This window comes from Enhydra lutris, unplaced genomic scaffold, assembly GCF_002288905.1.
Source record: "Enhydra lutris kenyoni isolate GAN:26980312 unplaced genomic scaffold, ASM228890v2 scaffoldscaffold14, whole genome shotgun sequence".
In the NCBI taxonomy this organism is placed as follows: Eukaryota; Metazoa; Chordata; class Mammalia; order Carnivora; family Mustelidae; genus Enhydra; species Enhydra lutris.
The window spans coordinates 35,594,988-35,883,345 of NW_019154098.1; the positions used below are offsets into that span (position 1 = coordinate 35,594,988).

Below are 288,358 nucleotides of genomic sequence, written 5' to 3' on the forward strand. Positions count from 1 at the left end.
ATTGATTGATTTGTGCATGATTGGATTTTTAAAATCTTGTTACTCTGTCAAGTAAGCACAAAACCTGATAGATGAATTTGTATGCTGCAAAGGGACAAAGTAAGGAAACATTTGTCAATTTTTAAGACAGGGGTTTCTAAGAAGCTAGTTTCACATTGAATATAGAGAGAAAAGCAGGACAAGAATGCAAGATATGACATATGCTGAGGATGATATCACTGAGACTAAACAGAGCTGGCATCTGTAAGACATGCAAGATTTTTTTATTCCAGGGCCAAGGGATTCTGGAATCCAGCCCTTCCTGCATGTCATTCATTCTAGAGAAATAAGTTAATTAGACAGTGAAAGAGGAGGACCAACATGCCTCATTGCAGTCTTAAAATTGAATTTATAAATAAAAATAAGAAAACGGAACTCATCCTGGGCTGTTCTGAAGAATTATTGATAAATGTGGGACTCACTGACATCAAATATGAAATGCAATTTTTCTGTCTATTGTTTTCTAAAATCATGTTTAAATTCATATTTTAATATATTTGTTTTCACAATGTTTTATTTCCCTCAAGAACAAAAGAATTCTTGGAAAAGAATTATATGTGAAAATGAGCTGAGTGGTTTGCAACCATTTACAATGGAAATTTCTGTGCAGTGGTGGTAGACTAGAATGTAACATTTACCTTATCATACAATTCCCATTACTTCAAAGATAGCTCAGAGACTAAATCTCAAGAAGGTTCTGATTTTCTAATTTGAAACTGAAAATCATAATGAGATTTGTTATGAGATTAGAATCATGAAATCATGGACAGAGGAAGGAACAAATTTGAGACTTTAATCTTTGTGTTCTGCGTTCCATCCACATAATAATAGTATCTTGAAAGAAATTTCTTGTAATTTCTGTGAGGTGGTATTTGGAGCTATTTTCCTGTGTGAGTTAATTTCTTGGAAATAAGTCCCAAGGATGAATGATCATGTCTAAAGGAGAGAAAATGCTAATAGGCTGTGTCTCAATCATATACATCCTCCTTGGGAAAATTTTAACCCAGAATTGAGTATGTAAGCATTGAAAGAGTATTTAAAGAAACTATTGATTTGAAAAAAACTGTTTTGGAAGAGCAACACCAGGTATTAACAACAGGGCACAGTGAAAATCGAAGCTTCCCAACACAAATGTTGGAAAAGTTCCACTCATCCTGTTATTTGCGATTTCCAATTTCTCCTTAGAAAACCATTCTTTAAAATTTTTTTTTTTTTATTTGACAGGCAGAGATCACAAGTAGGCAGAGAGGCAGGCGGGGGGGGTGGGGGGGGGCAAAGCAGGCTCCCTGCTGAGCACAGAGCCCGATGCCGGGCTCGATCCCAGGACCCTGGGATCATGACCTGAGCCGAAGGCAGAGGCTTTAACCCACTGAGCCACCCAGGCGCCCCAGAAAACCATTCTTTTAGGTTAATTTTAATAGTATATAAATAAACTTTTCTAAATTAATAAGAGCTCAACAATTCAACAGAGGATACGAACATGCAGTTCAAAGAGAAGGAAACAAATGGTTTTTAAATAGGAAATACGCTTTAGGTAGGCAATTTTTAACTCAAAGAAAAAATAGAACATTGTTGTAGAAATGCAATCTTCACAAGTTGGCTCAGCAATGGATAATATTTGTATAGAAATAATAACGCAAATGCTGAACTTAAACACCTCTTAAGTAGCTTATTGAACAAGGTGGACTTGGAAGGCTCCTCTGCCATCTCCTTTTTTCAGCCCCATGGATGGAATATTAGACGATTTCTATCACTTTTCTAAGTACTTTTAGGTTATAAATGAATAGTCTCCATTTTTTTTCAGGTTAGCCAAAGTCTGGTGTAATATGATATCAGAACACCAAGCTCTTAGCCAGTTTATACTTCTCCTCTCCACAGCTTGGGCCTGCGCAGCCTTGAAATTTGCAGTGGGCAAGAAGTATGGGTAGGGTTGCCAAATAGAACACAAAACGCCCAGCTCAATGTGAATTCCAGAAAACAACAAATACTTTTAGGAAAATTGGGTCCCAAATATTGCATAGGATGTACTTATACTAAAAAAAGCATTCATTGTTTATCTAAAAGTCAGATTTAACTGGGCATCCTGTACTTGTATTTGCTAAATCAGGCTACGCTAGGTAGAGGGTTGACATGACTTTATTCTGTCTTGCTCACTCTGCTGTCTCTGGCTCCTCTAGGATTGATATAAATATGGAAGGAGTGGAAAGGGGGTGGGGGAAGAAAAGCTCTTGGGGCCTGCAGGATTGTCATCCATGATGGGTATCCTCCTCATAATGGCTTAAGTCCAAGGCTGACCCATGGGAGCACCTCCATCCCTGTTTTAGCTAGGAGGTGCCTCCTTTGGCTGACCACTGACAACCCTCCATTTGGCACCTGGCTTCTGGTTGTCTGCTCTTTGTTCGAGTCCTTTTTTTATCCTTCCCTGTAGTACTATTGGGTGGAAAACTTTGGAAGGCCACCTATTGGCAGCTGTCCTCCACAGAATCCAGTCTGGCCTGCAGAAAACCACATCCTTGTTCCACTAATCCTCAGATATGCTGGCCAACCTTGACCCTTTGTCATGCTAGGAAGGCTGCTGCAGTCAGCTTCTGGCCTGCAACTTTTTTTCAAGTGTCAGTCACCAAGTATGTGCCTACCCCATCAAACTTCAGGGAACACCTGTCATTCTCAGGATCCTCTCGAAATCCCCTTTACTAAGTTTAGGATGAGTGGGAGGAGTCCTCCCATCCAGCGTTGGGGAAGTGGTGGAAGACAATGCTGCTAACTTTATCCAGAGCAACCTTCAACACGGACCACTTCAACCCCCTACGTAATTCTTTTTTTTTTTTTTTAAGTTATCTCTACATCTAACATGGGGCTTGAACTTATGACCCCAAGTTCAAGAGTTGCATTCTCTACCAAATGAACCAGCCAGGTGCCCCACCCCTTAGTTAATTCTTGAGACTGCAGGGAGTTAGTGGCTAAGACTGGGGCTACCCAACCTGCAAGACTTGCGTGGATTGTGTAGAATCTTTATTTAGTATGTGGGGCCTCTTTGTACCTGTTGTTCTCATCTTTGGAATCTCAGCTCGGTCTCAGAGACTTAGAAAATCTATTTTAACAATCTATTACATAACTAAAAATGGGTATATCATCAAATTGTGAATTTAACAGGAGGGTGTGTATATGTATGTAGGAATAGGTGTTGTCATAAATTAAGATCCTCATTTATCATAACAGGAAGTCCAAAGAGAGAGTCTCACACTGATAAATCAAGAATTAACAGTACAAGCACATTACATAGAAATATGGAGTTAAATACCAGAAGGAAGATCCGAGTGATTAAAAATCTTTCCCTTTGGGGAGTGAGACTGGGGATTTGAAGAAGAGTAAAGAAAGGTACTGTTATTTTTCATTGTAAGCCTTTATGTACTAATTTTTTTAAATAATACTAGGGGCTTGATAATAAATATTTAAATGATAAATTTTGCCAAAAACACATGAAAAAATATGCTGTCATTAAAAAGCATGAGGCAGATCTATACAATAATGACAGCTAACACTTATGTGGTATTTGATGAGTATCAGGCATAGTCGAAATTCTGGGCATCTGTTAATTCATTTAATCCATGTGCCGTTGTTTGCTGTAACAGTACAACTGGGTGGCTGGACCAACAGCAATTTATTTTCTCACAATTCTGCAGGATCAAAGTCAGAAATCAAAGTGTCAGCAAGGCCTGCTCCCTCTGAAACCTATAGGGCAGGGACCTTCCTGTTCTCTTCCAGCTGGGTGAATTTAATCCCAGGAAGTCTGGCTCCCAAATCCTGTACTCTTAGCCACTAGGCCACACTTTCCATATTAAAGGCACAAAGCAAGGCAAGAGCAGTGTGTAGAGTGTGCTGTCATTTGTGTGAACAAAACAGGATGACTAGGGGTGCCTGGGTGGCTCAGTTGGTTAAGTGCCGGCCTTCAGAGTCATGATCCCAGGGTTCTGGGATCGAGCCCCACATTGGGCTCCCTGCTTAGTAGGGAGTCTGCTTGTCCCTCTCCATTTGTCCCTCTCCCCTCCCCCTCTCCCCACTCGTGCCCTGTCCTTTCTCTCAAATAAAATTTTTAAAAATTGGGCTTGTCTATTACATACATGCTTGCATATGCATAGTACACCTTTGGAAGAGTACCCAAGATACTGATAGAAATTTCACATCTGGGAGGAGAATTTGGGACAGGGAACTGAAACTTTTCTTTTATATATATATGTGTATATATATATATATATATATATATATTTAACACTGAAGATTGTTGGAGGTTGTTTGTTTACCATATATAGGAATTAATTTGAAATATTTATTTATTTTTAAAGTTTTAATTAATTTAGAAGAGTGCAGGTGTGGGGAGGGACAGAAGGTGAGGGAGAGTGAGAGAGAAAGAGAGAGAGAGAGAGAGAGAGAGAGAGAGAGAAAAGCAGATTTCCTGTTGAGTGTGGAGCCTGATGCAGGGTTTTATCTGAGAGCTGAGATCACCACCAGAAATCACAGCTTGAGCCAAAATCAAGAGTTGGGTGCTCAACCGACTGAGCCACCCAGGTGCCCCTAATTGAAAATATTTAAATTAAAAATGAAACCAAGGATGCCCTTCCATTAATGCCATCCTCTCAGACTACAGAGCTACTTGCATAATATTTTATGCATGTGTGTAAGGAATCTGGGAAGAAATGATCTTAGTAAGCACTGGTTCCCAGACAACCTCTTTAAGAAAGACCATTGCTTTAAAGGACTGTTTTGGTGGCTGTAGAACTTTGGATAATGGAATACTGTGTAGCCATTATACTTTATATTTATGTATCATTTTTTGAAATGATAATGAGAAATACACTCATAAAATATTAAGTGAACTTGTAGGGTAGTTATTTGTGTCTCTTTAGAAACAAGGCTAAGTAGAAAAAAACAAACCAAAAGCTAACAAACCAATGCTGAGTAGAAAAAGCTGGAAGGAATAGACCTAAATATTAACCATGGTTGTTTTGGGGGAGGGTGAAAGAACCATGGACGATGTTTATTTTCTTTTTTGCATCTTTTCTGGTTTCCTTTAAGTCTGAAGATAGAATTTAGAGCATTTCATAAAATGTGCTAGGATGGCTTCTGGTGAGCTGGCGTCGTTCCCATATTGACTGACACCGACCGCCCTGAAGAGATCATAATGACAAGATGAGTGTGTCTGCCTCCCAGGTTTCTCTCCCTCAAAAGTCAGCCTAGAAATCTATTTCCCAGTGTGGGCACGTCCACTCAAATTACCTCTTTTCTAGCTTGACTCCTCAACAAGATTTTTTTAAAAGGGGAGCCAGAGGTGTGAGAGTCTTCTGCGGGGCATCAGCCATTACACTTGGAGATCCATTAGGATTAGTCTCTCTCAAGGGGCCACAGGATGTAACTCTGTCCCATGGGCCCCGCCCCAGCTGACCAGCTGTGGAGCTATCCCTTAAGGCAATAGCGCCATACCACTCAAGCTTTGGTCCACCTAAACTGATGAGAATAGTGTGTCCTTACATGGTACATGGGAACAGCCCCCATCATAAAATTTACATGGTTTTCTGGAGAGATTCGGACTTCTTCCCTCACTAGCCCATCCCATGTCACTGCACTGCTGAAATAACAGAAATAACAGAAGCCATGACAGCTCTGAGCTTAGCTTCACCACCAACGTGTCTGCCTGGTGGGCTCCATGGTGCCCACTGGTACATGACTCAGATGGCATTACACCATCCTCAGCCGAGAGCCCACCTAATTCTCCTGAGAGAGCTGGGGGGCAGGCTCTCAGGTCCGAGTGGCTGGCCGGCAGGACTGCTGGGCTCGCATTCTAGAAAGGATTTTTGTGGCGTGCTCAAGGATGGCTATGTTAAACGTCAGACTATAATAAAATCTACTATGGAGTAAGGCAGAAGTCCTTCAGGGACTGGAAACATTCTGATCTGGAGTCCTTCCATCCGCATTCATCATCCTAATTCCCAGAGGGATGTATAGAACATTGTGAAATCTGTAAGGGGGCTGCTGACATCTGGGTCATGTGATAGAGCTGAAAGAGTAAAATACAGAAAAAAATATTCTGTGCTTGATCCTATTTATGCTATGATTACCATAAATCAATATGATCCTAAATATATAAATATATGAAGAGATGTTTGGAGAAAGTTCACTTAAATATTATCAGTGGTTGTCTCTGAGTGGTAGAATTTGGTGCTATTTTATTTTATTCTTACTTTTAAAAAGTGTAATCTCAGTCTTCCAAGAACTTTTTTAAGAAAAACCCATAAGCAGGGGTGGGTGGGTGGTAAAGTTGGTTAAGCTCCTGACTCTTGATTTCTGCTCAGGTTGTGATCTCAGGGTTGTAAAATCAAGCCCTGGGCTGGGCTCCTCGCTCAGCATGGAGTCTGCTTCAGATTCTCTCTCCCTCTCCCACTGCCCCTCCCTACTGGTGCTCTCTGTCTCTCTCTCTCTCAAATAAATAAATAAATCTTTTTTTTTTTTAAACCCACAAGAATGCATCTTTTTTATTTTTTATTTTTTAAGATTTTATTTATTTATTTGACAGAGATCACAAGTAGGCAGAGAGACAAGCAGAGAGAGAGGGAGAAGCAGGCTCCCTGCTGAGCAGAGAGCCCCATGTGGGGCTCGATCCCAGGACCCTGGGATCATGACCTGAGCCTAAGGCAGAGGCTTTAACCCACTGAACCACCCAGGTGCCCCGCATGCATCTTTTTTACAGGCTAAAAACAGACACATTATTTTTCTAAAGAACAATGACACGCATCTCTTTTGACATGTGTATAACCTTAGGTAGGTTAGCTAACCTCCCTCTGCTTCAGTTTCCTCCACTATAAAATGGAAATGATAAGTTTCTACTTCGTGAGACTGTGAGGATGAAATGTGTTAATATATATAAAGTACCTAGAAAAGTGCTAAGAATACAGGCACTCAGTGCTCTTATTATTTTGGTGGTGATGGTGGTTGGCGTTAGTTTTATTATTATGACCCCACATTACACAACGATATCCGCAGGACAGGAATTACCTAGAACAGAAAAGCCATGTTTTTCTTGCAAGGCCGTGAGACTGATCAGTGATGGTAGAAAAGAAAAACGTAAGTACATGGATAGGTTTCCATGGAGAGCCAAGTGGCCTGATATATTCATATAACTGATTAGTTTGCTAATAAAACTACATGTCAGGGGGTTAAAAAAAAAAAAGCTTCAGTCAGGCAAGTTTCTAAGCATAACTTTCCAGGAAAAATAGAGTGATTTTCAGATTGATGAATTTCAAAGAAATGGATGAAGGTCATAAGGAGACAAAAACTTGTATGTGAATGCCTTTGCAACACACTGACTGTTTCATCAACACAGACCCATAAGAATCGGGGAGGGATGGCGGGCCACGGCTGCGTATATTAACTCCTTGGGTCCTTATTTGCAGTGGGGGGGTCTCTGCCAGGTGTGTATATGTTGTGAAAGGCCCAACGAGCTGATGGTATGTTAATGTGCACAGTTCAGGGCACGAGTTGAGCCCCTGGTACCTAACCCTGAAATACTTTGAAGCTCTCCCTCATTCAGATGCCTCTGGCTCCAGGTTTCTGGGGTGAGGGCACCTAGACTTGCATCCCTGGTCCAGGTTCTTTTATCTTATGACAGCTGCTGGAGAACGTCGCAGCCAAGGTATGCCATCATTCAAGCTGATGTGAACCAGAGACCCAGGTGAAGAAACCAGCGTGTGTCTGTCTCCCTGCCGATGATAAACTCCTGAACAAAGCCACCCGCCCATTAAGGGTGGACAACAAAGATCCATTATCATTCCGCTTAGAGGAATTCTGTGCTGAAAATTCCAAAGTAAATGTAAACACTTTTCACGAGCTCTGTCGTGGCTGAAAAGAGGAATTACTGTCAGCAGCGTAAATAGATAATGTTTACGAACCCAGCCACCAGGTGGGCTTCTGGCGGATGAATTGCTTTGTCACCCCGGGTCACCCCATGACAAAAGTAAGATATCCGAACAGCTAGTGAAAAACAGACAAAGGCAGACTCTTTATGGAGAGGAATAAAAAAAATTTTTCATGTATGTAGGTCAGTTCTTATAAAATAAAGATTATGAATATTTTAAAGTAATATTTATCTTACTGACCTACATGCCATAGGTTCAAAGTTAACTTATTTTGTTTCCTTACACTCTACTGAGGGTGGAAGGGATAACTTAGAAAATTATTTAGAGCCTGGTCTAATGTAGACCAGGGGGGAAAGCCTCAAGCCTCCACTCCCATAGAGATACAGAAATTGTTTTGACCTTGAAGGGTTTTTGGGAAGTTATACCAATGACCATCTGGGTCAATAAAAGAAAAATCTTTATTGATCTAAGCCACACAACTTCTTGGGGTTGTTTCCAAGACAAACAAGTTGCAAAATATTTGTTTGTCAGTATTTGTCAGCTACACAGCTGAATCCCAAGAGTCTGGATGAAGATGGTCCTCTGAGAGCTGAACTATAAAATCAAATCACAGCAGATTGAAGTGGAAATCCTCTCGGAAAGAGAATGCTACCCAGGTGGGGATTGGCGCAGAGGGAAATACAAGCATTGCCCAACCATGGGGCGCTGTGTAGGGAACTAAGAAATCTTAGTCAACAGCTTTTGAATCTTGGCTCTTTTTGTTTTGGGGGGGTTTTTTTTTTTTTTTTTTTTTTTTTTTGCCTGGAAAGGCCATTCCCCATGTAGGGGTAGAAGCCAGAGATTGTCACCAGGTGGCCACAAATGTTTGGATTCCTAGATAAGAGCCTTCCTAAGGCGAGGGGGGTGTATCTTGCTGGGTGTGCCCGATACCATTAACATTCAATTAATCCCACTTCTGCTGTTCTCTTTCCTGGTTTATGAGCGGCGTCTTGATTATTCTGGCTTCCCATGTCAGTGGCCCTACAGAGGAATTTTGTATGGAGAGCATGGGCACTACATATTCCTATCATAATGATTATTTTCGATATGGTCAATGAATTTAATTGTAACTCAGTTTAAGATTTGGCTTCCCGTACAACTTGACTATAGATAGAAAATGGGCTGCTCATGCCCACTTAGGTTTTCTAGTCTATAGCCTCCATTATGTTTTGATTTTGTAGGCCTGAGTCTCAGTGGGCACACCTTTTTTCCTGGTTCTTAGAGAATACCCTCTTTGTAGCCTCAAAACATTGATGAAAGCAGGTATGGAACACACCTTTCCGTACATCAGTGCATTGGTGTTTGGGTTTTATATCTAATCTCATATGTCTGGTGAAGGTGAGCATAACAAAACTAGGTTTCTAAGCCCATAAGACCAAGGACCACCCAGCAGACCATAGAAAATTACAAAAGGTAACAGGTGTCACCTGAGGCCTCCTGAGAATCAGTCTGACCACCTTCACTGGAAAAGCACACTGTCTTAATTCTAAGTGGGCAGGTCATGTCCCCCTTCCTTTTCTACATAAATCTCGGATCATAGATGAGCTTACTGGTCTTATGGGATTATTTGAGACAAACTAGTAAAAAGTTGAGGAATAGCTATTCAAAACAAAACGGTGAATTTGGCTTTTGAATCAACTGACCCGAAGCTCTTCTTTTTGTCAATAATTAGCCATTAGGACCAGACACCTGTTAAGACCACCCTTAGATCATGATAAATCCATATGAATAGTCTGCATAAAAGAGAATGTTTCTGTTTCTATTCTCCGAGGCAGGAAGTTAGGCATCCAGCTGACCCAAAAGTAGTAAAAATATTATTGTGATCTAGATTAAGTCTAAGGCCAAAGGAGGGGAGGCCAAAACAAATCCAGTTTTATCCCATTAGTGATTATTAACTGATCTATCAAGAGACCCTTCCTATTCTGACTCTCAAGGTGGTTTATAATGTAGGTTCTTTTTTTTTTTTTAAAGATTGTATTTATTTATTTGACAGATCACAAGTAGACAGAGAGGCAGGCAGAGGGAGAGGGAGAAGCAGGCTCCTTGCTGAGCGGAGAGCCCGATGCGGGGCTCGATCTCAGGACCCTGGGATCATGACCTGAGCTGAAGGCAGAGGCTTTAACCCACTGAGCCACCCAGGCGCCCCTATAATGTAGGTTCTTATGAGCACCACTTGTCAGGGGTCATGCAGCTTAGCCTGGATCCATTTGAAGTCCATAAAGTCCCAGCCCAAGGAAAAGCCTGCTAGGAGCCACCATTGTTATGGACAGATTTCTTTTCAAGGTAGCAAAGAATGTACTAGTGGCTTATAGTGGAACAATTATACCTAGAACCTCTGGCTCGTGTTAAGGATTGGCCTGCAAACCCAAACTCATGTTTCATAACATAAAAACTGGCTATCTTTTGCCTGGAACATCTATTAAGTTGATAGACATATAATCAGGCAAAGAAAAGAGTTTTCCACTTTTTTTCAATGAAACTTTTTGTTTTGAGACAGCTATAGATTCATATGCAAAGGTAAGAAAATAATAAATAACTAGAGAGATTCTGTGTCCCTTTCCCCAGTTTCCCCCGGGTGATAACATGCTGTAAAACTGTAGAACAGGATCACAGCCTGGAGTTTGACATTGATACAGTCAAGATATAAAACATTTCCATCGCCCCAAGGATTATCATGAAGACTTTCCATAGCCACACCCACTTCCTTAGCCACACCCACATCCATAACCACACCCACTTCACCTCCCACTCCCATCACTCCTTGACCCCGGCACCCACTAATTTATTCCCCATTTCTGTAGTTATGTCATTTCAAGAGTGTTATATAAATGGAATCATGGCTTTTTTTCATTCAAATGGTCTTCTAGATATTCATGTAGGTTGTTGCACCTATCAATAGTTGGTTTCTTTTTATGGCTGAGAAGTTTTTCATGGTACAGATGTACCACAATTTGTTTGACTGTTCATCCATTGAAGCACAAATGGGGTGTTTTCAATGTTTGGCTCTTCAGAATAAAGCTGTTACAAATATTTATGTACAGGATTTTGTATGAACTTAAGTTTTCATTTATCTGGGGTAAATATCCAGGAGTGCAATTGCTGGATCATAAGGTAGTTGCATATTTCGTTTTTGTTTTGTTTTGTTTTGTTTTAATAAACTGCAGAAGTGTTTTCTAGAGTGACTGTAGCATTTTGCATTCCCACCAGCAATATGTGAATGACCCAATTTCCCCACATCCTTGCAAACATATGGTATGGTCACTATTTTTTGTTAGGCATTTTGATAGATATTAGTGATAACCATTGTGGTTTTATTTTTTTTAAAGATTTTATTTATTAGAGAGAAAGCATGAGCAAGTGGGAGGGGCAGGAGAGGGAGGGAATCTAAAGGAGCCTGGGTGCCAAGCACAGCGCCTGACAGGGATCGGATCTGTTGACCTGAGATCGTGATCTGATCTGAAGTCAAGAGCGGATTGCTTAACAGCCTGAACCACCGAGGCTCTCCTTGATGTCTAATTCATTAATTTTTCTTTGTATGGATCTTGGTTTTGGAGCCAGGACGAAGTATTCTTGTCTAGTTTTAGATTCTGAAGATTTTCTCCTTTTTTTATTCTAAGAGTTTTATAGTTTTACATTTTACATTTAAGTCTGTGATTCATTTTGAGTAATTCTATGTATAAGGTGTGATACATTTTTTTTTTTTAATTTGACAGAGAGCTCACAAGTAGGCAGAGAGGCAGGCAGAGAGAGACGGGGAAGCAGGCTCCCTGCTGAGCAGAGAGCCCGATCCGATCCAGGGCTCAATCCCAGAACCCTGAGATCATGACCTGAGCCGAAGGCAGAGGCATAATCCTCTGAGCCACCCAGGCGCCCCAAGGTATGATACTTAAATTGAGGGTTTTGTTTTGTTTTGTTTTTTTGGTTATGATATCCAGTCGTTTTGTTAAAAACATGTCTTTCTTCCATTGAATTTTTTTCCTCCTTTGTCACAATAAGTTGGACATATTTATCTGGCTCTATTTTTTTTTTTCAAAGATTTTATTTATTTATTTGTGGGAGAGAAAAAGAGCACAAACAGAAGGAGTGGCACGAAGAAGGAGAAGAGAAGCTGACTCCCGGCTGAGCAAGGAGCCCCATGTGGGACTGGATCCCAGGATCCTAGGATCATGACCTGAGTGGAAGGCAGATACTTAACTGACTGAGCTACCTAGGCATCCCTGGCTCTATTTTTCAGTTCTCTAGTCTGTTCTTTTGACCTAAGTCTATTCCTCTGTAGTGCCTCACAGTTCTGATTGCTGTTGTTACATATAGTTAAGTCTTGAAATTAAGTAGACTCTTTTCCCACTTTATTCTTCTTTATCAAAATGGTTTTAACTATTTTCATTCCTCTATCTTTCTGTAAAAGTTTAATCATAATCTAGAATGTCTACAGAATCTGTTTGGGATTTTTATAGGAATTGCATTAAGTCTATGTATTAATTTGCTGAGAATTGATAATATTAATAGGTTGAGTCTTCCAGTCCATTAATGCAGTATGTCTCCACTTACTAGATCCTCTTTGATTTTTTTATTAGCATTTTCTAGTTTTCAGCTTTTAAGTTCTATATGTGTTTTTTTAAGATTTTATTTATTTATTTATTTGAGATAGAGAGCACGCACAAGAGAAAGAAAGATTGTGAGCACGTGAGCTGGGTGAGGAGGGCAGAGGGAGAGGGAGAAGTAAACTCCTCACCGAGCAGGGAGCCCCATGGTGGGGGGCTCCGTTCCAGGAGCCTGGGCTCTTGACTGAGCCCAAGGCACACGCTTAACCAACTGAGCCACCCAGGCCCCCCTATATGTGTTTTGTTAGATTGATAACCTAAGAATTTCATTTTTTGAGTGACTTTAAGTGGCATCATATTTTTAAATTTTGGTGTTCACAAGTTCATTACTCATATATAGAAATACAATTGATTTTTATATATTTATCTTCTATCTGGCAACTTCAGTGAACTCATTATTTCTAGGGGTTTCTTGGGGGTGGCAAGGTTAATTTCTTAGGATTGTCTATATATTCAATCATGTTATCTACAAATAAGGACAGTTTTATTTCTTCTTTTTCAATCTGATGTCTTTTTCCTTTTCTTGTTTTATTTATTATCCTGGCTAAAACTTCCAGCATTATAGAAGTGGTGAAAGCAGAAGTCCTTGCCTTGTTTTCTATCTTAGGGGAAAAGCACTCCTTCTCTCACTCTTAAGTATAATGTTAACTCTAAGTATTTTGTTGATGTTCTTCATCAGTTTGAAAAAGATCCCCTCTATTCCTGTTTTTCTGTTTTTTCCTGAATACTTTTATCATGGATGGATGTTGAACTTGGTCAAATGCTTTTTTTAATTTTTTTTTCAGGAACAGATATGATCATGTGGTTTTTCTTCTTCAACCTATTAATATAATAAATTAGGTTGATTGATTTTTGAATATTGAACCAAACCTGCATTCCTAGTGTAACCCCATTTGACCATGCTATATAATTCTTTTTGTATACAGCTGCATTCTCTTTGTTAATATTTTGTTAAGGACTTTTGTGACTCTGTTTATGAGGAATATCAAACTGTGGCGTTTTTTTCCCTTCTTTTGTACTGTCTTTGTCTAGTTTTGTATGTACAGCCCCAACTTAACAGTGGTTCAACTTCTGATTTTTTTGGGTTTCGATGGTACAAAATGATAAACATCCAATATAAACTGTACTTTGAATTTTACTCTTTTCCTGGGCTAGCAATATATGCTACGATACTCTCTTGGAGTGCTGGGCTGTGGCAGCAAGCCACAGCTCCCAGTCAGCATGTGGTCATGAGGGTCAACCGCCAATACACTTAAAACCATTCAGTACCCACACAGCCATTCCGTTTTTCACTTTCTGCAGAGTGTTCAATAAATTACGTGAGATCTAACTCTTTATCTTTGTATTAAATAATTTTGCCCAACTATAGGCTAATGTTAGTATTCAGAACACATTTAAGTTAGGTTAGGCTAAGCTCTGATGTTTGGTAGGTTAGGTATATTAAATACATTTTCCACTTAGGATATTTTCAACTTATAATGGTTTTTTTAAGGTTTTATGTATTTTTTTATTTTTTTAAAAGATTTTACTTATTTATTTGACAGAGAGAGAGAGAGAGAGAGCACAAGCAGGGGGAGCAGCAGACAGAGGGACAAGGAGAAACAGACTCCCCGCTGAGCAGGGAGCCCAAGGTGGGGCTCAGTCCCAGGACCCTGGGATCATGACCTGAGCTGAAGGCAGATGCTTCACTGACTGAGCCACCCGAGCACCCCTACAATGGGTTTATTGAGACTACAACCCCATGGGAGATGTATCCTATTACATAAATGCATCAAAGACGGCCTCATGTTTGGCCCCTGGGTGGTTTATTTCATCATTGCAGACTGAGACCATAGCTCACTGGCACTCAAATTTTTATGTATCCAACATCCAATTATTTAACAATAGTATCAACAAGCAAATGTTTAGTCCTTTAGGGATGGCTTGCTCTGCATATCCCATAAAACCTAATCCAGCATCTCCTGGTCTTTGATAAGATAGAGTCTTAGGGGTTATAAGATACCAAGCCGCTGCCTTTCAGAGTTCTCTGACTCAGACTACCTCCCATGCTGCTGAGAGCCATCACCTAGACTTCCATTTCTGGGAACATGAAACTCCTCTGGGAGTTACCCCACCTTCCTCCCCTTCTGGATGGTAGCCCTTTTGCCAGAAGCTTCTGGATAGTCTCATCCTGTGAGGGACTTCCCTTCACATACAACACTGTCTAAACACAGGCCAATAAAGTTTGCATGTTATTTCCTTTATGGTTGTATCTTTTTTTTTTCCTTGATCATCCTTGAAATCCTTCAAATCCCCTGTAGATTAATATTAGCTTCATAAAATGAATTGGGAAGTGCTCTATTTTCTGAGAAAGATTATGTAGAATTGATGTTAATTTTGCCTTAAGTGATTGGTGGAATTCTCCTGTGACAGTCCATTTGGGCCTGGAGGTCTCTTTTTGGGACCTTTTAATTAAAAATTCATTTTCCTTAATAGTTACAAGGCTATTCAAGTGAGCTGTTTCATTCTAGGTATAGTTAGGTTGGTTTTGTTTTTCAAGAAATCCGGTTTGTTTTCATTACTATTGTCTTCCTCTTCTCCTTCCAGGAATCTAATGATCATTTGTTGTAGTCTCACAGGTCTCCAAGGCTCTGTTCTTCTTCTTCTCCCCCTTCTTCTCCTCCTCCCTCTTCTTCCCCTCTCCCTCCTCCTTCTCCCTCTTGTTTTGTTCATCCTCCTTCTTTCCTAGTCTGTTTTCCCTCTGTTGTTCGGATTGGGCAATTTTTATCGCTCGATCTTCGTCTTCACTGGTTTCTTCCTTAATCTCCTCTGTTCTGCTGCTAAGTCCCTCCACTGAAATTTTCATTCCTGGTACTGTATTTTTCAGTTCTGAAGTTTCTACTTGGTTCTTTCTATCTTCCGTTTCTGTGCTGAGACTTTTCTGTTTCTTTGCTAAGTCTATTTTGTTTTGTTTCAAGCCTGATCTTAATTGTTCATGGAAGCCTTTTTATGATGGCTGCTTTAAAATCTACTTGGATGATTCTGGCATCTCGGTCATCTTGATGTTGGCATCTCCTGATTGTCTTTTCCCATTCAGTGTGTGTACCCAAATCTTTGTGGATTTGGGTAGGATGAATAAGTTTTAATTTAAACCTGAAATTTGGGGTATTATGAGAATTTGGATCTTATTAAAACCTTCTGTTTTAGCTGGCTTTCTCTAACATTGGTCTTTACAGGGAAAGAGGGTGCTGCCTCACTACTGCCAAGTAGGGGTTGAAATCCAGATTTCTTACTCAGCTCTGCAGACACCTAATTTGTGGGGGCGGGGCGGTGGAGAGGGCGTGGCCTGCAGCTTCCCGCTAGGCCTGCATTGGCACTTCCTCTGGCTGGGAGATGAGGGATGCCTTGTTACTACTCTGCATGTGGCCTCGGCCAACATCACCGCGTGGGGTGTGGCCTTGTTCCAGCTAAGCTGTGGTAGAAATCCTGACTCCTCATATCACTCCAGTGGGAAGGAGAGGGGGTGCCACATCGCTGTGGGCAGAGGTGGAAGTCCAGGCTCCCCGCTGGGGTCTGGTGACTGCCCATTGCTGACGAAATTCCTGGCCCTCTATTCTATTCTCTCTCACACCACCCTGGCTGTGAGTTTTACATTTTACGTTCATAATTGACATAACGGCCTCATGAGGGTGGACATCTAGGCTCCTTTGCTAGCATTGGTGGGGGCGAGCACAGTTTTTTCTATTGTGTTTGGCCCCTGTAAAGCAGTTTCCAGTCCAAACTTTTCTGTTCTTGCTAGGCTACCCTTTTTCTGCTCCTTTGGCTGGGGAGAGCAGGCCTTTGTTGGGGCTTTTCTTTTTTTCTTTTTTCTGAGTTTGTTGGCATTTCTAGGTTGCTGGCTTCCTTAGCTCCAAATCTGAGCTACACAAGGCAAAAAAAGAACTCAGAGAACTCACAACTGTGCTGTTCCTCGGGCCTCAGTGTTTCTATCTGGTCTGCCTTCTTCCCTCCACCTCTCAGTCTTCTTATGTTTATTTTATAATGTTCAGAGTTTTGTGTTGTGCTTAGTGGGAAGAAATATATCTACAACTATCCCATCTTCCCAGCAGCAGAAGCTCCTAGATGGCTATTTTGAAAAACAGACAAAACCTACACTCTGGGTCATACCAGACAGCAGCAGACCCATGGGATTCAAGAAGATGGCCCGGTTAATAATCACCTGAGCCAGCTGTTCCAAGCTGTCCTCCCAGTAACTCTGGGGCCTGGGCATTTCCTCCAAGCATTCATTCAGCGTGACGTTTTTGATCAGCTATTTAAATGAGGTACAATGACCAGGTTCCAGTCAGGGAAAAATCTGAGCAGTGACCTTGTTTTGTAAATCAGTGGGTGTCCGCCACGTCTCAAGCAGGACCTTTGGCAACACGACCTCAGTCATCAAGTTTATATTTCTGCTAACTCTCCTCAGAATCTGTACTCATCCCTTTGTCTGACAACCAGACTCACATCCTCCCACTGGGATTTGTAATTTCTGTTTTCTTTTTAAGTGATGAGAAACTTATAATAAGCTTCAAATCTGGTGATATTTTAATCACATGTGTATCATTGATCTTTGTCAACACAGGTATTGGGAGAGTGTTTACTGCATTTACACGCTCTGTGTGTAGAACTGATGTTTGGTTATCAACGATTCGTTAGTAAGTGGCCTCAAGGACAGAATTTTAAGTAGATCTCAGCCAGTAATAGGTCCCCAGTTGCACCGAAAGGTCTTGGGTCTGATCTCGTGGCGCCGGTAGACTCTGCATTCGAAAGAAAGAGGAAAAAGCACTTTCTACTGCATCCACAATAGTCATTCTAAAGATGGGAACTTTATCAGGATTCGACTCAGCTGCGAATGAGACAAAAATCACAGTGGCAGTGGTTTTAACAGGATAGTAATTTATTTCTCTTTTACATAGAAGTTGGAAAGGGCAGTTCAGAGCACCAGGCTGAAGGGACTGCCTCAAATTTCATCTTCTTGCTCAACATACAGCTTGCAGGTCGTGGTTCAGAGAGAAGTAGGACACACCTTTTCCTGTAATCAGACTTCCTCAGAGTCAAGACTGCCCCTTCCCACCGGCCTGATCTGGGTTACAGGCTTCCCATTAGTGGCAGGGGATGCTTTGTAAGGTTGGGCCTATTCTGAGGAGCTAAGTGCCTACATAACCCTCCATTCTATTACTGAGAAGGAAAGGGAGAATGAATATTGGGGGGCCAATAACAATTTCTGTCACTGGGACTGACAATGATCGAGGTCTATAATGCTAACTGGGGGTGACCACTTGACCCTGGATTTACCTTCACATGCTATGGCTCCTACGTATTTGAGGACTTTTCCATTTGCAACTACATCTGCCTTTAAGTGTAGGGTCCATAAGGGAGCAGCCCTCCTCTTCTCCTGCAGCTCCAAATGAGTATGATAGGACTCACCAGCAGGTTTAATGTTCACGTTCCAAGAATGATTAATTCTGCTGTGGAGTCTGTGGAATAATACAGAATAAATATTATGACGCAGAGATCAGAAGTCCAAGCAAATAGCATGCCCTTGGCAGGGGAAATACAAATGTTAAAAACAAATCACATCCAGTTGGCCAGAGAGCCAGTTCATAATTGTAGGAAGCTCCAGTCTCTCTGAAACCAGCAGAGATTTTAGTGACCAACTTTCTCTTTAGTGACTCAGCTTTCTCTTAATTCCACCCCACCCCCGCTCCCTGCTCCCCCTAAATGTGTGGAGAGACAAATCCACAAATAGGAGGAGATTCATTCTAAGTCTGGCTCAATTTTAGGCATATGATGTGAAAACCCACCTGTAAAACCAGTGTGAAAAGATTTATAATTATAGGGAACCAGCTTGTTGTGGTACCCAGGGGCTCCAAACTAAACAACGGTATCTGAAATTTACCAAAATCAAAAATTACCTGCTAATATGTCTCTACTTTAAGATGAAATTTTTACCTATTTACAAACTCTCACTTCTCTAGAGCTCAGCAGTCTGCAACCTCTCAGGGACATAGCTGAGAAACACATGTCGATGAGAAAATAAAATCGATCTTAGAAGAACTCGTGTATTTTTTTCCTTAAGGAAGTCAAGACTGTCCACTGGGTTCTGACTCATACTCCATGTAGTCTTGTACTATCTATAATTGTAATAAGGGTGTTACCTGACTTCCAACTCCAAGCATATTGAAACTATAGAAGCAAGAAGAGGGCTGTGCAAAATGGCATACAAACAATGGGAAGTGATGCTTATCAACCTGCCAGCAGGAAAGGAGACAGAAGTCTACAAGAGACAGAAGGGAACTCCAATAAATCTGGTCTCCATAGACATGTAATGGTTAGGACAAAGAAACATGCACCTTAGCAAGCACTGGTTAAAGTACCATGTCTTCACTCAGAAACATTCATGGAATACTTACCCTGTTACCCTTGCTTTGGGACACAGGAGTGAATTCTGGCCAATGGATATAGACAAAAGTACTTGGTGCTGTATGCAGGTATGGTTTTTAAAAATATCTTTGAAGATATTTCAAACTCTCTCTCTTATGTGTTCCCAAATGCAAAGGATACAGGTATGGAGTCCAAAGCCCTAAATAATAGGAGAGCCCCAGATAAGAGGAACCTGGTTCCTGACGACTGCATGACCTCTACAGACCCACACCAGACTGTGAAGCCAGCTAGAAATATTTTGTTGGGTCAGGCCACTGGGTTTTGGGGCTGTTTGTTTGTTTCAGTAACCAGAATTTCTCATCCCAGCTAATACAGAAATTAGTACTGAGAAATGCTGTTAAATACAACAATCCCCTAGGGCGCCTGGGTGGCTCAATTGGTTGAGCGACTGCCTTCGGCTCAGGTCATGATCCTGGACTTCCAGGATTGAGTCCCGCATCGGGCTCCCAGTTCCTTGGGGAGTCTGCTTCTCCCTCTGACCTTCTTCTCTCTCATGCTCTCTCCCACTCATTCTCTCTCAAATAAATAAATACAAATCTTTAAAATAACAAAAAAACAACAATCCCCAAACTCACCGTAGGCAACAAGAAAACAGATATTCAGGCTGATGGCTAGAAATCCATGTAATATGGTGGCAAAGTTTTGATAAAATTGTCACCTGTGATATTTTGGATGCAGGCCATATGCCTATTGAACTTGTAGCTCTGTGGGAAGAAATTAGGAAACAACACATTAGTGGTGTATGTTGGTTGTTACTGCTGCTTTTGACAGGCTATTCAAAGAAAGAGATAAGCAGAGAGAAAAAAGGGCCAATTTCCAAGCAAAAGTGAAAGGAAATAGTGAAAATCCAGAAAATCAGAGTCTCACAGAGTTGGAAAAATCCAACTTTTGCTCGGCTTTGGATTGGAAAATATAAGAACAAACAGGGCTTTGGGCAACAAAGTCCGAAGAAAAAATTCTCAGTTGAACAGATTGGCTGAGCCTGGCCTCAAAGATAATATTGAGGGTGTGGCTTCCATCCCAGGTCTGATCATTTGAAGGCAGCCACGATTAAGTTGAAGAGGCCTGGGTGAGGGGGTTGTGTTGGGAATAAAGAATAAGGCAGGCTTAAAAACTATAGGAAACATTCTGGGGGAGGCTACTGGGATGTGAAACTCTTGGAAGTAAAGGGATGAGAAGCCTGTGAAGATTTTGAAGCCAAGAACCCAGACTAAAAATCTTTTGGCTAATCAGTCTTTGAGCCTACACTCTTACTTCCAAGGAAGGCATCCTCCCAAATACATAGGTCAGCTGTAGCCAAAGAAAATCATGCACAACAACGACCATGCCAGAGGCTGGATCTAGGAGCCATGGAAAACAATGGAAATTTCCTCCCAGAGAATAGAATTAAAGCCTAATCAAGGGTAAGAATGCCTAGAGGATTTCAGATTTTTATTGACCGATGACTGTTGTGTGTTTTTCGTTTTGTCTTCCAAATGTAAGTGATTTATGTGGCAGTTCTGTGTTCCACCATTTTATATTAATATGTGTGGAAGGTAGGACCAGGACCAGGATGAGGCAAGTGAGTTGCCTGCAGTGCAAATTTAAGATAAGTGCTCATTCTCGGGGGATGCAGGTGCTGACTTTGCACACATAGAACCATATTCAGACCGGATAGAACTGCACATGAACAGGCTATCTGCAGATCCTGTTTCTTGTAGTGAATGTAGTAATTGACTGAGACTTTGATTATTCCTCTTTGAGGATGAATAGGCAGTGTTCTGTGTGTGGAAGAAGGAATGAAACAGACATTTGAAACAGAAGCATGGACATTGACAGAGATTGGCAAGGCATTCCCCAGTACCTACACTCTCTTTTCCTTTGCACTCTGGTAGGCCATCTAGTATGCAACTTTAGGCTGGACCCTGAAACCTCTGGTGCAATTATTACCTGCCACCCGATGCATACAACGCAGTGAAGGGCTCCCAGGATCTAGAAGGCAGCAGAACCTCAAGGTAGAAGAAGTCCTAAAATCTCAAGCTCACATGGAACATTCACCAAGAAAGACCATGTTGTGGGCCACAAAACACATCTTAACAAATGTAAAACAATAGAAATCATACAATGTCTGCTTTCAGACCACAATGGAATTAAAGTAAAAATCAATGACAGGAAGATAACTGAAAAACCTTTAAACATGTGAAAATTAAACAGCACACTGCTAAGTAACCCATGAATCAAACAAAACAAAAAACCTTAAAGGAAATTAAAATATATTTTGAAAAAAAAAATGGAAAACACAGCTTATAAAAATGTATGGGATGCTACAAAAGCAGTGCTTAGAGGGAAATTCGTAGCACCGGATGCATAGATGGAGAAAAGAACTAAGATTCCTTCATAGGAAACTAGAAAAAAAAGAGCAGGTTAAATCCAAGGTAAATAGAAGAAAATAAATAATGAGAATTAGAGCAGAATTTTGTATCATATTATAGTGATAGATATATGTCATCATTCCTTTGTCCAAATCCATAGACTGTATGGCACCCAAAGTGAACCCTAAGGTAAGCTAAGGACTTTAGGTGATTATGATACATCCCTATAGGTTCATTCTTGGTAACAAAAGTACCTTCTGGTGAGTCATGCTGATAATAGGGAGGCTGTGCCTTGTGTGGGAAGAGAGTATATGGGAAATTTCTGTACCTTCCCCTCAATTTTGTTTGGACCATAAATTGCTCTGGAAAAAAAAATGAAATCTTTAAAAAAAAAATTTCATTATTCAAAGTGATACATTTGTGAAAGGCAATATTGGAAAAAGTGATTTCTTGGATGGGCTGCTGGAGACAGAACTAAGAAAAATAAAATCTTACCATTGTCACATATAGTAGTTTCCTTTCCTTTCCTTCTCTCCCCTCCCCTCCCCCTTCCCCTCCCCTCCCCCTTCCCCTCCCCTCTTCTCCCCTCCACTTCTCTTCTCTTTTCCGGCACACAAATAGTAGTTTCTAATTTGTTCTCTCAGTTGAGCTGGACTATAGTGCTGTGGTCACGGAAGAAATCTTCATGTGATCTATTTGGTTTTCTGGTCCCAAGCCATGGAGAAATCCTGCCTGTGCCAATCATGGACGGATAGCCATTGGGACATCAGCACTAAAGGGTCTCTCCTACTATTAAAATAATACCTCAAAGCACATAAACTATTGATGGTATGTGGGTAGCAGTGCCTTCCCTTAGGAAGGACTATTTTGCATAATTAAGTTTTTTTTCAATGAATGGGGATGAATTGAAGTAATTTCTTATTGAGCCAACTTCAACAATATCTAAGTCAGAAGTGTTTGGTCATTGTCCAAATAAAAAAATAAACCTTAGGGTACTTTTTTTTTTTTTTTTTTTAAGATTTTATTTATTTATTTGACAGACAGTTCACAAGCAGGCAGAGAGGCAGGCAGAGAGAGAGAGGAGGAAGCAGGCTCCCTGTGGAGCAGAGAGCCTGATGCGGGGCTTAATCCCAGGACCCTGAGATCATGACCTGAACGGAAGCCACAGGCTTTAACCCACTGAGCCACCCAGGCACCCCTTAAGGTACTTTTCATAAGTACAAAGTTGTAGTCTCTCTGTCCATTGCTCCTCAACTAAAATGCATCAGAAAATGAACAGAGCTGAGCATCGTATATGTATTTTGCTTTCATCTAGAAGTTGTCCTTAATGCTACTAACCCTTTTAAATAAAAAAAAGATGAAAGAAACCTGAGATCATCTAAACAAAATGAACCTAAGTTCCCCAACTACTGATAAATCCCAAAAAGTATATTAAAATCCAGTTGCTAGGAGGGAAAATGAATGAGGTTTGAAGTTGGGGAAAGCAAAGATCAATGGGTGTATATGTGTTTCCGCTTAAAGAGTTCAAAAAAGGGGTGCCTGGGTGACTCGGTCATTAAGCCTCTGCCTTCGGCTCAGGTCATGATCCCGGGGTCCTGAGATCAAGCCCAGCATCAGGTTCCCTGCTCAGCGGGAAGTGTGCTTCTCCCTCTTCCACTCCCCCTGATTGTGTTCCCTCTCTCCCTGTGTCTCTCTCTGTCAAATAAATAAATAAAATTTTTTAAAAAAGTTAAAAAAATTAATCTTGATTTTTACTTAGATTTCAAGAACTGGGATTTCTAGTTATGTATATGGTTTCAAACACTTTTTGAATCATGGACCACTCTGGGAATCTAATGAGATCTATGGACTTCACTCTGAGAAAAATGCAGATATACACATACATAAAACTTTGCATGTAATTAATTATATTACCTTGGAATTTTTTTTTCCTTTTCTTAGAGGGCTACCAAAATGTTATGGTTTTTTCAAACAAAAACTAATGACCACTTCTTGAAAAAAAAATTCAATAAGTAAAACTGCACATAAAACAAAAATAAGTTAATTCTGCTTGAAAGTTAATTTAATGAAAAAGATGCTGTTCCTTTGGTTTATTTTATCTATTTTGTTCTTTTTTGGGGTGGGGGCACAAAGCATCTCATTATTTCAGGGCTTCAGTTGGTCGGAAGTTAGAGCACAGCAAAGCTGAGAACGCTGCAGTTGTCATCTGAAACTTTGGGTACCCTTCAAGGCCCATTTAGATTTTTAGCAGAATTCTAATTATAGGGTTGAGATCCCTGTATTCTTGCTAGTTCTTAACTGGGGAGCACTCTCAGCTTCTGCGTGCTGCCCTAAATTCCTTACCATGTGGCCTCCTTAGGCAGTTCCTGGCATGGTGGTTTGCTTGTTTCCAGGCCAGCAGGAGCATGTCTCTGCCTACCAAAAGTCCCTTTTAAAGACTCACCTGATTAGGTCTGGCCCACCAGATCATCTCCCTTTGTATGAACTCAAAGACAGTTGATTAGAAACCTAATCATAGGAGTGATAGCCTGTCATATTCACAGGTTCTGCCTGCACTCAAGGGAAGGGGATAATACAAACTGTGTTTACCAGGGTGGGAGGGAGTTGGGGGTTGGGGGTAGGTGGCGGCTGGAATCAATGGGGACCATCTGAGAATTTTGCCTGCCATAGCTACTTCCCCACAGCTGCCTAGAGGGAGGCTCCTTTGGTTTAATATGAAGTCGTGTACTTTTTAAAAAGGCAAGACAAACATTATTATTACACAATTGGCTTTAACTTTTGCTTTGATGGAAATGGTGTTGCTGCCTTGACTCCCTAAGGTCTGAGTAGCAAATGGAATCAGTGACCAGTTAAGGATGGACTTGGACCTAGAACACCAGACTCTGTAATTCTTCAAGTTGAATTCATGTTACTTCATTTCTTTTGTTCCCAAGTCAATGAAGTCATATTTGGCAAGGTTGGCCTCAAGGCTGCTATCTGTGTCAACAAGGAAAGGATTACAGATTCACTTTCCACTTGAAGATTGAGCAGAAGGAACATTCAGAAGTATCCTGAGGGCTCTCAGGTTGCTATAGTTTGCTGACTGCGGAGAGATCAAGAACACTTCATCGTCACTCTCAGTTCTAGCCTGTGGAAGCGTTTACTTCTGTGGTAGAAAGTGTGAAGCTTTATCCCTCCAAAGTTATTCTTCCAAGTATATAGGCTTGGCTAAAAGAGCTTGTAGTTTTGTTTTATTTTTCTCAACATAACTGCACTGCTGACCCCAGGATCTTGAACTGAAGGATGTACCTTATTCAGCATGACCAAAACGATCTGCCTAATCATCTAGGCTGGGAGCAAACTCCTCCCAGTAGCATTGCTTGGAGAACTGGCTTTCCCTTTCTTTTTGTCTTAAGCACGTGCACGAACTTCTGCTTCAAGTTAAATAAGCACTTCATGACCTGCCTTTTTCTGTGTGGTTGATGATATTCTGCTACTATATTTGATGAAATCTCTTTGAAAGGTACTGATTCAAGGTCCTGGCTTGGAGGAAGATAAGGATATCCAGTGCTCAGACAAGGCTGTCCATAGGATCTTTGGCATCAGTGCCTGCTGAGAAACATGCAGAGAGCTGCTTTCTTCTAGAAGACAGTGTGACCAGGTGGACAGCTGAGTTTCCAAGGGTGCCTTCTAGAACCTGAGCTGGGAATTTTCTTGCCATCAAAGTTTGTTTGGCCAAGACTTCACAGTTGCCTTTTTTTTTTTTTAAAGATTATTTATTTTAGTGAGAGAGAGAGAAAGTGCAGCAGGGAGGGGCAGAGGGAGAGAGAAACTCAAGCAGACTCTGCATTGCATGGAGCTCAATGCAGGGCTCAATCTCATGACTCAGATCCTACCTGAGCCGAAACCAAGAGCTTAACGAACTGTGCCACCCAGGAGCCCCCTTTTCACAGTTTTAGAAGTTAGTGGTGTGTATATTTTCAAAAATGGGCTCAGAAAGCTTGGGGTTTTTTTCTCCAATGGCATTGGTCAGTATGCTAATAGCGAACAAAACCCTGAAGGCCACAGAGGAATGTTTATAGTTTCCTTCTTTTCCATGACAAAAAGAAACACTATCACTTTCGATTATTCAAGGATCTGTTTCAAAATATGAGAAAGGAATATCACATATTTTGGACTGGATGGCATCAATGTAATATTCTGCTTCAGCTTCAAACCCCCAGAGTGTCCAAGTTCTGGGTATGCGACTTTGCCGAGGTCTCTCCAATCACTTGGGGATTCTTTGGCTTGGCAGTAGGATGAACAATCTTGTGGGATGCTTCAAAATTTGAGATGAATCCGTATGATAAGATTCTGGTATTTCCAAAACAGGATTCTTCTTATGAATCCACACTATCTGACATCAATTTTAGGGTATAGAAGTGTTGGGTCTTCCTTCAGCTTTGTTGGTCTCGGGTTTCCACTGGCAGAATCCTACCGCATCCAAGGCACCAAGACTTGTTATCTGATCACGTTCAGCAATGAATGTAGACCAAAAAGCACAAAAGTTTGGTCATGCTTTGTTTTCTTTCCTTCAACATTTCCAATTTAAGCTAGACCTAAAAAAACAAAGGCAGATATTTGCCTTCAAAATGAAAGAGTATATTTTATGTAATTCTCATCAATGGTAAACTATTTTAGAAATTCTAAAATGGCAGCAGGGACAACAGTGTGTTACCCAACCACACACTTAACTAAGCATGTGATAAACACAATTTCAGCAAGCAGAAAGTCAAATTTGGAAATTTATACCAGCTAACTGTTCCACTCACTAACTACCTGTGTAAATCAAGAGCCAATTGCAAAAGCTTTTCGAATCTTCCAAAAATCTCTGGAAGTTCCTTACACCTGAGAAGGAACTATGCTGTCCAGTTCTGTAGGCTTTAAAAGAATCACATATCTTCCGGTATGTTATTCTTCCAACTGCATTTATAAATGTTTTTATATGGCCAGTGTGTTCACAGACACCTGAGCAGTAGAAAACAAAGACTTGACAGTCTGGAGAGAACTGTGATGTTCTTTCCCTTCTCTGTGGACCTCATATGACCAGTGTAGAGGACGAGCATGATGTAGGCACCTCGGGAAATAGTCTTGGCTTTTCTTATGCTTCACGGAAACTCTCTACTAACTTGCCATTCATGTTAGCAGCACAAAGGTAGACATAATCTTATTTTATTCATATTGACTCTGATTTACTGCAAATAACCTTATAACCATAGAGAACTAGTGTTCGCCCTGCCTTTATCATCTGTGAAATTTCCTTTAAGTGTAGAATTTGATGTTTTCTGTGATCATCTTGCATAAATCAATAGTTGTGGTTTTTCTTTGCCCTATCAGTCTTTTGTAAAATAGTATTGAACAGGCTGAGGAATGGGATCCATTTATCACATCCTACAACTATCCTGTCTATCATGCCAATGACTGTGAATTTCTCCATTAATAGAAATCAACTTGTGAATGCTAAAAAATTGCTTTTATATATAGATGAAATCAACTGTTAAAAGTAAGTGGTATTTTCCAAGAAAAACAAAATATTTCCACCTAGAATGTCAGGTATATTTTACTGTTTCATCTTGTCTTGAATGAGTGAAGGTGTCATCTGTTATCAGTGGTTTTACCACCAAAATCAATGTTCACTCTCAAGTTGAGGTATGTTCAAACGTAGAACTTTTCCATGGTCTCTGAAAATTTTCAATGCTTCCTAAAAAGTCACAAAGCTACTTTCCATCAGAGATTCTTAATGACTTACTTTTTAAGTGGGGGAGACCAATAGGTGTAAGTAATAGAATAATGCATTCTTTGTCATACCATATTTCAACCGCTGAAACAGTTTTCTTAAAGCTTTGCAATTTACCCACGATGTTTTGTAATCTTTGGGTAAATTTGTATTACTGCTTCCTAACATGTAATTTCATGAACTTCAAACTGCGTGCAGAATCCCAAGGGGAAGCTGAATCACAGTGTCCCTTATAGATGAGCTGTGATCAGTCGTGGGTGATGATAAAGCCCTCCATTGCCAGTTACCATCACTGGCATCATTGTTCAATTTACAGTGAAATATTAGCACATTTTGTAAAAGATAACAATCGACTTTCATTCTGACAATGTTTTAAAATAACTTCAGTTCCAGCAGCAGCCGGGTGGCACAGTTGGTTAAGCGCCTGACTCTTGGTTTAGGCTCAAGTCATGATGTCAGAGTCATGAGATTGAGCCCCACGTTGGCTCCGTGCTCTGTGTGGAGCCTGCTGGAGAGTCTCTTTCCCTCTGCCTCTGCCCCCCGCCCCTCACAATAAATAGATAAATCTTTTTTAAAAAATCAAATAACTACAGTTCTAAAACAAATAAAATTCACACAGGTATATGCAACTGACCACAATTGAAGCGTCACACTTCTAAAGAAGAGCAACAAGGGGGACACTTGGGTGGCTCAGTCGGTTAAGCATCTGCCTTCAGCCCTTCAGCTTAGGTCATGATCCCAGGGCCCTGGGATGGAGTCCTGTATCTGGCTCCTTGCTCAGTGGGGAGCTGCTTCTCCCTCTGCCTTCCGCTCCCCCTGCTTGTGCTCTCTCTCTGACAAATAAATAAATAAAATCTTTAAAAAAAAAAAAAACAATGGCAAGACAAAACCTACATACCATTACTTTTCCTTGCAAAACTGTGCAGCTGTTAACAGGAAAAAACATGTCCACATGAGGAGAGAGGCAAAACATCCATTGCCCAGCAATGCCAGGTCTCGCCATCATTTCAGATGGGATGCTCCTTAGTGTCCTCAGTGAGTTGAGGCTGCTGGAACAAAAACACAGACTAGATGGCTTCTAAACAACAGAAATTCTGAAGGCTGCAAAGGCCAAGATCAAGGGGCTGTTAGATTCAGTGTCTGGTGAGAACACACTTCCAGCTAACATCTTGTTGTCTCGACCTGGCAGAGAGCTAAGGGAAGCGAGCTGTCTCATGACCCTTTTTAGGGCACTAACCACATTCATGAGGTCTCCACCCTCATGACCCCATCTAATCTTAACTACCTCCCAAAGCCCCCCACCTTCTAACACCATTACACTGGGAAGTAGAGTTTCAACATGTGAATTTGGGGTGCACAAAAATCTTCAGTCTATAACATATCCCTAGTTTGTGTTTTTATTTTTTGTCTCCATGAAAAATTTGGATAATTTTACATTTTCACAAGGCAAATAAAACCATGACTTCCATTTATCATTTCATGTTCCTTCTGGAATATCGGGTAAGCCCATGCCCACCTATCCCCATTACCACCCTTCCCTCATCCTTACCCTAACTTGCCGTTCTTTTTATCCAGTTCTTCCAAAAACCAAATAATACCTTAGGCATAAGCCTGTTTTTTAGTATATGATACTTGTTAAATAAAAGCTTAAGTACTTTATTATTTCATAGTTGAGAAAGGGAGGCTGTGGTATTGTCCTTTGAGGTCATTAATCAGTAAGATTGTATAGTACGCTTTCAAGTGCCTTTGACAATGATTTCAGAGAAGAAATGACAGGGTTACAAAAGGAGCTAGAAAGAAAGGAAGCAAAGCTTAGTCGCAAAGTATCAAGTGTCCTTATTTGCCACAGATCTGCAAATAAGTGGCAAGGATATCACAGGGGTCCAGAGAATGGTTTCACAAGCAATTAAAGTACTCCTTGCAGAGTTAAGAACTTTCAAGGAGGACTTTAAGACAGCATGAACCATTTCACAGGCAAATCAAGGGCTCAAAGCCAAGGAAACTGATAGAGCTTTACCCCTCATAGAAAAACTGAGAAATGACGTGACCAGCTTAGTGGGCCACTGCTGTCCACTAATGACACCTGTCGTAAGTGAGGCCTGGGAACACAGCAGCACCCACTAGGGCTTCACATCCCAGGTTCAGAGGAAGAGCTCCATGCCAAGTGATAGTCCTCACTTCGTAAAGTCTCAGTGACCCTTTGGGCCTGGGCATCCATTTCTTGAACAAAGGTTGTGTTAAGTTTCACCAATACCTAATGTACATAGTAACCAAAACGAAGAACAGAGATCTCAAATACAGACTGGGAATTCATGTTGGAAAATGTGGGTAAATATTTTAAAAGTTGCAAAATAGGGGAACCTTGCTGGCCATTTGGTGGGGTGTGCGATCCTTGGTCTCAGGCTTGTGAGTTCGAGTCCCATGTTGGGTGTAGAGATTACTTAAAAATAAAATATTTTTTAAAAAATGCAAAATAGAAAAAGAAGCAAGGTAGTCTGTGAAATATAATGAAAAGCAATAAAAACATAATTAAAATACAATTTTAAATAAATTTTAAATGTTGATAGTGAAGGTTGGTTTTTTTTTTATTGCTGTGGCATTCAGAAAAATCACAAACATTCAAAACAAAAAAATTACAAACATTCAAATCATGTTTAGAATTTCCACACATAAAATTCTTTGCCTTGAAAATACACCTGTAAAGTCAGAATAGTGATTTCACAGGGTGAAATCCTTATCCTTAAGGATGGCAGTACCGGGATAGGGGAGGAGAGGTCGTCTGGACTACTGGTAAACAGACTGGTAAAAATTTGTTATACCTGGAACTAGCTGCACAGGTGCATTCCATGGTATGCCGGAGTCCCTGCAGACAGGCTATGAGAACTGATTGTTTTAGTGTTCAGGAATTGGTAAGCCAGTGGCTAAACACAGGCATCATTAAAAATTAAATAATGTAGAAGCCTCTGGGTGGCTTAGTCACATGAGCAACCAACTCTTGATTTCCACTCAGGTCAGGAGCTCAAGGTCCTGAGCTGGAGCCCCACATCAGGTTCTGCACTCAGCAGGGAGTCAGCTTGAGATTCTCTCTCTCCCTCTGCCCCTCCCCACTCGCTCTCTGTCTCTCTCTCAAATAAATAAACCTTTTTAAAAAAATTAAATAATGTAAACTTACAAAGTATACTAGGGACGCCTGGGTGGCTCAGTCGTTAGGTATCTGCCTTCGGCTCAGGTCATGATCCCAGTGTCTTGGGATCGAGCCCCTTCTCAGCTAGAAGCCTGCTTCTCCCTCTTCCTCTCCCCCTGCTTGTATTCCCTCTCTCGCTGTCCTTCCCTCAGATAAATAAATAAAATCTTAAAAAAAGAATATAGGGGCGCCTGGGTGGCTCAGTGGGTTAAAGCCTCTGCCTTCAGCTCAGGTCATGATCCCAGGGTCCTGGGATGGAGCCCCGCATCGGGATCCCTGCTCAGCGGTAAGCCTGCTTCTCCGCAACCCCCCCACCCCCATCCCGCCTGCCTCTCTGCCTACTTGTGATCTCTGTCAAATAAATAAATAAAATCTTAAAAAAAAAAAAAGAATATAAATAAATAAATAAAGTATACTAAAAAGGGTTCCCAAAACTTCCCAAGTATTTTACTACATTTTATTATGATGCATTCTCTTGAGGTTGTTTATGTGCTTTGTATCTGAATGAGTGAAATCTATAAGATATATAGATACTGGTGTTACTGCACATCTCTTCCCAGCTCTGCATTCTATGATGTCACGTTGCTAGTTTGAAATGGGCCATGGTGGCCAATTTCATTTGCGTGGTAGAAACTGACAAATGCTACAAATCAGGGCTTGAGTTTTGTTGATTTTCTAACTTTAGGGAAGTAAGGACAAAAGCTTTAATGATGCAGATTAAACTTAAATGTACATCACATCTGTAGCAATTACATTGTAAAAAGCACAGAAAAATTAAGAAATATTCTTCCAATATTTGAAAACTATAACCCAGTTCAGTCAAGTTGTTCACATCGTTGACAAGTGAAGTTCAGACATACCTTTTCATTCTTTCACTTTTGTCTTACTCTTAAATGTAAAGAAAAATATTAGCCAAGATTCATGTTGGAATTACATTCATTGTCAGTTGCAAACTTAGATTGTCTCCAGGTACAAGAACTCAGCAAAACTCCATTTTTTCCCCATGATTTCTTTATTTCCACCCCTTTTTTTCTATTCTCTTTTTCTGTGATTCTAATTAATGAGATGTAGACCTAATTACTCATGTATTTTCCACCTTTCTGTTATTCTTTCTGAGAGTTTTCTTTAACTTTATCGTCCAAATCTTCTATCAAATTTTTAAAATTTGGTGATCATTTTAAATTTCCTTCTCATTCTTGAATTCTACTATTTTTATAGCACCCTTTCCTTGTTTTAAAAGTACAATTCGTATTTCTCAGTTATTTTTGAAAATACCCAAAAGCTTTTTGTTTGTTTGTTTGTTTGTTATCCACTATGATCAGAATCTCTTATCGCTTCTTGGATCAGTTTCTGTGTTTAACTTGGTCCTTCTTTTTCTCCTTGCAGCCTTTTCTCCCCAGTCTTGTGATCCTTGGTTTCTCATTCATATTTAAAAATGAAGCAGTAGAAAAGCTCATTGCTCAGGAGCTTGGCTTTGTGGATGCGCTCCTTGAATGGCAGGCTTTGTTTTCAGGTGATACGACTCCAAAATACCAAAATGCAGAGGTCCTGCACTCTTATCTAGTTGTCTCCAGGCAGATGATCCATTTCCTTAGATAAATACCTTTCTGCTTATCTTGAGCTTGGGGGCACCCTGGTATTGCTCGACTGTTTCATAGACAGGCTCCTGTGTTCTGCCACACTTGACTTCTGCCTTCTGTTGTACCAGTCATTTTTTTTTTTTTTAAAGATTTTATTTATTTATTTGACAGAGATCACAAGTAGGCACAGAGGCAGGCAGAGAAAGAAGAGGCAGCAGGCTCCCTGCCAAACAGAGAGCCCGATGCGGGGCTCAATCCCAGGACCCTGAGATCAAGACCTGAGCTGAAGACAGAGGCTTAACCCACTGAGCCACCCAGGCACCCTGTACCAGTCATTTTTGAGTCTTTGTGTTTTGAACCTGAGTTTCTATAAGCAAATCAGCTCCCCTCTTGGTGGCATTAGGTAATCCAAGAGAGTGTCCTGCACCCTGCTTTATCAGTTAACATTCCATTTTCTGCTTTCTGTCTCCAGAACTGTGTGGAAATTCTTGATAGTTGATGGCTTCCCCCATTAGTTCACCATCTTGAAACAGGAGGGTCAACTCATATCTGACCCTGTTTGTGACTTACGCTTCATAAACTAGTGTCTTTGCTTGTGAGGAAGAGAGGAGAGGAAGAGTTATGGGTATGGGGATGTTATTGTCACTATTTTTTAAGACCTGAGCTAATATTTCTATAATTACTAGTTCATGCAATACCTCCCTCTTGTTTATTTAAAATGTATTCATCCTCTTTCCTCGCTTCTCTCTCCCCTTCTGCTAGGCAACCATTTTACTGTGTATAATAAATATCCTTCTACTTGTAGGTACATCAGTAAAATGTGTATCAGTATTCCTCATGAACTTAATTTCAATCCACGCAGTGGACATTGTGCTAAAGATCTCGTTCTCCTTTTTACTTTTACAGTGAGCTCAAACCTCTTACATTTTCCAGAAATCCGCTCATTTCTATTGTTTTTTATCTGCTTGATCTGTCGTTTAGAAATCTCCACCTATAACTTTTGATTTATCTAAAGTTGTTGTTTATTATATATTTGAGACTGTTTAAGTGGTTATATGGGCATGATGGTTATATCATCTTGTATTTATTACCAAGCGTACTAACTTTTATGCTGTTTTTTACTTGGATTTTATTTTGTCGGATATAGAGATTGCTACCTCAGCTTTCTTTTAATCTCTTATTTTTGCCTGGTATATTTATTTCTGTTCTTGTATTTCTAATTTTTCTTTCTGTTTTAAATGTGTATTTTACATATAACATCTTTCCTTTATTCCAATATGGACATCTGTTCTTCAGTCAGTAACTGTGATGGTTAATTTTATGTGTCAACTTGACTAGGCCACAAAGTGCCCAGATATTTAGTCAGACTTGATTCTGGGTGTGTCTCTGAGGGCATGTTTAGATGAGAATATATTTGACTCTGTTGACCGAATTATAGATTGTGCTCCCCAATGTGAGTGGGCCTCAACCAGCTGAAGGCCTACACAGAATAAAAAGACTGATCGTCCAGCAAGTGGGAGGGAATTTCTTCCTGTGTGACTGTCTTGTGCTGGGATATTGGTCTTTGCCTGCCGTTGGGCTTGAACTGAAACATTGCTCTTCCTGGGTCTCAAGCCTACCAGTATTTGTACTAAAAATACATCACTGGCATTCCTGGGTCTCCAACCTGCTGACTGCTGATCTTGGTACTTGTCAGCCTCCATAATCACATGGGCTAATTTTATATATTTATATGTAATTATATATGTAATTATTTTTAAAAATATTTTTTCACCTATTTCACCCATCCCTCCCACCCACCTCCCCTCTTGTACCAACCAGTTTATTCTCTATATTTGAGTCTCTTCTGTTGTTTGTTTCTTTTTTCCATTCATTTGTTTAGTTTCTTAAATTCCACATAAGAGGGAAATCAAATTATTTGTCTTTGTCTGACTGAGTTATTTCACTTAGCATTCCAAGGATCCCTTAGATCTATCCCTGTTGTTGCAAATGGCAAGATCTCATTATTCTTATGGCTGAGTAATATTCCATTGTGTGTGTGTGTGTGTGTGTGTGTCTGTGTGTGTGTGTGTGTGTGTGTGTGTGTGTATGTACCACATCTTCTTTATCCATTCATCTATGGATGGACCCTTGGGCTGCTTTGGTTATGTAAATAATGCTTCAGTAAACATAGGAGGGCATATTTCTTTTTGAATTAGTGTTTTTGTATTCTCGGGATAAATTCCCAGTGGTGGAATTCCTGGATCATATGGTAATTCTACTTTTACTTTTTGAAGAACCTCCATATTTTTCAGAGTGGCTGCACCAGTCTGCATTCCCACCAACAGTGCATGAGGGTTCCTTTTTCTCTACATCCTCACCAACACTTGTTTCTTGTGTTTTTGGTTTTAGCTATTCTGACAGGTGTGAAGATATAACTCATCATGGTTTTGATTTGCAGTTTCCTGTTGATGAGTGAAGTTGAGCATCTTTTTATGTGTCCGTTGACCAGCTGCATGTCCTCTTTGGAAAAATGTCTACCCCATTTTAAAAAATTAAAACCATTATGTTTTATTAATGAAAATATATTACATTTATGCATAGATTAAGTTATGCATTTCAAATCTACTGTCATTCGTGTTCCAAATACAGAATATAGGCATTCAACCAGCATACTTATGCTGATACAATGATCTGGGAGTGGTGATTTCCATAATTTTCAGGCCTGAGGTAATTACTAAGAAATGTGGATATACAATTATGTGCTCTATTTAGGAAAAGTTAGTTACCCTCTGATATCTGTGAAGATTTCTTCCTTTCATCCACATCAGCTATTATTTTCTACTTCTAATTATTGCTATTATGAAGCTATGTCAGTTTTTTACTGGCCTGCCACCTCTTTTTCTTAAAGACCAACGGGTAAACCATTTTATTTATCCAATTAACGTTCCTCAGTCTTACTAACACAGAATAATGATGCCCCAACACCTATTTCATGGTAACTTACATCAATGTTGTAAGTCAACCACAAACATCATTTCCATTTAGATTTTCTTCATATCTTGTATATTATATTTTGTATTTAATTAATTTAATTAAAACTATGTTTTAAGTATATACTTTAGAAAATACCAGAGAGTGTGTAAAGGAAAGTAACGTGAAGATAAAAAAAACATAGGAAAATAGTTAAATGAAAATCAAATGTGAATAAATATCACAGAATTCACAGTAGAAAGCGGTAAGTCAGTAACTTTTTCAGGCATCATTTTAATTCAGAGTGTTTGTTATAGGGAGTAATCCAACATTAAACCCTTAGATAAAGTATTTGCTAATATGCTACAAAAGATTAAGGGAATGGATTTTTAAACAGGTGTAATTAATTTCAGCATAGGTTTTTTTATATTGACCCTATTGAGATTTGTGACCAGCATATATTAATGTATTCTACTCTCAAATCCCTCCATGAAATACCTTTAGTCCTAGTGGGTGTGTGAAATCATGTGGTTAATTATTGCTGCATCAAAGAGATGAGATGTCCTTTTTCATTAGGTAAGATTCATGCATATCTAATTTTTCATTAGATTAAGGACATTAGATAAGATTAAGGACAATATAATATACAATATATGAAGAAGAAAAAAATACATATATTATTGGTTCTGTTTCTCTGGAGAGCCCTAATGTCATAGCTTTACCATATATTTTAATCAATATTTTATTGGGATTTATTTTTTATTTGGTATTTCTACTTATCTTTTTTATTTTTTCTTCTTTCCTGCTTTCCTTTTCTTTCCATGAAGAAAGTATGTATTACAGAATGCCTTTTCAGTCAATGTTTTATCAATAAAATGCTTCTTAATTTTTCATATCCAAATATATATCACAATATAAGATTTTGGGGGCCTGATGTTAAAAATTTTTTTTTAAGATTTTATTTATTTGTCAGAGAGAGAGAGAACAAGAGAGCAAGCACAAGCAGGGAGAACAGCAGGCAGAGGCAGAAGCAGGCTCCCTGCTAAACAGGGAGCCTGATGTGGGACTCCATCCCAGGACTCTGGGATCATGACCTGAGCCGATGGCAGACGCTTAACTGACTGAGCCATCCAGGCATCCTGGTGCTGATGTTTATATAGCAAAAACATTTGTTTACATTCCCCAAGATCAGTACAATATTTTTAACAATGTGATGTGAAGGAAGTCTCAAGTTACAGTCACATTCCCAATAAAAGTAGTAAAATGTCCAAATCACTTGTGGACATTTTGAAAAGTGCACTGTGTGCCAAGCAAAGGGACCCGTGTTTCAGATGTTGCAGAAACAGAAACAGAGGAAACAAAAATGTTAAAGCTGTAAAGCGTATGGCTGAGTGGTAGGACTGAGCGGGGAGGACAGCCAAAGCCTAGATAATTCAAGCAAGAAACTCAACATGAACTGGTAAAAATCAAGCATTTGGCAGGTCATTCTGAACACAGGGAAGAAGTACAGTCTGAAAACAGTGGCAGAATAAATTTTTAAAGTCTACATTCTGAACCACTGGCCCTATTCCCAAGCTCGGCTCTCATAACACTACAGGTTGGGCTTATTCCTATCACTAGCCCCACCACAGACTGAGTTCTAGAGGATTACCCTCCAAAGAAAGTGATCAGCCAACAAAGAAGAAATCTCAGACACTTTTCATCCGGGAGGGGTGCCAAAAAAGGCTGGGACCCCATCCAGTACCCTTTAGAAAATGCCATCAGAACAATCCCCAACCACTCAAAGCTTCCAATCCTCAGCTATCAAGGTGATCACATGACTTCTCTCCTTCATCGGTTTCACTAGAATTCTGTCAACCAACTTGCGTTTAACCGATCAATTCTCACCATCTCTTGGGTGAGTTTATGAGTTTAGGAGTTTATATGAGTTTATGCCATGTTGCACTCTCACAGCTTGTAGGCTACTCTCTAGTATTTTAAATTACACACTTCTGTTCCTCCAAATCAAGTTGTTCAGTTGTCATTTGTGCCCAGATTGCTTTTGCCACTTGTAATTATTATTTTAAATATTTAATTAAATATTTCATAATTTGTGAACTATGAGTATAAAGCAAAAGAGACGTTGATTCTATTTAGCATAGGCAGAATTCTCATTTTCCCAAAGATTCCTGTCCCCTGATTTTTCAAGCTCTAGGCGCTGATCTAAAAGGATGGAATTAAGATTATTAATCAACCGACCTTAAAATAAGGAGATTATCCTGGATTTTCTGGGCAAGGTTGAAGGTAATCCTGTAAAAGCAGAAGGGGAGGCAGGAGAGATAGGCAGAAGGGAAGATCAGAGAGATTAGAAGTGTGAGGACTGCCCCCACTGCTGATGGCTTTGAAGATTGAGAAAGGACACCGAGAGCCAGGGAATGTGGGTAGCCTCCAGAACGTGAGAATGACCCCTGGCCAACAGCTCACCAGGCAACAGGGACCTCAGTCCTACAACCTCATAGAACTAAATTCTGCCAACATCCCAAATGATTATGGAAGCTATTCTCCCCTAAGAGCTTCTAGTAAGGAATGAGACTCTATCAACACCTCTGTTTCAGCCCTGTGGGACCCTAAGCAGAGGGCTTTGAACTTCTGACCTACAGACCTAGGAGATAGGAAATGGGTCTTGTTTTGAGCAGCTAAAGGTGTGGCAGTTTGTTACAGCAGCAATAGGAAAGTAATACCCTCTTGAAAACTAAATTTATTACCTCAGAAAGATTTGATGAGTTGCTAAAAAAGCTGCTTTTGAACTCAATGTGAACACCACAATTGTACAAGATTGGAAAGAAGATTGGAAAGATATTGCAGAAAAATGCATTCCATTTGCTTCCCAAACGCCCTTAAGATTTTGCTCTGCTTCAGTAGGACCCAAACTGGATATTGAGGGCAATACCTAAGAGTGTGTAGGAAAGACTTATTCAAGAAAGACAACTCGGAGTTCATTGATCCACTGTACAAGAAAGGAACTCCACTGTACTTTTAAAGACTGGTGTTCACATGTCTTAAGTTAAAATGAAATATATGAGGTATCTGTTGTCTTTTTTTTTTTTTTTCCTTAAAGACTGTGCTCTGGGCACCTGGGTGGCTCAGTCGTTGGGTGTCTGCCTTTTTGGCTCAGGTTATGATCCCAGGGTCCTGGGATCCAGCCCCACATCGGTCTCCCTGCTCGTCAGGGAGTCTGCTTCTCCCTCTACCCTTGCCCCCACCCCTGCTCGTGCTCTCTCTCACTCTCTCTCTCAAATAAATAAAATCTTTTTAAAAAAAGAAAAAGACTCTATGCTCCAAGCCAGTTGTTTGATGAACAAACTGTCTATCCTCATTGGCTCCGAAAAGAGAACACCTCAACTGCTTTCCTGAAGTTCTTCGCCCCTGCTGTGACTGTCTCTGCACTATGTCTGTCACTGTAAGCTTTCTTCAAAATGGTGGCTGCTGCCCTGGGGAGGCCTCTCCCTTCTGGGCTGAACTGTGGCTTGCCTTGTCCCCCTCACCCCAACCCTGGCCCCACAGCTGCCTGTGTTGTAAATGTGAGAATAGTTTCCTTGGTCATCACGAAAATTTCACAGGAATTTTGGTTCCAAGTTGGGTAGGACCTGAGGTGGCCTCCCCACTGCACCGAAGTTCTTGGACCGCTGAGGTGACACATTCCTGGCTTCAGCATTTCAGGTTTTTAACTGTCTCAGGGGCTGCAAATTGAAATGCTTTCAGGGTGAGGCAGGTAACCTGGATGAGAAAAGCAGGAGAAAGGGAGTGACGAGAGCTGACCTAAGCAACAGGGAGTGCTTAAGTCCAGAAAAAAGAACACGGTGCCTGATGATGACCACTGATATTAATTTCATGCCCACTGCCAGCTGCATGTTAGCCCTTTTTTTAACTTTCGCTTTTTATTTTTTTTAAGATTTCATTTATTTATTTGAGAGAGAATAGAAAAAGAGAACAGAGAGAGAGAGCACAGAGGGGGAGGAAGAAGCGGACTCCCCATTGAGCAGAGAGCCCGATGTGGGGCTCAAACCTGGGACCCTGGGATCATGACCTGAGCTAAAGGCAGATACTTAACCGACTGAGCCACCCAGGTGCCCCTTAACTTTCACTTTTAATGGCCACTTGACTGACCAAAAAAATATGCATGATTTTATGAATAACTGGAAGGTATATTAATTACAAGTAGCTGCCCAAAGTTGTGTTTTGTAAGATAGCACATCTCCCCCCATATTTCAACGAATAACTGATACACTATTTTGTTATTGCATTTTATTGTCATGTGATGAAAAGAACCAGAAGTTATGGAAGGAACAGTATTCTCTTTGTGGAGAGAAAGTTGAGAAAAGATAAGAGGAAGTTGAAGAAAGAGATGAAAAAAATGAGCAAAATAAGAATTTTGAGAGGCACTAGGTAAAGGCCTTTGAAATTTTTAATCATTTACTTGGAAAATACAGTTTTCTAGATTGTGGGCATATAGGGTACTCAAAAGTAAGTTCGATTATATACCATGACTTTTTAAATACTGCTTTATACCCTGCAGAAGGTCATAAAATATTTCTGTGTGCTTTTGAGGAAATCTTAAGAGGATCTTCTCTATCTTTGGTGAAAAATTAATTTTAAATGACTTCTGAATCCCTTTGAGAAAAAGTTGTGTCTATTCTTTCCCACAGCTTAATTGCATTAGCACATTAGCACAGAGATTTTTGACAGAGCAAAAATCTAAGGTATTTTGACTATTTAGTGTTAAAAGTTTTAGGGTGAGGTTTCGTTTTATTCTACAAAGTCTGCCAAACTCTGGCTAAAACAAAGCAAAGAGGCCAACAGTATCAGTTTCAGTACTAGTTACATGTCTTTTTTTCATGAAATCCATTGCAAGTAGATAACTGCATAAGAAAATTTTGGGGGCGCCTGGATGGTTGGGTCCATTAAGCATCTGCCTTCAGCTAAGGTCTTGATTCCAGGGTCCTGGGATCGAGCCCCACATCTGGCTCCCTGATCAGTGGGGAGTCTGCTCCTCCTTCTCTCTCTGCCCCTTCCCTGGCTTGTGCTCTGCTCTTGCTCATTCTTTCTCTCAAATAAATAAATAAATAAAATTTTTTAAAAAAATTATGGAGTTGTAGTAGTGAAACGAAATTAAAAACTTTCTGAAATGCTTCAGACCCAAAGGCTCAGAGAGAGCTCTGCTTCTTGGTTCAAGCAAATGATAACCAAAGGGTATAGAAGTTAATTCCCTTATTACATTATATTTTTGAGGAGCTATTGAAGTTGCCAAAGATTAAGGATATTGAAACAATTAGAATTTCAGAGGCTGTCTTGTGATGTTATGTGGTTTGAAGCAGAATGTGATTAGGAGGTAATTTTTCAGTAAAAGGAAATAGGCAGGAATGTCTAGAAAGAAAATTTAGGATAATTGAGAATTGACAACTTGTGTAATTCATGGATTAATTATTAATATTGAAGGTAAAAGTATTTGATAGTGAAACCTGAATAACTAGATGAAAATGACATTTACCCATAGTAGGGGGCTTTTGTTTTTGACATTTTATCTCTTACGTGCACATTAAGTAAGAGTTTTACTGGAAGTATTGAGTTTTTGAGGAGTTATTTTAGGGAGTAAGCCAGGATAGGAATAAAAGGTTAAAGCAGTGTCAAAATCAAATGCCTACATGAGCTGAGCAGGAGACATAGAAATGACGGTGGCCCAGAGTGAGAACAAGGGGAATCGTGCAAATGGGGACCGACTGGGAGGATACATTCCATCTGAAGGGGGCAACTGTTAACATGTGGGAATCTTGGTGAGGGGGCTTTTCAAACAATTTTTTTCTTTTTAAAGATTATTTATTTATTTATTTGACAGAGAGATAGGACGAGAGAGGGAACACAAGCAGGGGAAGTGGGAGAGGGAGAAGCAGGCTTCTCGCTGAGCAGGGAGCCAGATGCGGGGCTCGATCACAGGACCCTGGAACATGACCTGAGCCAAAGGCAGATGCTTAATTTAAGACTGAGACACCCAGGCGCCCCACCTCTTCAAAAATTTTTAAGTGATTTTGGATATCTGGATTTTATGTGACATTTCTTGGTATTTAATTCAGTAAACATTTCAATTTTAAAAAATCCTCTTGGGGCACCTGGGTGGCTCACTGGGTTAAGCCTCTGCCTTCGGCTCAGGTCATGATCCCGGGGTCCGATCGAGCCCCGCGTCGGGCTCTCTGCTCGGCGGGGAGCCTGCTTCCCTTCCTCTCTCTCTGCCTGCCTCTCTGCCTACTTGTGATCTCTCTCTGTCAAATAAATAAAATAAAATAAAACCTTTAGATTTTTTTTTTTTTATTTGACAGAGAGAGACCACAGGCAGGCAGAGAGGCAGGCAGAAAGAGAGAGGAGGAAGCAGGCTCCCCGCCGAGCAGAGAGCCCGACGTGGGGCTCGATCCCAGGACCCCGGGACCACGACCGGAGCCGAATTCTGAGTCAAATAAAAATCATGTACTGTTTGTGGAGCATAAGGAATAACACAGAGGACATTGGGAGAAGGAGAGGAGAAGTGAGTTGGGGGAAATCGGAGGGGGAGACAAACCAAGAGAGACTGTGGACTCTGAGAAACAAACGGAGGGTTTTGGGGGGGAGGGGGGGAGGGCGTTGGGTAAGACTGGTGGTGGGTATTATGGAGGGCATGTATTGCATGGAGCACTGGGTGTGGTGCATAAACAATGAATTTTGGAACACTGAAAAAAAATAAAATTTAAAATAAAAACAAAAAGAAATCATGTACTGTTTGGGTTCAGCTTGCAGACCATCCCTAGATTTCTAGAATATGGTCGACATTGACATTAACTGAGCACCTGTTTTTTAAAAAAAGGGGGCACCTGGGTGTCTCAGTGGGTTAAAGCCTCTGCCTTCAGCTCAGTCATGATCCCAGGGTCCTGGGATGGAGCCCCACATCGGGCTCTCTGCTTGGCAGGAAGCCTGCTTCCCTTCCTCTCTCTGCCTGCCTTTCTGCCTATTTGTGATCTCTGTCTGTCAAATAAATGAAATAATAAAAATCTTTAAAAAAAATTGAGCACCTATTTCATGCTAGTTAATAGATATGTTTATTTATAGCTCAAGTAACTCAGTGCATTAGATACAATCATCTCCATGACACACGAAGAAATTGAAGCTTATAGAGATTAGCGTATCTTTTTTTTTAAAGATTTTATGTATTTATTTGAGAGAGAGAGCATGCATGGGTGTGTGATCAAAATAGAGAGAGAGAACGCATGAGCAGACAGTAGGGGTAGAGGAAAAGGAAGAAGCAGATTCCTGGTGAGCAGGGAACCCAACTCGGAGCTCGATTCCAGGACTTTGGGACCATGACCTGAGTGGAAGACGGTCGCTTAACAAACTGAGCCACCCAGGTGCCCAAGATTAGCATATTACTGATAATCACTTACCTGGGTAGCAAAATGTTTAATAAGAAACAAATCAAGTGATAAACAGACCACAGAGGACCTAGTGTGGAACGGGTGTTTAACAATAATGGGGAAAACAAAGGACGAAACTGGTATATTTCGCGAAACACACCTATGACTGTATGAAGAAGCTAATGTTTTTGTTTAGCCTTCCATGGGCAATTTAAACTTGGAAAGGGCTAAATAAATAAATAAATGGATGGATGGATGGATAGATAGATAGATAAATAGAGGTACCAGGGCGGCTCAGTCGTTAAGCGTCTGCCTTCGGCTCAGGTCCTGATCCCGGGGTCCTGGAATCGAGCCCTGCATTGGGCTCCCTGCTTGGCGGGAAGCCTGCCTCTCCCTCTTCCACTCCCCCTGCTTGTGTTCCCTCTCTCTCTGTCAAATAAATAAATAAAACCATTTTTAAAAATTAAATAAATAAATAAATGAACTTGGAAAGGGCTCTCTACATTCATGGGCTTGATTTCCGTGTCAGAATACTCAGTTTTACTGAGATGGCTCCATGCTCTTTTTCTGATTATGATCCCGTTTTCTGCATTTCCACTTATAGTAGAAGAGAGAGGAGTGGAACCCCCGAAATAATGTGTAGCTACGAGAGGAATCTCTTGCCTCAGGACATTTGAATCCAAAGTTCCAGAGGAAGAGGTTTTTGGGACCTATGGCTGACTTGGTATAACAGGAGGAATACAGTAGACATGTTCTAACCGTATCATTGCATTAAGGACTCAAGTTCCTCCTTGTACTGTCCGAATTAATTTAAAAATTTTTTTCTTTTTCTTGTACGCTCTGAATTTTAAACACGTATTATTTTAAAATCAGAAATAAATGTTATTTTTTGAAGTTTAATTGATACCGAAAACAGCATACAGCACATAGAATTCAAGCATCAAATATGTAAACATCTGAAACAACTTTCCTGCTCAACTGGGTCCCTAAATATTCATTTAGCCCTGCTTTAACCCCTGAGCTCCAATGTCTGCATCTGTATTCAGGCCTTTCAGCCTCCTTGGAATTTTCCATGACCTTCGTCTCTTTGAAGGCCCACTCTGGATGCATTGTTTCTTCTCATCTTGGGCCTAGACTTGTTCGTGATCACTGGCCAGTGTGGGTAGAGGATTCTTTCCACATCTGTCCAGGTGCAATGGCCTTTCTCCTCTCTGAGAATACTCTGCATTTTCTTCTCTTCTGGTTTAGGAGTCATTCATTCAGTTTTCTTTCGTTTTCTTTCTTTCTTTCTTTCTTTCAAGATTTTATTTATTTTAGAGAGAGAGGTGGGGAGAGCATAAGCTGGGGGAGGGGCAGAGGGAGAGGGAGAAACAGAGAATCCCAAGCAGGCTTTGCATTGAGGGCAGAGACCAACATGCAGCTTGATCTCACATCCCTGAGATCACAACCCTGGCTGCGACCAAGAGCCCCATGCTTAATCAGCTGAGCCATCCAGGCACCCCCCATTCAATTTCTCTTACTGTCCTGGTTACCCTTACATCTTTAGTTAAGCATGTGTAATTTGACAAAGTTTAAGTTAATCTACATTGCCACATCTCTACCCTCTCTCAAACCAGACGAGGACTGTAGAGTGACCTTGTCCTTCTAAATATACTTTTTTGTCGTCCCTTCCATAAGGTCCTCTTGGCGGGGAGCTCTCTCTTATGCCTGAAAATGCCTCTATTTCACTGTTTCTCTACGTAGGTAAGGTAGGTTGGCAGTTTTTTCTCTCAGCGCTTTGGAAATATTATTCCATTAGTTTCCAGTTTCTCCTGTAGCTTTTGCTATCAGCCCCAGTGTTGCTCTTATGTGGGGAACCTGTTCTCTCGCTCTCACTCTCTTTGGTGTTGTGATGTTGTGAAGTTTACTGCAAGGAGTCAAGGTGTGAATTTAATTGTTATTTATTCTGCTTGGGACTTGGTGGGAGTATTGAGTTTTCTATTGTAATCTCACCTTCAGGCTTTTACCAGGAGAGCCCCTGTGCAACCTGGGCTGAAGGTGTGCTTTTCAGAGGTGTATGGAGGGGGGGGGTGGGAGTGAGTGTGCGTGTGTGTGTGTGTGTGTGTGTGTGTGTGTGTGTGTGTGTCTGCTGGAGGGCTAGGAGAATCATTGGCCTAGAACCACATTCTCTGTTAATATCTTAGCTTGAAGATTTGCAGATCACAGAAACGGAATACACTGGAGCCCTGAACTCACATGAGGGTTAAACCATGACAACAAATAACCAGATCTGTCTCTTTTTTTTTTTATCTCCACTGGGAGCCTGGACTGAAACAGACAAACTTCCTTGTGGTCTCACTAGGACAATGGGTGGAGAGTTTCTTGTCCTTCCCCTGCCTCAAGGACAGAACCCTTCGCTGGGCATAGCTACAGGCCCGGCTCTCAGTTCCAGGTCTCTGCCCACTCTCCTGTCCCCTTGTGGCCAGAAAACTCTGAGTGCCCTGATGACCTGGGTGGGGGCACACACTGAGGTCCAAACTGCTTGCTGCCTTAGCAACCTACCTGCTGCCCTCTTCTCGCCAGTTTTCATTCCCATCTTTCACTTGGACCTTTGGATTTTGCTTGCTTTCTTAGGAGCTCAGCGACATATTTACAGGGATGTTTGTTGTATTTTATCTTAGCACTTAAAGGAGTTTGAGGGGGTGCCTGGGTGGCTCAGTTGGTTAAGCGTTTGCTTTCGGCTTGGGTCATGATCCCCGGGTCCTGGGATCGAGTCCCAGGTCAGGGAAGGGTCTGTTTCTCCCTCTTCCCTGACCCCTGCTTGTGGCCTCTTTCTGTCAGTTAAAAAGGAAGGAAGAAAGGAAGGGAAATAGGAAGGGAAGAAGGGAGGAAGGAAGGAGTTTGTGGAGGGAAGGGTTTTATGCTCTGACCCCCTGAAAGTTCTGGAAATGAAAGTACACGCGGTTCCTCTACATTTCCTTCTTTCTTCTCTCTGTCCATCAGAGCTCTCAGAGCAGATAAAGACTCGTGCATCCAGAATGTGGATAGGAGTTCCATGTTTGGTTTAATCATTCTTCTTACACAGTAAATCCCACCCCAGTCTCTAGGAGTAAATATTTTATTGCGGGGACAGTTCATTAGGAAGCACAAGAAGCCCCGAGTAGAGTAGCTTCCAGGGAAAGACCCCAGGTCTTTTCCTTTTATTCTAATTTTTGCAGATTCATTGGGAATGGAAAAAAAAAATCTTTTTTAAAATTCAAATGATGCCCATTAAGGTGCCATCTCATGCCACATCTTTGAGATTCCCAGCAGTTGGGGAGGCAACCCCTTGAATGGGGGCAGGCATGCTAAAATGAGTGGGAAGGCCTGGTTCACAGTTCACTGAGCCACTCTTTGACAAGCAGCTCTGATTCACTTTCCATTTATTTGGGAATAAAATTCATTGTAACAGGCTGATAGAATTGTTTGTGAGAGAGGGTTTTTTTTTTTTTGCTTCAGGTTAAGAAACAGTGCCTTAGGGTGTGTTCCTTTCGTGTAGTTTGATTGAATGATGGAGATGAACAGTAAAGGAATCGGTGGCGAGGGGTGGGTGAGGGGGAGATTAGGAGCTTTGAGCTTTGAATTTGTAAAGTGAGGATCCGAGTTGAGGAGGGAAATGCTGGAGAATTTCTGTGAAGGGGGTGGAAAGGAGACAGGTTAGGAGCAAGCTTTCCGATGGTATCCTAGTTATCCTAGTTAGGGGTTTGCCTGAAGTCAGGTGACCCTCTCAAAAGAGGCGATTTCATAAAATGTAATGAAGGGACTATGTAGAAAAACCAAGTGTTGGTGAAGCACCTGGGGGAGTGTGGCCCCCAGATTCTGAGCTCCAGTCGGAAGAGGAAAGGAAAGGGAACAGTGACTGGAACCTGGAGAGAGCCTGGCTGTAGGAGACAGCTAAGCCTGTCTGTGGGGAATGTGCATTCCTCGGAAACCTTGACCTTATAGGGAGGGAGCTGGTGGGGGGGCATAAATACCGATCATTCTCTATCCTCTGAGGCTTTGATCTCCCCTGGTGCCACCACTGACCTAAGAAATATAGAGGCCAGAGGGCAGGGAGCTCCATTGATGCAGTCAGCAGAAGTCAGCCTCTGAGGACCAGGGCACTGTGGAGTATGTGGAGGATCCGGAGAGGCATGTAGACCAGACAGACGGTCCTGCACAGGCGGCCTCCCACAGCAGAGGAGGGCATGGAGGTCATTGTGGCCACAAGGCAAGCATAGAAAGCAGTATACCGCTCTTTGACTACTTTCCTTTCATTTTTTTTTTTCTCTAATCTTTTCACTGCTCCTAATGGCTTTTCATTTTCATTCAGTACCTAAATAATTGTGAAAAGGCACCACTTTGGGAGACCTGTCTTCAAGGGGGTGGAAATGCTGTTCTGTTCCCCACTTGCCCTTCCAAGCTACACTTTTCGGGGAAAGGGGACAAAAATCAAGCCCATCGATTAAGGAGGGCATGTGATGTGATGAGCTGTGGCTGTTATACGTAACTAATGAATCATGGAACACAACGTCAGAAACTAATGATATGTTGGCTAATTGAATTTAAATAATAAAAAAAAAAAATCAAGCCCATCCCTTGGCAGGTTTTCAGCATCTTGTAGTGGTCAGAATAGCACTGAACAACAGCAGTGGTGGTGAGTTACCCTCCTATGGAGGAAAATATCAGGGCAAATCTAGAACTCCACCAACCTTGTCATTTCCCCAGTGGAAATGACAGTCTTCCCTGTCTCCCTGAGCCACCAGGTCTGGTCTACCCTCTCCAAGTTAGCCCCTAGTGTCTTCACTGGGTAGCTACAGAAAAAGAGTAAAAAGAGGAGAAGGAAGAAGTGAAGAAAAGATAGCACCTGGCCTTCTTCTCTTCCTTAGTCATTGAAATCATACACTGCTGATTTTCTTTCTTTCTTTTTTTTTTTTTTTTAGATTTTTATTTATTTATTTGACAGAGATCACAAGTAGGCAGAGAGGCAGGCAGAGAGAGAGAAGGAAGCAGGCTCCCCGCAGAGCAGAGAGCCCGACACGGCGCTTGATCCCAGGACCCAGGGATCATGGCCCGAGCCGAAAGCAGAGGCTTTAACCCACTGAGCCACCCAGGCGCCCCCACTGCCAATTTTCTTAATGCATGGGACTGTGAGCCTTTGAACCCGTCAAGGCAGGGCTCTAGAGCCAACCTTGAATCATTTGTTGATTCAATAACCATGGCCTCTAATATTATTCTCAGCATCTGATGACGACATTACTCATAATGATTGCTATCTTTGTGTGCGCACAGGGCTTGTAGACCAAGGCTGGGCTCATGTTTCTTTTTAGGCTGCTCATACAAAATCTATTTTCTAGTCTGTGGAAACAGCCACTAATTGAAGCATCTGGTACCATTTGCGAGCCTTCTTTTTTTTTTTGCCCTATGGCAGGTGACTTCCCTTCTGTAAAACTAGTCACCTCATCTCTGTTGACAAAATACGAGGTTGGTCTTTCTGCCCCTGTCACTTCTCGGCTAATCATAAATCTGATGTCCCAATTCTGGTAACCGTGCAGACCATGTAGGCTCTGCCCATAGTAACTAGTTCAGTGTCTTACACATAGGTGCTCAAAAACATCTGTTGAATGAATAAATGAATGTTCTCGAAAGTTGCGTTTATGACTCCAAGGTGAAAGGGTGTAATAATAGTACAGCTGGGAATTTCAAAGCAATATTGGGATAATTAATAACAGTGTCTACCGGGGCACCTGGGTGGCTCAGAGGGTTAAGCCTCTGCTTTCGGCTCAGGTCATGGTCCCAGGGTCCTGGGATCGAGTCCCACATCGGGCTCTCTGCTCCACAGGAGCCTGCTTCTTTCTCTCCCTCTGCCTGTCATTTCCTCTGTTTGTGCTCTCTCTCTGGCAAATAAATAAAAAAACAAAACAAAACAAAAAAAAAAAACAGCGTCTACCTACAGGGGTTGTTGAAGATTAAATGAACTAACATATATGAAAGTAAAACTTTAAAGCCCTATACACATGCTAATTATTACCATTATATATGGTCAATAACTAGTCTCTCTGGAAAGAACACAAGATTTAGACTCAGAATATACATCCCCCTTCATAGTCCTCAATTGCGTGACCTTGGAAAGTCACTCACACTTGCTCTCTGAGACTTGTTCTCTCATCTGTAAAGTGGGGATGTTAATATTGTTATTTTCCTTCCATATGAAACTGAGAATTGTTGAGAAATGCTTTGGAAGTTGTAAAGCCTAATGTAAACATTGATTTTTGTTTGTCTGGGTGATTAGTACACTGTGATTTAATGGACAGAATGTTGATGGGATACACATATTACTTCAGAATGACAATAAATATGAAAATATACACTTTTCTTCAAAAAGTGTATCCACCTGGGGCCAAGACTATATGGTTGTTGAAGTTGTGGCCGGCGGCACGCCTGGGTAGCTCAGTCGGTTAAGCATCTGCCTTTGGCTCAGGTCATGGTCCCAGGGTCTTAAGATCAAGCACCACGTTGGGTGTCCTGCTCAGCAGGGAGCCTGCTTCTCCCTCTGCCTGCTGTTTCTGCTGCTTGTGCCCCTCCCCCTCTCTGACAAGTAAATAAATAAAATCTTAGAAAAAAAAAGAAAGAAAAGAAACTATGGGCCACTCAAGGGGGGACGTTACGGCCTCACTGCCAACTTGGGATGTTCCAGCCAGCTGGACTGACAGAATTAAATCTATGGGAAATTTCTCCTCATCAGGAAGCCACTCTCCCATCCAGTGCTTTCCGTGACTTCTAATGGATAACAAAGTGGGAAATTTGCATTCCCTGATGTGTTTAACAGTAACGACACCAGACAGAGAATCAGAAGCTGGGTTCAAGACCCAATTGTTGTACTTTCTGGCTGTGTGATCACAGACAAGTCATTTATCATTGCTTAGCTAGAAAAGGAGAATAATGAAATCTATTGCATAGGACAGCTAGGAGGCTAAAATAAGTTTGTATATGTAATGTCATTCTGTGGACTGCAGAGCACTGAACAAATGGAAGTATTAATATTCTTCCCAGACACCGAGGGAGATGTTACTGAGCAGTAAAATTTCCTCACACGTAAATAGCGGAAGTGGAGAGGAAGGAAAGCAGAAGGGCTGGATAATTCACAAACTGGAATAACCAGCTCCCGAATCCTAGGCTGGGTCCAACATGGAGCCCTGGTAGCAACTTTAGTGGTGGGAACATAGGGCTTATGAGGAAAATCCAAAGGGGTTATTTCCTCAAAAGACAAGCTGGGTAGGAGCGAACCTGATGATTTCCAAGTACAGGCGAAGCAGGCAACTGGTGCAGCTGGGATGAGGACCTGTTGGGTCAGTAGATGGGAGTTTTTCTGTATGTGCCATGGAACGATGCGGCAGGCCAAAGCCAGCGCCATAGCTGTCGTGACCAGAATGTGTTCTTGGCCAGACTGCCCCTTCCAGACCTGGTTGAGGGGAAGAGACTGTCATGGAGTTTAGTCATGTTCTTTTTTCAAAGATTTTATTTATTTATTTGAGAGGGAGAGAGAGCAGGAGTAGGGTTAGGGGCAAAGGGAGAAGGAGAAGCAGACTCCCCACCGAGCAGGGGGCCCAGTGTGGGGCTGGATCCCAGAACCCTGGGATCACGACCTGAGTCAAAAGCAGCTGCTTACCCGACTGAGCCACCCAGGCACCCCGAGTTGAATCCTGTTGAGAAAAGATGGGACGATCCCTAAGACTGAAAGGTCAGTCCTTGTGAGGTGGAACCTAAAGGGGCCCAAGGGACAGGAACCTTATTTTGAGCAGGCAGCTCAGCCCCAGATCTAAGCTGTGCTTTAATCCCCACATTGGTTATGTGGGACGATTGACTGCAGACTTTCATTACCTTTTTTTTTTTTAAAGATTTATTTATTTGACAGAAATCACAAGGAGGCAGAGAGTCAGGCAGAGAGAGAGAGGAGGAAGCAGGCTCCCCGCTGAGCAGAGAACCCGATGTGGGGCTCAATCCCAGGACTCTGAGATCATGACCTGAGCTGAAGGCAGCGGCCTAACCCACTGAACCACCCAGGCGCCCCCAGACTTTCATTACCTTAAATGCAAAACAGAATTGGAGATAATCGCCATTCATTCATGCATGCATGCATTCTTTTTTTTTTTTTAACCTATTGAGCCAATACTGGTGACAGTTACTCATGGGCAGAAGACCCAGGTGAACACGATAGAGTCAATTCCATGAGGGAGCGTGCTTGCTGCATATAGAAGGGGGTTAAGGGATAGTAGATGGTGGTGGATGGTAGCTGGTGGGAGGGGAAGTGTGAAGAATGAACCTTGGAGGTCCAGGGGAGGGAGCAGTCTCACCTCACAGTGGAGATGACAGATGACAGATGACGTCCCAGAGAAAGTAGCATCTGGGCCAGGGACTGAGGCAATGTGTTTGTGGCAGTGGCTATCACGTGAATTTTCAGAAGTGAGTTTGGAAGTATTTGATTTTTTTATTCATGGTTTTTATTGACTGTGTCTTTAATCAAAGGGTAAATAACTTTGTTAAGAATAATGAGGGTGCATCACACTCTTCTTTTTAAATGACTGTGCTGCTCTATCCAGTGTTCCGTACGTATCCAGAACGAACGTCCCTTCTTTCCACAGTTTCTCCTGAGACTCCTCTAACAAAACCCTTCCCCTAGGCTTTTATCTGTCATTCTTGTGTTCAAATCATATCCATTTTGCGAGACCACCTTCCCTTTTTTTTCCTGGGGAGAAAGGACTCAGCTGCTTTCTAACGCCTGTTTATAAAGCCAAACCACACACAATTGTTGTTTCTGTAGATCAAAAACAGTCCAATACTTACGATTTTATATGGTTCAACCTAATGTATTCTCTTCCACTGAATTGGCCCTCACTTGGTCCCACTTTATAGTACTTCCCATTACTAGAGATTAAGTGACCTTGTTTCTTTCTTTCTCGGCTTTCCCTGTGTGTCCCATCCCTACTCCCACCAAAGGTAAGTACCATGAGAGTAAGCAAGGTGCGGTCTTCTCTTCACTGTAGCCATACCTCCCAGCAACTCTAGGTGCCTGATAGTTGTTCAATGACAAGTAAATGCCCCAGGGTTTAGGCATTAAACAGCTTTTTTTTTTTTTTTTTTAAGATTTTATTTATTTGTCAGAGGAAAGAGGGAGGGCTAGCGGCAGGCAGAGGGAGATGCAGGCTCCCCGCTGAGGAGCTGGACACAGGACTTGATCCCAGGACTCTGGAATCATGACCTAAGCCGAAGGGAGACACCCACTGAGCCACCCAGGTGTTCTGGGCATTAAACACATTTTATCTAGCTGTGGGATTGGGTGAGTCCTTCCAGGTTCTCACTGAGCTCTAAAAGCTAAGTTGTGGGGTATATAGGCCAGTGGTTCCCAGAGTGGACTTCGGAGAGTGCTGAAAATACCGATTCCAAGGCTCACTCCAGACCAGTGGAACCACAGTAGTGGGGAGGGGCCCAGAAACTTTAGGTATCTGCTTCCCAAGATGACTCTTACATAGCCACCAAAACAGCTGTCTGCCTGCACTTGGGAACTGCCAGACCCCATGGAGTCACCTATATCTGTCTTGCTCACTGCCAGGTTCCCAGTGCTGCACAATGTCTACCACGTGGCAGAGAGCAACGAACGATTGTTGAAGGCATGTTGGAGGGCTTTTCTGACGGGCATCTTAAGCTGCCAAGGCCCATTAGGTTATCTGAAAAAGGTCTTATTACATGGATTGACCTTGATATTTTTTGAAGGTCTCCTTGGGCTCCCAAATTCAAGATGCTTGCGTATTTGTGAGAGTGTGTAACATGCCACATGTCATTGGGTGGTTTCACCTCTCTGAGCCTTTGATTTCTCTGTGAAATAAGGGTATTGGGTTAAAAAAGGACCACTAAGGTCCTGTTGGACTTTACCTTGCTTTCCTTAATGACTTTCCTACTTACTAACTACATGACTTTGGGCAAGTGACTTCCCTCTTGCTGAAGTACCCGTAACCCCATTCTCTCAGCCCTTGCAGCAGGATTGTAAGCCCCCCGTCCATGCAGAGCAGAGACCTTGTCCACCCACTGCAGCTATCCACAATCCTAAGTGCTTGGCATGTACTCGTCACTCAGGAAATCATTCTTTGGATGAATGATAGAGACTTTTAAAAAACTGCAACGAATAAGTAGAAGCTAGCTTCCTTAGTTGGAAATTGTATATATCCCCCTGAACTCACGGCCCTGCTGGTGGAGGCATATGGTCATATAACAACTTTTCTTTCCTTTTTTTGAATGATAAATTTATTAAGATGTCATTAACATATCTTAAAATTAACCCCTTTAAAGTACAAAGTCAGTAGTTTTTAATATTTCACAAAATTGCACAACCGTCACTGCTCTCTAATTCGAGAACTTCCCCCCCCCCAATAACCCCACATCTGTTAGCTGTCACTTTCCCTTTACTCCCCCAGCCCCCCAGGGCAACCACTAATCCACTTCCTGTCTATGGATTTGCCACTTCTGGATGCATCATATGAACAGAACATACTATATTTTTGGCCTTTTGTGTCTGGCTTCTTTCACTTACCATAATGTTTTCAAGGTTCATTGATGCTGTGGCAAGCATCAGAGTTCCAACCCTTTTTATGGTAAATAATATTCCATTGTATTGATATACCACATTGAATGTATCCATTTATCAGTTGATAGGCATTAGGGTTGTTTCCACGTTTTCTTGATTAGGAATAATGGTACTACGACCATTTGTGTACAAGTTTTTATGAGGACATAAGTTTTCAGTTCTCTTGGGTGTATATCTAGGAGTCGTCTTATGACTACTACTCTGACTTTTTGAGTAACTGTCAAAACTGTCACAACTGTCAAACTGTTTTCCAAAGTGGCTGTTCCGTTTTGTAGTCCCATCAGCAGTGTATGAAGGTTTCAATTTCACCCCATCCTCTCCAGTGTTCCCTGTTGTCTGTCTTTTTTATTTTCACCGTCCCTGTAGATGAGAAGTGTTATCTCTTTGAGGGTTTGATTTGCATATCTCTAATGACATAAGATGTTGAGCATCTTTTCTTGTGCTTATTGGCCATTTGGATATATTCTTTGGAGAAATGTTACTCAAATCCTTGGCCTATTTTTTTCCTCAAGATTTTAAAACTTTTATTTGGCAGTGTGGTATATGGTTTATTGGGCTCTGGAGGCTTGACTTTAAGACAACTCAGTGCTCTCGGGTAGTCTTTTTCTCCCAATCTGAGCTTTAATTGTTCACCTTCAAAATCTTTATTTTCCTATATAGTCCAGACTGAATTTTTTTTTAAAGATTTTATTTATTTAATTGACAGAGAGAGATCACAAGCAGGCAGAGAGGCAGGCAGAGAGAGAGGAGGAAGCAGGCTCCCTGCCGAGCAGAGAGCCCAATGTGGGGCTCAATCCCAGGATCCTGAGATCATGACCTGAGCTGAAAGCAGCGGCCTAACCCACTGAGCCACCCAGGCGCCCCACAGACTGAATTTTTTGATGGAGGAATCCAGAGTAGAACACTCTGCCTTTTATCTGCTGCTTGTTAACATCTCTACATCTTTACAAACCAGTGCTTTCTCCTTTCTTATTCATCATCAGCCTTTTCTGACCCTCTTCACCCATTTCTAAATTGGATTTTTGTCTTTTGATTGTTGAATTATAAGAGTTTTTCATATAATCTAGATGCTGGTCTTATATCAGATACATGATTTGCAAACACTGTCTCCCATTCCATGGATTGCCTTCCTACTTTCTTGGCTTGGTGTCCCTTGAAGGGTAAAAGTATTAAATTTTGATGAAGTCCAATTTATCTATTTTTGCTAATTGTTTTGACTCTAAGAGACAATCACCTTATCTGAAGTTAGGAAGATTCACTCCTATCTTTTCTTCTAAGACTCCTAAGTCTTTATCTCTTACATTTAGGTCTATGATCCATTTTGAATTAGTATATCTATATGGGGGGGGGGGGAGCCTGGATGGCTCAGTCAGTAGAACATGCCACTCTTGTTCTCAGGGTCATGAGTTCACTCTTGATCTTAGGGTCCTGAGTTCAAGTCCCACATAGGGCATAGAGCTTACTTAAAAATAAATAAATAAATACATAAGATTTAAAAAATTTTTTAAATTCTATATGGTCTAAAGCAGAGTCATCTTTTTTTTTCTAATTTTTTAATTTATTTTTATTTTTTTGAGAGAGAGAAAGAAAAAAAAAGAGAGAGGTGGGAAGAGGCAGAGGCAGAGGGAGAGAGAATCTTAGGCAGGTTCTATGCCCATCGAGGAGCCTGATGTGGGGCTTGATCTCAGGAACCTGAAATCATGACCAGAGCCCAAATCAAGAGTCAGACGCTTATCTGACTGAGCCACCCAGGTGCCCTGAGCCATTTTTCCTTTTATTTATTTATTTATTTATTATTTTAATTTTTTTTTTTTAAGATTTTATTTATTTATTTGACAGAATGAAAGAGAGGGAGAGCATGAGAGGAGAGAGGGTCAGGGGGAGAAACAGACTCCCTGCTCAGCAGGTATCCCGATGCGGAGCTCGATCCCAGAACTCCAGGATCATGACCTCAGCTGAAGGCAGTTGCTTAACCAACTGAGCCACCCAGGCACCCCACCATTTTTCCTTTAAAAAAAATCTTTTTCTATAGTGGGATGTAGCACACACATCCAAGGGTCCTAGAATCCAGCCCCATGTCAGGTTCCCTTCTCAGTGGTGAGTCTGCTTCCCTCTCTCTCTGTCCCTACCCCTGCTCCTGCCCTGTCAAATAAATAAATAACATCTTTAAAAAAAAAAAAAAGAGCTGGATCCTTAACTGACGGTGCCATCCTGGCACCCCTATTATTTGCTTGATACATTCAAATCTACATCTACATTCTTTTTTTTTTTTTTTTTTTAAAGATTTTATTTATTTATTTGACAGAGATCACAAGTAGGCGGAGAGGCAGGCAGAGAGAGGAGGAAGCAGGCTCCCCGCTGAGCAGAGAGCCCGATGTGGGGCTCGATCCCAGGACCCTGGGATCATGACCCGAGCCGAAGGCAGAGGCTTTAACCCACTGAGCCACCCAGGCGCCCCTACATCTACATTCTACCTGGATTTTTGCGTATGATGTGGGTAGGGGTTAAGTTTAATTTCCTAAAATAATGATATCCAATTGTCCTGGCACAATTTATTGCAAACACCTTTCTTTCCCAACTACCCTGAAGTGCCTATGGTGTTAAAGTTATATGTTTATTAAAAAAAAAAAAAAAAAAAAAAAAAGTTATATGTTTATTAATCTTTGGTCTATGTCTGAGTTTTTTATAATTTCATTGATCTCTTTGTCTTTCCTATACATTCCCACTGGGGTGGCAAAGTGTCAGAATTCTGATTGAGATGATGCTAAATCTATAGATTAGGGAGAATTTACAACTTCACCCTATTAGTTGTATTAGCCCATGAACAAAGGAAATATTCCTCCATTTATTTAGATCATCTTTGACTTCTCTAAAATATTTTTATGTTTTCTGTGTAGGGTGGCTCCATCAGTTAAGCATCAGACTCTTGATTTTGGCTCAGGTTAGGCTCTTGGGGTTATGAGGTTGAGCCCCACATTGGGCTCCACACTCAGTGTGGAGTCTGCTTGGGATTCTCTTTCTTCCTCTGCGCCTCCCCCTGCTTGCTCTCTCGCTAAAAATAAATAAATAAAAATCTTTAAAAAAATAAAATTTTATAGGTTTTATACATGTTTTATTGAATTTTTTCTTAGATATCAGATATTTTTAGTTTCTATATTATCTTAAATGGTATCTAAAATATTTCATTTTCTAATTCTTCTTGGTTTTTTGGGTATACAAAAACAGTTGATTTTTGGTGGACATTAACCTTTTTTCTAGTTATTTTGCTAAACTTGCTTACTAATCCCAATTTTTTGTATATTAAAATATGTCCCATGAAAATGACGATGCTTTTATATCTTACTTTCTAAAACCTATACACATCTTTTTTTTTTTCCTTAAAGATTTTATTTCTTTGTCAGAGAGAGAGAGAGCGTGCAAGCACACAAGCAGGTTCTCCACTGAACAAGGAGCCCAATGTGGGACTCAGTCCCAGGACTCTGGGATCCTGACCTGAGCTGAAGTGAACGCTTAATGGACTGAGCCACCCAGGTGTCCCATAAAATCTATCTTTTTTTTTTTTTTTTTAAAGATTTTATTTATTTATTTGTCAGAGAGAGAGAGAGAGAGAGAGAGAGTGAGCACAGGCAGATAGAGTGGCAGGCAGAGGCAGAGGGAGAAGCAGGCTCCCTGCTGAGCAAGGAGCCCGATGTGGGACTCGATCCCAGGACTCTGGGATCATGACCTGAGCCAAAGGCAGCCGCTTAACCAACTGAGCCACCCAGGCATCCCTAAAATCTATCTTTTGAGGGATATCTTTTGAGGGATGAATAGTTTTTATTTGGCTCAGATCAGGGGTCTATGAATCTCTAAGACCTCTGTTCATTTGTTGTTTTTCTTGCCCATGTTCTCCTTGGCTTATTAGAGAGACTCCTCCGTATAGTGAACTTGACCTTATTCTAGTTCTTGTTCTCCAGGGTCACTGTCAACATCTGGTTCTCATAAGTCAGGTGCTTCAAGTAGACAAACTTATGTGTGGGCTTCAGACACACAAATTTGAGGAGAAATGATTACTTGCTCTTTCTCGTTAAACATCTTGAGGTGCTCTGAAGTGGCCTAGCAGTGCTTGATCTTGTGAGGTAACATGCATCACACATTCTACCTGAGGATGTGCTTGGCGACCCAGAAATGGTAGGGACCATGGGATGAGTTGGTGTCTATGTGCATGTGGAAGAAGTCCAAAGTCTGGTATCTCTACTTAATTCTGTAGAAGTTGCCAGAAATGTTGTTATCCTTGTAGTACTTGACCACCACTTCCCACTCCAGCTCTACCTGCCTGGACACTCTGGCCTCCAGGTGACCCTATAGTTGGTGTTAACCATTGATTACCCGGACTGTCCCTCTGCTGACTTTGGCAGCTGCTTTGGAAAATTAATTCCTATACTTTATAATTGTTTTTCTTGTCTTATTGCACTAGCTGGAACCCTAGAAATGTTGAAAAGTTGTGGTGAGAACAGACATTCTTGTTTCCAGTGTTGGGGGAAAGCTGTCAACACTTTGTCATTGCAAAAGATTTTTTCTGTAGGGTTTTCAGAAATACACTTGATCAAATTAAAGAAGTCTCGTTCTATTCATAGTTTACTAAAGAATTTTCTTCATGAATAGTTAATAGAATTTTATAACATTATTTTTCTTATTCCTTTGAAATGATTTATTTCCTTCTTTCTGTTAATATGGTGAATTATATTTGGTGATTTCCAAGTCAAATTATCCAACTTGTTTATGGTCTATTTTTGCTATATCCTATTGAATTTGTTTTGCTAATATTTTTTGCTAATATTTTGCTAATATTTTTAATAAACTTTATTATTTTTTTATTTAAAGATTTTATTTATTTGTCAGAGAGAGAGAGAACACAAGCAGGAGGAGGGGTAGAAGGAGAAGCAGGCTCCTCATGGAGTGGGGAGCCTGATGTGGGCTTGATCCCAGGACCTTGGGATCATGACTTGAGCCAAAGGCAGACGCTTGATGACTAAGCCACACAGGTGTCCCTAGACTTTATTTTTTAGAGCAGTTTTGGATTCACAACAAAACTGAGAGGATGGTTCAGAGTGTCCCATATACTCGCTGCCTCCACACATGTATAGTCTTGTCCATTATCAACATCGCTTATCAGAGTAGTCTGTTTGTTAAAACTTTTGAATCTTGCATTACCACCTAGGGTTCATAGAGTCCATTAGGATTCACTCTAGGTGTTGTAAATTCCGTGTGTTTAGACAAATTTATAATGAGATATATCCATCATTAGAGCATCATACAGAACAGTTTTAGTACCTTAAAACTTATTTTGTGCTTTACCTATCCATTCCTCTCTCTACTCTGGCCACTACTGATCTTTTTACTGTCTCCACAGTTTTGCCTTTTCCAGAATGTCATATAGTTGGAATCATAGAGTATGCAGTCTTTCAGAGTGGCTTCTTTCACTTAGTAATATGCATTTAATATTTCTCCATATCTTTTCATGCTTGATAGCTCATTTCTTTTTAGTGTTGAACAATAACGCACTATGCAGGTATAAGCATTCACCTACTAAAGGACATTTTGGTTGCTTACAAGTTTTGGCAACTATGAATAAGCTTCTATAAACACCTGTGTGTAGATTTTATATGGACATAAATTTTCAAGTCCTTTGGGTAAATATCAGGAAGTGTGATTACTGGATCATATGTTAAGAGTATGTTAGTTTTGTAAGAAACCACTGAACTGTCTTCTAGAGTGGCCATCCCATTTCGTATTCCCATTCTTATTGTTCTACATTTTGCCAGCATTTGGTGTCAGTGTTTTGGATTTTTAAGCCCTGTTGTTTTACTCAGTCAACTTTTACATACCTATATATTTTCTTCCGTTTTCATTCTTCTTCATACCTTTATGCCTCTCTGAGCTTACGCTGGGGGATCATTTTCCTTTTGCTTAAAGAGTACCCTTTAAGATGGGTTGACTGTCAAAAATCTCTCACATTTCTTTTTCTTTCTTTCTCTTTCCTTTTTTTGGTAATGTCTTTTCTTTCATTCTTTCGCCTTAGGAGTATGCATTACCCACAAGTGGGGAGAGTGTAAAGTGTCAGGGAACTAACCCAAGAACAGTCCTCAACCACTGAGGGATGGAGTTGATGGATAAATACTTCTAGCTCCCTCCCCTCTCACTGAGATAATTCTGAGGTATGTCCCCCCACAGTCTCTCAGATGGTCCCCATTGGGATTGCATTCCAGTTATCCATAGTGTTAAAACATCCATCAGCCCATATTTTATTAAGCTTTTTCCCATTCCTGTCTCATTTCTCCATTCATTTGTTTTCAAAGGGAGAATTAGTCCAAATTTTTAGAAAAGAACCTTCTCCCCCAGTGTTGTTTTCTAGGCTTGTATTATACTTTGATACTTCAGAGAGGTTCTCCTTAAACCCTGCTTATCTCCATTCTCTATCTGTATTCCTTCCTCCCCTGTATGTGATGGGCTTGCAAAACTCCATGCCTTTATTTCTTATTTTTCTCTGTGCGAAGTGTGACCCACCACAGTGTTGGGGATCTAGAAGAGGAAAATTCTCCCTAACAAGCCAGCCTAGGACAAGAAAAAAACATTGCAATTCCAAAATGGTCATCAAAGATCAAATGTGCAGTTTGAATGGGCTGCCTAGAGTGAGAAGACTGGCCTTCAACCAGGACAGAAAGTCTCAGAACTTGGAAACTAGGAGTGGATAAATCAAGGAAACAGGGTGGAATCACAATGAAAAGATGAAGAAAAACAAATTTGGAAGAAAGAAGCAATGGATGGGTATGGTATGGAGTTTGTTCAGAGACAAATATAAATAAGTTTAAGCTAGATATTCTGTTTTCCCTGAACATTCTTGAAAGTTCAGCTTAAATGACTTTTCTTAATAGTCTTGGCTTGAATCACTTCCTCTGTTAACTTCTATAGCACTCTTATTGCATTTGTCATATCACATTTTTCCTATGGCTTTGAATAATCTGCCCCTTTTAATTATTAACTAGATGGCAGCTGTGGTGTAGTGGAAAGAGCAACGTATTCAGAGTTAGATGACCTGGGTTTCAGTCTCATCTTCAACACTTACCTAAAGTGCTTGAGCCTCAGTGTTGTCATCTATATAATGGGGATAATATTAATTATCCCATAGCGTGATTTGAGTATCAGAACACATTAGTGTATCAAGTGGCACATACTGAGCACTGCTGACACATGAAAGCGTGCATTTGCTAAGCCTACCTAGTGTTATGAACTGCTCCAAGTGCTTGACAAACTATCTTATTTAGACCTCACCATAACCCTCTGTAGATCTGTAACTATGGCATATTTTACAAAGGAGAAAAAAGACATTATGATAGGCCAAAAATATTAACCAAGGTCACATAATTAAGTAGCAGAAACAGGACAGAAATCCAGTTCTGTCTGGCTCTAAAACTAGCAGTGTCCATTGGTCTACCCTGCTTCCCTGTGGCTTTGGAGGACTAAAAACCAGCCTTGAAATCACTTTTTAGTCTAAACTAATCTGGGCCAATTTTGGAGCTGGTGACCTACAAAACTGTTCCATTATCTGTCTCAAGGGGGTACCTACTCTATCCTCATTTATAAATAAATGTTCATATATTTCGCTCAAAAGAACTTCCTAAGCAAAAGTGTGTGCGCGCGTATGTAATGCTGTAACAGGAGAAAAGCGATGTTTAACATTAAGAATGTTACCCAGGACCCCTGATTTAACGAATATCCACACAAACTGGAGAAGTAGCTTAGTTTTCACACTTTGCCTTGAAAGGGGTACTTGATTTTTTTGAAGGAGCCATGGAAGCCTTGAGAAGAAAGCTGGGAACTGGTTCCTTAGAAAAAAGGAGTTCCTTAGAAAAAACAGCCATTTAAGAATTTGCCGTTTTGATCCCACTGATGATGAGTTGAAGAACGCCTTTGTAGGAGAGATATATCATCTTTCATTTGAAAGTAGTTTAAAACCCCCATGAATCATTTAAATCAGGAAATTAGTGGAAATTTCCACATTTTGTCTTTGTACGGGTATGTGATGGTGTTGCTGGGGACACTGGGGAGAGTAAGGTGATTAAAGAAGTTGCTGCAAAGTCAGCTCTCTCTGATCCTACGATAGGACCTTCTGGAAAGGTCCTTACATAACTACCTTACTTCTCCAATAAAAGGCTGTGTTTTCTTGCCCCTTCAGTGATTTTGCACTTCTACTTTAAATGTAACTGCGGGTGAAGGGCGAGAAACAACAACAAAAACCCCCTAAAGATCCGCAGAATAATTAGGGCTGCCCCAGGGAAATCAGAGCGAGAAGCGCAGGAGCCCCTCTTCCTTCCACCTCTCCGGGGACACACACTTAGCCTCCCTCCCAGACTTCTTCCCCGCCCCAGTGAGCTCCCCTCCGCCTCCTCCTTCCCTAACACGTGCTCTCCGGAACACTCACTCGGGAGCTATCCCACCCCCCGGGGGGCTGGGCTCGGGGCCGAACGGACCAATCCGCACGCGCCTTACAGCGCCGTCGCCCGACAACGTTGAGCCGCCCAATCGAAAGGGTCTTACCGCCCGTTTCCCGGAGCCCCGCCCCCCCGCAGCCGTGCCCCCGCCCGCCGGTCTCCTCCCTCCTTCTCCTCCTCCCGTTCGCCCCTCCCCCGCCGCTCGGGAGCGGAGCCTGCGAGACGGAGAAACTGGGGCAGAAGTGAAGATGGCGGCGGCGGTGCTGGCGGCGGCGGCGGCTTCTCGCCAGTGACGCGCGGTGCGGGCTAATCTCCCTCCCCACCTCCCTAGTCCGGACCCCGTCCGCCGCCGGGACCACACCGTCCCCGCAGCCCGCCCCTCTCCTCCCTCCCCAGTCGCCCCCTCTCCCGACGCCTGGCCGCCGCTGGCGGCGGCGCGCCCCGGGTCCCGGCCGCCGGCCTCGCACTCCTGCGCGCTGTCGCGGGGGGAGCGGGTGGCGTGTTGATCCGCCCCTGCCGGCCCCGCCAGACCGCCGGGCCGCGGACACACGCCCGGCAGGGAGGCGGCGGCGGCCCCTGCGCATTTGCTTCCCTCCATTTGGGGACTGGGAGGCGGCGGCGGCGGCAGTGGGTTTTGGGGAGGGGAAGGGTGTTTGGGGGGGGGTGGGCGAGAGCGGGAGGGGGCAGTCCTCGGGAGGAGGACGAGAAGGAAGCACCATGACGTCCATCCATTTCGTGGTTCACCCGCTGCCGGGCACCGAGGACCAGCTCAATGACAGGTAATAGGGCCGGCGGGCGGGCGGGCGGGGGGAAGGGCGCCTCCCCGCCCTCCCCTCCCCCACGGGGCCGCGCCGGGGCGGGCGCCCGTGTTTACGCGCCGGCCGGCGGGAGGGGGTGGGGGTCGTCACTGCCCCCGGCTAGGCCCCTTCCGGGGCAAACTTCTGATCCCGGGGGTCCGGGGCCGCGGGGGGGAGCGCGTTGTAGACGGTGCCCGCGGTGTAGACGGGAAAGCGCGCTGCAACCTCCTCCTTCCCCCCCGCACTCCCCCACTCCAGTCTCCCTCCGAGGAGCCGCGCTGAACTCGGCGGAGATGGGGGGGGGGGATTCGGCTCCCGGAGGGGGGGGGCGGGCTGTAATTACCGCCCGGCCCAGGCCCGAGGAATCCATATTAGTCAAAGTTGAATTGAGACAGACAATGCGGATGGGGGATGGTGGAGGTAAAAAGAGAGGGAAGAGGAGAAGCGGGGCGAGAGGCCCCGGGGTAGACCGGGCTCGCCCGGGCCCCCGGGAGCTGTGTCCGGTGGGGTGGTCTGGACCTGCCAAGCCTGGAGATCCCGGGGGATGGGGAGGCTGATTCCCGGCAGATCGCTTTGGGGAGGAGGGGAGGGAGGAAGCGCCATGATTATTGTTATTATTATTAAATTTGAGCTCCTGCAGTGAGGTTTGCCTGCCTGGGGAGGGGATGAATTCAGGCGGGGGTGGGGAAGTGGATTGGATTCCCTTTGCTCTGCTTCTTCCGAAACGGGGTTGGTGTGCTCCCTCTCCCAGCCCCTATGGTGCGAGCTTTTTTTGTTTCCTTTTTTATTCTAATGATAGTGTTTTCCTGAGTTGTAATTTGACAGCTGAAAACCGTGCGTAGAGTCAAAGGAAAACTCTTTACGTTTGCAGTTCGCAATGCTGCTTTCTTAACAAGCTGTAAATTTCTGGGATGGGTTTGCAATGGGCGGAGGAGGAATTATGGTGGTTTTTTTTTTTTGTTTGTTTGTTTGTTTGTTTTTTGTCGTCTTTAATAAGAAGGCTATTTTGGCGGTGGATTCCTCCCTTTGCCTCCTCCACCTTTCCCTGCCAGTTTAGGATATTGAATTGCAGGGCCGCATGCTCTCAGGGAACTAAGATAAAGCAGGAAAAGTTCCTTCACTGTTGCAAAACAGGGACTCGGAGAAGGTTGAGGGAGGCCTCCATTAAAGAAAGTCTTAGAATTTAGGACTCTGATCTAATGATGGTCTGAGTATTTACGGGGCCAGAAAGTGGGGCATTTTAAGCCTCCCTCTCCCCCAGTGATATAGCTGCTTTCTATTTCTTTTGAGTATGAATGGCCATCTGGACCCAAGTTTAGAAGTTAGATATGATTTTTGCTAAGTGACCGGGTGACATAAGTTGCATGACGCCGTTTGTCATGTGCTTCCCAGAGGGAGGAAGAGGCCTAACTTGCTGCTAAGATATTGGCCCGAGTCTCCTAGTATCTAACCGCCTCAGGTGGGGCGAAAGCTGGCGGCTCAGGTTGTGGCACTGGGTTCAGATTTGTCCAGTCTTTGCTGTAGCTATAGTGTATTTAACATGTTAGTGTTTGAATATTTTGCAATACTTTCTGAAAATACTGAAATAAGTTTTGTCATATATTTTAACATTTTGTTATGTGATCTTTACTCTGATTTTTATTTCATTAGAGATGGAGATCTCTGAGACTGTAACATAAGGTTATTTTTGTGAGTTTTAGAACCAGGCTCTTAGTGAGGATAGCTCTGCTGTCACTCACAGAACCAAGTTAGTAGTGCTTGTCCTGGAACGTGTCTTGTAACTTAGAAAACTGCACCAGGCAGGAGAGAGGTAGGCCACGTTTTCTGTATTAGTCCTACTTTATATATACCAAGAATCCTGACCAGCTTACTCAATTGACTGTGTCTGCCAAAACGTATTTTGCCAGTTATCTTGGGCACTCTGATTCATTTTTGAACATTCATTTTACTTCAGCTAGTCTGGGGAATTTACAAGTAATGGATCCTTTTTTAAGCTACCTTTTTTGTCATTCCTAATGTAAAGAAGTAATCAGTTTTGGTTTTGATTCCTGTAGTGTCAGTACACAATATGAGGACTATTTAAAGCATCTTTGAGTTTTTATGAAACAGAAGTGGATTTGATTCAGATTATAAAATGTGCACATCAGGGTGGCAGACATGTGAGAAGATAGAAAGCACTGAGGGTAAGATTTTGGGGACATAGAGTTGAGCGGGTAGAATGGTCTGTGGAGATCTGTGAGGACAGCATTTGAGACAGCCATGCACCCTGTTCTGATGTAGCTGACTCCTGGTGGAGCTGTTCTGTGTCTGCTCTTTAAAGGGAAAGATCCTCTTTGCAGACCTCCTTGTAGAGTTACCGGATCAAGCTTTTGCTGCAAAAATCTGTTTACAAAACAGACTGGCTTTCTAGAGCCTTTTAAGTAGAACAAGAAGCCCAGAACATTTTCATCTTCAGATTAAAAACTTTACCAAGATGTAGTAAGTTTTGGTAATCGGAAAGAGTATGCCACTGTAGCTTGACTTTTATATGAGAAATGTGTCTACATCAGGAATGAAATGATAAATGATTTTTTGGGGGGATGAAAAAGGGTTTAAATAAGTGGACTTATTGGTAAGTAAGTAAGATTGGACGGGCCGTATGGTATTGCAAATAAATTGGTGAGTTAAAGAAAATGGAGGGGGCCTCAAAACATCGATATTTTCTTCTCCAAATAAGTTTTCATTTTAAAATAGCCACATCCTCTAAAAAGTCAGATATTTTGTTCAGTGTAATGATGTGATGTCTCTAATACCTCAAATATACTCAGTATAGCAAAAGTTTTATGCGATTTTTTTTTCTTTGTGTTTTCAGACTTGCTAATTCTGTTAATAGTCTTTCTGTATTGGGTTAAAATTTTTAATCATTACCTTGGGAGACCAAATAATAAATGCAGTTGGTGAATGTAGGTGGGGGTGGCTAGGGCAGAGGAGAGTAGTTCAGAGCCTAGGATGTTGGTTGTGGCTTCCCAGGATGATTACAAGGTCCCTCGTGCCCAGTGGCAGGCCCTATGCAAATATTCACTGTGTTGAATTGAAACCATCCTGCTCAGATACTTCTGTGACATTTTGATTTTCTTTCTAGTGAATTTCTTGAGTTAGTACTATGTTCCTGCTTGAATCATTGTCTCAGAGAAACAGCAAAAGAATATCGAGAAAATGACTCTGAGGGAAGGGCTGGAAGTGCCTGCTAAGGTCTGGGAAGTGCCAAAGAAGTCACATAGACCAGTCTTTTCACTAATGAGTTGAAAAAAACAGGCCTGGAGCTTTGTGGCATTCATCCAGGGGTACACAGTGAGCTACTGACACATGAGGTCTGCATCCTCCCCCACCCTCTGCCCCCAGTCCGGGTCTCTTTCCACTGTTGCACGTGGCCCGTGTTCGGAGATATGGTCACCCCCGTGTTCGGAGATACAGTCACTGTTTGAGGCAGCTCAGCCTTAGAGCAGCCACCTGTCTTAGAGTGTTGATTTCTCCTTCCCCTCACCTCCTCCTTCCACTTAGGCCTTTTGTCAGGGGGCTGACCCTCTTAACCCTTTCCTAGAACTGGCCTAGGAGAGGCCTTTTTAAGGTGATGTGGGTATGCCGTGTCTTGTCCCTATCCTGAATTCTTTCTCACGATGCAGGTTGGTTATAATAGGAACCAGTTCTCATTGTTTGTCTATGTGGAATTTTCCTGTGAGCTTTGCTTTTTGGCATTGTTGTGTGTTGTGCAATCAAACAGTCTGGGTTGAGATTGTCATATCAAAAGGGTTTTTCTCTAAGGAGCTTCCCCTTTAGGTGCTGTAAGCTACCAGGTAAGATGATAGAGGAGTTAGAAATTTGGAATTTCTAAATCTGGGTTTGTCTCAGTCCTGCTGCTTATTAACTATGTGCTGGTTGGCCAGTCATTTAACCACATCCGAGCCTTACTACCCCCCCCCCATCCCCCGTCCCCTTGCCCTCCCATTCTCTAAGTCAGGCGTAGTACCCACCTCAAGGTTGGTAAGGAACAACTGAGATAGTGGGTAGGAAACACAAATACTGTAATGCGGGTAATGTGGAAAGTATGAAGAGATGGTTACTTTTAACTGCTTTTAAAATCAGAAGGCAGGAAATCAAAGAGATTGCTCTAGAATATCCCTACCATTGAGTGCAGAATCCAGACTTCGCCTTAAATCAGTGGTTCTCAACTGGGTGCAGTTTTACCCCCCCACCCCCACCCCGGATATATTTGGCAGTGTTCGGAGATCCTTTTTTTGCTTGTCACAGCTGGAGCCCTGCTGCTGGCCTCTAGTGGGTAGAGGCCCTGGAAGCTGTGGAATGCCCTACAGTGCACGCTATAGCTCCCACACGGAAGGCTTATCCTGTCCAAAATTCTACTTGTGCTGGGGTTGACAAACTGTCCTAGCTAATCTTGGGTATATACAGATGTTAAAATAAGTGAAAATGACTTTTATGAAGAAAAAGTCCAGCAATATAAGTTGTTAGTCTCATATTGTGACTACTTAAAATTAAAAAGTCAGTTCCTTGGCAACTCAAGCCACATCGCGAGTGCCCTGTGTAGCGCCAGGTAGTGAGCAGCACACAGGACAGTGTTGTAACTGAAGGTTCTGTTGGACAACAATGATGTGGAAAGTGCTTTTTTGCATGGGCCACGGCATTCAGGAAGTGGTCCTGATTTTTATGAGGAACTGTTGGGTTTTAAAGACTCCGGGATATCCTTGCCCTCTCAGTAGGCCCTTGAAAACATGCCAGGGATTGCATGGAGCTGAACAAAGGTTGTGGTGGGTAGATGTTCTAATAGTGGAAAGCTGCCTGAAATTTCAGTATGCCACACCAAACGCACACGTGTTGGTCTGTGTGGGATAGAGCATCATCACCTCAGCAGACCAGAGGGCAGTCGGGCGGATTACTGAGAATTACTGAGAATTACTGGGAAACCTCCCAGGCACAGTGCTGCTACAGGACCGGACTGGGAAGGTACAGGCAAGTTTAACTGAAATGATTCAGTGAAGCTGATTGAGGAAAGCAAGCTTAAAGATAGGGTATGAAATAGCCAAATGAAAAATGAACATCAGAACACACAGGGGCAGATCAAATCAAGAAATCGGGGACTACATTGTAGCTTTATGAGTAAACAGACACTTGTGAAAGAAATTACACAGTACACGGAAGTGCAACTAGGAGTAAGGGGGTGAATTTTAAGGGAGAGAAGGATTTTTCCCTTGCAATTAGGAAGTGGTCTGTAAAGGCAAGTGGCATCACGGAAGGCGGCGTCAGATTGCACTGCAGTTAGGGGTGCAGGGCCGGCTCAGTCGGTGGAGGGGGCGACAGTTGATCTCTGGGTTAGAAGTTCGAGCCTCACGTTGGGTGTAGAGAGTACTTAAAAAAATAAAATCTTTAGGAAATAAGTGCACTTCTGGAGCTCCTGTGGGGTGTATTGAAGGAAGCAGTTTTATGTTGGGGAAGAATGTACTTAAGTCTTCTTTCCCCCATCTTTATCGTATCACTTCTAATTAAAACAAACTCCGCCTGTGGTCTCTTTTTCTGTCATTTTGCTACCTTGGCATTCTGAGCCAATGAAAACAGCCTCTCCTGGCTCACGGTGAAGGTGAATTGTTGATTTATTATTATAATTGATTTTTAGGTTTTACTCTGAGAATTGTTTTTAAACTTTTAATTATGGAGAGTTTCAAGCGTACACAGATGTGGAGGCAGTAGGGTGCTGAACAGACAGGTACAACAGTCGTTGCTTAATTGCAGCAGTCATCATGTCGATGGCCAGTCTGGTTTCAACACTTTCCTCATCAGATAATTTAATGAATATATCTTCAGTATGCATCTCAAAGATGAAGACTTAAAAAAAACCCAGCCCACCTAAAATCGTTCCTTAATATCAAATTCAGTCTGTTTAGATTTTCCTGTTGTCAAATAAATGCTTATTCTTCATCAACAGTTTTAGATGATAAAACTAATTGGGTTGCGACATGTTCCAGAATTTGACTTTTTAAAGAGTAAGACAAAATTTGTTTGGATTGTAGCCTTAGAAGGAGGAATAGCATCACACTGGGATCTGAAGGCTCCTTGCATCTTGATACTGTCCCTTGTTAACCTCTTGTGAGAGCATTGTGTTGGCAGTCCCTTGTAATGAGAGGAAGATGGGATTCTTGAAACTACAGGGTTTTCTGTAGGGCATGTAGAGGAATAGTAAGTCATGTGAAAAGTTTGCAAGATTCTTCTAATTTAGTGTACAGAAGTGAGACTATTAGTAACTTGAACTTGGCTATGAGACATTATTCTCTAATGAGATCATATTTCGTACTTTCTTGATAGAATCAGTGTTGTGGTCATAAATGTCTTGAAAATGAGAGATATGGTAAGTTCATTGGTAACCGTTTTGTGACATTCTCATTTTTGTCAGGATATTAAATAAAGTGTTAAAATTTAATGTTATTTCATGTGTAAATAAGGCACAATTTTCTTATCTTTGTAGCAGGAGTAATGTTATTTGTTTGGTTTCTGATGGTATCATGTACCTTAATAAAATGTTTTCAACTTCTTTATTTTGTAAATCAGCTTATTGAAGTATATTTGACATACAGTATAACTCACCAAAAGTGTACAGCTTGAATTTTGACAAATGTATACAGCTGTGTAACCACCACAATCAAGAACATAGAACATTTCCATCACCCCAAAAAGTTCACTGGTGCCCCTTTGCACTCTCAGTCCCTCTCTTGTCCCCGTCCCTGAAAACCACTGTTTTTTTGTCTCACTGTAATTTTACCTTTAGAATTTCGTAGAAATGGAATCATGTTTCTGATGTCTTCTACTTAGCTTATGTAGCATGTAGTAGTTTTTTTCCTTTTGTGTTAGTGATGGTATTTCATTGTCTGGATATGCCACAATTTCAGATCTGTTTTTTTTCTAATTTAAATTTGGGTTGCTTTCAGTTTTTGGATATTCCCTAGTTTTTACTTACTTGTTCTTAAAAATTGCTTGTTATAAGAAACGTTCTTAAAAAAGATCTAGAAAATACAGAAGGTCAATTTAAAAAGTTCAATAGTGCTACCACTGTTAACATTTAGGTGGTTTTCTAGTCTCTTTTTCGGTCCCTGGATAGTTTTGTTTGTTTTAATAATAGTTGTGATCATCCTGGGTATAATTTTATATCCTTGAAATTTTTCTTGACTTTAATATATTACAGTATTTTTCATACGAAAAAGCTACTTTTAAGATATCTACATTTTCCTAACAGCAAATTTTCATGTTAATTAAAAAAATTTATATATATAAAGCAACGTTATTTTAGAATCCATTAGTATTGATGGTAGTCTAGATTGCATAGACAGATATGACCTTGTCCAGTGTAGGAAGCAGTGTGGACTGAATGACTGGATAGATTTTTATTTCCTTTTCCCATCAGTTCAGACTCCATTTTTATGTGATTCAGAAGAAAAAGTGTTGTGAACCTACCATTTCAAGAAATTAGCTCCGCTCCAGCATGGATCTGCTATTTCAGAATTCAGGTGACAAGATGTTCCAGATATTTCTGTGAACTCAGATACTAGGTCTTCCTCACGGCTGATCTGAAGGTCCAGAGACGGCCTTTCTGTGAGTGGCTTCCTTACCCTCTTAGGGGGATGGTGGAAATTCATATGAGTGACTGTCTGCTTGCTGTGATGTGAGAGGTGGAAGGTGGCAGATGTCTTAAGCTTTAAGAAAAGGCCACATTTGAGATTAGGAAGTTAATGTGAAGAAAGGTAAGAAAGCAAAGACAGGGACACCTGGGTGGTTCAGATGGTTAAGCGTCTGCCTTTGGCTCAGGTCAAGATCCCAGAGTCTGGGGGTCGAGCCCCATATCCTGCCTCTGCCTCTGCCTCCTGCTTGTTGCGCGTGTGCACACACTCTTTCTTCTCTCGCTCTCTGACAAATGAATAAATAAAATTTTTGAAAAAAAGAGACAGCAGTGTAGGGTTATCTTAATGTCTAAATGATGAAAGGGAAGGGGTATCGGGTTTTGGCAGTTCCACATCTATTTTCTTATATTGTAGGAATGGCTTTGTTTCTTGTCCAGAAGTAATTTGAATTAGTCCATTTATTGCTCTGAGTCATCATCTGCATATAGATGCTTTAAAAGAATCACCAGTAAAATGATCTTTCTTAAGTTGTGTGCATGTTTAGTTTAAACGTTCAATTCTTTCAGCATCCTTTTTTCTCTAGTGGTATTTAACCTGGTCTTCCTCTCCTCTGAGAAATCCCTGGTTGTTTTCCCTGAAACAACCCTGAAATCCCTGTTTTTCTTCCTGTCAGGTGTTCTGATGATTATACGCAGGTGGAGAATAATGGAGGGAGAGGGAGTATTTTGCTTCTGTGGCCAGTGTGCTCTTTCCTTTTCTGTGATTACTCTTCTGGGGGGTGGTATATGAACTACTTTTTCTTTGCCTCTTGGAGTCACAAAGAAGGGATAAACCCAGATTACTGTCACAGGTTCCTCCTCATTCACTCTGGTTTCTGTCACTTCAGAAGGGCTGCAGAGCCAGGACCGGGTGTCTTCCTTTGGGCAGCTTGGCAGCCCGTGGTCTGTAGGTCAGAGATGACCCGTGGGCTGATTTTGCTGGTGGCAGCTGCTCACCTTTCTGCCACTTGGGAGAGCTGGAAGCTTCTGAAGAAGGTGCACAATACCTGGATCCAGAGACAGGAGTCATAGGTGGTTAGCAGCCACCCCATGTCATTCAGGAATGTTTCTGCTTTCACAAAACTTTTGAGAGGAAGGGCGGTTGGTCTTTTTCTTTTCTCCTAACCATGGCCTCTTGATTCCTCAGAAGACTTTTGGAAATGGAAAAAGTTTTTTCAGCTTTCATGGAGATTTGATCATTCTTTGAATTCTAGGACATTCTTGAGGGGTGATAGCATTGGTTTTTGGGCGTGGTATGTTTAAACCATTTTTTTTTTCTTCGAAATGGAGTTTTCTGACAACACTGAATTTTTATAAGAGTAACAGAACCTCACCAAATTGTAGTAAAAACATTTTTTGTGGCTTTTCTGAGTAAGAGGTTCGTTGATTTAAAGTCGTACTCCTCATAGTGTCTAAATGGACCACCATCCTCAGGAGCACAAAAGCTTAAGGGTTACTGTATAAAAGGCCCTTGTTCACACTCCTTTGTATTACAGTTAAAATAATTACCGACAGCAGATAGAGCTGTGCTTGTCAGGGCCTCACTACCCCCGGCCTTCCTCTCCCCCTTAGACTAAGGGTTCTCCTGCTGTTGCTTGAGAATAGGATATTTTCCTGCTCCTTGAGGCTAGAGTAATTTTTGTTTTTTCTACAAATGAAACTTTAAAAGTCTGAGTAAAGTTGCATAAATATGAGGTCCTCCCTAGAACTCTAAGACACTGAGAAAGGGTAGCTTTTTAACAACACATGTCAGTACTCACAGGGTTACGGTCCAGCTGGGGGAGTGAAGCTCATGCTGACCACTAGCAGACTTTGAAAGACTGGTGCAAGAGGTAGTCAAGTTTAGCCTGTGCAAATATTTGCCATGTGTTCCTAGCCCAGAGTTGGAGAACTGTGTTTGATTAGTTTTCCTTATTCAGTAAATGTTTGTGTACTTCTCACCCTCAAACATTATGCTAATCCAGGAATGGGTTTCACTTGTTGCACCAACTGTGATTCGCTTATTACACCAACTTTTTTGGAAGTTTGGGTTGAGAGGCGTTGGAACATTTTCTGCCTCATTGGTCAAGTTTGGAGAATAGGGATGTGATAGAGTATTGGGCCCAGGGAGCGGCATCAGGTGGGTATGCCAGGTATTCCCCCCCCCCCCAACTGTTTACTTTGAAATAATTACAGATTCAGGTAGTTGTAAAAATAGTGCAGAGGGCGAGTGTCCCCAGGACCTGGCTCTTCTTGATTGTACCAAGTATTTTTGGCATCCTTGCAAAGTGCTAGAGATTTAAAGGAGCATGTTCCCCCATATGCATTTTTGAAAATTGGTTATTTCTCTGTTAAGATAGCATAGATTAGAAGACACAAATTTAGAGAAGACTTGGTATTCTCAGACGAGTTTGAATTGATGAGATAGATATATTCTAGATAATGGTTAAGTTTTTAGTCATTTGGTCTTTGATATGTTGGTGAGTAGATTATAAATTTGAGGAAGTCAGTGGTCAGGGATTTTTTTGTTTTTCCCCTGACACTAATTGGCTATGTGACCGTGAGTCAGTGATACAACTGTTATTTGTAAGTGAGTGAATTGGGCCAGATCATGTAGGTTTTCTTTGCTCAGTTTCTGTGTTCTTAGGATATGCTAGGGAAACGGTTTTCGTATTGTAGAATAGTTCAGAGGGAGAAGGAACTGTGTCTACGGTTGTCTGTGATTTCTTTCACTTTGAATGGAAAATGAACAAAGAAAGTGGGAGAACAAATTTTTACTCTTTTACTCAATTCAGTAACTATTTTGCCAACTAAATTATATACATTGGGATACAAAGATGATGGCCTCTGCCCTCACGGGGCATTCATTTTACAGGCACGGCAAACATGTAATAGGGAGTTAAGTACTAAGTGCTACTAGATAGTATAAATGACAGGGAAGATGGACCTGATGATGACACCTGGTGCTTACGAAGGGCTTTGAAGACAGGGTTGTAGGGTGTGGAGACTGGTTCATCCTCTTGCCTCTGTTCTCTTGGACCTAATGACTTTTCTTGTAGGGGCGTGGAAGGTACTGTCCGCAATCAGGGCTTCAGAACCAGGGGGTGATTTGGATAATCAGAGTTTTGTCAGTAGTCTAGAACTCTTGTGCTGTGTGAGAGCAGTTTACATATGGACAGTGGTTTTTGTTTTGTTTTGTTTTGTTTTGTTTTGTTTGTTCCTTTGCTTTTTGTTTGCAAAAGATACTGCCCAGGGATGAGACAAGAATATAGGACTCTGCAGGGTGTGAAAACAGGTTGCTTAGTCCTAATGCTTAGACTGCCTTATTGTTGGAGTTGGCAAGGAGGGGAGAAGGGGATACTTGAGCTTATATGGAGAGTCTGTTGTGCTCCTTTCTGCTCACTCAAGCTGCACAGGCTGGCATTGACCCTGTGACTGACTTGAATACTACCAGCAGAGAGACCCTTAAGTGTGAGACTGTGTGTCCTCTGATTCCTTCACTGTTACTATCTTCATTTAAAATACTTAATCGGAGGGGCGCCTGGGTGGCTTAGTCGGTTAAGCGTCCTACTCTGGATTTTGGGTCAGGACCTGGGGATTGTGAGATCGAGCCCCACTCTGCATCTAGCTCTGCACTGGGCATGGAGCCTTCTTGAGATTCTCTCTTTCCTGCTGCCCCTCCCTCCCCCCTTAAATAACATAAAATACTTAATTTTATATAGTACTCTGCCAGAAATATTTCAAGATTATTTATGGTTATAGACATTCATGGGGTAGAACTGTTACAATGGATATAGAATTTCATATCAGATTTAAGACCCCCAGCTGAGATGACATAGTCAGAAATATTGGGGGAGGGCGGCGACTGGCAGGCTCAGTCCATAGAACATCCAACTCTTGAGCATCCAGCTTTTGATCTCGGAGTCATGAGTTCGAGCCCCAAGTTGGGTGTAGAGAGAGATTACTTAAATACATTTATGAATTTAGATGTATCTGCTTAATCCTTTAAATTTTGTATTAAGTTTTTATCTTTCTTTGGGTGTGTTTTACGATACTGATGTTCATTATCAAGTATTAAAATTCCTACAGAATTTGAGTGTGTTACTGTGGATCTGTTAAGATTTTATGTTCCATGGGTGGGTCCTGATTTTGAAGAGCCGTGTGAACTGAAAAGCCACTGGACTCTGTATCAGGAGGCTTGGTCCTTTTGCTAACTAGTTGTGTAGTCTTGGCCAAGTCATTTCCCCGTAGTGAGTCTTGGTTTACTACTTTGTAAGATGGGCAGATGTGTTTGATGTCAGAAAGTTCATTTCAGCTTGGAATCTGTGTGACTGTAGGGCTGTACGTACTGTTTTATGAGCTGTAGTTGATGTATTTTTCTCAGCTTTGCCACTAAGATTTAATATTTATTTCCTGCCTTAGACCTGCTCATCTTCTTTTTAGTACTCATTCTAATAGGTGTGTAAAAGCAGTGGGCATTCTAAATTCTTCACCACCTTGTTGGGTTAAGTGGAGGGGAGCTCTTAAAAGCCATCCCAACTCTTCTGTATCTTTTTAAAATATTTTAAACTTTGAGAGCTGATGTATTTAACTTGACATGAATGAATTCAGTGCAGTTATATTATTTCTTAATTAGATTTTCCTTATAATCTTAATGGTGAAGTTTCCGTGTAGCAAAAGCTCATTTGAAGTAAGGTGTGATAAAGCAAAAGCACATTGACAGTGTGACACCTCCTGGGACTGGGAATGTTTGTTCCCTTTGATTTCCAATGAGTTGAGCCCACTGTTCTTTTTGAAAGGCTATTTAGTAGGTCCCAGTACTGTCAGGTGCTCAACAGGACTTTGTTCAGTTTTCTAGGATATCTGTTATCATTCCGGATTTTAGTTTGTACTATCTGACGTTAGTTTTTAACTTGAGCAGGCTGCATGTCTACTTGACGTTGACTGCTGAGTCATTTTTGAGATGTTCATAGTTTTACACCAAGGAGGATTTTAGGGCTTTCATATTTTACAGCTGAGGAAATTGAGGGCAAGAGGGCCCAAGTGATTAGTAAAGTGGCAAAGACTAGACTCTACACTAACTCAGTTTTTTAAAAAAAGTTTATTTATTTGAGAGAGAGAGAGTGCCTGAGGTATAGAGAAAGAGAGCACACAAGCAGGAGGGAGCTATAGAGGGACAGGGATAAGCAGACTCCCCGCTGAGCAGGGAGCCTGTCACGGGGTTCGATTCCAGGACCCTGGTGTATCATGACCTGAGCCGAAGGCAGACACTTAACTGTCTGAGCCACCCAGGCCCTCCTGCACTAACTTGGCTTTTTTTCCTTTTCCTTTTCTTTTTGGAATGGGCATGGGAAGTTACTTTTCTGTTACATATTTATTACTATATATAAATACAATTAAGTAATGATACACACACTTTGTGTACACACCTGCTATTAAAACAGCAAATTTGGAGGGGTCTTCTGCTACACATCAGTTCTAGTCTTGGGAGCATGGTGGTGGAGCTTATTTGGGGAAGACAGGCCAGTAAGGGGGCAGTGAAAGAAGTTGGGGATTCTTCACCAGAGGCCCATAGCCTGGTCTTGTGAGGAAGGAAAGCTTTCCAGAACTGTCAAAAGGAGGATTGGGATTCTGAGTAGAAGGTAGGCTGAGAGGACCATGCCAGAGGTGGGGTGCAGGGAAGGACGTTGAAGATGGGAAGAGACTTTTTTTTTTTTTTGGGAAGAGACTTTTGTAGGCAGAAGGAACTGCATGTGTGAAGACGCTAAGGTGAGAGAGGGCAGTACATATGAGGAACTATATAAGAAGCCCAGAATGCTTAGAGCAGTGAGCACATAGGCTTTCAGATCTGTTGCATAGTTTTTGTAGAAAGGAATACAGTGTTAACTGTCTTCAAAAATGAGCTTGGTATTATCATAACTTGGTATTATCATCAACTTTATGTTTAGTTGATGTGCTAGGTTATGTATTTTGGCTATAACTGATTAATTTACTGGGTTAGACTTAGCATCTGAACCAGTGCAGTAAAGGGTGTGAATTCCCTCCCAGTTCAGGACAGTTGCTTGATTTCATGGCTACAAATAGCATCCTTTACCTCCATCCAGCCTAGTTGTTGGAATTTGCTTTTGTTAATGAAGATGAACCAGCCTGGATGGATGGTTCAGTTCAGATGCTTCACTGCTGTTGGGAAGACACAACAGATTCTACAAAGGAGCCAGTAATGTCACTGAGATGAATAATAATGTATTTGTCTAAGAGAGAAAATAGTCTATGATCTTAACCATGTTAAGGACAAAAGTTTCATAAGAAGTGCTTGAGGAAAATGCACTTTTCTCTGGGTTATGGGTGAATTACTTTTGATGTCTCAATGTGTTTTCACATTTTATATGCTTCTGTATGAGTATGGATGTGCTTTTTAAATAATAGAAACAATAAATCCGTAACAAAGTGTTTTAGTTTAGCTAGCCCTTCACATGTACTGTTCACATATATACAACTACTATACCTCAGGTACTGGGAATGCAGAGACCACACACAATAAGCCTGTCTTCAAAGAGGGTACCTCTCAGCATTCCCATGAAACATGAAAAGCATTGAATAAAGAACACTTAATATCATTAAAATTTTTTTTTCCCTAGAAACCTCTTTTATGAAATAAAATTCTTTGTGTAAGACTGAGGGGTGGTTCTATAAATACATTTATTTCAAAAAATTTATTTTGAGCTTTGATGTTGAACAAAGTCCTAAATTAGGATTAGATACTTGGGTATAATTTTTTATTTGAGCTTATGGAAATTTGTTCACAGCCTGCCCCCAAAGGAATAGTGTGTAATGAAAGCCTGTTGGATTTTGGACAAGAACTTATTTCCATTTTACATTCATAGTTCACCCAGAGAGAAGACAGATTGTAACAAATATTGGGGTAAAATTTAAGGGCTATTTTTTGTAGTACACTGACAGAATTTTTATCATAACTTAAATATAAATGAACACTACAAGTAAGCATTTTTTGAAAAATGCGACCTGAAGTTTGTTTGATTGACTGATTCATTCATTGTCAATCAACAAATATTTATTGAGGGCTTGTTTTGGGCCACTCTTGGGCTGTAGCAGTGAACAAAGGAGGCAAAAATTCCTGCCTTTGTGGAACTTACATTGTAGTGACATGCTTTTTGTGTGCTAGTAGTTAGGAAACACTTTTAAATGTGAGGTGTTTAATTTCCACGTTACATCTGTTTGAAATGTATTCTTATTAAAAATTGTATTCAGTTAGAAATGATGGGAAAGCCCACTAAATTTAACTGTTCTTTGTAATATCCCTAAGTGGTTTATTAAACATTTTCATCACTGTGCAGGGGCATTCTTTACACTTGCTTTTCCTTTAGTTTGAGACTGCGAGTGCCATCTGGGAATGCTGAGAGTGGCCTGTTTGAGGACAGGCTTATTGTGCCTGGTCTTTGCATTTGTAGTACCTGAGGTATTGTAGTTAGTACACACTTTTATTAAATTAATTTGAACTTCAAAAAATAGTATTTTAATAAAAATTGATTCTTGCAACTGTACTTTGATCTTTATAATAAGGAATGAATTAAGCGTATGGATTTTTTTGTATATATTATTCCGATAATATTGAAAGATACCACAGTATAACTTCATTGCTCCCTCCCATATTTCATGTAGGAGGTCTTCCTTAAATGGTGATCCTTAACACTGTATGTGTGTGTGTGTGTGTGTGTGTGTGTGTGTGTGTGTATTTTTGGTTAGGTCGATCTCTGCCCCCAACATTCTGTTATAAACATTTTCAAACATACAGAAAAATTGAAAGAGTAAACAATAAATTACCTGGTTATACATCTTCTAGATTCAGTAATTGTTACATTTCGCCAAATTTGCATTGTGTGTGTGTGTGTGTGTGTGTGTGTGTGTGTGTGTATAAAAGATACATATATTTGAAGGGGTGGGGGTGGGAGGTTGGGGGAACCAGGTGGTGGGTATTAGAGAAGGGACGGATTGCATGGATTACTGGGTGTGGTGCAAAAACAATGAATACTGTTATGCTGAAAATAAATTAAAAAAAACATATAAAAACTTAGGACTATTTGGAAGTTGCACATGATGCTTTATCTTTTAAATACATGTCCTTGCATCTCCTAAAAATCTGCAGTTTCCTCTTTACAACCATCTTACCATTATCACACCTTAGAAAAGAATTCCTTGGGCACCTTGGTGGCTCAGTTGGTTAAGTGTCTGCCTTTGGCTCAGGTCGTGGTCCCAGGGTCCTGGCATCAAGTCCCACATCAGGCTCCCCGCTCAGCGGGGAGTCTGCTTCTCCCTCTCCTCCTGCTCCTCCCCTCTACTGATGCTCTTGCTCACTCGCTCTCAAATGAATAAATAAAATCTAAAAAAAGAAAAAGAAAATCCCTAATACCGTCCAATAGCTGGTGTATATTCAGTTTTCCCAACTTGGCTTTAAAATAGCTATATATAACAGTTGGGTTTTTCAAATCAGAATTCAGTCAAGGTTCATACATTGCATTTGGCTTCATTTGAATTTTGTCATGGAGTTATTTTTACAAAAAATATTTGCAATTTTTACAAGGGTCGACCTTAATGATTGAAATGTGGAAATCCTTCTGTTTGAAAGTGCAAGTGTCATTGTTTTTAATTTCACGAACTTTTAATTGGTCTGTTTATACAGTTTGTCAGTGGTGTATGGATATTTTGGTGAATTTTCTAGTATTGTTTTTCCTGGACTTCATGAAATCTTGCATCTTTTTGCAAGATTTGCAATTTCACTTTGCACTTACTTTGTACTGGATTACATTGTATTGTCAGATAACATCCCATGATCAGTAAAACTTGACTCCAAAAGATGTGGAAATGATAGCCAGGTTGTGCAGGGATGTCTGAGACCATTTTAATAAGAGATAAGTGGTTGGTGAAAGTTTTGGCCTTGTCGGTTTTTGTTTCCTTATGCAGGCTCCTGACTGGGGGGATGAGGGAATGAGAACAGTCTATCAGTGTATATTTCCTGGTGTGATTGACAGGAGAGTGGGCTTGTCAGTGTTCTGTTAGTTACTAGGGAATATAGAAGTGAGGGGTTTTGTTTACGTTACATAAAGATTGGTTTTTATTGTGAGAAAAGATTTACTCTTCAGATAACTCAGTGGTTAAAACAGATTTGTTAAATAAGCTTGAAGTAAATGTTTAAGGGAGTTCACAGAAGTAGGTAATATAAAGTTTTGTTTTGTTTTTAAACTTAGCACAGTTAAAGGAAACTGGTAAGAAAGATATCAAAGATGAAGTATAAATGAGGCTTTATTCATATACCAGTGGAACTAGTACCAAAAAAAATGGTGAGGTTTTCTTTGATCTTCATTCTGGTTTTTTATTACTGTGTAAGAAATCACTCCAAATTGAATGGTATAGAGCTACAGTCCTTTATTATTTCTGGAGTTTGACAGCACTTGGCTAGGGGGTTCTTACTCGAGGTTTCTTATGCAGTTGCAGTCAAATGGTAGCTAGGAAGACTCAGCTGGGACCTAGAACTGGGGCAGTTCCTTGGGCATCTCCACCTTGGGTGGTCTCTCTGTGTGGTCTCCGCAGCATGGAGGCTTCGAGCTTGCTAGACTTCTTAGGTTGGCAGCCCAGAGTTTCAAAAGCATGTGTCCCCGTCCCAAGAGAGAGAGTGCCAAGCTGGACTGTCTTTTTATGCCATGGCTTTAAAGTCCTGCAGAGTCACTGCTGCCTCATGTCCTTCTCAAGAAGCAAGTCATAAGGCCTGTATTAAAGGGGAAGATAATGAGAGTCCACCTTTTGGTGGAGGAGTGTCAAAAGGGTTTATAGTTTTTTTTTTTTTTTTTTTTTTTTTAAACCACCTTGACCATTAAAGATGATAAACGGGCATCCGGGTGGCTCAGTCAGTTAAACACCTGCCTTAGGCTCAAGTTTTGATCTCGGGTTCCTGGGATCAAGTCCTGCATCGGGTTCCCTGCTCAGCTTGGAGTCCACTTCTGCCTCTCCCTTTGCTCCTTCGCCACCCTCCCGCTTGTGCTTGCACTCTCTCAAATAAATAAAATCATTTTAAAAAGATGGTAAATTAATACTTACCAGAGGAGATTTGGATGCAATGAAACTTTTAGAAAAGATTGATACCATGTATTTGAAACTAGAAACAATGCAGACTTGAAATTTATAGCACTGGACATAAAACATTTTGTGGTAGTAGTAACTACTAATGAACATTATTTCCAGACAGAAGTACTGAACTTGACAGTTAAACAGTTTAACATCACAGAGTGCCCTCCCCCCGCCCCCCGCAGCATCTAGATCCAATCTCAAGGAAGTCAGTATAATGTGTTCTTTTGACATCACTGGTATTACTCATACAGTCAGGTGTTTGATTGGGTGCATTATTTAGGAAATAATGAAACATTTGTTAGGTTCTGAGACTTAAAAGATTGCTACGTAGGCAAGTGATTATTAATTCTTTACTATAACTGTGCTTGGGTGCAAGATATATTTCTTCTGGACCATAATTTTCTTTGGACAGGAGCGTTTCTGCTTCATCATCTATTTGATTAGTCAGCTTTTAGGACGGGATAGTTCCTGTTTGCAGACCCATGTGCCCTGAAGTGCCTAGGTTTTGGTGCCAAGTCTATTTAGTGTAATACTCATTTGCATGCCTACTGTGTGCCAGACATTGTACTAGCTTCGGCTGTGCAGTAGCATTCAAAAGAAGCCTTATAGCCAGTTCCAAAAGGAGAGTTGGAAGCATTTTTGGGGCAGGGTCATTATGATTGAAATAAAGGTGTTGCTGAACAGTATGATTAATAGGAAGAAGATGTCTATTTGCACGTAAAGTTTGTTAGAAGTAGGACTTTGTATTACTTCATAGCTTTGCCTGAGGTGGTGTTTTGATATTTGTGGTCAGTTTTTAAGGGATGTTTGTCATGAGTCTTTTTGGGGGGGGGTTGTTTTTGCAGTTTTTGTTAAGAGTATGTGATGAAATTGCAACATCTATTGTGTCAGTGTGAAAAAGAAGGACTCTATTTATTTTGTACATTCAGTACCTTCTGTCATCTTGTCTCTTTCTAATGACAGGAGGCCTTATTGTTGTCATTAAAAAATGAGGACGCAGGACCAGACAGTTGCTGAGGGCCTTCCCAGGTCTAACACTTAGAGCTGGGAAAGAGCGTGGGTAGCAGTTCTAGTTGGGAAAGGTAGTAGGTGGGGTCGGCAAAGTGTCAGCTTAAGTTGATTCATATTTTAGACTTTCTAGAAGCTGAGACAAAAAAAAGCAATGGCTGAAAAATAACGTTGCTTATTATGTTATAGCAGAGAAAGTTTTTCTTAATCATGCTCTGAGAAATTCCTGAAGAATCTTTTTTACATTTAGAGACATTAAAAAGTCCAGTGGACAGAGAGTTTTAAAATCGACACATAAGGTTTCTTTATGTGATTATATTAATTGAGCACTGCTAAAAACTGAAGTTATTATAAGTTGTTGTTTTGTTGAGGCCCTTCTTCAGGGATCGAAGACTGTAACTTTCCTGGTTAAAATTCAGATGTTTAGAGGCAGATCCTCTACATCATGAGGTTTGCTTATTTATTCTATTTTATTTTATTTTTAAAGATTTTATTTATTTGACAGAGATCACAAGCAGGCAGAGAGGCAGGCAGAGAGAGAGGGGGGTGGGGAAGCAGGCTCCCTGCTGAGCAGAGAGCCTGACTTGGGGCTCCATTCCTGGACCCTGGGATCATGACCTGAGCTGAAGGCAGGGTCTTCACTCACTGAGCCACCCAGGCGCCCCTATTTTATTTTATTTTAAGATTTTAATTTATTTGAGAGAGTGAATGAGCCAGGGAGGAGGGGCAGAGGGAGAGAAGCAGGTGCCCGGCTGCACCCCAGGTCTCATGACCTGAATGGAAGGCAAGCCATCCAGGTGTCCATGAGGTTTGCTCATTTTAAACATCATTTTTTGCGTTGTTATTTCTTACTCTGTACAAAGCACTATGGTTTCGGAACGTCTTGTTTCTCACCTGGCAGCACTGCGAAGGAAGCTGAGTTGCAGGGGGTTGGGCCTGCTCCCCGCCCCCTGCCCCCCCCACCCCCAGCCCCCGGGCACAGCAGGGGAGTGCTAGGTGGGTCTGCAGGCCCAGGCCCTTAGTTACTAAGTTGCATCAACAGTCTCTGCGGCTGAGGCTTTTGAGTAGTTTTATGTGAACTGAAGTTTTAAACATTCGTAGATAAAAACAAAATGTCATGGTAAAGGCCTGGGCTGTAGCCTTTAAAAGCAGTACAGTTATCAGTTATCTTGTGCCTACAGGAATACACTTTTTTATTGCTTTAGAATTTTATCTGTTTGTGGAGGACAGGACAGGGTCACCATTGTATGTCTTTTCTTCCCTCTTGCCTGGGGTTTATTGGAGGAGGGGGGACTGCCGGGTGAAGGGACGCATGGTCTCCATGTTCATTGACTGTTGAAACTAGCACGGTGTTTCATTTCTGAAGCCGGAGGCCACTGCCTACTCTTCAAGCTCTTGCTGCACTAGCGTGGAAGACAGTGGCCTAGGCCCTGCATACTCGTCATAGCCCGATGACACCGAATTGTTCCTATCCATTTAGGTGGTCTTTGGGTGAGACAGCTTGTGAACAGTTGGTCTCTGGTTTTGTATAATAATTCAGTATTTCTAATTTATGCAGTACCTACAGTGTACTAAATACACAGTTGTGCAAAAAGGTAAGTCCTAGGTCATATCCTTAAGGAGTTTACTTCTAAAGTTGGGAAAATAAAATAGATCGGTGAAAAGTAGAATAGCAGTATCAGAGAGAACAGTTTAAAGCAGTAAATAACTAATTGCAAAATCGAATAGAATTGATGAGACGTTCTGGAAGCGGTCAAAAGAGGAAGTGCATACTGGGCTGTAGTATCTTAATTATACTTTCTTTTTTTAAGATTTTATTTATTTGTCAGAGAGAGAACGGGTGTAGGGGCAGAGGGGAAGCAGACTCCTTGCAGGACGCTGGGATCATGACCTGAGACACCCAGGCGCCCTTAATTATACTTTTTGTAGATATTTCATGTGTGACTTGGGTAGAAGTAATTCCAAATACAATTTGGAGAAGTTGAGATAACCAGGATTTTAATAGATGCCATAGCATCACATTTTTATAGTACATATGAACTGAGAAGTCCAGTTTGCTCCATGAGTTTCAGTTTTATCTTGTTGGTATTCTTATATGTCAGTTAGGAGATCTACTTTGGATGTCTTTCAGTTCTTATTATTTATTTATTTATTTATTTATTTGTTTGTTTGTTTGTTTATTTGACAGACAGAGACCACAAGTAGGCAGAGAGGCAGGTGGGGGGCGGGGGGCAGGCTCCCCGTTGAGCAGAGAGCCCCATGCGGGGCTCAGTCTGGGGACTGAGATCATGACCTGAGCTGAAGGCAGAAGCTTAACCCATGGAGCCACCCAGGTGCCTCTCAGTTCTTATTTTTTAAAAGGGTATGAGGGTAGATACTTGGAGTTGCTCTTTCCTGTTTTCATCCAAAGTGGTAATGCTCGTCAGTTACACAGTTCTCCCCAAATTCCTTTTTTAACCAGTTCCCATTTAGCAGGTTTTTTTTTTTTCCTCTTTTATTCGGTCAGAAGTGGTAATGACCGTAATAGCAGGAGCAGCTAACATTTTGTACCCGGCTGTGTACTGAGCATATTGTGTGCTACAATACCCTGTTGGTTCAAATGTGTAAGTAAAATTTGCCAGGCTGGGAATAAATTTGTGGTCTAAATTATTTCTTGGATGTGTTGAGGAACTCAAAAACCCTTTGTGGATATTTCAGATCAAAATGCTTGATTAAAGGTCAGGCTTTTAAGTGCTCTGTTTGTTGTGGTTAGAGTTTTTCTGGCTTGTCTGCTTTATAGACTCTGGTCAAGCCAATAACTCACTAGTAAGAGAGTTTAAAAATAAAGAAGTAGGGGTCAGGGTGCTCTAGACTTGCTAATTTCAGGGAACATTCGCAAGGAACTCCTCTAATTTTTTAAAGAGACCTCAGTCTCTAGGGTTTGTTTTGTTTGTTTGGCTCTGTTCCTTACTCTTGTGCTTCCTGAGGCGCTTGGGTTTGCTGATACTCAGTTATCTTGAGCATGTGTAAGGCTGTCCAAAGTTGTACGTACACATTTAAACGCAAACAGTACCTTTACTTCTCTATCACTTTTATAGATGAGACCACAATCACTGCTGTGAGGTTGGTTGGACAAGTGAATCTTAATTTCTGTGTCCAAAAAGGGAGGAGGATGGAGGGTTTTTTTTTGTTTGTTTCTTATTTAGATAACTGTCCAAGATATCTCACTTAGATAACTTTGTCATCCAAAGTTTTGGAGACATTTTAAGGAATTTTGGATCTAGTTTTGATAGATTGTTTTAAAGAGGTTTTGTTTGTTTTAAATCCTGTGTATGTTCTTTCAGTGTGCCATTTTGTTACTTTATTTAGATGAAAACAAACTTAAGTTTTGTCTGTACACTGTTCTTGGCTAAGTATATGATTTCTGGTGGGGAATAATTTTTCCTCAGGATTTTGAAGACATCCCATCATTGTCACATAGCTTACAGTATTTCTTTTGAGGAGTTCAGTGCCATTTTGGCTCCTGATCCTTTCTTCTTGACCTATATCCCCAAAGCTTTTAGGGTCTTCCCTTGATCTCTGTTGCTGAGAAGTTTCATGCTTGATGTAGTTCTTTTCCCCATTCACTGTATTTTGGGTCCCAAACACTTGGTAGGTCTTTTTATTCTGGAAGCTCGTATCTAAACTTCAGTTCCTGGAAATTTTATTATATTATTTCTTAGTACTTTTTTCTCCCATCCATTTTCATCCATTTTGTGGGGGGAGCAGGGGGAGAGGGAGAACTCCTAGTATTTGACACCTCCACTGCTACTCTGATTTACTTATCTTTTCTCCCCTATTTTCCATTGCTTTGATTTCTTTCTTTTTTTTGCTTTACATTATATTGAAGCTTTTTTTTCTTCTGTTGGGCAAGTTTCCTCAGAGAGAGATCCTGGAAGGTAAGATGGCTGTAAGCACATCTGGGATGGGGGCTGGCTTACTCCTCATTTCAATAAATAGCTTTCACTTTTTCCAGTGTGCCCATACCTGCCCAGCTAGATATCCCCAGGCTGTTTTTCTGGGGAAAACAGTAGTAGGGACAGTCTCCTCATAGGGTCAGGATCTTAATTGCGCCTTATGCAAACTCACTAGAGTCTTCTGTTTGAGTACCCCCAGACTTCACAAGTTCTTGGTGCCTCCAATTAAAATTGTGAATAGTTGGTCTGTTTGTTTTGGCTTCTTCCACCCCCCCCACCCCCCATCCCCGCAGGCTTTATTTAGGTTTCTGGGTTTTGTGTGTGTGTGTGTGCTTTAAGATTTTATTTATTTGTCAGAGACAGAGAGAGTGTGCACAAGCAGGGGGATTGGCAGGCAGAGGGAGAACCCTCTGAGCAAGGAGCCGGATGGTGGACTTGATCCCAGAACCCTGGGATCATGACCTGAGCTGAAGGCAGAGGTGTCCCCTTTCAGTTTTCTATTATCTGCTGGCTCTTTTGCCACTTGCCAGAATTTTATTGACATCTCTTGGTTGAACTCACTAGCCTTCTCTTTTCTTTGTCCTTGTAACTTTAAAATCCATTAGTTGTCTTTTAAAATTCATTTGTTGCCCTTTTAAAGGATTGCAGGAGGTAGTGGAGAGAAACAAGTTTAATTAGAAGTCCTATACAAGAAAATGATTCCTCTTTAATCTAAGTACACTAGTTCTCCATACCCCGTGTCTTAGTCTGCTGTGCTTCTGTAACAGAATACCCTAGACTGGGGGCCTTAACAACATTGATTTCTCATGGTTCTGGAGGCCGGAAGTGTGAGATCCGGGTATGGTGTCATAATGGTCCAATTTTGGTCAAGGCATGCTTCTTGGCTTATTCATGACTGTCTTTGCATTGTATCCACACATTGTCAAGCGCACCTAGCACAGAGCCAGCTCTCTCCGGTCTTCTTATAAGGGCACTAATCCTATCATGAGGATCCATCCTCATGACCCAATCACTACTCAAAGGCTCTGTCTCCAAATGCCATTACATTGGGCATTAGAGTTCTACTGTATAAATTTGCGGGGGGGGGGGGGCAGGGGGTGGGGGAACAGACATTCCCTCCATAACAGCCAGTGCGATTTTTTTTTCTTTTTAATATTTTACTTATTTATTTGACAGAGAGAGATCACGAGTAGTCAGAGAGGCAGGTGGGGGTGGGTGTGAGAGGGTGGAAGCAGGCTCCCTGCTGAACAGAGAACCCAGTGCGGGGCTTGATCCCAGGACAGTGAGATCATGACCTGAGCCGAAGGCAGAGGCTTAACCCACTGAGCCACAGGTGCCCCAGCAGCCAGTGCGATTTTTTAAGGTGATTCTCTCTCCAGCTTATACGCATTTCCTGTAATCCCTGCTTATATATCTGTGGTTCTTGGCCATGGCCATTTGCTCTCAGGAGTGGCTTGAAGTGTGCTATTGGCTTCCCCTAACCCTTTGTTTTTGCCCTGAAAATGAATATCCCAGGATGTGCAGGCTTAATAATTTTTCAAAATATACTCAAGCCTGACTCAAAATCTAATTTTGGGAGGCCTCTGTTGGTCTTTGCAAATGTGAAAAAGGTCCTTCAAAATTTATTATAATCAGGGCTTGTTTTCTCTTTTACTCCCTTTTTTTGAAATGTTTTCTTTTCTTCGTCTGGTGAGGAGCAGGAAGAACGATTTTCTTTTACTCTGTCTTCTTATTAAGGTTCTCTTCAGAGCACTCACGTTGTTCTCTGTTGCCTTCATTTTGTAGGATTCTCTATCTGTAATGATGCCCACATCTGTGATGTACATTCATCTTTCTTATTTGTGTTTCCATCCTGTCAGCTGCCTTTAAGTAGTCTATTTTGATATTTATTCAGTTTTATTCAGAGGGAGATTTTGATTCCTGTAAGAGTAATTATTTGAACACAGGAAGGGAGTATATACTTTTCCTTTGTTATTTATTCTTGTAGTTGTATGTTGACTAGCGACTGCTCTAGTACTATCCACTGTTTAGATAACTTGTAAGAAAAATGAAATAATTCAAATCTTAGAATTTATCTTCTTGGCTTCCTGAAGCGTTTTGGAGAACTTTAATTTTTTGAAGTTGTGTAAGAGCCAAACATTTTGTTGTTGTTTAATAGAGAAATCATCATAAAGGTTTTCACTTGATTATGTCCCTTTTGTGATGAATGCCAGCATACCTTATGGCCTTTTTCAAAATCCTGATGCTCCTGAAAACCCTGGCGCTCCTTCACGAAATCTCTCCTCCCCTTTATAAACTAATCTCTACACCCAACATGGGGCTTGAACTCAGCCCCCAGATCAATAGTCATGTGCTCTACTGACTAAGCCAGGCTGGAGTCCCCCTCACAAAATCTAACCCCAAATGAATTCTGTCTTCTTTTAGTATTTCATGCTCAAGAGGACTCCTCTCAGCACTCGGTCACTGTTTTATTTTTTTGTCTTTCTGTGTGTATAGTCTGTTTTTACAAGTAGATCATAAACTACTTAAGGTGTGTGGATTCAGTCAGTGGGTTTTCGGTGTTCCTTTTTTCCTCAGGCTTCCCCAGAGATGGATCACACTGTCTTCTGTGGCTGTGGCTCATGGTTAGGGGCAGTATCCCCAGGCGTGTGGAAAACTCCCTCAGGTGGTTCGGTTTGGCTCCTGTCCCTCCCCAGGGTATTTTATAGTGCAGTTTATTTCCTGTAATACTCAACAGCAGGCCTTAGACTCTGTGTGTTCAGGAAATATTGTTGATTGAACGAGACCCTTGGCAGATGTGGTATGATGGCAAGAATAGAGGCCTGGAGAGGTTTTGTCTGACACTCTCTCTCCTATCTCTAAATTGATAATTACAGGTAAATCAGATCTCTGTAGTCTGCTGTTTTCTCAAATGGAAAAAATAAGGACACTATCACATGATGGACCTGAGAATAAATATAAAAATCTGTATGTATTTATATTCCTGAAATCAAATTAAGTACACATTAAGTACAGTTATTTGCTGGTGCAGTTTCTAAGAAAATTTTCAGAGTCCATAGCATTTTAACCAGTCCAGGGTTAGAAAAAAAAAATGTAGATTGTTTTTACTACTTCTTAAAATCTTTTTTTTGTTAAGATTTTATTTATTTATTTGATAGAGATCACAAGTAGGCAGAGAAGCAGGCAGAGAGAAGGAGGAAGCAGCCTCCCTGCGGAGCAGAGAGCCCGATGGGGGGCTCAATCCCAGGACCCTGGGATCATGACTTGAGCCGAAGGCAGAGGCTGTAACCCACTGAGCCACCCAGGCACCCCACTACTTCTTAAATTTTAAAGGAATCTTTTTATGAAGTATTGGTAATAGTGGCTTTTCCCCTAAATCTTAATTTGGCAAAGTGTAAAGTTGGCAACCTTACCTTTGTCTTTATAATTTGAAGAAAATTTTATTTATATGTTAAATCCAGAAATCAGAAATAACATGCTTTATACCTTAAAAAGAAAATCTGTGACACCCCTTTGGGGACAGTTTTCTGTATAGTTATTTGTTAGCTCAAACTTGTTAATGTATCTTTTCAAAGTTCCTAGCTTTACTAATACTTAATCTGCTTGAACTATCAGTTTCTGATAGAGGTATATTAAATTTCTCATTGCAGTTGACCATTTCTCAGACGCTCAGTTTTTACTGGGGATATTTTTGAGGTTATGGTATTAGGAGCATTCAAATTTATGAATGTTAAATGTTCTTGGTGGATTATTCCGTTGATTGTTATATATAGTCTGTCTCTTTATTCCTGTTAATTCTTTCCTTTACTCTGATAATTTTTGACTTTTAATTGTGAGATAAACAGTTTGAATGAGTAGATTTATTTCTCCTGTCTGCCTGAATTTCAGATCTTCTGATCCTTTTTTCTGCTGCTTTTCCCCCCTTCTGTTGGTGTCCTAGTTTTCTGCATTCCTTTCCCTTTTTCCTCCCTTTTGGTTTGGAAGCCATAGATTGTATTTCTGTTTTTTTAGTGGTTACCATTAAAATTTTCAGCTGCAACATTTTCAGACAAAAACAGGCAGTCCAACTCCAGCTTCCACAAGGAACCTGGCTCTCTGGTACCTGGTCTCTCACTGGGGAGTAATTTTTAGCTTTTTTTCCTTCCGAGACGATGTTGATCTTGTGTGTGGTCTCCTCTGAGTCTTCGGTTTTCTCTTGTCTACAGTTGTCTTTCATGGCTGTGTATTGAGAGGAGGGGAGGTTTCCCCACAGTGAACTCAATACCAGCTCTGCTCTACCCATTTTCCTCTCCTCTGGTCTGCAGACCTGTACATCAGAGTCACTAGATACTTGTTATACACTGTGTTCCTTCTGTTTGTTTGAGTTTTAGCCATTTACTTTTTTCAACTTCAGATGGAAAGGAGAGAAGGAATGGGGACCACCCAAACCTGTGGAAGGCCCTTTCACGGACTGGCTCCCTCAGGCTGAGTGGAGTGCTCAGTGTGAAGGGGGAGGGAGGTGGAGAGAACTTAGTCCAGGACAGAGTACCCATAAGGTCCTAGTGCGAAGTGCTCGTCTTTCCCGGTATTATCGTTGTAGGCGGGCTTCATTTGGTTCGGTTTAGTGGCTGTTTTGGTCTGTCCACTCTCAAGGACTATAAAGATGCCACTTGTTTTTGTGGGAAACAGGAAGGTCGCACGACATGTTGTAGCTATGATGATGGCGACAGAGTTTTGCAAGCTCTCCTGTTCTAGCCCAGTGCTTGCTAGGACAGGTCTGCAGCGGGACAGGGGTGACTCCGAGGAGCGCCAGGCTGGAGGAGGGTTTTGTGTCTGGATGTACCGCACTCATTACTCCGCCATCTCCTTTCCCGGAGTTGACGTTCATTATGTGGAGAGGAGGTGGCTCATTAAACAGGTCAGCCTGCCAGGACCTGGTGCTGCAAAATTCAGAATTCCGTTCTCCGGCTAGGAAGCAGTTTTCAGGCATTAAACAGAAGCGTGGGGGAAAGAATTCAGCAGTTTGGGGATGAATTTACAGTTTGCGGATGATAATTAGGGCTTGGCAGGGAGGAGGCTGATGTCCATCATAATCTTTCCCAGGGTTAGCCCTTTTAAAATATCATTATTCGCACCCTGGAAAGGCACTGTGTGTGTGTGTGAAGTGGTTGAGAGATGAACAGAGTGGGGACTGAGATGGGATGCAGATCTCTCTGTCAGTGATGTCAGTCTGGAAATTGGAGACTGCCTGTTGAGTCAACTTACATTAGGTTGAGTGTTTATTGTAAGACAAAGAATGGGAAGCATTTACTGGTGGATTTCTGAAGCCCGAACTTGGGAGCCAGGCCTTTGCGGTGGAGGCTGTGTTGCCAGAGAGAACTTTGTATTCATTTGTGCTCCATAGTGATAAAACAAAAGGAATCTGGTCGAGCTCTTAAATTTCACCCTGCTGTTTTTGTAGTTTTGACATTTGTTTGACTCCTTCAGTTTAGCTCTCTGAATTATACCTAAAGGAAGGCTTTCTGGATTTGAGAACCAGAGTTGAGAACCCTTAGTAGGTGCTGATTTCAAAGCAGCCATTTGATACAGCTTTCAGACCCCCCTCTGGGTGCACTGATGAACGTGCCCTTGCTAATAAGTGGGGTTGTTGGGCAGTTTGATTGTAAAGCTTACGGGATTAGTCTGGCTTCATGAGAATAAAGATGCCCAGCAGTGTCTGCTTATATTGCAAAAGGAAAATGATACTGAAATCTGTTGCTGTCTCTTAAAAATAGATGATTTCGAATCATAGTTAAACATCTTTTATTTTTCCACTTTAAGGAATAAAAATGCCTATTGCCATATTATTTGGGTTTAAAAATTATTTGCTGTGGGTGCCTGGGTGGCTCAGTCAGTGAAGCATCTGCCTTCAGCTTAGGTCATGATCCCAGGGTCCTGGGATGGAGCTCCATGTCAGGGTTCCTGCTCAGTGGGGAGTCTGCTTCTCCCTCTACCTCTACTACTCTCTCCCATCCTCCATCTCTCTCTCTCTCTGTCAAATAAGTAAGTAAAGTCTTTTAAAAAAGCAAAAAATGATCTGCTGTAGGTAGTTGCATTTTTTAAAACAATATAATTTTAGGCAGAGTAGGATTGTTTATGCTATTGATTTTTTAATCCTTGAAGCTGATTAAACAGTAAGAAAATTGGGACATAGTTTTGGGTTTGGTCAAGAGAAAAGACGGTAAAGACAGCCTGTCACTGTTGAGCTCTGTGTGTTGGGGAGGCTTTCTGTGTGCGAGGCACTCTGTAGGATTCTGGGATAGAGAGATGGTCTCTGCCTCAGGGAGCTTGGATCTTAAACCAGTATCTTCTGATTCCCCAAGATCTTACTAGAAAAATGACCTGAACAGTGTTTCATGTTCAATTTCAGTTTGGGAAGCATAAGATTAAGCATAGTTAAATGGATTTCTTTATTATAGGACTCAAAAAAGTTCAATAGAGGTATGTGAATTGTGAATTTCTGAGAGGGAGCTATCCTAAGCAACATTTCTAAAACTTGAAATAGTAGGGTTATTAATGTTTCCCTAAAGGGACTACTAATCTAATGACTATCTTAAACAAGCCTTACATGTGTTTGTGATATTTAAGAGTGGTGATTTCCAAAGTTAGGTTAATCACCAGAATCATTTTGGGTACTTAGAAATTAAAACAAAACTGTTGGGTTGATAATACATTTATGTGGTTTAAAATTAAAAAGTGTACATTGGCACACAGTAAAAAGTCTCCCTCCCTGCTCTGTTCCCTAGCTGCTTACTTCCTTTTCTCATAGGTGACTAATGTTACGCCTTCCAGAACTAATTCATGCGTGTGCCATAACTTATTTAGCCAGAATATCACCAAGCCTTATATTTGGAGAGCTCTGATTTAGTAGTTTTAAGTGAGGACTGGGAATGTCTTTTTTAATGTTCCCTAGAGGTTGTGATGATCAGCTAGATTTATACACTGTTATTTAAGATGGTGCATACTACTTTTACATGTGGCTTATTATCCAGTTCTTAATACAACTCTGGAACAGATACTGTGATGACCATTTTTGGCAGAAGTGGAAACATGAGAGCAAATGTTAAGTGACCTCAAGGTTGTGCTTGCCTTTTAATGGTGGAGCTGAGACTCAAAACCCAGGGCCGTTTTGCTGGAATGTGGGCAGGACCGGGCTGGCATGCGCTCTGACTTCATGGCGGCCATGTTGGTGATCGGCTGAATAGCCACAGCAACAAAACTAGACAAAAAATGAATATGGGCATTTATATCTGATTTTTCTATTTGATACCACCATTACAGGTTAGAATCTTTTATTGGATTCCTTGTCGGTAGATGTCCAGTGACCAGAGTTTCTCTAGTTTGCATTTTAAGGCACTTAGCCTGTTAGACTCAAGTTACCAGCTTCAGGCACCTAAACAGGAGGCTGCACACAGACTTTTATCTGTAATGTTGCTACCTACCGGGCTCTCTTTCTCTTTCCCCCTTTGCTTCCAACTTCTTTGGGCTCCTTCAGCCCCTTTCCCTAACACCAACCCAGATTAAATCACAGAGGAGGGAAGGAGTCAAAAAGGAGACCCTCCCAGGCGGAGGGTACTGAGTATCCCAGGCTGTGAAAACTGTGTGGTGTTCCTCACTGTTGGGTAAAGAGGTTTTCTGTAGATGAATCTTGCAGAAAGAGTTGCGCACGTTCCTGATGGTACTGCTGGGGCATCTGAATTAGGGCAGGGCCGCCCGGGGTTTGTTTCATAGGACAACATTCCTTTCGTGTATTTTAAAAAACCTAGTCTCATAATACTGGTCACTTAAGAGAACACATAGAAATCTTTAAAAATAACTATGACGGGACGCCTGGGTGGCTCAGTTGGTTAAGCCGCTGCCTTCGGCTCAGGTCATGATCCCAGCGTCCTGGGATCGAGTCCCACATCGGGCTCCTTGCTCGTCGGGGAGCCTGCTTCTCCCTCTGCCTCTGCCTGCCATTCTGTCTGCCTGTGCTCACTCTCTCTCCCTCTCTCTCCCTCTCTCTGACAAATAAATAAATAAAATCTTTAAAAAAAAAAAATAACTATGAGTCCATCATTTTGAGGCAGTGTAAGACTCAGAGCCGAGACATAGGAATGCCCATTCATTTGTTCAGCTGCCCTTCAATGGGTGCATGGTTAGGAAGGATTTACTATGTGCCAGCTTGTAGGGATTTAGAAGTTAATAAAACATGTTTCTTGCCTTAGAATTTGTCCGGCAGTGAAAGAGACAAATATTTCATCCAGTGAGTAGTTACATCATACGAAGCGTTCTGAGGGAAGTTTGCCGCAGGTCTGAAGCGGGATTGGGAGAAATGCCTAGATCAGCCTGGAGTGAACTTTGAACTTAGGTTTCCCACAGGTTGTTTCAGGGTAGCCTTGAGGGCCTAGTAGCTAGGTGTGTAGAAGGCAGTGGGGTATAGTTACCCTAGGCTAAGGGAATAGATGTGTTCAAAAAAATAAGAGAGTAGTATATGAGTATAATCTAGTTATGGAAGTGTGAGACTATTGTGATGTTTGGAGTGTAGAATGCTCTGGAAGAGTAAAGAGATGAGAGGAGAGAGGTAGTAGGGGCAAGAAGAGGAACCTCTCGTGCTTCATGAGCTAAGACCCCTTCCTTGCACAAGAAACAGAGGAATTCCTGTGCATATACAGACTTCTAATACCAGGAATTCCTGGATGTAGCTCTCGTTCCCTGGATCCCATTCCCTGGATCTTCAGGTTCCTACCCTTGATCTCTGGATTTGATTTGGCCCCTATTTAGTTTGGCAGCCAGTTAAGCCAGAACTTGGGGGATTTGAGCTGCAAAATATAGCAAGCTGTCCAAGGATGAAGAATATGAACGTACATAGTTCGGTGATGTTAATGGCTGTCATTTATTGAGCATTTAAGTGCTTGGGTCTTTCCAAGGCACATCACTGAATTACCTTTAATCCTTACAGCAGCACTACCAGACAAGTGGTTTTATGCTCATGTTAGCAGACCGGAAGCCCTGCCAAGTTCTGGGAGGTTTGAGTAAGTTTGCCCAAGGTTCTCGAGTCAGTTAATGGCAGGTCTGGACTCAGACCCGGGTTGGCTTGTCTGACTTCGCAGCTCATTCTTTCCCAGCCCTGTGCCCCTCAAAGACCGCAGCTCTGGTTCCTAGGGTGGGTGGAATGTAAAATGGCCATTTCAAAAGCAGTAAAACTACAGTTTCATCTTTGATGTTAATTTTATCAAGATTCCTTGGTTAGGAATATATGCATGTTACATTCCTTGTCTTGTTTTTCTGGGAAAGTCAGATTTCATTACAGGTGTTTTACTTCAGTTTACAGTTCCATCTCAGGGACTGTGTAACTTGCCAAACGGCAGTAGTTGTACTAGGACGAGTATCAGTTACCTCATGACACGTTCAGCTTGTATGGAGAGCTGAAATTGGGATTATAATGATTTGGATACATTATCTGCATCTGGCGGATACTTCAATGAATGATGTTGCAGATACTCAGAATGTAGATATGGCCTAAGGGTGAAGAAAACCAAGAATTTTCTCTTGAATTTTTGGCTGGATGCTAGAAACACTTTTTGAATGATAGCTCAAAAGAAGACTTCATTCTGTTAGCATACTTTGATTCTTGTATGCGTGTATAGTCTTACCAAGATAGAATTAGAAGGACTCAAGAAATTGTCAAGAACAATTAATGTATAAAGGCCATATCTTGTATCTTTTTCTACCAAATTTCTTGTCCATTTGGCATGTGTATTTCCCTTTTCCTGTTTTGAATGGAGCTGAAAATAACGTGGTATTTTGGCTTTAAAGGAAAATGATTCATTTTGTTGTGTTCGGCATTTAGTTTCTCAGAGATGTGTTTGGCTTTTCAAATGGCACAGGAGTTTGAGATTTTGGTCTCCTTTTCATTTTGTTAGGAAAATGTTATTTACAACACTGTATAGGAGTTTGTAAGCAGGATATTTTCCAGGTTAGAGGAAGAAATTATTTATGAGTGGGATGCCTTTTTATTGTTGTTCTGTGCTAGTTTACAGGGCATTTCTGTAAAATGAATTTTCTTATCTTTATTTTATAGAACTCTTAACAGTTTTAACTGAAAACCATTTTAGGGGAAATAATTTGAAAAATTTCCCATTTAAAAAAATGTGTATCATTTTGTGAATTTATTTTTTTAGAAACTTCTATTCTTTTTGGTGTTGAATGCATCTTGAAGATGAATGTCCTGTATCATTTACTTAAAGTGGACACATTATGTAAACTAGCATTTGTCATCTCTATAAGCATGAAGTATGTGTATGAGCCCTACCTATAATTGTCATTCAGGAAGCTGACAGATGGATTTTCCCTCTGTAAAAGCCGTCATTTGTGTGATTTGGGGTCTTTTAATAGTAAAGTCAGATGTTTGCTGCTAGGCTTAGTTCTCTTTGGGTGGGCAAAAAGTGAGAAAAGTCAGACCACTATTTTAGAAATTGTGAAGTCAATTTAAAGAAATAAAATGTGCTTATGACTTATGGCTGAGCAAAGATATATTAGGGATCACTGTGCATGCTGTGATTTGAATTATAAACCGGAGCAGATTCCTCTTCACCAAACAAATACCTTTTTCAGGGGTTGGGAGGAGTAATCCTTCCATATCACTGGCCTCAAACCCAAATTCTTACAGGTGCTAGGTACCTCTAGGTAAGGGTACCTCTAGGCACCATGGGGAAGATAAATGCAGTTGCTCGATCTCATTTTTCAAAAAAAGCTAAAAACCTGAATTCTCTGCAAAATTTTCCCAAGTTTAAATGTTGGCCAAGAATCTTTTAAAAATCTTTAAAAAATTTAAAATGCCGTGTGGTTCAATATCATGTGTACATCTGTAGGCTAGCGGCATTTTGAGGCTCCCCTGCACCCTATTGGTAATTCGCTGTAGCTTTTAAATACAAATCTTCAATAGGTTCTTCTGTATCCTTGCCCCCACTGCCTTCTCTTCTCCTGTTGAAAACCACTGGTAAGAGGGGCGACTGGGTTAATCATTCTGTTAAACGTCAGCCTTTGGCTCAGGTCATGATCCCAGGTCCTGGAATCCAGCCCTGCATTGGGAATCCCTGCTCAGCAAGGGGCTGGGTCATGTCCCCGTTCCCCCCCCCCCGCCGGCTTGTGTTCTCTCTCTCACAAGTAAGTAAATAGAAAACCACTGGTAAGTCAATTATAGTCACTTAATGTCTTTCATGGGATTTTAATATTATTAGGGAGGCACTACTAAAAATATTAAATATGCTTTATGCTACTTCATGCTACTTTACAGTGCCATTTTACTTTATTTTTTAAATTTATTATTATTATTCTTTAAATTTTATTCATTCACTTGACAGCACAAGCAGGGGGAGTGGCAGAATGAGAGGGAGAAGCAGACTCCCTGCCGAGCAGGGAGCAGGAGCTAGGCTTGATTCCAGCTCCTGGGATCATGACCTGAGCCGGAGGCAGATCCAGACACCCCTTATTTTATTTTTTAAAAGTGTTTTATTTATTTATTTGACAGAGAGTATGTGCACATGAGCACAAGTGCGGGGAGTAGCAGGCAGAACTGGCAGAGGGAGAATCAGGCTCCCCGCTGAGCAAGGAGCCTGATGGGGGATGGGATCCCTGAGCCAATGGCAGCCGCTTAACCGATTGAGCTATCCAGGCATCCCTATGGTGCCATTTTCTATCTAAACAGAAGCATACATGGGTAAATGATTTATTCAGAGTATAAGACAGACCAGTGGGTTTTCCTGTAACAATATGGAAAGTTCATTGATAGGGTTTCAGATTCCACATTGCAACCAACCTTTAAGAAACTATCATTTGCGGGACGCCTGGGTGGCTCAGTTGGTTAAGCAGCTGCCTTCGGCTCAGGTCATGATCCCAGCGTCCTGGGATCGAGTCCCACATCGGGCTCCTTGCTTGGCGGGGAGCCTGCTTCTCCCTCTGCCTCTGCCTGCCATTCTGTCTGCCTGTGCTTGCTCTCTCTCCCTCTCTCTCTGACAAATAAAAAAAAAAAAAAAAATCTTAAAAAAAAATACCTTTCTTAAAGAAACTATCATTTGCTGAGTTTTGGTGTAGTATCAAAGAATATCCATAATTTTAAAACTATTTTAAAAGTGTGTAATTATTGGGGCACCTGGGTGGCTCAGTGGGTTGAAGCCTCTGCCTTCGGCTCGGGTCGTGGTCCCAGGGACCTGGGATCGAGCCCCATATCGGGCTCTCTGCTCAGCAGGGAGCCTGCTTCCTCCTCTCTCTCTGCCTGCCACTCTGCCTACTTGTGATCTCTGTCTGTCAAAAAAAATAAAATCTTTAAAAAAAAAAAAAGTGTGTAATTATTTTGTTTGACGTAGTGGCTGTGTTAGTAAGATGAATGAACAATTACTTATTTTTTCTGACACTGATTTAGTATTGGCTCCTTTAATGGCACCGTGAATTTTTTTATTACTTTTATCTGCCACCCTCCCTGTCCAACTCATTCTCAGGGTGTGGTCTGCAGACTCTGGGTCTCCAAGACTTTCTCATGGGCTCTGAGGTCAAAATTATCTTCATAATAGGGGCCCCTGGGTGACTCAGTCAGGTTAGCATCTGCCTTCAGCTCTGGCCATGATCCCAGGGTCCTGGGATGGAGCCCCACTTTGGCTTCCTGCTCAGTGGGGAGTCTGTCTCTCCCTCTGCCCCTCCCCCTGCTCCTGCATTCTCTGTCTCACTGTTTCTGATAAATAAATAAAATCTTTTTTTTTTTTAACATCTTCATAATAATACTGTGATTTTGTCTTTTTCACTGTTTGGAAATTTGTGTTATTGTTCAAAAGCAATGGCAGGAAAATACTGGCTTCTTAGCACAAATCAAAGTAGTGGCACCAGGCTGTATTGAAAATTACTGTATTCTTCACTTTTTTGCACTTGCAGTAAAAGCCAGTTTTTACTCAGGGGTGTCTTTGATGAAATGGTAAAAATTGCTAATTTTATTTATTTTATTTTAAGATTTTATTTATTTATTTGACAGAGATCACAAGTAGGCAGAGAGGCAGGCAGAGAGAGAGGAGGAAGCAGGCTCCCTGCTGAGCAGAGAGCCCGATGTGGGGCTCGATCCCAGGACCCTGAGATCATGACCCGAGCTGAAGGCAGAGTCTTTGACCCACTGAGCCACGTAGGTGCCCTCAAATTGCTATTTTATTAACTCTTAACTTTTGAGTGTTTGTCACTTTAATATGCAGTGTGACAAAATGAACATTGGTCATGTGGAAGAAAAACACTTCTGCAGTTGTTTCTGATGCAAGCTGAACTAGCTGCTTTCTTCAGGAACACTTACCTTACTTAAAATAAGCCTTGGGTATTTGACAGACATTTTTTCCAAAATGACCATAGTGAGCCTGTCATTTCAAGGAAAACAACTGAAGCTATTTGTTGCCAGTGATAAAATTAAGCTTTCAAGCAAAAATTAGAATTTCGGAAAGTTTGCATCCATCATTGTGAAGTTAACAAACATGATTTTGAAGATCTGCCTAAGTCAGCACACCATTATTTTCCTTATGACCAGCGCGTGCAGTTAGAGACTTGCACATGGGCAAAAGATTTGATAGGTTTCTGAAGGTTTTACGTTGCTCCCAGCCTTTAAGGAACGATCACTTGTCCAGTTTTGGTGTAATATCAAAGAATACCTACAGTGATGTGTAAGGGGTGGTAAAATGTCACTCGTTTTTCCAACAGCCGATTTATATAGGGCCAGATCTTCTTCCCATACTTCAGCCCAAACAGTGTACTGTGACCTACGGAATGCAGTAGTGGGTCTGAGAATGTAGCTCTCTGATACTAAGACCGATAATAAAGAGGTCTGCAAAAATGTAAAACAGTCCCCCATCACAAATTGTTTTGGGAAAATAGTTACTTTTCATAAGGTAATTTTTGTCTGTGTAATGAGTTTATTATTGTAATAAATATTCAAAAATTTTCTTGGTACTTAATATTATAAATGTCAGTGTTTGTGACCCCCATTAACAAAAGCATTTTTGGGGGTCCTCAAATTTTTTTTAAGATTTTATTTATTTGAGAGAGAGAGAGAGAGAGAGTACAGTTGGGGGACAGAGGGAGAAAGAGAGAAACATAGCCCCCACTGAGCAGGGAGCCCTATGCCAGGACCTCAGGATCATGACCTGAGCTGAAGGCAGATGCTTAAGTGACTTAGCTACCCAGGTACCACTGGAGTCCTCAATTTTTAAGAGTGTAGAGTGGTTCTAAGATAAAATTTAAAATCTTGAAGTACATTATGAGGCGTTGAGAAGAAAGGCAGTTGGGAAGACTTTAAGGAATATTTGGGGAGGTGAGAAATATGCATCCAGGGATTCTGATTTACTTTTAGAGAAAACCATTTTTTTTTTAAAGATTTTATTTATTTATTTGAGAGAGAGACAGTGAGAGAGAGCATGAGCGAGGAGAAGGTCAGAGGGAGAAGCAGACTCCCCATGGAGCTGGGAGCCTGATGTGGGACTCGATCCCGGGACCCCGGGATCATGACCTGAGCTGAAGGCAGTCGTCCAACCAACTGAGCCACCCAGGCGTCCCTAGAGAAAACCATTTTATAGGAGATAAAGAAATAAACTTAATAGTCTCTGTTCTTGAGGACTAAAATCGTTTGTTTCTGATTAATTTTTAGTCTTTGGCCTTTACCATAAGCTTATTCCTTGGTTACTTAGTGTTAAACTTTGAAGTTTTCTGTGGTCAGGAGAGACATGAGAAAAATTAAGGACAAAATAGGGGTTTTTATTATAGCTAAAATTTTTTTGGTTTATATTTAATCTAAGATTATGGTCTCCTTACATTTTTGCTGTGAAAATGAGGTATAGTGATACTTAAAAATTATTTATTTAATGAATATGTGTGTGTTGTCTAAATAGCTATGTTGCTTCTCTCATTATTCATCCAACCCCACTCCCATTTACTGTTCTGGAAATCCTGAAGCTGGGGAACCCATGGTCAGATAGAGGCAGTACAAATGGATTTCAAAGAATGGATCTGAAAGTTGAATGTTTTGAAGTCAAATTTCAGACATACAGTGAGTCTTCCATAATCACAAAGATGAATAGAATTATCTCTAATATGTTGGTGCTTCTTGCTTGCCAAGAAGACAGCCCTAATCTTTCAGGTTCTTCCCAGCCATCCTCAGGCCTATGGATCAAGGGAGCTCTTAATATTTAAGTCATAACATGGAGTTGGATGGGTAGCAAGAAAGGTTTAGCCCCTTCATAGTGAAGCAGCTCCCCAGTGTAGCACCAGCACTCAGTTGGCCCCTTCTGTTTTATACCCAAGACCTCCTGAAGAGGATTCCCTGTCAGCGTGCCTTTCCTGGTTTGCTGTTGGCTTGCTGCAGGACGGTGTGGAAAGGGATTTTGGGTTTGATGATCTCTGGACTGGATTGAGTAAGGCAGCCCCAGATTTTCATTTATCTGGTGCGGCTGGGAATGTGCCTGCTATCTGCTGGCACAAGTTAAGTGACCGTTTCAAAATAGCCTCTGCAGCTCTGTCCAAGGCAGAGCCTCCTCTCCCAGTGCCAGCGGCTGGCAGGTGGGACCACCACGTGATAGCTCGAGTTTATTGATGTCAAGGATAATCCTGAACAGCTGATGTGTGAAGAGACAGTTCAGAGGCGGCAGCATATATATATACAGTACGGCAGGACATTTGTGTAAAAGAACAATGTGAAAGTTAAGGACTGAGTGCCTGTGCTTAGGAAAGTGTCGGGTGACAGCAGAAAAGACTGTAAAAGCTTGACTCCTATCTTTGCCATCTATCGAGCAACAGAGTTGCTCCCCTCCCCCCCAAAAAAGTAATTTCCTTGCTTTTTGAATTCTAGGCTCTAAGATTGAGAGTTTTTTGGGAGGGAAATGCCAGAGATACTCTTACAGTATTTCTTTTTCTACAAGAAAATAATCTGGGCACAGATTTTTAATGTATAATTTAGTGTTGTAGGTAACCTTTTACTCTTGGCTATTGTTTCCTTATATGGATTATTAAGCCCTTTACACCAAAAGAAAATGATACTGATACGTACAAGTTTTATTCCATGGATGGGTGGGTAGAGGTTGGAGTGAGGTCACTTTAAAGGCAGGTTGCTAATATGATTATTGGGTAAGTGTTGAGTTACTAAATGTTTTCTTTATGTTAACTGGTCTGTTTACAAGAGCTAATATGGGTAATTGTCTTAAAAGAAGCCTGTATATTCATTCTTTTCTTGCCTGTTGTGAACTTTAGTCTGAGTTGGAAGACTTGGGGATTTGATTTTGTTGAGATTAGATCAGGAACCTTGTCTTCCTCTGAAATGGATTGTATACAAGTAGTATTATACATTTTTCACTGTTGGAACTGTATCTAAAGAAGTGGGAGAGTGGGGAAAGACTTGGTTTTCTCCTGTCTTTACTGTCTCTGAAGCCAGTTCAGGCGGAAACAAATGAACGCAAAGTAGACACGAAGGTCCTCTAGGAGGGAGAAACTGTCGATTTCTGTAGGAAGAAAAGTAGGGCTATCAGGACAAATTCATGAAGGAGGTAACATTTGAGCTGGGCCTGAAATAAGTAGGAAAGAGCCTGGAAGAAATGTACTGGTGGCAGATTTTGTCACTTTTTCACCGTTAATGGTGATGGCTACTAAACATGAAACATGGATAGGTGTACCTGGTCTTAAACTTCCAGATATACGAAGACCGTCATCTTGTAGAAGGTGGGGCGTCAGGAATATCTTTCTGCCCTGGAGAATTGAAGCCTTTTCAGGATCTAAATATACCTACATTTTTTTTCGTTTTAGAAATACAGCTAGCAATCTGTCAGGTTGCTTTCAATTCAGAGGTATGTGTGTCTGAACACGCAGGTGTGGGATGTGACGGGGAGATAGAGAATTCTAAAACTGATGGACCTGCACTGATGCTATTCCCAATCGAGGATCAGTGAGAAGATGAATTATCTTTGAAATTATAATGTTAAATTTGGGGAAAAGGAGCATGAACTTCTAAGGGATTTTTAGGGCAGCAGTGAAATATATTAGATTCTAGCAGATTATACTTTGACTTCTTGCCTCTTTTATTTTTTATTTTTTTAAAAGATTTATTTGTTTATTTGACAGAGAGAGAGAGAGAGAGAGAGCGTGAGCGAGCACAAGCAGGCAGAGGGAGAGGGAGAGGTAGGCTCCCCGCTGAGCAAGGAGCCCGATGTGGGGCTTGATCCCAGGACCCCGGGATCATGACCTGAGCCAAAGGCAGTCACTCAACCCACTGAAGCCACCCAGGCGCCCCTCTTGTCTCTTTTTATTTTATTTATTTATCTATTTATTTTTACCCCCAAAGATTTTAATTATTTATCTGACAGAGAGAGATCACAAGTAGGCAGAGAGGCAGGCAGAGAGAGTGGGGGGAAGCAGGCTGCTTGCTGAGCAGAGAGCCCGATGCGGGGCTCGATCACAGGACCCTGGGATCATGACCTGAGCCGAAGGCAGAGGCTTTAACCCACTGAGCCACCCAGGCGCCCTCTTGTCTCTTTTTAAACATTAGTTTGCTGTTACCCTACCTCGGTGCTTTAAGGGGAAAAAAAAAAAAAAATCCAGCCTCTGGATCTGTAAAATGCCTATAAATTTAAAGGAATGAAATAGGTTATTGAATTGGAACATAGACTAAATCTTTGGTGTAGGAGTACTAAGGATTGTCAGACGCTTAGTGCTAACCTACCCACTGGGTGTTAGAGCCTCCTCACAAAGGCTTCCCGACCTATCCCTGAGTTTGGTTAAATGCTGAGTTATGAGGTTATTTTGTAATGTTATGCTGTACTCTTAAAATTGTTTCCCGTCACAACCATATGTAAAGATTTATTCTGAAATGGAACTTGGTGAGTTCTAGGGTAGTTTGCCTTTTATTTTAAAAACAAGGGAAACTTTTGTTCATGTTGCTACTAGAGGAAATAGACTTCATGACTTTTAAGCGTTGTACGCTTTCGGGGAAAGATCCTTTAAAGTAGGTGAGTGCCAGGGGCACCTGGGTGGCTCAGTGGGTTAAAGCCTCTGCCTTTGGCTCAGGTCATGATCCCAGGGTCCTGAGATCGAGCCCCACATCGGGCTCTCTGCTCAGCAAGAAGCCTGCTTCCCCCCTCTCTCTGCCTGTCTCTCTGCCTACTTGTGATCTCTGTCAAATAAATAAATAAAATTAAAAAAAAATTAGGTGAGTGCCTAATAATTATGTAGAGACATTCAGTAACTTAGTAATTGAATGTGATCTTTGGTCTGCAGTGATTCTGTGGTTTTCTTGTCTCCTGAGGACTCTAATGTAAAAGGAGGAACTAAATACTCTTTATTTTATAGTTTCTTGTTTGTAGGTTTTTTGTTGATACCATCTGAGATTTATGCTCAGGCGGCCAATTTAGTCCTGCTAACTGTTTTGAGGTTTGCAAGCACGATATATTTTTGTGCAAATTTTGGGAATTGAATTTAAGAAATTTAAAAAATTTGGTATTTGGGGAAACATCCTAAGAGTATATGTAAAATCAGTTTCTATATGAAAGTTTCAGATGGGTTAGATGAAACTGAATATGGCAGTAAGTGCTAGTCCCATATAAACATTATATATGTATCCCCACTGATCTGTTTGCTTTTCAGACATTCAAAAGAATTCTAGGGCTGAAAAGAACCACAGGTGATTTTTAGTCTTCGCCTACATAGAGAACCTGAGACTTAATGGGCTCAAATGAGCTCAGTTAGTAGTAGATGATCTGGGAGTAAGCTCCAGATTTCTTGTTACCCAGTGGACATTGTTTCTAGTACAGATGGGTATACATTTCAGATGCTGTTAGGAGTCCACCATGATTTTTGAGATTAGAAAACGGAATTGATGGCAGTGACCATCATTTCCCTAGTGGCCTGAGATTTGCTGTTGAGTTCTCGACTTCATACTCTTAGCATTTTGATGTTTTGAGAACTTCTTTCAGTGTTATAAGTATGGTGTACATGGAATGGTATTTGAAGCCATGAAAGCAACATTTGATTTTTAATCAATGTTATTGCCCAGTTTTGAAAAGGCTTTGACAAATTTTATCTGCCCCCAGCTCCTTCCTCTCCCTCCAACTGTAGACTTTGTGAAAGCTCTCAAGACCTTGTTGGGCGAAGAGGAAGGAATGGGAATGAACGGGTTTAGTTGTCTGCAGGAAAAAAATGTACCTTCTCGGAGTACTACTGTGGTTTTGGGGACGTAAACCTTTCTTAGGCTTTTCCCTCCAGCTCTGCTCTTGCCTCTGCTCCAGGATTCTGAAGGTCATTGTTTGGAGCCTCCCAGTTTATTTTATCCATTTTCTAGTTGGCCTTCTCAGAGCTCATGAATCCCACAAAGTGCATTACTCTTGTAGTATTTCATCTTCTCTTGGAATCCAGAAATGTGCCTTGTAAATGAGCAAACTTGGATTTGGGAAAAGACTTGACTTTACAGGACAAGGAAAACACATTTTTGTTAATGAAAGTAAATGCAACACTAGACAGCAAAAATGAAAATGTATTTTGTTGGGGGCCAGTTCACACATGGTCAGGTGCTGTTCTTTGGGAGTGAGAATAAAGTCACCAGTGAGGGGGAGAGAAATTAAGTATGGCATCATTTGAAAGTTATTTTTGCTTAGGAGTAAGTTTCAGAATTGGCAAGTAACTGTATATATGTTAGTGTTTGAAAGGTGCTCCTCAGCATTAAACAGGGGATAGAATTAATAGGATAAAATAAACTTGAGACAGTTGGGTCCTACTAGAATCTCCTACTGAAATAATTAGGTTATTTGCCCATATATATAATAAATGATTTATGGCAGCTTTGAATCCTAAACTCGCTTTAAGCTGTGACTTATTTTTGGGGTGTGTATACCACTTTGATCTGTTAGTACAAGTGATTGAAATTTGATTTTGTCCATTTTTGTCACTTTTCAGAAAGCAAAATTCATGGAATTTTCTATTTAAAAATTTTTTTAAAAAAGATCTTATTACAGAGCACGTGTGCACACACACAAGCAGGGAGAGCTGCAGGCAGAGGGAAAGGGAGAAGCAGACTCCCTGCTGAGCAGAGGGAGGCCTCTCTGGGGCTCTGTCGCACAATCCCCAGATCGAGACCTGAGCTGAAGGCAGACGCTTAACCGACTGAGGCACCCAGGCACCCGCATGGAATTTCCTATTGATTTAATGTCTTAATTTTTTTCTATTGCTTTCTAAAATTCTGTTTTTAAGAGAATTATTTATGAAAAAATTTTGAAAGACCAGGCACTTGTTTTGGTAGCTTGATAGACTGAAACTCTTACGATCTCTGCACTTGGTTACATCTTTACATTTAAAATGAGTTCCTTAAATTGATCAAAATGCCTCGTTTAAATGAGCATTACAGTATTTTGTATTAATTCAAGATATTTTCTGGAGATAAGCAGCACAATCATAATAGATAATATGGGTTAATATCTTTTAGTTATGCAGCCCTTTGAGATTTTTTGAAGCATAATTTTCTTTTAGAAATGGGAGAGGTGTTATCCTTGTTTTATAGATACAGACACAGAGGTCTTAATTTGTATGGTTTTGTGTCAGAAGGCCCTTCAGGAATTTGAGACTGTGTCTTAAGTCAATTAGGCTTTCAGACTTTTTCTTCCCCATTACGTTAAATTCTTAATAGATTTATGCTACCCCAGTATCTTCATTTCATGATTTACATATACATTTAAGGATCTCTTTTGGCATATATAGCACAGTGTTTAAAAAGTGGCTTCCATTAGTGTTGGTTCAAGTACCAGCTCTGTTGCCACTTTGTGTATTATAACTACTAGGAGCCTCAGTTTCCTCATCTGTAAAATGGGATTAATATTATCAGAGTTGCTAATGGAGTGGTGAGGGAAGGGAATTATAGAGTTGACTCAGGAATATTTTTGGGGACAAAAATCAAAGATAATATAAAAAACATTCTTACCACAGCAGATTTTTTGTATACTACAATTAGAAATCACCAAATAATGATACAAGTATACCTATCAGAACTATTTTGTTTTGCCTGGTGGTGGGTATTAAGGAGGGCACATATTGCATGGAGCACTGGATGTGGTGCATAAACAATGAATCTTGGAACACTGGGGAAAAAAAAACTATTTTGTTTAAAAGGAATTTGTACATACAGTTTATTCATATTTCATTTTGTTTTTAAAGGTTACGGGAAGTTTCAGAAAAACTGAATAAATACAATTTAAACAGGTAAGAGTTTTAAGATACTTTAAATTTTCTGAAAACAGCATTTTTTTCTTTTGTAGGAAAAATAACTCATTTAGGCAGAAGTTACCAGGAGTATTTGAATCTATCAACTTTTTATGAGTTGGGTTCATTTGAATAATAGGTTCTATTCATACTGGTTTCTAAAAAATCTGGCATGCCAAGGACATAAAATAACTATCATAATTATTATTTTTCAATTATTGCTTATTATAATATGTAAATATCAATTTTTAAAAACAGGTTTTGCCAGCTTTTTTTTTTTCCCTTCGGTTAATCAGATAAAAACAAACATACCTACCCTAGAATGTATTTGCCATTTAAAAAAATAACTTTGACTTTTTTTATTCCATAGCCACCCCCCTTTGACTGTATTGGAACAGGCCGCCATCAAACAGTGTGTGGTAGGACCAAATCATGCTGCCTTTCTTCTTGAGGTAAATTCTTTATTGTAAGGTACAGAAATGAAAAGGAACTTAAATTAAAATACAGTTGTGCATTATCATGTATCTTCCTTTTTAACCAGGCAAATAGAAATTTCTTGCCAGAGTTGTTTCAGAGATCACCCAGTTCCATTTCCTTATTGTGTACATTCTTTGGCTCAGAGAAAGCTTAAGTGATTTACTACAGCTTGAAACCATAGTAATGGAGAAGTTCCTGATACCCAGTCACTTCCTTACTCTGAATTCTGTTAGAGATACTTTAACTTATTTTTCCTGGTGTCCTGATAATGTAATATAAAACAACTTCCCCAGGTCAGGTGTGAGGGCCTTCTCAAAAGGAGCTTATTTGTTGTCTTCTGAATTGACAGTGATGGAGACGTAATCTGTTTATTGGATAAATTCATATTTTAATACACATTCTTACTTTGGTGATTTCTTCTATTTTCTTGGCTTTTAGGATGGTAGAGTTTGCAGGATCGGTTTCTCAGTACAACCAGACAGATTGGAATTGGGCAAACCTGATAATAACGATGGGTAAGACCTTAATGCCCTTTCTATTTAGTAAGTATTTAGCTCTTCCAAGGTATTATATTAAATCTGTGCTTTGATTTTGATGGCCTTCAAATTTAAAGAAAAGCTTTGTAGAAAACGAGGCACTTAAAATAGTGAAATAGTTCTAGTAGTTTGTTTTAATTTTTCTGCAAGCAGTGATTTATAGCATTAGTATTGAAAATAGCAGAGAAGTCAGTCACTTTACAGGAGTTGGTTATCATAGAATGATTTATGTATGTGGTAGGTCTCAAGTCAGATCTGTTCTTTGACTGAAATGATTTTTTAGATCTCCCCCCCGCCCCCAAGATTTTATTTTTAAGTAATCTTTATACTCAGTGTGGGGCTTGAACTCACACACTGAGATTGAGTATCGGGCTCTACCAACTGAGCCAGCCAGGCCCCCTTCCCTGCCCTTTTTAAAATAATATCTATACCTAGCATGTGTCTCGAACTCACAACCTCCCCAGACTGAGTCACGTGCTCTACCGACTGAGCCAGCCAGGAACCTCATGTTTTTTCCTTTTTAATATTTCCACTTCAGGTAGTGCAGTTTGAAATTGACAAAGGGTCTTCAAAATTGTGGTCTTTTTAAATGATACATACAAAAACCATTGCTAGATAATGTATGATGAATTCCAGTTGCCTGCCTCTAAGGAAAGCATGATTACTTGAAAAAATCTAAAGAATTACTCATTTGCAGTTAAACCGTGCCATCACTTTGAACCAGGAGCGAGGGCTGGATTGCTAGGGGGCTATAAGTTGTTAGGCTTGCTCTTTCTTTGATGGGAAGGACACGTTCACGAGCGGTCGGGGAAGAGTGAGGCTGGTGTTTCACCACGATAACTCCCAGAGCAGTGAGGCTGGGAGTCCCAGGCTTGTGCCTAGTGAGTTTGGGACTGTTCTGTGACTGTTGTTCCTCCTGTTTTTTTTCCAGGTCAAAGTTGAACAGCAACTCGGGGGCGGGGAGGACATCGAGGCCCGGGAGGACAAGTGACTCCCCATGGTTTCTCTCAGGTTCTGAGACTCTGGGCAGGCTGGCAGGCAACACCCTGGGGTAAGTTGATGGCCTCCACTGGTCTGGGCCGGCGCTCTGTGAGTGCTGTCACTCCGAGACAGTGCCTCCTACGGTACTCAGCGGTGCCATGAGGAAAGCCCTGAATGCTGGGCAGGCGATCTTGTTGCTCATGGCATGGCAGCACCCAGGCTCTTGACCTTTTAAAAGTGTCTGATGTTGAGTTGTGTCTGTTATATCACTTACCATGTTGCCTGTGTTATTTCAGTTTTTCAGTGGTGCCAACTTTGGTCTCACTTAAGCTAATTCTTGGGTAAAAAATCTAACATTTCTTTCTAAGTTCCAAATCTGGTAGTTCTTTCTGAATTAATTTAGTGAGGTTTGAAAATCATGTAACTAAACCTCATAGCCTTTAATTAAGTTATTTTTATTTTTAAAGATTTATTTCTAGACAGAGTGCAAGGTGGGGGGGCAGGGAAAGGGGGAGAAAGGCAGATTCCCTCCCCTGAGCTGGGAGCCCGATGTGGGGCCTGATCCTAGGACTCTGAGATTATGATCTGAGCCAAAACCACGAGTCCGACGCTCAACCAACTGAAACATCTAGGCGCCCCAGATTCTTTTTATTTTTTTTTTTATCAAGATACAGTTGACATATAACATTCTATTAGTTTCAGATGTACAGTGTAATGATTTGATATTTATGCTTTGTGAAATGATCACCACAGTAAGTCTAGTTAACATCTATCCTCATACATAGTTTGTTTGTTTGTTTGTTTTTTAAGATTTTTATTTATTTGACAGAGCACAAGTAGGCAGAGCGGTAGGCAGAAGGAGAGGGAGAAGCAGGCTCTCTGCTGAGCAGGGAGCCTGATGCGGGGCTCGATCCCAGGACCCTGAGATCATGACCCAAGCCGAAGGCAGCTGCTTAACCGACTGAGCCACCCAGGCACCCCTTCCTCACTGTATATATTTACAGTATAATTTTTGTTTCTTGTGATGAGGATTTTTAAGATCTACTCTTAGCAACTTTCAAATACGAAATACAGTATTAACTATAGTCACCATGTTGTACATTACATCCTCATGACTGACTGACTTTATAACTGGAAGTTTGTACTTTTTAAAAAAATTATTTATGACACATATACTTCTAAAACTAGATAATCAACTCTTTCATTTTATCTGAAGTTGAGAAGATGTTAAAGAAATCATACACAAATTCTAAGCCAGATGATTTTACTCATTTTATACCTTGATTCTTTGATACCTAGATTTTCTGACACTACCTGATGAATGATTAGATAATGCCAAATCAGTCAAGTCAGCAGATGTGTTCAAAGGCTGCTCAGAGAAATAGAACTAGAAGCAGTTTAAATTGTTTCAAAATATGGTAAGAGAAGGAGGAAGGTTTTAAACATTTTTAAATGATTAAAAATATTTAACACTGTGAATTTCTAGGTAAAGTTAAATTTAAAAATTGAGAGCCCCAAATGCTATTGTTTCTTTGCCTTTTTGTTTTTATGCTGAACTAAAGTTTATTTTGAGGTCAGAGGAAGGTCATTTAGTGGAGTACATCCTTTATTTAGCTCATTCTGCGCTAGCACTATTAATAGGAAACATAGCTCTGGTCTTTAGTAAAATATTAAGTATCTCCTTTTAATGGTCCTGTGTACACAACTAATAACAGCAATACATGATAAAGAAATCTGAAAATGATATGTAATAAGTGAAAGGAATAACTATTATGTGTTATACCATGTCAGACTATATCTTCTTTAAGAAATTTGTTTAATTCATGAGAGACTCTTAATCTCACAAAACAAACTGAGGGTTGCTGGGGGTGGGGGGTTAAGGATAGGGTGGCTGGGTTATGGACATTGGGGAGGGTATGTGCTATGGTGAGTGCTGTGAAGTGTGTAAGCGTGACGATTCACAGACCTGTACTCCTGGGGCTAATAATACATTATATGTTAATTTTAAAAAATCTTAAAAAAAAAATAAGAAATTTGTTTAATTGCAGGGTCAGCAAACTACAGTCTATGGACTAAATCCATTCCCTCTTGATTTTATTAAAACAGGCATGCTTGACACTTTTACTGTCTGTGGCTGCTTTGTGCTAAGATGGCAAAGAGGAGTGGTCTCCACAAAGACTTTAGCTTACAAACCCTAAATAAACTATTTACTTGTCTGCTTTTTACAGAGAAAGTTTGCTGATCTGTTTTATTTTATCCATTTATGCGGTGGCATTTGTTAACTAATTTGTGTTCTGTATTTATTTTTAAATTAAAATTTCTGTTTTGAAATAATTTGATTTCCTTTTGTTGTTCTTAAAGTACATCATTGAAGTAATTTGACTTTTAAAAAGTTGTCCCCAGGGGCGCCTGGGTGGCTCAGTGGGTTAAAGCCTCTGCCTTCGGGTCAGGTCATGATCTCAGGTTCCTGCGATCGAGCCCCACATCGGGCTTTCTGCTCAGTGGGGAGCCTGCTTCCCCCCACCCTCTGCCTGCCTCTCTGCCTACTTGTGATCTCTGTCAAATAAATAAATAAAATCTTTAAAAAAAAAAAATTCCCCAAATGTAACTGTTAGTACAGTGATCAAAATCAGGAAATTAACAGTGATAAGTGCTTAATCTACAGTTTATTCACATTCCACTAACTGTCCCACTAACACCCTTTTCTCTGGTTCAGGAGTCAATCCAGGATCCCAAATTGCATGTGCTTGTCATGCTTCAGTAGTTTCCTCTAATCTGGGCCAGTTTCTCAATCTCCTTACTTTCTGGACCTTGATGTGTTTGAAAAATGTCCGATTATTTTGTAGAATGTTTGAATTTGTCTATTTCCTCATGATTAAACCCAGGTGACACATTTTCTTTTTCTTTCTTATTTAGAGTGGTTGTCAGGTTTCACAGCAAAAATGGGAGAAAGATACAGAGATTCCCTGTATACTACCTGTTTCTACATATGTATAGTCTCTTATCATCAACATCTCCTGCCTGAGCAGTCCATTTGTTAAAGCTGATGAAACTACACTGATCCATCAGTCTCACCCAGAGTCCATGGTTCCCATTCGGGGTCACCCTGGATGTTGTACATTCTGTATATAAACGTATGATGACATGTATCCTCCATCATAGTACTGGACAGAGGAGTTTCAGTTCCTTGAAAATCACCTGCACTCTGCCTATTCACCCGTCTCTCCCCTCTAACCCCTGGCAATGACTGGTGGTGTTACTGTCTTCATAGTTTGGTCTTTTCTGGAATATTGGTAGTTGGAATCCTGTGTCTGAATGTACTACAGGTTACTTATGCGTTCACCTACCGAAGGACATCTTGGTTGCTTCCAAGTTTTGGCAATTATGAATAAAAATTGTGTGCAGGCTTTTGTGGATATAAGTTTTCAACTCTAATACCACAGAGCACAATTGCTGGAACATACGTTAGGAGTATGTTTTGTTTTATGAGAAACTGGCTACTGTTTTCCAAAGTGGCCGTACCATTTTGTTTTCCCACCAGCAGTGAGTGAGAGTTCTTACTGTTCCACATGCTCACCAGCAAAGTTGGTGTTGTCAGTGTTCTGGATCTTGGCCATTCTAATAGGCATGTAGCGGTATCTCTTTGCTTTAGGTTCCATTTCCCTAGTGATGTATGATGTGGAACGTCTTTCTATATGCTACTGTATCTGTATTCACCAGAGAAGATACACAGATAGGTGTCTGTTAAGGTGTCTGTTAGGGAGGGTCTCTGGCCCATTTTTTGATCAATTGTTTTTTTTTTTTCTTTTTAAGATTTTAATTTATTTGATAGAGAAAGAGTGCATGCACACACAAGCAGGGGGATTTGCAGGCAGAGAGGGGGGAAGCAGGCTCCCCGCTGAGCAGGGAACCCCATGTGGGCTTTGATCCCAGGACCCTGGGATCATGACTTGAGCGGAAGGCAGACATTTAACCGACTGAGCCACCCAGGCGCCTCTCTATATAAGCTTTAGGCTCAGTTGTTGGTATACACAAAATAATACGCTAGGATTTGAGTGGGATTGCAGGTGAGGCATTTTTGTCAAGAATACGGCAGAAGTGGTGATGTTCCCTTCTCAGTGCGTCGTGTTAGGTGGCGTGTTAGGTGGCCCATGCTGTTGGTGCGTCTCTCCTAGTGGTGAGATTACCCCTGATTAGTTAGATAAGGTGGTGGTTGCCAGATTTGTCAACTATAAAGTTACTATTTTCCCCTTTGTAATTAATACGTATTATGTGGGGAAATTCTTTGACTAAGTTTTTTATTCTTATGCTTGGTTTTAGCATCCATTGGTGATTTTTTGCTTTAAGTATTTCTGTGGTGTTGGCCAAATAGTTATTTTTTTAAAATTTCTGTCATTCCTTTTACACTTACTAACTGGAATTCAAGCGTAAGGAAGAATTTTTCCTCTTTGTCCATTTATTTCTTGTTTATTCTACTTCTCCTCAGTTCTTTGTATCATATGGTCTCATGGATATTTTATTCCATAGTTCATTACTATTTATTATGTTGCTCAGATTGTCTTAGATTTAAGTTCTCTTTATAAATAGAACTTGATATAACCAATTAGAATAGAATGACAAATATGGCAGTGGAATTTTATTATTTTGCTAGTGAAATATGTAACATATAATAATAAACTGTAGTACATTTGATCTTGAATAAAACCTCTGTAGATCTACTCCAGAGAAGATTAGGTCTAATCTTAAGACTTAAAATGCAGAGAGAGGGACGCCTGGGTGACTCAGTCGGTTGAGCATCTGCCTTTGGCTCAGGTCATGATCTCAGGGTCCTGGGATCGAGTCCTGCATTGGGCTCCCTGCTCACCAGGGAGTCTGCTTCTCCCTCTGCCTTCTGCTCCCCCTGCTTGTGATCTCTCTCTCTCTCTCAAATCAATAAAATCTTAAAAAAAAAAATAAAATGCAGAGAGAGGCAATTTTTGAGTCCCCCTTGCACATCCTTGCCCACACTGCCTTTGTGCCCACTTTTTTCCTGTCCCTCACTCTCTTATCCACACACATGTCCCAGAACAAACTCAGCATGAGCTTTCTTTGGCATTTGATTCATGAGTTGCAGTATTGAGAAATGTCACAAATGTCACAGTGTCCACTAAGTCATTGCCAGTCGTTTGTTTACCTTTATTTGGCCTTGCAGATGTGTGCAAAGCGTAAGCAATCGAAGGCTGATTGTTTCTCTTGGCCTCCATGAAAATTCTCAGTTTGTTGATAGTGAAATTATGACCAAGTTATTTTGTAAATAAAGAAATTTTGCGGAGTCAAAATTATTTTTCTTTATGATACATTCCCCCCCCCCCCATGAGCTGCATAGTTGGTGTTTATTCCTCTTTCTCTGTTGATTACACTTAACTTTAAAGAAGTTTGCAATTTATAGCATGTAATAGAGAATCTAGGACAGGAAGATCTTGAGACCCCAGAGGGGATTCTCATCTACAGATTTACCAGATGCAACAAAAAATGAAAAAGGCCATCCCCATGGACCGTGGTCTCCTACCCCTTCCTTCATAGTCCAGGCTTGCTCCCTCTGAGTTGTGAATCAGGGAGTAAATTGTCTCTGTATTTGAGTGTTGCATTTGAAAGATTTTGGGGTAATTGGTTTTTCTTTCCCATCAGCATAGATAATTGATAATTGGTCATTTATTTTAACTGATTTTTTTTTTTTTTAAAGATCTTATTTATTTGACACACAGAGAGAGGTCACAAGTAGGCAGAGAGGCAGGCAGAGAGAGAGAGGAAGGGAAGCAGGCTCCCTGCCAAGCAGAGAGCCCGATGTGGGGCTTGATCCCAGGACTCTGAGATCAGGACCTGAGCTGAAAGCAGAGGCTTAACCCACTGAGCCACCCAGGTGCCCCTTTAACTGATCATTCTTAGAAATGCATAACAGACAAAATTTATGGGACCTGTAGTATTTTTCTCTTTGGCCTTTTCACTGTCAGCAGGTATTTGTGCTAAAGATTTCTAGTTGCTCCTGGTTCTTCCCTTTCATAGTTACTTAGATTTATCCTGGAAGATATTTCAGAAATCTCGTAGCTATTTTTGTTAAACTCATCTCAGACCAGGTTAAGGATAAGAATACCAGATTTACTTGGAAGAGAGTCAGTTATACTCAGTAGTAGGTTTAAAATGGGGATATTAGTATCTAAAGTCTCTTTATTCTGTTTGTTGTCACTGGATGTAATAGCTGATGGGGTAAGCTGCTTTTCATTCATTTGAGCTACCATGTTTCCTTTGGCGTCTCATCTGAGCTAATAATTAGCACTGGATTTGGAGTGAAAAAGCCAAGCAGGTCACTGTAATTGTAAACAGTTGAAGCTGTCTAGGTGGGTAAGGTAGTAGGTAGTAGAGCTGTGACAAAGTAAGTGGCAGCTTTTTAAACGACGCAGCTCATGAACTGATTATTATCAGAGGAGAAGACAGAGCCATTGCTGCTAAATGCAAACTTCTATGCCTCACCTCCACCCCCCCCCTTTTTTTTTTTTATAATAAGCTCTATGCCCAGTGTGGGGCTTGAACTGACAACCCTGAAATCGAGGGTCACATGCTCTACTGACTGAACCAGCCACATGCCCTTCTTTTGGTCCCCCAAAAGCTGTAATTCTGGATCTTAAAATGAATATCCTGACTTAAATGTTGGAACTGATTAATATTTTCATGGAAATAAGTATATACACTGTGCCACGCACCAATCATATATATAGTGTGTGTGCATGTCTGTGTGTATATGTTCTTTTAAAGAAATCTTTTATTTTAAAACAGTTTAGATTGACAGAAAAATTACGAAGATAGTACTGAGAGTTTTCATATATTCTGCACCCAGTTTCTACTGTTATTAATATCTAACATTGGTATGGTAAATTTTTTATAGTTAATGTATATTGATACATTATTATAATCCGAAGGCTAATAGTTATTGCTATTTCCTTAGTTTTCTCCTGTTGTCTTTCTCCTGTCCCAGGATCCCATCCAGGATATCACATTACATTTAGTCATCTCTTCAGGCTCCACCTGATTGTGATAGTTTGTCAGATTTGGCCTTATTCTTGATGATAATGATGATGGTGGTGGTGGGGTTGTGTGTGTGTGTGTGTGTGTGTGTGTGTGTGTGTGTGTGTGTGTGTGTGTTTTTAAACCAACCATCTAGGTTTATGGACAAGACTTGGTCCATGGGCTTTTAAGTTTGCAAGCTGGGGACTAATTCCTGTGGTGTGATTTCCTCAGTTGATTTCGAATCATTCTGTTACTTTGAGTACTTTGTAATAGGATCAGAATTGTAGGATTAATTCGATGAGCAAAGTACAGGTAATAGAAACTGGTTTTCCCAGTACTTTTGAGTTTAATATTAAAAATTACATAGTTCACTAAAATTATAGATGAAATTATAGATGAATTATATACTGTATTTTTTGACCACTACTAAATCTCTGTTAATGTATGCTTGGTTCACTATCTTATTCTCTCTAGATAGTGAGTTGATTGGGGAAGGAATGTTGAGGAGCTGTAAAGTAGGGAGACTGGTAGGTTGTTTGGATTGTGATAGAAGAAACACTCTGCACAGTGGGTATAAGTGGGAAAATGTGGTATACTTCTTGGTAACAGTCAAGTTAATGGGCAAATCAGAGGTATTTTGACATAAGTCTTTCAGCTAACCTCTGTTGAGGATTTGCATAGCAGAGAGTGCGGACTGGCAGCCATTGGTGTTTTGATGGAAGAATCCAGCAGCAAATTTGGGTATTTTAGGTTGGCTGATACGCTCACTCTTCCCTGTTATCTTAACGTCACTTGCTTATGAGCCCCTCATGGAGATTTGAGTTTATGATACCTGTAAGCTGTTATTATATCTGATCAGGTTTCTAGCATTATTTGCTTGGGGGAGAAATGGTATGCATTCCTTGGTGGAAATAAGCCACAAACTAGGACATTTTGGAGTGAAATTAATAGTTAGGCTCAGATAGTAGGCTTAAACAGGCAATATCTCAAGCAAACCAGGGCATATTGTCACCCTAAATATATATTGTTAAGACTTTTAGAATATGGTTCTCTGTGTTTTAAGTTAAAATAATATATTATTTCATATAATATATATATATAAAATAATATATTTAGCTTTGAATGTTAAAAAATTTCAAAAGTTGATCTGAGAGACTTTGATACCTTAATAGGAAACCATGAAGTAGAACTGCTGCTTTCATATTTGATTTGAATAACCTGTTTATGTTTCATTGTTCCTTTATTATTTCTATTGCATAATTGTTACAATTCATATAACTTGAAAATATGTACTTTCTAGAATATTGCTTTCTTTTGATAACACATGGCTTAATTTTTTAAATCACATAACAAAATTTACGTCTTAGCCATTTTAAAGTGTATACAGTTCAGTAATACTAAGTATATTCATGTTGTGGAACAGATCTCCAGAATTTTTCATTTCGCAAAACTGAAACTTTATACCCATTTTAGCCCATTGATCCCCTCTCCTTAGCCCCTGATCACTGCCATTCTACTTTCTGTGTCTATGAATTTGACTTAGATATCTAAGCAGATATCTCATATAACTGGAATCATACGGGTTTTGTCTATTTGTGACTGGCTGCTTTCACTAGCATAATAGGTTCGTGCATGTTGTAGGCTGTGACAGGATTTTTTTTCTTAAGGCTGAATAATATTCCAGTGTATGTATCTGCCACATTTTCTTTATCCATTCATCCTTTGATGGACATTTGATTGCTTCTACCTCTTAGCTACTGTGAATAATGTTGCTGTGAATGTGGGTATGCAGATATCTCTTGAGACTGTTTTACCTTCTTTTGCATATATATCCAGAAGTGGGCTTGCCTGGGTCATATGATAGTTATATTTTTAATTTTTGATGAACCTCCATACTGTTTTTCATATCATTGCACCATTTTACAATCCCACCAACACTGCGTGAGTGTTCCAATTTCTACACATCCTTGCTGCTGACACTTAGAATTTTCTGTTTTTGTTTTTTTTTTGTTATTGTTGTTTTTTGTTTCAGTAATACCCATTCTAATGGGTGTAAGAGGGTATCTTACTTAGTTCTGATGATTAGTGATATGGAACATCTTTTCATATGCTTGTTGGCCATTTGTGGTCAGCTTTGAAATGTGTATTCATATCCTTCACCTAGTTTTTAATGAGTTATTTTTTGTGTTGAATGTAGGAGCTCTTTATATATTCTGGATATTAGCCCATTATCAGATATATGATTTGCAGATATTTTCTCCCATTTTGTAGGTTGCCTTTTCACTCTTGATTATGTCCTTTGAGGCACAAAGTTTATAGGTTTGATATAGTTCATTTTATCTGTTTTTGCTTTTAGTGCTTGTCCTTTTGGTGTCATATCTTAAGATCCCTGCCAGATCTAACATGAAGCTTTTCCCCTATGTTTTCTTCTAGGAATTTTGTTGCATGTAATGTATGATAAGTGTGATATAACATAAGGGGCCAGTTTTATTCTTTTGCAGAGAGATAACTAATTTTCCCAGCATCACTTGTTGAAGACACTGCCCTTTCCCCATTGAGTGGTTTTGGCACCCTTGTCAAAGATCATTTGACGGTGCATGCAAGATTTTATTTCTGGGCTCTCTATTCTGTTCCCTTTGTTTATTTGTCTTTATGCCAGTAGTTCTGTAATAATGTTTCAAAATCACAAAGTATGAGTTCTCTAGAATTTTGTTTCTCTTTTCAAAATTGTTGGCTCCTGGTCTCTCCAGACTTCACATGAAATTTAGAATGAATTTCTATTTTTGTAAAAAATATTTTGTAAAAATATTTATTTTATTTTATTTTTTGTAAAAAAAAATACCAGTGGGATTTTGATAGTGATTGGAATGAATCTGTTGCTTTAAGTAATAAGGACATCTTAACAATATTAAGTCTTCCAGTTCATGAACATGAGGTTTGTGTCTTTTTATTTGTGCCTTCTTTAAATTTTCTTAGCCGTGTTTGAAAGCTTTTAGTATACAAGTTTCACCTCCCTGGTTAGGTTTATCCTTAAGGTTTGTTTTTTTTTTTTCTTTTCTTTCTGATGCTATTGTAAATGGAATTGTTTTCTTAATTTCCTTTTTGTTAATGGAATATACTTCTAATGCTCCTTTATTTATCTTTTGGTCTGTGAATGGTCATTACCATTACAATTATGAAATCTGGTACACAGCTGAGATGAAATAATGGTTCACACTGTAGCCCTGAGAATGCAAAATACTGTTTTTCTCTAGAATTATCTTGGGTGGTTCTCAGGCTGTAGTTACAGATACACAGAAGCAATAGAGTACATCAGCGAGGGTAGAAAGCCATCAATAAGGGTGACACACGCCAGGTTTTCTGGAGATTTTTTTTCCATTTTACTGTGGAAACTTTTAAAAGTTTTGTTTTGTTTTGTTGTTGTTTCTTTGTTTTTGTTTAGACAGGGATTGGGCTTTCCAGTTAAGTGATAAGAGATCGAATAGTTGTATATTAATTTGAGAATTGTTATGGTGTGTATAGTCAAACATTTTTAAGGGAGAAAGAGACTTGGAAAATCAAATTTAAACTAATTCTTTTTGCAGTGGGAAGTTGAAGGTCTCAGTCTTAGGTGAGTACAGTGAAGAGTAGTTAAGAATAAAGTAGCTTTCTCTATATCGAATGATCTCTTAAGTATTAGATTGATTTTAAAGAGGCATCAACTATACTCTTTTTTTTTTTTTTTTGGTAAAAGAGACTGGCACTCATGATTTCTAAGGCTAATGTGGTTTCGGGGAATGTTTTCTTTAAGATCCGATTGAATGCAGAAAAGCAATTGTTTATGGTTATCTAGCTTAGTTGATCTGAAGATCCTTAATGCTTATGTTGGGGGCAGAAACTGAAGATGGAAAAGGATGCCCTTTCTAAGTTTTCTCATACTTAAGAAAAAATTACTAATTATTTTAAATAGTAGGTTCTTTTTGGTCAAGGTAGTTAATAGTGCTAAATATTAATGGATAGATACCTTTGCAAATTAATGTTTCATTCCATGCAAAGCAGTTTGAGTCCTAAACTCTGAATTATACTTTTTGTGTAACACATTGTTGATAGTTAATGTCTGATGAGTGTTTCATGAAGAGGCAAGGTGTGTCCTATAACTCATTCTAGGAGTGACTAGGAATACTTGGTATGTGGAGCTTCAAAACATGATTTCAAAAGATGCAAAAGTGTGATACATACCTTTCTAAAGAGTGGATTTACGTGTAATTATTTAAAAAATTGAATCAGTTTTATTATAAGGCTCAGTTATATTACCTTGTTCTATTAAAATACTGTAAAATGTATGTCAGACAAATAGCTTTGTCTTCACTTACAGAAATGAATGTGAGACACAAGGTGATCTTTTCTGAGTGATTGTTTAAAATGCTAATTCTCTAAATTTTTTATTATTTAGAAGTCGATGGAGTTCTGGAGTAGGTGGAAGTGGAGGAGGATCCTCTGGTAGGTCATCAGCTGGAGCTCGAGATTCCCGCCGTCAGACCCGGGTCATTCGGACTGGACGGGATCGAGGATCTGGGCTTCTGGGCAGTCAGCCCCAGCCGGTTATTCCTGCGTCCGTCATTCCAGAGGAGCTGATTTCACAGGTAGAGATCCTGTAGAACACTTCACATAAGGCAACAGAATAGGATGAGATTTAACTGAATATCTTGGGCTATCGTCCTGGCTCATAGCCATGGATTGTGAAATACTGCTTTACTGTCATTGTGCCTAGAAAGCCGATTTGATAAAAGTGTAAGCAAAAGAGAATTAGCATAGCAGTCTTCTTTATTTTTTATTTCAGGCCCAAGTTGTTTTACAAGGCAAATCCAGAAGTGTCATTATTCGGGAACTTCAACGAACAAATCTTGATGTAAACCTTGCTGTAAATAATTTACTTAGCCGGGATGATGAAGATGGAGATGATGGGGATGATACAGCCAGTGAATCTTATTTGCCTGGAGGTTGGTGGATCACCATCATGGTTTTCTCCTCTCTGAAGGAAGAGACTTTTTTAACTAGGGAATGGAATTTTAAAGTACAGTGGATTTTCTGATGGTTTTTCCCAAAGTGGTAGATATTTCTCATTGGAGTGTTTAATTTGATCATAAAATACTTTTAAGGGAAAATGAGAAATGTTTTTGCTCAGTAAACTTGTGTTTGGTTCCAGTAGAGACATGGATGTATGTGCCTGTCTTTATCACTGGCTGACAGATGATTCTGGGATGTTGTTTTTTGATGCCCTTATTACTGAATATGTAAAAACTCTATTTAGATTTTAACTGCATTCATTATCTTTGTGCTGTTACAAATATATTAGTTTTTTTTTTTCTTATGATTACTTAGTAGTTAGCCCAAGTGGCGATCATGCATTTCATGCTCTTTAAAATCTTTGTCTATAACGTTAACTTTATTTCCTAGGTAGTTATTACCTTTTTTCCTCAGAGTGTATCAGTAGTTAGCATCTCATTTTTATCTTATTTAATTTTCAGAGACCTTTCAGTGGTCTACAGATATTTTCCGTATCTGCTTTATTTATATTTGTTTCTGTTTATAGAGGATCTTATGTCTCTTCTTGATGCTGACATTCATTCTGCCCACCCAAGTGTCATTATTGATGCCGATGCCATGTTTTCTGAGGACATTAGCTATTTTGGTTACCCTTCTTTTCGTCGTTCATCACTTTCCAGGCTAGGCTCATCTCGAGGTAATTTTGCATTATTTCTTTGTGATCATTGGCTGGCTGTACAGAGAGATAGTGGTAGAATTCATTGTGTTTGAACCTCTAATATTACAGTAATTATGTAATAATAAATTACTACTTATTAGTGTTTTGAGTGCTTTGGTATTAAACTAGTTATTTTTGATTTTGAAGAGCCACAGATAGTACTTTACTTTAGAGATGATCTTACCAACATTGTGGAATACTTACCAAGGGTTATGACTTACCTGCCTATATTTTTAATCAGGCATATGGATTCTGAACTAAAAGCAGAATTCTACTTTACAGTGACATGCAGCATTCAGAAAACAAGTCTCTTTAGTTTATTTGATTAAAATACAGTGATTATTCTGTTCATTTTAACCCACTGAGCCACCCAGGTGCCCCTGTTCTGTTCATTTTAAATCTTGGTTAGCTGGAAGAGTGAAATATGAAAAAATTTAATAGAATGGGATTGGTCAGTAATAAATATGTGAAAATGATTATCTTATTAAAATGTTATTTTCAAAAGTTTGAAATCCTTCAAAGGTATAATAAATAGTAGAAGATAGAAGATTTTGAAATCATACAAATCTAAGACTTTCCGTTTGTCTGTTGGTATAGATTTAGCTTGTATTTTAACCTTATTAAGTCAGTATTTTTACTTGCCAGAATGTAAAACTGCTTGATTGAAATAACATACAAGAAGCGGTTATATATTACTTACTGATCATTAGTAAACTAGAAAAGATGCCATGTTATATTAAGACCTTGCTGCAAATATCTAGTACTTAAAAGCAAAGTTTAAAAAATAACAAATCTCTGATGATCTTTTAATATATTGAACTTATTATGTAATAGCTTTAAATATTTTTAAATAAATCCACACTTGATTGCCTTAAATATATCAAGTATTGCATTTTCAAATATTCAATATTGAGCTCAAATAACTCCTAAATTTCTCCCTTTTGCTTTTCTGTAGGTCATTCTGTGTAGGCATTATTTTTTATCCGAACCATATGAAATTGCTGGTACTTGACCATATTTGACCTGTACGGATGGCAATTTCATATGGTTCAATTTAATAATACTGTTTCTAGTCCTTATCCAAGTCCTGGAAAGTATATTTTGATTACCTACTTAAAATAAATAATGTATGAGCAAACAAAAAGAACAAAACCAAAAACAAACCGAAAACAAAGCTGGTTTCAGAGAGTTTGTAGGCTAATTGCAGGGGAAGCAATCTTTGTAAGGAAATCTTTCTGTAAAGATTATTAAAAGAAAAAAAGAAGCTTGTCTGGTTCTCAGAAATGTGTAAATGAGACTGATCATGAAGATCTGCCTCTAAAATTAAACAAGGCCTTGAATTATAAAAATTTTTATAGTTAACGTTAATGGATTTGTATTTTAGCCTTTTCACATTTTTTCCCTGTATGTGTAGGGTTTTGTTTTTGTTTTTGTTTTTTGTTTTTTGATAACTGAAGACACTCTAACAAATACTCTTTTTTGGTTTACATATGTAACTAACGTGTTGAAATTCTAATTTATGCGTATTTTCTAATAAAGTTATGGTAAGCATTTTTAATCGAAGCCAAAAATTTTGAACTCCATTTTAAAAATCCAGTTTAAAATAAAGTAATTCTGCTCTAAAAACATGTAGTTGGAATTCAAAAAAATCTGCCTCTACATATAGTGCTTAAAAATACTAGTTTATAATCTTCATACCTTCGCTTGAAAGAGTTAATGTTTTGAATGTTGCATGTCAGGCTTACTAGATATACATTTACATTAAATTTTTGTGAGTAGATAAACTGCTGTTAGTTGCATCCTGAAGGGTCTTTACTAGAGAGTGGCTTACTTTTATCCCACTGGTGTGACCCAATTGCATACCAGTTCTCCTTCTTCCCTTAGAGAGAGACTCTGAGCTGTTGCGTGAACGTGAATCCGTTTTACGTTTACGTGAACGAAGGTGGCTTGATGGAGCCTCATTTGATAATGAAAGGGGCTCCACCAGTAAAGAAGGAGAGCCCAACATGGATAAGAAGAATACACCGGTTCAAAGTCCAGTATCTCTAGGAGAAGATTTGCAGTGGTGGCCTGATAAGGTATTTGGAAAAATTCCCACCCTTTCCATTTAAATGGATTCCTGGCAAGCCCCACCCCCTCAAAAAGGTTTCTGTTTTACTTCAGATTTTTGTATTACCATTATTTAAACACACAGACGTAAAAATGGTATTTTTGTTTTGTTTTAAAATAGACCTAGAACATCTTTATTTTGCACTGTATGAGTCATCTTAGTGAGATATGCTCAGTGATGCTATTATTTAGGTTTTTTGTTTTATTTTTTGTTTTTCCTGCTTGACGAAGTAAATCAGAGAAATCGGGCTTGGAGTTCCAGATAACATATCAGCATTCTGTTTCAGGACTTGTTTTCTGGTGATAATTTTGCCAATAATTGATGGCCCTTTGTAGAAATTTGTTTTGTAAAGTCAGTGAACCCCAGTTACTCTGGGGCAAGTTCATGGTCATTGATACAAGGATGCATGTCAGGGCAAGATTAGGGATCTGTGTTTCTTTGATTAGTTAGCTGTCCTGTTTCATGGCAGTGAATTCCAACAGACCCTTTGCTCTAAACACCGTGGGAGACAAAGCTGTCTGAACGGGAATGGACTAGGGGAGTTCTGGTCTGCATCCTGAGGGAGTTCTGGTCTGCATCCTGAGGAGAAGCATCCAGGATTTGTTAAGTTGATTTGAATCTTTAAAAATACATTACTGCCGTGTCTGAAGCAGAGTATCTACATCCTGTTAATGCCATGGAGGTTTCATGTCGTAGGTGCTTGGTAACGGCTCCTGTAGGAAGCCATGTTTTCTGTCTCTCTTTTGATGTGCCTTTTTCTTATTTCCAGAGCCAGTGGGTAGGAAATTTTCTTAAGTAGAAGTAAAGTAAAAGAACGTAAGAACTTTGAGGTTAATTTCTAGCAGATACAGAGATTCTGATAGGGATTTCTTTTCTTTCTTTGAAGTTGAATTTGAATTCGGAGTATTAAAGGAAGATATTGTTTAGCTTTCTGAATTTGTTTATCTTTTATAGTAATTGTGAATCTTGATGTAGTTCATTTATTTTCCTCTGTATTCAGCTCATGTGGAAAACTTGAATGCAAGAAGGAACATGCATTTTAATCAGTCTCTTTGTAAGCAAAAGGTTATTCTGTTTTTTTTGGCAGCTGACAGACTTTCCCTGAATTGGCATTCTCTTGTTTCCACAAAACTAGACATGTCCTAAGTTCTGCTTTCATTCCATATGGTAGAAGGTGATTTAAACCTAGGCCTCTTCCCTGGCGTCCCCCCCCCCCCCCTGCCTTCCCCCCCCCCTTTTTTCCGTACATTGTTTTGTGTTTCCTATTTCTCTTGCCTGGATCATATTAGGTTGGCTCTCCTCTGTGTTGGCAGGAAGTAATAGAGGACTCAAGAATTTTGTTTTAATAATGCCATCACATATATATTAGTCTGGGCTTCTTTATCATGTATTATTTTTGATGAATGAAAGTATTTTAAACAGTACAAGTTTAATAAGCTGCTTTCCCGGCCAGTGTATGCTCTCATAGATTTAGCCAGGCTTTGTTGGTCTTTACTGATGGGCGTGTTTTTAGTACAGCTTGTTTTCAGAGACAGTTAATAAGTACATCATGAAACACACTAGTATGTTATTTCCTTTATGTTTAGTTATTGAATGAAGGAGGAATAGGAGTGTGTGAAACAAAGTATATCCTACCTATAGCGTTTTTTCTATAAAATACCTTATTTAAAATATTGTCACTGAAACAGAGGATCATGGGGGGAGAGAGGGAAAAATAAAACAAGATGAAACCAGAGACGGTGACAAACCGTAAGAGACTCTTGATTGTAGGAAACAGGTGAGGATTGCTGGAGGGGAGAGGGGCGGGGTGATGGAGTAACTGGGTGATGGACATTAAGGAGGGCACATGATGTTACGAGCACTGGGTATTTTATAAGATTGATGAATCACTGAACTCTACCTCTGAAACTAATAATGCATTATATGTTCAATAATTGAATTTAAATAAGAAAAAATGTCACTGGAAAAGATCCACTTTTTATTAGCTTATGATTGGAATTTAGACATCAAAAATAACAGTTTAGGGAAAGAAAATAGCTTAAGCCTAATCAGACTTTTGAGCATTGTCACAGTTATCAGCAAGCACCAGTCAGTGATTTGCGGGTGGCTGCTACCCTCAGAGAATGCAGGGAGCTATTAAAGGGAAAAAGACATGGCCTGCAGCTAACTTTCAGACAACATGAGGAACGATCTTGAAGGGGCATAAGACCAATACTACATGCAGAAATAGGTAATATGTGGGACTGTATTGGTCCCCCCTAATTGGAGGTGGTGATCCCTTAGAAGTACAAGGGTTTTGGGGGACAGCTTGGTAGGTGATCCAGGGTCAGGTTGAGAGTGCAGGGAGATAAAGCGTTGTCAGCACACACTACTTAAAAGTAGTGTCTTTCTCTTTTTTCTTTTTTGAGGGGAGTGAGGGGGGTCAAAGAATGCCTCCCAGTGTAATTTCAGAAATGACCTAATTCAGTATTTTTAAATTGTAAGTTTGGGTAGTAAGCATAGTATTTTCACTCTGTGTTTTGTAAGGGTTCATGAGAAATTCCATTGGTAAATTATGTGGATTAGTACTGACTTTCCTAACACCTCTGTAGAGAAACAGCACCTTCTTCCAAAATCCTCACCATTTTGTAGCCTGATAAATTAGTTCCTTTAATAGTGGAGTGAGTGCTCTCTTTTCATTTCTTTAAAACCTTTTGCAGTATAATCTTGAACTGAAAATATTTTAGGTAACCTTAGATTTAAATATTTCCACGAGTTATTCTTTGAGCTAAATGTCAAAACTAGTATATGTAAGAACATACTTGGGAATGCTTATGACTGCTGGTGGGACTGTAAATTGGTGCAGACACTATGGAAAACAGTAGGGAGGGTCCTCAAAAAACTAAAAATGGAACTACCATATTATCCAGCAGTTCCACTTCTGGATGTTTATACAAAGAAAATGAAAACACCCCAAAAGATGCACGTACCCTTATGTTCATTGCAGCATTATGTAGAATAGCCAAGATATATGGAAATAACCTTAAATAGCCATCATTGGGTTGTGGGTAAAGAAGATGTAATACATACATATACTCACACATATACTTGAATATTATTCCTCCATAAAAAAGAAGGAAGTCTTGCCGTTTATGACAACATGGATGGTACCTCCAGGGCATTATGCTGGGTGAAATAATTCAGAGAAAGACATACTGTATGGTCACTCATACCTAGAATCATCAAATCAAAACAAAACACCAACCTCATAGATACAGAGAACAGATTGGTGGGTACTGGAAGCAGGGTATCGAAAAGTAAAATGATCCCACGGTTCTGGGATCAAGCCCTGCATCAGGCTTTCTGCTCAACGGGGAGCCTGCTTCCCCCCTCTCTGCCTGCCTCTCTGCCCACTTGTGATCTCTGTCTGTCAAATAAATAAATAAAATCTTAAAAAAAATTGTTAAATAAAAAGGCATAAAAGTTTTTTCCCTTACTCATTTTTCAGCATCTTAAAAAATATGATGTTGAAGGCTCCAGGAAGACACAGGTGAGGGTCATTCAGTCAGTGTTAATTTAATAACCGTGATTCAATGCGTACTTTCTGTTAGGCCTTTTGCTTAGGTGTTAGGGTAAGAGTTTTGTAGAAAGCAGAACAATGATGTTAATGCTCTGGAGTAAGTACCATTGTAGAATTAGGTACAAGAGGCTCTGGGGAACCACAGGAGGCCAGAGCAGTTGCTAAGAGTGTGGACTCTAGAGCCAGACTACTGGAGTGTTCCTATCCAGGCCCTGCCACTTACTAGCCGTGTGGCCCTGGTCAAGCCCTTTAACCTCCCTGGGCCTTTGTTTCTCATCTGTAAGATGGGGATAGTAATGGTTTTTACGTGGTAAGATTGTTATAAGAGGTAAATGACTCAGTATATGTAAAGTGTAAAGAGGAAGGAGAAGCAGGGTCCTGTTCTACAAACTGAACAGGTAGTTTCTGTAGGTCATAGAAAGGTAGGAGCCCAGTGGGTATTCCAAGTGGGACCATGTGGCAGTTGTATTTTGTGTGCCAGATTCTCTGCTGGTACAGAGTTGGGCACAAGCTGAAAGAGATACAGACCGTGTCCTTGGTCTCACTGTACTATAAAATGCAAGAGATGAAAACATTTCATTACGATAGTAATATAGCATAATAGTAAATTAATGGGTAGTCTAGTCCATATCTACCTAAGGGAGAAATGGAGGGAAGGCCTTTAAGTCCAAGATCATGGTCACAGTTGAAGTAGCTAAGTTTATACTAGTTTTTGAGTCATTTTACTCGAGAATGTCAACATTCTTAATTAGGCTTCCCTGTCTCTTCATCCATCATTCCTCCCTCCCTTACCAACACTCTGCTGTCCCCCATTTCTCTCCCTCTTGCTGTTTGCTTTTCATATTTTGTATTTCTGGAAGTAGCTGTGATAATTCAGTTACGTTGGTAAGAAGATGCAATCTTGCCAATAGGTGGTTATCTCACATGGTTTCATGTCACTTTTCAGTTGTTTTGAAATGTACTTTTCTCAGACTAGAAATTTAGTTCTATGTTGCTGAATGTCTACGTGCAAAATGTAAGTATATATATATTTATGCCAGCCTACTTCCAACAAGAATCTGAGGTGACTTATAAGGGAAAAAAGATGCAGCTCCAGTCACAAAAGACTTAACCAAGAGAATCCCCAGATAAGAGTGAAGAGACGTGGGAGGGAGAGGAAGGAGTAAAGTTACACAGAAATCCGTGCTGAGTAAATCTGTTGAAGCTGAACATAAAAATAAAAACTTCGCTTTGTGCCCCATAACAGACAGATGCTTTCAGTTGATCCTTTATTTTCAGCAAATTGTGAGAGAAGCGTGTGGTGAGAGTCGTGTGGTGGGCGACGAAGGAAACACCGGGTGGGGCAGGCCGGTGCTGTTAATTTGCAGCCCCGTTCCTTACGGTTGTGGACTCGTTTTCATATGGTCTGAGCGAAGATAGGAAATTAGATTCACACCGGTCTTTTGAGCTGTAGAGTTGCATGTGAGTCTCTGTTTCCGTGAGTGGTGGTACGAGCAAATAGCCCCAGGACACTTGGCTCCTTGCTTCAGCTGCTGGAGCAGCCGGTGGATCAAACTTGTTGATCATACTGCTTTACCTGCCTGGTGCCAGAAGGGCAGGTTGAGAGGGGAGAGGTCTTTGTTGTTGTTGTTGTTGTTTTATTGACACTTGGAAGCTTCCAGGTAGTAGTACCTATTAAGAATTAGCTAATGTGTCACAGATGCAATTTAATAATGAAATAAGAGCAGAAGCAGAAACGGTCATAAAGAGGGAAAGAAGGCAGGCATAAGGAGACTAGGGAAGGAAAAATGAAGTGTGAGGAAACACAGTTGACCAGATTCCACGGAGTGACCTTTAGTTGTAATTCCATCCACTTCAAGCTAATACATGGTACGTTCCTGTTGGTGCTGGTACTTACTGGGAAAGCTAGTGTTGGCTGGTAGTAGGCAAGTTAAACGAAAAAGAAGAAGGTAAAATCCATGTTTTCTGGGAGAGGTTTAGGAGTAGAAAGACCAACTTTTTCAAAATTGATGTCACAAAATGTAGATGCGGTCTGCGGTATTCATGCTGCTGGACTATGTGCTTTGCAAGTTTTGGCCTGTAGGTAATTCCTATCTTATTTTTGACAGTTTCTGTCTCCTTTTGGGGAGGGATTTCTAGTTTGGTTGATTACCTCAGTTCAATTACTTAGTGTCCTTCAGACAATTGGAAATTTATTGAGTACTTCAACCACTAGTGACTTGATTTTTGTTTAAAAAAAAAAAAAAAGAGGGCTACAAACTACTAATCTTTAAGGAAACATGCATATCTACTTTTTCCTGTTGGGTAGAAGCAGGCCCCAACTTGCTCAGAGGCAGCCATTATTACTTCATTAAAATAATAAAAACAATGTTTTCTATGGCATTATGAAATGAGTGAGCTAAAATACTGTTCTTTTGTGTTGTGCTTGATTTTTTTTTTTTTTTTTTTTTTGTATTTCTTTACATAACGAATCTAAATAAGGGCAGAAGCAATAGGTGATTATTCCATCATCCTCCTATGATTGGACACACAAATTTTCCACATTGTCCATAATGGATTTTCAGGGCCTTTGGAGTTCAGTTAGCTCATTCAGGACTTAACCTGGGGAACCCTGGCCTATCTTGGGAGGATATAGGTAAGTCACTTTTGAGGGCCCTTGTGCACCATACTCTTGCCATAGGGATGATTTGTTTAGGATTATACTGCTCTGGCAAGGCCTTTTAACTTGGAGAAGTTGGGAGTTAAAATTCATTTGTTCGTTCAGTTATCCAGGTGTTCCTGCTGTGTGCCATGTGCCAAGCTGACCTGTGGGAGTGTAGGGGTGACTATGGTGCAGACCTTCCCACAGGGGATTCAGTGGGGAAGACAGACATTCGCATGCAGCATCACGTGTTCACAGTATGTGATCAGTGGTAGACTGATGGCGTGTGGACAGTGCTCGGGGTTCACGGCGGGGAATGACTAATACCACCTGAGGGATTTGGCAGAGACTTCACAGAGGAGATGATATCCGAGCAGCATTTTTAAGGTTAAGTAGGCACTGACCAAGATGCAGAGGCATTCCAAACATATCAGGCATGGGGCCCGAGTCATGAAAGGGCATGGTGTATTTGTGGAACAATGAGAAATTCAGACTTGCTGCATGTAGTAGGGAGTAGGAGAAGGGCAAGATGGAGCAAGACTGCGTGTGCCCCAGGCAACCCGCCACAGGGTTAAGATGTTCTGGAGTCACTAGGAAGCAGACAGAGTCCTTAGAGAAGTGACATGATGAAAATTGTGGGTTTCTCTTTATTTATTTATTTTTTACGAGGTGAGCATTGTTGGCACTGTGGGAGAAGGATAGGAATAGGACACAAATCAGGAGTCTTTTCAGAGGCTGGTAGAACTGTGGAAAGGAATTGTGAGCATTTCAAGCAAAGCAGTGGCTGCAGGGACCAAGGAAGGGGAGAATCTGAGGAATCCGAGGCAAAGGCAGCTCTGGTTCACTTGTCACTGTGTTGTTGAGAGAGAAGAGGAGGAGGTGACAGAGTGCCCAAGTTTTCATGTCTCTCTTCTGTTACAAGGTGGGTGATGGATGTCATTCATGGAGAGGGCCTGCAAGGGGCGTGCAGCTTTGAAGGATATGATACATTCATTTTATAGACGTTCTGGTGCTTTCAAGCATCCAGGTAGATAACTCCTGCGGGATTAGTGTGGCGGTGAGAGATTTGGCGCCCCAGTGGCTGCTGTCCATTAGGCTGAGAGCGGAGCATAATTTGTATAAAGGGACAAGAACAGAATCTGGGGCAGGGAGTGCATGATGGTAGGAAGGAGATGGAGATAGTAGCCATGAAAATAGGAAGAAGACCACTAAGGGGTAGTGACCTGTGAATAAGGGACAGGAGAGGTTCCAGAACAGATGAACAGGGTCAAATGGTTGGAAGAGCTTAAAGAGAAGATGGGTTAATTAAGCTCGTGAGGCTGATATGGTACGGTTCTAGCTCTGAGTGAAAGCTGGTAAAGTGAAGCATATGCCAAGCAATTCACTTTACCATGAGTAGGACTGAAAAGAAAGATTAGTTGGGATGGTTGTTGGGGTTATGGGAGAGACTTACAGCTCATGTGTGGAGGTTACCTTTAGATAAGAAAGAAGGATGCTGCTTTTTCTGAGATGAAGGTGGGGAGGAGAGGAGAATGGTGTTTTTTTGTTAAACAAATCAAGAAGAACGGGCATTTTCAGCAAGCTTGTTCTTTTCTGGGTGAGTAGGAGGTAAAGTTGGGGGCCGAGGAACCACAGTTGAATTTGAGCACTTACTTGTGCTGGGCTCTGTGCTTTTGTACCTTATGGATGTTAGCGGTCTTTGGTTTTTTATCCTCTCCTCCTTAGAGGTGAAGAAAGAGGGTTCAGGGAAATTATAAAACCTACCCAAAGTCACATGCTTGATAAGTGTTGGATCCCGGTTAGGGGCTCACGGGATCAGATTCCGTTATCCTTTAAGCAAAGAAGGCTAAGGAATTGTGAGGCGGAGATGTTAGGATTTGATTCAGCAAGCGTCCTTGGAGAGAGTCGATGACATTTTTCAGACCCCTGTGGAGAAGGGAAGAGAGGAATTGCTAACTTGTAGAACTTCACATTTGGTCTCCCATCCCTCTGTGGAATGACTTGAAAATAGGGCTGATGTTGTTAAAAGGGAAGGTTAAAATGCATGTTCTTTTTAACCTGTAGTTACATTATAAATTGTGGCTGACTTCATAGGCTTCAGCTTAGCAGTGCGCCCATCTGACCAGGTAAGATTGGAGTTTGACAGAAAAGCAGAATGACGACATTGGTTCAGCATATTTCAGAGCCAGAATTCCGAAGAGAAGTGGTGTATAGACCAGTAGCAAAAGTATAACCAAAAGTCTCTTACCTGGCAAGTTTCGCTCTGTGATTTCTGGGTAGCGTCACGACTCGGATCGTAGTAACATATTAATGTGAAAAAATTATTATTGATACTCATTTACATTTATTGTCTTAGATTTTTAGAATTTATTTGCATTGAACTCCTGGAGTGAAGCTGGTCCGAGTGTTGGGGGTTATTGTTAAGCTGAACTCCTGGCATGTGCTTTACCTTAAAACATTAAATGAACTTCTGCCTTTAAATATATATATACATATATATATATGAAAAAAAACCCCAAAACAAACAAAAAAACAACAATGTAGACCTTTGTTTCAACAGCTTGGAAGAGCCTAGAGGGAAGCAGTCTTCTGTCTTGACACTTGACTCTCCCAGCTGCAGCTTCAGCTTCTTAAGCTTCTTACTGTTGTTTCTTCATTTGGCAATTTATTGAGTGTGCCTACTCTGTGCACTGTTCTCTGAAGTGGGGCTATGGGGGTGGACCAGACAAAGCTTATATTTAAGTGAATAAACTATCAATGAATAATACAGTATGTCAAGTTGGGAAAGGTCGTCACCTGAAAAGAAAGTAGAGGAAGGAGACGGAATATGAGAATGGTGGTTTTGTAGGCAGTGTGGTCAGATGTTTCATTTGAGCAGGCTTGATGAAGGAGAGGGGTTGGGTCACCTAAGAAACAAGGCAAGAGAATACCAGGGACTTGGCAGGTCCTGCGGGCGTGGTCCAGGAGCCGAAAGGAGGCGCATGTGCCCGGAGTACAGGGAGCAAGTTTAGGGAGCAGCCAGGGCCGGGGTCTTGCAGGCTGTGCTGAAGACTTGGCATAGGTGTGATTTACATGTTCACAGAATGAATCCAGGTTTGACGAAGTGATTAAAGCCATTATTAGGTTTGGCGATTGTTATATTTATCCTCTTGTACTATTTTTCACTTTATAGGATGGAACAAAATTTATCTGTATTGGGGCTCTATATTCTGAGCTTTTGGCTGTCAGCGGTAAAGGAGAACTTTATCAGTGGAAGTGGAGTGAATCTGAGCCTTACAGAAATGCACAGGTATGTTATCATATTAAAGCTGCATTGAATAGCGCTACATATTGACACACAAAATGGTAATCCTGTTTCTTATACTTTTAAAGAATCCTTCACTACATCATCCACGAGCAACATTTTTGGGGCTAACCAATGAAAAAATAGTCCTGCTGTCTGCAAATAGCATAAGAGCGACTGTAGCTACAGAAAATAACAAGGTACAGAACACTGGGCATTGCTTGAGAAACATTTCACGCTTAAATTCTTGGTTTTCTTCCTCTCCCTGCCCCTTCTCCATCTTTTCATTTTCTGTCTTTCTAACTAGATCCACAAACACAAAGCATCTCAAACCTAAGAGAGTAATCTAATGTATAATCTTTTTGTTGCTGGTTTATCCCTATATTATATTATCCCTTTGGCGGGGAGCTTTGTCCTTTAAGGGAAGGAAACAACATTCAAGATAGGGCTGACAAAAGAGGAGCTACTGAAAAGCCGAAGAGATGGACTGGGAAAGTATGGGGTATTATACCTCGGGTTATCAGTTTGGCTTTCGAGTGCTAAATTCTTTTGAAAATTGTTGAAGCAAATGTTTAGTTTTGATTAATTTCTTAGAGATGGCTTCAAACATTCATTTCAATAACTGCTGCTTTGATTTATGTGTATGAAGAAAATATTTTAGGCTCTAGTCTTAATTAAGAATCTTTTCTGAATTACTTATTTTTCTGGCGTTTAACAGAGCATTTTAGAATTCCAGTCCATAGAGTATGTCTGCCTTTTCCTAGTTTTGACCACATCCTTTTCAACAGATTACTTGTATTTTATTTATTTAAGCCCTTATTATTTTACTCTTTAGGTTGCTACGTGGGTGGATGAAACTTTAAGTTCTGTGGCTTCTAAATTAGAGCACACTGCACAGACTTACTCAGAACTTCAGGGTGAACGGATCGTGTCTTTACATTGCTGTGCCCTTTATACCTGCGCCCAGCTAGAAAACAATTTATATTGGTGGTGAGTATCATAGGGAGAGGGAATCCCTTATCAGTGAATGCTTTTAGGTGCATAGATAGGTGCTTTGAGTAGTGGAAGGTTGGTCAAAAGATGATGCTTCTTGGGGAGGGAAATTTCACTATGGAGCAAAGTAATATTAAAAAAACCCTTAAAACGTTTTACAAGTAACGCATACTTTAGTGACTATCATTATGGAATTTTACGAAAGTATAAAGTAAAAACGAACATCACCTACTGTCCTATAACCTAAAGATAACTACTGTTAGAATTCAGGAGTATTTAATCTTATTTTCCTGTACGTAAATATGTACTTTGCTTTTACATAATTGGAAGCATAGCCTTTAGGGTATTTTTTTCATGCTTTTTTTTCATTCAACAGTATTGCTTAAAATACAGTTTTGAAGGTTATTGAAGTATTTCATTGGATGAATATTCTATGGCTTTCTTAATTATTCTTTTACTGTTAGGGATTTTAAATGTGTTTTCTGTTGTGTTTTAAGGAGTTAGTAGTAAATTTGCATTGGCAGAAATATTATATAGGGGAATCTACTAATCAGATATAGTTGTTTGGAAGAAAATTTTGGGTGATGAATTTTCTGTAAATTTTAATCCCTGAAGGCTTAATAAAAAGGATCCAGTTATGTGTTAAACCTATGATCAAGGTATTAAGAATAAGTTGTACATGCTAATACTGTTCTGAAGCAAAAATACTGTAATATATGTAATTTCAAATTTATTTAATAGGCTTCTTTGCTGCTTGTTTGACCAATTTATACGTTTTCTTTTCAGGGGTGTAGTCCCTTTTAGTCAAAGGAAAAAAATGTTAGAGAAAGCTAGAGCAAAAAATAAAAAGCCCAAATCTAGTGCTGGTATTTCTTCAATGCCGAACATTACTGTTGGTACCCAGGTAAGTGATTAGAATGAAACGTGTCTTAAGGGACGTTGTTTCTCTTCAAAATCACTTTCTTCCCCCGTAAGCAGTTTTACAAATGAATGTCATTCAGAGTACCAGATTCCAGTAGCATGTATGTGCTCTTTATTCAGTAGCCGATTAACAGAGATTTCTGCCCCAGTGTCAGTAGGTTTCCCAATGAGGCAGGGTTCCCACATTTGCCTAATTTTAAGAACCACTGGGATCTCCTTACCTGAAACGTTCCTTCAGTTTGTTGGAAGGTATGGCCTGAACATCAGCAGGCAATAAACAGCCTGGCAGTTTGAACGGTAACTGCTCTCGGGGATGTTGTCAGCGTAAGGCAGGAGGCTTCGTCAGGTCTCTGTTTCTACCAGTTTCTATTGTTTGAGTCTAAGATGGTCTTACGTGCCTATCTTATAGATAGGTAATTTTTCCAGTACCTCTGTGGACCAGAGTGTGCTCCGAGGACTTCTGCTGGCTTCTCCATTCTTTCAGGGAATCTGCAGAGTCCTGTCTCCTCTGTTTACGTATCTGTGTGAAGCTGAATTGTCTTCATACACTTGAGTCTTAAGTGCTGTATCATAACAGATGGAATGCAGAAGCAGACATGGGAATGTCTTCTGTTAAATCAGATATTGAGATTTGCAGAAATGTAAATAATGCCACTTTCCTTGCTATTCTTTTTGAGAATGTAGTTGTAGTTCATAAAATTGTTTCTATTAACTTGGGGTTTATTACTGTTAAATATTTAAAAGTTTCTCAGTTTTAATAATACATTAAGTACCAACTAGATAGGACCCAAATAAACAAAAGATTTTTGAGTCCTCAGTAATATTTAATAGGGAGAAAGGGTTCTGAGACCAAAAGAGTTTGAGAACTGTTGTTATACTTCTCATTCATTAGATTCTCTAGTAGTTTTATCTTCAGGATAAAACTTGATACATATATTGTATATACATATACATTTCAGCATTTGCTACAATATGTGTATATACACATATATGTATATGTATATACATATACATATATGTGTATATACACATATTGTAGCAAATGCTGAAATAAACGTTTTAAAGCTTTAAAATCCCTATCACTTAGACAGTTTTTTATTTCTTTTACGCAGGGTGGTGCTAATTTTGTCATCTTGCACTTCCCTTCCAATTGTTTTTTTCTCATCACAAGGTGGTATTACTTATAATCCCTATGTCTTAAAAAATCGTCACCATTTTAGCTGTTACTTTTCAGCAAAGCCCAGCTTAAATGTACCCATTTTTGTTTATGTCTCTTTTTTTGTTGGGGGGGGTCATATTTGTGGCTGTCTTATTCTGACTCCTTTCTTGGCCTCCCAGTTAGGAAGTTTTCAGTGATTATCCACTATTTTGAAATTATTGTTTAGCCTTCATTATTTATGTCAGTTGCTTTGGACAGATTTTTCTCTTTAAGGAGCTCCCCTTTTCCTGTTTAGTCCATGTTCTGATTTCTGATGTTCTCAAAGTTCCTTGTTCACTGGACTCACATAATAGCAGGATATCCTAGCATTTGCCTTATTAGCTTGTAGGATGACGTTACTATAGACAAGGAGGGTAGAAAAAATAATTTAAAGATATACTGAAAAAAAGTTTTAAAATAGCATTGCACTAAATTGCTGAGAGGTAATGGTGTATTAAATATCTTGGTGGTAGAGCTAAGATTTGTTTTAAAGCTTTAGAAAACTAGAGATTAAAGACAGTCACAGCCACAGAACAGGGAGGGCACTGATCATTTAGAGTGTCCATAACTGAGAGGTATGTATGTAGCAGCGGTTCCTTGGGATGTCTTGTTATATGTGGGACCCTGAATACAAACCTTCTTGTCTTGAAGGTGCATTTATTTTTTTATAGGAGGACATTAATAAACAACGTATCTTCTAATATGTCTTAATCACATTTCTCTTTAAAATATAGGCTTTTTTAGAAAAAGATTTTGTTTATTTGACAGAGTGAGCATGAGCACACGCAGAGGGAGCAGCAGAGGGAGAGGGAGAGGTAGACTCCCCATTGAGCAGGGAGTACGATGCGGGGTTCAGTCCCAGGACCCTGGGATCATAACCTGAGCCAAAGGCAGAGGCTTAACTGACTGAGCCACCCAGGCGCCCCCCAAATACAGACTTTCTTATTAAAGATTTTTATTAATTTATTTGAGAGAGTGAGCGACAGAGAGAGCACGTGAACATGAGTGGGGAGGAGGGGCAGAGGGAGAGGGAGAAGCAGGCTCCCCGCTGAGGAGCGGAAGCCCGATATGGGGCTCGATCCCAGTACCCTGGGATCATGACCTGAGCTGAGGCAGACACTTACCCAGTTGAACCACGCAGATCCCCTGTTTCACCTTCTTCTGTGTCACTTATGATTAATTAAAAACCACCAAACACATGATCTTCACATATGCCAGTGTCAAGTACAACATAATCATTAGTTACTGGATGACTGAACAGAATGTCAGTAAGACTGAGCTGTTGGAGAAAGGAGAGATTTCCCGGAATGATGTTTATCTCTCATTTGGAACTATTGTTGGTGCATGTGACGGGGCCACCCTGCAGGTGTTGGTTTTGGAATGTGACCTGAGGGTGCTCCTCGGAGGTGAGAAGTTTTAGGTTATTCAGTCCTGAACTCAGTTAACTTCTAACACTGATGTTAACAAGTTGTTTTTTTAATGTAAGAAGAAACCCCATAATATCCAGTGAAACTTCTGGTTTGTAGAAAACTATAGTCTTCTGGGGGAAAGAAATACCCATAGAGATGAAATTAAGAGAGCCTGAATACTGTAGAGCATCACAAATTAGGAAAGTAATTTCAAATTATAAGAAGATAACAAAAAGTGTAATTGTTTTGTTCACATTTTTTTTTAATGCCAGCCTTTAAAAAAAGTTTCTTTTCTATTTCTCTTCTATTTCCTTATAGTAGAATGGTCAGGATATTTGTTGCATGAAATTAATTTGTTGCATAAGGTGTTATTTTCTTAGCGAATGTGCTGGAATTATTATTGCTCCTTAATTTTGGGAACAAATTCCCCCCCCCCCCCAAGATTTTATTTTTTTGTCAGAGAGAGAGCACAAGCAGTGGGGGGCGGCAGGCAGAGGGAGAAGCAGGCTCCCTGCTGAGCAGGGAGTGGGATGTGGGACTCACTGAGCAGAAGGCAGACACTTAACCAACTGAGCCACCCAGTTGTCCCTGGGGACAAATTCTTGATAGAGACCTTTTTTGTTTTGGGGTTTTTGTGTTTTTTATTTTGTTTTGTTTTGATAGAGATCTTTAAGACAATGCTTTATCAGCATTATTGTTGGTGTTAAGACTGTTTTTGGAAAACCTAGGAAATAATACTTTTATATATTGTATTTTTATACATTGGAAGCAATTCTTCTAGTTTTAAAATTATGTCATTTTGATGGTGATTCTTTTGTATGCTAGGTATGCTTAAGAAATAATCCTCTTTATCATGCTGGAGCAGTTGCTTTTTCAATTAGTGCTGGCATTCCTAAAGTTGGTGTCTTAATGGAGTCAGTTTGGAATATGAATGATAGCTGCAGATTCCAACTTCGATCTCCTGAGAGCTTGAAAAGCATGGACAAAGCTAGCAAAACTACTGAAGCTAAGTAAGTACTCTAACTAATCATGGTTTTATACCAGTTTCTAGTTTGTTCTATATGTGAGGGAGCTAGTCAAGGCTGACTTACAGGTGCACAGTGCTCGCGTGGTGTGTCTCATGAGGATGCCTAAGAGTTTTGAAAGGAGTCGGTCAAGTTTACTGTTTGCAGCTTGGTTAATATTTGTATATTATAGTTCTTGGTGTTCAGCTGGAGTGACCATGTAGAGATCTCTTTTGGTGTCTTTGTTTTTTCATTAGAGTGTGTCCTTTGCCATGGGGTTGTGGCAGTAATAATGTGTTCAGCCTTACCCGTATCAAGCCAACTTTGCCCTTCTCTCTCCCTGTGTAATCATCTTAATTTCTACCTAATGTCTCATCTGTTGTGTCTTCATCCTTGGAAGGGTTTTACAAGTTAACCTGCTGGGGAGGGAAATTCTATAAAGGATTTGTAAATTTTTGGGTTGGAGGGATATGCAAACAGAAATACCACTAATTGTGTGGAACCCACACATAGAATCTTATTGTTGGGGAGCTAGATACATAGATCTTAGTTAACTCTTGTACTTTTGGGAGCATCTACTGGTCTCTAAAAATATTGGTATTTAATGTAATTTGGTTGTTTGTTATATGAACTTAAAAATGTTAATGAAGTCTATAACCTTTATTCTTAATCTTATAAAAATATGTGACTTACAGAAACATGGATGACTAATGTTATCATATTTCAGAAATAACATTTTAAATATTTGTATTTATATCCTTTTTAAAAAATGTATACAGGTGTTGAAAAGAGATAATGGGGATTGACTATACATAGAGATTTTTAAAGTACTGAAAGTTTTTCATTTGCTTGAATGTAATGAATGTAAACTTGCTGTCTTTATCGCTACTATTTTAATGTTAAAAATGAAAATTGAAGTTCAGAAAACACAGGGATTACTGTTAAATAAGTTAAAATAAACCAAAGCTGTTATAACTTATGCCAAATTAAGGCTTCTTGCTTTGTTGTAGTGCGCTCTAAATCTCTCTCCCTCTCTCCGCTTTCTCCCTTTGTCTTGTTTTACAAAATAGATTTATAGACTTCCTCTCTAATTACAGTGATTTTTATCCTAAAAATAAAAGTAACAAAACACATTTTCATTATTTATGAAACTTTGTAAAGAATGGTTGAAATATTTTTGACATGCCACAAATGAGTTTAAATTAGAATATGCTATTGAGATTATGTAATTTATGAAGTTTTTCATGTCTTCCTTGAAATTTGCCATCTTTATTAATAAATTTAGTAAGAGATTAGTGAAATTAAACGTTAAGAACATAGTCATTTTCATGTGAACACACTCTTCTTTGCTAAGTCATTGATGCATTCACTTTAAAGGCATGCTAGTGATTAGTCAGTATCAGCCTGTTTCCACCGTCAAAAGATTTGTAAAGCAGCCGTGAACAAGTGTTCGCATGTGCTTGTACGGAGTGCTTTGCCAAGATGCTGGTAAAAATAATACTGGTTTTCTGTGGACTTTTTCTAAACTCAGGTGACATTCCTGGTGGAGGTGATAAGAGATGAGGGGGTTAAGATGATGGCCCTGATTATAAAATATACCAGAATGATCTATATATAACAAATTTCTTAGTATAGGTGACTATTTTCTGACTAAAAAATTGACTTCTGCCTTTTAATGAATGAAAGTATTTATGTTTTTACTCTCTGTAGAGTATCATGTAGTTGTTGCTTGTAGTTGTCCTCTTAGGTAGAGTTAATGGAATAACTCAGTGCAAAGGGATAGTTTATAGTTTATTAATTCTGTGATTTCTCATTTTGGTTGTAACAGATGATGGTTCATCACCAGATGGTTCAAGAATAAATTTTTGTAAGCCATTGTGAGTAGAGTTCCTTCTTTGAACTCTAAGGAATTAATGATCTAGTTGGCATTTTATTTATTTTCCTTTACCATTTTCTCAGTTAAATTGCTATGTCCAAGTCAGGGTTCAGTGAAGTGTGAAACGTGTTTGCCCAAGAGGCTTAGGCTAAATTGAGTGTAGTTTTTGTTGTTATTCCTAGATAAGGCTTATCTGAATCATTGTTCCATGTTGTTGATAGCTTTATATGGTGTATTTTTCTTTCCTTTTGAAACATTACTAAGAATTTGAAGTATGCACTGTGTACCTTTTTCAGTATCTTGAGTCCTAGAAATAGACCACTTTGTACAAGTTTTTAATATTCCATTCCCTTACAAGAATAAGCTTGAGTCTTAAAAATCATCTGACAAGTCCCTGATGCTTCATTTCCCTAACGAGGAGAATCTTATTTCTAATCTCAGGCCTGAAAGTAAGCAGGAACCAGTGAAAACGGAAATGGGTCCCCCGCCATCTCCGGCATCCACGTGCAGTGATGCGTCCTCCATTGCCAGCAGCGCATCAATGCCATATAGTAAGTTTTATGTGCGGCGTGTGCTTGCTGGTTCAAATCAGGTCCCAGGCAGACAGCTGTGTTCACTCAGTCTGTGATTTGAGGCAACTCTATAAATACCATTTTTCATATCTTATCATATCAATTGTATTTCTGCCAGTTTGATTGTGTGTGTGTGTGTGTGTGTGTGTGTGCAGCTTTGTTGAAATGAAAAAAAATGGCATTTACACTATTAATTTCTGTTGTTTTTGAGAGTTACGGTGTTTTTTAATTTGTAAAATGCTTTACCGTAAGAGTAGGAAGTAATGCCACTAATTAGAATATCTGCCCACCTTTGCTGAGACTGTTTCTGTTCTAAATTGGTTATGGCTCGGTCACCATTCTTGCTCAGACTTTGTAGAATTTATGAACCTAGACTATTGCACCTTGGATTCAAAGGGTATTTTGAAAGGTCCTCAAAATAGATTTATTTTGTAATGTATTTACTTTGTACCTGACGAAACTGAAAGTTAGACTTCAGTAGTTAGTTACGTGATGGTTTTAAGAATAGCCTAACAGGTCTATTTTTTAAATCTTGGTCAGATAACTCTAATTTTAAGGGTTCAAAATAAGTGTTTTTATTTCTTCTTTGTGGTGTTTGCAGTAGTGTTAATATCATTAGACATTGACAGATGAGGTTATTTTTCACTGTGAAGTTATTTGAATTGGAAGTCGGTCATAAAATATCATAAAGCAGTATTTCACAGAATTGTTACTTAGATAGCTCAGTTATGTGTCCCTTTACAGATGATCTTTTGTCATATATTTAGATGAAATCTATAAAGTCTCTTTTACATTTTCTTTTTGGTACTTACCATTTTGTTGTTGTCTAAGAACGACGACGGTCCACCCCTGCCCCGAAAGAGGAGGAAAAGGTGAACGAAGAGCAGTGGTCTCTTCGGGAAGTCGTTTTTGTGGAAGATGTTAAGAATGTTCCTGTTGGCAAGGTTTGTTCAAAATACGTTAAGACTTATTTACTGCCAGAATTAGAACAGTATTGGTTATCCAAGAACTTATGGTTGGTGAGTGTTCATCCCTGTCCTCAAAGTTGCTCCGTTTATCACTTTCAGTGAGCCCTTAGCCTGCTGTGGGTATCTTCTCTGTCCCTGAAGATGAATAGATGACTCTGAGTCCTCTTCTTCCACATTTATGGTGATATGTTGCTTTCTTTAAAAAAAAAAAAAAAAAAAAAAAAAAAAAAAAAAAAGTGTTATTTTGGAATAAATTCAGATTTGCCAAAAAGTTGCAAAGAGATTATATATATATGTATGTATTTTAAGATTGTATTACTTTTTGATACACTCCATTCTTTGGAACTGTTAGTTCTGAAGGAGAGATCATCTTCCATAACATTTAAAAACTCCCTTAACATTTAAAACTCTTTATTGTCTTCAAGTCACCTTCTAGTTTTTTTGCCCTTCTTTCTGGAGAGGGTCTCGCTTTCTAAGAAAACAAGTGGGTAGAGTCCGTCAGCTGGAATGCCATTGATTTCACGTTGCCCTCCACACATATTGGAAAACGAAATGGAAATTGTAGCTGCAGGATACCTGCAGAGTAAAGGTTTTCCTGATCGCTCATGTGTTTCTGAAGTTGGTGGTCTTCCATTTGTACTCAAGGGGAAGAGGAGGTATGCCATCCCCTATAGTTTACAGAGGCTGTTTTCACACCGTCTTCCATGTGATTCTCGAAGCAGAACTGTCGTTTGTGGGCAGGTGTTTCCTCTGAGAAGATTACATGGGCTCAAAATCGGAAACCAAGTAGCTGAGATGGGACTCAAATATTCTGGTTGCAAGTCCTGTGCTTGTCTTTCTGTACCCAGCTCACTCTCTATCTGTGTTGTCCAGAATGGTAGCCACTAAGTATATATGTGGCCAGTTAAGTTTATTAAACTTAAATAACATAAAACCCCAGCTCTTTAGTCCCATAAGCTCCATTTTCGGTGTTCAGGAGCCACTTCTGGCTAATACCTACCATCTCAGGCAGTGCAGATACAGCACGTTACGATCTTCACAGAAGTGCTTTCACACAGCAGGGCTCTTAACTAGTAAAGAGGGAGGATGGGAGAATATCAAGGGTTGTACTTCATTTTTGTAGCTGATGGCTAAACATCTCCTAGCTGTAAGCGCTGGCCATGTGGGTCAGTTGCTCTCTGGTAAGCCTCGAATACAGATGTCAACAACAAAGCTTTGGTGAGTCTGTTGAGGTTCATTTTCTTTTCCAGGTTCAGGTTAGTTTTATAACTTGGTGATCAGTAAAGAAATAGAAGAAATTAAATGCCTTTGATGTTAAGTAAGTTCAGTGGATCTCATTTGCATATTGATTTCATAGAAGTTGGTTAATACCAGTATATTGGGCTGTGCTTCCAGGTTCTAAAAGTGGATGGTGCCTATGTGGCCGTAAAGTTCCCAGGAACGTCCAGTAATACAAACTGTCAGAGCAGCTCTGGCTCGGATGCTGACCCGTCCTCTCTCCTTCAGGACTGTAGGCTACTGAGAATTGATGAACTGCAGGTAGGTGTAGAAGGATCCCTCAGCGGGTGGGTGTGGGGCCTGATGGCTTGAGTGCACTCCGGAATTCGAGCGCAAGTTTCCTTTTGTGTCATGTAGGTTGTCAAAACTGGTGGAACACCGAAAGTTCCTGACTGTTTCCAAAGGACTCCTAAAAAGCTTTGTATACCTGAAAAAACGGAAATATTAGCAGTGAATGTGGATTCCAAAGGTAAAGCTTTTTGTAACTTTTTCAGTTTGCATACTTTATATTCTTTTAATACTTGCGTAGTAAATGGGTGGAGGATAAAGTGATGTGAGGTGTTTGGGCAGTTTTTGTCCCTCGTGTGTAATGTTACTTGGCGAACTGAATCTACGTTTCAAACGTGACCAGAGATGTTAAGATTCGGTGGGCACTTACTAGAGATTACTAAAGATGTATAACATTCTTTTTTACATTTATGTTTTCTAAAGGTGTGCATGCTGTTTTGAAGACTGGAAATTGGGTACGGTACTGTATCTTTGATCTTGCTACAGGAAAAGCAGAACAGGAGAATAATTTCCCTACAAGCAGCATTGCTTTCCTTGGTCAGAATGAGAGGAATGTAGCCATTTTCACTGCTGGACAGGTAAGAGAGGCTTATTTTTGCTTTTGAAATTTGGTAGGACAACATTGACATTTTTGTAGAGCCTAGGGTTGGGCTGTAATTTGCTTGTTATTAAACTGTTGATGAATTTAGAATATCAAGTACGATTAATACTGGGTTTCTTATTTGGCCGCTATAAACTGATCTTATTTGAAAATAAATATACCTGTTGTAAAAACCAAAGATGCATTTTTGATTGGGAGCCAATATTATTTCCCCTCTTTTATAGGAGTCTCCTATTATTCTTCGAGATGGAAATGGTACTATCTACCCAATGGCCAAAGATTGCATGGGAGGAATAAGGGATCCTGATTGGCTTGATCTTCCACCTATTAGTAGTCTTGGAATGGGTGTACATTCTTTAATAAATCTTCCTGCCAACTCAACGATCAAAAAGAAAGCTGCTATTATCATCATGGCTGTAGAGGTAACTTGACTACTGAAACTATGTGGAGTTTTAATTCACAAGATGCTGCTAGAATCTAGGGAAAACAGTCCTGAATAGATGATTTGTTAACCCTCTCTATAGGTGGTAGTAGTCTATTAGGATGAGAGATGAGTAGACCAATGATGACAGTGTAAGTGCTTAAGGCATGCACAGGAGCACAAAGGGGAGGGATACAAATCAGACTGTGACTGGAGGAGGAGCACAAAGGGGAGGGATACAAATCAGACTGTGACTGGAGAGAAGGCTTCTCTGAGGAGTTGATGCCTGAACACAGCTTTGAATAGTCAGATAGGAGTTTCCTAGATAACAGCTGAGGGTGGGAAGTGTTACCCCTAGCACCAAGAACAGCCTTTATGAATCTCAGTATGTTGGGAGACTGTGTACATTCTGTTGATAAAACCAGAAGGTAGGGCTCATATGGGTCAGTGAGTAACAAGTGCAAAGTCTGGAGAAAGGCGTTAGGGTGCCTTGTGTGCCAACCTAAGGGGCGTATGAGCTTTCCCTTGAAAGCTAGGAGGAGAAGGATTTTAAACTGGCTTTTTAAAAGAAGTGTAGGAAAAAAATAATAAAAGAAGTGTAGAGACCAGATAAAAAGGCGCATGAAGTTATCCAGGTTAGAACAAAGTAAGCTCGAACCCTTGGAAATGAGGAAGAGGGGATGGATTCAAGAGATCTTAAGGAAGTAGAAGCTCTGAAGCTTTGGTGCTGGTTATCAGTAAATGATAGGAAGGAGTTCAAAGCTTCTGATTTTAGTGTGGTTGGTGGGGAGAGGGAAAAATAGGAGGAACAACAAATGGGATGAGGGAAGAGGCTGAGTTTAGTTTTGAACATGTTATAGATGAGGTGTTTGTTAGATGAAGAGACAGTACCACCAGAACCTACTGGAGCAATCTGAACAGAGTTTGACCTGATTTACTTATATTTTCAAAGGATCACCGTTGAGCTGCTGAGAATACTGGGGGGCAGTTTAGAAGTAGGGAGGCCTGTGAGGGGGCTGTTCAGATGGTCCAGGTGAGAGGGAATGGTGTCTTGGCCCGAGAGGTAGAGGTATGCGGAAGAAGGGATTTGATTCCACATATACTAGATAACGGTTGATGGTAGAGCCAATAAGATTTACGTATGGCTCAATACAGGTGTCAAACAGAGGAAGCAAGAGGGCCAAAGAAAGGAGGAATGAAGTTGGCATTTGTAGAGGTAGAGACTAGGGATTGAGCAGGTTCAGGAGGGAGAGGTGGACAGCAGGAGTTTGGTTTTAGACATGCAGTTTAAGGTACCTATCAGATATCCAAGGGGAGCCGATAAATAGAAAGTTAGATCTGTTAAGCCTGAAGATCCAGAGCAGGATGGACTTAGGAGCCGACAGTGCATCTATGATAGAGGAATTACACTGAATGAGATTATCAAGGTCATGGAGAAGAAAGGAGGCCTAGGGACTGAGCCATGAGAATGGTATCAGCATTTAAATGTCCAGGGAGATAAAGAGGAACCTGCATATGAGACTGAGAAGGAGCAGTGTCCACAGGGGTTGGAGGGAAACTAGAATGAGTGTTGTCTTGGAAGCCAGGTGACGAGTATGTGTCAAGCAGGACGCAGTGATCAACCATGTCCAGTGATGCTGTTGGCCGGGCAAGGCAAGCACTGAATGTGCTTGGGGATTTGGCTCCCATCTGCGTCATTCTTGACAGCGGGGATGAAAGCCTGATTAAGAGTGGGCCAAGGAGAAAATAGACAACTGTGAGGAGATTTTCTATAAAGAATGGAAATAGAACTTGGTATGGGGGCTTTCACCTCCATTAGGTTGGAGGTGAAAGCAAACTACTTAGAATTACATCTAGAATAGTCTGAATCCAGGTACTCCTGAGAGCTGCCAGTAAGCTCGTTGTCTGGAGACACAGTGCTCATACTGGTTTAGTTTTGATTGTAACGTGTTAGACTAGAGGTTCCAAACTGATAGGGCTGTGGTTAAGGAGGTGGCTATGGCCTGAACTTGGCCCCTGGAAGTAACCTTCGTCTCATTTTAAAATTCTTGATCGGTTGCCAGCATTTAAAAACCACAGGAATTTTCTTTAAAGTCCACAGATTTTCAGTTGTTCTTAAAAAATGGGAAGATCTGGGAACACTGGGCCATCATAAAGCCATTAGCATGCCCCCTTTAGAGGCTGTATGTGGTGTTTTCAGTTCATTGCAGTTCCCCATACTTAATTGCTCTGAATGTTGCCATTTATTTATGATCCAGTTTGTGTTATCTCTTTACCCCTGGTCTCCTCCGTTCATTTGTATTATCACTTCAGATGCTTCTGTAGTTACTTGATTCTGTGACCCCTGCACTCTTGTCAGCATCTCGGGGGTAAAGATAAAATGTGTCGTCATCCCCTGGATAGCGATAAAGTGCACCATCATTTATCTCGTACCTCAGTGATTTGGGCTTGGTGCACAGTAGACCTGTGAGAAATGTTGCACTGAATTCACTCTGCCTTTTGCTACAAGAATAAGTGATGAATACAGCATAGAGTGATGCAGACTAAACTCTTTTGCATATAACACAGTAAGTGTGGTATTGGTGAGTCTCAGAGTGAGAGCCCATGTGGAGCAGGTTGGAGATGAGAGTTCCTGTAGCTGCTTCCAACCCGACGACTGGCTGATCGCTTGCAAACCTTTTACGTCACAGAGTATGCAGCAGAGTATCCTGACTTCAGTTACTTTCAAATAGTAGTGCTCCTTTTAGTATTCGGAGAGCCTTTGACATATTCTCTCAACATATTAATTGTTCCATATATGTCACTGGACTTTGGAAAGTTTAATCTTACGTATGTGTTCTACCTCATATCCTTGAACTGGAGCTTATGGTGTATGGGATCACCTCACCCCAGTGTCTTAGTGCCACAATCAAAATGGCCTGTCTGACCTGTGGCAGGTACTGAAAATAGTTTAACTATTTTTTGTTCTTCCTGCCCTGCCAACCCCCACTTTACCTTTCCTCCTGTCCATAAGATTGGGGTTTGGAGGAGAGGTGGTAAGTGGTTCAAACATAGCTTTCTTCTTCCCTTTGTATTCCACACACTCTTTTCCCAGTACTTAATTCTAGTTGAACAAATTTACTTGTTTTCCAAAACTAATGTTTTATAGTTAGTCCGTTAAAATCCCTTAGTTACAGGTTTACATTCTGAAAGATGTACATTTGAACTCCTTGATTTATTCATGCCGTGTCTTCGTGTGTTCAGATTGCTGTTAGACTGGCTTACAACCAACTGAAATTTCTTACAGTTCTGGAGGCTGGAAGTCCGAGATCAAGGTGTGGGCAGATTTGGTGCCTCGTGGGGGCAACCTGTTGTTTCATAGACAGCCATGTATTCTCATATGGTGGGAGGGGAGAACTCTCGTCTCTTCCGGTTCCTTTTAAGGGCCTAATCCCACCCACAAAGGCCCCACCCTTGTGACTTAGTTACTTCTCAAAGGTCCCACCTCCAAATACCATTGCATTGGAGATTAGCTTTCAGCGTATGAATTTTGGGGGCCAGAGATACTCAGTCAATAGCATGCTGTTTCTTAGGTAGTTAGTGGAATGTTCTGTAAATTAACTAATATTACCAGGTATTTGACAATGAAGTGCATTAGTTGTCACCTCTGAGAGATTGCATCTGTCGTGATTTTAGGGAAGTTGAAGGTTTTGGTTTTCTCCTGTACCACATGTGATGTAACCTTCATGAGCATAAGAGGGTATGAGTAAGCTTATATAAAATACATAGAATGTATGCCCTTTGTTTAACTGATTAACAGTACTAGTAGGATTCTAATTCAGTAGTTCCATAAGAACTAATACAAACCGGGAGTTGGCAGACTTAACGGCAGATCACATCCAGTCACTGTCATTCATGTGTGTGTTGTATATGGTGGCGTTCCTGCCACAGCCAGAGTTGAGTTAGTTGCAAAAGCTGAAAATACTTAGTGTCCTTTACAGATAGTTTATCCACCCTTTTCTGTTCTGTCAGTCGTATACTGTGCTTAAAGGGGGCCCTTAATTTTACCTCCTTTGGCAGGCTAACTTGTGTCTACTTACTTTCAGAGCCAGTTATGTTATTGTGTGAAATTATAAAATGAATTTTTGACATGTGTAATGTGCTATTCAAATTCATTGGAGTCTTTTCCCTGATTTATCTGAGCACAGAAACAAACCTTAATGCAGCATATTCTGCGTTGTGACTATGAGGCCTGTCGACAATACCTCATGAATCTTGAGCAAGCGGTGGTTTTAGAGCAGAGTCTACAGATGCTGCAGACGTTCATCGGCCACAGATGTGATGGAAACCGAAATATTTTGCATGCTTGTGTATCAGTTTGTTTTCCAACCAGCAATAAGGAAACTAAAGAAGAAGAGGGTGAGAACAAGAACTATAACAAGGTCTTTAAAAGGAATTTTAGGCGGTTTTGAAAATGAAACAACTATTAAAGGGAAGGAAAGGAAATGACTGTGAAGAATTTGTGTGTACTTTTTTCTTTGTTTTGTGAAACCTAGGAGTTTTGCCATTCTTAGTAAAGATGTCTGTCCTCTTAGGATGATCATGTAACATAAGCAGATAACTTCATATCAGTATGCTTGGTTGTCTTGAGTTCTGTTATCTGATATGTACAAACTTTATGTGTAATACTTAACGAGATTTACTGATTTTATAATAGCAGATGACTTTTATTACCATGAGAATTATTTAGCTAGTTAAGGCAAGTTATATTGAAGCAACTTTTATCCCAGTTTTCAGAATGTACAGGGAAAAACAACCCAGTGAGTTATTAGATTTTTCTGGGAAAATAAGCTTTTTTGCCCTCAAGGTTTTAATTGGTTAAACAAAGGGGAAATCTGCAAGCCTAGAAGTGCGGTTGTGTGGTTCCTAATGTTTTTCCTGATTCTAAATTCCACTGGTGATACTCCGGTAGCTACATTTTTGAGTAGTTGTTTTGTAAGTTTTGTTTCTTTCTTTTCTTTTCTTCTCGTTTTTTTTTATTTGTTTGTTTGTAGGTTTCTAACCTTTATTTCCTTATCATTAATGGAGGATGAGTAGTATATAAGCCTTGACTGAGGTACTGAATTGTGGGTCTTTTTTGTACTTTGTAGTGAAAGCTAGATTTCAGTCTACTTATAAGTAATCTTATTTTTTAACCTTTGGGGGTTGAAAAGTAAGGCAGAATAAGGAAATAAGTCACATATTAAAGGTCATAGTTAAATCTGTATTAAGTGTCTGTTGCTCCAAGGAGGAAAAAATTAAGCTACTCATTATCTCTAGCATGTGATTTAAAGTACTAAAATACATAGCAGTTAGCATTTAATGGCCAGTACATACTTAATCTTAGTTATTTTTGAAGTGTAAATTGATCCTAATTTCTTCTCTTATGTTTCAGAAGCAGAGCGCTCTGAAAGAAATACATTTGCAGAAAGGCTTTCTGCTGTTGAGGCCATTGCAAATGCAATATCAGTTGTTTCAAGTAATGGCCCAGGTAATCGGGCTGGATCATCAAGTAGTCGAAGGTAATGTGATTTTTACCAGGAAAGTTTATTTGGCGGAAACAGAATCCAAGTACAGAAAAATGTATCTCATACCTATCGTATGCATGAATTGGTGGGTCCTTTTGCTTTGTTTTTGTTCCTTTCAGTATCACCCTGGGGAAAAGATCTGGTAGTATCTAATTAGATTTTAAGTGTAGAACAGTAGGATCTAGGATGCTTCAAAAATTTGAGATAATTTAGACAAGTAGTTCAACCTTGATTCTTTGAATGTGTTTTAAGTTTATCATTCTTGTTTCCTAGGAAGTTCCTTTTTTTAGTTGGAGAACAAATAACAATAATTGAAAGAACTGCAATCTTTTATTTTCTGATTATTATTTAGGTCAATTTCTCAGATGTATTAGTGATCTGGGAAGAAATGAAAGGCTGGTGTGTATTGTGAATGTTGCTATTTTAAGTTTTCAGGCTCTCTGGGTTGTGGGATGGACAGACCTTAATAACATGTAGAAAATTACTAGGCATTTGAATAGATGAAGAGTATAAAGAATTCAGGATATAGTTGTTTTCTTTTTTGGGGTTTTTTTTTGTTGTTGTTGTTGTTGTTTTGTTTTTCGTTTGTTTTTTTCCTGAAGGAAAAAGCATGTTTATATTAGACACGAGAGCCAGAGTTCTTGGACACTTGACAGATCATTGACGGAAGCACTGCTCACTGTGCTCATGTGATAGGTTGTAAAGTCTACTTAAAATGAAGACTCTCTTTGCCTATTTTCTGTTCCATATCCAACTTTCCCTTTAAAAATGATTCTTCTAAAATTGATAGCTTCCCAGGTTCAAAAATGTCCTGAAGTGAGATTTGTCACAAACTATTTATGGGTGACCAAATTATAATTTAAAACAGTACAAAGACCTTATGTAGACTATACAAAATGGAAATTATCACCAGCTTATCTGTTTAGGACTACACTAGGCAGACGAAGTGTTTGGTCTAAAATGGAAAGCAACTTAAATTCTTCATGAAGAAATTAGTTTCTGAATTATTTCAGGTATTTCATTTCCTCAGGGAAAATACAGGTGCAGATCAAGTTGGACTCTGATATGGTTGGTCCAATGCCAGTGCTGCCATCTTTTTTTCATGTAAGGATTATTTTGAAGGCAAAGACTAAAAGGAGCTTCAAGAGTGGGTGATGTGTTGCTCACAGAAATAATTTGCAGAGTAAGCTCCTTTGAGGCATTTGCCGAAGATTTCACTGCAGTGCTCTTAACCAGTTCAAACTCAGGGCTGCCGGTTGAACAGATGAAAGCACAGGAGTCTTATTATCCACGCCGGGCAGTAGGAAGTCCACAGACTCTGCTTCATTGAAGTGAAACCCTCCTCTAGCCTACAATGGATTTTCTAGGCGATGCCCCTTGATGAGTTTGCAGGCTGGGATTCATGAGCTGTAAGCTCAAAGCTGATGCAATTTCAATATTGAATGGAGTACTGTTAAATGTCTTCAGATGATGATTTGACTCAGAAGTTTTGTTATGTGACTCATAGTTCCTGAGTACAAAGGGCAGATTTAGTGGAAAGCTTGATTGATGCATCTGATTGCAGGTGTATGTACTCTAGAGATTATTAATCTGGAAGACACATGACCTTCGCTTTTTTGTCACAGTGGTATGTTTGAACATGACTGGATTCTAAGGCTTCTGTAGCATGGATATAACGTGCTTACAAAGAGGAACTTACATCATCCTTGAATTCTTCCATATTGTCAGAAAATACGATGACTCCAGGCAAGCCTATACGAAGAAATGTCAAAACTCTGAATCTTAGCAGCCAAGGTGGTATCTCCTCAGTATTGTCCTCAGCCACTGAGGATACAGGTGAATCTTCATGAATTGTGTACAGCATCTTGAAGAATAATTTTCTTTTTTTTTTGTTTTTTGTTTTTTGTTTTTAAAGAATCTATATGAGGAGCTGGGCGTTGTACTTAAAAATGTTCCCAAGACCTAATGAAGAAAAGTGGTTAAGGACAATTTTTTAAAATGACAAAGGAATGACCCCCTCATTTAATATTGAATTGACTACATCACAACAACAGAGTTGGGAGTTTGCAAGTTCAAGATGAGACTATGGTCTCAGTTTATCTTCATTTTATTCTTAGTCTACTCTCAGCTAGAGGTTGGAGAATAGCCCACATATGTTTTCTTTGGCCTGTGCACTGTTACAGTTTTTTTTTTTTTTTCCTTTAAAATTTGAATGCCTTTAGATAAGCATGTATGCCTCTAGTTTGCCATCACTCCCTACTTCTTAGACCTGACTGCCCTTTCCTCAATCGATACTGTCTTCCGGGCCCAGTAGGCATTGAGTTTGTGACCCTGATGTAAGCATTCTTCTTAATAGGCCCCAAACATGCATTTATTTTCAGGTTATTTGCAGTGCCTCCCACTTAATTGCTGATTCTCTCTCTCTCTCTCTCTCTCTTTCTCTCTCTCTGTTTTGAGTAAGATACACTAGGATACCAAGTGTCTGTGTTGAGCTTAATTAAGATTATTTAGGAACATCACAGTGTGAACAGTCACCCTGGTGTGTGCTGTTACCTGGTAAGGAGCCTGTCTTTCTCTCTGGGTGAGGTCTTCGGACAGAGAAGTGACCTCGACTGAAAGAATCCCTGTGCCCTGCTCCCCTCCATATTCTAAAAACTCTTAAACTCAGACTTCTAAATTGGGAGAGGGGAGACATCAAAGATACCACAAAATTTAACTGTAGGTACTTTTTGATAATGAATACTATAGTAACTAATATATTATTTGAGACAGTAAAATTTACTTTGCAGAATCTTCCAAAGAATGCTTCTGTTCCCAAAGGTATCTTCATATATATATAAGCTTTTTAAAATAGACGTGTTCCTGAAAGTAGCCTCTAAAAGAAATTTTTGTAAAAGCTTTAAAAAAAAAAAAATTCCTCATAAAATGGAAAGTGTATCGATATGGAAAACCACATTTATCCTCGGATTACACGACAATTACAATTAGAAGATTCAAACATTAATAAAAATCTTCCTAAACTATTTATTTGTAGACATATAATGCTCACCTCGTAAGGTCTTTCACATCAGAGAAATGTCATGTCTTTGGGATTAAATCTGCATGGGAGAATGAAGTCCCTTATGTGTTACCTGGCCCTTACAATTGAATTTTTAGTCTTTATTCATTTGGAGACTCTAAAATTGTGACTGATGGAAGGGAATTTGCCTTATGTGCTCTTTCTTAATTGCTGTTAGTTTGTAACGTTAATTTTGTGGGCTTTGTAAGCTTTTATTCAGAGGTATAGATTTTTATATAGGTAGTTACCAGTTTCCCCTAACAAGATCTGTGTTTGTGATTATTTCCTTTTCTTTTTAGTGATGTGCACACCTTTGCAGTGTTTTTTTTTCCCTTGTATAGCAGGAGGAAAAAAAAATCACGCCCAGACATTAATCTAACAACACATTTTACAAGCTCCAGTTTCATTAATTTCTTTGGGATGCAAGTTGTACTGTTAAAAAAAGACATTTTTTTTTGTATAAAAAATAAATCTAAATTGGTCTTTGTTTTAAGACTACTCACTGTGTGGACATTAGTTTAATTGCTTTTGAGATCACAGCAAAGGGATTTATTTAAGTGAGCTAACAATATCGGTTTTGTGCTAATCAGTATGTCTGCTGATGTCTATTATTAAACTTAATTCTTACTGATTATAAACAGGGGACAGAAAATTCTTTTTGTCTTAATGTTCAGCTGTTCATTTACCTTAATTGTATGAAAGATTATTTTCTAATCTTCACTGCAAGTTTTGTTCCCTGTGCTTAAGTTTGTGTGGGAGCTTAATATAGTGGTTTTAGTGCTGAACTGGGTGCCCCCAGTTTCATTTCTATCCCTCACTGACTTACTCTGTGATTCCAGAATTGGCATTTGTACTTCACTTCCCTTGCCTGGAGTATTTGCTTATAGAACAAACTTTGATCTCAGATGAGAAGTTCTGTGCACCTTTTCATTACATTTAGCCATGGTAGTGAGCTCCGATTTTATCCATGTTCTTCTAGTTTGAGATTACGGGAAATGATGAGACGTTCGCTGAGAGCGGCTGGTTTGGGTAGACATGAAGCTGGAGCTTCATCCAGTGACCACCAGGATCCGGTTTCGCCCCCCATAGCTCCCCCTAGTTGGGTTCCTGACCCTCCTGCGATGGATCCTGGTAAGATCTGTTATTTTATTTAGTGTTTGACAAAAAAACAAGGTCCTGAAAGAAAGGAAATCGAACATTTTAGTGGGTTATTTCGAAATCTGAAGTATTTAAAAATAGCATAACGAGTAAACCGTAACTAATTTAGTTGTTGAGATTCGGTTTAGGGGGGTTTATAACTTAAAAAATAAAATTCTAGAAGCTCTTTCATTGAAATATATGTTTCCATACTGGCAAGAAGCTAATTAGTCATCTATCACAATAAGTCAATAATTCGCCTAGTGGATTCCTTCTCTTATGTTTGGAAAACAAGTTTCTACTTAAACCTCTGTCCGATTTGACCTTTGGCTTGCAGAGAAAAGCCTTAAGGCCAGTTAAGAGAACATGTTAGGGACATGTTGCCTATAATGATGTACATCCTGCTGTTCTGTTTACTGAAAGATGGTGACATTGATTTTATCCTGGCCCCTGCTGTGGGATCTCTTACCACAGCAGCGACTGGCACCGGTCAAGGACCAAGCACCTCCACCATTCCAGGTGAGAATCTGTACTATTTTATCTGTCTAGGCATTTGGGTTTCTGCAGATCTGCACTTAACCTCAGGGAGACTTCTTTGGCTTGAAAAATAACTAATTCGCTGAATTACATCTCCCATATGTCAATGAAATCGTGTGTGTGAACATACATTTCATCAGTCGGGAGTTGTAAAATGTGTTAATGTGTTTAAATTCTCTATACTGAAGTTACTAATTTATTACTGATAGTAGAATATTTTTCTGGTGGCTTATTTAATAGATACTTAGTATGTTATTCCAGAATATTCTTTTACTGTCTTGTTTTACTCTTGCTTTGTTACCAAATAAATCTGTTTAATTACAGGTCCTTCCACAGAGCCATCTGTAGTAGAATCCAAGGATCGAAAGGCCAATGCTCATTTTATATTAAAATTGTTATGTGACAGTGTTGTACTGCAGCCATATTTACGAGAACTCCTCTCTGCCAAGTAAGAAGTTTAATATACTTTTGCTGTAAAGATTTAGCTTAGCTCCTTTTACTATTTAAGTTGATCTGGCGATGTATGGACAACAGTTACCTACTGTGAATTTAAAATAATTAATCAAAACCTAGCATTGTATTCCCTCTGTGATTAACCAAGCGCTCTTCAATGAAAGGCCTTTCTTAGTATAATTCAGTATACACTAATTGAATACAAACAACTTTTATGGAGCTTGATGTGGAGATATATACGTGTGTGTGTGTGTGTGTGTTAAAAAGATCACAGTATAGTTATTCTCAATGTGAATTCATAAATTCTGTCACTGTCAGCTTGAGAACTTTAAAAATGACAGATTCTTCCCCAAACTTGCACTAGAAGCATGACTGAGTAGGTCTGGAATGGGGCCTGGAATCTGTATTCTAAACTCTGTGGATGATTCTGATGGTTTCTTTGGACATTTTTTTGGCTTACAAAATCCTAATGAGATTATGCAGAGTTTTTGATAAGTATTGTGTGGCAGATGCTCATTCCCTATTGGTAGGTTATAGCTCTGCTTTTAGCCTAATTGTTTATGTTCCTTTACAAACTCAATAGTAGGCATTTTTATAAAAGTGAGCTCTTATCTGTGCCAAACTGTACTTGTATTAACTCTTCTAACAATAGCAGTGTGGAATAGGTAATATTATTTACATTTTATTTTTGAAGTAATGGTCTTAGAGGCTAATTAACCTGCCCAGGGTCATGAAACTAGTGAGTCGCACAACTGGAATTCGACTGTGGTCTGTTTCTTGATTCCAGAATTGAGACTCCCAGTCATCATCCTTATGCTGCCTCCTCATACTTAAGAACAAGAAGGTGTTTTGAGTTATTATTGAGGGCAAGAGTTTTTAAGGCTTATTGGCCTTAGGCCATAATGACCGAACATGTGAACTTCTGATTACTTAATGAAGGCTGCCCCACTAGTAAAATAAGCCACTGAATTGGAAATACGCTATTACTCCAGAAGCAGCTTACTAATTGATTAGTGGTTTGAAGCATAGATAAAAATGGTATATAAACAAATCCAGTTTTTTCTATTTTTATTTTCTCACTTATCAGTTTTAATTTCTATTTATTATGGTATTTTTAAAGATACTATTTTGTATCATTTCCTCCATCATTTGGTGTTACCTAAAAATTTATAGTGTGTTCTTATTCCCTTTCTCTTAAATTTTTTTTTTTTTTTTTTTTTTTTTTTTTTTTCTTAGACGTTTGAGTGGCTCAGTTGGTTAAGCGTCTGCCTTTGGGTCAGGTCATCATCACAGGGTCCTGGGATCGAGCCCCACATGGGGCTCCCTGCTCAGTGGGGAGTCTGCTTCTTTCTCTCCCTCTGCCCCCCACCCTTCATGTGTTTGCTCTCTGACCAATAAATAAATACTTTAAAAAAAATTAAAAAATTTTTTTGATTAGAGTGAGCATGAGTGTGCACGAGTTGTGTGTGGGGGGGCACAGAGGTAGAAGAGGGACAGGCAGGCTCCCCCCACTGAGCACAGAGCCCTACACGGCACTTTATCCTAGGCCTCTGAGATCATGACCTGAGCTAAAGTCAGATGCTTAAAGTGAGTCACCCAGGCCCCCCCACCTTCTCCTCTTAGCCCATTTTGCATTTCCACAGTGCATTTTTAGTTCACCAGTCCTTTATTTTAGTGTTAGTAGCAGTTGCTCTCCCCCAACCCCCTGTCTGAGAAAATACGTAACCTACCTGGAAAACAGTCAAAATGCCATTCTGTTAATAAACTTGTATTATTGATGACAGCTTTGAAACAGGTTAGAGGAAAGGCAAGGTTCTTTTGCCCTTTAGGTGATAAGCCTAGGAATTCTCAAATTGATCCTTTGTTTCCTTTTTTATATTTCAAATATAGGAGAATTAATTCATTATTTCCAATTTAACGTTTCCCCTTCCCCTACCCACTGACCTCCCTCCAGTCCCAGGTGTGGGTGGTTGGATTTTGCTTTTATAATACAAGCTAAAGAAAGTGAATTTTGGTAAAATTATCCTGGTTAGTAAAGGTGCAGAGGATTTTATTCTCAACCAGCTCATTTTTAACCTGATCAGAGGTGGTATGAAGCTTGGGAAATAGGTAGGGAGAAAAGTGAGCAAAAACACAGAAATGGAGAGGTATGAATATGTTAGGGGCACAGTGATGTACCTGATTAGTAGGGGAGGATTAGAGAGGAGAGCAGTAGCCAGTGGATCTGAAAGACTAGGTGAAAGCCACCACTTTGTTCTCTATTCCTTGGCTTGAAGCCTCCGAATAATGGCTTTGGCTAGACTAATACTTATCAAGGTGGGTTTATAAGAATAATAATGTGATGGTTGGGTAAAAAAGGATTAAATAGGTGAGAGTAGAGACTGGAGTTGATCAAAGCTTTGGTTTTTATGCCCGCCCGTCGTCTTTAGTATATGTGTTACAGTAAACCAAACTGGAAAACAGAAAAGGATTAAATGCAAGAGCAAAATAATTGATTTAGAAGGGAAGACTTCAGGAAGAATCCAGATTTTTTTATCTTAATTTCTAGGAGCAGTGCTGCTGTTGGCGGACGTAAGTCAGGTAGAGAGCAGGTTTGGGGAGACAGGTGATTTTAGTTGTTAGACATGTTGAGTGTGAGGTATCATTGGGAAATCCTAAGTAGAGTTACCAAGTAAGCAGGTGCAGATGGTGGTACTGTGTTATCGTCACAGAAGGAGTACTTGCTTTGGTGGATCAGAGGGGACGCACAGGTGGTTGAGGACTAAATTTTGGGAAATGTAAAGGATCCAGGAGGGAATAGAAATTCAGGGAAGAATACTGAAGGTACATTTTTAAGAGAAAATAGATAATAATAAGTAACATTTATTGAATACATTTTATTTGCTAGGCATTGTGTTAAAAGGTTTTTAAGTAATAATTGATTTAATCATCATCATTGTTGTATGAGATAGAGGCAGTTACTACCCCCACATCTAGAGAATACTAGTTTGACTCTAGAGCCCTTGATGATTCTATTCTTTTAGTGTCACTAAGGCCATGGAAGGAGAGCATGCTTGAGAGAGACAAGGATTCTTAGAGAGGAGGCTTGCTTTCTTAAATGGGATAGTAGAAAGTAGAAAATACCACCAGTGATTTTCTTTCACTGTTAGGACATTATTATTTAATATAGCAGAACTATTTTTTGTTTCATCATGGACACCCATTTCTTTTATAATCAAGGAGGAAAATAATTATTAATTTTTTAAAGGCTTTATTTATTTGAGGGAGAGTGATCGAGAGAGAGATCACAGGCAATGGGGAGGGCAGAGAGAGAGTGATGCTCCCCACTGAGCAGGGAGCCTGATCCCAGGACTCTGGGATCATGATCTGAGCTGAAGGCAGACACTTAACCAGTTGAGCCACCCAGGAGCCCCTGATTACTAATACTTTTATGTATAATTTTTCTCACTTTAGGGATGCAAGAGGCATGACCCCGTTTATGTCAGCTGTAAGTGGCCGAGCTTATCCTGCTGCAATTACCATTTTAGAAACAGCCCAGAAAATTGCAAAAGGTAATTTATTTCAGGTCCTTTTTAAAAAGAGTTGCTTATTTTTTAATTTGAATAGATTCTCCTCTACATACATAACATTCAGAGCTAATTTCTGTGTCTTGAAATGATATAATTGTGTAAAAACTATCAGTTTATTCTTTCATTCGTGTGCATTTGTGTGTGTGTGTAAAATTCATTTTGCACTTTTCCCAGTTATTTTGTCTTCTAACTTTCCACCAAAAAAGCTGGTGTAATTTTTAAAATTAAAAAATTTTGCATAGTGGGTAATGTAATGACTAATATTTTGAAAATAAAGATGGATTACTGATAGAACGTGTCAGTGGTTAATTGGTGGTAGTGATACAATTTTATAGAAATAATAGGCCAGGTGTCTTACTGGTCTTCCTTCTGACTTGGAATTCCTGCTTAATAGAATGCAGTAAGGAATATCATCAGTTCCTGCCATCCAGCCTTTTAAAAGACTAACATAGTTTAAAATACTGGCTATAAAACTTAGGTGATTTTTCTATAATTTGTTAAATAGAGCTAGAACTTCAGTCTTAACTGCATAACGCAGAGCTGTCATCACGTGGTTATGATATAATTACACTTTGCTTTTACTTTGTACCAGAATTGACTGAATTTCTTGCACACTGACTTGTATATTAATTTTTGAAATTAATATGTAGTTGTTTTTGATTTATACCATGTAAATGTTAGAGCTTTGGCATTTGAGTAAAGTTATAGATGGCTATAATTAAGGCCTTTGGTGATACCTGAACTACTGTGTTCTTAAATCTTTTTAGCTGAAGTATCCTCAAGTGAAAAAGAGGAAGATGTATTTATGGGAATGGTTTGCCCATCAGGTACCAACCCTGATGACTCACCCTTATATGTGTTATGTTGTAACGATACCTGCAGTTTCACGTGGACGGGAGCAGAGCACATTAACCAGGTAAGCTATTTTTTATTTCCCCATATAAATGCTGTCTTCAGGTCCCTTTTTCCTTTTTTCCCTTTCACTGTCACGACATTATAGTTCTTAGCTCTGGAATTCTAACTCTAGTATTTCCTTTTATTCTAAGTTACAAAATTCTCTAAAGGAAATTAATTTTTATTTAATTCCTAAATAAGTGAGGCAGAGGAGGTGATCGTTACGTTAATTATGAGATACCTTGAAAATTAAGAAATCTTCACTCTAAGTAGATCCACAGTTCTTGATACAGATTTTATAACAGTAATGCCTTTTTGTGGGTATGATATGAGTTAGTTTTGCCCCACCGGTAATCTTTGACTTCCACTTGTATAACACTATAAAATGTGTTTTTGCTGTACCCATTTATTACTCTTTGTTTGCAGAGCACATTAGTTTTGTTCTGCTTTCGTTGTGATTGACTTGTTTCAGAAAATACCAGAAATAATTACAATGGTGAAATGTACATATATTCTTCTTTAAAAAAATAAATGCTTCAAATTTTAGGATATTTTTGAGTGTCGAACCTGTGGCTTGCTGGAGTCACTCTGTTGTTGTACAGAATGTGCAAGGGTTTGTCATAAAGGTCATGATTGCAAGTGAGTACAATTCTCGTCTTCTTTCATATTAGAAATTGCTTAGATTCATATTGCTGTCATCTTCAACAAGATAATGTTCTGCTAATTAAGGGAGCGTGAGGTTTGTCACGTTGTTCTCCTTAAGCTACTTTATGTATTAAAATACGGAATTCAGAGTGTACTTTGAAATGTTTTTCATTTGCTTTTGCTTTTTTGATTTTGCCAGCCAAAGTCTCAGGCCCCTGTAGTAGGGTCTGCTAGCAGGAGATCACTGCTGGTATTAAGTGAATCATGGTGTATGTTTATTTACTTCTTAAAGTGAATGTAATAACCTTTCATCCAGCAGTAGAGTTACCATGGCTAGTTTGTTAATTTTCCCAGACTTAAGAAGCAATAAAATACTCGAGCATGAGCTTTTGCAGTGCCTCAGCATCTCAGCAGGGACTTCAGCTGTAACTGTGCTACAGAAGAGTAGATGTTATGGTTAACAGAGAATTGGTTTGTAAAAAACCATCTTTTTTGCTTTAAAATATGTAGGACAAGTAGAAAATGTTTATAGGTATTGCATTGGTATTTATTTATGATTTTTATTAAAAGAGCTTTGGCTCATATGTTTGTTTTCCTTATTTTAAACATCTAAAAGTGATACTGTACTTATTCATTGATTGCTTACTAAGTGCTTTGACACACTAGATGCTTGGGTGGTGGTGGATAAGAGAATCCTTGTCCTAACAGGGTTTACAGCCCTTTGAGAGGACACAAGCAAGAAACATCTGCCCCTAAGGGTTTTAGGGTTTATTAGATGCCCATCGAAGGACCACCTACACTGGATGGGGGCTGTGGGGAATGAAGACATTCCAAAGGAGGTGACTATACCCAAGTCATTACAAGGTCCCTCTTCTCATGAAAGTAACTTTATAGACTTCATGCCTCTAAGTACTCTTCCTAATTAAGTATGCTTTAAGAATTACACTTTGCATTTAAAAACTAAGGGTTCTCTCTGGTGTCAGTAAGTTACACCTCCATAATTTCAGTAGAGATCTTTGTGTCTGTCTTTTTAAATTTCAGTTTTTGTACTTGTATATGAATTCTTTCTAGACTCAAAAGGACGTCACCAACAGCCTATTGTGATTGTTGGGAAAAATGCAAATGTAAAACTCTAATTGCTGGACAGAAGTCTGCTCGTCTTGATCTACTTTACCGCCTGCTCACTGCTACTAATCTGGTTACTCTGCCAAACAGCAGGCAAGTGGGATTTTTTAAGGACATAAATTGAAATATGCACATCGCATCTAAGTAGCCCTCCCCCTCTCCCTGCTCACGACAATGTTCCATTTTGCAGGGGAGAGCACCTCCTGCTGTTTTTAGTGCAGACAGTCGCAAGGCAAACAGTAGAGCACTGTCAGTACAGACCTCCTCGCATCAGGGAGGATCGTAACCGAAAAACGGCCAGTCCTGAAGGTGGGTGAGTCCGACAGTTACGACACCTATAAAAAGCATTATGTTTATTTCTTACTCCCTGTTTCTTTTTCTTTTTAGATTCGGATATGCCTGATCATGATTTAGAGCCCCCAAGGTTTGCCCAGCTTGCATTGGAACGTGTTCTGCAGGACTGGAATGCTTTGAAATCCATGATTATGTTTGGGTCACAGGAGAATAAAGACCCGTATGTATTCATTAAATACGTTTTAAATTTATGTATTTCCCATGTTAATATAGGTGACCACAGTGCATTATCTTATCTTCCCCCTCAAGTCTCAGTGCCAGCAGTAGGATAGGCCATCTTTTGCCAGAAGAGCAAGTTTACCTCAATCAGCAAAGCGGCACCATTCGGCTGGACTGTTTCACTCATTGCCTTATAGTCAAGTGTACAGCAGATATTTTGGTAAGTTCTTTGGATGTTTATATACAGGTACATGAAAACAATGTTTTCTGACTTAGCTTCCCATGATTTTATTTGAGCCAAACTCCTAAGTACTGATGAGCTTGAATTAGTACACTAAGGGGAATGGAATTTTGGGGGTGATTTAAATGTTTCCATTAACAACAGAAGCTCCTTTCATTCTAAGCAAAAATTCTAAAATGTGTTAATAAGGCAACAGTGTAAAAATGTATGGAACAGTGTTCAAAATTAATAGTGCAAATTTTGTTAAGTACTCCTTTTTGCTGTGAAACTAGAAAAGAATAAAACCATAAAACCTAGTGTTGATGAATTTATGGTAAAAAGAACAACTTAAGACACTGATGGGGTGGCATTGCATTTGGTATTCTTTTAGAAAACAACTTGGCAATAAAATAATGAGCCAGAAAAAATCAGTGTCCCCAGAACTTATCATAATTTATGGTATAAGAAAGAAAAAAATCATGTCACAGAATAGTAAAAGATGAAATACTTGATGGATCCACTAATAGTGGATTACTGAATCAAATTATAGCCCAGCCACTTGTTGAAATGTAATGTAGCAATTTAGAAATAAAGTTTATTTTAAGTAACGTTAAAAAAACCCCAATAATGTGAAATTGGATGTTCTCTGTAATTAATATGTATATGATAGACCTTGCATAGAAATGAGAAAGTAAGAATAATAATGACTGAGTGGGAAGGATGGGATTATGAGTTTATTAATATAAAGTATTTGAATATGTTTTATTTTTTCAATATGTACCCTATAGTGAGTGAAATACATTCTTTCTTTGATTTGATTTCTCTTCTAAATATTGATATACAAAGAACTATAAGACTAAAAAGGGAAAACAGACATTTGAGACCCACTGTAGGTCAAAGATATGGTAAGCATGTGGCATAAATTAATCACTGACATTAGAAATGTTTTGGTTAAATTTACTTTGAGGTTCTTATTATGAAATGTTAATCTTCAGAAAGTGTTAGAACTTTTTACTTTATAAATCTTTTGTCTCAACATTAATAGAGTGATTACAATTTTTTAAAGCTTTTAGATACTCTACTAGGTACACTAGTGAAAGAACTCCAAAACAAATACACACCGGGACGTAGGGAAGAAGCTATTGCTGTGACGATGAGGTTTTTGCGTTCAGTGGCAAGAGTTTTTGTCATTCTTAGTGTGGAAATGGCTTCGTCCAAAAAGAAAAAGTAAGACCTCCTTCTTGATTTTGGCTTTTGTTTCCTTCTACACACATTTTTTGTGATAATGATAACATTGTGTATATGAAAAGAATCATAAAAGATTCCTGGATTTTCCTTTTTGCTCTAGCAACTTTATCCCACAGCCAATTGGAAAATGCAAGCGTGTATTCCAAGCACTACTACCTTACGCTGTAGAAGAATTGTGCAATGTAGCAGAGTCGCTGATCGTTCCTGTCAGAATGGGGATCGCTCGCCCTACTGCACCTTTTACTCTGGCTAGTACTAGCATAGATGCCATGCAGGGCAGTGAAGAATTGTTTTCAGTGGAACCACTGCCACCACGACCATCATCTGATCAGTCTAGCAGGTAAATTCCTACCTGATAACAGATTCTCATTAATTCTTTCTGTGGAAATACAGTGGGTTACTAAACCTCTGCGTAAGAACTCAGGTGGTGTCCATGATCATTTATGTAACAAGTGATAGAGATTTTATTTTGTTTGGAACCTGTGAGGAGCACTTCAAAAATTATACATTGCGTCTGCACATCTAAAGTAATAGACGCATAGTTGTGGGTTTTATTTTTGTTTTGAAAAAATTCTATTTTCATTATGCCAGTAAAGTACTCTGGTAAGAAAGTTCAGACTTCCGTAGGCATCATTACTTCCTGTGTTTTCTTACTTTAAGTAAAGCCTGCTGTAAGGCCAGCTTGAGGAATGAAAGACTTGAAACTTTATCTGTGTCCAAAGGATTGGGCTAGGGGGCAGCTTGTTATGTGTAATATAAATAACCGGAATGCTGGAATTTAAAAATATTCTCTGCAACAACCGTATTATCTAAGATAGGCTAAAACAATTCAATAACTAAATGGTTCTAGTTACAAGATTAATTCTTAAGTCTCATTCATCTTGTCTGTTTGTAACTAGACGGTAAGCTTGTTGAGTCAGAATGTTTAGAAAGTAAAATGTTCTGGTGTCTTTTAGCACAGTGCTTCTCAAAATTAAGTATGCATGCACATCACTTGGGGTCTTATTAAAAATGCAGAGGCTGATTTTGAAGGTCTGGGTGGGCCCTGAGATTCCGATTCCTTGTAAACTCTCAGGTTGTGCCAGTGGTCCTGGTTCAGGGGCCACACTTGAGTTGCAGGGCTCTAGTGAGCTATTTGTATTTTTGGTTTTCTCAAGTCTCATTTTGTCACTGTGTGTATAATGATGTTTAATAAAGATCTTTGGGACCTAAAGACTCTTCTTTTCTGGAAAAATCACTGTGTTGAATAAGGAAGGCCTGCATTAGTATTTGACACCGTTCCCAGAACTTCATCTCTGGGTTGATGCATTGAGTATCTGCTCTCTCACTGTTCTCCCCTCATTCCATCTGCCAGTATGTGTCCCAACTTTCCCCTTAGTGTTAGGTCTCCTAGGATACCTTGGAATCTAAATCCAGGTTTGTCTGTCAAAGCTTTCCCACAGTAGCCTTGTCACTGATAGACTTCCAGGATTTGCTGAAAATGGTTACAGATCAAACTATGTATTTTCAGACTCACGAAAATACTTCATTATCCAGTGATTCTGTTAGCAGAATCTGCTTGGGCTCCATATGATGCTTTTGATCCTGATACCCTGTGAGGAGCCCTCTAGTTACTTAAGTGGAATTACTTGGTGAATTCTTTGCACCCTCTCCTTGGTTTTGTTCCAGAACATAAATGTTTTTTTAATCTGTTGAACAGACTTTGGAGTGATCTCATCTTTAAACAGTGCCGATGAGCCTGTTCTTACTAAGTTATCAAGACTTTGTGTCCCCTTGCCAACTGCTTCTTAGGCTCTTTATTTAAAGTACTGTGCACTCTTCAGTTCTCTCCTTCGCTCCATTACCCTTGATTGATTCTTGAGTAAATCTCTCAAGTCTTCCCAGAAGGAGATCTCATTTGATAATCAAGAGAGATAATAGTGTAATGTTTTCAACAGCTGTTGATAAAATGTGGAAATCCTTCATTATAATACAGTATAATCACTCCTTCTCGTAAGGGTGTATTTTGATGAGTGTTCCAAGCATGTCTTAAATAAGAAGTACACACTTGCTAGTCTCTCTGATTTCCCTTGTGTTGGATGGTAGATGGTATATATCACTCCACTGAGCATAAAGGTCTGAGTTTAGTATTTTTGCTTTTTCTGTTGCTTCCCTTCACCTCTTTAAAACTCTTAATGTCCTTATTAATTAGCCTGTTTCTCTATCTCCATGCCTCATACAAAAACTGTTAGCTGAAATTTTATTATGAACTAGGAACTTTTAAGCATGGTAAATGCATTACCTGTCTTAATGTTCCCAATAACTCATAACCACTGTCATTCTGATTTTAAAAATGAGAAATCTGAGGCTCAGAGAGGTTAGGTAACTTGTCCAAGGTTGAATAACTATTAAAGTTTAAAGATATTTAGAGAGAATTCTAGACAGATTTTTTTCCTTTTTCGTATATTCTAGAATATTAGATGGCAGAGTAGGGGGAGATAACTGCTTTTTGGTGCTCTTTCTTTCTCTTTTTTTAGATTTTACTTATTTATTTGAGAGAGAGAGTGAGCGAGAGCACAAGCAGGTGGAGGGGCAGAGGGAGAAGCAGACTGCCCACTGAGCGGGGAGCCTCCCTCTGGGCTCCATCCCAGGACCCTGGGATCATGACCTCTAAGCTAAAGGCAGATGCTTAACTGAGCCGCTTAGATGCCCCTGTTTGGTGCTTATTGATAGTGTTGAGGCATCGGATGACTCCTCACTGAAGCCCACCCTACCTCACAGCACAGATTGTAGCCCTAAACTCTCACGAGTGCAGGTTTGTAATCAGAAGTTCTCTGAAGAGACACTTTTCCTACCCATCCAGCCATGGCTGATGGTCTCTTGAAATCAGCTGCCCTTTCCTGGTTTACGTTTGGCTTTATTTATGTGAGGGGGACAGAAGGAATTTCTGTGATGTAACTTCCTATTTTGCTTACATCCTAGACTACCTCCTGTGAAACCTATGGCTCTTTGAAACCCTTCTAGCCTGAGACAGCAGCACATGCCTTTGGTGTAAATGGTGGCACCACTGCTCTCAAGCTTAATGACATAGGATTGTTTCCCCTTAGCACCAGGATAGTTGTGCTTTGTTTTTTAAATATTTTATCTGGCATATTTAGGTAATCTACACCAAGAGGGATTTCTCGGCAGTTTGGCAAATTGCTGGAACTAGAAGTTCCCACAACTTAGAAGTATTTTTACAACTCCTATTAGACTGGGTTTCAGGACTGTAGTTGTGCCATGAAGTCTAGTGGGAAAAAAGTTGAATCACAGAATGAAGTAAACTGAAGCTCCATTTCTGAATGGGGAGTTATTAATATATTTTGGGACTTAGTACACATATACTTAGTGCATAACTCCTTTGAGGGGATGAGAGACCTTGTGGATATTCCAGGATGTTTTCTTTTTAATACTAGGGACGCCTGGGAGGCTCAGTCATTAAGTGTCTGCCTTCGGCTCAGGTCATGATCCTAGGGTCCTGGGATTGAGCCCCACATCCGGCTTTCTGCTCCGTTGGAAGCCTGCTTCTCCCTCTCCCACTCCCCCTACTTGTGTTCCCTCTCTCACTGTCACTCTGTCTGTCAAGTAAGTAAATAAAATCTTCAAAAAAAGAAAAAGAAATACTAATTACTTGTGGCTTACAGATGTTGACTCTTATTTTTTAATATTGGAAATCTTGAAATCTTGGGTTGGAAATACCCTTTTCATCTTTCCAGATTTTCTTTTAGCCTTCTCATATGCTTTGTAACTCACTATCTCTGAAGAACCAGTTACTTAAATTTCTAGTATGAAACACCATATTTGAGACTGCTTGTGTGTTTGAAGGCAGAGTGTGTCAGTTGACTCTTCATGTGTCACTGGTTTCTCATTTCTAAGAGCAGCTGAGGTGAGGAAAGAACACTATCCATGTAAACACCTTTAAAGGTCCTTTAACCTCTCTCTTAGACTGTGTTTCTTAATTTGTAAATAAAGGATAATAGTAGGTCACACAGCCATCTTCTGATCTCTGACCTGCATTTTAAGCTGCATTTTCTCATTCTCCCCTTCCCTTTATAATGGAGGCATCTGTCCTTTCTTGGCTGTTTCCAAGGCGTAGTTTTAGGGAAGTGGAACTATTTGGCCATCCACATTTTATGATTCTCTTTTCAAATTCATACTTTTGAACTGATGTTCTTCCTCTACACACAAGTCCGTGGTTAATATACAAAGTAGGCAAGGTTAGGTCTCTTAAAAGGAGTGGATCGCTTGTAGGAAGCACACTTATTACCATGCTTCGTTGGGGAATGCTGCAGTTGGAACCTTGGAAAGTTGAGGACTGCTGGCATTGAAAGCGGAGAAGGAAAAAAATTTCCCGTAAAGCGTCTCAATGGGAAGGACTCCTAAAAGGATGTGCATTAACACATTTGAAATGACTTACCAAAAAGTAAAAACAGTTCTGAGATTTCCAAGTTAAATCTCTTTGGTAAATTTAATTTCTTTGGGCTTCATCTTTTCTGATATACTATAGATTAATTATTGTTGGTTTCCAAGAATGTTTAGGTCAGATTTAAAATAGCATCCTGGCAAGTGGGTCACACTGAGTGTCACTGAGAAACATAGAAAGTGTGCTGTGTGGCAGAGGGGTGGCAGTAGCACCCTCATAAGCTCCCATTTCTCCGCAGCTCCAGTCAGTCTCAGTCTTCCTACATCATCCGGAACCCCCAGCAGAGGCGCATCAGCCAGTCGCAGCCCGTTCGGGGCAGAGATGAAGAACAGGATGACATTGTTTCCGCAGATGTGGAAGAGGTGGTTGTGTAATTGTCTTCATTGTGGTAGATGAGAGGCTTTTATATGGGAGGGAAGAAGTTTTCTTAAGAGTAGCTTACTACCATTGTATGTATTTGCTTCCAGGTTTTAGACTTTTGTTACATGTTCTCATCTATGGTTATAATTTTAAAAAGACTTTAATAATCCTCGATTTAGTGGATAATACAAAATTGAAACATAAGCTTATTTTTACTTAGAAAAGATATCAATGTTTAAGAAAAAAGGTTTTAAGTGCAGTGGATATGAAGGTATAGAGGATATGCATCTTCATTAGGCAAATTTTATAACTGTGGAAGTTTAAAAAAGTCTGTACATAATTGTTATACTTCCAGTTTTAAGGTTCTGTATATGGAGAATTACAAACCTTAGGATATATTGATAATGATTTTAATAGCAAGTTGTCACTAGCCAATGATTTTTGAAACTCCTTAGTGTTAAAATTCTCCGTAGTTAGGGATCTTCGTATTATAGTTATTAATTGCTGTGGAGGAATACTGGTAGAGATGTGGGTTTATTATGTGCTTTGATTGTCTACAAATAAGATTCTGGATTTAGGTTGAGGTGGTGGAGGGCGTGGCTGGAGAAGAGGATCATCATGATGAACAGGAAGAACATGGGGAAGAAAATGCTGAGGCAGAGGGACAACACGATGAGCATGATGAAGACGGTATGCAGGTTATTTGAGAAATTATTCAGTATGAATAAATCAGGTACCTTTAAGGATATTAATATAGAGAAAAGCCCCATTTGATGTATAATGACTATAAAGTTCAGCATGTTTTCAATCTAGCATCTGTTTCAAAATTTTAGGAAGCAGCTGTACACATATATACATATAAATTTATGCATATATGCCTATGTATATATTTATAAATATAAAATAATTTTATCTTCTTCCTCCTTTACCTTTTGGTTTTGACTTAAAAATTTTGACTTTTCTTAAAAGCCTTTCTAGAAGTTAAAATAATCACAACTACATTAGGCAACATTTGCAAATTAGAGAAAAGGAAAAAAATGACCCATAAACCCACCCAGATGCTAATAGTTTGTATTTTTACTTTCAGTCCTCCCCTGTTCTGCCCCATTTCCATGCATGTCTTCTTAGATATTACATGTGTAATTTTTGTGCCTTTCTTTTTTCATTAACAATAATCATTTTGGCATTTTTGCTAAATAGTCGTCATAACTGTTCTTACTAGTAGCCAATCGATAGACTTTTTGGGGATCTGCTTTATTGAGGTACAATTGACATACAACAAACTGCACATATTTAAAATTTATAATTTTACATGTTTTGACATGTATATATTGTGAAATTCTGGATACATCTTTTTTAGCTTTCTTTCCCTTTTTAGAATCCCTGTATGTAAAACAGATGAAAATGGAACAGTGGACCTAGCCCAGGGCTTTGCCCTTGATGGAGGTTCTCTTGCCCAACCCTTTTTTACCTTAGGCTCTGCAGAACAGATTTTGAATTGGAGTGTAATAGTCTACTGAGTACCATCATTTGCCTAGTCATTTTTCTCCTACTAAGCGGGCACTTATGCTTATTGTAGTAGTGGTCGCCCCTCTCTGCCCTTCCACCCTTCCGTTACCTTATGATATTCTGGTTTATTGGACCTTGTCTTGTTCTACAATGAGTTTGTACTCCCCCCCCTTCTTATTTAAATATATTTTCTAGGGAGTGACATGGAGCTGGACTTGCTAGCAGCAGCTGAAACAGAAAGTGACAGTGAAAGTAACCATAGCAACCAAGATAACGCTAGTGGGCGTAGAAGTGTTGTTACTGCCGCAACTGCGGGCTCAGAAGCAGGTACGTTCCCTTATTTATATACAGCTTTCTTGCTTATACTAAGGCTATGTGTATACTCAGCATGAATTGGTTAAACTATACTCCTTATGATTTGCACAAGAGTGGGTCTTTTTTGTGACTTAATCCTTTTTCCCTGTGGATATTAGTGAGGAAGATATTTTAATGACTTTTTTTTTCCTTTCTTATTTTAAAAAATTGATTAATTTTAAGGTTCATTTAGAACAGTTGTTTTGTAATTAAACTATCTTAATGAGTTTTGTAGACTATTAAGACTATAGCCTGGTGTTCTGTTTAATATATGTTTATTTTCCTGAATAAGGGAGTACACTGTAGTTTTAAATATCAACAAACTGACAGTGGTTTCGGTTTTCAAAATAAAAAATTTAGGTGCGAGCAGTGTTCCTGCCTTCTTTTCTGAAGACGATTCACAATCAAATGACTCAAGTGATTCTGATAGCAGCAGTAGTCAGAGTGACGACATAGAACAGGAGACCTTTATGCTTGATGAGCCGTTAGAGAGAACCACAAATAGCTCCCACGCCAATGGCGCTGCTCAAGCTCCCCGGTCCATGCAGTGGGCTGTCCGCAACACGCAGCATCAGCGGGCGGCCAGCACAGCCCCTTCCAGCACATCCACGCCAGCAGGCAAGTCGGAAGACTTTGTATTCTTGAAAGACTTAAATAGGTTTTTAAAATTATGTATGTTTATCTAGCCCAGTTAAGTAGTTTCATAATAGTTCTTCATTGTTTTGCTGGGTTCAAGTACAAAAAGTATTTACATATGCTTATATCAAGATTTCTCAGTGTCTGTACCATTGCTACTTTGGGCTGGATAATCCTTTATTTGTGATTGTGCATTGTAGTATGTTTAGCAGTATCGTTGACCTCTGTGCACCAGATGCCGGTAGCAACACCCCCCCCCACACCCCCTCATGACAACCAAAAATGCCTGTAGATGTCAGATGTCCCCTGTTTGGGGGCGGCAGGGAATAGCAGAATTGTCTCTGGTTGAGAACATTATAGTAATTCTTGTCCCCCTCATCATCGCCCTCCCTAATTTAGTGTGGTTTAAGAAAAAGTTTTTTGTTCAGTTGCCACATTTGCCAGCGCAGTGGATCTTTTAGCTTATTTAAATGTATACAGTGCTAGAGAAACACAATTAGCATCTGACAACTTGTTGTGGTTGTCCTTTTTTCTTTATAGCAAGTTCAGCGGGTTTGATTTATATTGATCCTTCAAATTTACGCCGGAGTGGTACCATCAGCACGAGTGCTGCAGCTGCGGCAGCTGCTTTGGAAGCTAGCAGTGCCAGCAGCTACTTAACATCTGCAAGCAGTTTAGCCAGGGCTTACAGCATTGTTATCAGACAAATCTCGGACTTGATGGGCCTTATTCCTAAGTATAATCACCTAGTGTACTCTCAGATTCCAGCAGCTGTGAAATTGACTTACCAAGATGCAGTAAACTTACAGGTATGAAAACATTGAAAAGTTAATCATTCAAATAAATATTTTGGCTGATCATTTATGAGAATTCCAGTATAATGGGAATTAATGTTACAAATATTTAAATGTTTACATAATACTAGTATATCAAATTTAACTTTATTTGGATAGTTTTAACTATTTTAGTTTGGTCTTCATAGAACTATGTAGAAGAAAAGCTTATTCCCACTTGGAACTGGATGGTCAGTATTATGGATTCTACTGAAGCTCAATTACGTTATGGTTCTGCATTAGCATCTGCTGGTGATCCGGGGCATCCAAATCATCCTCTTCACGCTTCTCAGAATTCAGCTCGAAGAGAGAGGATGACTGCACGAGAAGAGGCTAGTTTACGAACCCTGGAAGGCAGACGGTATGAAATGCTTCATATATGCTTGTATGTTTAGACAGAACCCTTATGTATATTCTAGAAAGCTAGAGCTTTTAGATTGCTGTTACATAAGACCTCAGTCTGTTTTGTTTGAAGGAGGGAGATACCTTGTGTTACTTGTTTTTAAATTGTTGTGTAGTTGAAGCAAAATAAGTTAGTTCTAATCCAAGCTAATTTTAAAAAATTCATTGGGATTGTAGGAATCTGATGCTGAATACTTCTCATTTTGAAGTAGTTGATCTACATCCTTGTGTCCTTTGACCATGGAATATGAATGCATGTTGTACTCGGGAAGAGGAGAGAGTGTGCAGTTACCAAAGCTGCTCTTTGATTCCCTCAAATTTCTTTTTCTACATCTACATCTACATCTACAATCTAATGTTGAATTGTATTTAAGTATATTTATGTATTTGGTATTTTTTTTAAGGCTTTACTTATTTATTTTAGATAGGGTGAGCACATGCAAGAGAGTTGAGTGGGGGCAGAGGGAGAGAATCTTCAAGCAGACCCCTTCTGAGCACAGAGTCTGGTGCAGGGCTTCATCTCATGACCTTGAGATTATGACCTGAGCCAAAATCAGGAGTCAGACGTTTAACCAGTTGAGCCACCCAGGTGCTCCTGTATTTGTTTTCTTTATGTTTAGTTATAAAATGAACTTTTTCAGGACTAGGAATTAGCCCAAAATTGAATACTAGAGTCACGAGGCAGTGCCATATAGTGAAAGTACCCCATACCTGAAGTCACAGTCCTAGGATTTGGTTCTATTTTTGGCTTAGGCAAAACAACCTTGCTGTTTATATTTAGGGAGGAAGACAAGGGGCTTAGGAGACTGCTTAGGAACCTTAACAAGATACGGTTGGAGTCTACAGTTGAAAAGTAATAGTTATTTAGGACAAGTGAAGGCCAGGAAGGTGGAGAGAGAGAAACACTGAAATCATATAGAATTACAGCCTTGTTGAAGGGTGGAGCAGGAGGAGGCAGAATTTACACGTAGACTTAGATTCTGAATAAACTAATAGGAAATTTAAGAGAAAAATCTAGAGGAGTATAGAATGGACATACTTGATTTACTGAGAATTGGGAGAGGATTTGGTGGAAATGTCTAGAGTACAAAACTGAATGCCTGGCAGAGAGATCTGGACTACTTGGGAGGCCTCTGCTTTCTTGTCCTGGGAAGCCTGCTCCACAAAAAGATACAAACATTGTCTTTGTTAGGCAAGTTCCTCCCTGAAGAATAGAGTTCTGATAATAGATCTTGATTGGGAACAGGGGTCTCCCTTTATTTCACTCTAGTTCTCATTCTAATAGAATACCCTTATTGAGAGAGAATTCACATCCTGCACAGTTCACCCATTTAAGTGTACAGTTCCATACTTGTGAGTATTTTCAGAGCTATGCAGTTAATCGCATCATCACAATTAATTTTGGGATATTTTTTATCATCTCCACGAGAATATTAGTAGTCACGTTCGATTTTCCTCTACCTTCCCACCCTAAGCAACCACTGATCTACACTCTTTCTCTGTAGTGTTGCCTATTCCGGACATTTCATATAGGGAATCATACAGTATGTGGTATTCTGTGCCTGGCTTCTTTTTATCTAGCATGATGGTTTTAAGGTTCGTCCAGGTTTAGCATTATCAGTCAATACATGACTTCCTAGTAGTATTTCATTGTATGGATCTGCCACATTTTTTTTTTTTATCCATAAGTTGGGTTTTTCAACCCTTTTGGCTCTTGTGAATAAAGCAGCTGTGAATATTTGTGTACAGGTTTTTGTATAGACATGTTTTCAGTTACCTTGGGTAAATACGTAACGGTGGAATTGTTAGATCATACAGTAATTCTCTCTGTCAACCTTTTGAGGAGCTGCCAGACTTTCCCAGAGTGGTTGCGCTGTTACACATTCCCAATAGCAGTGTATGTGGTTTCTAATTTCTCTGTCTCGTGGCTAACACTTGTTACTTTTTTCTTGTAGCCATCCTAGTGGTTATGAAGTGGTAGGTCATTGTGGTTTCAATTTGCGTCTCCCTGATGGCTAAATAAATGATGAGCATTGTTTCATGGTCTTATCGGTCATTTGTATATCTTCTTTGGGGAGACGTCTGTTTAGATTCTTTGCCCGTTTTTAAATTGGCTTGTCTTTTTTTGTTAGTGAGTTGTATGAGTTGCTTATATTTTCTGAATATAAGTTCCTTATCAGATTCATGACTTTCAGAAATTTTGTCCCATCCTATGTGTGTTTTCATTTTTTTGATGGTGTTCTTTGAACATAAGTTTTTAATTTTGATAAAGTCTCAACGCTGTGTGTGTTTTCTTGTTGCTTGTGTCTTAGTATCATGTTAGGCAGTAGTTCTCAGCACGTAATTCCCCAGAATAGCAACAACATCACCTAGGAGCTTGTTAGAAATACAAAATTTGGGGGCCCTGCTCCAAATCTACTAAATTTTATGGAGATGGGGCCATAGTCTGTCTCAACAAGCCCTCCAGGAGATTTTGATAAGACCCTGAAGTTCTAGAACCATTGTCTTTAGGGAAGAAATTCCTTTCCCTTCCAAAGGACACGAGAAATCCTTTCCTGAATAAAAGCGCAGGATAGTGGGGCACCTGAGTGGCTCAGTCAGTTAAGTGTTTGACTCTTAATTTTAGCTCAGGTCTTGATCTCGGGGTCCTGAGAGTCCTGTGTTGGGCTCTGAGCTTAGCAGGGAGTCTGCTTGGCTTCTTTCTCTGCCTCTGCTCACCACCCACTGCTGTCCGCCCTCTAAAATAAATAAATCTTTAAAAAAAAAAAAAATAGAGGACCACGTATGGCTAATGAGTTTTGATTTATGGATAACCTTAGTTCCTAATTTTGAATATTTATGATGTTGGTAAGTTTCACATTTGTGTCCTTTTAAAAAAGATTTTAATTTCTTTTTCCTCCTCCAGACGTGCCACATTGCTTAGCGCCCGTCAAGGAATGATGTCTGCCCGAGGGGACTTCCTAAATTATGCTCTGTCTTTAATGCGGTCTCATAATGATGAGCATTCTGATGTTCTTCCAGTTTTGGATGTTTGCTCACTGAAGCATGTGGCATATGTTTTTCAAGCCCTTATATATTGGATTAAAGCAATGAATCAGCAAACAACATTGGATACGCCTCAATTGGAACGCAAAAGGTACCCATACTTGCCATGAGGTTGGTTTAGGAAATACTTAATTGCTAAAAATGGTCTCTATCAGTTTTGTTCAATTTTTGGAGCGAGGAGAACAGTGTTGCAAAAGAGAAATAGTACAGGAACATTTCATGTGGGAAAGAGGGCTTGAGTATCCATAGCTACTACTCATTTAAAACAGGAAACCTGAGAATCCACTTAAGCTTTATGTTTGATGTAGTTTGTCATGTTTTCTGTTAGAGTTTGTGTAAATACTCACTATTTCTTACTGTGATTATCCTTTTTCTTTTGAACCTCTTTTGTAATTGCTGTACATTTGGCTGGTCAGTCTACCATTCCCAGAGTCTAAAACTTGATCACAATGTTTGAAATTGACTAGATACTTAACTGACTTCTTCAGTGTTTTTTTGCTTATAGTTTCCATCACCTCTGCTCCATACTTCATGTAAAAACTTGTCTTTTTAAAGGACGCGAGAACTCTTGGAACTGGGTATTGATAATGAAGATTCAGAACATGAAAATGATGATGACACCAACCAAAGTTAGTGTCCAGAAAATCTGCTAATCTACTTCAAGAAATGGCTGCCTCAGTATTTCCCCTTCAAGCTTTTTAACTTCATTATTTTCTGTCTGGGTGGGAATTTCTCTTTTCTTCTCTATGTCCCATTTCTTGCATTTTCTGTCCATTTTCCCTTATATACCCTTGAGTTCTTTGCTTCATAAATAAGGATGAATTAAAGAACTGTTACGAACTTTTTAACAGTCAATATTTTTTCTATTTTATCTTTGTATCCTTTGTGTTTTAGTCTTATGTTTACCTTTATTTTTAAGTGTGTAAGTACAACATTTTTAAAAATCTTAAGAGAACCTTTATTAATGCTGATGCAAAATAGGTTTAGTCAAGACAATGAGAAATACCCATTATAACTCTTGAATATCAAAACTCGTAATTATGAGTTAATGCAATAAAAAGAAAATATTCCAAACTGAAGAAATTTTGGGATCTTCTGCAGTCTCTTTATAGTTCTTAGCTATTATTTCAAGTGGAATTTAAAATTTTTTTGAAGTGGGGTCAAATAGCCTGTCTTCTTCCCTATTTCTTATTAACAGTTAGAGCCCTTATTCAGCCCGGGGAAAGACAACTGATCTAACTGCTGCTGTTTGAAAACCCAGCCATAGCTCAGTATTTTCATAGCGTACCGTACACTGTCCAGTTTTACTCCATTAAGGGGAGACGGTGTTCTTCTGCTGACTTACTGTTGAGATGAATGAGGCATCCAGACATTTTTGTCTTGTAGAGAAAGAATTTTTGTAAGCACATGTTCAGATCTCTGCTCCAGACCATCTCCTCCTTTTAGAGTCATTAGTGAGCCATGTCCTGAATAGGCTTAGGAAGCTAGCTCTATTCAGGTTTGAATCCCTCGAGAGAGAAAGCGTTGGGAAATGTTTGTCCAGTACAGAAATGGAACACTATTTGTTACTGCTAATACTTTAAGTATTTTTTTGTCATGTTAAAGTACACATAATAGAATTTACCATTGTAACCACTTTAAATTGCTAATATTTTAAATTTTCAGCTAAAAATATTTTAAGAATTTTGGACAATTATTTTTGGTTTTGGGGTGACATTAAAATTTCATGAAGAGGTTACAGGAATTTTGGATTGAACAGATTGAGATTCTTTTACCCTTCCCTGGTAATTAATACTTTCTACAAAACAAACACTGTATCTCTTTACGTTTAGGTGCTACTTTGAATGATAAGGATGAGGACTCTCTTCCTGCAGAAACGGGTCAAAACCATCCATTTTTCCGACGCTCAGACTCCATGACGTTCCTTGGATGTATACCCCCAAATCCATTTGAAGTGCCTCTGGCTGAAGCTATCCCCTTGGCCGATCAGCCACATCTGTTGCAGGTGAGTAAGATAAACTAGTCTTACAAGTTTTTTTTTTAAGTGACTCTATTTTTTAAGTGTTCAGTATAACTAGAATATTTCTGTTAAAATTGCAGCCAAACGCTAGAAAGGAGGATCTTTTTGGCCGTCCAAGTCAGGGTCTTTATTCTTCATCTGCCAGTAGTGGGAAATGCTTAATGGAGGTTACAGTGGATAGAAACTGCCTTGAGGTAAGATAGCAAAAATCTTCACAATATAATATTTGTGAATGAGAACTTGTCCCAGTATCTCGAGTTTTGGAAATGCATTATTCCAGAATATTGTATTGCCTCAAGTAATGGAAATACCAGAAATTCCTGCCTTATGACATAATTCCGTATTATTTCATAACACCGTCAGTGTTACCATCCTGCTTTGAGACTAACTTGTTTTAGGTCAGTGACTTCATCTGTGAAATGGCAGTTTCATTATGTGTTTGGCCTGTTTCACAGAGTTGAATGATGTAATGCTGCTGGAAATTAAATCTTTATATGTGTAATGCATATGTATATATATCGTATATATGAATATCTGTCATTGGCTTCAAACTTTTCTTTTTGGCTGTAGAATATGAATAAATAAAGTAGAATTATTCAACAGGTCATTATTAATATCTACTAGGTGCGGTCTCAGTCTTTATAACCATGTTGGATAGAAAGCATTTTTATCCTGATTTTACGGGTAAAAAATTGAGGCTTGCAGAGATGACATTTCTTGTCATTTCTTGTGGGAATGTCTGTTGTTATACAACTAGTTAGATAGTAGATCTAGTTTTTAGATAAAGCCTTATTTGAGAGCCTAAAATTACACAGTCTGTACTGTTTCTCAAATAAAAACATAACATTTTTAAGAGCAGAATTTTCTTTATTATCTGAGTGATAAAAGAATGCCATCCTGCAAATACTGAAAATACATAGGACAATAAAGTAACCACTGGTATTATAAAGAATCCTTGAAAAGTTCTCAGGCTGCTATGGTAAATGCGCAGTGGTGCAGTGTCGTTGGTGGTCAGCAAGGGCAATCAGAGAAAAGAAACAGGCTGCATCTTTGTTGTTGAAGCACTAGAAAGGAATTACTTAACTTCTATGTAATTTCTGTGGAGTTGTAGTAAGTTCTTGAAAAGGAAATCTAGTCAGTTTTTTTTCTAATGCCTAACTTTTATATGTAAAAATTCATAGGTTCTCCCAACTAAAATGTCTTATGCTGCCAATTTGAAAAATGTAATGAACATGCAAAATCGACAAAAAAAGGAAGGGGAAGAACAGAATGTGGTGCCAGAAGAAGCTGAAAGTTCAAAACCAGGGCCATCTGCTCACGATCTTGCAGCACAATTGAAAAGCAGTTTACTAGCAGAAATAGGACTGACTGAAAGTGAAGGCCCACCTCTTACATCTTTCAGGTATTTGCTAAGTGGAGATCGTTTTCCTGTTACATTACTTTATGGGTATTATAATTCTTGGAAGAATTTTTATTTAGGGATTTTATAATTTTATTTCATTTGTATGTAAATAATAGAATTAAATGCTATCTTATTTCTGTGTGTTCCTGATTTATAATCAGATATTTAAATATTTGCGCTTTCTGGATTTTGGGGGTGACTATTTAGTTATTGATTGTCATTCTAATTTTCTCTTCACGTTACTGAGGAAATTCTAAGGCTCTGTTTTTTTTTTTTAATGTTCAGTACTGAGTTAAAGTGTGTCCATGTCAAATTGCCAGTTACAGTCGTGTTACCAGTGGCTCAACAAAGGAAAACCCTGTGAATGACTATAAAGTTTTGTAGATTTGTGACTCTCATACTTGCTTGGGCTCCTATGCCAGGTTCACAGTTGGTTATTATCTTGTAAGAAAGAGGTGGGTTCTTTGATTTCCCAATAAAAATTGCTAGTGTACACTGTGGCTCAGTATGACTAATCTCAAATGATTTGTTGAGTACAAATGGTTTACAGAATATCAAACAATTATTTTTGCTTAGGAAACTATATACTATTTTATATACACAGTCCAACAACCATAAAAGGCAAGGAAGAAATGTGGACTGGGGGTGGGAGGCAAGCTTTTTGGAGACAATATGGCCTGAGCTGAGATGGTTAGACTATGTAGAAGCAAACCACTGAAGGAGAGAAGAATTGGAGGTAAGGAGATAAAGTAGAAAGCTGTTACTCTAGTTCAGGCTAGTGGTAAAGGGGCTGAAAAAGAATATTGCCTTTGGGTATGGATAGGAAATTTTGGAAAGAGAAGCTTATGAAGGACTTAATCACTCTGGGAACAGGGGAAAGACACATTAAAATTTGTTTCAAGTTTGTGCCGTAGGGAAATAGGTGGTACTACTGAAAAAAAAGCAAGGGGCAGTGTCATTGAAGTGAAGAGGCCTTATTCCGGTTTACTGTGTTGAGTTGGACATGTATGTCACTGATATGGATATATTTAACACAGTAGAAATTCTGGTCTGTTGTGAAAATCTGAACTGGAGAGGGATCTAGGAGGTACCCAAATGGAGAGGCATGATGGACTTTAGGGAGAAGAGGTAAAATTGAAGATGAAGGTAGGCAGTTGGGAGATGTATCCTTATATAAAGGACAGAAGGAATAATGGAATAAAAATGAGAAGTTCTGTGAGGAATGAGTAGTTACAGAAAAATTCTGTTAGAGAGGATGTGGTTTGAAAAGACCAAGAAAATGACTGTCATTGACCCAAAATCAGGGAATCTTTATAGTTGGCTTAATTACTTCCCACTCTCCCCTTAAACCTCTTGCAGGCCACAGTGTAGCTTCATGGGAATGGTTATTTCCCACGATATGCTGTTAGGACGTTGGCGCCTTTCTTTGGAACTATTTGGCAGGGTTTTCATGGAAGATGTTGGAGCAGAACCTGGATCAGTATGTATTTTGAGCACTTTTAATTCTATTCTGCTTCATAAGAATTTATGTCAGAGAATAATTTTGTCATGCCTTTTTTTTTTTTTTTAAAGATCCTAACTGAATTGGGTGGTTTTGAGGTAAAAGAATCAAAATTCCGTAGAGAAATGGAAAAACTGAGGAACCAACAGTCAAGAGATTTATCACTAGAGGTAAAGGTATTTAAATTTTCTTATACTATACATATAGTATGCCATTTATATGAAGTTTAAAAACAAAAAATCTTGTTTAGGGATATGTTTTGTATAATTAAAAACTTAGTAAATGGAAATCACCATGTTTAGAGTAGTGGTTATCTCTGGCAGTTGGTTTCCTAACATTTTCTCTTGATCAGTGAGTATTTTCAGTTTTTGTTTTTGTTTTTTTAACATTTTTTATGTCCTTTATTCCATTAAGGTTATTGTATTCCGTTGATGCTCAGATTGTTTCTTTGGCTAGTGGGAGTCCTGAGTCCTCTTTGGCTCCTTGGTCCTTTTGACAGGACTCCAACAATCTTTAATAACTTCTTTACTTTTTGGTATGTCTCATCTTGTGTATTTCTTGTCACAGATCTTAAATCAACCATTTCTTTAAGAACCCTTGGTTCCTTTTAGTAGGAAAGTATTTTGAGATTATAATCTGGACTGTAGGGTTGCTCATTGCCTACTAAGTCGGTCATGGTTTCTAGGTCTTTTCAATGGATAGAGCTAGGAAATTTTCCTTTAAGGAAAAGAGAAATGATACTAAGTATATACTTGATATTTCCAATTCCAATTTAAGATTTAGAATCACATAATTGTTTTATTTCCACCTCTTAGTCTTTACCTCCCTTCTTCCAAACCATATATCCCAACTTCCCAACACTAAGAAAATTACTCATTTGCTTTTACTCACAGCATATACACAGCAGTCTTAGAATCACAACATCAACATTATCACCCCAAAATGATTATTGAAAATGGCTTAAGATTTATTTGCGTTATTTGGCCTTCCAATTAGAGATATAGTCACATTGCTTCAAGTCACCTGAAACAATTTTTGTGTGGTTTTGCTACTAATCTGCATACAATCAGGGCCTTTTGTTTAATTTTGCTTTTAACTTTTAGGGATTGCTTTCTCACCTTTTCTTGGTTTGGTTTTGTCATTAATGTAAAACATCTACAATAATGCAAGGCCAACCCTAGAGAAGAAGTTATATTTAGGGAAATCTGGTTTCTTGTCATTAATGTAAAATATCTACAGTAGTGCAAGGACAACTCTACAGAAGAAGTTACATTTAGGGAAATCTGGTTTCTTTTTCTGTCTCTTTTACCATGTGCCCACCTTTCCCCTTCAGGTTTTTTTTTTTGTTTTTTGTTTTTTGTTTTTTGTTTTTTGTTTTTTTTTTTTTAAATTGTCTTCCTTTTTAAAAAAACTGTAATCATGCATGTGTGTGTATGTATTCATTACCCATCTCTCTCCCCTACTCCTGACCCCCGAGTGTGCTCTACATTTTATTCCATCTTGCTTTTCCCAGTTAACAGTATATCCCAGAGGTAAAGCCATTGCTGTGTAGAGCAGTGTTCACCTTCCTTTTACAGCTGCTTTGTCTTAGTAATGCATTTTATGGTTGTATCACAGGTTTTTTGGTGGTGGTGTTGTGGGTTTTCGTTTTTGTTTTTTTTGGTTAAAGATTTTATTTATTTGAGAGAGAGACCGAGATCGTGACAGAGGGCCAAGGTGGGGAGGAGAGGGAGAAGCAGGCTCCCTGCTGAGCAGGGTACCCAATGCGGTGCTAACTCCTAGGACCCTGGGATCATGGCCTGAGCGGAACTCAGACGCTTAACCAACTGAGCCACCCAGGCGCCCCACCAATCTCCTACTGATAGACATTTGGGTTTATTTCTAATCTTCTGCAGTTATGAATAGTGGTGTGTGTTTTTCTTTTTGGCTAGTATGTGTGTCTTTGAGATAGATTCTTAGACATAGAAAGGCATGTGTATATATAATTTTGGCAAATATTTCTGCATGGTGGTTCTGTACTTTTGCACTTGCAACATTAATATGAGATGCCTCTGTAGTCGTGCCAGCAATTTGTCAAATGTTTAGATTTTTGCCAATCTATAGGTAAGAAATGGCGTTCTGTGTAGTTTGAATTTGCATTTCTTTTATTATGAGCAAAGTTAAAGATTGTTTCATATATTTATTACTTTTCTATGAACTGTTATATCTTGCCTATTTTCTTCTGTTGTTTTTTTCCTCAATTTTTTAAGGTTCTTTAGAAGCACATTATCTTATAGTGCTTTGAATATATAGCTTTGTAACAGAAGACACTCACCAATCATTTTCCCAGCTCGTCATTTTTCTTTTACTTGTCGTTTTCTGTCACGAAAGAAATCTATCTGTGTTTTCTAGTATATGCTGTTTTTTTTTTTTGTTTGTGTTTGATTTTAAAACACACTTTTTATTTACTTGGAATTATCTTGGTATATTCCAAAATTGAACAAATGGCTGTTTTCCAACAGACTTACTAAGAAAATGTTAGATTGAGTTGCATTCCATTATCCGGATTTAATGCAAGACATTTTTAAATGCTTTAGAATGTTTTTTATTTGGGACTGGGGGTGGCTTAGTCTATTAAGCGTCCAAATTGTGATTTTGGCACAGGTCATGATCTCAGGGTCGTGAGATTTGAGCCCTGTGCAATACTGAGCCCAGTGCAGAGCCTGCTTAAGATGGTCTGTCTCCATCTGCACCCGCCCACACCCCCATGTTCACTTTCCTTTTCTCTCTCTCTCTCAAAAAAAAAAAAAAAGTTTTAAATTTGGAATATAAGCTCCCGAGAACCCAGATTATTTTGTAGTTAAACTCTCAACGAGAAACTAAAACTACAGTTTCATATTTTATATATAGAAAAATTTCAAGGCGTTTTCTAATACTGACTTTACTACTTTTTGGTGCATTTTAATAGGTTGATCGGGATCGAGATCTTCTCATTCAGCAGACCATGAGGCAGCTAAACAATCACTTTGGTCGAAGATGTGCTACCACACCAATGGCTGTACACAGAGTAAAAGTCACGTTTAAGGATGAGCCAGGAGAGGGCAGTGGTGTAGCACGAAGTTTTTATACAGCCATTGCACAAGCATTTTTGTCAAACGAAAAACTGCCAAATTTAGATTGTATCCAAAATGCTAACAAAGGGACTCATACAAGTAAGTGTACTCTACAGATAACAAGCATAATAAAAATTATTTCAGTGGATGAAATTGGTAAAGGGGTTGAGAGGAGAAAACAGATTCTTCTTTCATTAAAACAACTATAATCACAGTTGTAAGTATTTATAATGGGAGAACTTTTAGTGTCCATTCGCATTTTTATACAATTTTTTTCTAGATTAATGATTTAATCTTGTTTAAACTACTCTAATCATCAGTTCATCACTGCTCTTTTTCTGCCCCACTTATTTTCATAAATGTGACTGCAGTAGTGAGTTTCTCATCTCAGTTACATGTTTGGGGAGTGGGAAGTTATAAGCTCTACAGTAATAGAAAAAAATCAGTGAGCACATTACAGATTTCCACCACCCTGTATTTAATTAGCACAGATGGTTAAGAAAATACTGTTCTCTAGAGCAGTGCTATTCAGAGTACAATTTGCAGAGTTGCTACCAGTCCCCAGTGAAATAAGGAGCTCATAAGCAAATGTAGATTGGTTGACTGTATTACTAACTTTACTGTATAATTTAGCAAGACTTTGTTTTTTTGGTAATAAGATTTTCTTTTTAACATCCTGGCTCAAGTTGTACCTCCTTGAGGACCAGTACTTAGGGATTAGGATTCTTAGCTAATTTTCAAATTAAAAAAAAAAATCTGTGAAAATTACAAATGCCTTTAAGTAGGTTGTAATTAGGGATTCATGCAGGAATTGTCATCGTGTAGGTAGATAATTCAGGCGGAGGGAATTACTAAGAAAATCCTTTATTTTACCTAGGCTTTAGTGATACTGAATTGAGGTTCTGTAAACTGCCATCATAGAGGCTGAATGAGCTCCAAGAAGGATTGAGGATGAAAAGATGTGCGGAGTACTCCAGCCTTTCATCATTAGTTTTACCATTTGACTTTCCATAGTCTTATAATAAAAAGAAATTGGCAGATGTGAATGAGGGAACCTGGGAAGTTGTAGCATTTCAGAATAAACTTTTCTGCACTCTCTTTAGGAAACCATACTTTGGCTTATTATGCTCAACGTTTTGAAAATAGTAATAGCTAATGTTTTAGGTGTCCAAAAATGCTTAATGCCCAAAACTAAGAATAAAAAAAATAGATAGGACTCTAATCACATAAGAAGTCTCATCATTATTTATGGTGAAACTAACAGCCCCAGTTGCTACATATTATTTCACAATTGTGACACAATTCATGACTGAGTGAATACTTATTATGCCGGGTACATTCTATACAGTTAACCCCCAACCTTCAAACCAGAGGGAGAATCAGAGAAAGGCACTAACACAAATGCGAAGAGAGATAACCTTCACCTGTTAAGTTCTTATATTTGTCTTCTGTCCTCACATTGATTTTCAGAGTTAAAGTAGTTGCATTTACATGTATCTAAATAAAGTGTGTTTCACATTTTCTTCCAGGTTTAATGCAGAGATTAAGGAACAGAGGAGAGAGGGATCGGGAAAGGGAGAGAGAAAGGGAAATGAGAAGGAGTAGTGGCTTGCGAGCAGGTTCTCGGAGAGATCGAGATAGGTGAGATCATTTTGTATCTTTTACTAAATACCACCTACCACCATTTTGAATGAAATTGGAGGTAGGCGTGTAATAGGAGGGTCTCAATTATGTACTATTTTTTAGAAAAAGTTTTAACATTTGGGTAAATGAATAGTAACTGTACTATTATTAAAATAATTTTGCTTTTAAAACCCTGAATATCATTCTTTCCCCAATTTGTCTTAAAATTTTATTTGTGGAAATTGTGTTATATTTAAACCTCTTAATTTTTCTCCTGTTAGGGTGGGTGGCATTTTACTTTGGACTAAAATTTCTAGGAAGTGTGGGTGAATTTTTGATTTCTGGTATTTTATGGGCTTGCTCCCTTAGAATCTTAGGATCAAATTGAACTATGCATTGCAAAGTTACAGATTTTGAAGTAACAACATCTAGAAAATCTTTATTTCCCAACCATCATCCATTAGGCATTCCACCACCTTAATCCCGTAACTGGAGCTACCTATATGTTCTGGTTTTTCATCTTTGTTACCAGCGGTGCTGATGTTTTTTGCAGACAAGGGAAATAAGATATAATAGCTTTGTTCTTCTTACAGAGACTTCAGAAGGCAGCTTTCCATTGATACTAGGCCCTTCCGACCAGCCTCTGAAGGGAATCCTAGTGATGATCCTGACCCTCTGCCGGCACATCGTCAGGCGCTTGGAGAGAGACTTTATCCTCGTGTACAAGCAATGCAGCCAGTATGTATGCTGCACTTAGCTTCCTCATAACTGACTCTGCCATTTTTGTTTTTTGAATTAAAGTTGGCGTTGTAAAAATGTTAGCTACTTTCAGGTCATGTGGTTGAGGACTATAGTAAAAAGAAAGCTTAAGAGGGAAAGCAGCAAAATTTGCTGGAGGGTAGCTTGAAGGAGTTTTTGTTTTTTCTACCGGTGCTAAGTTGGCATTCTACCTAATAAGTTCCTTGTGTGCTTAAGTAATTATCTGTGCATTTAATTTGTACCTTTATTTGGACAAATTGTTATTTTGAAGCAGACTTTTTAATCTGTTAAATTGTAGCTAGGACATACTGCAAATAATCTACGTTATTGCTGTTAAGTATTGCCAGATTTTTACATTGAATGTTCTGTCAAAGGTTTTTTTCCTGTATTATGAAACGAACTAGTTGTGTTTGTTTTCCTTTATACATGACTTACATGTATGTTACAGCAAGAGAAAATAAAACAGAAAACCAGCTATAGTTCTTTCAATAAATTCTTAGCCTTAATTATAGTCATCTTTCTTCTCCCTCTTTCGCTTCTTTCCTCCCATTCTTTTCTTCTACCCTACATGAAAGAAAGGTTTCTGGCTCTCTGAGGGGGATAAATGGAAACTGAGTATTTGTATGTTTATTCATAGATAGCAGAAATCTTAAAAGGCTTGTCATACAAATTTTAAACTAGCTTTAACAAGACTTTGAAAGTTCTCTATAATTAAGCTTCTAATAAAATACCTTAGCTAGTTAAGAAATTTTTTTCGTTTTCCAAGTGTCTTACATTTCCTTCTTCTTTTGAGAGTGGGGGCGGCTAAAAGATTGTTGATTTAGACAAGAGGTTTCAGAGAATAAGGGCAACTAACTTTGTTTGTTGTTTACAGGCATTTGCAAGTAAAATCACTGGTATGCTGTTGGAATTATCCCCAGCTCAGCTGCTTCTCCTTCTAGCAAGTGAAGATTCTCTGAGGGCAAGAGTGGATGAAGCCATGGAACTCATTATAGCACATGGACGGTAATGTATATAATTGGGAAGGCATTTCTGTTTAAATATCAACTACTTTATTTTTAGGATGTAGGTGCTACCATATCTTAAAATTTATACTATGAAGTACACAACTTCAAATGGTTTTATAAGAGATGGCTTAAAATCCGTGAGTGAGACAGTTGAGTTTTGCATGTATTAGAAAGTTAGAATTTTAGCAGTGACTTAGGTTCTAAAAATCTTTTATATACCTGATATTTAGAAATAACTTGTAAAAAGTACATCCCAAATTCTCTACCAGAATACCCCTAATGGCAGAGGCCAGAAATCTTAAGGAACTGGGGTGTAGTCCCTGAGTTCTTGCCATAAGCGTGAAGTTTCTTTTAGAGCTCCTGACCTATCTTAAAAATTCATGCAAATTTTTGCTTTCTGTTGTGTAATATATTTGTATTAATATAAAACTTAAAAAAATCTCATAGTTAAATTACTCTTTTTCCAAGGTGACAAATAAAAGTGACATCAGGAAGATAGGCCAAACTTATTCTGTGCCTTCTATCCTGAGGCTACTCTTACATGCAGTTTGAGGCTTTTTAGATGCAAATTTCTGTTCTTCCCAGTCATGATCTTGCACAGGAACTTAGATTGGATATAGTCGTAGAAATGGATAAATGGGTAGGCTAAAGCGCTGAAATGTAACAGCCACTTACCTGTTTCGTAGCCTTTGAACATCCAAGCCAAGAGACTATTGCTAGAGGTTTATTTTCTTTGTTGGTAATTACTGTTTTTCTTTTCTGGGCTTTTATGTACTATTTCTTCATTCCTTTTCCCTGTCTCTGGATGTAATCAGCACCGATAGAGCTCAGCCCATTATAGAAAAGGTTACAAGGAATGTACATTTTGAAAAAAGATCTTTATATGTAAGGATTGCTAATTTAGTAGTACTTTCTGTTGAATGCAAATAATGTGTAATTTTGATTCCTTTCAGCTGGCTATGTAAAGTGAACTGTGAATTTGTATTGTAGAATAATTAAACACACTAAAGAATTTGATTCCTGTTGCGATTGCTTTCTGAACATTTTCTGTTCTTTTATAATGCTACCTATGAGTTTAAGCTTCAGTACCCCTATAAAGCTGCATTATTTTGTCGTAAATCAGGTAGCCCTTAGCTTATTATCTTGAATCACACATATAGCACCTAATTTTTTTTGTTACATAGTATTGACTTCTCTGTTCCTATAATTGCATTGACTAGTACGTGTCTTGGATATTTTTTAAAGCCTTTAATAAATGTATTTATAAATCTTTATGAATTCAGATGCATGTTTCTCTACACTAAATTCTAGAAGTCTCAATTATCTGGAATGTAAAAGGTTTTTGATTTGTTTTTAGGGAAAATGGAGCTGATAGTATCCTGGATCTTGGATTATTAGACTCCTCAGAAAAGGTACAGGTAAGAGATGTTCTGTACATGAGCTAATAAACAGCACTTGGAACTCCAATTTAGCACAGCCTGAATTAAGCTTTAATTTTAGAGATGTCATGAATTTCTTAGTGCTTAACTCAAGGAAGAAGTGGGTGCAAAGATGCAGAGAAAATGAGACCTGTGGAGAGGCAGTAAGGAAGGCTTTTTTAGTTCCCCAAACACTTCAGTGCCAGCCATGGTGGAGCAGACCCAATATAATCTTACCTATTTCACTGATTACAACTAAAAACTGGACAAAATGTGAAAGGAACCGCCTGAGTATTCTGAAAAGTAGATAGTAGCACACAGATGAAAGAAGGCGGTCAAATTGATTAACAGCTAGTATGGCATTGTTTTAGGGTAGAGAGTAAAGCTGATCTCTTTAACTCCGGTCTTAGTTGGAAAATAGAGAAGGCTTTGAGAACTGAGCTGTAGTACTGTCCAGGTCCCACACTTTCTATGGTGCATATGCAGGGCAGACCCAAAAAATAAAAGGCTTTGAAAATCTGTTTTTGGAACCATTGTGCACAGATGGTGACACTTCCAATCTGAATCTAACCAGAGTGACTGCCTGCTAAACCCCAAAACATCAACATTCTCCCTATCATTTTAACAAGACCCAGAGTTCACAACTTAATATTCAAAAGGCCAGGATACACTCCAGAATTACTCAATATACAAAGAACCAGACAAGACCCACCAGTTCTCCTGGGAAAAGAACCAGTAGATGCTAATTTTAAGATGACCTACTTGTTGGAATTATCAAAGACTTTATCTCATATTCTAGGAGATGGGGGTATCTTTATCTGATAGAATATGAGATAAAGTTAAGCACTAGTGAACTGAATGAAAGAGGTTCATAGCAGAGAAATAGAAACTGTAAAAGAGAACCAAGGGAAAAGCTTAGAATTAGAAGTACAACATCTAGGGATGCCTGGGTGGCTCAGCTTTTGGCTTAGGTCATGGTCCCAGAGTCCTGGGATCAACTCCTGCACTGGGCTCCCTGCTCAGCGGGGAGCCTGCTTCCCCTGCTGCACGCGCGCTCTCTCTCAAATAAGTAAATAAAATCTTTAAGAAAAATGTTTAAAAAGTACAACTTTTCTAAAAGAAAAAAATTCAGTAGATAGGTCAATAGTTCAATGAAGAGGATAGGAAAGTGTCAGTTTGAAGACAGAAATTATCTAAAGAACAGAGAGAAGATTTTGAACAAGGGAACAATTTCAGGAATCTGTGGGACCATAATGAAAGATCAGACACCCGTGTCGTTGAAAGCGCTTGGACGAAGAGGAGAGACTACTGCAGGAGAATATTTGAAGAAATAGCAGCCGCGAGAACTTCCCACATTTGGTACCAAGATTTATAGATTCAAGGTGGTCAATGAACCCTAAATAGGAAAACTATGTCTATATGTATTATAATTGAACTGCTGTAAAACTAAGCAAAGAACAGTGCTTTACATATAGAGAAAGTGTGATTTGAAAGGCAGTGGATTTCTCATCAGAAAGGTATGAGCCAAAAGACAATGGTTCATCATTCTTATATCCAGCAAAAGTACCTTTAAGGAATTAAGGTGAAAGAAGCTACCAGTTTCATTAGTGATTTTAAATGGACAGAGAATTTAAAGATTTAATAGGCATGAGCTTTATATAAGTACCACAGTTCTGAAAAGATGAATTAAAAAATTTACATTTAAATGTAAACATTGCTTTACCTACCTGACTGCCCTTTGAGTGATTTGTTTTTAAAATCAGCCTTGGGGTGTGCCTGGTGACTCGGTTGGTAAAGTGTCCAACTCTTGATTTTGGCTCAGGTCATGGTCTCGGGTCCTGAGGTTGAGCCCTGCATCAGGCTTCACACTCAGTGCAAACTCTGCTTGTCCCTGTCTCTCCCTACCCCCCTTGCATGCACGTGAGCTCTCTCTCAAATAAATAAAAGCTTAAAAAAAAAAAAAACAAAAAACTTGGGACTTAACCTGATACTCTATTATTAGGAAAACCGAAAGCGTCATGGCTCTAGTCGAAGTGTTGTAGATATGGATTTAGATGATACAGACGATGGTGACGATAATGCCCCTTTGTTTTACCAACCTGGAAAAAGAGGATTTTATACTCCAAGGCCTGGCAAAAACACAGAAGCAAGGTTGAATTGTTTCAGAAACATTGGCAGGTAAAATAACGCTAATCTTAAATTTTTTAACAATTTCAGTTTGAGATTTTCTAAAACAATCGTTTTTAAAATGTGTATATGTTCTTCATACTGATTAGAAATGAGGCTGTAGAATTCTCAAAATACTGTGTGTATATTATATATGTATGTGTGGGGTTATATGTGTTTTAGAATTATTTTCAAATTTAAATATATTTCCCTGTTTTTATTTTTAGGATTCTTGGACTATGTCTGTTACAGAATGAACTATGTCCTATTACATTGAATAGACATGTAATTAAAGTGTTGCTTGGTAGGAAAGTAAGTGATTTTAATGAACCTAACTGCTTTTACAATTGCAAAAATTTCCTTTTATAGCCATTATAAAGCATTTTCAAACATTTAATGACATGGGAAAAAAAAAACCTCAATACATGCAGGAATGGGTGACACTGGTGGGTTTGGGGGTGTCTGACAGACCTGGATCTTGATGCAGACAAATCCCCTCACACCTATGGCACATTTTCCCATTTGCAAAATGGTAAAACTGTAGTGCCTGGTAAGTGCTCAATAGATTTTAACTATTATTATTTGTTCAAATAGGTGGTAGAAGTAGAAGTAGTATTTTATTGAAAAGAGTGTTGTTGGCTTCAAAAATATATGTAAGATGTGCAGGAGGGAGAGGGGACAAAAGAATGTGAGAAAATACAGCATAGCATGCTTGATATTTATCTCTGAGTGGTAGAATTAGCATAATTTCTTTATTGCTTCGAAGTCTGACTGCCTGCACATTCTTTTTATATGGGGAGGGGGGAGACCACATCCTTTAAAATTTATGTATAATACTAATTATGCAACTTCTGATTTAAAACACAACTGCCAGTGTTCCTAAAGGTATTCAAAAGAAATTACTTGACACAGAACAATGAAATATTGTAGTCTTTGCCAGCAATTTATATCATGCGAATGATACGAATTAACATTGTTCAAACCCACAGATGAATAGTTTTCTATTCATATCATATAAATGTGTGTGTACATTTGTATGCATGTACACATGTAATGATGTAAACTCTGACCCTATTGAATTCTTAAAGTATTCCAGCAAAAATGTTCTTGTGCAAAGAAGAACTGGATTTAAAGCTCAGCCACAGCTCAGAAATGTTGATGCATTGAGCCTTTTTAACACGGTTTGGGGAGAAGATGGAATCAAATAGACTTAAGTTTAACCCAATGATAGGACCTTCAATAAGTTACTGAATTCCTTTGAGCATCAGATTCATCATCTAGAATAATCTATATTTTTTTATTATAATCAAGACTAAATTGGATGTATATACTAAGGACCCGCTGCTCAGCATAATCACTGTTTAATAAAAAGTGCAGGTTTTTGCAAATTATTTTGGAACTTAAATTCCTCCACTATTGGCTTTAAATTTTTTTCAAAATATAGCTTACTGTATTTTGAAAGTTAATTATCAGAGTCAAAGATTAACATTTTACCTCTTCAATTATATTTAGTGGAATATTCTTTATATCTTCAAATTAAATAAAATTCAGTAAAGATATTTCATAATTGTTTCATATGATTACTTTCTTAGGTCAATTGGCATGATTTTGCTTTTTTTGATCCTGTGATGTATGAGAGTTTACGGCAACTTATCCTCGCTTCTCAGAGTTCAGATGCTGATGCTGTTTTCTCTGCAATGGATTTGGCATTTGCAATTGACTTGTGTAAAGAAGAGGGTGGAGGACAGGTAAAGCAAATAGATAATTTTCTGATTCTGGCAAGATAATTTGGTTAGTTTGTTTTGCTTCTATAGAAACAATTTAGATGGGGACAGAAGAAGAGACACACAAAAACATACAGAGAAAAACCACAGTAAATATTTGGATAGGTACCCAGAGATGGAGAGTTAATGAGACAGACTGAAAGGTAGAAGAGTTTTTTGTACTTATTTTTTTTTTTTTTTTTTGCATCTCTTAGATACTTGTCAGATACAGAATTATCTTACTTTTTTTAACTTTTTTTTTTTTTTTTTTTTTTTTTAAGTTTTAGAGACATTGGAGGGTAGGGAGAGGGAGAGAAACTCTTAAATAGACTCTGCGCACTAAGTGTACAGCCAGACACAGGGCTCGATCTGACTACCCTGAGATCACTTTTATCTTTTTTTTTTAAAGATTTTATTTATCTATTTGACAGAGATCACAAGTAGGCAGAGAGGCAGGCAGAGAGAGGAGGAAGCAGGCTTCCCACTGAGCAGAGAGCCCGATGCGGAGCTCGATCCCAGGACCCTGGGATCATGACCTGAGCCAAAGGCAGAGGCTTTAACCCACTGAGCCACCCAGGCGCCCCCTGAGATCACTTTTAAATAGCAATGCTAAATTTTTTTACAGGTTGAACTTATTCCTAATGGTGTAAATATACCAGTGACTCCCCAGAATGTGTATGAGTATGTGCGGAAATATGCAGAACATAGAATGTTGGTAGTTGCAGAACAGCCATTACACGTGAGTACTTTCTAGAAAGTGTTCTTTGATCTGATGAGGCTCTTTATGTCTTCATGTGTGGTAAACTAGTTCAGAGTATATTCAGCTTGCCTACCAAAGGTTAAAACTTTTTAAACCAAATTAATTTATGTACAATGTAAATTATACCTGACTCCAGACCAAGCACTCTTTTTTTCAGTAAAACTATTTGGAAAAACCATGTAATCATCCGAAAGTCAATTTGGTGAGTAAAGTTCAGAAAGGATTCTTGTGGAACTGAAATGACTACTGCTTTGGGGTCCTGTGACCACCCACGTCTAGGTGACCAACTAGAAGGATTCCAAGGCAATTATAGTCATGGCTTATTATAGCAAAAAGACTCAGCAAAGGAAAAAGTACATGAGACCAAGTCTGGAGGAATGTAGGTGCAGCCTTCTGAAGTTCTCTCAGGCTGTGGGCTGTCACAAAGAACATACTTTTTTCCTTTAGCAGTGAATTATAGAAATACATGTACAGTGTTTGTGCTTAGAGAAGCCTGCTTAAGAGTTGCAGCCTAGGTTTTTCTTTTTCTTTTTTTTTTTTCCCCCGGAGGCCAGTCCTGTAAGCATTTTCTTCCTATGCATCCAGCCACGATTACTGAAATTCAGACTCTTAGAGGAAATTCATCATAAATCACACTGTTCGCACAAATAGTCTAGGCAAGCTAATGCAGCAGGGTTCACTGCTCCACACACTCAGAATAGCTGTATCAGTAAAGCCAAGTTTCCAGATGCCAGCCAAGGATCCTAGTGAGGGCTTCTAAAGGGCAGCATCAGGCCTGCTGTGTTTGTCAAAAAGATTTTGTTTGTTTGTTAAAAAGAGAGAGTATGCAGAGGGTAGAGCAAGAAGTCCATTGGCAGGGACTCCAACCCAGGACCCTGGGATCATGACCTAAGCCAAAGGCAAATACTCAACCGACTGAGCCACCCAGGTGTCCCTTGTCAAGTGTTCTAATTCCTGTGCTGTGGATAATTGTGCAGGTTCTGAAGTCATACTGTCAGGATTCAAGTCATAGCTATAATACTCTTTAACGTTATATGACATTAGCAAACTGCTTAAGTGCTTTGTGCCTTGGTTCCCTTCTTTGCAAAATGAGGACAGAAGTAAATGCATTAATAATGTAAGGTGCTTAGAACAGTTCTTGGCACATTGTAATTTCTCAGTAAGGTTCTAGATTTCAGGGATGTGACAGGATAGCATGTCTGACACATTGAAGATATTTTTACTTAATGACTAGCCTCTTATTAACATAATTAAATTATGGTCAGTTAAATCCTGTAAAACAATACTATTTCACTTTCGAACCTGTAGCCTGTTCATGCTCCCCCCCCCCCGCCTCTTTTGAATCTATTAAATTCAAAATACAGAATTTAATTTTTCTTTCTGGCTTAAAATGAGAACTAGTATTCTTAGTCTAAAATTAGATATTGGGATTTAACAGTAATGCTACATGGAAAATAAAGTACCGAGACTAATAAAAAGGTAATTTTTAAAATATTCTATAGGCAATGAGGAAAGGTCTACTGGATGTGCTTCCAAAAAATTCATTAGAGGATTTAACAGCAGAAGATTTTAGGCTTTTGGTAAATGGCTGTGGTGAAGTTAATGTGCAGATGTTGATCAGTTTCACCTCTTTCAATGATGAATCAGGTATGAAATTTTTTGAATGTTTAAGGAATAAAATAGATGTATTTATGGGGCTTAGAAATGCTATGTTACTCAGATGTTTAAAAGTTTTTTGGCTACATTTTTAAGATACATTTGGACTAGCCTTAGCAGGTTAGTTAGGTTATTCTTAATTCTTTTACTTTTTCTAGGTTTTAAAGAATATATGGTTTAGTATAAATACAAGTAAAAATTCTTTGTGGTGAGCAACTACATAAAAGAATTTTTATGTAGTAAGAAAAAATAACCCATGTGACAATTCTATTGGCGTTTCCCAATTAATTTCTCTTAGACTTTCTAATTAAAGAATTTGACTGTATGGTGTTTGCTTTGTAGAACCGGCCCCAAAGCTCACTTACAAAGATGTAACAACACACAAACACACGGAGAATCTAGAGAGAATAACAACAGGTAGTGATAATCCTCCTAGAATAACATTTATCTTTAGGGCCTGATTTGTTGCATCTCTGTTTTCAAAGTCTTAAGAATAGAATTTTAGCTGTGACTGTACAATAAAACACTGGAAGCTACAAGAAAGTCCTTATGAGAGGATTCCAGGTATAGGTCATAATTACTGTGTACATGAAGGTACCAGTTTTTCCCCTTTTACATTTTTCAGAGTTATTTGGATAAATTCTCTTGTTTTTTCTTTGTGCTCGGCAACATATAGATTCATTATATAATAGTTTTTGTGCTACTGTTGTGTTTTTTTTAAGATTTTATTTATTTATTTGACAGAGATCACAAGTAGGCAGAGAGAGAGAGAGAGGAGGAAGCAGGCTTCCTGCTGAGCAGAGAGCCCGATGTGTGGGGCTCGATCCCAGGACCCTGGGATCATGACCTGAGCCAAAGGCAGAGGCTGTAACCCAATGAGCCTCCCAGGCGCCCCTGTGCTACTTTATTTAATACAGTTTTCAGTACTTGTAAGATAAGAATTTGTCTCATTTACAAACCAAAAACCTAAGAGGGGAAAATAAATATCTAAAGCCCCTCTAAATTTGATCCTCAGATAAGCAGCATCAGCATCATCTAGAAGATTTTTAGGAATGCAGAATCTCCATTCCTTTCCTTTCTCCCCATAGACGTAGTAGATGAGCATCTGCATTTTAGAAAGATCCCCCAAGTGATTTGTAAACTCACTAAAATTTTGAAGCCCTGATTTTAGTTCATGAGAAGAATCATGAATTACAGATGGGATTAAAGCTATGTGATTATCATTTTTGAGGCTGGTAGTCCATTTTTCTTGGTCATCTTAAGTCAGGATTGACTAATGAATAGGTTTTACATTATGCAAATGGTCCTAATTCTCTCTATTAGGAATTAGACCTCTGATCCTAGATAACATTTCAATTTTAAGCTATTTTTATAAGAAGCAGTATTTTAAAATAACAATGGACACAGTATACTGGATTTATACTCTTCGTTCTTAGGAGAAAATGCTGAGAAGCTCTTGCAATTCAAGCGTTGGTTCTGGTCAATAGTAGAGAAGATGAGCATGACCGAACGACAAGATCTTGTAAGTCAAAAATTTCACGAAGTTTGTAGAAGAAATTTTATAATGCTGTGTATGATAGCCTTTTAAGTTTGCAAACAGTGGTTGATCATTTTAATTTTTTTTGGCTAAGGAAATCAGAAATATAAGGCAGTTTTAGTTTTTCTACTCTAGAACTGAAAACCTGAAGTATTAATAAAGCCTGTAAACAGAGTAAAACGCATTTAGCTATTGCTATACTGTCTTTAGTCCTGGAAGATAATACCAGTTAATTGTTGAGACAGGTTTCATTTTTCCCTGTAATGCTTATATATGCTGGCTGCACCTTTCATATATCCTTAATCCTTTTGGCCAGTGGCAAGTCTTTGCAAAATTTTTGAATAGTATCTTGATTGTTTTGTGTGTACTAGGAATAGCATAGCTTGTTATATGTGGGTATTACATCTATGATTTCAATCTTATCTACTAATTAGAATCATAAACTAGATAATATAAACTTTAGTCACTGTGAAAAGTTTACCAGGTCAGTGGAATCTATATCCAGCCTTGAGTATAAAACTAAATCAACCTGTCCATTAGTCTTGAAAGGCATTCTTAACCTGGAAAATCCTAGATATCCTTTCTACTCCTATTCCTTAATGGTTCCCTGAAAAATTTTTCCTGTCAAAGCAGCCTTAGTTCTCAGTAACTAAAACCAGACTACTTGTGGAATACATAAAAATGATCCAATTTCTAGAAATATCCTCCAGTTTTATTTGAGAGGGAAAATAGTTCTGTGGGAAAACATGAAACTTGGGAGTTTCCCCTTTACCTTTAATCGAGTTACTAACTTATTTTTGGGAGGGGGGATTCTGCATTTAGGACTCTCTAATTTTTACATGGTCCCAGGAGCCTTCCAGTATTTCTGTTCTGTAGGGAGACAGTTCTATTGCTAATCCTTATCAGTTGGTTCTATTCTTGGTTTTAGCCACTGTGGTAATTTCCACTGAGGTCATTCCGTAGGTAGATTCCATATACTTGGTTCCATGCAGCTTTGAACCTGAAGTCTCTGCCAGTGCTAATACTGTATCTATCCTTTTTGGTTTCATTGTTAGGGTTCTACCACCTGTGGTCAGTTTTTGATTCAGGTACCTTGTTTCTTTAAGAAAGGGGCCATATCGGTTCTGTAAGACGTACCAAAAACAAATGATTGGCTATAAATTTGAAGGTTTTAATGGACTGTTTTTAATCCCCTAGTTGTAATGTTCTGTTTTTAAACCAGTAAATTCTCAGTTCTATCAATCAAGTTAAATTTCACTGCAGTTTCTGCCTTCTACTGGAAGATAAATTTGCTATTCAGTTTTTGAAATGAAAGAAAGAAGATTTCCCTTTGGAAAGGGCCTCAGAATTTCCTATGGACAGCTTTAATTTGTGAAAGTCACTTCTCTATTTGTAGGGCTTAAGTAGTATATCAGGGGGTCTTTTCCCTCTCCTCTTTTGCGAAGAGTGCTTCACAGTTGTTGGTTTTATCCTGATGTGTCTGAGGAGAAGAGCTGAAGGACGTAAGAGACTATTCAGAGCATACTGAAAATTATAGGGTATTTGGGGCTTCTGGGTAAGACTACATAAGTTTATTCCCCTCCTAGTTACAGTTTACTAGTAAAAGTTCTGAAAAGTCTTATACTATATTTCTCTTCTTCCAACTTTTGGGATGTCCAGCAGTGGTAGTTATATCTACCCTGGCTAACCATACTCCTCTTTGGAGAAACACTTTGTTTGTTCTTTATGTGTAAAATGAGTGGATTGGACCAGCTTTATCTTTAGAGCATCTTTTTTTTTTTTTTTTTTTTAAGATATTTATTTATTTGACAGAGACTACAAGTAGGCAGAGAGGTAGTCAGAGAGAGGAGGAAGCAGGCTCCCTGCTGAGCAGAGAGCCCGATGTGGGGCTCGATCCCAGGATGCTGGGATCATGACCTGAGCCGAAGGCAGAGGCTTTAACCCACTGAGCCACCCAGGCGCCCCTCTTTAGAGCATCTTTTATAAAATTCTTTGAAGAGACACTTAGCAGGGATTCTTTTTCTGCTTCCTCCTATGGAAGTTAGAGATTTTGCATAAAACAATTCTTCAGGAAAGCAGATTACAGTCAACCCTTGAACGATGTGAGGGTTAAGGGCACCAGCTTACTATGTAGTTGCATATCTGAACTTTACTAATAGCCTGCTATTGACCAGAAGCCTACCAGTAACAAGAGTCCATTACACATATTTTATATATGTATTATTTCTAACTGTATTCTTAAAGTACACTAAAAGTTAAGAAAACCATAAGGAAAATATATTTATAGTACTGTATGTGGTGATTTATTAAAAAAATTTTGCATGTGGGGCACCTGTATGCAACTCCTGATCTTGGGATTGTGACTTTGAGCCCCACATTGGGTGTAGAGATTACTTTAAAAAAAAAAAAATCCACATGTAAGTGGACTCATGTAGTTCTAACCCATGTTGTTCAAGGGTCAACTGTACTTCATTTAGGTTTTCTAGTCACTTTGGGATATTGGCTATATTTGTATTTTTAGTTGTGCATTTTGGAATGCATTAGATTTAAAAAGCCTTACCTTTAAGAAATAGGAACTGGGCAATGTAAGAATGTAATGTGTGTATGTATGTATAGATCAGTGAGGAATGATAAAAAGTACAGAAGTTAACATTTATCTTATTTACATGATGTCACACAAAATAGATGTGTAGTAAAACTCATTGTTAATAGGCTTATTGCTTGGATTTTATGTATAGTAGATACTCCCCAACACTTTAATAAAATTATTCCTGAATCACAATATAGCACTGAAAATATGCTGGTAGATAAAATGCAAAACAACTTTTTTGATAATCTGTGTGAATTTTATTTTTTTTAAAAGATTTTTATTAGAGAGAGAGATCACAAGTAGGCAGAGAGAGAGGGGGAAGCAGGCTCCCCGCTGAGCAGAGAGCCCGATGTGGGGCTTGATCCCAGGACCCTGAGACCATGACCTGAGCTAAAGGCAGAGGCTTAACCCACTGAGCCACCCAGGTGGCCCAATAATCTGTTTGAATTTTAAACCTTTTTTAGAGATTTTGTGCCCTGTTTCCCCTAAAAGATACTTTAAAAGCCACTAGAAAGGCCCAAGAGAAACTGAGGCCCTTGAAACAGTCACTTTTCTATATACCTGACACTTTTTACTTTTCTGACCCTGAACCTTTTCAGTCTGAGAAATAAATTTAAAACCCAGTACAAACTAATATCCCTCTTTAGGTTTTAACATAAGAATGGGGCTCTCTGTATATATTACCAGAATAAATGTTAATCTGTTAAAAGCCAAAATTGTAATTATCATATTCCTGTTTAGGTTTACTTTTGGACCTCTAGCCCATCATTACCAGCCAGTGAAGAAGGATTCCAGCCTATGCCCTCAATCACAATAAGACCACCAGATGACCAACATCTTCCTACTGCAAACACTTGTATTTCTCGACTTTACGTCCCACTCTATTCCTCTAAACAGATTCTCAAACAGAAGTTACTACTCGCCATTAAGACCAAGAATTTTGGTTTTGTGTAGAGTATAAAAAGTGTGTATTGCTGTGTAATATTACTAGCTAATTTTGTAGATTTTTTTCCATTTGTCTATAAAAGTTTATGGAAGTTAATGCTGTCACACCCCCCCTGGTGGTACCTTAAAGAGATTAAATGCAAACATTCCTTGCTGAGTTTGTAGCTTAAAAGGCCTGAGGAGCACTAGCAACATTTGACTAATGGTTTGCTAGTCGACAACTTCTGGGTCTAACCCCAGCCAAAGATGACAGCAGAACAACATAATTTACACTGTGATTTATCTTTTTGCTGAGGGGAAAAATGTAAAATGTTCTGAAAATTCACTGCTGCCTTTGTGGAAAGTGTTTCAGCAAAGGTTCTTGTATAGAGGGAATAGGGAATTTCAAAATAAAAAATTAAGTATGTTCTGTGTTTTCATTTTAACTTTTTTTATGGTGTTTAATTTGTGGTTGGCTGCAATTGTGTATCATGTATATGGAACTTGTAAAAAGTTCTGGACATTCAGATCTTAGAGATGAAATCACTTTTACCTATGAAAACCACTTATTGCGGTTTATTTTAGCTGCATTGAGCTCTAGGATATTAAATGATATCACTAATATTTTGCATGTAATTTGTTCATTTGAGTAAGGGCACTTTTTTGTACATATGATGGGGCCAATGCACAGTACTTTATCACAATCAGTTTTTTTTTCTTTGTATCCCTATTTCAATGAGCAGTCAGTCAGGAGGTTACTGCACTTCAGTTCTAATTAGACATTTGTACTAAGGTATTTCAGTTATGTAAACTCAGCCTGGGCACTTTCTGATAACTGTAAAATGTTTTATAAGATCATGATTATTGAAGATACATTTTGGAAAATTTTAAATGTTCGTGAGCAGCTTAACTACTTTTGTATCTAGCCTTTTTTAAGTATCTTGTTACATTTACTTTTTTAAATAAAGAAATTACAGAAGAAATGTCAAGTAATATTGAAGAAACAATAGTTTTTATTTATGTAGTTGTACATTTTTAAACTAAGGGTAATACACCAACATGGTTATGTGCATAAAAATTTTGATTTAAAGAACTGAAAAGTTTATATACACATGGACTATAAGAAAGAGAAGAAAATTAGTCCACATTTTACAGTTAGCAGAGAATCCTGAATGGCACTGGCCAGGCCACCTTTTCTTTTTACAAATGAGGGACGTGAAGTGTGACCCTTACTTGGCATAGGAAGTTAATTCACTTATACTTAGTAACTAAGTGACAGGTTCTTTTTTGATGACCCATTAATTATGTAGCCTAGGACCAATATCTAAATTTTGTGGTTTTAGTAGCTTTATTCAATGGCATAAGGAACACGGTTTTCTCACTAAGTCTTCAAAAAGTGACAGACTAGTCACTTTACATATTGAAAATGAGAAAAATTCTCTGAAATCTCTACCTTTCAATTCCTTTAAGAGGACTCCTGGCCTTTGGGATGTTTTTCATATTCAAAGGCGCTATGCTTTTATTATATAACTTCCTGCAGAAGACTGAACCATGTGATATTCTCAGCCCTGCTGACACAATAAATATTAAAAACTAAAATGATAGTAGTGAAACTCATTGTATTACTTAAAAGTTACACAACATGCTGTATTAGATTTGTGTAAATTAACCAAAGGTTATTTTACAAAGTGAAACATTGGTTTTTATGTCTAAATGCTATTTCTGAATAAATGAAATAGTAATTAGATTAAGAGCTAATTATCATCAATGTGTCTGAAAGAAAATTTATATATCACCTTAACTTCTGTATGCACATGATGGGATTGATAAAATATTAAATGAAAACAAACTAGATATGATTAGGACATTTGAAACCCTAATTGTGAACTTATTTTTAATAGTTATTGAAAGAATGAAAATATTTAAAATAATGCACAATGTCTTAAGTCTTCCTAAATCAAGATTTTGGTTAAAATGCTTTTAGGACTATTTAAAAAAAAGTTAGTTTTTTTTTTTTTTTTTTTTTTTTTTTTTAAGTAAAGCATAAAATGGTTCTAAATGGAAAATAAAGTCATGTAAAATAAAGTTCTCTTTTGGTCTTGTTTAGTGATTAAATCTAATAGAATTGAAAACAAATTTAGGAAGAGAAGACCAAGAATGAACTTTACTGAGGGGTTTTCAAAGTTTTGCTACTTTTACCCTTTCCCCCCACCTAAACCACCTGAGTATCTTGACTATATAGTATAATAGCTTATGGAGACAGACTTGAGGTTTTTAATAGTATGTATCACCATTTAGTATTTGCCCCTGAACATTTCTCTTCTAAAGATGATTGTTTCTGCCTGTTTAAAGGTAGCCAGTGATTTCCAGGTCTGACCTCAAGACAGATCTTTCCCTGAGGTAGTAGTTCTCATTGCTACTCTATGCATAAGATTCCCGGGTAGAGCTTTTTAGTACAGATTTCCTAATTTTTGCCCATTTCAATCACATTCTGATTCAGTAAGTCTTCAGTGGAGTACAGAAATCTTTATTCTTAAAACAGCATCCTAGGTGATTCTGAAACAATGCCCAAAGAACATTCTTTTTCACTAATGTAAATCCCCTTGTTGTCCTTAGAGCCAAATTTTCCTACTCATAGCTTATGGAAAAATATTTCTGTCAGTCATTTCATCCAGGATTAGGTTCTTCTCCTAATAAAGGACTTGCTAGAAGTATCTTTAATAGACTGAATGAAAATATTTTCAGTGTTTACATTAATCTAAGCAGGTAGGCATGGACAGAGATTAATTCTTCTCTAAACATCATTTGACTAATGGAGAGATGTATTTAAAATGTGACTTGTTTATTCAACTCAAGATACTTGATAAGCAAATTATCTTGTTACCTCTCTTCAAATTAAAAAAGAAAATTACTGCATTGCCATGACTGTGCAACATGAAGTTTCTATTTTATTCAGTACTTACTGTGTGCCAGGCACTTTTGTCAAGTGCTTTACATATAGTATCTCCTTTTATCCTAGGAGATGGGGGCCTTGCCATCCTCAGACAGGAAACTAGACACAGTTTAAACAACTTGCCCTAGATCACACAGTTAATAAGTGCTTAAGTGAGATAGGATACTAGGTATTCTGGAGCTTGCATCCCTAAACACTGGGCTATACTATTTTGTGGAAGGTATGATTATAAGCAAAGCAAGTGAGTTGGTCAGTAAGGTTTCTGATACCCAGTGTGTGTGTGTGTGTGTGTGTGTGTGTGTACGGGATTTCATCCATACCACCAGGCATTGGGCTATTTTGTGGAAGGTATGCTTATAAGTAAGTGAGTTGATCATTAACGGTTCTGATACACAGTGTGTATGTAAGGGATTTCCTCCATTCCATCAAGCAGTGCACCAGTACTAGTACAATTTAACTCATTCTGACACTATCTACCTGGAATAGCATCTGATTCTACAGGTCAAGGGCTCAGTACCACAAGACTGCCCCTCACTTAAGTTGTGGATTGCAAGCCCAGGTTGTTACTAGTACTTCTGACCAGCTGTAAACCTCTCCTTGGGTTTGAATGATTTGCTAGAGTGGCTCACCAAATTCAGAGGAACATTTTGCTTACTAGATCACTGGTTTATTATAAAAGGATATAACTCAGGAACAATCAGATCAAAGATAAGCATAGGACAAAACATGATTAAAGGGTGTGGAGCTCCCATGCCCTCTAAGCATGCAACTTCCTGCATTTCTTTATGTTCACCAATCTGGAAGCTCTCTGAATCCTGTCCTTTTTTTTACGGAGCCTTCATTACAAAGATTAAATCATTAGCTGTTGATTGATTCAACCTCCCACCACCTTTCCCCTTTCTGGAAGCAGGTGTGTGCACATGCATGGTGCATGTGGACCTGAAAGTTCAAACCCTGTAATTACATGTAATTACACCCCCCCCCCCCCCCCCCCCCCCCGCCCCTGGCAGCCAGCTTCCATGTTTAGGTGTGGTCCAGAAGTTACCTCATTAATATAACAAAAGATTACCACTCTCATCACTTAAATTCTAAGGGTTTTCAGAATTACTTGCCAGAAAGGAGGACAAAGACCAAATACATATTTCTTACTATAAATCACAATACCACATTTCCACTCCTGGGTCTTCAAACATGGATACTTTTATAGCAAATCAATCAAAAAGTTCAGAAGATACTAGCATATTACTAGAGTCCCAGTCATTAATAACTCCAGTCCATCATCCTATCATGAAAAATGTATCCCAGGGCGAGACCATTCAGGTTTACAAGCTTCTGTTGTATCTTGTCAGGTTCCAAAAGTAGAAGTGGTGTCAAATATATGCCTTCACCATTTCATGCAGCTGGCATCATGATCTCTTACTCTGAGCTGCTTTCTAGGTGTGAATGTAATACTAGATTTCCCTCATTATATAACCCATTTATTCATTCTTTTACTCCTACCTACTGTTTTTCCTTCTCTCCATTTATAACCAAACCTTTCCATCTTTGGAAGGGACATTAGGTTTGGCCACTGTGCTTCTCTAGATTGCAGGCATCAGTACTAGTCTAGCAAGTCCCTCCCCCTCAAGTCCACTTCTGTTCAGATAAAGTAAGGTTACACAGGTGTAAAACTGATGGACTGTTTTTATTATTTTTTTTTAGTTTCTTGCTTAAGAATCACCCCCGCTACCAGCCCTTGTAGTTGCAATAGCCCGATCTATGACCAGTGCATCAAAGTAGGAGGAAAAAACAAAAATGGAAGTGATATGGGGAAGAAAGAATATTCACACCTTTCCCTGGCCTCTCTTCCTCAGACTCAATAAAAAATAACAGAAATCTACCTAGTTCCTTACCCCCACTCATGCTTAAAGAAGAATTTTTAAAAATCATGGAAACAAAACACAACTGTTCAAAATCTTTGGTACACAGCAAGGTGGGACCCACCTTTTATTACTTTGGGAAAGGACCCAAAGTAATAAAATCATGAATGAAAGAGGAGAGATCACAACCAACACCAAAGAAATACAAACAATTATAAGAACATATTATTAGCAACTATACACCAGCAAATTTGACAATTTGGAAGAAATGGATGCATTCCTGGAGACATAAAAACTACCAAAATTGAACCAGGAAGAAATAGAAAACCCAAACAGACCCATAACCAGGAGATTGAAGCAGTCATCAAAAATCTCCCAACTGGGACGCCTGGGTGGCTCAGTTGGTTAAGCAGCTGCCTTCAGCTCAGGTCATGATCCCAGCGTCCTGGGATCGAGTCCCATATTGGGCTCCTTGCTTGGCAGGGAGCCTGCTTCTCCCTCTGCCTCTGCCTGCCACTCTGTCTACCTGTGCTCACTCTCGCTCCTCTCTCTCTGACAAATAAATAAATAAAATCTTAAAAAAAAAAAACAAAAAACAAAACAAAAAAATCTCCCAACCACCAAGAGCCCCGGGCCAGAAGGCTTCCAAGGGAAATACCAAGCCTTTCTTGGTATGACAATAAACCTTCAGGCACTTGAACCCTGGATACACATCTCATCTGGATATCTGGTCGTGTGCAAAAGCTGGAGACCTCCAAATCAAGTTGACTAGGAAGAGAAGTAGCTGACAGGGAGGTAGACTGCTTCTTCCTATGACACCAGATGAAGATTTCATACTTTTTTTTTGATCAAGAGTTGGATGCTTAAGCAACTGAGCCACCCAGGCACCCCAAGACTTCATACTTCAACTAAACATATGTTCCTTCCTTTACTCTGGTACTGACCTGAAAAGATAACACTATCATCTATATTTCCCAGGCCACTGCTAAGGGGAGTAACCTCTGGAATTCAGAACTTTTTTTTTTTTTTTTTAAGATTTATTTATTTGTCAGAGAGAGCAAGTGCGCACACAGGCAGCGGAAGTGGCAGACAGAGGGAGAAGTAGGCTCCCTGCTGAGCAAGGAGCCTGATGCAGAACTCACCCCAGGATCACAACCTGAGCTGAAGGCAGATGCTTAACCCACTGAGCAACCCAGGCATCCCTAGAACAACTTTTTATTTCAAGTTAGGAGAAAACCTAACTGATCCCTGGTTTGAATGGGAAATGTAACAATCCTTGTGAATGAATCCATTAACAGTGCCACCTTAGTGGAAGTGGCTTGCCCAACAAGATTTATCTTTGTAGTGGTTATCGTTCTCCTTGGGTCTGTGAACGTCTTGATGGCTGTTGCATAACAAGGCAATGCCTCTTAGGTTATTCAATTATGCCCTGAACTGTTACACCTCATTTGTCAACTCCCCTGAATTTACACCTTCAAATTAGAAAGGAACTACCAGGTTAGCTGGGAAGATGGCAGAATAGGAATATAAGCTTACCTCCTCCCACAGATAGAACTAGGTAACACCCATATCAGCATAAGTAACCCAGGAAACAATGCAAAAATTGGCAGAACAAACTCCACAACTAAAAGGCAGGGAAGAGGCCATATTGAAGAAGATAGGAAGGGTGAAGATGCAGTCTGGGAACAAAGTGGATCATGGCTATCTACAGCAGGGAGGGGGCTGGTGGCACAGAGAAGGGCAGAAAACAGACTTCAACAATGGGGAGCCCACAGAGGGGAAGGATGACTCTCTGTAAAATTTACCTTTGAAAGTGAGTTTCATGCTTTTTCAAAAATGAGTGGGGGGGGTGCTTGGGAGAGCCTGGAAGGCATTAGGAAGCCAATCCCTTCCCTTACAAATAGCCCATGCAGATACAAAGTAGATCCAGCAGTGTGGAAAACACCAGGGGCAGATGGGAGGGAGAATGATTTGCTCATCTCAGAGTATGGCTAGAGAGAGATCATGGAGAACCCCTCCGGGAAGAAAAAAGTTGGCAGGTGCCACTTCCCTTCCCCATCACCCAGCATAAACATGCAGGCAGAAAACCAGTGCAGCGCCGACACTGGTTACCTAACTTGCCTGCACCGAGCCCTATCTTCCTGTGCTTCCTTGGAATCGCTCTTCCCAGTCATATTTGCCTGAGTCCCAGCACTGTGGACGCCTCTTCAGAAGCCCAGTGCAAACCCTGCCAGCACCACATCTGCAATCTGACAGATTTGAGGGACCTCACTTCCAGCAATGGTGGGGACAGGTCTCATTTTGCAAGCAGACCACCACGCACCTGCTGCCTGCAATAGGCAAAGAAAACCTCTGTAGATAACTAAAGAAAAAAAGACGCCAAGACTCCACAGCAGAGTGCCTACAACACATAAGAGACACCCACTAAAGTGCCAGGCCCTGGGGAATGGGCTGGTGCACTGAAGGGCACTACCTGTAGTGCCCTTCATCATAAAGCTATTATTGTTAAGAGCAAGAGAAGAAGCTGACTTTCCTAACACACAGAAAGAGATGCAGAAAGCCAGGCAAAATGAGACAGATAAACATCTCTCAAATGAAAGAACAGGATCAAATCACAGTAAGAGACCAAAGTGAAATAGATATAAGTAATATCCCAGATAGAGAATTTAAAGTAATGATCATAAAGATACTCACTGGACTGTACAAAAGAGTGGAGGACATCAATGCAACCCTTAACTTGATCAGAGATCAAGAATACAATAAATGAAATTAAAAATACACTTGATGGAATGAAAAGCAGGACAGAAGAAGCAAAGAAACAAACTAATGACATGGAAAATAGAGTAATGGAAAGTAACGAAACAGAGCAAAGAAGAGGAAAGATAATTATGCAAGTTGAGAATAGTCTTAGGGAATTCAGAGACTCCATCAAGCATAGTAACATCTGCATTGCAGGGATCTCAACAGAGGAAGACAGGGATAAAGGGGCAGAAAAATTTATTTGAAAAAATAATAGCCAAAAACTTCCCTAATCTGGGGAAGGAAAGAGATCCAGATCCAGGAGGCAAAGAAATCCCCCCAAAGGTGCTCCAAACCAAGACAAAGAGTAATTAAAATAGCAAAAAGTAGCAACAAAAAGTTTTTAAAGCACCAAGAAACAGACAACAGTTACATACCAGGGAAACCCCACTTGACCATCAGTGTATTTTTCAGCAAAAACTATACGCCAGAAAGGGTGGCATGATATACTGAGAGTGTTGAAAGGGAAAAACCTGCAGCCAAGAAAAGTTTCATTCAGAATAGAGAAATGAGTTTCTCAGACTAAAACTAAAGGAGTTCATGACCACTAAACCAGCCCTGCAAGAAATATTAAAGGGGACTCTGAGTGGAATGGAAAGACCATAAATGAAAATATGAAATGCAGAAAACATAAAAGCAGTAAAAGTGAATATTTCTGTGAAAAAAAATCAGTAAAGGAACTCAGAAAATAAAAGGATGTAAAATATGATAACATATACCTAAAACATGGGAGGGTAAAGAGTAAAGAATGGATTCAAACTTAAGTCACCATTAAGTTAATATGGACTGCTATATGCAGCAGGTGTTATATACAAACCTAATGGTAACCACAAATCAAAAACCAGTAATAGTCACACAAAGAATAAAGTGAAGGGGATCCAAGTGTATCACTAATGAAAGCCAACAAACCAATAAAAGTGAGCAAGAAAGGATCAGGAAAAAAAAAATCTATAGAAACAACCACAAAACAAGTTATAAAATGGCAATAAATACAGATTAATCAATAAATACTTTGAATGTTCCAAACAAAAGACAGGGTGACAACATGGATTTAAAAAAAAAAAAAGAAAGAAAAGAAAAGACCCATCTATATGCTGCTTGCAAGAGACTCATGAGACTCATTTTATTTTTAGAAAGAAGATGGGGGAGATAGAGGGGGAGAGGGAGAGAGAGAATCTGAGGCAAGCTTTATACCCAGAGTGGAGCCCGATGCAGGGCTTGATCTCACAATACTGAGATTATGAGCTGAGCTGAAATAAAGAGTTGAATGCTTAACCAACTCCACAAACCAGGCACTTGTTTTAGACTGAAAGACACCCATGGAAAATGAGGGAATGAAGAAACATTTATCATGCAAATAGGTGCCAAAAGAAAGTCAAGGTAGCGATACTTATTTTAGACAAAACAAACTTTAAAACAAAGACTGTAACAAGAGACAAAGAAGGACATTATATAATAATAAAGGGGACAGAGAAAGAAGATGGTGGCTGCAAGGAGGACCCTAGGTTCACCTCACCCCATGAATACAACTAGATAACTATCAAATCATCCTAAAAACCCCAGAAATCAATCTGAAAACTGGCAGAACAAACTCCACAATTAAAGGTAGAGAAGGGACCACATCAAAGAAGGTAGAATTGTGGAGATCTGGTCGGGGAGAGAAAAAGATTGTGGCTGCTGCAGTGGGGAGAGAACCACAGTCAAAGAAGGGAGAGAGACAGACTCACACACAGGGAAGCACATGGGGAAAAATGAGCCCCCGTAGCAACCGGCTTGGAAAATGAGAGGGCCTGAGTTTTGTGGGTTCCTGCAACCAGCAAGGCTTACAGCCTAGAGTTTTAAAGGTCAGCATGCTTTAAAGGTCTGGAAGAGCTTGGAGGACATTGGGGCTGCTCTTGGAGAAGAGGCAGGGAAAAGAGCCTGTAGACATACAGCATGGAAACGGCAATCTGAAGAGTGCCTGGGGCAAAAAGCAGGGAGGTTATCTGCTGATTTCAGAGCATGTCCCAAAGAAGCAGCATTCGTGGAGCGATCCCTCTTGGAACAAAGGAACTGGCAGATTCCACTTCCATCCCCCACCCCCCAGCATCAATATAGAGCCACCTGTGGAAACAGCACAGTATGGACACTTGCACCAAGCCCCTCTCCCCATCCCCATGCTGTAGTTGAGCTGCCCTTCTTAGTCATGTTTGCCTCAGTCCCAGCTTGGCATGCCTCCTACCCGAGAAGACCAACCCAAACCCCTACCAATACTGGGTCTCTCAATTTGGGAGTTTCATAAGGCCTTGGTTCTGGCGGCAGTTATAGGTCCCATTTCACAAGCAGACCAGAGCACATCTAGTTAAAATGTACCACATTCAGGCCAGACACCAAATGTTCACAACAGGCAAATAGAGCCTCTGCAGGTGACTGGCCTGAAGGATAAAGCAGCTAGGACACAACAACAAGCACATGTAGCACACACTGGAGACACTCCAGGAAGCACCAGGCCCTGGGAAACAAGGGACACTACACTGCAGGGCACTATAGGACCTCTTCTTCATAAAGCCATTATCCTCAAGAATTGGAGACATAGCTCCCCTAACACAGAGACTCAGACAAAATGAGAAGACAGAGTAATTTGTCCCAAATGAACGAACAAGACAAGGCCACAGCCAGAGATCTAAGTGAAACAGATATAAGTAACATGCCTGATGGAGAATTTATTTTTTTTACTAATTTTTTGAAAGACTTACTCAATTGAGAGAGAGAGAAAAAACACATAAGTGTGCAAGGATGCATGTGAGGAAGGGGCAGAGGGAGAGGGAAAGGTAGAGGATCTTGAGACTTCCCACTGACATGGGGCTCAGTCTCATGACCCCAAGATTACGACCTGAGCCGAAACCAAGAGTTGGATGCTCAACTGACTGAGCCACCTAGGTGCCCCTTCTAATGGAGAATTCAAGGGAATGATCATAAGACTATTCAATGGACTTGAGAAAGAGTGAAAGACATTAGTGAGACCATTACATGGAGATAAGGAATAACATAGCAGAGATAAAGGGCTCAATAAACAAAATGAGAAACATGCTTGATGAAATGAACAGCAGCCTGGAAGAAGAGAAATGAATTAATGACCTAGAAGAAAGGGTGATGGAAAATACTAAAGCTGAACAAAGGACAGAAAAAGAATTATGCACAAGAATAAACTCAGGGAGCCCAGCGACTTCATCAAACATAATAACATTTGTATTATAGGAGTCCCAGAAGAGAGAGAAAAGGATGCAGAGAATTTATTTGAAGAAATAATAGGTGAAATCTTCCCTAATCTGGGAAAGGAAACAGATATCCAGATACAGGAGGCACTGAGAACCCCCAACAAAAGCAGATCCATACCAAGACATATTGTAATTAATTTTAATGACAAAATATAGTGATAAAGAAAAAATATTAGAAGCATCAAGACAGACACTTAACTATAGAGAACAAATTAAGGGTCGCTAGAGGGAAGGTGGGCAGAGAGGATGGTCTAAATGAGTGAGGGGTATTAAGGAGGGCACTTGTTGTGATGAGCACTGGGTGTTATTTAGTGATGAATCCCTAAATTCAACCCATGAAATTAATATTACACTATATGTTAACTAACTAGAATTTAAATAAAAACTTGAAACAAACAAAAAGCAGCAAGACAAAAGAAGACAGTTACATACAAAGGAAATATCACAAGGCTACCAGATTTTTCAGCAGAAACTTTCCAAGCCAGAAAGAAGAGGCATAATATATAAATGCTGAAAGGGAAAAACCTGTAGCCAAAAATACTCTATCTAGCAAGGCTTTCATTCAGAATAGAAGAAGAGGTAACGAGTTTTTCAGACAAACAAAAACTAAAGGAGTTCATGTTGCAAGAAACATTAAAGGGGACTGTTTGAGTAGAACAGAAAGACCAAAAAAGAAAAAAAATTATAATATGAAGGTAGGAAAAACAAAAGCAGTAGAAATAAATATTTCTATAAAAACAGTCAAGGAACTCATAAAATAAAAGGATATGAAATATGACACCATCTACCTAAAATATGGGGAGGAGAAGAGTAAAGAACGGGTTTAAACTTAAACACCATCTACTTAATATAGACAGCTGCATGCAGATGTTATATACAAACCTAATGGTAACCACAGATCAAAAACCACTAATAAATATGCAAGGAATAAATAGAAAGAAAGCCAAATAGATCACTAAAGAAAACCAGCAAACCATGAAAGAGTGAAAGACAATAAAAGATAAGACGAAGTCTTCAGAAACAACAAAACAAGCAATAAAATAACAGTAAATACATATCTGTCAATAATTTGAATGTAACATACTAACTATTCCACTCAAAAGACATAGGATGATAGAATGGATTAAAAAAAAAACATAGGATGATAGAATGGATTAAAAAAAAAAAACAAGACCCATCTATATGTTGCTTATAAGAAACTCATTTTAGACTGAAAGACACCTGCAGATTGAAAGTGAAGGGATGAAGAAACATTATGGAAATGGATGTCAAAAGAAAGCCAAAGTAGCTATACTTATATCCAACAAAATAGACTAAAACAAAGACTAAATTGGGGTGGTAGGGTTGCTCAGTAGGTTAAGTGTCTGACTCTTGATTTCAGCTCAGGTCATGATCTCAGGGTTGTGGGATTGAGCCCTGTGTGCTGGGAATAGAGCCTGCTTAAGCTCTCTTCCTCTCCTATTCTTTCTAAAAACAAAAAAACAGAAACAAAACAAGACACACAAAAAAATAAAACAAAACCCAAAGACTGTAACAAGAGACAAAGGACACTATATAATAAAGGGGACAATCCAACAAGAAGATATAACAATTGTAAATATTTATACACCCCACATGGGAGCACCCAAATACATAAAAACAGTGAATAAGAAACATAAAGGAACTAATTGATAATAATACAATTGAGGTAGGGGACTTCACATCTCACTTACATCAATGGTGGACAAATCATCTAAGCAGAAAATCAACAAGGAAATAATGGTTTTGAGTTAGACACTGGACCAGATGGATTTAACAGATATATTCAGAACATTTCATCCTACAACAGCAGAATATACATTCTTTACAAGTGCACATGAAACACTGCCCAGAACAGACTACATACCAGGCCACAAATGAAGCCTCAAAATATTCAAGAAGATCAAAGTCATATTATGCATCTTTTCTGACCATAGCACTATGAAACCGGAAGTCAGCCATAAGAAAAAAAATCTGGGAAGACCATAAATACATGGAGGTTAAACAACATGCTACTAAATAATGAATGGGTCAACTGAAAAAGAAAAGAAAAAAAATACATGGGAATGAATGAAAATGAAAACAATGGTTCAAAACCTTTGGGACACGGTGAAAGTGGTTCTAAAAGGCAAGTTTATAGCAACACAGGCCTACCTCAAGAAGCAAAAAAATCTCAAACAACCTAACTATACACCTAAAGGAGCTGCAAAAAGAACAAACAAAATGCAAACCAAGTAAAAGGAAGTAACTACTAAAGATTAGAGCAAAAATTAAAAAAAAAAAATAGAACACTGATCAATGGAACCAAGAGCTGGTTCTTTGAAAAGGCCAATAAAATTGATAAACCTACAGCAAGACTCATTAAGAAAAAAAAAAACGACCCAAATAAAATTATTAATGAAAGAAGAGAAGTAACAATCAACACCACAGAAGTACAAGTATAAGAGAATATTATGAAAACCTATATGCCAACAAACTGAACAAATGAGAAGAAATGGATAAATTCCTAGAAACATACTACCTACCAAAACTAAAGCAGGAAGAAATAGAAAATTTGAATAGGCCAATCACCAATCACTGAAACTGGATCAGTAAACAAAAAACTCCCCCGAACCAAAAGTCCAGGATCAGAAGACTTCACAGGCAAATTCTACCAAACATTTAAAAAAGAACACTGGGGCGCCTGGGTGGCTCAGTGGGTTAAAGCCTCTGCCTTCAGCTCAGGTTATGATCCCAGAGTCCTGGGATGGAGTCCCCCATTGGGCTCTCTGCTCCTCGGGGAGCCTGCTTTCTCCTCTCTCTCTGTCTGCCTCTCTGCCTACTTGTGATCTCTGTCAAATAAATAAATAAAATCTTTAAAAAAATAAAATAAAAATAAAAAAGAACACTGGTATGCATATGGCCCTTCTCTTCCCTGCCTCTGTATGTTTGGGGTAAATACCTAGCAGTGCAATTACTGAGTCATAGGGTAGCTCTATTTTTAATTTTTTGAGGAACTTCCACACTGTTTTTCCGAAGTGGCTGCACCAATCTGCATTCCTACCAACAGTGTAAGAGGGTTCCCCTTTCTCCACATTCTCTCCAACATTTGTTTTTTCTTGCCTGATGTAGATTACTAGAACATGAATGCATAAAAATAAAGACACTTGCAATACTTTTCAAGAAAAAAAAATTTAAAAAATTTAAAAAGACTTTATATCCATTCTTCTCAAACTACTCGAAAAAATATGAGAGGAAGGAAAACTTCCAAATTCATTGTACGAGGCCAATATCACCCTGATACCAAAACCTTATAAAGATACCACAAAAAAGGAGAACTACAGGCCAATATCTTTCATAAGTAAATGCAAAACTCCTTAACAAAATATTAGCAAACCAAATCCAACAAAATAATTTAAAAATCGAGGGCAGGGGCACCTGGGTGGCTCGGTTGGTCAAGCGTCTACTTTTGGCTTGGGTCATGATCCCGGGTCCTGGGATCAAGCCCCAGAGTTGGGTTCCTTGCACAGCAGGGACCCTGCTTCTCCCTCTCCCCACTCCCCCAGCCCCGCTCACTCGTGCATGCTCTCTCTCAAGTAAATAAATAAAATCTTTATAAAAAGAAAAAATAAATAAAGCTTTAAAAAAATTGGGGTGCCTTGGTGGCTCAGTCGGTTAACTGTCTGCCTTTGGCTCAGGTCATGATCCCATTATCCCGGGATTGAGACCTACATTGGGCTCCCTGCTCACTGGGGAATCTGTTTCTCCCTCCTGCTGTTCTTGCAAGAGGGTGAAATTAAGAAAGCAATCCCCGGGGCGCCTGGGTGGCTCAGTGGGTTAAGCCTCTGCCTTCAGCTCAGGTCATGATCTCAGGGTCCTGGGATCGAGCCCCGCATCAGGCTCTCTGCTCAGTGGGGAACCTGCTTCCTCCTCTCTCTCTGCCTGCCTCTCTGCCTACTGGTGATCTCTCTGTCAAATAAATAAATAAAAAAATCTTAAAAAAAAAAAAAAAAAAAAGAAAGCAATCCCCCTACCAAAAAAGAAAACAATCCCATTTACAATTGCACACACACACAAAATCTAGTAATTAACTTAACCAAAGGGGTGAAACACCTGTACTCTAAAAACTATAAAACATGGATGAAAGAAATTCCAAAGAAAAGGTTAGACATTCCATGCTCATGGAGTAGAAGAACAAATATTGTTTAAACATCTACTGCTCAAAGCAATCTACACGTTTAATGCAATCCCTATCAAAATACCAAAGCATTTTTCACAGAACTAGAACAATCCCAAAATTTGTATGAAACCACAAAACACCCTGAATAACTAAAGCAATCTTGAAAAAGAAAACAAAACTAGAGGTATCACAATGCCAGATTTCAAGTTATATTACAAACCAGTAGTTATTCAAGCAGTATGTTACTGGCATAAAAATAGAAACATAGATCTATAGAACAGAACAGAAATTAACTCACAATTATATGGTTAATCTTTGACAAAGCCAGAAAGAACATCCAAAAGGAAAAAGTTGGTCTCTTCAACAAACAGTGCTGGGAAAACGAACAGCCACGTGCAAAAGACTGAAGCTGGACCACTTTTACCATACACAAAAATAAACTCAAAACAGATTAAAGAGCTAAATGTGAGACCTGAAACCATAAATATCCTTGAAGAAAGCACAGGCAGCAATCTCTGACATTGGCCATAGCAACATTTTTCTAGATATGCTCCTGAGGCAAGGGAAATAAAAGCAAAAGTAACTCCTGGGACCACATCAAACTAAAAAGCTTCTGCACCGCAAAGTAAACCAATCAACCTAAAAGGCAACCTGTGGAATGGGAGGAGATATTTCCAAGTGACATATCTGGTAAAGGGTTAGCATCCAAAATATATAAAGAACTCATACAATGAGGGACCTGGGTGGCTCAGTTGGTTAAGCAGCTGCCTTTGGCTCAGGTCATAGATCCCAGGGTTGTGGGATCGAGTCCCTGTCAGGCTCTCTGCTCAGTGAGGAGCCTGCTTCTCCCTCTCCTTCTGCCTGCTACCGTGCCCTGCTTGTGCTCTCTCATAAATAAATCGAACCTTTAAAAAAAAAAGAAACAAAAGAAATACAACTCAATATCCAAAAAACAACTTAAAAATGGGCAGAAGATATGAAGAGACATTTTCCCAAAGAAGACAGATGGCTAATAGACACATGAAAATATGCTCAACATCACTTATTATCAGAGAAATGCAAAAAAAAAAAAAAAAACCCCACAAAAACAAAAACAAAAACAAACCCATAATGAGATATCATCTTACACCCGTTAAAGTGGCTAAAATAAAAACACAGAAAAAACAAGTGTTGGCAAAGATGTGGAGAAAGGGGGATACCTCTTACACAGTTGGTAAGAATGAGAATTGGTTCAGCCATTAGGGAAAACAGCATGGATATTGCTCAGAAGGCTTAAAGTAGAACTACCCTATGATCCAGTAAACACACTACTGGGTATTTATCCCCCCAAATATGAAAACACTATTTCAAAGGGAGACATGCACCCCTCTGTTTACTGCAGCATTATTTACAATAGCCAAACTATGGAAGCAGCCCAGATGTCCAACAATAAATGAATGGATAAAGATGTGAGATACACACACACACACATACACACACACCCCATGGAATATTATTTAGCCATAAAAGGAGGAAATCTTGCCATTTCCAACAACGTGGATATAGCTAGAGAGTATAATGTGAAGTGAAATAAGTCAGAGAAAAACAAATGTCATATGATGTTACCCATATGTGGAATTTAGGAAACAAAACAAACGAGCATAGGAAAAAGAGATAAATCAAGAAACAAACTCTTAACTATAGAAAACAAACTGATGGTTAGTTACTAGAGGGAGGTGGGAGGATGGTGGGAGGATGAGGATTAAATAGTACACTTACGAAGATAAAACAAAATGATAAAAAAAATAAAGACAAAAAACAAAAGAAGTAAAGAAAGGAATTACCAGGGGCTTTCGTGATTCAGAATTCACTTTCTTTAGCAAGGCCCTACTTCCATGGTTAGGAGTAAATGAGCCTATGAATAGAAATCTCCCTTTAACTCTTTAAGGTATTATGGAATCCACTGACAAGACAGGAGCTGCCCAACAAAAGTCTTTGGACTCTCTGACCAAAAAAGTTTTCTTAGAGATAGGATAGTCTTAATATCTTTTAGTTGAACAAAGTGTCTGTTCTGTGGGCAACGTCACTTGCTGCACCTGCATTAACACTTCTGGGGAAGGTGAAACTCAGTTACAGAAGATCACTGAGCAAGGCACTAGGCTGACTCCCTCATCAAGGTCTTTCTTTTTTGATTGGTTTGGGTCTTGGGTACCATGTTCTAAAATGCACTCCAAACACTGGTAATTAGCCTTCTGCTTATTATAATTAAAATAACTCCCTTGTGCATTATATGCTCTCAGAAGTGTTAAATGCATGTTTATAGGTGCTAACCAAGAAAACAATCTCCCTAATACTGGGATATGAGAAAAGGGATGAAGAGAATGACCAGTTGAAAAGCTGTGAATTTAAAGCCATGACCTATGCATCTCACGGAGATTAAGCAAAAATGCCATGACCTATGGACACCACACAAAGAATGAAGAAAAGCTGCAAGCAATAGCTAATAATTTAATACCTTAAATTATTAAATTATTAGCCTTAAATTTTGATCCCATCTCTCAGTTAAACTGGGTTTTATCAAAAGGGGAAAACTGTTAAAGAGAAACAAGAAACCCAAAAAGGAGTCACTTGTACTAAGACCACTTTGCATAACCAAGGCTTAAATGTCTAACCTAAATGCAGTTTCAACTTTCTCCAGGAATGTAGTCTTAACTACCCCTCTGGAATTTTTTGGTCAGCAACAATGAGGTCATCGGCCACATCCTTTTCCTGCTTATAAAAGCCTTTCACCTGGTACAGATTCTCAGAGCTCCTTTCTATTTGCTAGAAATGGAATTCATGAGATACTGAATAACACCAATTAGATCTTCGCATTTACTCAGTTGAACTTCTGTTATTTAACGGATATTTCTCCTTTTTCTTATTAGCTTGCATTCCCTTATACATCCAGTGAATCAACTCAGCAGGAGTGGGCACCACCACTAGATTCCATTGGTAACTTTTAGCCTCAGTCACTTACACAGCACAGTTACTACTTCATATCATGTGTGACCGACCACAGGGCCACCTGAAAAACAAAGATTCTTCATGCTCTGCTCTTTCACCTTTTCTCTTCCCAAACATTTTCATGATCAGAACCAAGCTGGCAGATCCCAGTTCTGACACCAGTGAAAGGTTCTTACTGCCCAATTCTAGCATTGTGGGTCGGGGGTCGGGTGTTCCCTCACACCACCAAACAATCCACTGATGCTAACTGGGTGTCCTACAATTAAACTCCATTCTGATACTATCTATCTGTAGATAGCATCATATTCCACAGGTCAAGGGTTCAGACCCCAAGATGGCCCTTCAGTTCAGATGTTGTTACCCGTATTTCTGACTGAACAGCTATATATCAGAAGTTTCTGCAACCCCCTGCTTGGGTTCAAATGATTTGCTAGAGTAGCTCACTAAACTCAAAAAAACATTTTGCTTACTAGGTCACTGGTTTATTATAAAAAGATAATTCGGGAACAGCCAGGTAGAAGATAAGCATAGGACAGAGTACAGGGAAAGGGTGCAAAGTTTTCAAGCCCTCTCCAACCACGTGATTCTTCCTGCACCTCCACGTGTTCACCATCCTGAAAGCTCTCAAAACCCTGTCCTTTTGAGTTTTTATGGTGGATTCATTGGATAGGTATGGTTGATTAAATCATTGAATATTGGTCGTTGATTCACCCTCCCAGCCCTTCTTCCCTCCTAGGGGCTGGAGGTTGGGGAGTGGAGCTAAAATTTCCAATCCACTAATCAGATGGTGTCCCTTAGCAACAATGCACCATCCTTAGGTGCAGTCCAAAAGTGACCAGATTAGCATAACAAAAGACATCTTGATCACTCTTATCACTTAAGGAATTCCAAGGGCTTTAGGAACTGTGCCAGAAACAGGACAAATGCCAAATATATATTTTTTGGAAATACATATTTATTATAAATCACAGTAGCATAGTCATAGAATAATACAGTGTTCCAATGTGAGTCTGGTTACACTTTCATGAAAAAACAGTGACTCATATATATTTTGTAAAAGATTTTTTTAAAGATTTATTTATTTATTTATTTGAGAGAGATGGAGTGAGTGAGAGAGTGTGCAAGCAGGGGGTAGGGGTAGAGAGGGAGGGAGAAGCAGGGACCCTGCTCAGCAGGGATCCCGGGGCAAGGCTTGATCCCATGACCTAAGCCCAAGGCAGATGCTCAATCGACTGAGTCACCCAGGTGCCCCTGCTAAAGATTTCTAAAAAATATATTTGTCATTCAGTAACTTTTCCTAAGGATAATCAGGACTCTGGAGATTGAGAATTTTCTAAAATCAACCTTGGCACCAACTTTAAAGTCTAAGTGTCTTTTAAAGAACAAAGAGCTTTCATTAGTAAAACAACTGAGGGACGCCTGGGTGGCTCAGTTGGTTGGACGACTGCCTTAGGCTCAGGTCATGATCCTGGGAGTCCCGGGATCGAGTCCCACATCGGGCTCCCAGCTCCATGGGGAGTCTGCTTCTCTCTGACCTTCTCCTCGCTCATGCTCTCTCTCACTGTCTCTCTCTCAAAATAAATAAATAAAAATTAAAAAAAAAAATAAAATAAAACAACTGAATTTCCTGAATATATTTTCAGAATTTATCTTTGATTTCTAGTTGAACTAGAGTGAGTCTTTGAATCAGTAGTTTGCATTTTTACATAGCAACTTTGATGCATGTAAAAATACTTCAGGAAAAACATACCAGGGCATATATTTCTATCTAAAACGCTTTCTTCAAGAGGAGGATGAAATGTGGCTATTTATGAAGATTAAATGCACGGTCATTCTATTGCAAACTTAGGGCATGGTTCTGTTTATGTAGGTTTTGAGTATTTGGGGTTAGGTCTAAGAAAGTAATTTGGTAAACAAAGTGCCTCAAGGTCTCAGATAGCCAATTACACTTAAATATTTTGTTTGTGTAATGAAATCACAGGTACTGTTATGACCTATGGAAATGGAAAGCTTCTGTGATGATCACTTTTGTGGCATTCCTTTAAGTAACAAACACCTAATTTTGTGTTTTTTCCTTAAGAATTCTGCCCACATAAAAACAGGATAAACTTCTCAATTACCAAGAAATAGATTAGGGTGGGAGAGTGAAAATAAAGCAGAAATAACAGTGACTCAAAAAACAGGCATCCAAGTCCAACTACAATAATGAAAGCAGAGGTTTTGATTCTTAGAGTGATCAAGTTCCTGCTTTGTGACAGATTAGAAGTGGCAAATTAAAATCAAGGAAGAGATCAAACATTCAAAAACACAGCAGAATGGAATCTTTTAATGTAGAAAACATTTGGTACTGTTGGTGAAGGTCATTGAGAAGAACATCAGTTGACCCGTGAATGGGATCTGGCAATGAGAGGCTCTTCACGCCCTCCCCTGTTGGAATGTGGGTTCCACTTGCCTTTCCCACTTCCAGAAGATGTTCCAAGGACAGAGCCTTGAGATAGTGCTGTGATGTTGAGAACACATGCAGGTATATGTGACTGAACCTAGTTAAAGAAAGCCTCTATATAAAAACTTTTATGATTTGGTGAGCAGTTGCAGGAACCCATTCTTCTCACTGGGCAGCAGCCCAAGATAAGCTTTGTATGTAAGATCCCTTTGCTGATTAAAATTGCCATCTACCAACATGAAGTGGCTCGCCTTTTTCTTTAGTCTCTCTTTCTCTCCTCTGTACAGGGTTCGATTTCAGATTTCACCTAGGAAGCTCCCAAGGTGGTTGCCAACCAACAGGAAATGCCAGGTCTACAAGTCTGAATACTGCAAACATCAATGTGTCTGCTACATAAGGATGACATGCTGGCAGCCCTCCCAATGAAAAAATAGTACCAGGGCTAACTAATAATTACTTCAATTCACAATAATTATTCATTTTACTAAAAACTACTATATATATATATATATGTTGGAAGGCACAGAAGCACATATTTAAAAAGGCATATCCATCGTTAATAAGGTTTAGGATATTTTAAAAAATTCTGTAAGCTGATATATAAGCCCTCAAGCAAAGTACTCACATGTATCGAATGAAAGAAATAATTTATTCCTTACAGGTGCCTAATAAATAAGGAATTACTATATCTTGTGGTCCTTGGCTTGGATAACTAATGTAAGTTTTCTTGATTATATGAACTTTTTGGAAGCACCCTAAAGATCATAAAACACATTTATTTTCCTGATTTTTAAGCAAAATTTTAATAGAACTATCTTGGAACACTAGGTAAGGGCATAAAAAACTTGCCAGTGTTATTTTTTAGGTAGAGCAGCTGAAAGTTGGAAGTGATTTGGAGAAGTGAAAGAGGAGAACCAAGATTTTCATGCCCCTCTTTTTTTTTTGGAGGGGAGGGGGTCATTCTGCACTTTCCCCCTACCACTATGCCATAGACTTCTGGAAGCCCATAAGAGTAACAGAAGACTGGCAGTTTCTGCCCCACAGCTAGGACTCAAAGTTTAAAAGTCATAGGCACAATTCCCATCACCCTGGGTCCAAGCACTACCTGAAACTAGTTCACTTGCTTATTTTTTAACTTCTCCAGTGACCCTTAAGAGTAAACAATATCAGAAACTCTATTCTTGTTCACTTATTTTAAGCCCAGTACTTAGAATGACATCTGGCTGAAAAATAATTTATAAGTTACCTAGTTCCCAAGCCAGAAACATGCTTAATTTCTTCTTACCTCCATATTCAAATCATTAAACCCTATAGTTACTAAATCCTTATTTCTTGACTTTGCCTACTTCTCTCCAGTCTACAATCCTTATCTAATTTGCCTACATTACTTCAACTAACTGGTTTCTCTGTTGTTTTGCTCCCTTCAATATGCAGAGATACGGCAATCTTTCTAAAATGCTTACCATGTCACTCACCTGTTTAAAATATATTGACCTCCCATTGCCCTTAGCATAAAGTCCAGATTCCTTAACACAACATACCAGTCTCTTTATGATTGGAATCCTGTTTCACAACCTTATCTTTATTTGCTCCCTTATTATATTGAAAGATTTGCAGTTCCCTGATGGGTTACGTCCTCTGTCACCTTGGGGCCTGTCCGCATACTGCTTGATGTTACTGCCTTTTCTTCACGGCTCTTCATCTTGGAATGGTTAATTCCTATTCATACTTCAGAATGTGATTTAGCCACCTCCCCAAGTACCTCTCCCTGACCTGCCCTCCACTTGCCCTCCTGAGAAAGCTGGTTTAGACGCTCCTTCACACTCTCCCAGAACAATGTATTTGCTTGATTTCCCCCTCTAGCCTTTAAGTTCCTTAAGAGTAAGAATTGTGGCTCATTTACCTTTGCCTCTCCAGTACCCAGTATGTTTATATTTATTAAATCAATAAATTTCAGTGACCAATTTCACTCCAATTTAGGAACATAATGTAGTAATCTCACTGTTCATTTTTATCACCCAGAGCTCTGCACCTCTGAAATATTAAGTTTACGCTACATCAAAAACTAGTGATGTACTGTATGGTGGCTAACATAATAAAAAAATAAGTTTATTGTATCATCCTTTGATCAAAAACTACTATCGTTCCAGTGCTCTCACACTTATGAGTAAGAGAAAGTGGCTTTGTTTCCTTTATTCTGCATTCAGCCTAAACATGTCAACAACTTACTCTGAAGTAGTTAAGGGGAGGGAAAGTTTTTTATACTGTACTTAAAACTAAAAACGACAAAACACACACACAACAAAACATTTGCCAATTCTTTTGAGACACATGCTTTATTTATGATGACTGTAAAGTACGGCTAAGTATGGCTTTGAGGTTGGCAGAGGCAGAGCTAGATCAGATCTATGGGCTGAGCCTGTCATTTCTGGGTCACATTACTAGATACCTCCAGTTAGATTTGTCACAGGCACCACAGTCTCAACATATCCAAAACTAATACGAAATTTTTCTTATTAAAGCATGGGTCAAAGGCTTGCTAACTGCCTAGTCTCTTGCTCAGAAACTTGTAGTTATTCTAGAATCATCCCTCTACCATACACTCCATATCCAACTGCTGATCAAATCATCTTGAGTTATCTACTTAACTCACATGTACATCTCCTTGCATTCCCCACTGCCACAGTATTATTTCAGATTTGCATTATCCTGAACCTGGCCTATTCCAATTAGCTCTAAATTGACACCCCTGCCTCCAAATTTGTCTTTTCCCCCCACAGTGAAGGATTTCTGCATGATAAACAAATGGCTCATTAAATATAGAAACATCTACTCTAGTGATTTCCAAGCTGGGGTTCAGGATCTGCCAATTTTATGCAAGGGTTTTATTTCAATTTTTAATAAATATCTTAGATTATCTGGATGACCATTTATGATTGCATTAATATCAAGCAATATTCCTTTTAATGACTAAAGCTAAGTAGGCAAATTTAATATATGAATGATGCATTTGAGGGGCACCTGGGTGGTATAGTTGGTTGGGCAACAGACTTGGTTTCTGCTCAGTTGTGGTCTTGGGGTCATGGGATTGAGCCCTGTGTCAGGCTCCATGCTCAGTACAGAGTCTGCTTGAGACTCTCTCTGCCCCTCCCTTCCATTTACTCTCAAAAATAAATAAATCTTAAAAAAATAAATGATGTATTTGTTCCCGATGAAAGGCAAGAGATCTAGAGAGCTGCTGTTGTGGGAATATGGAGTCCTCTATCCCACGACTGGAATGTAAAAGACCATACTTCATTAATGATTACTACAAAATTCACACTGATGCAATATAGTTTCTGCAAAACATCATCCAATGCTTAATGTCATAGATTTGAGTTCTACCATTCCTACAGTTTTGTTTGGATTTATTTTTACTTTTTAGTTGTATAAAGCTCTAAAAATAGGTAGTTTATAACTGGCATGTAAGTATTTACAAACATAAGACAACATATGTAGCTTAAGTCATTACTGAATGGCTGTGAGAACTTTTTTCTTTTAAAGAGTTTGAGATAAAATTGGGAGAAATGAGGATATACTCACTGAAGGATACACACTAATAGTTGAAATTACGTATTTTCTGTACCATGGCTAAATTGCCTTCTTAGGCCATTACTACACAAATCTTTGTGAGTGGAATGGAGGCTGTTCCAGTTACTATGGTTGCAAAACAAATCATCCCCAAATTTAGCAGCACAAAAAACCCTTTATTACACTCATCAATTCTGTGGGGTAGGAATTTAGACACAAAACAGTCATGACATCTTGTTTCTGCTCCAAGAAGTTTGGGTTTCAAGCAGAAGACTTGATGACTAGGGGCAGTGATCCTCTAACAATTCCTTCGTTCACACATCGAGAAGTTTATGCTACCTGTTGGTTGGGTGCCTCAGTTCCTTCCCACATAGACATCTTCATGTCATCTCTCTTTGTGGGCTAGTTTTTGGCTACCTTAGAATATTACCCAAGTTCCAAGAGCAAGTGAGAGAGAAAACTAGGCAAACACTGTCTGTATCGTATACTTTATGAGCTACACTTAGAAGTCATGTATTTGTTAAAAGTCACTCAACTCCAATGGAACAGAATGAAAAGCCCAGAAATAAACTTATGCATATACGGTCAACTAATATTTGGCAAGAGATCCAAGAATACTGATTGGAAACAATTGTCTCTTGAATAAATGCTGCTGGGAAGACTGTATATTCACATGTAAAAAAAAATTAAACTAGACTTCTGTCTTACACCATTCACAAAAATTACCTTGAAACAGATTAAAGACATAATATAAGACCTGAAACCATAAAACTCCTATAAGAAAATATAGGAAAAGAGTTGTTTGACACAGGTCTTGGCAATGATTTTTTTTTTTAATAGGACACCTAAGTACAAGCAACAAAATAAAAAACAAGAGGGACTATATCAAACAAAAAGGTTCTGCACAGCAAAAGCGACAATCAACAAAATGAAAAGACAACCTACAAAATGGGGAAAAATATTTGCAAACTGAAAATCTGATACAAGGTTAATATCCCAAATATAGAAGAACTCATACAACTCAATAAGAAAGCAAATAATTCAACTTAAAATTGGTCAAAGGACCTGAAGAGACATTTTTCCAAAGAAGATATAGCAATGGCCAATAGGTACATGAAAAGATGCTCAACATCACTCATTATCAGGGAAATGCAAATCAAAACCACAATAAGACATTATGTCACACCATTTAAAACAGCTAGCATCAAAAAGACAAGAAATAACACTGGAAAGGATGTAGGGAAAAAAAGGGGAATTCTTGTGCCTTCTTGGTGCAACTATAAATTGGTACAGTCATGATAAAAAACACTATAGTGGTTCCTCAAAAAGTTAAAAATAGAACTACCTTATGATCCAGCAATTCCACTTCTGGGGATATATGTGAAGGAAATGAAAACACTATGTCGAAGAGATATCTCCATCTCCATGTTCTTAGAAGCATGATTTACAATAGCCAGGAAAGGCTTGGAAATGTGTTCATTACCAGATAAATGGATAAAGTGTGATATATATATATATATATATATATATAACATACATATATAATGGAATATTTTCATTCTTAAAAAGGAGGAAATCTTGACAATTATGACAGCATGAATGGACTCTGAGGCCATTATGCTAGGTGAAAGAAGTCAGACAGAGAAAGACAAATACAAAGTGATCTCACTATATGTGAAATCTTAAAACAAACTCATGGAAAAAGATCAGATTTCTGGTTACCAGAGGTGAAGGGTAGGAGGGGGAGGAATTGGATAAAGGTGGTCAAAGGTACAAACTTTTAATTATAAGATAAATAAATTCTAGAGGTGTAACATACAACAGGGTGACCAGAGTTAATACTGCTATATGATATATGAAAGAGTATAAATCCTAAGATAGGATTTAAAAGTTCTCATACGAAGGAAAAATACTTTTTTTGTATCAATAGATGATGTTAACTAGAAGTAATAATTTCACAACTTATGTAAGTCAAATTATTATGTTATGTATCTTAAATTTATACAGCACTATGTGTCTATTATATTTTAATAAAACCAGGGGAAAAAAGAGTCACTAAGGACAGCTTACATTCAAAGGGAAGTGTCTTAGTCTGTTGTGGTTGCTATAAAAAAATATTACAGATTGGGTGTTTTATAAACAATAAACAATAAATATTTATTTCTCACTGTTCTACAGGCTAGTAATCAGAGCAGGGTGCCAGTGTGATGGACTGTGTACCTACTCAGCATACACTCACATAGCTGAAAGGCCCAGAGAGTTCTCTAGAGCTTCTTTTATAAGGACACTAATATGCCAAATTCTCCAACCAAAAGACAGAGAATGGCTGAATGGATTAAGAAATAAACCCAAATAAGATCCATTTATATAATGCTTACAAAAACAAGTCAGATGTAAAGACATACACAGACTGAAAGTGAAAAGATGGAAAAAGATATTCTAAGCAAAAGGAAACAAAAAGAAAGTTGGGTAGATATACTTTTTTGTAAATTTTTTTTTTTTTTTTTAGGTTTTATTTGTCAAAAAGAGAGCACAAGTGAGGTGGGGAGGGGCAGCAGGCAGAGGGAGAAGAAGGGTCCTCACTGACCATGGAGCCTGATGTGGGACTCGGTCAACCTGAGCTGAAAGGCAGATGCTTAACCGACTGAGCCACCCAGGCGTCCCTAGATATACTTTTAATAAACAAAACAGACTCTATTAAAGACTAATAAAAGATAAAGAAGGGCATTACATAATGAAAGCAGGGGTTAATCCAACAGGAGGATATAATATTTGTAAATATTTATGCACCAAATATAGCAGCACCTAAATATATAAACCAAATATTAACATATCTAAAGGAAGACACAGCAATATAGTAATATTAGGGGACTTTAATACCCTGTTTATGTCAATGGATAAATCATCCAGACAGAAAAATCAAGAAGGAAACACTGGCCTTAAATGACGTTAGAGCAGATGGACTTCACAGATATATACAGAATAGAACATCCCAAAGCAACAGAATACATGTTCTTCTCAAGTATACATGGAACATTCCCCAGGACAGATCATATGTTAGACCACAAAACACATCTTAAATTTAAAAAGACCGAAGTCCTATCAAGCATCTTTTCTGATGACAGTGGTATAAAACTAGAAATCAATTATAAGTAGAAAACGGAAAAATTCATAAATATGTGGAGGTTAAACAAATCTCACTGAATAATCAGTGGATCAAAGAAAAAATAAAAAGAAATAAAAATACCTTGATTATACAATTGTTGAAGGAAACCATCAACAAAATGGAAAAGCAATCTACTGAATAGGAAAAAGCTCTGCAAATGATATATCTAATAAAGTGTTAATTCAAAATATACTCCTGCATCTAACGCCAAAACAAAACATGTTTTAAAAATGGTCTAAGGAACTAAATAGACATTTTCCCAAGAAGACATACAGATGGTCAAATGAAAAGATGCTTGACATCACTAATCATCAGGGAGATGCAAATCAAAACCACAATGAACTAACACTTCACACCTGCCTGAATGACTAGTGTCAAAAGACAATAACAAGTGTTGGTAAGGATGTGGAGAAAAGGGGAAAAAGGAACCCTTGTGCACTGTTAGTGGAATGTAAGTTGGTATAGCCATTATGCAAAACAATATGGAAGTTATGGAAGTTCCTCAAAAAATTAAAAATAAAAGTACCATACAATACAGCATATAACATAATGCTATATAAATGTTGAATATATAAATGTGGAATATAAATGTTGAATCACTATGTTGTACACCTGAAATTAATATTTTATGGCAACTATATTTCAATTAAAAATGACTTAATTTAAAAATATCTTGAGACAAATGAAAATACAACATGAAAATTTATGGGACGTATCAAAAGCACTTTTTAAAAAAAAGATTTTATTTATTTGAGAAAGAGAAAGAGTATCAAGGAGAGGGAGGGAGACAAGCAGACTGAGCACAGTCTGACACGTGGCTCAATCTCACAACCTGATCCAAAAAATCAAGAGCCAAAATCAAGAGTAGGACACTTAACTGAATGAGTCACCCAGGTACCCTAGCAAAAGCACTTCTAAGAGCTAAGTTCATAGTGATAAATATGTACATCAAGAAATGAATTATCTTTAAAAAAAAAAAAAAGAAAAGAAATGAATTATCTTAAGTAAATCACCTAAGTTTATACCCCAAGGATCTAGAAAAAGAACAAAGTTGGCAAAAGGAAGGAAATAAGAAAAAATTAGAGCAGAAATAAATGATACAGAGACTAAAAAGACAATAGAGAAGATCAACGAAATTAAGAATTGGGTCTTTGAAAAGTTAAACAAAATTGACTTTAGCTAGACTTCCCAAGCAAAAAAAAGAGGACTCAAAATCAGAAATGAAAGAGGGTGTTACAACTGGTATCACAGAAATACAAAAGATCATAAAAGACTACTACTACTGGGTGAGAAAATATTTGCAATCATATCCTTTTTAATGGTTTAATATCCAAAATATACAAACCTCTAACTATATGTGTGTATATATATATATATATATATATATATATACGTTATATAGACATGTATATATATACACACACATACATACATACATACACACACACATACACACACATACAAATAAAAAAAACAAGGAGCTGAGGAGCAAGATGGCAAAGTAGGCAAAGTAGGAAACCTAAATTTCATCTGGTCCCGGGAATTCAGCTACATAGTCATTCTGAACATCCACAAACTCAACAGGAGATCAAAGAAAAGAATAGCAGCAATTCTAGGAACAGAAAAGCGACCACCTTCCACCTTCTCTGGAAGGCAGGAAGTGCAGAGATGTGAATCCAAGCACTTGGAAAGACAAACTGCAGGGGGAGGGAGCCTCTTGTCAGCTGGCTCCTGGCAAGATAGAGCTGCAGAGCACAAAAATCAGTACTTTTAGAAGTCTGCTCTGCTGAGGGACCTCACTCCAGTGGCTAAGCGGGGTATGGAACCCTCGATGAGACAGTGTGGTCTCATGCTCACAGAGTGACTGGGGGTGCCTGAGTGTGGCAGAGCTCTCAAGTATCAGTGTGGGGAACTCAGCTGCAAAGACAGAACCGAGGAGTGGGATGTCAGCTCAGGGTTGCCATAAACTGTGATCCCTGGCACAGAAGGACCATTACTCTTCAAGCAGGGACCCAACAAGTAGCAGATCTGAGGAGGAACCCCCCACTTCATCCCCTGGAAGAAGGAGCGTGGGAGCACACCACAGGTTATCAGCTGGGTTTGAAAACTCCAAACAGGATCGTGGGCCAGACATAGAAATGCTCTGTCACAGGGTGAGCACAGAGGGCAGCCAGAGACCAGGGAGACAGGAGTGATTGACTGCTTGTCTCTGAGGGCTCACTGAGAAATGGGGTCCTGAGCACTCTGCTGCTCTGGGTCCAGAGATTGGGAAATAGCCATTTTCATTCTCATCCTCCAAAGCTGTACAGAAAGCTTTCAGGGAACAAAAGCTACCGAGAGCGAACTCAAGCAGATTACTTAGCCGGGCACCTGGCAAGGGCGTAGAATTCTGCCTCAGGAAAAGACATTTGAGAATCACAGCAACAGACCCCTCCGCCAGAAGATCAGCAAGAACATCCAGCCAATATCAAGGTTACAATCAACGAGAATTGCAAAACTCCAGTGCTAGGGGAATACAGCACATAGAATTCACGGCTTTTTTCCCCACCACGATTCTTTAGATTTTCAAAGTTAATTTTTAAAATTATTTTTTCTTTTTAAAATTTTTCTTCTTTATTTTTTCAACATCTTATCAATTCTTTTTTAAAAATCTTTTAAATTTTTCATCTTTATAGTCATATTCCATCCCTTCATTGTACTTACCCTTATTTTCACATAAGTTTTTCTTTCCTTAAAATTTTGGGAGGCAGTTTCTTCTAACACACCAAATACACCCCCAAAATCTAGTGTGTAGTTCTGTTCTGTTCACCAGCCTGATCATATTTCTTCCCCTCCCACCCCACTTTCTTTTCCCCCTGGTTTTGGGTCTCTTCTGATTTGTTTAGTGTATATTTTTCTGGAGTCCTTGTTACCCTTTTGGCATTTTGTTCTCTTTCATCTATTCTTCTCCAGACAAAATGACAAAATGTAAAAACTCACTTTAAAAAAAATAAAACAAAACAGGTGGCAGTACTAACTGCCAGGGACCTAATCAATACAGACATTAGTAAGATGTTGGAACTAGAGTTCAGAATTAGGATTATAAAGATATACTAGAGAATCGTTTTCTGGAGACATAAAAGAACGAAAATCTAACCAAGTTGAAATCAAAAAGGCTATTAATGAGGTGCAATTAAAAAATGGAGGCTCTAACTGCTAGGAGAAATGAGGTGGAAGAGAGAATTAATGATATATAAGATAGATAATGGAGAATAAAGAAATTGAAAAAAAGAAATTAAAAACTACTGGATCATGAGGGGAGAATTTGAGAGATAAGTCATACCTTAAGATGAATCAAGATTAGAATAACTGGGATCCCTAAACAAGAGAGGGACAGAAGGTATACTGGAGTAAATTATAGTGCAGAACTTCCCTACTTTGGGGAAGGAAATAGCTGTCAACACCCTGTCATCTAATCGTAAAACATACAAGTCTCAGAGACAAAGAGAAAATCCCGAAAGCAGCTTGGGACAAGAGGTCTGTAACCTACAATGGTAGAAACATTAGATTGTCAGTGGACCTATCCACAGAGACCTGGCAGGCTAGAAAGGACTGGCATGGTATATTCAGAGCACTAAATGAGAAAAATACACAGCCAAGAATACTATTTCCAGCTAGGCTTTCACTGAAAACAAAAGGAGAGAAAAAAGCTTCCAAGACAAACAAAAAGAATTTTCAAACACCAAACCAGCCCTACAGGAAATATTGAAAGGGGTCCTCTAAGCAAAGGGAGAGCCCAAAAGTAACATAGACCAGAAAGGAACAGAGCCAATATACAGTAACAGTCACCTTACAGGCAATACAATGGCACCAAATTCATATCTTTCAATAGCCACCCTGAATTAAAAGCGCTAAATGCCCCAATCAAAAGACAAAGGATATCATATTGGATAAAACAACAAGACCCATCAATATGCTGTCTGCAAGAGATTATTTTAGACCCAAATACACCTCCATATTTAAAGTGAGGGGATAGAAAACAATTTACCATGCTAATGGTCATCAAAAGAAAGCTGGGGTGGCAATCCTTATATCAGACAAATAGGATTTAAGCCAAGACTATAATAAGAGATGAGGAAGGACACTATATCATACTAAAAGAGTCTATCCAACAAAAAGATTTAACAATTTTAAATATCTATGCCCCTAACATAGGAGCAGCCAATTATATAAGCCAATTAATAACAAAAATCAATAAATACAATACAATAAGAGTAGGGGACTTTAACATCCCCCTCACTGAAATGGACAGATCATCTAAGCAAAAGATCAACAAGGAAATAAAGGCTTTAAATGACAAACTGGACCAGATGGACATCACAGACATATTCAGAACATTCCATCCCAAAGCAACAGAATACACATTCTTCTCTAGTGCACATGGAACATTCTCCAGAATAGATCACTGGGTCACAAATCAGGTCTTAACTGGTAAGAAAGGATTAGGATCATTCCCTGAGTATTTTTGGACCACAATACTTTGAAACTCAATCCCAAGAGGAAAGTCGGAAAGAACTCAAATACATGGAGGCTAAAGAGCATCCTACTAAAGAATGAATGGGTTGACCAGGAAATTAAAGAAAATTTTTAAAAATTCACGGAAACAAATGAAAATGAAAACACAACTTTTCAAAATCTTTGGTACATAGCAAAGGTAGTCCTGAGAGGAAATTATGTAGCAATACAAGACTTTCTCAAGAAATAAGAAAGGTCTCAAATACACAACCAATCCCTATACCTAAAGGAGCTGGAGAAAGAACAGCAAAGAAAGCCTAAACCCAGCAGAAGAAGAGAAATAATAAGTATCAGAGCAGAAAGCAATGAAATAGAAACCAAAAGAACAGTAGAACAGATCAAGGAAACTAGGAGCTGGCTCTTGGAAAGAATTGATAAGATTTTGATAAATATAACTAGAGGTTTATCAAAGAAAGGAAAAGGACCCAAATTAATAAAATCATGAATGGGGGCGCCTGGGTGGCTCAGTGGGTTAGAGCCTCTGCCTTCGGCTCAGGTCATGATCTCAGGGTCCTGGGATCGAGCCCCGTGTCGGGCTCTCTGCTCTGCGAGGAGCCTGCTTCCCTCTCTCTCTGTCTGCCTCTCTGCCTACTTGTGATCTCTCTCTGTCAAGTGAATAAATAAAATCTTAAAAAAAATAAAATAAAATAAAAAAATAAAATCATGAATGAAAGCAAAGAGATCACAACCAACATCAGTGAAATACAAATAATTATAAGAACACATTATGAGCAACTATTTGCCAGCAAATTAGACAATCTGGAAAAAATGGATGCATTCCTAGAGAGGTATAAACTACCAAAACTGAACCAGGAAGAAACAGAAAATCTGAACAGACCCATAACCATAACTATAACCAATTTGATGATTGAAGCAGTCATCAAAAATCTCCCAACCACTAAGAGCCCAGGGCCAGAAGGCTTCCCAGGGGAATGCTACCAAACACTTAAAGAAGAATTAATACCTATTCTCCTGAAACTGTTCCAAAAAATAAAAATGGAAGGAAAACTTCAACTCATTTTATGAGGCATTACCTTGATCCCCAAACCAGACAATGACCCCATCAAAAAGACTTACAGACCAATATCCCTGATGAACATGGATGCAAAAGTTCTCACCAAAATACTAGCCAATAGGATCCAACAGCACATTAAAAGGATTATTCACCACGACCAAGTGGGATTTGTTCTTGGGCTGCAAGTTTGGTTCAACATCCACAAATCAAATCAATGTGATACAATACATTAATTAAAGAATAAGAGCCATATGATACTCTCAATAGATGCTGAAAAAACATTTGATAAAGTACAGCATCCTTTCTTGATCAAAACTCTTCACAGTGTAAGGATAGAGGATACATACCTCAATAACATAAAAGCCATCTATGAAAAACCCACAGTGAATATCGTTCTCAATGGGGAAAAACTGAGAGCTTTTCCCCTGAAGTCAGGAACACGGCAGGGCTGTCCACTATCACCACTGCTATTCAACGGAGTACTAGAAGTCCTAGCCTCAGCAATCAGACAACAAAAAGAAATAAGACATCTGAATTGGCAAAGAAGAAGTCAAACTCTCACTCTGCAGATGATATGATACTTTACGTGGAAAACCCAAAAGACTCCACTCCAAAACTGCTAGAACTCATACAGGAATTCAGTAAAGTGTCAGGATATAAAATCAATGCACAGAAATCAGCTGCATTTCCATATACCAACAAGACAGAAGAAAGAAATTAAGGAGTCGATCCCATTTACAATTGCACCCCAAACCATAATATACCTAGGAATAAACCTAACCAAAGAGGCAAAGAACCTCTACTCAGAAAACTACAGAAGACTCAGGAAAGAAACTGAGGAAGACACAAAGAAATGGCAAAACATTCCATGCTCATGGATTGGAAGAACAAATATTGTGAAAATGTCTATGCTACCTAGAGCACTATACACATTTAATGCAATCCCTATCAAAATACTGTCAACTTTTTTCAAAGAGATGGAACAAATAATCCCTAAATTTATATGGAACCAGAAAAGATCCCAAATTGCCAGAGGAATGTTAAAAGAGAAAAACCAAAGCTGGTGGCATTCACAATTCTGTACTTCAAGCTCTATTTCAAAATTGGAATCATCAAGACAGTATGGTACTGGCATAAAAACAGACACATAGGTCAATGGAACAAAATAGAGAGCCCAGAAATGGACCCTCAACTCTATGGTCAACTCATCTTCGACAAAGCTGGAAAGAATGTCCAATGGAAAAAAGACAGTCTCTTCAACAAATGGTATCGGGAAAACTGGACAGTCACATGCAGAAGAATGAAACTAAACCACTTCCTTACACCACACACAAAAATAGACTCAAAATGGATGAAAGACCTCAATGAGAGACAGGAATCCAGCAAAATCCTTTGAGGAGAACACAGGCAGCAACCTCTTTGACCTCAGCCACAGCAACTTCTTCCTACTAACATTGCGAAAGGCAAAGGAAGCAAGGGCAAAAATGAACTATTGGGACTTCATCAAGATCCAAAGCTTTTGCACAGCAAACGAAACAGTCCACAAAACCAACAGACAACTGACAGGATGGGAGAAGATATTCACAAATGACATATCAGATAAAGGGCTAGTATGCAAAATCCAGAAAGAACTTATCAAACTCAACACCTAAAGAACAAATAATCCAATCAAGAAATGGGCAGAGGACATGAACAGACATTTCTGCAAAGAAGACATCCAGATGGCCTAAAGACACATGAGAAAGTGCTCAACATCACTCGGCATCAGGGAAATACAAATCAAAACCACAGTGAGATACCACCTCAAACCAGTCAGAATGGCTAAAATTAACAAGTCAGGAAAAGACACATGTTGGCCACAATGCAGAGAAAGGGGAACCCTCCTACATTGCTGGTGGGAATGCAACTGGTGCAGCCACTCTGGACAACAGTGCAGAGATTCCTCAAAAAGTTGAAAATGGAGCTATCCTATGACCCAGCAATTGCACTACTGGGTATTTACCCCAAAGATAAAAATGTAGGGATCCAAAGGGGACATGTATCCAAATGTTTATAACAGCAATGTCCACAATAGCCAAACTATGGAAAGAACCTAGATGTCCATCAACAAATGAATGGATAAAGATGTGGTGTGTGTGTGTGTGTGTGTGTGTGTGTGTGTGTATGGAATATTATATAGCCATCAAAAACCCCCAAATCTTGCCATTTGCAATTACATGGATGGAACTAGAGCGTATTATGCTAAGCAAAAGAAGTCAGAGAAAGACAATTATAGTATTATCTCACTAATACGAGGAATTTGAGAAACAAGAGAGGATCATAGGGGAAGGGAAGGCAAAATGGAAGAAGGCGAAACGAGAGGGAGACAAACCATTAGAGACTCTCAATCTCAGGAAACAAACTGAGGGTTGCTGGAGAGGAGGGGAGTGGGAGGGATGGGGTGGCTAAGTGGGATGGGGTGGCTGGGTGATGGACACTGGAGAGGGTATGTGCTGTGGTGAGTGCTGTGAATTGTATAAGACTGATGAATCTTAGACCTGTACCCCTAAAACAAATAATACATTATATGTTAATAATAAAGAAAAACAAAACACAGCAACAAACAAACAAAAAAACCCCATAACAATCTAAGGGCACTAATTCCATTCATGAAGGTTCAACCCTCTTGATCTAATTAATCATCTCCTAAAAGGCCCTACCTCCTAAAACCATTACCTTGGGCATTAGGTTTTCAACATACAGATTTTGGAAGACACAAAGATATAGACTACAGTAGAAGAGGAATTAGACTCCACCTTTTATTTTTTTTTTTATTTATTTACTTGAGACAGAGAGAGCACAAGCAAGTGTGAACAGGGATGGGGGTAGGGAGAGGGAGAGAGAGGGAGAAGCAAGCTCAGCACTGAGCAGGGATCCAGGGGAGGGGCTCGTACCCAGGACTCTGAGATCTTGACCAAAGCCAAAGGCAGATGTGCCAAGACTCCACTTTTTGATGGAAGGAGTATCAAGTTTCTGGAACAGCATGTGGGATCAAAAATGTTGAGGGTATTCTTGGAAAATATGCTACAGAGGCTATATGAAGATGTACAATCCTCTTACCCCCAGAGATCTTTCAGTTACACATTTTATATCTGCCCTATTAACTTCAAACATCTTGGATGGAAACTAATACATACTATGGACCAGGCACTGTTAAAAGCACTGTACTGTTCTCTCTGCCTGCCTCTCTGCCTACTTGTGATCTCTGTCAAATGAATAAATAAAATCTTTAGGGGAAAAAAAAAGCACTGTACTGTATTTTTGCTATATTAAGATTATTCAATTCTACTGTAAAAATTGAAAGTGTGGGAGCAACTGATTATAAGACCTAAGGAGATTCATAAGATATGTTAAGTATAAATAGTAAATAAGTTATTAACCTATGAGGCATGTTAAAGACAAAATAAGTGGAACATAATTATGTTGAACACAGTTAAAAATAATGGGATAAATGAAGGTCACAGACAGAAATGGCTGGAAAGGAATAAGTAGATCTTAAATATTCACAAGGTAAAGCTCATGTCACTTCCAGACTAACAACTATGTTATACCTAAATCAGTCACCAATTGGTTACATTCATTTTGGCCCCACATCTTCTCTTCCCAGGAAATACAGATACAACTCATAGCTGTTCAGGTTAATTTATGTCAAGTTACACCTGTGAGCAGGTCTACTTGATCCTGCATCTCCAAAATAGCCAGTGTGTGTTGGCCTCATGTTTTGTCTATTGAGACCCCTTGTTAATCCTTAGCTTTTTTTTTTTTTTTTTCCCTTAAGATTTTATCTGAGAGAGAGAGCACAAGTTGGGGGGGTGTGTGGCAAGGGAGAAGTAGACTCCCGCTGAGTTGAAGAGCCCTGTAAGGGACTCCATCCCACGACCCTGAAATCATGACCAGAGCCAGAGTCATATGCTTAATTGACTGAGACACTCATGTGCCTCTTAATTCTGTTTTTTGATAACTATACTGCCAGTCTGGAAAGCTGATGCAGCAAGGGCAGTATATATGAACACTGAGTAACACTGAGATTTGGATAGTAGGGTCTTTCCTTCCAGTCCCTCCCCCTCCCCAACTCTTTCCCCTTGATGTAGGTTTTAAATTAACCTAGTAAACTGTATAATTGAAGCATGATCTGAACCTTTCTGTTCCATGACCTGTAGGATGGCCTGATTAGTAGCACAAGTACACTTGGAAGCTACCATTGTAATTTCCCACCCCAATAAGTGCTTTGCAAGTAATATATTACTAAATCTACATAACAATCTTTTTAGGAAGGCGTTATTATCCTTATCCTACAGGCGAGGAAACTGAATCCTGCAGAAGCTAAGTAACTTGTCCAAGGTAGCACAGCTAATAAATGAGGGAGCTAGAATTCATGCCCAGGATGACAGGGCTCCAGGATCCATGCTCTCTTTCACTAAGTTCATTCATTTTTGTTTCTTCAATAGCAAACAAAATGCCTGACATACAGCAGACATATTGTTTGATGACTTTAAATGGTATAATCCTTGCTCTTAGTCTATTGGCCATATGGCCAACAAATTATCTGATTTCTTTAAGACTCGGTTTCCTCACAGAAGTTAGCTATTATTTAAAGTCAAAATAGGTAAAACATTTTCCTCAGCACTTGACCCCTGGTAATTGCCTTAAGAAAGGTAACTCTCAACCCCCACTCCAGAGTAGGTTTTAGAGAGAGCTGATGGGCATTCTCAAAGCTTTATTTTCCATCCTATTCTACCACACTTCACTGGGCTATCCACAGAACAGATGCCTGTTGTTCAAGGCAAGACAAGGTTCTCCCAATATTTCAGCTTCAAGCTACTGAGTCTCGTTCACCTCATTTTTATTTGCTAAACTCTTTTTTTCTGTCGCAGTTATCTTTAGATCAGTCCCCCTTGAGATATGGGTAGCAGGCATTCAATCACATTATTGCGACCCTGGGCACCGGGTGGTGCCACGGACCGGGGGGGGTGGGGCGGGATCTCTGTTGCTTTCTAGTGAATTACCGTTTAGTGATCTTTCCTTGGGCGGCGTGTCTGCACCCGTGAGAGGAGGGGCACTGCTGTACCCACCTCACACGAGTGTCCTGAAGATGAAATCCCTCGCTCTCAGAGGCGCTCAGCAGCTACTTCCAAAAACTTAGTGTGTTTGTACATTTCCACAGAGCTTCCACAACACTGTCCTGAATTTAGTCCTTTCTTTACCCCCTCTCACTCTGGGAGCCCCACCTACCCATCCCTACACCCACTTTCCCCTCAACCACTTCTTTTCGGCTGCTGAAATACAAAACGAGGCGGCCTTTTCTCCTCATTAATTTTTAACAGTGCCGTTTTCTTTTTCCACCAATATGTGGCTTTTCCCACCACCACTTCACACGCAGAGAAAGCCCTCTCTTCATCTCCTCCAGCGTCTCCTCCCCACCCTCCCCACCCGGGGCAGTCTCTCAGGACACGCCGAGTTAGCGCGACATACCGTGTTCCTGAGGCAGGGCGAGAGCTGGCTGGGGAGCCTCGACCCGAAGAGGTGACCAGGCGTGGCCGGGCACCTCACGTACCAGTAAGTAGAGCCGGGAGCCAGCCAAGCGGGCGGGGCCAAAAGCTGCGGGCCGAATATCTCACACCGCGAACGGGGAAGCGAGGCCCGGGGATTCCGGGCGAGTTCTTCTAGGGGCCGGCGGGAGGCGGAGTTGGGGTCCGGTAGCGGAGTAGGCGGGGCCTCCTGAAGTGGGCGGGACCCTGAGGCCTGGGAGGCGGGGCCAGCAGGCGCAGGGAGTCCCTCACTGGACACGAGGGAGGCGGGTCCGCCCGAAGGTTGGTGCGGGGTTGGCGGAGGCCGAGAGACGTCCTCAAGCCGCAGGCGAGAGGCGGGTCCGGCAGGGGTAGGTGGGGCCAGCCGGCTCAGGGGTTATTGCTCAATCGGCTGGCGAGAAAGCGGGGACCGCGGGAGTAGGAGGGGTCTGTGCCGCTGGAGGCGGGGCGTACTCAGTGGACCCTCGGGCCACCTGGGTCCCATCATAGTTGGAGGTGGCTCGAGCCTTTCAGTTCCTTCAGCCCTCGTAGCTCTGGCGGAATCTGCGCGATGGGTGACCCGGAAAGGCCGGAAGCGGCCAGGCCCGAGCTGGATAAGGTAAATGCTGCTGTTCCCTGTCCCGCCCCTTAGCCATACCTGGCCCTTAGGTTGCAGGTTGCAGCCGGGACCTGCGAGGTGCAGGACTGCTGTAGAAAATTTTACACGTTGTGGTGGGCAACCCAGTGCAGGCCCAGGCGCGAGCCTTCGCCGCAGCGTGGTTTCGTGGTTGTGAGTGCCGGGGAGGCCGTCCGCAGGGAGGGGTGACGAGGGAGCCGGGTTTCTGCTCCGTTGCTCTGCTCCGGGGCCAGCCAAGGGCGACGCTCTGAGGTTTCAGGCCCGGCCAAGGAGCAGCGCCCCTCCCCCTCCCCCAAATAGTCCGACCCATACTCTCCTCTCATCTTTGCATGTCCGGAGCCCTCTGGCTGGGGAAACCCAGGCAAGGAATGAGGACAGGTGGATTTACTGGAGAAATGCACCCCTTCTCTAAGATGGTTAAAAGGAGTTGGAGACCGTGTGTGGAAACTGACAGGTGGATGAGGTGGTGATGATAGGTAGACGGCGACGGGAAGTCCTCACAACAATGAAAAACATCAGGTTAGGAGGCCAGATTTGCTCAGACTGAGCCACTTAACTAGCTGTGACTCCCTGGGATTTTACTGTCTTCATTTATACAGTGTAAGTGATACTTCCTTCACAGAGGAGTAAGTCAAAGACTTTATGCAAAGTGCCACGGAAGTTGTGGGTGCCTCCTAAAACCCAAATTAACATGTTTATCTTCTGTTTCTATAATGGAAGTACATAATAACAGTAAATCAATTTATTAAACTGTTGTAGGGTAGTTCAGATTGTTCTGTAATTTTCATACCCTGTTATTTTACAAATACTTCTAAACCATTTGTGTACAAGAGAAATACTTTTTGTATTTATCTTGAACCTGTTGGCTGTGTGTGATACTTTTTTTTTTTTAATAGTTTCAGCTTACAGAGACTGAGTCCTACATTTCTTTAGAAAGTTGTAGGGTCCAGACTTGGGGTTTTATAATATTTGATTTTGATTTTGTAAACGTTTAGTAACAAGTAATTAACAAGCTGTAAATATCCCTCAAACTTTTTCTTCCCCTTTTGAAACAAATACACTGAGTACCAGTTTCCTCACTGGAAAAGGACAATTCGGATTTTTCTTTTTGTACTACAACCATTCAGACTTAAGACCTGGAAGTTAACTTTTATTTATTATCCCCTTCTCAATGACATAGGCCTACAAAGACAGAGGCAGAATTTTAGCTGTAGAATGAATTCTAGTGAGCATCTGGTCCGAAATTTTTTAACTTGAGTTGCAAGGATGCTTCAAGCACTTTCTCTAGATCTGATGCTGCAGCGTAGGCCACCTGCATTAGAATCACCAGGAGTTGTAAAAAATGTAAATTACTGGGCCTCCATTCCAGACATGGTAAATCAAAATCTCTTGGGAGGGTCTGGGACTGCATTTTTTTTTTTAATTTTATTTTATTTATTTGACAGACAGAGATCACAAGTAGGCAGAGAGGCAGGCAGAGAGAGAGAGGAAGGGAAGCAGGCTCCCTGCTGAGCAGAGAGCCCGATGCGGGGCTCGATCCCAGGATCCTGGGATCGTGACCTGAGCCGAAGGCAGCGGCTTTAACCCACTGAGCCACCCAGGCGCCCCTGGGACTGCATTTTTAACAAGGACTTCAGGTGATTCTCATTCACATATTTTAAGGAACACTGTCTTAAAGCATACATAGATGGGCTTGAAAGGTTTTTATGAATCTCCTGAAGTTTATAGATTTTGTGTGTGCATGTCAATCTCCTGAGAAAGGGGTCCTTAGCTTTCATCAGTTTCTTGAAGTTACTATCATTAATCTAATCAATAGTCCTTATTTTCAAGGTAAGAAAGTTTAGGCCAGAAAAGAGAAAATGACGTGCCCAGGACCACATGATTCAATAGCAGAGCTGGGTTTAAAACCAAGTTCTTGCTTGTGGGCCAGTATTCTGTTTAGTCAGATTTGGTGAGAATAGAAAAATGAAAATGAAAGTGACAACCTGGGCAAATACAAATAGAGTAGGAATGTAGCCGCATTCAGAAAGCCTTCTTCACCTGAGAAGAGGGGCCAAGGCAAACAAATGAAAGTGGTGGAATTGGGGCTGGATTGAGAGGGAGGAACCTCGTAGCATGCCAGCCTGGACCAGGGAATGGTGAGTGCTAGCTGGGGAATCTGCCCGGGTGTATCCTCTTGGGTGACCAGAAATTAAGGCAGGCAGGAACTAGAGGCACCATTCTGAAAGACACAGTGGAATGTTGCCAAGGAATGCTTGTGTGTTCTGGACTTTATTTCAGGGTCTCATCACTTTACACCTGTGCAGCTACAACAACTTGTCCCTCTACCTCCAGTCTCACCCACTGTTTAATCCTTTTTACCATTCCTAAATTAATCCTTCACTAAACCAGGGCCTTTATGTCACTCCTCCCAAATAAAAACTCTTGAGATGGTCTCAGTTCTCGCCAAAAAGACCCAATTCTGTAAACTGGCCAGGCCCTGTTGAAGCAGCTTTTTCATGCTAACCACCACATCTTAATTCAGGCTGCCCTGACATTTTCCCAAAGAAGACATCCAGATGGCCAACAGACACCTGAAAAGATGCTCAACATCACTCATCATCAGGGAAATGCAAGTCAAAACCACAATGACATATCACCTCACACCTGTCAGAATGGCTAAAATTAACACAGGAAACAACAGATGTTGGAGAGGATGTGGAGAAAGGGGAACCCTCTTACACTGTTGGTGAGATGCAAACTGGTGCAGTCACTCTGGAAGACAGTATGGGGGTTCCTCAAAAAGTTAAAAATAGAGCTACCATATAACCTAGCAATTGCACTACTTGTTATTTGCCCAAAGGATACAAACATACTGATTCAAAGGGACACATGCCCCGTGATGTTTATAGCAGCATTACCAGTCACAGCCAAACTAGTGAATGGATAAATATACACACATATATAGTAGAATATTACTCAGCCATCCCAAAGGATGAAATCTCGCCTTTACAATGACATGGATGGAGCTAGAGTATATTATACTAAGTAAGATAAGTCAGAGAAAGGCAGATACCATATGATTTTACTCATACGGAATTTAAGAAATAAAACGTGAACATAGGGGAAGGGGGAAGCAAGAGGGGAAGGCAAACCTTAAGAGACGCGTAACTATAGAGAACAAATTAAGGGTTGATGAAGGGGAGGTGGGCAGGGGGTGGGCTAAATGGATAATGTATTAAGGAGGGTACTTGCATGTGATGAGCACTGGGTGCTGTAGGTAAGTGATGAATCACCAAATTCTACTTCTGAAAGCAATATTACATTATATATTAACTAACTAGAATTTAAATAAAAGCTTGAAAAAACCGAAAATAATTCAGGCTGACATTTGTACCTCTGAGATCAATACTATGGTTGCTACCAAAATCTAGGGCTTTTTTTCTTTTTCCAGTTCATCCTGGATTGATATCCAATGAATCTTCCTGATGCTACCCCTATTCCTGTTAATTCATATTTAGAAACTCTCCATGACTTATCCACGGGAATGATGTTCAAACTGCCCTACAGTGAATGCCAGTACTTGGGGGTTGGGGGCAAATGGTAAGAGTTGGAGTATGAACCTCTCAATCTTCCAGATGTTTAAAAATCTTTGGCGCACAGAATTACTTCCTAACCTCTTACCCTGATTGATATCCAGAGTGTGGATCCTTTACAGAGTTCTCTGTTTCATCTGTTGACAGAGATGGCTTTAGCCAAATCAGATCACTTCTGCCTTTGCTTTTGACTATCCTACATTCATTTCAGCCACTTTTTTTTTTTTAATGATTTTGTTTATTTATTTGACAGAGAGTGAGCAAGCAAGAGAACACAAGCAGGAGGAGTGGCAGGCAGAGGCAGAGGCAGAGGGGGAGGGAGAAGCAGGTTCTCCGTTGAACAGGGAGCCTGACACAGGGCTCAATCCCAGGACCCTAGGATCATGGCCTCAGCCAAAGTCAGATGCTTAACCAGCTGAGCCACCCAGATGCCCCTAGTTCAGCCACTTTTAATCCCAGCTGGCTCCTCTTCTTCCATCTGTCCTTCCAATGTCAGCATTTTCTCGGCTGTATCCTCATCTGTGCTGCCTCTCTAAATTATCTCCCGGGATAATCCTTTTGGTGACTACCAATGGGAGGGATCACCACCACTCCTCTGCCACAGTATTATATTTTTAGCTGCCTACTGGATATCTTCAAACTGAACAAATTACATTTTTTATTAACCAAGTTGACTTTTTTTTTTTATTTGACAGACAGATCACAAGTAGGCAGAGAGGCAGGCTCCCCGCCGAGCAGAGAGCCCGATGCGGGGCTCGATCCCAGGACCCTGGGATCATGACCCGAGCCGAAGGCAGAGGCTTTAACCTACTGAGCCACCCAGGCGCCCCTAACCAAGTTGACTTTTTTTTTTTTTTTTTTTAAATTTATTTGACAGAGACAGCGAGAGAGGGAATACAGTAGGGGAGTGGGAGAGGGAGAAGCAGACTCCCCGACGAGCAGGGAGCCTGATGTGGGGCTCGATCCCAGGACCCTGGGATCATGACCTGAGCCGAAGGCAGCTGCTTAATGACTGAGCCACCCAGGTGCCCACCAAGTTGACTTTTTAAAGACTTTTGTGTTTGTCACTATTGTTGTGGCTTGGGTTGGTGGGGGAGTTCATTCAAATTAAACTTTTGTTAAACATCTAATGGGAGAAGCAAGGGATTTGTCTGATTTATTCAATTAGTCTCCAGATGCTGAGAACTTTCTTTGTGTCTCTTATTTCTTGATATGATCATCCAGTTGCTGGACACCTCAAGGGCATCTTCAACTCTTCCTTATCCTGGTCTCCAAAATCCAAGTTTTTAGCAAGAATGTTTAATTCTACTTCTGAATATCTCTTAAAGCAGCCTTCTTTTGTGTTTCTACTGCTGGTACCCTAGTTCAGGCAAGATTTGGGTAGGGTCATGATTTTTTAATTGTTCTCTCCCCCTGCAGTTTCTCTTCTAATCTGACCATATTTCTGGATAAGTGAGTTTTAAAAATATTTATTCATTTATCGGGAGGGAGGCAGAGGGAGAGAATCTTCAAGCAGACTCGCCACTAAGTGCAAAGCCCCATGTGGGGCTTCCTCCCAACACCCATGAGATCATTGACCTGAGCTGAAACCCAGAGTCTGATGCTCAACCAATCAGTTAAGCATCTGCCATTAGCTCAGGCCATGATCATGATATGGGATCAAGCCCCATATTGGGCTCCCTGCTACCAGGGAGCCTGCTTCTCCCTCTGCCCCTCCCCCTGCTCATGTTCTCTCTCTCTTTCTCTCTCTCTCAAATAAATAAATTCTTTAAAAAATTCTGTAGAATTAAGTGTAAGCAAGACAAGTATAATAAGATTGGGAAAGAATCCTATGAGAGAGAAGGACTCTGCACTCAGACTATTCTACCTTAAGTATGTTGAAACTAGAAATTAGAATGTGTAAGTGATACATTGTGTCATGTTTATGTCAGAAAGACTTGAAACTTGAGAGTCCAATCAAATAAATAAAAATTTTAAAAAGTCACATGCCATCATGCCTTTTTTCACATTGTTTTCTCCTCTAAAATATGAGTTCTTACCCCAGGTCCGTACAGGATAGTCTAGAGATCCTAGAGCTTTGAGATGTATGACCCTCCTTACATTGTATTAAAATGTATGTTGATTTTTTTAAGCATCATGAAAATAAGCAATGTATCATCCTTTAGCTCAATTCAGAAGTTTATGTTGGTTAAGAAACTCTTTCATGATGCTCTCCTAATCCAACAACTTCTCTTAACAACGCGCATGTTATCAGAATGGTACAGGAAGAATATAGGTACAAAAGTGACTTTCATTCTAATGGAAAGGTGCTAGTCTTTTGTTTTCATAGATTCTGACATTGATCATTTGTTTCATCAGCATTAAAAACTCCCTCAGGACCAGGGTGCTTGGTACCAAAGAGTTACTGCTTATGATGGTTCACATAGCAAATACAGCGAAGGTAGGGAATTCCAGCTCTGTATCTATACCTGTATCCCAGGGACAAAATATATAAAGGCAACACAAACAAAAAACTTGACAGCTTCCATTTTAAAAATTTGCTTGAGTATTTGGAGAATGAATATCAACTAAATGCCAGGTACTATGCTGGGTTCTAGGGATTCCACAAGAGTAAAGTTGGTCTTTACTCTCAAGAAGCATAGTCTAGAGGAGACTATAGACGAATAACAAGGAATTAAATTGTAGTGAGCTCTGTGCTATATTAGGGACCTAATCCAGGCCTTTGGAGTGGTGGGGGAAAGGGAGATATGGAACACTCAGAAAAGGCTTGATTTGAGTGGTTATCAGGTTATCTCATTGATGTATTGTGGTCTTATGTTAAATTAAATTCAAAAGGTATCCAGTAACTCAATCACAAGATAAAGAGAAATTAGCAGCCCATTCACTTACTTAGCTAACATTTATTGATGTTATGCTTGACACAGTATTTTGGGAGCACCGTAATAAATAAGAAGTGGCTTCTACTCTTCTTTCTGCTCTCCAGAGCTCAAGTGCTTTATCTGGGGAGGCCTACACTTTCAAATAAATAGTTACGAAATAAGACAGTCTCTTCTATAATGACAGCATGTGTGCAGTGGGCAAGCCCCACTGTATTTGTGTGGCCTCCGGCTTTGACTTTGTGCATCTTGTCTTGTCTTAGCACATTTGCTTCAGAGAGGTGTGGCTGATGGAAGCAATGATGAAGATGAAGGAACATGATTGACCTGGCCCTGGAGAGAGACAGACAGTTTGAGTTAGGAGTCCAGAATTTAAATGTATCCCAATAATTTGATTTATACATTTTAAGCCTAATTGTATATACTTGGTATATATTCATTCACATGGAAAGTACAACTCTTTTGATGCTTTTGCTAACTATTAAAATATATATTGGCACTGTCCCTTGTTGGCATGCCATCGTTTCCAAGTCATATGTATATAGGTATGTGCTTCTCACTTGATTCCACGAAGCTTTGAGCCAGCCCACACTGAGATCATCTGTAGTAAAGCTAACAAATAAATAGTAATAAAAATTGGTATATGGGAAGGTTCAGATGAGGGAAGGTTCAGATGAACGAAGGTTGATAAATTGTTGGTTAGGAGTTTTTAGGTGAGTGTGATGATAGTTCAGATTCGGAAAGAAAACATTAAAACAACAAAGTATGGGGGGGGAGAAAGAAGAAGGTAGGGGCGCCTGGGTGGCTCAGTCAATTAAGTGTCTACCTTTGGCTCAGGTCATGATCCCAGGGTCCTGGGGTCAAGCACCCTGCTCAGGGGGGACTCTGCTTCTCCCTGTCCCTCTGACCCTACCGCTGCTTGTGCTCTCACGTGCACTCTCTCTTAAATGAATAAATAAAAAAAATTTAAAAATAAAATAAGAAAGTAGTTTATAATAGTATCCTGTTCATGCCAGCATCCTATCTCTGAGAAAGGCACTGAAGGGACATTTTGTGCACAGACTAAGAAATTCACACACCATGACATTTATGGATCTATTTTTGTGCTTATCCTTAAAGTAGCAATAATGACACTTTTGTTCCATGCTTATTATGCGCCAGGCTCTGTTTAAAGCACTTTCAATTATTAAGATTAACCTAAATGAGGTAAGTGTTATTTTTACTGATAAGGAAAAACCAAGACTCAGAGAAGTTAAGCCACTTTCTGTGGTGGCACAACTAACCAAACACTGTTAACCAGGAATGGGTAACAGTAAAGGATTCAACCCAGGTGGATGGGCTCCTCAGTCTGTGCTGTGTCTCTGGCTTCCCCCAGTTTGTGTTTAGATATGAATAGAGAGGGAATGTCTGCACAGAATGGTGTTTGTAATTTGTTTTCCAAAGAGATTATCTTCAGATACCAACGAAAATGAAGTGAAGTCAGACGAAGAGCCACTTCTTCGTAAGAGTTCTCGCCGATTCGTCATCTTTCCAATCCAATACCCTGACATTTGGAAAATGTATAAACAGGCACAGGCATCCTTCTGGACAGCAGAAGAGGTAAGTGGCCTCACCTTTGCCAACAGTGTTCTGTAATGCAGTGTCACATCTTCTGTCGTGGGACATTGGAAAATGTTAACTTATATTGTTAGATACATTGAAGAAGATCAGTTGTATAACATAATGCTTGAAATTACTGAAACTCAAGACAGTGTTCGCCAAGTTTTCCTTTTAGACTGCTGTCTATAAACATGTTTCCTGATATAAAAATGGCCTCTCAGTCTTCTGAGTTTTTACTTCCAATATATTTTAGAACATTTTCTATTTTTAAATAGACTTTTAATTTGCTGTGGCCAAATAAGACTAGTCTTTACCTGTGGCTGGCAGAATGAATAAAATTGTGTTATGGCCAAAAAATGAGAGTGAACGCCACAGGGACCCTAAGGGATGCTTCCATTGAGAGACTTAGCTGATTGTGCAGAAAATGCTGTGGTGGAGAATTTGCCTGCTCTGACAGTGAGCTCCCGAGCTGCCCGCCAGAGCGCCTCCCAGTCTGGCCTCACCCTCAGTCACATCAAACCTGGTACTGCTGCCCCAGCAGCCAGGAAGGTTCTAGAATGCTGTATGTTAGAGGGGCATTTTCCACCAAGAAAATGAGTTAAACACAGTAAATTCGAAAATACTTGCTGGTTTGGCAAGGACAGTTGGTCATGTAAGTGGCTGCCCTGTTGTCTAAGTGAACCCACAAACAGTCCTTGTCTTCCTCTTTGAATATGATGGATGATACCTGCATTGCATACTTCCTCTGTGTGTGTTTATTTATCTGTATAAACAGATAAATGGATATATCTATGTAGATAGATATATTCGGACCTATTTTTCAGAAGATTATCTTTGTACACGTAAACATGCAGTGTTAAGAAAGCAGGCTCTTGGGGTGCCTGGGTGGCTCAGTGGGTTGAGCCTCTGCTTTTGGCTCAGGACCAGATTGCCTAGGTACATATTCTTTTTTTTTTTTTTTTAAGATTTTTATTTATTTATTGACAGAGAGGGAGGTCACAAGTAGGCAGAGTGACAGGCAGAGAGAGAGAAGGGGAAGCAGGCTCTCTGCTAAGCAGAGAGCCTGAAGCGGGGCTCGATCCCAGGACACTGAGATCATGCCCTGAGCTGAAGGCAGAGGCTTAACCCTCTGAGCCACCCAGGCGCCCCAGGTACATATTCTGACTCTGCCACCTACTAGCTGTGGAACTGGGAAAATTGCTTAACCTCTCTGTGTATCCTCATTGGAAAACTGAGCTAACAGTACCTGGTTCATTGGGTTATTATGAGGATTAATGAGAGGAGTCTCGTGAATGAGATCAGTGAGATGTCTAGAATGCCACATGGCACTTAGCAAGCACTAAATAAATGTAAGCTATTTTACACAGAATGAGGGAGAGTGACGTTAGAAATCAGAAGCCACCAATTGTTGAAGCTTTGATGACACTAATTTTACCCATTTATCCACCTGTGTTATATTGTTAAAACTCTTTGTTATACTGCAGTTAACATACAGAGCAAAAAACCCCAAACAAAATAAAAACCCAGTATTTTCAAATTGGGTCATACTGCTTGGCACACCTGACTGTTCCTAACTGTGGTTTTCTAGGATGTGTTTTTTAGATTTGGTTAAGAGAACAAGTGGAGCACACAGGTGGCTTTTTCATTCATCATGTTAAAAAGCTACTGTGATACTTGGGTTTCTTAAAATTCATTTGAAAATTACTTGAATCTTTTAGCAAATATAACACGTGTTGTATTATGACTAAGAAATACTAATTAAAAAATTAAAATACACAGGTTGGTACATATTTTGTTTATTTAAATATGCATTTTAAAAGGAAGTCAAACACATATAGTGCCACATATTTTTCCTCTAAACAAATTATGTCAACTTTGGACTTCATTGTTTTATCTGTGGTTTAGCTTTTTTCCTATTCCTAAATATGGCTGATCATCAGAAACCTTGATTCAGGGGCGCCTGGGTGGCTCAGTGGGTTAAGCCTCTGCCTTCAGCTCAGGTCATGATCTCAGGGTCCTGAGATTGAGCCCCGCATCAGACTCTCTGCTCGGCGGGGAGCCTGCTTCCCCCTCTCTCTCTGCCTGACTCTCTGCCTACTTGTGATCTCTCTCTGTCAAATAAATAAATAAAATCTTTAAAAAAAAAAAAAAGAAACCTTGATTCAGAAGAAAAAAGTCTAGGGTTTTGGATTTTTTCTTTTAAAGCTACCAGGCAATTCTAATAACCAGCAGTTTGGAATCAATATTTAGAAAGTGAAATTGAGAATTTGTCCAAAGGAGATAAAACTGGGAAGGATGGTTTACGTTTTAAGAATGGGAGATGACCAGTGTAGTATAAATGAAATATTTTGAAGTTGAGTGTTCGAAGAGGTAAGTTTAATATTTAAGAGTGAGCATATTACAATATAAAATTTAATGTCAGGAGTAAAACACATAAAAACTAGGAAGGTGTCCTTCAGTTAATCCTGAGCTGAACTCTTAAGAGATTAGGACCTGATATTTAGCTTGCATGTTTTAAAAGATACATACAACTATATACCCCCCAAACCCATTGTATCTCCAACACTTATTTTTTCTAAAGATTTATTTATTTATTTATTTGAAAGAGGGAGAGCGGGAGGTCAGTGGGGGACAGAGGGAGAGGGATAATCTCAAGCAGACTCCCCACTGAGCACGGAGGCCAGTGTGGGGCTCGATCTCACCACCCTGAGATCATGACCTGAGCCAAAATCAAGAGTCAGACGCTTAGCCAGTCGAACCACCCACGTTCCTCTCCAACACTTATTACAGTGTCTGGAATGTAGTAGGTACTCAGTAAACGTTTAAAGAATAAAGTAACAGGAAAAAGAATTTCAAAAAAGAACACAAATAATGAAACATTAATCCTTTTTGGAGTGGTTAAAGAGATTAGGGCTTTGTTAAAATAAAAGGACAGCTATATATTTTAAACGTTTGTGAAGTTATTGTGAAAAATACTTCAGAGATCTTCTTAAGACAAAATAATATCTATAAGATACATTTAAATACCATCCATCCCAGAACTCTGAGATCATGACCACAGCTGAAGTCAGATGCCCAACTGACTAAGACATCCAGAGCCCCCCCCCCCCCGCCATTTTCAAAAATATTTCTATTCCCAGAGGAAGCCATGCCAGTAAATTGCTTTAAAACCTGGGTTGTTACATGCCAGATATTATTTTCTGGGTATAAAACTAGATTAGCTGGCAGTAAAGTAGTAGCTACTATTGCTGAATAGGTAGCTAATCCAACACTACACTAAGTATTAATATCATGTTAAAGCAATGCCTGCTGAAAGTCATTAATTTATTCTGCCTCAGTTAGCCAGAGTATAGAGTCCTTCAAAATGCTTTTATTTTATTGTGTTCCTTTGTAATAGTCTTAGTCAGTTTGGGTTGCTATGATACCATAGACTGGACGGCTTACAAACAGGAGAATTTTATTTCTCATAGTTCTAGAGGCTGGGAATTCCAAGATAAGTCTCTGGCAGATTTGGTGTCTGGTGAGGTCCCGGTTCCTGGTTCAGAGATAGCTGTTAACTTTCTGTGTTTTCTATGGCAGAAAGGTTGAGGAAGTTCTCTGAGGACTCTTTGATAAGGGTACTAATCCCATTCACGAGGGCTCCACCCGCATGATCCAATCACCTGCCAAAGATCCCGTCCACCTCCAAGTACCATCACACTGGGCACTAGTTTCAAATACATGAATTTGGTTGGGGGGGGTGGGGGATGTGAACATTCAGTCTATATCCTTATCCTTAAAGTAGCAATATTAACATCTTTTCCTCTTTCACATTTTACTGCTAATGACTTGTCCCTCCCTAACTTTGAGATGGAAGTTAGTTATCCAAACACTTTGAGAAGAATTAAAAACTGAAGCAAACATTTTTAAAATCTTCTTATTTCAGGTTGACTTATCAAAGGATCTCCCTCACTGGAACAAGCTTAAATCAGAGGAGAAGTATTTTATCTCTCACATATTAGCCTTTTTTGCAGCCAGTGATGGAATTGTGAATGAAAATTTGGTAAGATTTTTGTTGTATTTCTGTTCCCATTCAGCAGCTAAATGATGATAATGGCGGTAAGATACTTAGACTAAGGCTGAAAAATGACTTCTAGGAAATGAACTAGATATAGCTTAACTTTCAAAGATATTTTTCTGATGAAGTGTCAGAGAAAAGAATGCATTTCTCCCATTTGACCAGCAAAATATCATGAAATCAAGCATCTTGTGCCCATCAAAACTACTTAAAATGCATAGACATGAGTTCCATTTTACCCTTCAATAGTAATCTTAATGGAGAGCCTGTACCTTAATAACCTTTCTGGAGCTCAATCTTAAAGCATTGCATTCTGGCTCCCCATTTTTAACTTGTATTATGGTTGGCCAGGAGGCCTGCTTTCTTGTTAAAGAGAATTAGAAAGATACAAACTTTGACCATGAATTAGAAGGGGCTTCAATCTGTTGGTCTTCTGTTGAGGAAAATAAAGACTTAGGGTCAATTTTTGATAGCTGTTCTTTGAAATTTACTTGGCTTTGTAGGAAATATCTCCACCTATTAGGTCAATTCATATAATTGCTTAAGGGTACATTATGCAACTAATTTATTTGGGAGGATTGATGGGTAATACTGCTTAAAATAATCCATAAATTCTGTCTAACCTGTTTGTGGCATGACAGGTAATTTTTAAGTGATAATGTCCAGGTTCTGATTTGCGATGTTTATGAGAGGTCACAGAATTGGATATGTTTCCCTTATTTTTGTAGGTGGAGCGCTTTAGTCAGGAGGTACAGGTTCCAGAGGCTCGCTGTTTCTATGGCTTTCAGATTCTCATCGAGAATGTTCACTCAGAGATGTACAGTTTGCTAATAGACACTTACATCAGAGATCCCAAGAAAAGGTATTACATTTTATATTTATTTTATTTGCAAAGGTTTATGCTGTTGCTTATGTTAAGAGCAGAATTTACTCCAAAAGCAAATGTTAGGGAAAGATTATTCAGATGTTTTCTATTGCTTAATAATGTGTTGGGTTAAAAAAAAACTTGTATAGAACCAGTTCATCTTTGGGTATTATATCTTTAAAAACTGCTTAATAATGCATGCTCTTTAGAAAGTGAGTATTGACTTTAGTCAGTTTTATATCAAACCAGAGCCAAATCACTAATTTGAATTTTTAGTTTCATTTCTATACTTTGTAGACATGCAAAATTACAGAAAAATGGCAGATCTGGTTGCAATTTTTACAGATGATTAAACTAATTAAATTTTTTTCTGATTAAGAAAGACAGATGAATATCTTTTCCATTCTTTTGTTTTTACAGAGAATTTTTATTTAATGCAATTGAAACAATGCCATATGTTAAGAAAAAAGCAGACTGGGCCTTACGATGGATAGAAGATAGAAAATCTACTTTTGGTAAGTAGTTTTAATTTAAAAGTGATCACATTTGCCTCAGTTGACATAACACTTTTTATGTGGCGTGATATCAGGTATAATTGAAGTCCCAGAATGGAAAAGGAGTACAAATGTCTTCACATACACCTTTAGTAAAATCATTACTCTTAATGATTAGAAACCAGTAGTAAAATAATCTAAAGCTGTTACCCGTTTTGTTTAGTAAGTTGAAAGTTGAAAGGTTAAGATGTCAGTACATAATTATAGGTAAATAAAAGTCACATGGAATCTGACAAGAATATTATAGCAATCACAGTTTGTCTCTGATTTCATGAATGTTTAAGGGAGTAAAAGCAAGTCAAAGTCACATTTTTTTCAGAGAACAAATATGTAGTTTCTGAAAAACTATCACATAATAGTTGCTCAATAAGTATTTACTTAATTTAATTAAAATATTCAGATCTTTAATTTGAATAGCTCTGAGTACTTGTCTCATACTTATCTATTTCATAATTAATGGTCTTTATTTTCTGGTTTTATTCATTATGGGGGAAGCAAGTCTCAAAATTTTTGGTCTTGGGACTTCTTTGTACTCTTAAAAATAAGGACTCTTAAAAAATAGGACTCTCCTATTGGTGTGCATTATTGATATTTCCATATTAGATATAAAACAGAGCAACTTAAAAAATTATTTATTAATGCATTTAAAAGCAATAGAAAAAAACCATTATATTTTATTATAAATAACATGTATTTATGAAAAAAACACTACTTCCCCTCTCCCCCGGATTTTGCAAACCTTTTAAATGTCTGACTTAATAGAAGACAACTGGATTGTATCTGCTTCCACATTTAATTTGTTGCAGAATATTGTTGTAGTTTCCTTTATAGTTATGAAGAAAATCCAGTATTACTCAGATAAGTAATTAGAAAAGGGAAGATTATTTTAGTAGGCTTCTCAGATTATTGTGGATATGTCATGTAGCCTCTGGAAATAACCACTGTACACTCATGCAAGAAAGATAGTAAAAAAAATAAATAGTGACTTAGCATTTTTAATGAAAATAGTTTTGACCCCATAGACCTCCTCAGTCTGTGGATTTCCAGGGACCCCCAGGACCACACGTTGAGAACCAGTAATGTAGAGTAAGATATGGGCAAGCCTGTTATATATCAGGGAAGAAACAAATATATTTGCATTACCTTCGGTTCGCTTCAAGAATAAGAAAAGTAATGGTTCTTAGTGTGCGTAAAAATTATGCGAGAGTTTGCAGAAAACCCTTCAGAATCCTAGTCCTCACCAGAGAGTGATTTAGGAGGCCCAGGTAGGACTGAGGAATCTGCATTTTATACCCAGCTGATTTTCTCATAAGTGGTTTAAGAAACACTGGCTTTAAAGAAAGAAGGAGAGAAATATTAAGGTGTTCAATATGCATTGAAAATAGTATGGATAGGTACCAATGGAAAATGATGAACAGTCTTGCAGTTGGCATGTATTTCATAACTTCCCAGAGAGAAAGAAGAGGAGGGTAGCAGTCACTGTTTGACAACAGCAGGGCTCCAGGTAAATTCTCCATATTGCTCGCTCTCAAGGCAGACCATGCTGCAGATGCAGAAAAAGCAGTGGACAAAATTTGGTATCCATTTATGATTAAAAACTCCCAAAAAAGTGCCTGGGTGGCTCAGTGGGTTAACGCCTCTGCCTTCAGCTCAGGTCATGATCCTGGGGTCCTGGGATCGAGCCCCGCATCGGGCTCTCTGCTCAGCAGGGAGCCTGCTTCCCTTCCTCTCTCTCTGCCTGCCTCTCTGCCTACTTGTGATCTCTATCTGTCAAATAAATAAATAAAATCTTTAAAAAAAAAAAACAACTCCCAAAAAAGCAAGTATAGAGGAAATATACCTTAACATGGTAAGGCCATATATGACAAACTCAGAGCTAACATTATACTCCATTGTGAAAAGCTGAAAGCCTTTCCTCAAGATCAGGAGCAAGACAAGATGCCCACTCTCACCACTTTCATTCAACACAGTATTAGAAGTCCTAGCTGGAGCAATAGAGGCAAGGGGGAAAAAAGACATCTAAATTGGAGAGGAAGAAGTAAAACTCACTGTTTGCAGATGACATGACACATATAGAAAACCCTAAAGACTCCATGAAAAAAACTATTCATTGAAGTTGCAGGATGCAAAATTCGTATGCAGAAATCTGTTGTGTTTCTATACGATAATAACTATCAGAAAGAGAACTTAAACCCATTTACAATTGCACAAACAAGAATAAAATACCTAGGAATACATTTAACCAAGAAAATGGAAACCTGTGTATTGAAAACTCTAAGACATTAATGAAAGAAATTGAAGACACAAATAAATAGAAAGATATTCCATGCTCAGAGATTGAAAGATTCAATATTGCTAAAATATCCATAATACTCAAAACAATCTAGATTAAATGCAATCTCTATCAAAATCCCAATAGCAGGGCGCCTGGGTGGCTCAGTGGGTTAAGCCGCTGCCTTCGGCTCAGGTCATGATCTCAGGGTCCTGGGATCGAGTCCCGCATCGGGCTCTCTGCTCAGCAGGGAGCCTGCTTCCCTCTCTCTCTCTCTTTCTCTCTCTGCCTGCCTCTCTGTCTACTTGTGATCTCTCTCTGTCAAATAAATAAATAAAATCTTTAAAAAAAAAAATCCCAATAGCATTTTTTCAAAGAAATAGAAAAAATAATTCTAAAATTTATATGAAACCACAAAAAAATCCCAAATAGGCAAACAATCTTGAGAAAGAACAAAACATCATCAAAATCCCTGATTTCAAACTATCTTACAAAGCTACAGTAATCAAACCAGTATTGTATTGGTGTAAAAAACAGACACATAAATCAATGGAATAGAATAGCCCAGAAATAAAACCCATGCATATATGGTCAATTAATTTATGACAAAAGAGCCAAGAATGTGCAGTGGGGAAAAGACAGTCCCCTTTGATAAATAGTATTGAGAAAAGTGGACGACTAAAAGCAAAAGAATGAAACTAAATTACAACTTACACCATACACGAAAATTAACTCAAAACAGATTAAAGATTTGAATGTATGACCCAAAGCCATTAAGCTTCCGGAAGAAAACAAAAGTGGTAAACTCTTTGATACAGGTCTTGGCAATGATATTTTGAATTCAATACCAACAACAAAACAACACAAGCAAAAATAAACAAGTGGGACTACATCAAACTAAAACCTTCTGCAAAGCAAAGGAAACCATCAACAAAATGAAAAAGCAATCTACTGGTATCTGATAAGGGGCTAATATCCAAAATATATAAAGAACATATATTATCCAATAGCAAAAAAAAATTAAATTAAAATGAGAAGATCTGACTAGACATTTTCCCAAAAAATATATACAGATGGCCAACAGACACATGAAAAGATGCTGAACATCATTAAACCACAGGGATCTGTAAATCAAAACCACCTGTTAGAAAAAAAAAAAAGATTAAAAAAAAAAAAAAAAAAGATGGGACGCCTGGGTGGCTCAGTTGGTTGGACGACTGCCTTCAGCTCGGGTCATGATCCCGGGGTCCTGGGATCGAGTCCCACATCGGGCTCCCGGCTCCATGGGGAGTCTGCTTCTCCCTCTGACCTTCTCCTCGCTCATGCTCTCTCTCACTGTCTCTCAAATAAATAAATAAAATCTTTAAAAAAAAAAAGAAAGATTTAAAACCACCTGTTAGAATGCCTGTTATCAAAAGATAACAAGCATCCATGAGAATGTGGACAAAAGGGAACCCTTGTGCACTGTTGGTGGGAACGTACATTAGTAGAGTCATTGGCGAAACCAGTATGGAAGTTCTTCAAAAAATTAAAAATAGAACTACCATATGATCCAGCAGTTCCTCTTCTGGGTATTTATCTGAAGAAAATTAAAACATGAACTCAGAAAGATATATGCACTCCCATGTTCACTGCAACATTATTTAATAATAGCCAAGATATGGAAACAACCTAAGTGCCCATCAATGGATGAATAGATAAAGAAAATGTGGGGTGTGTGTGTGTGTGTGTGTGTGTGTGTGTGTGTGTGTGTGTAATAATGGCATATTAGCCATAAAAACACAATGAATGTCACCATTTGCAACAACATGGATGGACCATGAGGGCATTATGCTAAGTGAAATAAAGCAGACGAAGAAAGACAAATACTGTCTGATCTCTCTTATATAAGAACAAAACTAAAAACTAAAACCTAAGCTCATAGATACAATAGATTGTGGTTGTAAGAGGTGAGGGGTAGGGGTCAGAAAAAATTAGTGAAAGGGGTCAGAAAGTTAAAAGAGAGTCTGTATGGCTTACTTGGACAAATATAAGTAATCAGCAAAACAAATAGGCTAATGAGTAAACTTACAGAAAAAAAAAGAATAAACATTTCCCATTACAGTTGACTCTTGAACAACATGGGTTGACCTATGTGGGACCACTTATATGCAGATTTTTTTTGATAAATACAGTACAGTACTGTAAATGTATTTTCTCTTTCTTATAAACTTCTTAATAAAATTTTCTTTCGTTTTATTGTGAGAATACAGTATATAATACATATAACACAAAAAATATGTGTTTACTTATCTGTAAGGCTTCTAGTCAACAGTATGTTATTAGTAGCTAGGTTTTGGGGGAGTCAAAAATTGTAAATGGATTTTTAACTGCACAGGAGCTGAGCATCCCTAACCTCCATGTTGTTCAAGGATCAACTGTACATGCAAAAAAAAAAAAAAATCTAGAATTTCACATATTTTGTAGAAGATCCTAAGAACAAATAATTGAGAGTATCATTTTAAAGAATAGGTTTTGGGAGTGCCTGAGTGGCTCAGTCAGTTAAGCATCAGACTGTTGGTTTTGACCCAGGTCGTGATCTCAGGATCATGAGATTGAGCCCCACGTCAGGCTCCACACTCAGCGGGGAGTCTCCTGGAGATTCTCTCCCTCTCCCTCTGCCCCCCTCGTGTTCTCTCTCTCACTCTCTAAAATAAATAAATACATCTTTAAAAAAAATTAAAGAATAAGCTTTGTACCAACTCAAAGAATATAATAAAAAACAGTTTCCTGAAATGAAGACATAAATTTATACATCAAAAGAATCCTTCATTATATAGGACCTACATAATAAAGAACTATACACTCTGAGTGAAATTATTGAAAGGCAAAGGTAGAGGAAATATGGCAGAAATAAAGTTATCTCCTAAAGAAAAAAAAAAAAAAACTATACCCTACTTTCCCATACCTAAGACAGATGACGAGGGCTTCACTTTCATCATAGCTTTTAGAAGAAATATTTTGGAAGTCTCTTTTTAGTTTTTATTTTTTTTATTTATGACAAAGACACAGCGAGAGAGGGAACACAAGCCAGGAGAGAGGAAAGGGAGAAGCAGGCTTTCTGCCGAGCAGGGAGCCTGTTGTGGGGCTCCATCCCAGGACCCCAGGATCATGACCTGAGCTGAAGGCATACACACGATGACAGCCACCCAGGTGCCTGGAAGTCTCTTTTTAATTTACATCTACTCTTGAAATTTGTTACGTTTACCTCTCTTAATCCTTTACCAAAAAAATAGCCTTCTATAACAATTTCTGTCATGACTTTCATTCTTTAGCATTCACGTGAATGCATAGAATAGTTAAAATAAAAATTTCCTCTTACTCACAGTGTATGTATTATAATCTAGTTCTTTTACATTTAAATGTGCGCATGACATTACCTTAGTGACAATGAAGAATGCATCAATTGTAACTATCCATTATCTTATTAATAGCAAGATGAAACTATAGTAATCTATATGTTAAAAGAAGGACAATTCTTCATCCGAACAAATATAGCTAGCCTAAAGAGCCATTTTTGTTGCCAAGACCATAGTGATTATTACTATATTTTGTATTTAGTGTAGTGTACTAAAGATTCTTCTCTTAATAATTCCTTCTACACAGTATATATTCAGTAGGTACTTATTTAATTTATATTTCTTCTGTTATTTTTTTCAAGGTGACTTTTAAAATTGTAAAAATAAAATGCTATAGAACTTTTTCTGATGTTTTGGACTACTAATAGATAAGTATTTCATATAACTGATCTGATTTGATTTATTTAAGATAATCAGGGGAAAGAATGAAGATAAATCAGAGCACTATTTAGAGACTGCCAGAAATATTTAAGAAATATTTAAATTTAAGTCATCTTTCTTTTTGAGATTTAAATATTATAATTACCCTTGTTCTGGAAGTTATATTTTTCATAGAATAATGTCTTTTATGATCTAATGCTTAGATATTTTTCATTTATTCAGTTCAGAACACATTTATTAAGCACATGCTCTGTGTTTGGTCCTGTGACAGTACTGGGATACAAGCTATGATGTTATTGATGAAACAGACCTGTAGTTGGGTCAAGCCCTCAGCTACCTTTATCCCATAGTCTTATAGACCAAACCTTTCTCCCTAGACAGACATGTATAAAAATATATCTCTTGAACATATGCAGTGTGGTGAGATTTGTTTGGGTTAGACATCTGATCAACCCCTAGAGACAGTGGATGTGGTTCCATTATAGACCTTTTAGGAGATGGTCTTCTGCAAAGTCCTTGCCTAACAGTGAGTAACCTTTGAAATTAGGTCTTATATATTTAGCAGAAGATAGTATTTTTGCTTATGTGATTGGATATTTTATCCAACAGATATACTTATTCTCTTTAGCTGGATTCATATTTTTTTTCATTGAAGATGCGTGGCAATGTTTTTTGAAATGAAATGTTTGCTGCTGATCCATAAGGTATCTTAGGATTTAAAAATGAAAACTCAGCAACCTCCCCTCCCTCAAACATAAAGAGGGAGACCTTTGTCATAAAATCTTAACTTCTACTCTCTATTCCAATACATGCAAACACTTAATATGGAGATACTACACTCATAGGCATGTGTGGTACTCAGCTAAATGACTTCTTTTTTTTTTTTTTTTTTTTTTTTGAGTAGGAAAGATCTCCTTTGTTCAGAGACCAAGACCGCTAGAGTCCAATGTCTGACATAAGATTTTTTTTAAATGATTTTATTTATTTATTTGGCAGACAGAGATTACAAGTAGGCAAAGAGGCAGGCAGAGAGAGGAGGAAGCAGGCTCTCCGCTGAGCAGAGAGCCCAATGCGAGGCTCAATCCCAGAATCCTGGGATCATGACCCAAGCCAAAGCCAGAGGCTTTAACCCACTGAGCCACCCAGGCATCCCTGACATAAGATTTAAAGTAGACATACCTTTATACCTTTCTTCTGTAGTAGGTAGAAGTGGCATATTTCCTCCTCTGAAGACCCGAGGCCGTGGCACTAATTTGTTAATTTCGATTTTTGGCAAAATAGTTGTGATATAAATATATATGTAAAAATATGTGTATTTAATATAGATGTGAGCTTGAAAATGTTTACAGGATGTGATATTTCAGAAAATAAAACTATTTTATGTCTCCCAGGGGAAAGAGTGGTAGCTTTTGCTGCTGTAGAAGGGATTTTCTTCTCGGGATCTTTTGCTGCTATATTTTGGCTAAAGAAAAGAGGTCTCATGCCTGGACTCACGTTTTCCAATGAACTCATCAGCAGAGATGAAGTAAGGAATGAAATATTCTTCTAGTTAATATTCATATTTGTATTTGGTGTTCATTTATTTTTCTTTCCCCTCGAAAATGATGATACCCTGGTAATTAAAAGAAAACACAAAGTAATTTCTTCCTTGATTTTTAAGAATTGTATTTTTCTCTTGCTTCTTACTGTTTGTCAGTCTCCCCGCTCATCCTTAAATACATCAAATCCTGGGTTCCGACCTTGGCCTCTCTCCTTCACTGTACATGACCTCCTCCTGGCTGATCTTATCTATTTCCATGGGATCAGGAACCATTTAGATGCTCCTAAACAACCCAAACTTGAGCACTTTCTTTCCTGAGCTTCAAACCCAGGTGGTCAAGTGCATTTTAGTTTCTCCTGGAAGGCTCCACAGATAACTCAAACCTAATATTTCAGAAATCAAACTCATCATCATTCTCCCCAGATTCGTTCTGTTTTCCCTGTCTCATTTGGTGGTGCTACCTCCTATCCAGTCATCCAAATTTGAAATCTGAAATTCATTTTGGATTGCTTTTTCCCTTTCTCAGCCACACCCAGCCAGTAACTATATCTTGTCTCCCTTTGCCGGCGATACCCTTTCCATCTTCCTGCCATTTTTTCCCATCTGTTGATTACCTTCTTACAAGTTGCAACTGAAAACTTCCCTGACTCAGTTAGATAGAACTGACCACTTTTCCTCTATGTATCCCTTTGAAAGGGGAATCTGTCCCTGTCTTAGAGTCAGTAACATGTACTATACTTCCTGTCTCTCTCCTCTGCTGGACTCAAGGCTACCTGTGTGCAGGCACCTTGTCTTACTTTTTATTCCTCTTCTCAGGGTTTAGCCCATTACAGCCATCAGCTCACAGGTGTTGGCTACCCTAATCCTGGCCCCTCAGCTTATTTCTAAGTGACCTTGTCAAGTTATCAACTTCTCTAAGCCCCAGTTGCTTCAACTATAAATCTTGACAGGGTTTTGTTAAAAGGAGCCAGTATGTGTGAAAATACTTTATAAGTAAGTGCCATAAAATGCTTTCTATAATTTTTGTTGTTTCATGTCTTTCAGTTTCTAATAATTTTTATCATGAATGTCATATGTGGTAATTATAGAGAATTAAGAGAATAAAATCACTCAATCTTAACAGAGATAACCACTATTAGTATTTCATTGTATTTTTTTTCAGAGAATTTTCTGTAGTTAAACCTATGTAGATATATATGAACAGCATATATATATATATGAACATATATATATGAAATATTCTGCTTTTTTCATATTTTTATGAGCTGAGTTTTTTTAGCAGAACATTGTGAGCATATTTTTATTAAATCAAGCATTTTTTGGAAAGAGTAGTTTTTTAAAAAGAGTAGTTTGGTTAGATATATAATATTTTAATGAAACAGTGTATCACTTATTTGACTATTCTATACTTGGAAATTTAGGTTATTTCCAGTTTTTTGCTTATTTCTTTTGCTATAATATAAAATGAATATGTTTTGTGTATAAGCTTTATCCCGATTTCATATTGTTTTCCGAAGCTAGATTGCCTAGAAATACAATTACTGCGTTATAATGTATAATCATTTTGAAGGTTACCCATACTAATTTCCAGACTTCTTCCCAGAAGTTTTATAGAAAACCCCACCTAGCAACATAATGAACATGTCTTTTCTTACCATAACCTCACCAGAATTTGGATTTGTGTTTTAAATAGTTGACAAAGTTGATAGGGATAATGGTTCCTCGTTACTGGTTTTCGCATTTATTTGATTACTACTTAGAGTGAACTTTTTTTTTCCATAATGACATTAGTCATTTTTTTTGGTCTGCATTTACCTGTATTTATTTATTTGACAGAGAGAGAGAGAGCACAAGTAGGCAGAGCAGCAGGCAGAGGCAGCCGCTTAATCGACTGAGCCACCCTGGCACACTGCATTTACCTATTCTGGTCTCTTGTCTCTATTTCTGTTGGCGTATATTCCCAGTGCATAGCAACTGCTAGGGCTCTCTCAATATTGTTGTTTATTGAGTTTGTTATATTTATTGTATGAATATAATATAAAATATTATTTTTGTCATATTTTTGCTAATATTTTCCCAGTTTGTCCTTTGCTTTTTAATTTTGTTTTTTCTTGTAACATACAAAAACTTGAAATTGATATGATCCACTTCCAGAGAGTAGTTAAGTAATCACATATATTTTCTCTTGACTTTATAACATCTTACTCTGTAATACTGTTGGGCTCTGTTTAGTACTAAGTACAGAATTTGGTATAAATGTAGTTAGGATAAGTTAGAATTTAACTTAATTTTATTTCATACACTCAGGCAGTTTTTCTAGTTCTCTTTGTTAAGTAATCCATCCTTCTCCATTGACTTGTGATATCTTCTTTATTGTATATTAAGGGTTTTAAGTGTACTAAAATCTGTTTGGGGGCTATTTTTTTCTTTTCATCAACCTGTCAAATTTCATGCCAAAAAAACTTTTTTTTTGAGGGGGAGGGGCAGACGGAGAGGGAGATAGAGAATCTCAAGCAGGCTCCATGCCCTGCGCAGAGCCTGACTTGGGCCTTGATCTCACAACCCTGAGATCATGACTTGAGTAGAAATCAAGAGTGGGATGCTTAACCAACTGAGCCACCTAGGTGCTCCTAAACACTTTTAATTATTGTAGTTTTTTTTATGTTTTGATAACTAATAAGATAAATTTCATAACTTTCCTATTAAAACTGTTATTGTAAGATTCTGCCTATTTAATCTTCCAGATTAATTTTTAATTGAAATACATTTGACATATAATATCATGCAAATTAAAGTTCTATGACTTGTTAATTTTGTACATTTATATATTGTGATATGATTGCCATTGTAGTGATAATTGGCCCCTCTATCACATTACTTAATTACCCTTTTTTTTTTTTAGTTCAAATAAATAAGTTCTAGTCTCAGATTCTTTTAACTAAAAACAATTCTGTTGAGATTTTGATTGGAATTGCTCTAAACCTCGAAATTAATTTTATTCACTTCCTGATTTAACATATGAGTGCCTACCTTTGATTTACTCATCTCTGTAATAGGTAGCTAGCTGTCAGTTCTAATCAACACTTTCTTTAACAGCCTTCACAGTTTATTTGAAATTCAGCCTTTGGTAATTTGAAGTATCCTTTTGAGCCCAGTTGGGGAAAATTGTTTGCCTAACAAATCTTCTAAGATTAACTGTTCAAAGAGTTTTGGTTTTTTGGTTTTTTTTTCTGATGGTTTCTTCTGGGAATGATAAATAGGAAAATAATCCTTTTGACTAGAACCTTTGATTAGAATCTTATCTTTCATTTGCCTTTGGTTTTTGTTGATTTATTTAGAAAAACACAAGCATATTCTGATTTTTAATCCTTTAAGGTCTACATTCCTTCATCCTCCTAGCCCCTTGGTGGCTTACAAAATTGTTTCTTTTTCTTTGTAGTTTAGAAATGTTCACTGACTCTGCCTTGCTTAATTTTATAATCTCTAGCTTAATTTTGTTTGGTACTGCATCATCTTTCTCTGTCTCTGGCCTCTTTCTTTTTTTGTTTTGACTTTTTGCAATTACTTCTGTTGTTTTCAGCTTTATACCATCTGTTCTGTGTTTTAGAATCCTGATTATTGTACATTGGATCTCCTTGCTCTGTTCTCTAATTATTTAAAGCTCTATCCCATTTCTTCCATTTGCATAACCATTCTGTTCTCAAGGTATTTCACAAGTTTATTTTCTTCTATGGTTATCTGCAGTGTCATTTCTGCTTTGTACAGCTTCAAATGGCATTCTTAATTCTTTTTATTTTCATTGCACTGAATTTGTTTTTTTCTTGAGCCATTCTTATTGAATATAAATGTTGCCTTTTGGACACCTCTTTAAGTTTCACCTTTACTTTAAACACTTACTGTTTTCAATCATTTCTTAATTTTTTTGAGACATTAGAAATGAATGAATTTTCATTTCAGCCGTTGCTTTGTTTTCCTTTCCAAGATGATTTTGGTTACAGATTTGTTGTTGTTGTTGTTAATTAATTCATCTTTCATATTGATGAATTAAGATTTGCCGTCACTGAAAAACTTTCATGATAGGTTATTGTAATTGGCATTTTAATGAGATTTGAAGGAAAGTAATTCCTGGTACTATGAATCCTTCTTCTAGCTTCCAGAAATTCTGTGTTGCATTCCTAGAACCTAATTTATATGATGCCTGACACATGACAGTGTGAAAATAGGTGATTAAACATCCTTTAACAATGGTATTTTTCTTCTACTTTAGGGGCTTCACTGTGACTTTGCTTGCCTGATGTTTCAGTACTTAGTAAATAAGCCTTCAGAAGAAAGGGTCAGGGAGATCATTGTTAATGCTGTTGAAATTGAACAGGTAAACAAGGAAGCTTGTATGATTAGCACATCTCTTTTTCTCTGATGTTTGTACCATTATTATATTGGATTGACTCAGGAAATTGCCACTTGTAGGTCAAAGCAAATATCAGTAATTTTCAACCTGACAGTACCAACAGATGATGCATTACAATTATCATGTCAGTTTATAATTTGGTTTGTAAGTAAATGTTATATGTTAAGCTTTTATGTATACTAAAATCTGTTTTGGAACTGTTTTTTTCTATCTAATTGATCTGTCACATTTTATGCCATAGCAAACTATTTGAATTATTTTAGCTGTAATTTTTTTTTTTTTTTTTTTTTTTTTTTTTAGATTTTCAGCTACTAGAGGGTAATGACGGTTTCTTGTTTGTTTTGTATTTCCAAACCTGAGCATGGTATCTAGCTTGAAGTTTTCACTAAATGTTTATAGAATTAGTAAATCAATGAATTAGTGAATAGTAAAACTTAATAAGTAGATGTGAAAATCTCTACGAAGACGTAGATGTTCCACTTAGGACTTTTTTTTTTTTTTTTAATATCATTTGAAAGAACTAGTTTAAAAGTAAAGTAAATTTAAAAAATTTGTTATTATGTTTGGTTAGCCACCATACAATAATGCATTGTTAGTTTTTGATATGTTCAACAATTCCTTAGTTGTGTACAGCACCCAGTGCTCATTACAACACATGTCCTCCTTAATACCCATCACCCAGTTAGCTCATCCCCCCACCCCCCTCCCTTCTATAACCCTCAGTTTGTTTCCTGGAGTCCAGAGTCTCTCATGGCTTGTCTCCCTCTCTGATTTCTTCCCAGTTTTCCCTCCCTTCCCCTGTGCTCCTCCATGCTATTCCTTATGTTCCACATATGAATGAAACCATATGATAATTGTCTTTTGTTGCTTGACTTATTTAGTAAAATAAAATTTTTAAACTCTTAAAAAAATACTGTATAGTTCAATAGCTGTGGTTTTCACATTGGGAAGGAAGGAGAAAATGCATGAAATGCATTTTGGTATTTTTAATCATTTTGAGAATTAAATTCAAATGGTTCATTTTTTTTTAATTTTTAAAAAGATTTTATTTATTAATTTTTGAGAGAAAGTAAGAAAGAGCACACAAGTGGGGAAGTGGGACAGTGGGAGAAGCAGACTTCCCAATGAGGAGGGAGCCTGATGCGGGACTCGATTTGGGACTCGATCCCAAGATCCTGGGATCATGACCTGAGTTGAAGGCAGATGCTTGACTGATAAAGCCACCCAGGCACCCTAATGTGCTTATTTTTCCCCTATTAACATTTAACCACTGTCTTTCAATATAGTTGGAGTTCAATTTATCTCCCAACCCTCATATCCATTTTTATTTTTTTCTCATTTTCTTTGCTAAGTGTGTTTCTATCTTTCCCAATTCCCTTCCATAACCATGTGCCCAACAGTGATCATCTTTGGTGAATCTTTTTCCAGATATTTCAGAGCAAAATATCTCATTTTTTCAATGGAGAAAGCCGGTGAATTAAGGTTCTATAATGCTACTCTGTAAAATACCAGTAATTTGATAGTTTCAATTTACTTAGGCTATTTAAGAATATGAAATACTGTGAATAGTAATACCCCAAACATTTTTAAACAAATGAACGTTGCCATGATGAAAGAATTTACCCTAGTATACTTCCCTCAGGGACTTAGATGATTAAAAAATGAAAACCCTATTTTTATTTGGAAAATATTTATTGTTCTATCTCTGTATTTTATTCTGTTTTTGTTAATATTTTAGGAGTTTTTAACAGAAGCCCTACCAGTTGGTCTCATTGGAATGAATTGTGTTTTGATGAAACAGTATATTGAGTTTGTAGCTGACAGATTACTTGTGGAACTTGGATTCTCAAAGGTAAGGTATTTAAAAATATATTACTACAAGCTAAAATGTTATACCAAGTAAGGCCACTAAAATGCTATATTTTATTGAAAGCATTTGTAACATACCTGTCTACTTTTAAAATATATGTGACAAGCCCTGTTTTGCATAAACAAATTGGTCTTGCGAAATCCTTTGGAACTTGGAATTCATAACAGAAGTAGGAGGCTGATAAATCTTATTAACTGAGCTCAATAAATTACTTATAATAATTGTAGGTATTTAATGGGATTATCTTTAAGTAAATAGGATTTATTATGTGTATATATGTTTATCCTCATAAATCCCCATGGGTCAATATTGTAATTTTTATGTTAATATTTTTTAAAAGATTTATTTATTTATTTTAGGGAGTGGGAGAGAGAGCTCAAACTGCGGGAAAGGGCAGAGGAAGAGGGAGAGAGAGAGAATCCCCCAGCAGACTCCCCATTGAGCGTGGAGGCCACATGGGGCTCAGTCCCAGGACCCTGAGAGCATGACCTGAGCTGAAGTCAAGAGTCTGCTTCTTTTTCTTTTTTTAAAGATTGTATTTATTTATTTGACAGACAGAGATCAGAAGTAGGCAGAGAGGCAGGCAGAGAGAGAGGGAGAAGCAGTCTCCCTGCTGAGCAGAGAGCCCGATGCAGGGCTCGATCCCAGGACCCTGGGATCTTGACCTGAGCCGAAGGCAGAGGCTTAACCCACTGAGCCACCCTGGCACCCCAAGAATCTGCTTCTTAATCGACTAAGCCATCCAGGAGCCCCACATTTGTATTTCTTTTAAAGCCTATTTACCTTTTATTTGTTTAGTGAGATTAGTTCATCAGAAATTAATACTTTTTTTATTTTTAAAAAGATTTATTTATTTGAGAGAGAGAGAGAGAACTAGCGAGTGAGCTTGGTGGGGAGGGGCAGAGGGGGAGGGAAAGAATCTTAAGCAGACTCTAAGCCGAGCGCAGAGCCCCACACAGGCTCCATCTCATGACCCTGAGATCACAACCTGAGCTGAAACTAGGAGTCAGATACTTAACCAACTGAGCCACCCAGACGCCCCTGAACTTTAGATATGAGTAGTTATTAGGAAGACATTAACTGTCATAATTTGACCCTTTGAACTCAGTTGTCTTAAAACTTATTTTTCATTTTGTTTATCAGAGATAATATACCTGAATATCATAAAGAGGTATGCTTCTCACATAACAGATGGAGGCTGCGCCAGTCTACCTGGGTTCCAATCCTGGTTCTGCCACTTTCTAGCTATAGGACCTTAAGCAAGTTGCTTAACCTCTTATCCCCATTTCTTCATCCATGAAAGGGAGATGATAATACTTACCACAAAAGATTGTTGATGAGTTGGTATACTTAAAGCATTTCGAATAGTATCAGACGTACAGTAAATGCGCACTAGGTGGTCATGTCGTCTTCACGGTAATTGGAACATTCATAGTTCTTGACTATGTACTATATATGATGGTAATTAGAAATTAGAGGTTTTAACTTCTTAGCATGGAAACGTGAGTTTACATTGTATTTAATGAGAAGCGTTATGAAATCCCTGATGCTGGAGTAATCATTACCTTTCTCAGTAATGCATTTATATTCTGGTAACCACAGAAATACCATCATGAAAGAGCCCAATAAGGCAAAGGTTTTTGTAAGATGAACTATAGTTTATTATTTTAGTTATAAAATTCTGTGTTGACTGATAATGAATGGAGAAGTCAAGATTATAATTACATTAATATGATCTCTTAAATTTATAAACTATATATTTTTAAAAATTGTGTTTGCTCCTAAGTAATACCAATATTTTTGTTACAGGAAAATTAATTTCCTCATTTGAGCCTTAAAGAGAACTCAGTGTGCTTTAACTGACCACTTTTACATCCATGTTCTCCTGCTTTTTAGAAAACTGGACTCCTGGGTCTAATTTTCCCTTTGGGACCTGGCTCACTGTAGATCTATAAAACATCCTGCCTACAGAAGAAAACCTAAACGTAGTATGAAACATCGTTTTTCCACAGGCCTTCAACAAAACTCAATAAATCCCAAAAAGCAGAAATTATATAGACCTTTTAGATTTTAATGCAGTAAAAGTAGAAATTAACAATGAAAGATTGCCAAAAAACTCTGTCTACTTAGAAATTAAGAAGCTGTCCTTTAAAATGAGATTAAAATGAAAATATAAAGTAATAGAAAATGTGAACTAAATGATGATAGGGTTACTATATATCAAAACTTATAGAATGTACCCAAATAGATCCTCAAAGGAAAAGTGATAGCCTTGAATGTGTAGATTAAGAAGACAAAACAGTTTAAAATACATGAACCACACTTTGAATTCAAGAAACTAGAAAAAGAACTGTTCCTCTAATGACAGTTTTTAGCAAAATAAGAGATTACTTAAATTAGCAAATGGTTGTCATTTATACAGAATTCTAAGTAGCCATATTAATGTTTTCAACTTCTCTTTTGGTTTGGGATTAGTCAACAAATGTTTGAGTGCTTCAGTGGGTCAAAACAAGCCACTTAATTTATTTTTTGGTATTATTGAAATGGAGTTGACATACAGTGTGATATTAGTTTCAGGTGTGCAACTGACTGATGGTTCCGCACATTACCCAGTGCTCCCCACGAGAAGTGTGGTTACCACTTGTCACCATACAGTGTTATTACAATAGTATTGACTATATTCCCTATGTTGTACTTTACATCTCCAGGACTGACTTATTTTATAACTGAAAATTTGTACCTTTAATTCCCTTCACATATTTCACCCATCCTCCCCGCTTCCCCTCTCTGGCAGTCACCAGTTTGTTCTCTGTATTTATGAGTCTGTTTCTGTTTTTTTGTTTGTTTGTTTATATGTTTTGTTTTTCTTAGATTCCACATAGGAATGAAATCATATGGTATTTCTCTTTCTCTGACTTATTCCACTTACGGTAATTCCCTATAGGTCCATCCATGTTGTTACAGGTGGCAGGGTCTCATTCATTTTTTTTTTAAAGATTTTATTTATTTGAGAGAGATATGAGGAAGAGATCAGGAATGGGGGTGGGGAGGGCCGAGGGAGAGGGAGGAGCCGGTTCTGCACTGAGCAGGGAGCCCCAAGGGCGGGACTCGATCCCGGGACCTGAGAATCATAACCTGAGCTGAAGGCAGACACTTAACCAACTGAGCCACCCAGGACCCGGGATCTCATTCATTTTTATGCTGAGTAATATGTGTGTGTGTGTGTGTGTGTGTGTGTGTGTGTGTGTGTGTGTACATATTATATCTTCCTTATCCATTCTTCTGTTGATAGACCCTTGGGATATATTCACACATCTACTACTGTTGTAAATAATGCTTCAGTAAACGTAGGGATGCATATATCTTTTCAGATTTGTGTTTTTGTTTCCTTTGGGTAAATACTCTGTAGAGGAATTACTGGATCATATGGTATTTCTGTTTTTAAGTTTTTGAGGAACCTCCATATGGTTTTCACCAGTCGCTGCGACAGTTTACATTCTCCAGCTACAATGCCAGAAAGTTTCCCTTTTCTCCACATCCACACCAATGCTTGTTATTTCTTGTCTTTTTTTTTTAAAAATGTTTTTATTTAGTTATTAGAGAGAGAACATGAGCAGGTGTTGGGGATGCCCTGAGGAGGGACAGAGGGAGAAGGAGAAGCAGACTCCCAACTGAGCAGGGAACCTGATGTGGGACTCCATCCCGGGACCCTGGAATTATGACCTGAGCCAAAGGCAGGTGCTTAACCAACTGAGCCATGCAGGTCCCCTATTTCTGGCCTTTTTGGTACTAAATATTGTGACAGGTGTGAGGTGATATCTCATTGTGGTTTTGTTTTTACGTTTCCTTGATGACTAGTGAGTGATGTTGACCATTTTTTCAAGTGTTGGTTGACCATCTGATACCTTCTTGGGAAAAGTGTCTCGCTTCTCTGCTGATTTATCCCCCTCTCTGGCCATTTTTAAAATCAGATGATTTGGGGCGCCTGGGTGGCTCAGTGGGTTAAGCCTCTGCCTTCAGCTCAGGTCGTGGTCTCGGGGTCCTGGGATCGAGCCCCACATCGGGCTCTCTGCTCTGCAGGGAGCCTGCTTCCTCCCTCTCTCTGCCTGCCTCTCTGCCTACTTGTGATCTCTGTCAAATAAATAAATAAAATCTTTAAAAAATAATAATAAAAAAAAATAAATAAAATCAGATGATTTGTTGTTTGGGTGTTGAGTACATTCTTTAGATGTTTTGGATATTAACCCTTTATTGGATACATCAAATATATAAAATATTTACAAATGTTTTTTCCCATTCTGTAGGTTGCCTTTTTGTTTTATTGATGGTCTTCTTTGCTGTAGTCTTAATAGTTTATTTTTGCTTTTGTTTCTCTTGTGTAAGGAGATATATTCATATTTATGTTGCTAAAGCCAAATTCCAAGACATTACTGCCTTTTTTTTTTCTTTTAAGGAGTTTTATGGTTTCAGGTCTCACATTTAGATCTTTCATCCACTTTGAGTTCATTTTTGTGTTTGGTGAAGGAAAGTAGTTCAGTTTCATTCTTTCGCATGCAGCTGCCCAGTTTTCCCAGCACTATTTATTGAAAAGACTATCTTTTCCTCATTATATATTCTTACCTACTTTGTCGCAGATTAATTGAGCATATAAACATGGGTTTATTTCTTGACTCTTTCCTGTACTATTGATCAAATTATCTGTTTTTTTTTTTTTTGTGCTAGTACCCTATTGTTTTGATTACCAAAGCTTTCTAGTATATCTTGAAATCTGAGATTGTGATACTTCCAGCTTTGCTTTTCTTTCTCAAGATTGCTTTAGCTATTCAGGGCCTTTTGTGGTTCCATACAATTTTTAGGATGATTCAAGTTATGTGAAAAATACATTCACTTAATTAACTTACTCTTAGTTACTTTGTCCATGCCATGGGTGATTTATTTTTTTTTTTTAAATAAGAAAAAAGATTTTATTTATTTGACAGAGAGACAGCGAGAGAGGGAACACAAGCAGAAGGAGTGAGGGAGGGAGAAGCAGGCTTCCTGCTGATGTGGGGCTCAATCCCAGGACCCTGGAATCATGACCTGAGCCAAAGGCAGGCACTAAATGACTGAGCCACCCAGGTGCCCTGCCATAGATGATTTAAATCGGGTTTTTTGGAAGGCTCTAGTTTTAAAATGCAGTAAATCTGTAACTATTGGTTCAGTGCTTTTTTCACTATATCCTGCTAGTTCAAATTTTCACTCCCTCTTAGCACATTATTTCTGACGGGCAATGCCACTGAATTCTGTGACTCAACCACACACAACATTTGATCTTTTGTTGAAAAAAAATATATGTATGTATATATATGTATATGTAATATTTTATTATATTAAGCTTTTTACTAAGCTTCATTTAAAGTCACAGAGCATGCAATTTCCTTTTTAGCAAATGTATAGTTCAGTGGTTTTTAGTATATTCATGGAGGTGTACACCTGTCACAACAATCTGTTTCAGAGTATTTTTAGCACCCCACAAACTGTACCCATTAGCCGTCAGCCAAATAATACTCTAAACCAAATTTTATTTATCCATTTATCAGTTGATGGACATTTCAGTAGTTTTGGCCATTAAGAATAATGCAAATAGGAACATTAACTTAAAAGTATTTGTGTGGACAGTGTTTTCATTTCTCTGGGATATGTAACTACAAGTGAAATTGCTATGTCCTGTGGTAACTGTTTTTAATTATTAAGAGGAACTGCCAAACTGGTTTTCAAAACAACTGCACCATTTTACCCAGTAGTGTATGAGGGCTTGTTTCTGTGCATCTTCGCCAACACATCTGATGCATCTTTTTTGTTATAGCCGTCCTAGTGGATGTGAAGTAGCGTTTCATTGCAGTCTTGATTCGCATTCTCACTAATGAGTAATGATGTTGAGCATCTTTCCATGTGTTTCTTGGCTATTGTATACCTTCTTTAGAGAAATATCTGTTTGTCGATTCAGACCCTTTACCCATTTTTAATTGGGTTATTTGAAAATATTCTTATCTGTGGTGTCCATAATCCCTGCTGGAATACTCCTAAATTTAAAAATCCTATTTTATTGCCCCTCATGGATCACTGAAATGTTTCATGGTTTTTCATCAAGCTGTGTCGCCAGGTCTGCTTCTTGAATTCAGAAGTAGTGGAAAAGCTTCTTGTTAACATATATTCCACTTTTGGGGGCGCCTGGGTGGCTCAGTGGGTTAAAGCCTCTGCCTTTGGCTCAGGTCATGCATGATCCCAGGGTCCTGGGATCGATCCCCACATGGAGCTCTCTGCTCAGCAAGGGAGCCTGCTTCCCTTCCTCTCTCTCTGCCTACTTGTGATCTCTGTCAAATAAATAAATAAAACCTTAAAAAAAAAACATAAATTTCACTTATAGTTTGGAGACATCTGTGGATAGCACTTATTCTCTTTTCTCATCACGGTCCCTTAACATCAATGGGTTAATTATCTGTTATGTACTAAGAAACATGGTAAGGTTCACAGTACATTTTTGGTAATTCAGTATTTCGTAGTATCATGTCTGTGTGACCACCTAATGGTTATGCCTGTGATAAGGTCTGTAATGTCGATGGTGTATTGGATCTTTCAAGCTGCAAAAATGTTTTAGTTTGATTGGTATTAAATCTTTCATTTCTGCAGTAATATATGTCTTCTTCCTACTTCTTAAAATACCAGAGATGCTAATGTAGTTTCTTAAACTTAATAGGTGATCTCAATTGTATTACAATTAATCAGCCTTGATTCCCTCTAGGACATGGATCCTACGGGTGACTAGACAGGTGTTAGGAGACCTGAGCTTGTTAGTTATCTGTTCGTCTTGTGGATGTGATTTGGCTTCTTCAGAATGTCTAATAACATGTCTTTTCTTTTTAGGTTTTTCAGGCAGAAAATCCCTTTGATTTTATGGAAAACATTTCTTTGGAAGGGAAAACAAATTTCTTTGAGAAACGAGTGGCAGAGTATCAACGTTTTGCAGTCATGGCAGAAACCACAGATAACGTCTTCACCTTGGATGCAGATTTTTAAAACACTTCCCATATATAAACCTATCACTGGTAGATAGCAGTCTGTTTTTCTTTGCTTAAAGAAAACCCCACCAAACTTAAAGTACCTCCTTTAGGGAATAGAAGTTTGCTCAAGAGGAAGTCTAAAACCAAACTTCAAATCAAGTTGGATTTATATAAATACACTCTAATTTTCTTGTTGAACAACCAGCTTGTGACTTCAGTGCTTTTGTTGTGTCACTAAAATATAAGATGGTACTATGTGGGGGTTAAGAGCATGAGGTGAGGGGTCAGATAGGAGTTTGACATTCTGCCCTTACTACTTGTGTGATTCTTGGCAAGTCAGTTAATCTCTCTAAATCTCAGTGTATATATCTTTAAAGTGAATGTAGTAGTAGGTCCTAAATTTCTATTTATGGAAATGAGGATTAAGCCACAAAATAAATGCTTAGTCAATATTACCACCACCACTATTACTATTATGACTTACTAATAGTGTTAATTATGGTGTTGTTGTGATAAAATGCTCCCCTGTCCTCCAAGTAATTGTGATTCTGGGTCTTAAGATCTAGATTAAATCTTTGTTTGAAACAATGTTTGAGGGAGAATACAAGGATTTCATTTAAGAGATTATAATTCTCATTAAGTTGAGAATAACTTCTTTGGATTCCTCAGCATGTGGTAAAGGAAATTTAGTTCTTAGTTGTTTTGGGCAGGATACTTAGGAAGTGGAATTCAGGAGGTTATCCTGGCAGTTGACCTTGTAAGTAAAATGATTCTCCTCCTTTGGAAGTCAAAATGATCACTATTGCCAGACATAGTCCTGAAATGTTTAAAGCCCAGGTGATTAGGTAGAATAGCATTTCCCAAAGAGTATTCTAAGAGCTGTTAGCCCCTCTAGATATTTTGAGGGGAAAGAAAACGGATTCTGTGGTCAGATGAATCTGGGAAAAGTTTGTCTTCCCTTCCTCTTTAGAACATATAGTCAGTACATCAAGGATAGAGAAATTCTAAGTACGTAAGCTTATTCCCCCCAGCAGACTTTCTTAATACAAATACAAATAGAAATTTTTCACCTGTTAACATCTCATCCAACTGGTGTTCCTCAGAACATAGCTTGGAAAAAGTTGGCCTTGAGCCATTTTACACTTAGGGGAAGGAGTTGGGGACTGAGTTCAGGAGACCTGGTGGGGATTACTGACCCATTTGTATTTGTGCTAAACTGAGTAATGCACCTGAGACTGACCTCAGCTGTGCTTCTTTAATACTCTTTAAACTCTTTTATGCTGTTACAAGGTATAGTACAAATAATGGAACTATGCCTCTTGCACAGCAGCAGATGGCAACGGAGACAAAGGTCTCTGCAGATGCTGAGCGAGAGAGGCCGGGAACCCTTCATTATCATTAGGAAGAATCAAGAAGTAGCCTGGGCCCCCAAAACAGTGTGGTTCTCCACTTACAGCAACTTTTTATAAAATTCTGCAACCTGGAATTTAGAGATTTTCACTTTGCCTAAATGTTTGCTTCATTTATTCGGCAGTGATCTAACTGACTTTGTGAAACTGGGAGTTCTCAAGCAGGTGCAAGAGGAGTGGGTCATAACTTCGTTAGGGAGAGGTCAGAAACATGACATATTTCCGCCTGTAACAATGCCATGTATTTGTTCAGTTTTCCAGTTTGTTCTGTGTTGCAGAGTTGGCCAGCTGTTTTTACGTCCTCTCAGGGGATCCCACAACAGCCTTGGGAGCTTGAAGAGCAGCTAGTATTGACATTTTACTAATGGGAGAGAGTGAGGCTCAGAGAAGTTAAATGACTTGGCCAAGATCTGCTCGTATCACTGTCCTACAGTAGAATTCTTTTTTCTTAGAGATTATCATCTTTTTTGTGTTTAGTCCCTTACATCCATCTTCATGTGATTTTGTCTATTTCCTCATTCAAGTATCGTGTACTTTATTAAGGTGTTATATAAATTATTTAACTATATTCAGATAGTGTGTTCAAAGATGTGTCTACTACTATACTGAACACTGAAAATTTAAAACTGACAGTATCTGCAGTGATATCAGAATGAAAGAAAAACGTTTTCAGTGCATATTCCCTTTGTTTGGAATCCAGATCTTTCTCATAGGTAATGGCAGGTGCCTTAATATGAAGCTTATTTATAGTAGCAATAAACCTAACTCTATCGAGATGAAGAAGTTTTATTACTGAAATACTGGATTTTTAATACACTGGTTTATTATATTCGGTGTTCTAGATCCTTTTCCAGGCCTCCAGGTTACATATTTATTTATTATGTTTAGTACTTTGGCTCTTAGTTCTTAAGGAATGAAGCAATTGTGGAATCTCTTTTTAATATTATCTTGCAAGTAAAGAAAAAAATTCAGAGTATGTTTACAGCTTCTTTTTTTAATAGCACATATATTCAGATCATGGTTACAGTAGTCAAGTTCATTATTTAGGAATATAAAAACTTGTAGTTCATGACAGTTTGCAGTTATTAAACATATTTCACTGTAGTATATAGAATCATGACTTGGAAAAACCTTGGAAGACAGACCCAGTGCTTTCAGATAAGCCCGTTCTGTTGTTCAGTTACATACAGTAATAAACAATTATTTTTACATACAAGCTTACTCGAGTCCTGTCTTCATTGTCTCATTTTGCAACAACAGATTTTTCTGCTGCTTTTTGCCATTTTGTTTTTTATTCATAAAAAAGTGATTACAGTTGACCCTTGAACAACATGGGAGTTAGGGGCACCAATCCCTGCCACCCACAGTTGAAAATCTACATGTAGCCTTTGATTCCCCCAAAACTTAACTACTAATACCCTCCTGTTGAGCAGAAGCCTTACCAATAACACAGTCAATTCACATGTGTTTTGTGTGTAATATATATGATATACTGCATTTTACAATAAAGTAAGTTAGAATAAAATGTTATTAAGAAAGTTGTAAGGAAGAGAAAATACAGTACTGTCCCCTATTGAAAAAAATCTGCATGTAAGTGGACCCATGCAGGTCAAACCCATGTTGTTCAAGGGTCAACTGTATTGAGAAATCATACCAGTTTGTGTATTTAAAAAATACTTTATTTGATATTCAGAATTTTGCATTTTACCTTTAAATATGCTAACATCAGTGTCATGGAATCCCCAAATTGCATTTGTACAGATTAAGCTAAGGGCTAAATGTCACTAACTGATTTTCAGTGATAAAGAAATCTGCTCTTGGGCTGAATGAAAGCCAGCTTAGTCCTATAATCAGGTTTATGTTTTTCCACTAAATTGAGTGAATTGGCAGCCAACTCAGGAACAATTGCTTGGCGGAATCTATATGAGTGGCACAGAAGGGAAATCTGTGTATTTTTGTTTTTCCCACCCTTTAAATAATCTCCTTTTTAGACAATTACAAGTTTGCAGGAAAACTCGATATTCCTAGGGCCTTAGGAAGAAAGGATTTAAGCCTTCAAATTTGGGGCTTAATTCTGTTAAGGAAAATATGGGTGAAAATGGAAAGGTAGAGAATGGATGGTTTTTTGCTTGTTTGTTTTTCATACAGAGAAAAATATAACAATTCAGACTTCCTAAGTTCACAAGATCGTTAACTTGTGCATTTGACTTTTATAAATATGTCTTGATTTTTCCAAATGTAGGGTAGTTTAGCAAAATTACTCGGTATCTACTGTGTATGTAGAGAGCCTTATTAGGTGTGGTGTACCTAAGTCTTTTTGCTTAAATACATTATGGTCCATCAAGCCAATCCTGCCTATTTAGGATTCAGGGTTTTTTTCCAAAGAAATAAGTTTTGTTTTTTTTTTTGATTAGTGTGTTGAAATAAACTATATCATATCTGCATCATTTTGTGTGTGTGCTTTTTGAGTAAGAGTATTCCTGATTTGCAACCAAAAGGACCCTGGGTAAAACAAAAATCGGCTCCTGGATATAAACAGTGATTAGAAAGAACCAGAGTGTTCAGGCATGTATCAAAGAGCTGGGAGCCCTGAGTTTGCTCCTTGGGCGGACCCTGAGAGCCAGGTGAGGTCTTCAGTGAAACTCAAGTGCTGTTTAGAGGGCAAGGTGAAGAGTAGGAGAGGGAGGTACGGCTGAGATGTGAGTCTTAGAAGAGCAGCGTTGTTGCACATGAAGGGGTGTGCCTGGCCTGCATGGTCATCCAGCAATAAGAAAAACAGCCGTCCTTGTTTTCTGTGACCTTTCTCACAGCCACATCTGCTCTGTTCATCTCTCCAGGTTAGCGTGTTACCACATCCTAGAAAACGAGCATTCTCCAGTTTGCCTGAGTAAGGGTCAAGGGGTATGTTCTTGATATCCTTTCGTCATTAATAAGAGTGTCCAAATTCTGCAAGGAAAATTTAATTCCCAGTAAAATAATAAGCATTTGTACATCCTTCAGTGCTTATAAGGTGACCTTGCAAACTTGTTATTCTAACCACTTCTTTGGTCTACTAGTTTTATGAGAAATTGCTCTGTCCCCATAATATTGGTAAAGGGCCAAAAAGCTCAGACAAGCCACATTACTTGCCCAAGGCCATGCAACTGGTAAAAGAGGCAGGGATTATGACTTTAAATCTCATCATCTTTTCACTGAATGCACCCAAATTTCTACTGCTACTGCTGGTGGTATTCAAGATTTTTCATGGGATATTATCCCCTAGACCTCGATTCTCTCCCCGACACACTCCATCAGCAGGTGTCAATTTAGACCTTCATGTGTCATCCCCCAGAGCTTGCTGGGAATTGTGTTAAGCAACACTTCACGGAGTGGGAAGATAGCTAACCTGCTGCGGCCTGGCTAGAGTGGTGATAATGTTTGAAGACATCAGAGGTGCAATTTTGGAAACCTTAAATCATATCTCTACTGTCTAAAACGTTAAGAGCTGTCCAGATCAGAGCTTCCCAAGCAGTCCTTCTCAGAAGTCAGATTGTAAAGTGGTAACAAAAAAAGATACACTTGCTGCAATTTATTTAAATTTCAGACGCTAGAGCAGCACTCGCCTCTAATTCCCAACACCCCAGATCTCAGAGGACTCGCACCATCCTTCGTGCGGCTCTCTAAAAGCAAGTCGAACCCACCGAAGGCAGTATCCAGATACAATCAGCCTTTACATTTCTGAGAAAATGTATTCCAAACACATACCCTGTGTGTGCTACAATTGTCCTTATCTCCAGAGACTCAGCTTCATCGATGGGCCACAGAATTTGACACAGAGGATCTTTCCCTTCCCAGATTTTTTCCTCTGCACCTGCCTTTTTTACTGGCTCGTCTGTGCTCATCCACTGGGAACGTCCTTTCTCTGTGTGCTCATAGCTCTCCATAACTGGTGCACGATGTATTAACATTTAATTGAACCCCTTTCAGGTGAGAACAGCACTCTTTACATGTGTCTCCCATATGGCACACAGGAGTTTCTCAGTATTTCCTGAATGAATGAATGAATGAATGGCAGTCATAGCTAGTTGAATCCTGAACCCTGGTTTCCTGTAATCAGCATAAGCTGTTAGCTAGAAACCATCATTTACAGAGCACACGTGCCCCCTATGCTTCACATAGACCATGTCATTTAATGCTCTGAATCCTGTTGGAAAGGCATTTTTTCCTCCTTCCCTCCACAAATATTTAATGAGTGTATCCTAAGTGCCAGACACTGCTGGAGGTGCTGGAGATCAAACCATGAAAACACAGACACGACGTCTGCCTCATGGAGCACAGCGGAGTACAATCACAAGCAAAGAAAAATGTTATTTCCTCTATTTTCAAGGTGACTTTCAGAGAGGGCTTATTCCTGACCGACTCCTTGCTTAAAGTGGTACAGATAAAGCCAGAATTCCGTCCCAGTTCTGCTGAATACCAAAGTTCATGCTTTCCCTAGAATCTCCTGATCAAGACATCACTGCAGCTCTGATGGGCACAGAGTACCAGATCCCAGGGGTTAGTGGGCCCCAAACCACTTCAAAGGGCTGTGTGGCCTGAGCTGAGAGTCAGCAGCCACAGGTGCTGCTCAGGCTCTAGGAGCAAGAAGCCCGTGGAGGCAAAGGTCAGACTCCGCTTACATCCCTCTGGCAGCTGGCCCTGTTGCAATCAGCGTGGGATTGGGCGGGCAGGGCTGATGGGAAGTTAGCAAAGCTAGTTCCATCTCATTTTCTACAAGGGAGGAATAGCTTCAGGATCTTGCCAGCTGCTACCAATGTAAAGCTCAGTTTCCAGCCCCCACGTGTCCTGCGTGGGTCAGGAGAAAGCCAAAGAAGGCTGTTAGGGGCCCCCAGCCTTCCCCGAGGTCAGGGGAAGAAGAAGTGACTGCGTGGGAGGTGGGGTGGGGGACACGGTGCCAAGTCCCCTTTCTTGCTAGACAACTGTGACCTGGCAGCTCCATTGGCCTCCTGTTCTTGACTTCCTGCAGGTGGTGGTGGTTTTGCCAGAGGTCTCATTTCCTGACTTCCTCATGATGGAGCCCTTGAACCACTGGTCTCTCCTGGCTCCGAGGCTGCTCTTTCACTGTGAGAGTTAAGGAGGTGGAATTTAAAGAAGAATCGTTCTGTTTAAGGGTGAGCTGGGGCTGCTGGACTGGGAGGGGGGATGGCTCTGGACATACAGAAGAAATTCCTGCTCAGCACAAACTCCCTTGGGGAATTTCACCTCTGGCTGACTGTTCAGAAATGAAAGTCTAGGTGACACTCCCATAGGGAAGCCCTGCGTTTTGGTACCAACAGAAAGAGGGAAAGCTTCTTTCCATAGACAGATGCTGAGCACTCATGAAGCCACTGACAAAACTACAAATTTTTATGAAGCATCAGGAGCCCTGAACTTGTCACAGACTCGCCTGTGATTTTGTTATTTGCTTATCCATCAGTTTGGGGTAGGGGTGGCAGAGAGGGGATGGTCAGAAATGGCAGAAAGATAATACTTACCCTCTGGCCTATTCTGGGAAGATCTAGGGGTGGAGGGGAAAGTACTAGCTCTCGTCTGTTGTACCAGAATGGATCATGCCAGCTCCTTTGGCCCTGGATCCCTGAAGCTCCCGTCTGCCTCAGCCTGAGGAGGGAGATGGAGATATCTATGTTCAAGGCAGAATATTTTCACAATTTAGATGTGGGGAGCAGGTTTCTTAAGAGCTAGGGGATCATTAAATGATACTCCATCCTATGAATACTAAAGCTATCTTGACTCAGTTGATTGACTTACACCCCACAGGAAGTACCTCAAAATATGGGATTTTGCTATGCTGAGATGTGGAAGAGCACAGGCTTTAGGGCCAAACGATTTGGGTTCAAATCCTGACTCTACCATTTACTGGCTGGATGACTTCCGCAAGTTAAATATGCAACTAGGAAGAACAGCCGTGTGGACTTCTTCTGCTATTGTACAAATATGCGGGACACTTAAAATAGCGCCCAGCACAAAGTAAGCACTCCATAATTAAAGCTATTATCTCAAAGCTTCTGTTTGGCATTAAAATTCCAATGGTAGGCCCGGAACATTTCCATTAGCTTAGATGACCTTAAAGTCAGTAGTTCCTCGAAGGCTGAGCTATTTGGCTCCTTGCTGTGCCTCCTTGAAAAATTTCATCACTGTACAGGTTTCAGTTCTCTCGCACAGATTGGTCGTTCGAATTTTTAGCATAAATTTATAAGTGGTCTTAGTATCTAGCATGTTAGTTGGCGAGGAAATAGACTTTTTGTGTTTCCTTAACAAATAAGATAGTTTTGCCCTTCCTGCAACATTAGCAATAAGGGAAATTCGGCTCACCTTAATTATCTGTGTAGGTTTAACATGCTATGTTGTTCTCATTAGACTTTTAAGGCTAACAAACACATCAAAAGCTCTCTGAATGAGTGATTCCTATTTGGTTCTGTAAGTAGCAAAGTCAAGTAGCTTTAGAGCCACAATGTATCACTGCTCTAAGGAAAATCTTCAGTCCCAGTGGATCTGGTCCTGTTGTTCCCCTGACTAGAGTGAGAGCTTCAGGGTAGAGAGTTGATGCTTTTCTGCCTTAAAAGTCCCTCCCTGCATCAGGTGGGAGTCAGACTGGTTATCATTGGCTCTAGGGAGCTCAGTTTGAGCCTTAAGGCCCACCACTGGGACTTAGGCATAGCTGGGTCATGACTCGCTCATAGGGTGAAGTTTCTTAGCATGGGGACTTCTGGGAGAGAATTGGCCCTGGGGCCAGGAGGGGACAGATCTGATGGTTTTGACCCAAGTGATGGGTTGGGCAGAGATTCTGAATATAGCACAGAAGCCACTACACAAACCCTATCAGGTAGAACAAGGGGGAAAGCAGACCTTGAAAGAGCGGTTTCACACAACCTTGCCCATGTTGGGATATGAACCACACAAAGAAGAACACAAAGGGAGAGGTCCGTGCTCCTTTCCAGGCCAATTTGTAATTGACTTTGGTGCCAATGCCAGTGGAGAGCAGTGTGAAGTAGGGTTGCTTGGTTGTTCCAGCTTCTTGCTCTTATAAACATAGGTGGTGAATGGGACACCTGGGTGGCTCAGTTGGTTAAGCCACTGCCTTCGGCTCAGGTTGTGATCCCTGGGTCCTGGGATCGGGTCCCACATCGGGCTCCTTGATCAGCGGGGAGCCTGCTTCTCTCCCTGCCTCTGCCTGCTTGTGCTTTCTCTCTCTCTCTCTCTCTCTCTCTCTGACAAATAAATAAATAAATAAAATCTTTAAAAAAATAGGTGGTGAACATCCATATATGTATGTATATGTGTATATATATATATATATATATATATATATATATATATATACACACAAGTATATATACAACTTTATACATATCCCAGATTTTCTCTAGGATAAATTGGGTCAGAGGAATATAGAATTCTGAGCTTGCCTCACTTTTCTTTTAAAGATTTATTTATTTGAGAGAGAACACAGTGGGGGAGGGGCAGAGGGAGAGAATCTTCAAGCAGATACCCTGCTGAGTGTCCAGCCTGCTGGACACGAGCCTCAATCTCACCACCCATGAGATCATGATGATCGTGACCGGAGCCAAAACCAAGAGTCATATATTCAACCCACCAAGCCACCCAGGTGCCTGTTTCACTTTTCTTTTTTCTTTTAACTGTGTATGGAAGTAAAATACACATATACAGCCAGGTCTGTCTTTTTTTCTTTTAAATAATACAGACATTTACATACCTTTTTTTTTTTTTTAAACTAAAATGGTGGATACATTCTAAAACTTTTTCTTTGGACTTAAGTGAAAATTTTTTGTTTTTATTTCTGGCCATACTTCTATTTCTTCCTATGGCAGATACTCTTAGCTGTCTACTCCAAAGCCATACCCAACCCTTGCCCACTTCCAACAAAAGAAGCTGGGAAAGCTACGTACTTGCTTTCCCAGATGCCCTTATAGCTAGAAGTGGCTAAGTGGTCCAGTCTGACTAATGAAACATAGAGTAAAGCCTGTTAGGTCTTACAGAGAAATATTTTTTCCTCTCTGCTTCAAAAGTGAGGCTTGTGAAATGAAAATCTCTGCCAGGAATACTCCTTTTGTGTCCTGCCTTCAAACTGTTGTGTGAGGGTGTAACCTTTGCTACAGTGGCAGCTACTTTGTGATCATGGGGCAACATACATGAGCAAGAACAAAAAAGCTAAGATGTTGATGATAGTAAAGGTAGTAAAGGTAGTAAAGATAGTAAAGATACCTGGGTTTTGATGATATGGTCACATAAATCAGCTGTGGTAACTCCTACCTCCCATTTTCTGTTCTGTGAGATAATAAATACCAAGATTCCCTAAGCCATTCTTACCCATGGCTTCTATTACTTATAACAAATGCATCTTATCAGAAACAACCTTCCCTCTTTAAAACAGTTCAGAATAAGAGCATTATCTCTTCCCTCTCATCCTGTATTCCTTGCCCATAGGAATGGTGATTACATCCTGTACGAAATGTGTAAGAATGTAAGACAGCCTGATCCATTTCTCAGCAATTCCGGCATCCTTCACAAACGTTTCTGGCCACCCAGCCCTGGTACAGCCTGGCTCTTCCACGTTTTGGCTGAGGATACAGGGTACCTGTGAGCAGTCAGCCGCCTTCCCTGTGGCCTCTCCCTGAGGCCACACCCCTCCACCTCCATGGCAGTGAGGTCAGAGAAGACAGTGTCCAAGGCACTCCTGAGGTCTGTTCTGGGGTGCCCTGCCTGCTCCTCATCTTAGGACTGTACCCTCTTCCCGAGGAAGGGTTACTGCGAGTGGGATCTCTGCATTAGTGCATTTTAACCAAGACCAAGTTAGAAAGGCTTAATGTTCAAACAAGAACTTTTGCCCTGAAAATAGTACATGAGGTGTTCGTGCCTGGAATACAAAGGGCTCAGCGATTCCTTCAGACTTAGAGACAGCTGGGATTGGTTTCCCTTCTGCAGATAGGTTAGGACTGAGCAAAGTGTTTGATTGCATTACTCCTGAGTGGTTGGTTTCCTGTTGTGATTTAGCTAATATTCAAATCTCCTACAATGGGAATAAATGACAGGGCCCATTTCCACCCTGTAGCCCACACTTTCACAAACAGCGCATGGTGGGTGTGGAAGTGTGTGCTCATGCTGAGCGGCTGCGAGGGAAAGGGCAGGTGGTAAAGAAGGCCCCTTGCCTGGTTCAGGGTTCGATAACTGAGCAGAGAGTGGGAGGAGGGGCAGAAACTCCAGTGGACAGACTGCAGGTACAGAGACCATGACTCTAGAGACCACATCTCTCTGTGTGGCACACTGAAAACAGTGCTGGGTTGGGAGTCCCAGACAACTGTAAAGCAAAAAGATGAAATACTTGAGTCAGATAGGAAAATGGGGTGGGAGAAGTCTCAACTCTACCATTTCTTAGCCATGTGACCTTGGGTGAATGGCTTACACCCCACCGAACCTCAGTTTTTCTATCTGCGAAATGGGAATGCATATTGATCCAAGGTTTAAAGGAGTTGCAGAGTAGGGATTGCATTTCACTGCAGAGAATTAAGAGGAACCCAGATCTGAGCTGAGGGTGGAAAGAGGAGAGCTCCGGGAGACTGGGGAGGGGGTCAGGTCCCAGATGTGGCTAAGCTGGTCCTGACTTTTAACAGGGCTTTCCCTGTTAAATGATTTAAAGTGATCACTGACTCTCCTGTGGTCAAGCCAGGCCCTCCTTAAAGCTGTGTTATTCTCGGAATGCTATGTGATCATCTAGTGTAGGCTTGTTCTCTAGAGAAGGGGACTAAAGCCCGGAAGAGTCAAGAACCTTACCTAAGGTCCCACAGCTATTGCAAGGTAGAACAGTCACTGCAACCAGACCTAGGTCTTCACTTTTAACTTTCAATGCAGCTTGGTAACTTGGCTTTTAAAACTTCCAGCCTCAGGCCAGCCATGGGCAAAATTAGATAAAAATGAAAAATTTAAAAAAGACAGGCTGTTTTCACTCTTCGTGTCCTTTTACTCCTCCTCACCCTCCAGACTTTCAGCTATGAACTTTGCCAAAGCTAACCTCACATTCAACAGAAAGCTTTCCCCCAAGCTTGGGGATGAGACAAGGAGGCCCACTATCACCACTGCTATTCAGCGTAGTACTGGAAATTCTAGCCAGCATAATTAGGCAAGAAGAAGAAATAAAAGGCATCCAAACTGGAAGGGAAGAGGTAAAGCTCTCTCTTTTGCAGATGATAATTTTATATAAAGATATGAATTTTAGAACTTGTTCAGAGTAAAGTGTAAATGACTGATAACTTCTTTGGGTATTATTTTCCTCTCCAAGGTATTTGCTTTCAAACCACCATGGTAAATTCTGCATATGAAATTTATGCCATCAATCACCTGTTACAAACTTTTAAAAAAATATATTCTTAACTTTTCCATGGCCGCTGAGATCCCAGTATCCATGGATGAACTTGCCCCACCTGTATGGGCACATATTGCCTCTTATCAGGCCTCTTCCTTCTTCCCAGCCCAGCTTCCTCCCATCCTCCCCTTTTCACCTGTTAGAGGGAAGGATGGGCTCTATCAGTGGTTCTTAAAGTGGTGCCAACACCAGCAGCAGCAGCACCTGGGAGCTTGTGAGAACGCAGGTTCTCGGGCCCTGTCCCGAGTTTACTGAGTCAGAAGTCCCGGGTTGGGGCCCATAGATTAGAGTTTTCATCACCCCCTGGGTGATTCTGACACAAATACATGTTTGAGGACAACCAGACTATGGAATGGAGTGAAACTGGTAATTTATTGCTCTCAGAGGATGTTGGGGTATTAGCCAAGTAGCAGCAGGAAAGTTAAAGGCAATACACTCAGACATGTTGCACACAGAACATGCCAGCTGCTGGCTGAGCGTGGGATTTCAGCGAGGCCTGCCTGCTGGGCTATCGCTCTGGCTCCTGCCCAGCCCTGAGTGCTCCCTAGGCTCTGCCCGGCTCTCTCATCAGCCTGCCTTCCTCTTCCTCCTCCCGCCTCTTCATGCACTCGGGCTCCTGCCCAAGCCAAAGCAGATCCCAAGCCTCTTAATGCGGTAACAACGTTTTCTAGAGAGCCCTGCCCCACACCACCCCAGATTTGGTCCCGGGGCTCTGCGATCTCAGAGGCTCGGCTTCTTGAACATTTAGTTCTCTCTCACAAGCTCTTGGGAACAATTGCACTGAAGTCTCCATCACTAGGGATGGTTCCTCGTATCTTCCCTGTTGCTGGGCAGCTCAACACATGTTCTCTACTCCAGCCCTCCGAGCAAAACAACGGCACCTCGCTATCTGCCTCATTCATTTGTTCAAGGATCCTTTCGCTACTGCTCTCTTTCTAATCCACGTGTGATTACGTGGGGAATGGCAGATGCCCTTGGGTAAAAAGTTCCTGTATTAAAAGGCCAACTCTTCCCTGGGCAGCCAGATGGCACTTTTGTCACCTTTGAGCCTTGAAGCAGCACGACCGCCTTCAAAGGTTATTCCTGCTACCAAGGGCAACTTGTGTAAGGGGAGGCATGAGGACAGAGAATCCTGGCAGTCACGGTGTGCTCATTTGTTTCCAACTTTCAGTCTCATGGTGGAAGTGACAGTGTCCCCAACTCTCGGCTCTGTGTACAAGCCTGTTGGCTTGCTACTGTGAGGTAGTGTTTGTCGAAGCTTGTGGCTTGGTTCACTGTCTCCAGAAGCAGCTGAGGGCTGCTGAGCTGCTGGCAGATGCTTAAGCCCCAGATCTACTCAGTCTGATTTTCTGCATGCTTAAAGAGAATCTGGAGGTATGTCTTGTGCACTCCAAGGCGGACTTGTTTCCAGGCCACAATTTGCCCCAGAAGAAGCCCAGATCCATGCAACACGAGTCCTGCTACATCCAGGCTTGACTGTTACTGCAAATGCCCCCATCTTGTAAACGGCTCCTTCTTGGTTCAGTGTTGGCAGATCAAGGCTGAATCAGCTGTGGGCACAACTAAAGCCCACCATAATCGGTCTCCCAAATTCCCAGCTCTTGCCCTCACCTGTCTCGGTGAAATACACCAGACCTTGGTGGGTTGAGAGGCTGAAAAGGACCTCCTGCGGCTCTCACGCTAGTCTGTCAGGCTCCACCCCCACGGGCATCCACCACACCTTCTCTCTACCCTCTCCTCCCACCCCCATCCTCCATTCACCAAGACCCTTTCAGTGGTGCCCTGTGAGAGGAGTACTGGGTGTGCCTGGCGTCTCACAAACCCCCTTGTGAAAATGGTTCCTCTAGGGTTTGGGTAGGCCTGTGCAAATGTGCACACGCACACGTATACACACACACGCCCCTTAGGTCCACCAGCTCATGCAAATCACTACCCCAAACAGCCCATGAGTTCTTCAAGGAGCCAGACTTCGGATTCCAGTCTGGACTGAACTACGGCACAGTTAAATACATGCTGGGACCCCAAGTTTATTAGAACCCTTCAGGGCAGGCAGATGAAGACTCGGACTTTAAGTTTTCTAGTCCGTTGTCCAGTGGCATGGACGGATCTCCTTCCTTCCTCCACATCCTCCTTATAATCAAGAACAGTGGGTAATTTTGCTTTGCAAGCTCAGTTTCCTCCCAGACAGTTGGCCACAGTGTTTGGAGCATGAAGGGCATCGTTGGAGCCCTCAGTACACTGAAATTTGGACCTCCCAGAGAAGAGGCACTTCTTGGAGATAGTTCTTTGGCTAGCAGGAGAGTCTGAGTGGGCCTTCTCGAAATGTGAAATAAAATTGTAAAAAAATGTAATTATAAGAAATCCACTTTCATCTCAAGCCAAATGTCTTGGGGTTTGTGTCTGTCACTCACAGGGTGTTTTTTTAACTTGATGTGTTAATACTTGGTTCGTTAGCCCCGGGGCAATTGCCAGCTTGATGGAAAGAACCACAGCATCACAGACGGGACCAGAAGGTGGCCTGCCTCTGGAGGAGCTGCTGTCTGAGGGAGTCCCAGGCTGACCTTCAGCTTGGCTGCCCAGCAGTGCCTGCAAGGATCTGAACAGTGTTTGTTACCCAGAGAACTCTGCTGTTGCCCGTCCTATTAAATCTGAAAGGAGAACTGTGGTTTTCCCTGACAGCTTAGTCTTACTGCTTTTGTTACTAGTAGAAGGGGAAGGACTGCAACTGTGGCTTAATTTTAAAAGACCAGAATACAATGGCCATCAGATACAAAAATGCATGCGAGACTAATCCCCCAGATGCAGAATGTACACATGACATTGTGCAGAACTATTCCACAGTGCTTGGGCCCTTTGGCCACATTGAGGCTCTGAATAGGGGTTGGAGTGGAACAAAGAGAGAACGTGGGTGGATTTCTTTGGAGAGAAATGTTGTTCTGTTGTGAGTTCCACCACTCTCCAGGGAGGGATGAGGACTACTTCCATCTTGGGCCGAGTGAGGGAGCTTCTGTAGGATCCCTTGGAGAGCTTGATGAATGTTCCCTTGCAGTTGAGAAACATGGCAGGTAGAGGGGTGGCAGGCGATCTGTACTCACAGCTGAGAGAACTCTGGAGCTGTGGCGGCAAAATTGAGGTGGTTGTGCTGGGCAGGACTTGCAGGAATTCCCACAGATAGGAGAGAAAGAGCTGGCCTGGATCTGTCTGAATCCTAACCAAGAGCAAAGGAAGGGCACTCTTCACTGTGAAAGTAGGTGTGGGGCTGACCTCCAGGAGAGTCAAAGCTAAAAGTGATTGAAAGCTACCAGAGAGAAGAAAGCTGGCATTGTCCACATCATAATATTGCAACTGGAGTGGCTGTTGGAGTACTCCTCCCCAAATCTTCAGAAGAGCCCACAAAAAGAAGGAGCCAGCTTTAAACCTCTGCCAAACTAGGAGGTACAAATCTCCCTGAAGGAGGTTACCAGTTTTGGGAAGAAATTTTCTGTCCCTTTCCATACTTCCTTCCCCCTGTTCTGACACAGGCAAGCTGGAGCAAGAAGAGAGGTAGAGAGGAAGACAGAAGTGCCCCCACCAAACAGCTTCTTTGTGAAAATCAGGGGAAAGTCTATGGTTATGTGTGGTGACTCTTCCCTTCCCCAGAGTTGCTCAGTGCCCAGCGTGAACAACTGTGATGATTGTGAGACAAAACCAAACACACTGCTTTTTTCCACTGCAAGAAAATAGATTTGAACTGGATGAGGGGAGTGTATTTGGTATATTTAATGGTAAATCAAGTTAGAAGTTTTTTTTTAAAATTAATACATAATGTATTATTTGTTTCAGGGGTATAGGTCTGTGAATCATCAGTCTTACACAATTCACAACACTCACCATAGCACATACCCTCCCCAATGTCCAACACCCAGCCACCCCTATCACTCCCCACCAATCCCGCCCACAGCAGCCCTCAGTTTGTTTCCTGAGATTAAAAGTCTCTTATGGCTTGTCTCCTCACCCCGGTCGCATCTTGATTCATGTTTCCTTTCCTTCCTCTCATGAAGTCCTGCCCTGCCTCTCAAATTCCTCATATTAGAGAGATCATAACATAATTTTCTTTCTCTGATTGATTCATTTCGCTTAGCGTAATAACCTCTAGTTCTATCCATGTCATTGCAAATGGCAAGATTTCATTTTTTGATGGCTGCATAGTATTCCATTGTATATAAATACATCTTCTTTATCCATTCATTGTTGATGGACATCTAGGTTCTTTCCATAGTTTGGCTATTGTGAACATTGCTGCTATAAACATTAGGGTGCATGT

The 288,358-nt window shown here is 39.4% G+C and overlaps 2 protein-coding genes across 2 annotated transcripts; both read left to right on the plus strand.

Moving 5' to 3' along the window:
* Positions 1-62,068: 62,068 nt before the first annotated feature.
* On the plus strand, positions 62,069-199,276 carry LOC111146806 (ubiquitin protein ligase E3 component n-recognin 5). The gene is made up of 59 exons (XM_022502493.1): positions 62,069-62,168; positions 106,146-106,190; positions 106,561-106,642; positions 107,106-107,182; positions 108,135-108,254; positions 119,658-119,847; positions 120,045-120,204; positions 120,798-120,947; positions 122,835-123,046; positions 132,451-132,567; positions 132,651-132,761; positions 133,397-133,551; positions 134,341-134,458; positions 137,908-138,092; positions 140,404-140,513; positions 141,366-141,478; positions 142,898-143,041; positions 143,138-143,249; positions 143,492-143,646; positions 143,894-144,091; positions 148,278-148,488; positions 149,504-149,630; positions 153,674-153,825; positions 154,255-154,350; positions 154,693-154,816; positions 158,275-158,372; positions 159,158-159,306; positions 159,832-159,923; positions 161,001-161,147; positions 161,245-161,363; positions 161,442-161,568; positions 161,658-161,787; positions 162,854-163,014; positions 163,136-163,375; positions 167,715-167,838; positions 168,415-168,526; positions 169,541-169,672; positions 170,060-170,317; positions 170,876-171,144; positions 171,318-171,529; positions 174,476-174,706; positions 175,171-175,244; positions 176,448-176,620; positions 176,716-176,829; positions 177,817-178,037; positions 179,397-179,517; positions 179,610-179,708; positions 182,486-182,729; positions 184,160-184,271; positions 184,847-184,991; positions 185,887-186,017; positions 187,377-187,437; positions 189,440-189,615; positions 189,831-189,915; positions 191,196-191,351; positions 191,992-192,105; positions 193,629-193,773; positions 195,219-195,304; positions 198,651-199,276. The coding sequence occupies exons 1-59, from the start codon at positions 62,107-62,109 to the stop codon at positions 198,861-198,863; spliced, it is 8,397 nt and encodes a 2,798-aa protein (XP_022358201.1). The 5' UTR covers positions 62,069-62,106; the 3' UTR covers positions 198,864-199,276.
* A 38,307-nt stretch (positions 199,277-237,583) lies between these two features.
* On the plus strand, positions 237,584-274,854 carry LOC111146568 (ribonucleotide reductase regulatory TP53 inducible subunit M2B). The gene is made up of 9 exons (XM_022502161.1): positions 237,584-237,776; positions 245,689-245,844; positions 249,770-249,886; positions 250,630-250,763; positions 251,187-251,281; positions 258,763-258,896; positions 263,179-263,283; positions 265,058-265,171; positions 272,093-274,854. The coding sequence occupies exons 1-9, from the start codon at positions 237,729-237,731 to the stop codon at positions 272,243-272,245; spliced, it is 1,056 nt and encodes a 351-aa protein (XP_022357869.1). The 5' UTR covers positions 237,584-237,728; the 3' UTR covers positions 272,246-274,854.
* The last annotated feature ends 13,504 nt before the right edge of the window (positions 274,855-288,358 follow it).

What these genes read in the sequence shown, in the direction of transcription:
- LOC111146806 (XM_022502493.1), top strand. Translation starts at nt 62,107, where the DNA reads ATGACGTCCATCCATTTCGTGGTTCACCCGCTGCCGGGCACCGAGGAC. An exon ending in AATAAATACAATTTAAACAG is followed by an intron (nt 106,191 to 106,560) that starts GTAAGAGTTTTA and finishes TTTATTCCATAG; the next exon opens with CCACCCCCCTTTGACTGTAT. An exon ending in CTCATTATAGCACATGGACG is followed by an intron (nt 186,018 to 187,376) that starts GTAATGTATATA and finishes ATTTGTTTTTAG; the next exon opens with GGAAAATGGAGCTGATAGTA.
- LOC111146568 (XM_022502161.1), top strand. Translation starts at nt 237,729, where the DNA reads ATGGGTGACCCGGAAAGGCCGGAAGCGGCCAGGCCCGAGCTGGATAAG. An exon ending in GAATTGTGAATGAAAATTTG is followed by an intron (nt 249,887 to 250,629) that starts GTAAGATTTTTG and finishes TTATTTTTGTAG; the next exon opens with GTGGAGCGCTTTAGTCAGGA. An exon ending in ATGCTGTTGAAATTGAACAG is followed by an intron (nt 263,284 to 265,057) that starts GTAAACAAGGAA and finishes TTAATATTTTAG; the next exon opens with GAGTTTTTAACAGAAGCCCT.